This window comes from Bufo bufo, chromosome 5, assembly GCF_905171765.1.
Source record: "Bufo bufo chromosome 5, aBufBuf1.1, whole genome shotgun sequence".
Lineage (NCBI taxonomy): Eukaryota > Metazoa > Chordata > Amphibia > Anura > Bufonidae > Bufo > Bufo bufo.
In genome coordinates this window covers 229801415-230089772 of record NC_053393.1, presented here as the reverse complement: position 1 = coordinate 230089772, position 288358 = coordinate 229801415, and the positions used below count along the sequence as shown (strand labels likewise).

At 44.8% G+C, this 288358-nt stretch overlaps 1 protein-coding gene across 1 annotated transcript; it reads right to left on the bottom strand.

Annotated features, from left to right (window-relative positions):
* Positions 1-85675: 85675 nt before the first annotated feature.
* On the bottom strand, positions 85676-241060 carry EEPD1 (endonuclease/exonuclease/phosphatase family domain containing 1). The gene is made up of 7 exons (XM_040432202.1): positions 239803-241060; positions 157690-157741; positions 120569-120679; positions 111101-111235; positions 92825-92951; positions 88611-88805; positions 85676-86341 (listed from the first exon to the last, which is right to left on the bottom strand). Exons 1-7 carry the CDS (start codon positions 240666-240668, stop codon positions 86142-86144), a joined length of 1686 nt encoding a protein of 561 aa, XP_040288136.1. The 5' UTR covers positions 240669-241060; the 3' UTR covers positions 85676-86141.
* Between the last annotated feature and the right edge of the window lie 47298 nt (positions 241061-288358).

The following is a 288358-nucleotide window of genomic DNA, read 5'->3' as shown; positions in this document are numbered from 1 at the left end:
GGGGTGATCAATGACAAGGGGGTGATCAGGGAGTCTATATGGGGTGATCACCCCCCTGTCATTGATCACCCCCCTGTAAGGCTCCATTCAGACGTCTGTATGTGTTTTGCGGATCCGATCCATGGATCCGTAAAACAAATACGGACGTCTGAATGGAGCCTTACAGGGGGGTGATCAATGACAGGGGGGTGATCAGGGAGTCTATATGGGGTGATCACCCCCCTGTCATTGATCACCCCCCTGTAAGGCTCCATTCAGATGTCCGTATGTGTTTTGCGGATCCGATCCATGGATCCGTGGATCCGTAAAACACATACAAACGTCTGAATGGAGCCTTACAGGGGGTGATCAATGACAGGGGGGTGATCAGGGAGTCTATATGGGGTGATCACCCCCCTGTCATTGATCACTCCCATGTAAGGCTCCATTCAGACGTCCGTATGTGTTTTGCGGATCCAATCCGTGGATCCGTAAAACACATATACGGACGTCTGAATGGAGCCTTACAGGGGGTGATCAATGACAGGGGGGTGATCAATGACAGGGGGGTGATCAGGGAGTCTATATGGGGTGATCACCCCCCTGTCATTGATCACCCCCCTGTAAGGCTCTATTCAGACGTCCGTATGTGTTTTGCGGATCCGATCCGTGGATCCGTAAAACACATACGGACGTCTGAATGGAGCCTTACAGGGGGGTGATCAATGACAGGGGGGTGATCAATGACAAGGGGGTGATCAGGGAGTCTATATGGGGTGATCACCCCCCTGTAAGGCTCCATTCAGACGTCCGTATGTGTTTTGCGGATCCGATCCATGGATCCGTAAAACACAGACGGACATCTGAATGGAGCCTTAAAGGGGGGTGATCAATGACAGGTGGGTGATCAATGACAGGGGGGTGATCAGGGAGTCTATATGGGGTGATCACCCCCTGTCATTGATCACCCCCCTGTAAGGCTCCATTTAGAAGTCCGTATGTGTTTTGCCGATCCGATCCGTGGATCCGTAAAACACATACGGATGTCTGAATGGAGTCTTACAGGGGGGTGATCAATGACAGGGGCGTGATCAGGGAGTCTATATGGGGTGATCACCCCCCTGTCATTGATCACCCCCTTGTAAGGCTCCATTCAGACGTCCATATGTGTTTTGCGGATCCGATCCATGGACCCGTGGATACGTAAAACACATACGGACGTCTGAATGGAGCCTTACAGGGGGGTGATCAATGACAGGGGGGTGATCAATGACAGAGGGGTGATCAGGGAGTCTATATGGGGTGATCACCCCCCTGTCATTGATCACCCCCCTGTAAGGCTCCATTCAGACGTCCGTATGTGTTTTGCGGATCCGATCCATGGATCCGTAAAACACATACGGACGTCTGAATGGAGCCTTACAGGGGGGTGATCAATGACAGGGGGGTGATCAATGACAGGGGGGTGATCAGGGAGTCTATATGGGGTGATCACCCCCCTGTCATTGATCACCCCCCTGTAAGGCTCCATTCAGAAGTCCGTATGTGTTTATCCGATCCGTGGATCCGTAAAACACATACGGACATCTGAATGGAGCCTTACAGGGGGGTGATCAATGACAGGGGGGTGATCAGGGAGTCTATATGGGGTGATCACCCCCCCTGTCATTGATCACCCCCCTGTAAGGCTCCTTTCAGAAGTCCGTATGTGTTTTGCCGATCCGATCCGTGGATCCGTAAAACACATACGGACGTCTGAATGGAGCCTTACAGGGGGGTGATCAATGACAGGGGGGTGATCAGGGAGTCTATATGGGGTGATCACCCCCCTGTCATTGATCAGCCCCCTGTAAGGCTCCATTCAGACGTCCATATGTGTTTTGCGGATCCGATCCATGGACCCGTGGATACGTAAAACACATACGGACATCTGAATGGAGCCTTACAGGGGGGTGATCAATGACAGGGAGGTGATCATTGACAGGGGGGTGATCCGGGAGTCTATATGGGGTGATCACCCCCCTGTCATTGATCACCCCCCTGTAAGGCTCCATTCAGACGTCCGTATGTGTTTTACGGATCCATGGATGGGATCCGCAAAACACATACGGACGTCTGAATGGAGCCTTACAGGGGGGTGATCAATGACAGGGGGGTGATCAGGGAGTCTATATGGGGTGATCAGGGGTTAATAAGGGGTTAATAAGTGACAGGGGGGGGTGTAGTGTAGTGGTGTTTGGTGCTACTTATTACAGAGCTGCCTGTGTCCTCTGGTGGTCGATCCAAGCAAAAGGGACCACCAGAGGACCAGGTAGCAGGTATATTAGACGCTGTTATCAAAACAGCGTCTAATATACCTGTTAGGGGTTAAAAAAATCGCATCTACAGCCTGCCAGTGAACAATCGCCGCTGGCAGGCTGTAGATCCACTCGCTTACCTGCAGTTCCTGTGAACGCTCGCGCCTGTGTGCGCGCGTTCACAGGAAATCTCGCGTCTCGTGAGATGACGCGTATATGCGTGACTCTGCCTGAGACAGCCGCCTCTGGAACGCGATCCTGCGTTAGGCGGTCCGGAGGCGGTTAATAACTTGACCCATCCTCTCTGGGTGGCTCACAATTAGGAGAAAAAAGGGGCAAGGCAACAACAGCCAATCAGATTTCAGCCATTTACCTCCCTTGGATGTGGTAGCCCTTTCTCAGGCTTCCTCTCCGGCATCGAACCCTGATTCCCCGTTACCTGTGATCAACATGGTAGGAGCAGAAAAGAACATCGAAAGTTGATAGGGCAGACATCCAAATGGATCGTCACCGTCATGGGGACGTGCAATCGCCCAGAGGTTATCTAGAGTCACCAATGCGGCAGAAGGCCCTGCCTCTAAGGTTTTAAATGGTCAGATCAGCAAGCCCTTGCTCCAAATGTTTTTGAGGATCACCAGCAGGCCATCAATCATAATTTTTAAAGGGTGTGTATGATGCCTTCTTTTATGTCTAACAAAGGGTGTTTTGGAGTGCCGATTCCTTTTAATTTTTGGCAGCCCTTTCACTTAGTGCATAGGCTTTATGAGTGTAGGAGTCCCACTAGCTGAACTATTGTACCACAATGTGAATGAGGCCCTCCTTTATGTGATATACAAGCTGTTTCAGATTGCCTCTTGCTTGTAATTTTTTGCAGCACTTGCACTTTATATACAATTGAATATATAGGAAAGAATGTTTCCTAACAATTTTTTTTGGGGGGTTTTGTGCGTATTTTTGTCAGTCTGTAAAAGTGCCGTATAACTTGGACAACATGGTTCCCAGCAGCAACCTGGGAGTCCAAGATGCATCCAGACATCGTCCCCATGCTATTCCCGATCCATTTCGGTGGTGTTTCTGTCACTTTCTGACTTTTTGCAATGGACCAGACACCCTCCCCTCTTCAGAGCAGGGGGTGCCTCGTTGTCTCCCATTGACTTCTATTATACTCGGGTGCTTGGTCGAGCACACGAATATAGCAATGTGTTCGGGCCGAACACCCGAATACTTTGGTGCTTGATCATCACTAGTGGGCTGTATTGCAGCTGTTATCGCTGTTTCCCTTCTTTCAAAGTTGGGAGGTATGGATTATGGGGGATATTTATCAAACTGGTGTAAAGTAGAACTGGCTTAGTTGCCCAAAGCAACCAATCAGATTCCACCTATCATTTTTCACAGCTGCTTTGGAAAATGAAAGTTGGAATCTGATTGGTTGCTATGGACAACTAAACCAGTTCTACTTTACACAAGTTTGATAAATCTCCCACTATGTACCCAAACTGCTCTGTTAAATCCTGCATTCAGATGTACACTGAGAAATATCGAATACACATTCAGTTTTATCAAGTAGACCTTGCTGATAAAATGCCAACTTCCTGTACGTGTTAAAAGTACTGACACATCCCAAAGAGAATAATTGTCACTGAGGGTTAAGTGCTTTATTGATGCAAATTGTGTGTTGACTGGGAAATCCTATTGTATTATATAATCACTCATATAATAGTGTCACATACATGTTAATACAGCAAAGAACTAAACAATGGCTGGAAACAATGGTGCTGAGCAATTCAGTGCACATTACATAGGAACTGAGCAGAGAGGACAAACAAACAGAAGTTGCTAAGTGACTCTCTATTGCATGTCTGCAACATGAACTTCAGGGCTTGCAAACCTGGCCCCATATATACAGTAAATATAAAAAGTCTACACACCCCTGTTAAAATGTCAGGTTTCTGTGATGTAAAAAAATTAGACAAAGATAAATAATTTCAGAACTTTTTCCACCTTTAACTCCTTAAGGACAGGGCTCATTTTCACCTTAAGGACCACCAGTGTCACTTTACGTGGTGATAACTTTAAAACGCTTTGACTTATCCAAGCCATTCTGAGATAGTTTTTTCGTCACATATTGTACTTCATGACACTGGTAAAATGGAGTAAAAAAAATTCATTTTTATTTATAAAAAAATACCAAATTTACCAACAATTTGCAAACATTTGCAAATTTCCAAGTTTCAATTTCTCTACTTAGTAATACCTACAAAAATAGTTATTCATTTACATTCCCCATATGTCTACTGCATGTTAGGATCATTTTGGGAATGACATTTTAATTTATGGGGACGTTACAAGGCTTAGAAGTTTGGAAGCAAATCTTGAAATTCTTCAGAAATTTTCAAAAACCCACTTTTTTAAGACCAGTTCAGGTCTGAAGTCACTTTTACATAATAGAAAACACCCAAAAATGACCCCATTCTAGAAACTACACCCCTCAAGGTATTCCAAACTGATTTTACAAACTTTGTTAACTCTTTAGGTGTTCCACAAGAGTTATTGGCAAATGAAGATGAAATTTCAGAATTTCAATTTTTTGGAAAATTTTCCATTTTAATAATTTTTTCCAGTGACAAAGCAAGGGTTAACAGCCAAACAAAACTCAATATTTATTGCCCTAATTCTGTAGTTTGCAGAAACACCCCATATGTGGCCATAAACTCCTGTACGGGCACACGGTAGGGCGTAGAGGGAAAGGTGCGCCGTGTGGTTTTTGGAAGGCAGATTTTGCTGGACTGGTTTATTTACACCATGTCCCATTTGAAGCCCCCCTGATGCACCCCTAGAGTAGAAACTCCATAAAAGTGACCCCATCTAAGAAACGACACCCCTCAAGGTATTTAAAACTGGGTTTACAAACTTTGTGAACCCTTTAGGTGTTCCACAAGAGTTGTGGTTGCTCTATATTACATTTTTGTGAGGCAAGGTTACCAAAAATAGAAATTCTGAAATTTCATCTCCATTTGCAATAAACTGTTGAGGAACACCTAAAGGGTAAATAAAGTTTGTAAAATCAGTTTTGAATACCTTGAGGGGTGTAGTTTTTTTTAGAGTTTCTACTCTAGGGGTGCATCAGGGGTTCTTCAAATGGGACATGGTGCCCAAAAAAAGGCGATCAAAATCTGCCTTCCAGAAACCATACGGGGTTCCTTTCCTTCTGCGCCCTGCCGTTTGGTCATATAGCAGTTTACGACCACATATGGGGTGTTTCTGTAAACTGCAGAACCAGGGTAATAAATATTAAGTTTTGTTTGGCTGTTAACCCTTGTTTTGTTACTGGAAAAAACGGATTAAAATAGAAAATTTGCCAAAAAATAGCTATTTTGGCACCGTTTTTATTGTATTTTTTTTACCGTGTTCACCTGAGGGGTTAGGTCATGGGGTATTTTTATAGAGCAGATTCTTACGGACGCGGAGATACCTAATATGTCTACTTTATTTTTAGTTTTTAGCCGATTATCTTAGGTAGGGGCTCATTTTTTGCGGGATGAGAGGACGGTTTTATTGGCACTATTTTGGGGGGCATATGACTTTTTGATCGCTTACTATTACACTTTTTGTGATGTAAGGTGACAAAAAAATACCTTTTTTTGCACTTTTTTTTTTTTTTTTTTGACCGTGTTCATCTGAGGGGTTAGGTCATAGGGGATTTTTATAGAGCACATTCTTACGGACGCGGCGATACTTAATATGTCAATTTTTTTATTTATTTAGGTTTTACACTATATTATCCTTTTATAAACAAAAAAAAAACATTTTAGTATCTCCATAGTCTAAAAGTCATATATTTTTTTTTTTTAGCCGATTATCTTAGGTAGGGGCTCATTTTTTGCGAGATGAGAGGATGGTTTTATTGGCACTATTTTGGGGGGCATATGTCTTTTTGATCGCTTGCTATTACATTTTTTGTGATGTAAGGTGACATAAAAATACCTTTTTTTGCACCGTTTTTTATTTTATTTTTCTACCGTGTTCATCTGAGGGGTTAGGTCATGGGGTATATTTATAGAGCAGATTCTTACGGACGCGGCGATACCTAATATGTCAACTTTTTTTATTTATTTTAGTTTTACAAAATAATATTTTTGAAAACTTATTTTGTTTTGTTTTAGTGTCTCAAGTCTGAGAACCATAGTTTTTTTCCGATTGTCAGTGGCTAAATGGAATAAAAATTGGGGAAGGGGATTGTAAATTTAGTACTCCATGGAAGTGTGGTACTCCCTGAAGCAACCAATAATGCAGAGGCCCGGATGATCGGGGCATGTGTCACACTGAGTGGTGATGTCCTTTTGCATCCCCCTCCAGACACACTCTGCACCTTTTCTGGGTCTGTCCCTTCTTTCCAGTATGGGGGACCACACCTGGAAAGTGTCGGCCAGGGACGATCCGGGCGCCTCCAGTTCCTGAGGTACTCCGGCCTGCTCTTTCCCAGTCAGAAAAGATCAGGGCCTTGGGGACTGCCTCATAGAACTGGAGGAATTTCCCTGTGTTGCCAGCGTTCCGGGACAGCACAAAAGAGTTGTACAAGGCAACCTGTACCAAGTAGACCGCAACTTTTTTATATCATGCCCGGGTTTTGCGCATGGCGTTGTATGGATTTAGGACTTGATCTGAGAGATCAACTCCTCCCATATACCGATTGTAGTCGACGATACAATCGTGCTGAGGACCATTGCCGCGGTACCTCGCACAGGGACAGGGGTGATGCTGTTACCGTGAATTGTGGACAGTTCAAGGACATCCCTCTTGTCCTTATATCTGACCAGCAACAAGTTTCCACTGGTAAGGGCACGGGTCTCACCCCTGGATATAGGTACCTGGAGGGGGTGGGTAGGGAGGCCACGTTGATTTTTCCACACGGTCCCAAAAGCGGACGTGGATCTGGGGGCGAGGGACTGGAACAAGGGGATACTAGTATAAAAGTTATCCACGTACAGGTGGTAACCCTTATCTAGCAGTGGGTGCATAAGGTCCCACACAAGTTTCCGCTAACACCCAGAGTGGGGGGACACTGGGGGTTGAATACAGGAATCTCGCCCCTCGTACACACGAAACTTGTAAGTGTACCCTGAATTACTCTCACAAAGTTTGTACAGCTTCACGCCATACCTCGCCCGCTTAGAGGGAACATACTGGCGGAAAAGGAGTCTCCAATTGAAAGCAATGAGAGACTCATCAACCGCGACCACCCTTCCTGGTACATAGGCCTCCAAAAATTTGCATAATGCAGGCATTTCCCGATGGCCTCAAACTGGGTACGTGTCATGGCCGTACTGTAAAGTGGGGTCTGGTAGAAGACGTCCCCACTCCAGTAATACCTGACATTAGGTTTTTTAACTAGGCCCATGTGCAGCACGAGGCCCCAAAATGTCCTCATCTTGGCTGCACTGACCTGAGTCCAGCCACCGGCCCTAGCCAAAAAGGAGCCTGGGGGTTGAGCAATGAACTGTTGGGCTTACAGGTTCGTTTGCTCCACCATCAGATTCACAAAGTGGTTACTGAAAAAAGACTAAAATAGTCATATTCAGTGAAGCCCACTGTGGGAATCTGGATTCATGCTTGCCCAACAAAATCAGGAATCGCAGGCTCAAAATGCTCTGTGGTACACAAGACAAGTTCACCGGTAGGCGGCTCCGGTGGACTTAACTGGTGGGCCGGAAAACTAGTACGAGCCCCAGAGCTGCTCGTACTAGTGTGGGCCACAGGGTCCCTGGCATGGCGGTCCCCTTGCTCCGCCTGGCGGCGTCTCCGCCGCCTTTGGGGCTCATCATCATCACTAGATGATGAGGAGGACGCAGATGACAAAAGGAAAGTGGGGTCATCCTTGTCCTCACTGGGGCTATCGGAGTCGGAGGCAAGCAGGGCGTATGCCTCCTCGGCCGAGAACCTCTAGCGGGCCATAGGATGATGCAAAAAAAAACTTTTTTTTCCCCCTAAACTTTCTCTGACCCTACCTATCTAAGCTCTCCCTAACCTGTCCCTATGGTACCTTTTTAGTGCCAGATGGCACTATGGTGGCTCAGTAGGGGTGCTGGGCTTCGGAGCTGGACGACGCAGGCTGCTCTCTCTCCTGGATCCCGAAACAGAATGGAGGAGAAGGCAGAGCTGCAGGAAGTTTAAACCTCCCGCCCGCCCTGCAGCCAATCGGAAGCGATCCTGAGAGGTGATGTCACCATCACCTCTCAGAATCGCAGGATGGTGATTGGTGGTGTATTATCACACCACCGATCATCATCCTGTTCCGGGTTATTGGGTCCCCAGAGACCCGAATAACCCGGAAACGCAGCAAACCGCAGGTCTGAATTTAGCTGCAGTTTGCCGCGATCGCCGATACAGGGGTCACAGGACCCCCCGCGCAATGTCCTAGGGTGGCTGCTGATTGATTTCAGCAGGCACCCAGTTCCGATCACCGCCCGCCGCGCGGCGGTGATCGGAACTACACATGACGTACCGGTATGTCATGTGTCCTTAAGTACCAGGACATCATGACGTACCGGTACGTCATATGACCCTAAGAGGTTAATGTGACCTATAAACTGTACCACTCAATTGAAAAACAAACTGAAATATTTTAGGTGGAGGGAAGAACACAAAAAAAATATAATAATAATGTGGTTGCATAAGTTTGCACACCGTATAACTGGGGATGTAGCTGTGTTCAGAATTAAGCAATCACATTCAAAATCATGTTAAATAGGAGTCAGCATACACCTGCCATCATTTAACGTGCCTCTGATTAACCCCAAATAAAGTTCAGCTGCTCTAGTTGGTCTTTGCTGAAATTTTCTTAGTCGCATCCCACAGCAAAAGCCATGGTCCACAGAGAACTTCCAAAGCATCAGAGGGATCTCATTGTTGAAAGTTATCAGTCAGGAGAAGGGTACAAAAGAATTTCCAAGACATTAGATATACCATGGAACACAGTGAAGACAGTCATCATCAAGTGGAGAAAATATGGCACAACAGTGACATCACCAAGAACTGGACATCTCTCCAAAATTGATGAAAAGGACCAATTTCAGGAAAGACCAACTAGAGCAGCTGAACTTTATTTGGGGTTAATCAGAGGCACTTTAAATGATGGCAGGTGTATGCTGACTCCTCATTTTTTTACATCACAGAAACCTGACATTTTAACAGGGGTGTGTAGACTTTTTATATCCACTGTATTTGTACATAATGGCACTATTGGGATCATTTATCAAACTGGTGTAAAGTAGAACTGGCTTAGTTGCCCATAGCAACCAATCAGATTCCACCTTTAATTTTTCAAAGCAGCTGTGAAAAATGAAAGGTGGAATCTAATTGGTTGCTATGGGCAACTAAGCCAGTTCTACTTTACACCAGTTTGATAAATGACCCCATATATATATTTCTACATAAATTGCTCTGGACACATGTCCGACTTCTTATTTTGTCTGTACAAGTATCTATATATGAGGATTGGAAGCTCAGTGGGGAAGATTTAGGCTGTGGCTACACAATGATCTTGGCCGTAACACTTATCGCACGACTAAAGATCGCTGTGTAGCAATAGAGCCATAGAAATCAATGGGGTCACAGCGAGGCAGCCAAGATTACAGAGTAGCCCCAGTAACCCTGGGATTTTCCATTTTTGCGTTTTCGTTTTTCACTCCCCGCCTTCTCTAACTTTTTATTTTCCCATTCACATAGCCGTATGAGGGCTTATTTTTTGCGGGACAAGTTATACTTGCTAATAGCACCATTTACGGTTGCATACCATGTAGTAAGAAGCAGGAAAAAAATTCTAAATGGGGTAGAATTGGGAAAAAATGCAATTCTGATAAAGGTTTTTATTTTTTATTTTTTACACTGTACACTATGCGGTAAAATTGACCTGTTATCTTCAGTCTCCAGGTCAGTACTGTTCCAACGATAACACAATTCTATAATTTTTCTTGCGTTTTAATACTGAAAACAAAATTAAAACCTTTGAGGAAAAATTATTTTTATTTTTTATAACCATTTTCTGACCCCTATAACTCTTTTGTAGCTATGTGTATAGGGCTGTGTGAGGGCTAATTTTTTCGGGACGATCTGTTCTTTTCAGTGATACCAATTTTAAGTGTGTGTGACTTTTTGATCACTTTATATCAAAAAATTATTGTGTAGTTGAAGTGACAAAAAATGGCAAATTGGCTGTTTTTTTTTTTTTCCCGCTACGCCATTTGCTGCATGGCATTAATATTGTTATATTTTAATAGTATGGGCATTTTCGCACGCGCGATGCCCATGATGTTTATTTTTTTTTATTGGTTAAGTATTTTTATTTTAAGGAAAGGGGGGTGATTTGAACTTTTTTATTTTCTTTTATTTTTTATATATTTGTAAAAACCTATTTTTACTTTTCTTAAGTCACCTTGGGTGACAATAACTGGCAATCATTCGATTGCCCATAGTATTCAGTGATGGCTAAATAGCCATCATTGAAGACTTAATTTGCACTATATCAATACAAGGCTGCCACCTAGTGGTCTGTATTGATATATACATCTTATTGACTCTGAAGACTGCTTGAGGCTTCGGTCAATTAGCGCAAGGTAACAGGTCCCCTGATCTCAGCCAGGGAATGCTGTTACCGGACCGGAAGCGTGTGACTTCCGGTTCCAGTCTGCGCAGATGCCGTGGTCACATTTGACCATGGCATCTGAATGGTATGATGTATGCAATCAGCCTTATGGCTGATCGCATACATGAGCCGCGGGTCTCTGCTATTTAAAATAGCAGAGACGCCGTGGCTAAGGTGCCCGCTGCATGCGCGAGCGGGCGCCATGTTAGGGATCGGTCCTATGACGTACAGCTACGTCATATGTCCTTAAAGGGTTAAAGGGAAAGTGTTATCAGAAATTTACCTATTGTTTAAATCACATTTTTATGTTCATCATATTTTTAAAGAATTGTTGGTGAAATATATATTTTTTTCCATATCAATATCTATATTTAAACAAAAAGCATAAATTCCTGCAGTTTTCGCACTGGCCACTAAGCCTAATAATAGCCACCACTTCTTGGTTTGTACAGATAACTTTATTGCAGTTATATATTATTCTAAACCTTCCTGTAATGATAAAGAGATATAACCTCTGTGTATAGATAAGACAGGATCCACCATTCACAATAGGTGATTATAAAGCTTATCTATTCTTTCCCTGTGCAATGACCTCAGCGCATGCCTAGTGTTCTGTCTTCATACACATTCACACAGTGTGCAGTCTGACATTCAGACTACCATTCCTGTCTTCCAAATAAGAGGACTGTTCTTTCTAGTCTAACTTGTTTATTAGCCAACAGGTTGTACTCTCTGCGCGGTGCACGTGAGTGAGAATTGTACAAGTGTGATTGATTGGTAAAACAGGATTGTTGATTGGTAAAACAGGATTGTTTGGTAAAACTACAAGAATACAAATAACATGTATAAGTATTAAGCATAGCATGTACTATAACATTACATTAACACTGAAGCAATGGTAAAATTGCTGCTTATACATAAGATTACATGTCTATCTAACAGTAGTAACAACTCCATGAGTTACTATGAGTTAACAATTACTCACGGATCATCCCAATCAGACGTCTCTGTAGTGAAGTCTCTTAACATCATTTTACCTTGGATAGTAACAGGGGCTACGAATCCCAGAGGATCGTATAAGCTGTTTATAGTGGACAGGACTCCTCTAAGTGTGAAGGGTTTTTCTTCCTTGCTGATTTGGAAGGTGAATGTGTCTGCCTTTAAATCCCAGAGCAAATCGAGGCTCTGCTGCATGGGAATGAAGTCGGTACTAAGTTCCAAGTCCTTTAGATCATGAATGGTCTTGGCGTGAGAAGGCCTCCATTAACTCATGGCTGTTGGAGGCGATTTTGTGCAACCTCAAATTAGATAGAGCGAGCATTTCTTGGGCCCTTTTCAGGAGACTGATTGCGGTCTCGTTCGTGGGTGTGGATTTCAAACAGTCATCCACATAGAAATCCTTTTCCACAAATGATCTGACATCTGACCCATACCCTCTCGGGCTGAATGTCTGAGACTGTAGATAGAGACTGCAGGGGAAGGACTGTTTCCGAAGATTTGCACTCTCATTCGATATTCTACAATGTCTTCATTGGGGTCGTTGTTGCGGTACCAGAAGAACCTCAAGTAGTTTCTTTGTTCTACCTTGACGAGGAAGTTGTATGTCGGCCATAAATGCTGCGGAATCTCTGCGGAAGCGTAGAAGTACCTTCAGAAGTCTGTTGTTGAGGTCTGGACCAGACAGTAAGACATCATTTAGCGAGACGCCTTCGCACCTGGCGCTCGAGTCGAATACTACTCGTATCTGCCCTGTTTTTTTAGGATGATGCATGCCGAATATGGGTAAGTACCAACACTCCTCAGAGTCTTGGAGCGCGGGTGCCATTTCTGCATGGTTATTCTGGAATATTCTTTCCAGGAAGGTAAAGAAATGCCCTTTCGTCTCTGGTGTCCTCTGAAGTTTGTGTTTGAGGGAGATAAATCGGCTGTAGACAAGTTCTTTGTTGTTAGGTAAGCGTTGTCTCTGGGGTTTAAATGGTAAAGGTGCGACCCAGCTTTTTGACTTGTCTTTTACTATTTCTTGATCCATGATATCCAAGAACAGCCTGTCTTCTATGGACATTGCGAACCTGTTGTCTTCTCTTGTCCTGTGGAAGACTGTGCACCCTAAGTGATCTTACTCACCATCGCAGGCGTGGTCTTCACAGGAGGTATCTGCGAAAGTACAAGTCACAGGAGTACTGTGTGACAGTTCTTTTATCAGGAAACTACTGTGACATGGCTGGAATAAGGAAGGACCTCCATTTTCAAGTGTGTTGACTGAGGTCGGCTTGTGTGCTCCTCCTAGACAGACGTCTCCTGTGAGGACCCATCCTAGGTCAAGTCTCTGGGCGTATGGAGCATTTTGGGGACCGTTAATCTGTCCTCTAGCCTTATGAACTCGTAGTATGTCTCTTCCAAGGAGTAAGACTATCGGGGCTTTTGGGCTCAGTTCTGGTATCAGGTGAGCTATTTGCCTCAGGTGGGGGTGGTATGCCGCTACATCTGGCATAGGTATCTCAGACCAGTTGTCAGGTATGTGATTGAACTCCAGTATGGTTGGCAGTGACAAGCAGGTCTGACCATCTATGGACTCTACCTTGTACCCAGTTGCTTTCCTCCCCGTAGTCTCAACGATACCAGCACATGTCCTTAAGGAGTAGGGAGAACCAGGCCCTACTATGTTGAAGGTCTCGCAGAAGGTGGTTTTAGCTGAAGACCTGTTGCTTTGATCATCTAAGATTGCATATACCCTGATCGCCTTATCTCGGTGACCGACCGGACAAGGCAGATTTTTGAGCAGAACTTCCCTCCTGCGAGTCCTTTATAGATCTCTGTACAGTGAGAAGTGACTACTGGGGTGTCTATGTCAGTGACTTTTTGCTTCCCGTCATGCTCCTCTGCTTGGGATGATACCTGAGAAGGCGGTCCAGGGTGTAAAGCCGTGTTGGGTTCTGTGCTACCGCATTCTGTGCATGTCACACTGACCTAATAATCCCTGGCGAAGTGCGATGTTGTAGTGCAGCACCTGAAGCAGATGTTGTTTTCTTTGAGGAATTCTTTGTGGTCCTCTAAAGACTTCTTCCTAAAGGGAGAATGTTGTTTCTTGTTCAGGAGGCATTCTTTGGTAAGATCTTTATGTTTGTTCTCTTCTTGAGAGGACTTAAACGCCTGTAAGGGGAATCTGTGGAGGCAATGTTAGTTTTGGGGACTGCCACTGGTGTTTTATGAAATTTGACACCAGGGGTAGTGGGACATGACAATGTAAAGTCAAAACTGGGATCATTTCTAATCCTTGCCTGTACAGCGACAAAGTATACAAACACCACGAAGGAAGGGGGGGGGGAATGGTACATATGAAACCGTTTATAATGGTAACCATGCGTGATCCACTTCTCTTGTAGATTATAAGGGAGTTTTTGGACAATCGGATTGACACCTCTGGCGGTGTCAAGGAATGCTATCCCCGGCAGATCTTCTTCTGCCTGAGCAACCTGTACCTCTATTAACTAGTCGCTGAGTTCCCTGAGCTTCTGGTGAACCCTACCTACTATTCTGGGAAAATTATCAATTCTCTTATATAAAGCATTTTCTATAGCTTCTATTGACCCATAACACTCATCAAGTCTTCCCCACACCATCTTTAGGCCTTTGCCCGGATAGTTTATGTTAATGTCTCTGATTCTTTTGGCATGTTCAGCAGACTGGTTTTCAAGCCACTTTATGAAGAGATCTAACTCCTCACTACAGGAAAGATCTAAGTCCCTTATGGCTTTCTGGAAAGAGGCTCGCCATGCCCTGTAGTTCTCGGGGCGATCAGTGAACTTTATAAGTCCTTTAATAACCAGCTCCCGTTTAGCAAAGAACTTAGCAAAGTCCATGGTGGCCTGGTTAGCGCCAATACTACCCGGTGTGTTGTTGTTATGCTGCGTGTGTGGTGTATCACCATACCTTTTAGGGGTTATTGGGTTAGGAAAGGCTGTATAATACGGTTCTGGCGTGAAAGTTGTCCCTTAAAGTCAAAGCGAAGGTTGTAGCTTCTTTTCTGTAGGGCGGTAGTTGTGGTCAGCATCGCTTTGTCCCATACCGTTCTGCTCGAGGTACTGTGGTTCAAAGTAGGATCTTTGACACTCTTTATAAGCTGGCTGATATTCTGGATCATAGTCATCTTCTGTCTTGGGATGCTGATGGACGTATTCTGAGACACGCTGTGTTGGATCTTGTTCATCTAGGTCTGGCCCAAGTACTTGGCTGTGTTTCTCAGATTCGGGGAACTCCAAGGCTTCTAGTAATACTGCCTTGGCCACTGCGGCTGCCGCTTCTTTCTCTGAGGCAAGTTTTTCCAGTGACGCTTGCAGCCATGCTGTCTCTTCTTCCAGTGCCGCTTGCAGGCGTGCTCTCTCTTCTTCCAGTAACACTTTCTTTTTTTCCTTTGACACTTGCAGGCATGCTCTCTCTTCTTCCAGTGACACTTGCAGGCGTGCTCTCTCTTCTTCCTTAGACGCTTGCAAGCATGCTCTCTCTTTTTCCCTTAACGCTCTCTATTTCTTTAGTTGCATCTCTTGTGCACCAAAAGACCTTACTTTTGCAGCCTCAGCTTCTGCATGGGCGAGCAGCCTTTAATTTTATTGAGGACTTGCTAGAGCAGCTTGCTCGTGACCTGGCCCTGTATGATGATGCTTGACTAGTGGACATTGTGTGCCTTTTGCTGGCTGCTTAATGTCTCTGTGCGGACTCAGTCTATGTAGAAACTGACTTTAGCTGGTCTGGATCGTGCTGCACTTGCTGGGGGCTGCACTCTCACTTTTTGTGACTGTATGGCAACCACTGCAATCTTGTACGCAGGACCGCATGTGTGATGGCAGCTCCGTATAGTCAGATCCACTATCGCTGTTGACTAGCATCTGTTTTACTGTTCTGTCTTCATACACGTTCACACAGTGTGCAGTCTGACATTCAGCATAAACCATTCCTGTCTTCCAAATAAGAGGACTGTTCTTTGTAGTCTAACTTGTTTATTGGCCAACAGGTTGTACTCTCTGTGTGGTGCGTGTGAGTGAGAGATTGTTCGAGTGTTATTGATTGGTAAAACAGGATTGTTGATTGGTAAAACAGGATTGTTTGGTAAAACTACAAGAATACAAATAACATGTACAGTACAGACCAAAAGTTTGGACACACCTTCTCATTCAAAGAGTTTTCTTTATTTTCATGACTATGAAGGCATCAAAACTATGAATTAACACATGTTGAATTATATACATAACAAACAAGTGTGAAACAACTGAAAATATGTCATATTCTAGGTTCTTCAAAGTAGCCACTTTTTGCTTTGATTAATGCTTTGCACACTCTTGGCATTCTCTTGATGAGCTTCAAGAGGTAGTCCCCTGAAATGGTCTTCCAACAGTCTTGAAGGAGTTCCCAGAGATGCTTAGCACTTGTTGGCCCTTTTGCCTTCACTCTGCGGTCCAGCTCACCCCAAACCATCTCGATTGGGTTCAGGTCTGGTGACTGTGGAGGCCAGGTCATCTGGCGCAGCACCCCATCACTCTCCTTCATGGTCAAATAGCCCTTACTTTCAAAGTTTTCCCAATTTTTCAGCTGACTGACTGACCTTCATTTCTTAAAGTAATGATGGCCACTAGTTTTTCTTTACTTAGCTGCTTTTTTCTTGCCATAATACAAATTCTAACAGTCTATTCAGTAGGACTATCAGCTGTGTATCAACCTGACTTCTCAACGCAACTGATGGTCTCAACCCCATTTATAAGGCAAGAAATCCCACTTATTAAACCTGACAGGGCACACCTGTGAAGTGAAAACCATTTCAGGGAACTACCTCTTGAAGCTCATCAAGAGAATGCCAAGAGTGTGCAAAGCAGTAATCAAAGCAAAAGGTGTCTACTTTGAAGAACCTAGAATATGACATATTTTCAGTTGTTTCACACTTGTTTGTTATGTATATATATCAACATGTGTTAATTCATAGTTTTGATGCCTTCAGTGTGAATCTGTAATGACCGACGTCACGCACAGGGAGGGAAAAGGGAAAGCCCTGCCCAAGGGAGAGGGAAAGGTGGTGACCCCTGACTCACCTTGCGGCTGGCACCTGACTGCCCTGACGTCCCTAGACGGGTTCCTCACCCGTGCGGCGATCACATGCCTAAACCCTGGCTTTCCCTAAAATGAGCCCTAGATAGTGAACGGGCCGGTGGGATCGCTAGTCCGCACCACTGACACTAAGAGGGAAACACCAGGGAGAGGACAGACAATACAGACAAACACATACACCCAGGTGGGCGACCACAGCAGACCACAAAGGTCCAACAGGGATCCGGAGGGTAACGTTCTGGACCAACAACCAGAGAACGCAGCAACACAGCTCCAGAGGGTCAGAATAGAAGTCCAGGCAGGAAGCTCTATATCTGGCAACCAGAGAAGTGTGAGAGGGGAATATAAGGAGGTTGGGAGTGCTGGACAAGGAACAGCTGAGGAGAAGGAGCTACGGATCCCTGAGTGAGCCAAAAAGGGTTGCAAAGCAAACCCAGAAAGCTACCATAAGGAAACAGCCCTATCTTACATAGAGCGCGCAGCCAACCGCTGCGACTTCCTGACCCCGGGTATAACGGAGTCAGGCGTGGTTCTTGACACCCTCGTGACAGTACCCCCCTCTCTACGAGGGGCCTCCGGACACTCAGGACCAGGTCTCTCAGGATGAGAGGCATGAAAAGCCCGAACTAGCCTGTCGGCGTTTACCTCAGACGCAGAAACCCACATTCTTTCCTCGGGACCGTAACCTCTCCAATGCACCAGATATTGAAGAGAGCGGCGGACCCGACGAGAATTAACAATTTTGGATATCTGAAACTCTAGATTACCATCCACAACAACAGGAGGGGGTGGCAGCGGTGACGGTTCTAGAGGTGGAACATATTTTTTGAGTAACGACTTATGAAAAACGTTATGGATTTTAAAAGTCTGAGGTAGCTCCAGGCGAAAAGCCACGGGGTTGATGATGGCTACAATTTTGTAAGGGCCAATGAACCTAGGACACAGTTTCCAAGAGGGAACCTTTAATTTAATATTCCTAGTAGACAACCACACATAGTCATTCACTCCTAGGTCCGGACCTGGCGACCGTCTCTTATCAGCCATGCATTTGTATTTACCTCCCATATTTTTCAAGTTAGCTTGCACCTTCTGCCATACCGATGAAAGAGATGACGAAAACCGTTCCTCTTCGGGAACCCCAGAAGACCCCCCCTCTTTGAAAGTACAGAATTGGGGATGAAAACCATATGCACCAAGAAATGGTGACTTGCCAGTGGATTCCTGACGACTATTATTTATGGCAAACTCAGCTAACTGTAAATATGATGACCACAACTCTTGGTTTTCAGACACAAAACATCTTAGATATGTCTCCAGGTTTTGGTTGGTACGCTCAGTCTGTCCATTCGACTGAGGATGGAAAGCTGAGGAAAAGGACAAGTGTACCCCCAAACGGGAACAAAAAGCTTTCCAAAATTTAGAAATAAACTGGGTACCCCGATCCGAAACAACATCGGAAGGGACCCCGTGAAGCTTCACGATTTCACTGACGAATACCTGAGCAAGAGTCTTAGCATTAGGTAGTGCGGGTAACGCAATGAAGTGTACCATTTTGCTAAACCTGTCCACTACTACCAAAATAACTGTTTTACCCGCAGACAAAGGTAAGTCAGTGATAAAATCCATTGACAGATGTGTCCATGGTCTATTGGGAATGACGAGTGGTAATAGAGACCCTGCAGGACATGTATGCGAAACTTTTGCGCGCGCACAGGTAGAACAAGAAGACACAAAATCCAATACATCCTGACGCAACCTTGGCCACCAAAAACGACGAGACAATAGCTCCAAGGTTGCTTTACTACCCGGGTGCCCAGCAAGTGCCGAATTATGATGTTCTTTTAATAATTCGAAACGCAGGTTCAACGGTACAAACAATTTCTCTGAGGGGCAAGAGACCGGGGCGTCCCCCTGGGCCTCTAACACCTTCCCCTCCAGAACAGAGTGTACCGCAGAAACAACCACTCCTCTTTGAAGAATGGGTACCGGATCACTCACATTACCCCCTCCAGGGAAACAACGAGATTTGCCAAGAGACGGACCCTGAGACAGCACCGCCCCCACTCCCACCTCTGACGCATCGACTTCAACAATAAAAGGCTGAGAGACATCAGGTTGGACTAGTACAGGTGCCGAGGTAAACCTCTCTTTTAGAGAGGAAAAAGCAACTTTAGCGGCGTTAGACCATTTAGAAAAATCAGTTCCCTTCCTAGTCATGTCAGTAAGGGGTTTTACAATAACTGAATAATTTTTAATGAATTTCCTATAGAAATTCGCGAAGCCCAAGAACCGTTGCAGTGCTTTGAGGTTCTCAGGAAGATCCCAATCTAAAATTGCCTGGACCTTCCCAGGATCCATACGGAAACCTGAAGCAGATAAAAAATAACCTAGGAATTGTACCTCCTGAACGGCGAAGACACATTTTTCAATTTTAGCATATAATTTATTCGTACGTAGGACCTGCAGTACTTGTCTGACATGCACCTCATGTGTTCTCAGATCAGACGAGTAAATTAAAATATCATCTATGTATATTACCACAAACCTGCCGATTAGATGACTAAAAATGTCATTAACGAAATGTTGAAAGACGGCAGGAGCATTGGTCAGACTGAAAGGCATAACTAGATTTTCATAATGCCCCTCAGGGGTGTTAAAAGCTGTCTTCCACTCATCCCCCTCCTTGATACGAATCAGATTGTAGGCCCCCCTAAGATCAAGTTTGGAGAACCACCTAGCACCCGCAATCTGGTTAAACAGATCAGGAATGAGAGGAAGAGGGTATGGGTCTCGGATGGTTATCCGATTTAATTCGCGAAAAATCTAGGCAAGGACGCAGGCCCCCATCTTTCTTTTTAACGAAGAAAAACCCTGCAGCCACGGGTGAAGAAGAGGGTCTGATGTGTCCCTTAGCCAAGCTCTCGGAGATATAATCTTTCATGGCTTGTCTCTCTGGACCCGAAAGATTATATAACCTGGTCTTGGGTAATTTTGCGCCGGGAATAAGGTTAACCGGGCAATCATAAGGACGGTGAGGTGGTAACTTCTGACAACCCTTTTCAGAAAAAACGTCCTCAAAATCCGAAATAAATGTAGGTAGGGTAGTTATGGAGGCGACTAAGCAATTGCTATTTAAGCAATTTTCTCTGCAATGCTCACTCCACTCCGATATCTCCCTGGCCTGCCAATCCACCACTGGATTGTGCGCTACCAACCAGGGAAGGCCCAGCACTACCGGAGTGGGAAGCCCCTCCAGAACATAACATGAAAGCATCTCGTTATGGTGGTCCCCTACCCGAAGGTGTAAATTATGAACAATGTGGGTGAGGTTTCTCTGAGACAGAGGAGCAGAATCAATAGCGAATATGGGAATAGGTCTCTGTAGCGTACAGAGAGACAAACCCATAGTGCGGGCAAAATGGGCATCTATCAAATTTACCCCTGCTCCACTGTCTAGAAAGAAAGAAATAGTCTCCGTCTTAACACCAAAAACAATAACCGCTGGCAACACAAATTGCGATGTACGTATGGAGGAAACATATACCCCCCGGCTGACATCCTCCACACAGCCTGGGGTTAGTAGTTTTCCGACAGTCTTTTGTTTCTGAGGAAAGAAGGACAGACATTAATAAAAAAACCCTCTCCCCACAAAAAAAAACAAACCCCACGCCTACGGCGGGCCTCAGGAGAACGGACCTGACGAGTAGTTCCTCCTAGCTGCATAGGCTCGTCTAAGTCCGTACAGACTAACTGCTGCTTGGGAGGGATTACCAATTGCTCCTGTTTTTCCAACCTGTCCCTAAGGCGTCTATCTACTCGGATAGAAAGGGACATAACCGCATCAAGGGAAAAGGGGGTCTCATATAATGCAAGCGCATCCTTAACCCTTTCGGATAACCCAGAGCAGAACTGACTCCTTAGAGCCGGGTCGTTCCATTGGGTATCCATAGCCCACCTACGGAAGTCAGAGCAATACTCCTCTACCGGCCGCTCTCCTTGTAGGAGTCTCCGTAATCTTGATTCAGCCAGTGCGACTCGGTCAGGGTCGTCATATATGAGACCCAAGGCCCCCGAAAAACTCATCCACTGACCGAAGAGCCTGGGAATCAGTGGGTAAAGAGAACGCCCAGGACTGCGGGTCCCCCTGCAGCAGGGAAATAACAACCCCCACCCGCTGTTCTTCATTACCAGAGGAGTAAGGGCGCAGTTTAAAATATAATTTACAGGCCTCACGGAATGTCAAAAACTTGTCCCTTCCCCCAGAAAATCTGTCAGGGAGAGGGACCTTGGGTTCCGCAACAACCTGGTTACCAGTAGCAACCGCTGGGCTTGCGGTCAGTTGTAATTGCTGCTGTTGCTGGAGGACCGACGCCTTCAATCCTGCCACCTCCAAAGACAGGCCATGAAATTGTTTGGACAGAGCAGCAATTGGATCCACACTGGATTCTAAGTAGGTAAAAAAAAATCTTTTTTTTTTTTTTACCTACACAAAATAAGGGCCAGATATAATGTAATGACCGGCGTCACGCACAGGGAGGGAAAAGGGAAATCCCTGCCCAAGGGAGAGGGAAAGGTGGTGACCCCTGACTCACCTTGCGGCTGGCACCTGACTGCCCTGACGTCCCTAGACGGGTTCCTCACCCGTGCGGCGATCACATGCCTAAACCCTGGCTTTCCCTAGAATGAGCCCTAGATAGTGAACGGGCCGGTGGGATCGCTAGTCCGCACCACTGACACTAAGAGGGAAACATCAGGGAGAGGACAGACAATACAGACAAACACATACACCCAGGTGGGCGACCACAGCAGACCACAAAGGTCCAACAGGGATCCGGAGGGTAACGTTCTGGACCAACTATCAGAGAACGCAGCAACACAGCTCCAGAGGGTCAGTATAGAAGTCCAGGCAGGAAGCTCTATATCTGGCAACCAGAGAAGTGTGAGAGGGGAATATAAGGAGGTTGGGAGTGCTGGACAAGGAACAGCTGAGGAGAAGGAGCTACGGATCCCTGAGTGAGCCAAAAAGGGTTGCTGGCACCTGAATGCCCTGACGTCCCTAGACGGGTTCCTCACCCGTACGCCGATCACGTGCCTAAACCCGCGTTTTCCCTAAGATGAGCCCTACGTAGTGAACGGGGCGGTGGGAACACTAGTCCGCACCACTGACACTAAAAGGAAAACACAAAGGAGAGGACAGACAACACAGACACAAGATATATTCCCAGGTGGACGACAACAGCAGACAACAAAAGTCCAACAGGGATCCGGAGGGTAACGTTCTGGAACAACAACCAGGGAACACAGCTACACAGCTCCAGTGGGTCAGTATAGAAGTCCAGGCAGGAAGTTCTATATCTGGCAACCAGAGAAGTGGGAGAGGGGAATATAAGGAGGTTGGGATTGCTGGACAAGAAACAGCTGAGGAGAAGGAGCTACGGATCCCTGAGTGAGCCAAAAAGGGTTGCAAGGCAAACCCAGAAAGCTACCATTAAGAATCAGCACTATCTTTATACATAGAGCGCGTAGCCACCCGCTGCGACTTTCTGACCCCGGGTATAACGGAGTCAGGCGTGGCTCTTGACACCCTCGTGACACTGGGTAAATGTAGTGGCGGCTGGGCCCAGGCGGAGAGCTGTTTGGCGCACGTCCTTCCGCCGCCAAGGATCACAGGGCATCATTCTTTGCCTCCTGTTGCCTCCTCTTCCTACTCGGCTTCCTCCTCCTCTTCTACCACCTCCTCATCCAGTCAGCGACAGACCTTCACCACCAACATTAGCACAGCCAGAGGTAAATGTCAGCAGGCCGTTCTGAAACTGATGTGTTTGGGGGACAGGCCCCACACCACGCAGGAGTTGTGGCGGGGTATAGAACAACAGACCGACGAGTGGTTGCTGCCAGTGAGCCTCAAGCCCGGCCTGGTGGTGTGCGATAATGGGCGAAATCTCGTTGCAGCTCTGGGACTAGCCGGTTTGACGCACATCCCTTGCCTGGCACATGTGCTGAATTTGGTGGTGCAGAAATCCATTCACAACTACCCCGACATGTCAGAGCTGCTGCATAAAGTGCGGCTCGGCTGTCTGCTCTACAGCGTAACCTCGGCCTTCCCACTAACCGCCTCATATGCGACGTGCCCACCAGGTGGAACTCCACCTTGCACATGCTTGAGAGACTGTGCGAGCAGCTGCAGCACGCACGGGTGAGTCGCACTGCGGAACAGCACCACTTCACCACCAATGACTGGGCCTCCATGCGAGACCTGTGTGCCCTGTTGCGCTGTTTCGAGTACTCCACCAACATGGCCAGTGGCGATGACGCCGTTATCACCGTTACAATACCACTTCTATGTCTCCTTGAGAAACACTTAGGGCGATGATGGAAGAGGATGTGGCCCAGGACGAGGAGGAGGAAGAGGGGTCATCTCTAACACTTTCAGGCCAGTCTTTTAGAAGTGGCTCAGAAAGAGGATTTTTGCAACAGCAGAGGCCAGGTACAAATTTGGCCAGCCAGGGCCCACTACTGGAGGACGAGGAGGATGGGGATGAAGCATGTTCACAGCGGGGTGGCATCCAACGCAGCTCGGGCCCATCACTGGTGCATGGCTGGGGGGATACGGAGGACGCAGACGATACACCTCCCACAGAGGACAGCTTGTCCTTACCTCTGGGCAGCCTGGCACACATGAGCGACTACATGCTGCAGTGCCTGCGCAACGACAGCAGAGTTGCCCACATTTTAATGTGTGCTGACTACTGGGTGGCCACCCTGCTGGATCCCCGTTACAAAGACAATGTGCCGTCCTTAATTCCCTCACTGGAGCGTGATCGGAAGATGCGCGACTACAGGCGCACACACGCTGGTAGACGCGCTCCTGAGAGCATTCCCGACTGACGCCAGGGGACAAGTGGAAGCACAAGGCGAAGGCAGGGGAGGAGGAAGAGGTCGCCAATGCAGCTGTGTCAGCGCCAGCACCTCAGAAGGCAGGGTTAGCATGGCCTACATGTGGAAAAGCTTTGTCACCTCGCTGCAACAACCGGCCCCAACTGCTGATATGGAGCGTGTTAGCAGGAGGCAGCATTTAAACAACATGGTGGAACAGTACCTGTGCACACGACTACACGTACTGACTGATGGTTCTGCCCCATTCAACTTCTCGGTCTCCAAATTGTCCACATGGCCAGAGCTTGTCCTGTATGCCTTGGAGGTGCTGGTCTGCCCTGCAGCCAGTGTACTCTCTAAACGTGTATTTAGCATGGCAGGAGGCGTCATTACAGACAGATGCAGCCGCCTGTCCACAGCCAACGTGGACAAGCTCACGTTCATTAAAATGAACCAGGCCTGGATCCCACAAGACTTGTCTGTACCTTGTGCAGAATAGACAGTTCTAACAGCCTCAACCATCCATCCTTGTACTCAAGTGCACTTATTCCTTTTTTAATTTTTTTTATATGTCCCAATATTTTGGGGGATACCCCTATGTAAAAATGCAAAAAACCACATATCTGTGTTGGCTACCTATTCCTCCTTCGCCGCCGCTTCCAGCTAGACCGCCACGTGAGCCTACACGCCCACATCCACCCATTCACCGCCTCCTCAACCTCTTCCTCTTAAATAATTCCTAATTTTTATTTTTTTAAGGTCTTTTATGTTTTTTTAATTCATTTCCCTATCCACATTTTTTTGCAGAGCATTTGCACATTTTGCTGCCTTTTGCAGCCCTCTAGCTCTTTCCAGGGCTATTTTAGAGCCATTTTAGTGGCCAAAAGTTCGGGTCCCCATTGACTTCAATGGGGTTCGGGTTCAAGTTTGGATCCCGAACCCGATTTTTTTTTTCAAGTTCGGCCAAACCCGCCGAACCCGAACATCCAGGTGTCCGCTCAACTCTAGTGACCACTACCCACTATTCTGGGAAAATTATAAATTCTCTTAAATAAAGCATTTTCTATAGCTTCTATTGACCTATAACTCTCATCAAGTCTTTCCCACACCATCTTTAGGCCTTTGCCTGGATAGTTTATGTTAATGTCTCTGATTCTTTTGGCGTGTTCAGCAGACTTGCTTCCAAGCCACTTTACCAAGAAATCTAACTCCTCACTATAGGAAAGATCTAAGTCTCTTATGACGTTCTGGAAGGAGGCTCGTCATGCCCTGTAGTTCTCGGGGCGATCATCTACTTTATAAGTCCTTTGGTTACCAGCTCCCGTTTAGCTAACCAAGCCGAGTCCATGGCGGCTTGGTTAGCGCCAATACTACCGGGTGTGTTGTTATGCTGCGTGTGTGGTGTATCACCATACCTTTTAGGAGTTTCTGTGATAGGGCAGTCTGTATAATACCGTTCTGATGCAAAGGTTGTCCCTTTAAGTCGAAGCGAAGGTTGTAGCTTTTGTTCTGTAGGGCGGTAGTTGTACTCAGCATTGTGTTGTCGCATACCGTCCTGCTGGAGGTACTGTGGTTCAAAGTAGGATCTTTGACACTCTGTATAAGCTGGCTGATATACTGGATCACAGTTGTCATCTGTCTTGGGATGCTGATGGACATATTCTGAGATGTGCTGTGCTGGATCTTGTTGATCTAGCTATTGCGGCTGCTGCTTCTTTCTCTGCAACAAGTTTTTCTAGTGACACTTGCAGGCGTGCTCTTTCCTTTTCCAGTGACACTTGCTGTGACACTTGATCTGCTTGCTTTAACTTTAGTTGCATCTCTTGTGCAGCAAAGGAAGACTTTACTTTTGCAGCCTCAGCTTCTGCATGGGCGAGAGTAGCCATTTATTTTATTGAGGACTTGCTAGAGTGGCTTGCTTGTGACCTGGTCCTGAATGATGATGCCTGGCTAGTGGACATTGTGTGCCTGTTTGCTGGCTGCCTAATGTCTCTGTGCGTACTCAGTCTAGGTAGGAACAGACTTTAGCATGGTCTGGATCATGCTGCACTTTCTGGGGGTTGCACTCTCACTTTTTGTGACTGTATGGCAGCCGCTGCAATCGTGTACGCAGGACCACGTGGCTGATGGCGGCTCTGTATAGCCAGATCCACTATCGCTGGTGACTAGCATCTGTTTTACTGTTCTGTCTTCATACACGTTCACACAGTGTGCAGTCTGACATTCAATATAAACCATTCCTGTCTTCTAAATAAGAGGACTGTTCTCTGTAGTCTAACTTGTTTATTGGTAAAACAGGAGTATTTGATGTGTGATCAATTGATTGGAAAACAGGAGTATTTGATTGGTAAAACTACAAGAATACAAATAGCTTGTATAAGTATATAGCATAGCATTGCATGTACTGTAACATTACTTAAACAGAGAAAGCAAATGTCCAAAATGGCTGCCTATACATAGAATTGCATACCTATCTAACAGTCAGAACAGCTCCCTAAGTAACACTATTATAACTAGCTAAACAGCACTGCATAACACAATATCCCTGAGACAGAGGTAGATGTCTTACCAGATATGCTTGTACAAGGATGGTGGAATTTAAGAAGAGGATATGAAGAAGGACAGCTCTGCTGGTGTGTCCTTGATGACTGGAGACTGGGCTTCTGCATTACACTCCCACAATACAATAATCTTTATTAACAGAAAAAGAAACTTTAGTACATTTGTAACACCGCTAGATGGTGCTATAACCAAACTAATAACTACAGAATCCCAAAACTAAAGGCAAATGTGATCTGTAATGATTCTTAAACTCTGGCAAATGAACTAAGATCATTTTCTTGCGCTGCTGGGCAGAACAATGGGCACTGGAGAAGCATGGATACTACAGCATTTAAAGATTTTCAGTGAGTTACCAAGACTTTCAATAACCTCCAACCTTGTGCTGATATGTAGTGTGCAAACTATACAGCCTCAGTGCCTCCATTAACAGTTCTATGAGAGAACCCCCATAGACAATACTGCCAAGCTCATTCCCCACATATAATCAATGCCTGTAGAGTACTTCCAAAAAAACAAGAGTGGCAGGAAAATGTCATAAATCTTTTATAATCTTTTACCTGTACATTTCAAATTGCCCTAGTCTAATACTTCATATTACTAGCGTTACTGTTCTTACTTTTTGCACTTTAGCTGATGATCTTGTTCACTCTTCTTTAACCCTTTGGTGTCGAGGCTTATTTTCATTTTTTCATTTTGGATTTTTCCTCCCTACGTTCCAATAATCATAACTTTTTTATTTTTCCGTTCACATAACTATATGAGGGGTTATTTTTAGCGGGATAAGATGCATTTTTTTTTTTACCATATCTGGTATTGGAAAATGGGGAAAAAAATAATTTGGGTGGCAAAATTTAAAAAAGTCTACCATGGTTTTGGGGGTTTTGACATCAAAGCGTTCACTGTGCGCTAAAAATGACCTGATGTCCTTATTCTGCACCTCAATACGTATGTGGCAATACCAAACTTGTAAAGTTTTTTTTTGTTTTACTACTTATTAAAAAATAAAAATCTTTGAAAAAAAATCAAAATTTTTCTTTGCTTTGCCATATTCTAACAGCCATAACTTTTTAATATTTCGATCCACAGAGCTGTATGATGGCTTGTTTTTTGCATAATGAACTGTATTTTTATTGGTACTATTTTTGTGGTATGCACCTCTTTTTGATCACTGTATTAAATCTTTGGGGGGACAAGATGCCAAAAAAAGGCGAATCGCGCGTTTAAAATTTTTTTTTTTTCAGTTACGGTGTTCACCATACAGGAATGTTTTTACCCCTTCAGGACTCAGCCATTTTTCACCTTAATGATTAGACTCTCGCCAGCTGACAGCTTCACTCACTGCGCTTGCGCCGAATACTAAACGGTATAGCGCAGGCGCGAGATTTCCACTGCAGACAGGGCTGGCAGGAGGAGACAAACGCTGCCTGGCCCTGTCAATCAAGTGTAGCAGGGCATGGCCAGAGGTGGGAGAACGGAGCCTCTAGGAGCAGAAGCAACGCCCCCCCCCCCCTGCTCCTAGAGGCTCATTTGCATATTATCAAAGTAATTTTTTCTCAATAACGGCGGCACACAGTGAGATGGCACTAATATAGTTATGTTCAGCTGACATTAGTACATCACTAATGTCAGCCAGGTTAATAACCATTTTCCTGCTGACAGAAACTCTTTAAAAAATTTTACAAAATTTCTAAAACACAATTTTTTCAGGACCAGTTCAGTTATGAAGTCACTTTGTGGGGCTTACATTTTAGAAACCACCCATAAATCACCCCATTTTAGAAACTACACCCCTCAAGCTTTTCAAAACTGATTTTACAAACGTTGTTAATACTTTAGGTGCCCCATGAGAATTAAAGGAAAAAAGGGAATGAAATTTTTAAATTTCACTTTTTTTTTTTGCAGATTTTAAATTTTAATCAATTTTTTCTGCAACACATCAAGGGTTAACAGCCAAACAAAACTCAAAATCTATTACCCTGAATCTGTAGTTTACAGAAACACCCCATGTGTTCTCAAAAACTGATGTATGGGCGCATAGCAGGCTTCAGACTGGAAGGAGCACCATATGGCTTTTGGAGAACGGATTTAGCTGGAATGGTAATTGGGAGCAATGTCTCATATGAAGACACCGTGAGGTGGCCCTATAGTGGAAACCCCAAAAAGTGACCCTATTCTGGAAACTAAACCCCCTGTAGTGAGCGCTTTGACCCATCAAGCGTTTTACAGAATTAGGAAACACTTAGCTGTGAAAAGGAAAAATTTTTAAAAAATTCCTGAAAAAGTTGCTTTACACCCACATTTTTCACTTTCACAAGGGGTAACCGGTAAAAATGTACCCCACATTTTGTTCCCCATTTCCCCCCGAATATGGCAACACCCTATATGTGCTCAAAAATTATGTATGGGCACACAACAGGCTTCAGAGTGGAAGGAGCACAATATGGCTTTTGGAGAGCGGATTTAGCTGGAATGGTAATTGGGAGCTATGTCGTATATGAAGACACCCTGAGGTGGCCCTACAGTGGAAACCCCCAAAAGTGACCCATTCTGGAAACTACACCCCTCAAGGAATATTTTAAGGTGTGTAGTGAGCACTTTGCCCCATCAGGTGTTTCACAGAATTAGGAAACACTTGGCTGTGAAAAGGAAAAATGACATTTTTTCCTGAAAAAGTTGCTTTACACCAACATTTTTCACTTTCACAAGGGGTAACAGGACAAAATGCACCCCACACTTTGTTCCCCATTTCCCCCTGAATAAGGCAACACCCTATATGTGCTCAAGAAATGATGTATGGGCGCACAGCAGCCTTCAGAGTGGAAGGAGCACCATATGGCGTTAGGAGAGTGGATTTAGCTGGAATGGTAATTGGGAATTATGTCGCATATGAATACACACTGAGGTGGCCCTACAGTGGAAACCCCCCCAAAAATGACCCCATTCCCGAAACTACACCCCTCAAGGAATATTTCAAGGTGTGTAGTGAGCACTTTGACCCATCAGGCGTTTCACAGAATTAGGAAACACTTGGCCGTGAAAAGGAAAAATAAAAAAAAATTCCTGAAAAAGTTTCTTTACACCCACATTTTTGACTTTCACAAGGGGGAACAGGACAAAATTCACCCCACATTTTGTTCCCTATTTCCCGCCGAATACAGCAACACACCATATGTTCTCAAAAAATGATGTATGGGCGCATAGCAGACTTCAGAGTGGAAGACGCACCATATGGCTTTTGGAGAGCGGATTTAGCTGGAATGGTAATTGGGAGCTATGTCGCATATGAAGACACCCTAAGGTGGCCCTACAGTGGAAACCACCAAAAAGTGACCCCATTCTGTAAAATACACATATCAAGGAATATTACAAGGTTTGTAGTGAGCACTTTGACCCATCAGGCGTTTTACAGACATGATTACAGCCAGGGAGAAGGAACGCCCAGGGAGAAAAGTTAATGTCTCCTCCCTGGTGTTCCGATGCTGTTACTTAGCATACAGCGCAGGAGAATGTAACGGGGCCCACAGCGGCGCAACGGAGTGACACCCAGAAATAATAGTAAGTGCAGGGACATCCCCCATGTATGCCCTACATGTCCTGCTACTTAGTTAATAAAGTATGGACCCATGAAAGGTCCTCCAGTGGCCAGCGGGGCTCAAGAGGCAGCTGCCTTGGGCCCCCCAGGAGCAACTGGGCCCGGGGCAGCTGCCCCTTTTGCCCTGCGTTAAAGACGGCCCTGCCTGGCATGGCTGCCTGCCGGTAAGGGCATTCATGGTGCCCTGATTCCCCCTCGATTGTTCCCCAGCTCCCCGCGGACCTTGTGACATACATGTAGGTTATTGGTCTTTAATTCCCGTCCAGATATGACGTACATGTACGTCACGGGTCCTTATGGGGTTAAAAATATTTTAATAGTTCAGACATTTTCGGATGCAACGATACCTAATATGTTTATTTTATTATGTTTATTGTTTATATATTTTTATATGTCAAAGTGGAAAAGAGGGGTGATTTAAACTTTTTTTTTGGTATAATTATCTTTTTATTAGAATAAGTACAATAATAAAAGTATACATATACAGTTTCTCATGTGGTCAATAGACTTTCAAATAATCCAAATGAGAGAAACAGCAAAATTGACAACACAATTACAGCACCAATGTGCTGCTCTAGTCATTTTCAATCAAATAACAGCTTATCTTGAGAAATCCCGAAAACCGGGATAATGGATCACTTACTCCATTATAAAAATTTGAATAGTTTGAGAAAACAAATGAGAGACAAGACAAGACACAAGAGGGGAGACAAAAGAAAAATGGGGAAAAAGCTTTTAGTTGTTCATATCAAAGAAAGTATCCCAGGGTTGCCAAATATTCCATTCTTCTGACCTCCGCTATACTATTGAAAAGCTCCAATTTAGTAGGTATATCTCGTCTCTTCCAGAACTTAGCAATAAGGCGTCTCGCAGCCGACAAAATATAAAGAACCATGTAGAGCACTGGCTTCTTTAGTATCATTGGAGGCATGTTCAATAAAAACATATATGGATCCAATGAGAAGGTAATGTTAAAAATCTGTGATAAAAGGCGTTGGACCTCCTTCCACAGTGGAAAAATAACTGGGCAGTCCCAAAAAATATGGAACGACCACCCTTGGCTAGAATCACACCTCCAACAATTACCAGAAACAGTGGGGTTCAAATGTCTAAGCATCTGAGGTGTATGATACCAAAACATTAATATATTATATATATATTATATTAACACTTATATGAATTTTCCCTAAAGGTCACACAAGTAGATGACAATGCTGCTCTACGCCAAATAAGTTGCCATTCACTTGGCGAGATGTCTTTTTTTTAAGGTATCTCTCCCATTTAGACATATAAGTATGTCGTAAGACCTGCGGTGGTTCAGGAGTTGACAAAAGGACATAAATGTCCGATATAAGACCCTTAGTAGAAGTCGAAAGCTTACATAATCTTTCAAACTGTGTTGGGGTAGATACCTTTGTGTCTCGGAACATAGAACTAAGCAGATGTTTTATTTGCAAGTGCTGCCATCTAGATGACTCGGGTAGATCATATCTCTCCCTAAGCAAGTCAAAAGACATGATCTCCAGAGTCCTGTATTCCACAATATCAGCAAATCTAAAGAGCTTGTTAGAAAAACATGGTTTAAAGGACAGACCCTGCAGTCCCACTGGAAACACAGGATTAAACAAGAATGAGATCAAAGAGGGCTTATCAGAGGTTAATGGAAATTTCCGCTTACAACATTTCCAAATGTTAAATGTGTGTAGCATAGGGCCCAACAGTTGAGCTGAGTAATCACCTGGTAAGGACGACCACAAGAGGGCATTGGGATGAATAGGGGCTAGCCATAGCTTCTCAATCTCCATCCATCTAGAGAATGCTGGAAGTGAGGACCATGCCGGGATACGCCGCAAGTGCGTCGCCCAGTAGTATTTCGTAATGTCAGGAAGCCCCAGACCACCCTGTGTTTTAAGGGCAGTGAGAGTACTACAAGCAATCCTATGTCTCTTCCCATTCCAGACAAACCTAAGGATGGAAGACTGTAGCGCTCTCAGCTCTTTTTTAGGTATCGGAACGGGAATAGTCTCCATCACATATAATAACTTGGGTAATATGGTCATTTTGACCGCTGCAATACGCCCTAACAAGGAGATAGGCAAAGGCATCCACTTAGCCATGAGTGCATTAAGTTCCTGAAATAAAGGGACAAAATTGTGAGTATATAAAGTACCATATGTTTTCGTTAGATTTACTCCTAGATACTTAAGGGTGGTATCATTCCATCTAAAATGATAATTGCTTTTTAAATTATTCAATATTTCCGGAGGGAGATTAATAGGCAGTGCCTCCGTCTTGGACTTATTGATTTTGTACCCAGACAACCTACCATATTCCTCCATGACCTGGAATAAATTTGGCAATGAGATATGCAAATTTGTAAGTGTCATAAGAATGTCATCAGCAAAGAGTGACACTTTAAAAGCCACTCTGTTTACTTCTACCCCTTGGATATCCGGATGAGCCCGAATTAGCGCTGCCAGTGGCTCAATGCACAGTACAAATAGCAATGGGGACAACGGGCAGCCTTGCCGTGTACCATTGCGGATAGGTATCAGTTTTGACTGAACATGCGTCATTTTCACAAAAGCCGAGGGGCAGGTGTAAAGGGCTCGTATAGCGTTCAGAAAGGGTCCCCCAATACCAAAACATCTCAGCGCAGAGAACATAAAAGGCCAACTCAGGCGGTCAAAGGCCTTTTCAGCATTGAGGCCCAACACCAATGCCTGTTGTTTCCTCCTATTAAGAACATCTATCAGATCTATAGTTCTCCTTGTATTATCTCCCCCTTGGCGATGTAGCACAAAAGCAACCTGATCTTTGTGAATCAGACTCGGAAGCAAGCTAACAAGTCTGTTCGCCAAGGTCTTTGTAAATATCTTCAAATCTGAATTAAGGAGAGCTATAGGACGATAATATGCACATTCCATAGGATCTTTGCCTGGTTTGGGAATAAGGGTAATAAAAGACTGCAGCATCGTGTCAGGTACAGGGGAGCCCCCCATGAAGGAGTTAAAAACCCTAACCAAGTGTGAAAGCAGAGTGTCTATGTATGTCTTGTAATAAAGGTACGTCAGACCGTCTGGACCTGGTGACTTACGATTCGGCAGACTATTAATTACTTCAGCTATCTCCTCTGTAGTAATTTGGGTGTTAAGTGTAGCTGCTAAATCGTTGGACAATTTAGGTAACCCACACTTTTTAAGGAAAACAGAGAGCTGTTCATGTTGTTGTATGGGATCCCTCGCTATCTGTAGAGGAAGGGAATATAAATTCTCATAATATTTCTGAAAGATGGACATGACTTTATTCGGATCATAGGTGATGGTACCATCAGCCTGTCTCAAGGCCGTTGGTGTATTTACTAAAGTGGAGTCCCGTAATTGTTTCGCTAAAAGTGTGTGTGACTTATTCCCCCAAGCATAATAACGCTGTCTGGAATACAAGAGTAGCTTATCTGTCTTTACCAATGCCAAGTCCCTCAACTTAGCTCTCAGCAAAACTATACGCCTCAAAAGGTGCCGAGAACTACGGGAACCCAATTGACTCTCCAGGTTATCCAAATCTTTCTTAATAGAGCAATATTGCCTGTTCCTGTCCTTTTTCAATTTGGAGCCTATAGCTATGCAGTTGCCCCTAAAAACAGCTTTATGCGCCTCCCATAGAGTGGTCACCGAGGAAACTGACTGCTGGTTTATACTAAAATACTCCGATAGACTTTCCTGCAATTCCTGCCTAGATACTGGGTTTGATATCAGGTTTTCATTCAACCGCCAGTGACAAATCTTAGTTACCGGGTGTCCAGTACTTAGTTTAAAAAAAATTGGGGCATGGTCTGACCATGAGATGGTTCCTATATCTGCATCTACCATTAAACGCATAATAGGGACATTACCTAAGAAATAATCAATTCTAGAGTGCGTACTATGCGGGTGGGAGTAGAACGTATATGTTTTGGACGTGGGGTAGTTTACCCTCCATAGGTCAAATAACCCAAATCGTCTCACTAGGCGTCTGAAAAGACGCGAAAGCTTAACCTGTTCTCTGGGAGGGGGCTTCCCTGTCAGTGTCTGCCTGTCACACGTTTCAGAAAAAGAGACATTAAAGTCACCCCCCACAATGAGTGCTGCTGGTAACATATGAGATACTCTAGAGAGCACCTTGGCAATAAAAGGATAAAAATCTGCTTAACGTTTGGAGCATAAAGATTACATAAAACAAAAGGAGAGCCATGTAGAGTGGCCTGTATAATTATATAGCGCCCGTGAGGGTCAGAAATCTGGTTGGTCACCTGAAGTGGACAATTAGCAGATAAAAGGATCGCCACTCCTGCTTTTTTCTGCCCACTAGAAGCTGAATAAGCCCTTGGGAATAGACCTCTAGCAAACTTGAATGACCCTGTGCTATCGAAGTGTGTCTCCTGGAGGAAGACTACGTCCGCCCCTTGGGTACGACATTCCGTCAAGGCCAGTCTCCTTTTAACATTGGAGTTCAGGCCTTTTACGTTTAAGGACATATATTTGACCATGGCATAAAAAATAACTGCGCCATATACTTGCTATTTTGGCAATAGGCATCATTCCTCCAGGAGATCTCCTCCCAATTTTCCTATGAGAGCATCTGAAAAAAATCATCATTAGTATCATCAAATACAATAGACAGATAACAGGATACACGACACAAAAGGGTGCAAGGGAACACAAAGGACGAATACATAAAAAGAAAATGAACAGGAAATATCCAAACATTGGACTGTGACATCCAGATGGGGGCATTCAGAAAAGGCAAAAGATACATCAAATAGCCCAATCTCTTCTCCTCATCACCATATAGAATTGAGGAAAGGAAGAGGGCAACTAGGATCAATCCCCCCTGTGGTGACATGGTAGAACACACCCGACATAGATATCTAAACATTGTGTGAACAATATGCATAATAGCTGAGCCCTTTAAAACGCCTTATAATACGTTTCTTCTAAAACAATTAGGCACTAAAAACATATGAGGGACATCTGCCGCCCGACATAATAACATAAACTGCAAGAAGTGAGCCTCAATATACAGCTCCAGTCCCAGTAGTTCAGGACGTATCATCTCTCGTACTCATTCTCCTGGACTCTTCTCACGTTTGGGACCTACGGTTCTTGCTTTTCACCTGACTCCAAATTGAGGAGGGAGCCGGCATCGGGTCGAGGACCTCCCAATCATCAATGGGAGGCTCCGAGACCCCCAAGGTTGCACTAAAAGAGGATAAGTCCGCATGAGCACGCATGGATACGACCCTTCCATTTTTATTAGCTATAAGTGCAAATGGGTATCCCCAGCGGTAAGGAATTTTCTTCTGCCTCATGGATAGCAATAGTGGCTGGAGATAGAGCCTTTTTTGTAGGGTGAGCCACGAAAGGTCCTGAAATAGTTGCACTTGCACCCCCTTAAAGTCAATAGCCCGCAATACCCGGGCCTTGGCCATTATGTTCTCTTTCACCTGGTAATCTGTGATCCGGCAGATGACATCCCGGGGCTGTGCTGTCACATTTTTGGGTCGCAGGGCCCTATGAGCACCGTCCATTTTGATGACATGGGTGGATGGGGCCTCTAAAATAGAATTAAATAGCTCATTCAAAACTTCATGTAAGTTCTCCTCAGATTCTGGTTCAGGCAGACCCCGCACCCTGATATTATGTCTGCGGCCTCTATTATCCAGGTCTTCCAAGTGTCTGGAGTTATCTCGGACCACTTGAGTGCACTGTACAACAGTAGATTGAAGATGGGCAATGTATTTGCGGGTAGTATCATGCTCTATTTCCAGAGAATCCACCCTTGCTGTAACTTGTTGAAAATCCTGGTGTAAGGACGATATTTCAGCTTTAAACGTGTCCCTAACTTCTGCTATTCAATTTTTAAAGTCCTCCTTAGTAGGGAGATGTTGCAACGATTGCCTTAAGGAGGCTGAGGCCTGTGACAATTGCAGAGCGCCATCTTCCACCTAATCGTTGATATCAGACTGCGAATCCCAGGGCATATCATCCCCCCCACTTTTCTCCTTACCCTGGCTGTGATCAGGGTCTTCAGAGCTGTCCGCCCAATCTTTCCTGCGCTGTATTGGAGTGGCTAAGGGGTTAATGCGCTTCTGCGCTATTTTAGGCGGCATGGCAGGTCTGTAATTTGTCTCCTTTAGCTGCTTCACCTCCTCCACTGACCCCCTTTGCTCCCTTGGTTTATAGGAGAACTGCTCTGCTAGTGGTGACAGAGGAGAGCGGCTTACTGGTACGGAGGCTCTGTTAGTAGCGCGCTGCAGCCGGGGTGAGTCACTTCCCTCTTCTGCTGTGATGGCTCCCGATTCGCGCCTCAGGCGCCCCAGCGACGCGGGAACAGCAGCGCGACGGTCCAGGTAAATCGCTATGTCCTGGGACTTCACATGGGGTGCCGGGCTGCCTCTAGCTTTTCTGGAGTGCAGCGATTTCCCCATGGGAGCCAGGCACCGGGCTAATGTGGCTTGTTTTCAGCGTCTGGGCAGCGGAGCTCCTCACTTACACGTCCATCTTGCCGGACGGTCAAGCCACGCCCCGATTTAAACTTTTAATATATTGGTGGTTCTTTTTTTTGTTTTTTTTTTTACTATTAGCCCCCTTAGGGGCCAAGTACATGGGATCTTTTAAAACCCTCTCCTATCCATTTAAATAGATCTTTATTAGAGTGAATAGGATTTTTACAGTCTCCATTCTGACCTATGCCTCTTGCATAGCTCAGTATGGAGCAAATCATGGCAGGCCCGGATCACTTCAGAAGTGTCCAGGTTGCCATGGCAACTGATCGGAGCTCCACAATTTCACTGCGGAGGCTCCGAGCGTCTCTCTCTGCCTTCATTCATAGGTTACTATGATGCTGTGCGCATCGGGCCGCCCACGGGGCTGTTGTCCCTCACTCATAATATCATATGAGAGCGGGACAATAGTCCAGCGGGCGGCCAGATGCGCACAGCATCATAGTAACCTATGATGCTGCACGCTCCCGTGTGCACGATGTATGCCGCTCCGGGACATATGCCCTGCTCACGGACCATATGTCTCGGAGGGCATATGGTCGTGTGCATGAGCCCAGAGAAGAAGGTAAAGCTGCCCAGATACTGTTCTTTTATCCAGTTCTACTTCTAAATTCATAGAAATACATAACTGTATCTCTCTCTAGACACTGAAGAAAGGAAATTGGGGGCTTCACATACTATACCAGTGCTATTTATTAGAATAACTGTGGCAGTGTTTGAGGGACTATTTTCTATGCAGAGGAGGAAGGGGTTAACAAGAGCTGACTGCAGTGCTTTCCTGGGAGATGTAGGTGCTTGATTTTCACATCGGATGGCACTGCTGCCCACCCACAGAAAGTAAAGAACAAAGAGCTTCAAAGAGGTGAGTAAAGAAGCTAAGAGCAAAGTTTTTGAATAGATGTAGTTAACCCTTTCAAGACCGGATGATTTTCAATTTTTTTGCTTTAATTTTTTACTCACAGCCCTCCCAAAGTCATCACTTTTTTTTTTTTTCATTCACACAGCCGTATGAGGGCTTGTTCTTTGCGGAACAAGATCTACTCTCTAGTGTCACCATTTACTGGTAGCATACAATTTTGTGGGAAGCAGGAAAAAAATTCCAAATGGTTTATTTTTTTTACACCGTTTCCTATGTGATAAAACTGACCTGTTACTTTTATTCTCTGGGTCATTACAATTACAACGATACCCCACAAAAAATTAAAAACTTTGGTAAAAACAAATTTTTACTTTGCATTGCCTTAGGCTACTTTCACATTAGCGTCGGGGCTCCGCTTGTGAGCTCCGTTTGAAGGGGCTCACAAGCGGCCCCGAACGCATCCGTCCAGCTACTAATGCATTCTGAGTGGATGCGGATCTGCTCAGAATGCATCAGTCTGGCAGCGTTCAGCCTCCGCTCCGCTCAGCAAGCGGACACCTGAACGCTGCTTGCAGCGTTCGGGTGTCCGCCTGGCCGTGCGGAGGCAAACGGATCCGTCCAGACTTACAATGTAAGTCAATGGGGACGGATCCGTTTGAATTTGACACTATATGGCTCAATTTTCAAACGGATCCGTCCCCCATTGACTTTCAATGTAAAGTCTGGACGGATCCGTCTGAAGCTACTTTCACACTTAGAATTTTTTCTACAATATAATGCAGACGGATCCGTTCTGAACGGATCCAAAGTCTGAATTATATGAGCGGATCCGTCTGGGCAGACCCCAGACGGATCCGCTCTGAACGCAAGTGTGAAAGTAGCCTTATTCTGACACCCATAACTTTTTTACTTTTATGTGTACGGGGTTGTCTGAGGGCTTAATTTATTGGGACAATCTGTACTTTTCATTGATACCATTCTGGGGTGTATATAACTTTAAGATCACTTTTTATTTAAAAAAATTGTGGGAGGTGAGGTGACCAAAAAAGCGGCGAATTGGCCATTTTACTTTCAATTGTTTTTTTATTGTCAGAGTAATAGCTCATACCAAAAGTAATACAGTATACAAATTACAGGCAATAGGATGTGTCATTGAGCATAATACTCCCAAGTACAAATACAAAGTATACAAAAAGTACAGATTATCATAGAAAAATCATGTCATGCAACAAACAAACACAATATCAGACAACAGTCTGGGCCGTATCTTCACTCCAACATAAAGTACAAATGCATCCTGTGTTAGAGACATGCAAAGTTACACGTGTACAAAACCATCTAATTTCCATCTCTATTTCCCCACGCCTCCCCAATTCACCGATTGTCACTGCTCCACGCTTTCTGGAACCGCTGGACACAGACTTCCCCAGGAATTCCATATCAAGTCATGCTGGGCAACTTGGAAGGTTTGGTGAGCTACTATATATTCATATGATTTAGTGGTATCAACCGCTCTAATGATCTCTTGTATATCAGGGACAATGGTGCTTTTCCAATTCCTTGTGATTCCTTGTGATTGCCAATTTGGTGGCAAGTAATAAATGTAAAACGATGGTCCTAGACTTGAGTGGAATTTTATCTAGGTCTATCAGTAACAGGGAAAGAGCTGGGTCCAGAGGAATTTGGTATCCAGCAATTCCAGACATTTTAATAAACACTTGAGACCAAAGAGAGTAGATTCCCGGACAGTTCCAGAGTATGTGCAGTAATGTACCTTTGTGCCCGCAGCCCCTCCAACATTCTACATTAACATTTGGAAAGAATGCATGTAGCCTGACTGGGGTGTAGTACCATCTAAGTGTCGTTTTAAGATAAGACTCTAAATGTGAGGAGCATTTGAGGGTGGAAATAGCAAATTTGTTTGCTGCTGACCATTGAGCTGGGGTAAATGTTGATTTTAAATCAACCTCCCACGCTAGAAGTGGGGCTGTTTTGAGAAACAGGTCCTTATCCCCTAGGTACATGTATAAAGGCTTAAGCCCTTTTGGAGCTGAGCCCGTTATGGACCATTAACGGAGTATGATTTTTGAGAATGAAAGAGGAGTTGTTTGACAGTGTATGTCTAATCTTAAGGTAAGAAAACGCCTCCTGTTGGGGGACATTAAAGGATTGTTTAACAGCATTAAAGGATTTTAAGACCGAGCCCGAAACAGGTCGGCCACTGTGGAGATCCCACTGTTTCTCCACACCTTCACATTCAAATCCGGAATCAGATGTTGGAGAGATTCTACAGGGGTTAGATGTGCCACTGATATCGGGGCAGCTCGACCTCTTTCATGGTACATTTTCCACAAAGCTATTGACATAGAGACATAAAATGCGGGATGAAGGCCCGAATAGTCATCATGCAACGCAGCCATAAGAAGGGCGCGTAGGTTCCGACCCGGGATTTGTGATTGTTCAATATGCACCCAGTGCTTCCCTGTTTCTCCTCTCCACCACTCTCTGAGCTGATTGATTCTGGAAGCTAGGTAATAATCGTATAGGTTAGCCATACCCAATCCCCCGCATCTTTTATGTCTACACATAATGCTTCTGGCTATTCTCGGTCTGGCCTTGTTCCAAATGAAAGCGCTTAGCATTCTATTAGCTAGGTTAAAAAAGGACACCGGGACCGGAATAGGGATAGTGCGAAATAAATATAATAGTTTCGGAAGTATATGTTGTTGAAAAGCAGCAATACGTCCCAACCAAGATAGTTCCGATTTGGCCATGCTATTAAACTCTGGTTGGAGTAAGTGCAGGAGGGGGGGGGGGGGGGGGGGGGGGGGGGGGAATTGGCTCTATAAAGTTCCTGAGGGGTGGCTGTCACTTTAAAACCTAGATACTGGACCATCGAATCCTGCCAATCTAATGAGAATTCTTCTTTCATCTGGGACAAAGTTATTTCTGGGATCCCCAGTGAAAGAGCTTGGGATTTGCTTTAATTAATCTTGTAGTATGAGATGGCCCTGTAAGAACGAATGATGTCCATCACCACCTTTAAAGATATCCGAGGGTTCGTTAAGGACAGAATAATGTTGTCTGCATACAACGATATGCAATGTTGTCTATTTCCTATTTGTACTCCCGTCACATCAGTCGCCTGACGGATCGCCTGCGCCAGTGGTTCTAATGATAAGATAAATATTAAAGGTGATAAGGGACACCCCTGTCTCGTGCCATTTGATAATACAAACGGGTCAGACAATACTCCATTCGCTAAAACACGGGCTGAAGGGTTAGAATAAAGAACCCATATGGCTTGTAATGTAGACTCTGGGAAGCCCATTCTATGGAGTACAGAGAAGACAAACGACCAGTTAACTCGGTCAAAAGCCTTCTCGGCATCCAGGGTGACCAGAACCGTCGGTACTCGAGCTCGATTAACAAAGTCAACCAAGTTCAGCACCCTCCGTGAATTTTCTGTGATTTGACACCCCTGTACAAAACCTACTTGGTCTGGGTCCACTAGGGTTGGAATGATATCCGCTAAGTGGGATGCTAAAATCTTTGCATAGATTTTAAGATCTGTGTTAAGCAAAGAAATGGGGCGGAAATTTTGTGGAGTGGAAGGATCCTTTCCAGATTTGGGTAGAGTCATGATAACCGCCTCCAACATTTCTTTTGCCATTTTTCCTGTTTCCATGGCAAAAGACAGAGATGCGTGGAGATGTGGTAATAGGCAGTCAGAGAAGGTTTTGTAATAAGAGTTTGGAAGCCCGTCTGGACCGGGACTTTTATGATGTGGAAGACCGTTTATTACTTTAGATATTTCGGCCTGGGAGACGGGAGCACAAAGGGAGTCACTTTGACATTTATCTAAAGAGGGTATCGTTAGGGATTTCAGGAAATCATCTATGTCCCCGGGGGAGGCAGGAATAAAGCCAGATTCATCCTTTAAGTTATACAATTGAGAGTAATAGGACCTGAATCTATTAGCTATAGCTTTCGGATCATACAATTTGAAGGATTTGGAAGGGTCCCAAAGGAAAGCTATCTTTGATTTCAAAGCTCTTGCTTTTACCCGGCTTGCTAGCAACCTCCCTGCTTTATTGGCTTGCGAATAATACGTAGCTTTAGTCTTCTTGAGCGATAACTCGTATGTATGCAGAAAACTCTCTCTTAGCTGAGATCTAAGAACTCTTAATTTTTCAGAGAGCTCCAATGATGGGGAGATCTTATTTTGTGCTTCTACATTTTGTATTTGCAATATAAGATAATTTTTATATTTTCCCCTCAACTTTCTGTGTCTATAGCTCAGCTTCATTAGGATTCCCCTAATAAACGCCTTGTGAGCTGTCCATACTATAGTAGGGTCTGATACTGAGGCAGCGTTAAATTTAAAATATTCCTGCAATGCTGCGGACACCTCAGATTGGTATTTAGTGTTAGCTAATATAAATTCATTAGCCCTCCATAACGGGTTTGGTGGGGTGGTGAATTCTTCCATTAGTTCTAAGGTCACTGGGGCGTAATCCGACAGGTAATCGTCCCAATAGAGGACTTTACAGAAGCACTCAAGGAAGCTCTATCGACAAGAAACAAATCTATACGGGAGTACGATTGATGTGCAGGAGAATAATATGAGAAATCTCTCTCAGAAGCATGATGAATGCGCCATACATCAAATAGGGAGTTAGCTAGCAATGACGGCATAAGAGAGGTTGAGCAAGATCTGGAGATGGAGGAAGAGTCCTGAGATGGGTCAGGAGCTAGATTGAAATCACCGCAAATAATTACTCTGCCTTCCCTCAAGGATTGTATTTTTTTGAAAAGTTTGTTGAGAAAACGCAAGGGACGGATATTCGGGGCATACACACCTACTAGAGTATAGACGACATTATTTATAGAACACACATGTATAATATAACGCCCCCCTGAGTCGACTACCGTATTCTTTTCAGTGTGTGCCACTGAATTCCGTATTGCTAAAAGTACCCCTCTTTTTTTACCTATACCATGGGAGTGGATCAAGGTCGGGGAAGAAGGATGCTTTAACCTCCCTACATCAGCCTCCACTATATGTGTCTCTTGTGCACAAAAGATATCACATTTAATCGAGAGTGCCTCTCTCCACATCATACGCCTCTTAAATGGGCTATTCAAGCCTCTTATGTTTAAAGATCCAATTGTTAACACCATCTTGTTAGATATAAAACTGCAAATGGGATGCAGTCGGAGGCACTCACCAACATATCGCAATATAATCAAATGTATAGTGAAATATAGACACGGCTCAGAGAGAAAACATAGGCAAGTAGATAAGAACATTAACAGTGTAAACCAAAACTGACTGCCCAAGTATTGGGGCAGTAATGGAATAGTACAAGGGTTAGAACGCAAAACCCCTTGTGATTTTCGTTGGGGGGAAACAGTCATGCCTACCACCAGGAGGATCCAAGAAGGTAGAACAAATCCCTGCTCCTGCTAAATGCAGGATAAATAAAAGAACCTTTTAGCTGTGTTTCTTCTGGCGGCGTCTTTCCACCTGGTGCCACTCTCCATCTTCCACGTGGCGTTGATGAAGCTTCAAAGGAGGGGCCTCAGCCACTGCGATATTCCAGGTAGCTAGTACGGCCTTGCCCTCTTCTACTGTGCGGATTACCACAACGGCTCCATTCCTCTGTACTAGCAACTTTACAGGGTAACCCCAACGGTATGGAATAGAATGCGATCTCAGTGCTAGGGTGATGGGAGCTAGCGTGCGTCGTAGTTGCAGGGTAGCTATAGAAAGATCTGCAAAGAGGTTTACCGTTTGGTATGGATCCGGCAGGGTGTCCAGTTTCCTTGCTGCCGCCAGGGTATCCTCTTTGGCTTGGAAAAAATGCAGGCGGGCCAGTACATCTCGTGGTATGTCATCAGAAAGATGCTTTGGTTTAGCGATCCTGTGTGCCTATCGATAATAAGATCTTGTTCGGTACAGTCAGGCAAAAGAAGCTTAATCAGCTTTTTAATATAAGCTTGGAGGTCCGTAGCCAGGACCGACTCCGGCACTCCCCGCAATTTTAGATTATTTCTGCGGGACCGGTCTTCTAGATCCACCACTTTCGCTCGGAGATATGCGATTTCCTCCGACTGGGCATCATGGGAGTCTATAAGGCTGTTATGCGATTCAGCAAAATCACCAATTTTTTGCTCCACATGCTGAACTCTATTGTCCAGTTCTGTGACGGCTGTTTGAATAGGTGCAATTAATTGCGACAAGTGGTTGGTGACCGAATGGTTAAAGGCCAAAAGCATGTCCTTCAGTAATATGCTGGACGCAGGTTTATCGTCCGTGGGGAAATTGCAAAGCACTTCTGACAAAGTGCCGGTATCTTTCAGTACATGGCTTCCGCATGTTTCCTGGGCTTCTGCACCAGGATCTTGCAGCCTAGGCCTCTGTTTAGCCGGGCTTGCATTAGGAGATTGTCGCACCTCAGGGCTGCCCGGAGATGCCATATTGTGCCCCATCTTGTCCCCTTTACTGATATACTGCCTCTCACCCGACCGGGCGTGTTGCGGGGACCCACGAGGGCTCTGTTGCTGTGAGACGCTATCATCTGAAGCTCGGGGAGAGCACACGCTTGCAGAGGACGTTGGGCTGGAGTTAGGCTCTGCCTGCAGGTCTCGTGTGCCGGGGCCATCTTTGTCACGATCGTGACTGAAGGAAAAACTCCAGTTCCCCCTGTTTCTTCATGCTTCTTTTCCCCCTGGTCATCATCAGGGAGGGTTCCGATACCGGCTGGCACCGAAGGGAGAGATTAGGAAGCGAGAATAAGGTTCTGCTGGACTGTAACGCTTTGCTGGAGCAGGAGCTCTTGAATCAAGCGGCCATTCTCCTCGGCTTCGCGGCCACGTCCCCGCGAATTGGCCATTTTGACTTTTTTCCATTTTGCCGTATAGCATAAATATTTTTATATTTTAATAGTATGGACATTTTCGCACATGGTTAAGCCCATGATGTTAATTTTTTAAAATCATTTATGTATTTTTATTTTGGGGGAAGGGGGGGTGATTTGAATTTTTATATATTTTTTTTTTTTTTTTTTTTTACAATTGTTAGTAGTTCCCCAAGGGAACTATAGCAAGCAATCACTACATTGCTTCTCTACTAGACTCCAATGCATTAGCATTGGAGTCTATTAGAATTACACAGTGTTCCTATGGAGCTCTGCCACAGGCAGGCCCTCCAAAGGAACTAGTGTGCGGCAGCCCTGTAACATTCCTGAGTACAAGGGCTGCCGCACAATACTTACGGTTTCCCCGATCCTCGCCAGGGAGAGCCAGAGTGCGCTTTCAGTCTTTAACTTCTCAAAAGCCTTGGTCACATTTGAGGGGTTAGATGTCTGCAGTCAACATTATCATCGATAGCACACATTAGTCTCTGGTGCCTACTGTTTAAAGCTATGGCACCTGCTCCGCTCGCAAGCGGGCGACATTAAATTCATGACCACCGACATATTATTTTGGGCGGTTGGGAAGTAACATAGTAACATAGTACATAAGGCCGAAAAAAGACATTTGTCCATCCAGTTCGGCCTGTTATCCTGCAAGTTGATCCAGAGGAAGGCCAAAAACCCTGTGAGGTAGAAGCCAATTTTCTCCACTTTAGGGGAATAAAAAATTCCTTCCCGACTCCAATCAGGCAATCAGAATAACTCCCTGGATCAAAGACCCCTCTCTAGTAGCTATAGCCTGTAATATTATTAAGCTCCAGAAATACGTCCAGGCCCCTCTTGAATTCCTTTATTGTACTCACCATCACCACCTCCTCAGGCAGAGAGTTCCATAGTCTCACTGCTCTTACCGTAAAGAATCCTCTTCTATGTTTGTGTACAAACCTTCTTTCCTCCAGACGCAGAGGATGTCCCCTCGTCACAGTCACAGTCCTGGGGATAAATAGCTGATGGGATAGATCTCTATACTGACCCCTGATATATTTATACATATTAATTAGATCTCCCCTCAGTCGTCTTTTTTCTAAAGTGAATAACCCTAATTTTGATAATCTTTCAGGGTACTGTAGTTGCCCCATTCCAGTTATTACTTTAGTTGCCCTCCTCTGAACCCTCTCCAGCTCTGCTATGTCTGCCTTGTTTACAGGAGCCCAGAACTGTACACAGTACTCCATGTGTGGTCTGACTAGCGATTTGTAAAGTGGTAGGACTATGTTCCTATCAAGGGAATCTATGCCCCTTCTGATGCAACCCATTATCTTGTTGGCCTTGGCAGCAGCTGCCTGACACTGGTTTTTGCTGCTTAGTTTGCTGTTTATTAAAATTCCTAGATCCTTTTCCATGTCAGTGTTACCGAGTGTTTTACCAATTAGTATGTACGGGTGACTTGCATTTTTCCTTCCCATGTGCATAACTTTACATTTATCAGTGTTAAACCTCATCTGCCACTTATCTGCCCAAGCCTCCAATCTATCCAGATCCCTCTGTAGTAGTATACTGTCCTCATCAGTGTAAATTACTTTACACAGTTTAGTGTCATCTGCGAAAATTTATATTTTACTATGCAAGCCTTCTACAAGATCATTAATAAATATATTGAAGAGAATAGGGCCCAAGACTGACCCCTGAGGTACTCCACTAGTGACAGTGACCCAATCTGAGTGTGTACCGTTAATAACCACCCTCTGTTTTCTATCACTCAGCCAGTTACTTACCCACATACAGATGTTTTCTCCCAGTCCGAGCATTCTCATTTTATATACTAACCTTTTATGTGGTACAGTGTCAAATGCTTTGGAGAAGTCCAGATATACGACATCCATTGATTCGCCGCTGTCAAGTCTAGAACTTACCTCCTCATAGAAACTGATTAAATTAGTCTGACATGACCGATCCCTCACGAAGCCATGCTGATATGGCGTTATTTGCTTATTTCCGTTGAGATGCTCTAATATAGCATCTCTCAGAAAACCTTCAAACAGTTTACCCACAACAGATGTTAAACTTACCGGCCTATAGTTTCCAGGCTCTGTTTTTGGCCCCTTTTTGAATATTGGCACCACATATGCCACGAGCCAATCCTGTGGGACATTCCCTGTCAGTATAGAGTCTGCAAATATCCGAAATAAGGGTCTGGCTATGACATTACTTAATTCCTTTAGGATACGGGGGTGTATGTCATCCGGTCCTGGCGATTTGTCTATTTTAATCTTTTTAAGTCGCTGATGTACTTCTTCCTGGGTCAGACAGGACACTTTTAATGGGGAATTTATTTTTTTTCATTCTGCATGTCATCTGACAGTTTATTTTCCTCAGTGAATACATTGGAGAAAAAAATATTTAACAGCTTTGCTTTCTCCTCGTCGCTCTCTGCGACTCCCCCCTCATTACTCTTTAAAGGGCCAACACCTTCAGATTTATACTTTTTAACATTTATATAATTGAAGAACATTTTAGGGTTAGTTTTACTCTCTTTGGCAATTAATCTCTCGGTCTCTAGTTTGGCCGCTTTTATTTGTTTTTTACATGTTCTATTTTTTTCCTTATAGTTTTTCAGTGCTTCCGTGCTACCCTCCTGTTTTAGTGTTTTATATGCTTTCTTTTTGTCATTTATTGCTTTCTTTACAGTTCTATTTATCCACATTGGTTTCTTTTTGTTCCTTAACCTTTTATTACCATACGGTATGTACCTCTCACAATGAGTTTTTAGGATGTTTTTAAAGATATCCCATTTTGTGTCTGTATTTGTGAGGACTTTGTCCCAGTTAGTTTGGCCTATGGCCTCTCTTAGTTGGCTAAATTGAGCTTTTTTGAAGTTTGGCATTTTTGTTCCTCCCTGTAGAAACGCTCTTTTGAATGATAATTGGAAGGTTATTACTTTATGGTCACTATTTCCCAGGTGTCCCCCAACCTGCACGTCTGTTGTTCTGTCAGGTCTATTGGTTAATACTAAGTCCAGTATGGCCGTCCCTCTAGTCGGGTCCTGAACCAGTTGGGAGAGGTAATTGTCTTTGGTTATAGCCACGAACCTGTTTCCCTTATGAGATATACAAGTTTCAGTTTCCCAGTCTATATCTGGGTAGTTGAAGTCCCCCATAATAACCACCTCATTATGATTTGCCGCCTCGTCTATCTCGTTTAGTAGTAGATTTTCTGTGGACTCTGGTATATTCGGTGGTTTATAGTAAACTCCTATTAGTAATTTATTGTTGTTTTTAGCTCCATGTATCTCTACCCACAGTGACTCCACATGTTCATGTCCCTCACTTATATTTTCTCGGACTGTGGCCTTTAGACAGGACTTTATATAAAGGCAGACCCCTCCCCCTCTCCGGTTTTGACGATCCTTTCTAAACAGACTGTAACCTTGTACATTAACTGCCCAGTCATAGCTTTCATCCAAAAGGGTTTTGGAACCGCGCTGCTAGAGACTATGTCTCCCGGTCATCAGTGAATAAAAAAGGTTGTCAGCCCCTCTCCTCAATACCCGCCGGATCCAGTCCTCCCCAGAACTCTCTCACTGCAGGGTTGAAAGGAAATGGGCAGAATAGTGAAGCACCCTTTACATTCTTTTTATAAAAGGTTTTATTCTACTCACAAAGGTTCGTAGACAAAAGGCATAAAATCAATATCAGTCGTCACATTCCTGCCCGACCCGGGTTTCGCTACCTTGCTTCTTCAGGGGCGATAACTGCGCATGCTTGCAGTCAAGCCTCTTAAATAGCCCAGCTGATTAAATTACACAGGCCGGTCTAATTTCGGATCATCACATGATTCTAAAACATCATTAACATAACATGATCTAAAGGCATCATTCACAATTCATACATAATAAAAATACCATCAGTGATCCTTTGACACAATCACATTTCAAACATAAAAAGCATATACAATATAAAACTGCGAGAGGATTTTCTCTCTCTCTTACCAATTAGTACACAAATACATATATCTCTCTACCCTTTCGGGTTACCGCAATTCCATATATTCAATCTATGTCTCTAACCTCCTTATAGAAACTCTTATCCCATATTCTAATCATACCATCCAATATCTCAAACGTCATATATTAGGACCACAGTCTCGATATTATACCTTGATATCGGTCTATTCTGAGGACATAGTTCCTATGTTCTCCACCCACCTCTGGGGCGTTTCTTCAGGTGTAATCCACCTACTCCCGTGGCGTCACTCGGGTGTTCCCGACCTCTCCTCCACCCAGACATCCACATCACAAGGCTCCACCGTTCAATCAGACAGTCAAGCCAAAGTGACATCACTCGAAGGTCCTTAAGAGGTCAGGTAGGGAACAGCCAACTTCACCATCGGTGAGAACAATATTTCTCATGCATTTATCCCAATATAGGTGCCACTACTCCTTAGTTCCCCTCCCTCTCCTGGGGTACCATTTGGATGTCCTTCCCCATTATGTGTCACTCAGGTGTCCTCGACCCCGCCTCCACCCCGTCACCCACATCACAAGGTTCCACCGTCCAATAGGACAGGCAGGCCAATATGACGTGGCTCAAGGTCCTTGAGGGGCCAGGTACAGAACAACCGGTTACTCCACTGTTTGGGAACATTTTATACTAAACACTCTATACCAAACATGGTTTTAGGTCAAATTCGATGTTAAGACCACTGGGTTGTAGGGTCCCTAATTTATAGATCCACTCTACCTCTTTTTTGTTGATCTGTGCCAATGAATCCCCCCCGCGCCAGTGCGGTTTAGTTGTTTCCACACCAGCAAATTTTAAACCTTGCGGGCTTTTTCCGTGCACCAATTTAAAATGTGCTGATACGCTGTGGGTCATCAGGCCTTTCTTGATGTTCCGTAGGTGTTCTTGTACCCTAACCTTCAGCTTCCTGATAGTCCTACCCACGTACTGGAGCCCACAAGGGCACTCCAGTACATATATGATGCCCTCATTTTCACATGAGCAATTATTCCTTATGCGGAATTCGGCCCCTTTCTTTTTGGATACTATAGAGTTAATACTCCTCTGTCTTTCTTTTTGATTACGTTTTTTACAGCCTGCACAAAATCCGCACCAAGTGAATTTTCCTACTTCATTTTTCACTTTTATATTTACAGGGGGAATGGCACTATGCACAAGTTTTTCTTTAATGCTAGCCGCTTTTTTGAAGATAAAAGGGGGGTTCACTGGTATTATTTTTCCTATTATCGGGTCGTTTCTTAATACTCCCCAGTTCTTTTTTACCATTTTCTTGATGTTACCAGACATGGAACAGAACTTGGTCACAAAGGAAAACCTATAATCCCTATCCTTCTTTTCCATTTTTTCTTTTTTCTGTTCCCTTCTTCCCTCTCTTTCTCTTTCCACATTTTGTATGCACATATCTAGATTGGCCTCGTCATACCCTCTTTCCACAAACCTGTTTTTTAGTACCCCACATTGTGTTCTGTAGTCACTCACTTCTGTACAATTACGAGCCATTCTCTTGAACTGACCTTTCGGTATGTTCTTGAGCCATGGGCCGTAGTGACAGCTCTTCATATCAATGTAAGAGTTTACATCTGTTTCTTTGAAGTATGAAGTTGTTAAAAAGCTACCATTTTCTATCCGAATACATAGATCCAAAAAGTTGACACTACTGTTGCTGATCTCTCCCACAAATCGTAGATTCCAATCATTGACATTCAGCTGGGAAATAAAGGACTCAAGTCCCTCTCTCTCCCCTTCCCACACTAGGAGACAGTCATCAATATACCTCCTCCAGAAGGTCAATTTGCCCCCTGGGGTATCTGCTCCTAGTGTGGGAAGGATCGAGTTTTCCTCCCAAGCCCCCATGAAAATATTAGCAAAACTGGGGGCGAATTTCGCCCCCATCGCCGTGCCAATACACTGAACATAATGCGAGTCTTTAAACCAAAAATAATTGTAATCAAGGCAATAACTGAGGCACTCCAAGATAAAGGTTCCTTGCTGATCTCCTATTTTTTCATCCCTCATAATTCTGTTCTCCACCGCCTTCATTCCTAATTTTTTAGGGATAACTGTATATAAGGATGCCACATCAATTGTGGCCATCCATGTATTAACAGTAGGGGGATTCAGATCTTTAATAAGGCTTAGTACAGACCCGGTATCTTTTAAGTGTGAGGGATTCTGCAGAACATACCCCTGCAGGTAAAAATCGATATACTCCGTGATCCTACACGTCAGAGAGTTGAGCCCCGAAATAATTGGCCTCCCTGGGGGATCCAAAGGATTCTTATGGACCTTAGGTAGATGGTATATCACCGGTACCAGGGGAAATGGAATAGTGAGATATTCATACTCTTTTTTGTTCAGTATTCCTTTCCTAAAACCCTCAGTTAATATACCATCTAGAATCCGTTTGTACTCCTGGGTGGGGTTGCTCTTTAGTTTTCTGTACGTTGTTGTATCAGAAACTAATCTTGACATTTCGGTCTCATATTTTTCTTTACTCATTACAACAACCCCCCCCCCCCTTTATCTGCCGGCTTTATAATAATATCCGGATTCCTTTCTAGGTCTTTAAGGGCTTTTCTCTCTTTATAGGTGAGATTGTACACCACCTTATCTACATCCATCTCCTCCAGCTCTTTTAGTAACCCGGTTTTAAAAGCCTCTACGCATTCATTATTAGGGTTTTTCGGGAAGAATTTGGATTTATCCTTCATTTTTGTGTGTAGGATCTCCTCTTTTGTGTTTGACCCATTAGTTATCACTGCAGGGTTAGTATTCTGTACTACCGGGTTATTAATCCAATATTTCGCCATGTTTATTTTCCGGATAAATTTGTGTATGTCCAGAAATGCCTCAAATTTGTTAATTTTTTGACTTGGTGCATACTTTAGGCCCTTCTTTAGAACGTTCACTTCCCCTTCTGTTAAATTATGATCGCTCAGATTAAAGATTCCTTTTAGGTCTCCTTGCACCTTTTCATTTTTGGGCTTATTTTTCCTTTCTCCCCGTTTTCCTCTATCAGACTTCTTTTTTGTGGTGTCCTCGTTGCCTGTTCTTTTATTTCTCCCTCCCTCTGTACTCCTTTTATACTCTGATGGGGAAAATTCTGTTCACCTTGTTGTTTAAAATTTGGTCTATTTCCCTCACAGTTGTCTCTTTTTAGATCTTCTCCATAACTACTATTTTCATATTGGGCCCCTTTCTCAGGATAGTTTGGACCATAATTCTCATTATAATTCTCTTGTGGTCTCCAATTGGGTTTTCTAATATTGTTTTGCTAATATTTTCATGGGGGCTTGGGAGGAAAACTCGATCCTTCCCACACTAGGAGCAGATACCCCAGGGGGCAAATTGACCTTCTGGAGGAGGTATATTGATGACTGTCTCCTAGTGTGGGAAGGGGAGAGAGAGGGACTTGAGTCCTTTATTTCCCAGCTGAATGTCAATGATTGGAATCTACGATTTGTGGGAGAGATCAGCAACAGTAGTGTCAACTTTTTGGATCTATGTATTCGGATAGAAAATGGTAGCTTTTTAACAACTTCATACTTCAAAGAAACAGATGTAAACTCTTACATTGATATGAAGAGCTGTCACTACGGCCCATGGCTCAAGAACATACCGAAAGGTCAGTTCAAGAGAATGGCTCGTAATTGTACAGAAGTGAGTGACTACAGAACACAATGTGGGGTACTAAAAAACAGGTTTGTGGAAAGAGGGTATGACGAGGCCAATCTAGATATGTGCATACAAAATGTGGAAAGAGAAAGAGAGGGAAGAAGGGAACAGAAAAAAGAAAAAATGGAAAAGAAGGATAGGGATTATAGGTTTTCCTTTGTGACCAAGTTCTGTTCCATGTCTGGTAACATCAAGAAAATGGTAAAAAAGAACTGGGGAGTATTAAGAAACGACCCGATAATAGGAAAAATAATACCAGTGAACCCCCCTTTTATCTTCAAAAAAGCGGCTAGCATTAAAGAAAAACTTGTGCATAGTGCCATTCCCCCTGTAAATATAAAAGTGAAAAATGAAGTAGGAAAATTCACTTGGTGCGGATTTTGTGCAGGCTGTAAAAACCGTAATCAAAAAGAAAGACAGAGGAGTATTAACTCTATAGTATCCAAAAAGAAAGGGGCCGAATTCCGCATAAGGAATAATTGCTCATGTGAAAATGAGGGCATCATATATGTACTGGAGTGCCCTTGTGGGCTCCAGTACGTGGGTAGGACTATCAGGAAGCTGAAGGTTAGGGTACAAGAACACCTACGGAACATCAAGAAAGGCCTGATGACCCACAGCGTATCAGCACATTTTAAATTGGTGCACGGAAAAAGCCCGCAAGGTTTAAAATTTGCTGGTGTGGAAACAACTAAACCGCACTGGCGCGGGGGGGATTCATTGGCACAGATCAACAAAAAAGAGGTAGAGTGGATCTATAAATTAGGGACCCTACAACCCAGTGGTCTTAACATCGAATTTGACCTAAAACCATGTTTGGTATAGAGTGTTTAGTATAAAATGTTCCCAAACAGTGGAGTAACCGGTTGTTCTGTACCTGGCCCCTCAAGGACCTTGAGCCACGTCATATTGGCCTGCCTGTCCTATTGGACGGTGGAACCTTGTGATGTGGGTGACGGGGTGGAGGCGGGGTCGAGGACACCTGAGTGACACATAATGGGGAAGGACATCCAAATGGTACCCCAGGAGAGGGAGGGGAACTAAGGAGTAGTGGCACCTATATTGGGATAAATGCATGAGAAATATTGTTCTCACCGATGGTGAAGTTGGCTGTTCCCTACCTGACCTCTTAAGGACCTTCGAGTGACGTCACTTTGGCTTGACTGTCTGATTGAACGGTGGAGCCTTGTGATGTGGATGTCTGGGTGGAGGAGAGGTCGGGAACACCCGAATGACGCCACGGGAGTAGGTGGATTACACCTGAAGAAACGCCCCAGAGGTGGGTGGAGAACATAGGAACTATGTCCTCAGAATAGACCGATATCAAGGTATAATATCGAGACTGTGGTCCTAATATATGACGTTTGAGATATTGGATGGTATGATTAGAATATGGGATAAGAGTTTCTAGAAGGAGGTTAGAGACATAGATTGAATATATGGAATTGCGGTAACCCGAAAGGGTAGAGAGATATATGTATTTGTGTACTAATTGGTAAGAGAGAGAGAAAATCCTCTCGCAGTTTTATATTGTATATGCTTTTTATGTTTGAAATGTGATTGTGTCAAAGGATCACTGATGGTATTTTTATTATGTATGAATTGTGAATGATGCCTTTAGATCATGTTATGTTAATGATGTTTTAGAATCATGTGATGATCCGAAATTAGACCGGCCTGTGTAATTTAATCAGCTGGGCTATTTAAGAGGCTTGACTGCAAGCATGCGCAGTTATCGCCCCTGAAGAAGCAAGGTAGCGAAACCCGGGTCGGGCAGGAATGTGACGACTGATATTGATTTTATGCCTTTTGTCTACGAACCTTTGTGAGTAGAATAAAACCTTTTATAAAAAGAGTGTAAAGGGTGCTTCACTATTCTGCCCATTTCCTTTCAACCCTGCAGTGAGAGAGTTCTGGGGAGGACTGGATCCGGCGGGTATTGAGGAGAGGGGCTGACACCCTTTTTTATTCACTGATGACCGGGAGACATAGTCTCTAGCAGCGCGGTTCCAAAACCCTTTTGAATTGCTTATATCGGTGTGAACGACCTACCACACTACTTCGGGACCTGCAGCAGCGCAAGTAACTTGTCCGTGTTGGGACACAGGACTGACTTTCTGTTTTTTGTATATAGCTTTCATCCAGCCATGTCTCAGTTATTCCCACTATGTCATAGTCCTCCTCACACATCACTAATTCCAGTTCACCAGTTTTATTAGTCATGCTTCTGGCATTAGTATACATACATTTGAGAGGTTTATGTATATTTTTTACCCTACACCTTTCCTTCTGAATTGTTCTAGTCCCTCCTTCCATTCCTCCCCCATTCTTATTACCTTGTCCCCGGTCTCTATCTGCACTATCTTCCCCTCCTATAACGTAATTACCCTCCCCCCCAGTCCCTAGTTTAAACACTCCTCCAACCTTCTAGCCATCTTTCTCCCCAGCACAGCTGCCCCTTCCCCATTGAGGTGCAGCCCGTCCCTACGATAGAGCCTGTAGCCGATAGAAAAATTGGCCCAGTTCTCCAGGAACCCAAACCCCTCCTTCCTACACTAGTTTTTGAGCCACTTGTTAATCTCCCTAATCTCCCATTGCCTTTCTTGTGTGGCTCGTGGTACAGGCAGTATTTCGGAAAATACTACCTTTGAGGTCCTTGCCCTCAGCTTTTGACCTAAATCCCTGAAATCATTTTTAAGGACTCTCCACCTACCTCTAACTTTGTCATTGGTTCCGATATGGACCATGACCGCTGGATCATCTCCAGCCCCTCCCAGTAATCTGTCAACCCGATCCGCGATGTGTCAAACTCTAGCGCCAGGAAGACAGCACACTGTTCGGCGATCACGGTCTTTGTGACAGATTTCCCTATCTGTTCCCCTAATAATGGAGTCTCCCACTACCAGCACCTGTCTGGCCTGCCCTGCTCTCCTGGTTCCCTGCTTACTGGAGCTGACATTCCCCTGACTGGCAGAGGAAGTGTCTGGCTGCAGCAGTGCCGTCCCCGGACTGACATCCCCCTCATCTGCCAAACGTGCAAACTTGTTGGGGTGTGTCAGATCAGGGCTAGCCTCCCTGGCACTCTTCCCTCTACCCCGCTTTCTAACTTTTACCCAGCTAGCTACCTCACTTTCCTCAGCCTCCTCTCTGTCACCCTCCCCCTCATCTACCCCAAAGAGTGCTTGCTCGGTGAGAAGCAAACTCTTTTGCAAATTATCAATGCCTCTCAGTGTTGCAACTTGCCCATTTAGAGACTCGATCTGCGATTCCAAACGGGTAATTTGCTCACATCTAGAACAAAGATATACACCCTTGAACTCCTGTTCCAGGACTGCATACATCATGCAAGATGTGCACTGGACTGCGTTGTAAATTGTGCAACACATACTAAATGGGGATTACAACAGTAAAAAAGTAAAACAGTATAAATGATTTAGATCCTGTCTGCTGTCTTTTCTCAAAAATGCAACATTCTGTAGGTCTGTCATATTTGGGGGCATTTTTACATATGTTCCACTGTAGGGGAAGTCTGAAAAAACAGCCATTTAGAAAAAAAATGCTGCTAAAGGCGCCCTAAATAAAGCATGAGCATATTATTTTCTTACTAGTAAAAAAAAAAACTCCAGACATAATTCATGTGTGTAAGAACCCTAAATGTAATTTCTCACCTACCAAATAAATTATTATGGTTTGATGACATTATCACCTACCACCACTAGATGTCACCATTGCACCTTGTCTAAGGTCCACAAGTTCCCAGCTGGTCCCTCCTCTGACCTTCTGTGGCAACTGTGTTAATTCACAGATAAAAGAGACATAATAAAAAATATATATGCCCATGATTTTAGGAAGCTGTTGGTGGTTGTGCAGATTCTGATTCTAGTTATCATTTTAAAAGTAATGTGTTAAAGGGAACATGTTGTTAGAGAATGACTTATTGTTTAAATCAGGTTTTTATGTTAAACATTGTTTAAAGAATTTTTGCAGATTTGTATAATCTATATTAAAATATAATCCTAAAATCCTGCAGTTTTCCCACTGGCCACTAGGCCTGAAATGTGTCAAAAATTCCTGTTTTTTGAGAGCAGACACATGGGCCATAGACACAGTAGTCTGAAGCTGACTTCATTGAGTTTGGCTAGTTTCATGAGATCCAGCAAGTTGTTCCAGCAGGGAACAGCCTAATGGATTTCTCTGTATCCGGCATTGCTGGAAGCTACATGCATGCCGTTCAGCCCTATTAACCCCTTCGCTGTGCATGTACGACGCTGCTGGACGACATTGGACATCGCTAATGTCAGCTAGCTTAATAGGGTTAAATCTGGTGACAGAATCCCATTAAAATGCAAGAAAAACTATACATGTGTGGTATCGTTGTAATCGCACTGACCTGGAGAATGACAGTAACAGTCATTTTTACTGCATAGGAAATGATGTAAAAACAAAACCCATAAAACTGTGACGGAAACGTTTTTTTTTTTAAATAATTCCACCCCTTTGTATGCACATTGTACGCAACCATAAATGGTGCCATTAGAAAGTACAACTTATCCCACAAAAAACAATTCCTTATTCTGCTATGTGAATGAAAAATTAAAAAGGTTGTCAGGTGTCTCCTGGCAATGCCCTTGAGATGGTGGACCCGGTGGAACGCTATAAAGCTACCAGGAATCTAAAGGAGGGTTCTGTCTGGAGGAGGGTCGTCAAACCCTGGAAATCTCCACCCCAGGCCCGGAGATTTGAGCCGATAAAACTCGCCCGGGATGTACCCATGGCGGACCTGGCTCCGATAGTCTGCTGGTGGTGTCAGGAGCCTGGCCATGTAAGGGCTAACTGTCCCCATTGGGTTGAGCCCATGTACACTTACTATGGCTACCGTCAGTCGCTATATGCCAGGAGGCTGTGTGCAACTGGTACCCCAAAGTCTCTAGATCCCTTGTGCCAGGTGGAATTGGGAGACACTCCTGCGGAGGCTCCGCTGGACTCAGGGAGTCTGGTGACCCTAGTAAGGGCTATAATAAAAGAAGTGATAGTGGCTCAACAATTTGATAAATAACAGTGTGGTGCTCACCCCTCGACACACCCAATGTCGTACTAAAAATTAAAGAGAAATAATAGAAATTAGAGGGGCACTCTATCTGGAACCAGGCAGAGAGATGTATATACACTGCGTGCAGAATTATTAGGCAAATGAGTATTTTGACCACATCATCCTCTTTATGCATGTTGTCTTACTCCAAGCTGTATAGGCTCGAAAGCCTACTACCAATTAAGCATATTAGGTGATGTGCATCTCTGTAATGAGAAGGGGTGTGGTCTAATGACATCAACACCCTATATCAGGTGTGCATAATTATTAGGCAACTTCCTTTCCTTTGGCAAAATGGGTCAAAAGAAGGACTTGACAGGCTCAGAAAAGTCAAAAATAGTGAGATATCTTGCAGAGGGATGCAGCACTCTTAAAATTGCAAAGCTTCTGAAGCGTGATCATCGAACAATCAAGCGTTTCATTCAAAATAGTCAACAGGGTCGCAAGAAGCGTGTGGAAAAACCAAGGCGCAAAATAACTGCCCATGAACTGAGAAAAGTCAAGCGTGCAGCTGCCAAGATGCCACTTGCCACCAGTTTGGCCATATTTCAGAGCTGCAACATCACTGGAGTGCCCAAAAGCACAAGGTGTGCAATACTCAGAGACATGGCCAAGGTAAGAAAGGCTGAAAGACGACCACCACTGAACAAGACACACAAGCTGAAACGTCAAGACTGGGCCAAGAAATATCTCAAGACTGATTTTTCTAAGGTTTTATGGACTGATGAAATGAGAGTGAGTCTTGATGGGCCAGATGGATGGGCCCGTGGCTGGATTGGTAAAGGGCAGAGAGCTCCAGTCCGACTCAGACGCCAGCAAGGTGGAGGTGGAGTACTGGTTTGGGCTGGTATCATCAAAGATGAGCTTGTGGGGCCTTTTCGGGTTGAGGATGGAGTCAAGCTCAACTCCCAGTCCTACTGCTAGTTTCTGGAAGACACCTTCTTCAAGCAGTGGTACAGGAAGAAGTCTGCATCCTTCAAGAAAAACATGATTTTCATGCAGGACAATGCTCCATCACACGCGTCCAAGTACTCCACAGCGTGGCTGGCAAGAAAGGGTATAAAAGAAGAAAATCTAATGACATGGCCTCCTTGTTCACCTGATCTGAACCCCATTGAGAACCTGTGGTCCATCATCAAATGTGAGATTTACAAGGAGGGAAAACAGTACACCTCTCTGAACAGTGTCTGGGAGGCTGTGGTTGCTGCTGCACGCAATGTTGATGGTGAACAGATCAAAACACTGACAGAATCCATGGATGGCAGGCTTTTGAGTGTCCTTGCAAAGAAAGGTGGCTATATTGGTCACTGATTTGTTTTTATTTTGTTTTTGAATGTCAGAAATGTATATTTGTGAATGTTGAGATGTTATATTGGTTTCACTGGTAAAAATAAATAATTGAAATGGGTATATATTTGTTTTTTGTTACATTGCCTAATAATTATGCACAGTAATAGTCACCTGCACACACAGATATCCCCCTAAAATAGCTAAAACTAAAAACAAACTAAAAACTACTTCCAAAAATATTCAGCTTTGATATTAATGAGTTTTTTGGGTTCATTGAGAACATGGTTGTTGTTCAATAATAAAATTAATCCTCAAAAATACAACTTGCCTAATAATTCTGCACTCCCTGTATTTAAATGTAAAATGTATTAAAGGCAAGCTTCCATACATGTAAATACTCCAAATTGCAGGTATTATACACTGCTCAAAAAAATAAAGGGAACACAAAAATAACACATCCTAGATCTGAATTAATTAAATATTCTTCTGAAATACTTTGTTCTTTACATAGTTGAATGTGCTGACAACAAAATCACACAAAAATAAAAAAATGGAAATCAAATTTTTCAACCGATGGAGGTCTGGATTTGGAGTCACACTCAAAATTAAAGTGAAAAAAACACACTACAGGCTGATCCAACTTTGATGTAATGTCCTTAAAACAAGACAAAATGAGGCTTAGTAGTGTGTGTGGCCTCCACGTGCCTGTATGACCTCCCTACAACGCCTGTGCATGCTCCTGATGAGGTGGCGAACGGTCTCCTGAGGGATCTCCTCCCAGACCTGGACTAAAGCATCTGCCAACTCCTGGACAGTCTGTGGTGCAACGTGACGTTGGTGGATAGAGCGAGACATGATGTCCCAGATGTGCTCAATTGGATTCAGGTCTGGGGAACGGGCGGGCCAGTCCATAGCATCAATGCCTTTGTCTTGCAGGAACTGCTGACACACTCCAGCCACATGAGGTCTAGCATTGTGTTGCATTAGGAGGAACCCAGGGCCAACCGCACCAGCATATGGTCTCACAAGGGGTCTGAGGATCTCATCTCGGTACCTAATGGCAGTCAGGCTACCTCTGGCGAGCACATGGAAAGCTGTGCGGCCCTCCAAAGAAATGCCACCCCACACCATTACTGACCCAATGCCAAACCGGTCATGCTGGAGGATGTTGCAGGCAGCAGAATGTTCTCCACGGCGTCTCAAGACTCTGTCACGTCTGTCACATGTGCTCAGTGTGAACCTGCTTTCATCTGTGAAGAGCACAGGGCGCCAGTGGTGAATTTGCCAATCTTGGTGTTCTCTGGCAAATGCCAAACGTCCTGCACGGTGTTGGGCTGTAAGCACAACCCCCACCTGTGGACGTCGGGCCCTCATATCACCCTCATGGAGTCTGTTTCTGACCATTTGAGCCGACACATGCACATTTGTGGCCTGCTGGAGGTCATTTTGCAGGGCTCTGGCAGTGCTCCTCCTGTTCCTCCTTGCACAAAGGCGGAAGTAGCGGTCCTGCTGCTGGGTTGTTGCCCTCCTACGGCCTCCTCCACGTCTTCTAAAGTACCGGCCTGTCTCCTGGTGGCGCCTCCATGCTCTGGACACTACGCTGACAGACACAGCAAACCTTCTTGCCACAGCTCGCATTGATGTGCCATCCTGGATAAGCTGCACTACCTGTGCCACTTGTGTGGGTTGTAGACTCCGTCTCATGCTACCACTAGAGTGAAAGCACCGCCAGCATTCAAAAGTGACCAAAACATCAGCCAGGAAGCATAGGAACTGAGAAGTGGTCTGTTGTCACCACCTGCAGAACCACTCCTTTATTGGGGGTGTCTTGCTAATTGCCTATAATTTCCACCTGTTGTCTATCCCATTTGCACAACAGCATGTGAAATTGATTGTCACTCAGTGTTGCTTCCTAAGTGGACAGTTTGATTTCACAGAAGTGTGATTGACTTGGAGTTACATTGTGTTGTTTAAGTGTTCCCTTTATTTTTTTGAGCAGTGTATATGACCAGGTCGACCTAGTATTCTAAACATAAACATTAAAAATTTTGAATACATTTTTTTATAAAAGTGTTCAGAAATGTGCAATAAGGTAGATTCAGATTTCTGTAGTATCAATGGATAAAAAGTAGTAATTGTCACAGAATATCCACATATTGAATTATAGTAGTTGCAGCCCGTCTGGATGTTGCGCAGCTGCCGGCCGCAGCGCTCGGCTGATGGGTTCGTTTCACTGTTAACTCCTCGGTGTCCCACGTGTTCCAAGTCAAATGCCGCTACCAGATCTGGAATGTTGGGCTTGAGATGGACGGACAGTTTCTCATATATAGTGCCGAGATATTTAAGATAACCAGAATTAGCGGGGGAAAAGGCAGTATAGTTATGTTATAGTCTCTCAATGTTTTCACTGCTGTTCTCAGACGCGTTTCGGGGCTAATTCCCCTTCCTCAGTGGTCAGCAGTGATTTGTTGGATATCTTCTTTTATAGGTATCTGGTAGAGTGGTGCACATTGGAAATAGTTAATTCAAAAACGTGGACCGGATTCATCTGAAAATAGTTAATTCATGTATACAGGTGAAACTCAAAAAATTTGAATATCGTGCAAAAGTCCATTTATTTCAGTAATGCAAATTCTAAAGAATTGCATTAATGCAGCTTAAAATTAGAATTTTGTGGTTCAATATTCTAGGCTCAAAGTGTCACACTCTAGTCAGCTAATAATCCATACCCCCTGAGCAAAGGGTACCTCAAAATTGTGACTTTGGGGTTTCATAAGCTGTAAGCCCTAATCATCTAAATTATAACAAATAAAGGCTTGAAATAGCTCGCTTTGCACGTAATGAGTCTACCTCATATATTAGTTTACCCTTTTAAGTTGCATTACTGAAATAAATGAACTTTGCACGATATTCAAATTTTTCGAGTTTCACCTGTACACTGGAGTCATATAGACCATAAAAATAAATAACAAACAATAAATAACATATAAAGAAGTTAGAAAAAATAAATAAAGACAATAATAATAATAATGGTAAAACACATATATATTTTGTTGCTGTTTTCATTCCTTGTCTATCTGAATAAAATCAATGCACAATATGTATTTTTTAGGGTCCATTGGTGTTTTTTTAAAACTATAGTTGATATTAACTAGTGATTTCACGGTGCTAGAGCCAAGCAGCTGTTCAATCATCTGGATGGGCCCCAGAGATTTGAGCCGATAAAACCCACCCGAGATGTACCCACGGCGGACCTGGCTCCGATAGTCTGCTGGCGGTGTCAGAAGCCTGGCCATGTAAGGGCTGACTGTCCCCATCGAGTTAAGCCTATGGACACTAACTATGGCTACCGTCAGTCGCTATATGCCAGGAGGCTGTGTGCAACAAGTACCCCAAAGTCTCTAGATCACTTGTGCCAGGTGGAAGTGGGAGACACTCCGGCAAAGGCTCTGCTGGACTCAGGGAGTCTGGTGACCCTAGTAAGGGCTACCCTGGTGCAGTCCACTGAGTAACTGAGTATACTGGCCGGAAAGTCGAGGTGATGTGCATCCACGAAGACTTAAAAGACTATCCCAGCGCGCTAGTGTCTCTAACCATGGTGGCCGGTAGATGGACCCACGAGGTGGCTGTCGCCACAAATCTACATTATGAACTCATAATAGGGAGAGACTTCCCGGGCTTCCCGGTACTGCGGCCTGCTACAAGAATTACCAATACCCATGAGACAGGGGTAACCCCAGCAGAGTGGCCTTGCTCAGGGGGGAGACCACAACCCTGGGAACCCGAGGTCGAAGGGCCAGCGGTAGGGGTGACCGCCACTTCGGTGGAAGAGGGGGAGACAACCTCGCTGAGTGTGATGGTGGGAGATGTGGAGGACTTGCCGCCGGATCCTGAATTGGCAGACCTCAATGTCTCCGGGAATAATTTTAGTACTGCACAACACTGGGACCCAACCCTATTCCAAGCCTGGGAGAATGTGTTAATAGTAGATGGTAAACCACAACAACCTGGGGCCAAGTCGGTATTTCAACGGTTTGTGGTTCATCAGGGTATGCTGTATCAAGTAAACCAACTACTGGGTGAGCATATTGAACAGTTGGTGGTCCCCAAGGCTTATCGCAAACTCGTCTTAGATCTAGCCCACCAGAACGTTTTTGGGGGTCACCTGGGGTTGTAGAAAACCCAGGATCGTATACTACAGTGGTTTTACTGGCCCAGCATATTCAGAGAGGTAGAAGAGTTTTATAAGTCTTACCCGACCTGCCAGATAACTAACCCCCAGCCACATTTCCGTAGTCCCCTAGTACCTCTCCCAATTATCGAGGTACCGTTTGACAGAATAGCTATGGATCTCAGAGGCCCCGTACCGAAGTCCGCAAGAGGGCACCAACACATCTTAGTCATCCTAGACTACACCACTCGGTACCCGGAGGTGGTGCCACTGCGACATACATCGGCCAAACTCCTAGCTAAGGAGTTAATGGAGATGTTTTCCTGAGTAGGAGTACCTAAAGAGGTTTTGACCGATCAGGGGACCCCTTTTATGTCCAAGGTTATGAGGGAACTTTGTAAGTTGCTGCACATAAAACAGCTACAGACGACCATTTACTATCCGCAAACGGACGGTCTGGTAGAAAGGTTTAACCAAACATTAAAAAATATGTTAAAAAGGGTGGTGGCTAAAGATGGGAAGGACTGGGACCTTTTTCTGCACTATCTAATGTTCGCAGTGTAAGAGGTACCCCAGGCCTCTACTGAGTTCTCGGCCTTCGAACTGCTATATGGCAGACACCCTCATGGTGTCTTGGATGTAGCCAAAGAGGCGTGGGAACAACAACCCACTCCGTATAAAAGTGTTATTGAGTACGTTACCCAGATGCAAGAACGGACAGTGTTGCCTCTTGTTAGGGAGCATATGGAGGCAGCTCAGCAAGCCCAGAGTCCGGTCTATAATCGGCAGGCTTGGGTCCGGATCTTTAGCCTGGGTGATCGGGTTTTGGTTCTGGTGCCTACCGTGGACAGTAAGTTCCTGGGTAGGTGGCAGGGACCCTACGAGGTACTTGAGAAATTTGGAGATGTGAACTACAAGGTACACCAGCCAGGGTGGCGAAAGCCAGAACAGATCTACAATGTTAATTTGCTTAAGCCGTGGAAGGATAGGGAGACCTCTATGGAAGACAGCCCGTGTCCGGGTTTTCTAGGGGAAGAGGTTCCGACCCCTTTATCTGATGCAAGGGAAGCGGTTGCCGCCGTAAAAGTTGCTGACAGCCTCTCCTCTAAACAGGCTCAGGAGGCCAGGGAGTTCGTTAGTCGGAACACGGATGTGTTCTCTGACCTCCCGGACGCACTTCCACAATCCAGCATGACATTGTCACTGAGCCTCAGGCCAAAGTCCATTAAAAACCATACAGAGTACCTGAGGCTCGGCGACAAGCCATCTCTGAGGAAGTGCAGTTAATGCTGCAACTAGATGTCATTGAGGTTTGTCCCCCGCTTTGCTACGCTGGCCGCGCCATTGACAGGGCTCTTGAAGGGACACAAGTCAATAATGGTTCGGTGGGATGATCGGGCGGAAGAGGCTTTCTTCAAAATTGAGTTATTAGTACAGACCGATGCCTCCGAAGTAGGCCTCGGTGCTGTACTGTCTCAGGAAGTCAACGTGGAGGAGCATCCCGTTGTCTTCCTCAGCCGTAAGCTCACCCCAGCCGAGACCCGGTATAGTATAGTAGAGAGAGAGAGTGCCTGGCTATCAAGTGGGCACTTGAGTCTCTCCGCTATTATTTATTGGGGAGAAAATTCCGCCTGGTGACTGACCACTCCCATCTCAAGTGGCCAAGGACACAAATGCCTGGGTCAGGCTGGTTACAGGGAAAAGCGGATGCCCTGTCCCGGGTACACTGTCTCCCTCAGGGTTAAACAAAGGGGGGGGGGGATGTGACATAGTGAGAGGTTTGGTCTTGGAAAACAGGTATTTTCCTCCCAGCATGTGCTGCTGGGCTGATTTACAGCCAGATGAGGTCAAATACCGGGCCGGATTTTAAGTGCCGGTTCGGGTTTTGGCAGCACCTGGCTGTCCTTAAATATACAGCTGGGCTCAGAAGCCATGTCTGTGTGCTGAGATCTGAGGCCTGTGCTGGGCTGGAGAGCTGAGACCTGTGTGTCAGGGGAACAGGCCGCCTAAAGCCTGTATTTGGACTTTCTGAGGCAGAACTGCCACCAAGGTGACATTTTGTTATTTTAACTTGCCATTGGGTGTGAAGTAACACCAACACTGCAAAAGTGCCGTTTTGTTTTTGGCACCATGTGTGAATAAACACTGAAGTTTGAATTACGAACTTATATTCTGACTCTGTACTGCGCCTGCTTATCCTAACTACCAGAGCGAATCCCCACAATATATATATATATATATATATATATATATACTGCCTGTACAAAAAAAAGTCGCCACCTGGATTTAACTAAGCAAATAGGTATGAGCTTCCTATTGGATAATTACTGCATGGGCGATTATCTTTCAGCTAGCAACAAGTTATTTAACCCCAACTGGTGCAATGAGTTGCTTCTCATTTCTTAAACAACCATGTCGAAAGACACATCTCGTGGTCGTGGAAAAGATGTTAGTCTGTTTGAGAAGGGTCAAATCATTGGCATGCATCAAGCAGAGAAAACATCTGAGATTGCAGAAAAGACTAAAATTGGGTTAACTGTCCAATGCATTATTAAAAACTGAAAGGATAGTGGGGACCCATCGCATTCGAGGAAAAAATCCTGAATGATCGTGATTGGCGATCACTTAAACATTTGGTAAAATCAAATCTAAGAAAAACAACAGTATAACTCAGGGCTATGTTTAATAGTGAAAGTAAGAGCATTTCCACATGCACAATGCGAAGGGAACTCAAGGGATTGGGACTGAACAGCTGTGTAGCCGTAAGAAAACCACTAATCAGTAGGGCAAACCAGAAAAAAAGGCTTAAATTTGCTAAGAAGCATAAAGATTGGACTCTAGAGCAATGGAAGAAGGTCGTGTGGTCTGATGAGTTCAGATTTACCCTGTTCTAGAGTGATGGGCGCATCAGGGTAAGAAGAGAGGCAGATGAAGTGATGCACCCATCATGCCTAGTGGCTACTGTACAAGCCTGTGGGGGCAGTGCTATGATCTGGGGTTGCTGCAGTTGGACAGGTCTAGGTTCAGCAACAGTATGTGCTCCAAGAATGAGGTCAGCTGACTACCTGAACATACTGAATGACTAGGTTATTCCATCAATGGATTTGTTCTTCCCTGAGGCATGGGCATATTCCAAGATGACAATGCCAGGATTCATTGGGCTCAAATTGTGAAAGAGTGGTTCAGGGAGCATGAGACACCATTTTCACACATGGACTGGCCACCACAGAGTCCAGACCTTAACCCCATTGAGAATCTTTCTTTTTTTTTTTGGTGGCGACTTTTTTTTTTTGGACAGGCAGTGTATATATGTATATACATAATAACATTTAGCCCCCTGCCAGAACAGCCTGTCGGATCTCCGCCGCTAATGTAAAACTAGCCTAAAGGTGGCTGTACAAGCTATTGATTCATGAGGTGTAGTTAGTTTTTCACACATGGCTTTTCTATTTTGTCTTCATTTTTCTGAAATAAATAATGAAACTGTGAAATCTGTTGTGTGTTGTTGTTCATCAGAGGTTGTGCTTACTTAACTTTTATTATGTCCTCATACATACTTGTAAAACCATAAAATTCTAAGTGTCCTTTTTTCTTCTTCTCATGACTGTATATAGGTTTTGAGGTGCACTTACTTTTCAAGGAGTGTAATCCCTGTATTTTATAGGTTGTTACTTTTTAACATTTCCTTCTTAAAACCAGATTTTTATCTTATCCAGTTCTGGTGATTGTATGGTCTGGTGATGTGGCATCCATACCACTGTTTGGCGAATATTTGGATTCATGTATGCCCACTATTTCTTTTATGCTGAACTTTGACACCAGGTCAGTTACCTTCCTGGATCTACAATTGAGTGGTGATTCTGTTAGCTCCAGTGTAAACACCTCCACCTTTAGGAAAGAGCTAGCCAGTAAGGCTGCATTCACACGTCCGTGGTGTGTTGCGGACCCGCAAATTGCGGATCCGCAACACACCAGCCCGGCACCCCCATAGAAATGCCTATTCTTGTCCGCAAGCTGCGGACAAGAATAGGACATGCTCTATCTTTCTGCGGAGCTGCGGACCCAAAATTGGGGCCGCGCTCCGCAATTGCGGCTGCAGACAGCACACTGTGCTGTCCGCATTTATTCCGTCCCCATAGAGAATGAATGGGTCCGCACCCCATCCGCAAAATTGCGGAAAGGATGCGGACCAATTTTGCGGACGTGTGAATGGAGCCTAATACTATTTTACATGCATCATCTTGCCACCCGCCGCAAGGCGTAACTGCTCGGACATTTCGTCTTTTGAACAGGTGAGTATCAAGATTGTAAACACATTGGCTCTCAGAGCCTATTCACGGAATCATATGCTAAATAGCAAAAAAACGGTTCTGAGCTTGGATCGCAAATCTTTGATCTTTCCGGACAAAAATTCCACAGCTGTAGTGGGTTGCAGTAGAGTGGATGGGCATATTCCCATCACTTTTGTAACCCAGTACAGTGGTGAATATCGGGAAATATGCAAAATTATCAAAAAACATTTACCAGTCCTCAGCTTTGATGAGAAGTGGTCAGAAATAATAGCGGGAGGCATTAGATGTGCTGCAAAAAAAGCTCCTACGTTAGGCTACTTTCACACTAGCATTGTTTAAATCCGGCGTTCAATTCCGACACCGGAACTGCCCGCCGGATCTGGAAAAACGTGTGAAAACGGATTACATCTGAATCCTGATCAGGATTTTGATCACAATTAAAAAATGCATTGGAAAAAACGGATCCACCATTTATGGACTTTAACTTTTTTTTCACATTTTTCGGGTTTAACATGCAAAAGCCGGATCCGGTTTGACTGAACACACAGCGCCGGCGTTAATGCAAGTCAATGGGAAAAAGACCGGATCCGGCGTTCAGTCAAAGTGTTCAGGAATTTTGGCTGGAGGTAAAAATACAGCATGCTACGGTTTTCTGAAAAGCCTGATCAGTCAAAAAGACTGAACTGAAGACATCCTGATGCATCCTGAACGGATTGCTCTCCATTCAGAATGCATTAGGATAAAACTGATCAGTTCTTTTCCAGATTTGAGCCCCTAGGACGGAACTCAGCGCCGGAAAAGAAAAACGCTAGTGTGAAAGTACCCTTAGGCAGTCTTATCAGTCCCAGTTTATATTAATAAAAAAACTATGTAACACTGACTTGGCTTTCAACGAAGGGGAGCTACAAGTGCGGGCATGGTAGGTGCATTTGTTGCGATCATTTTCAAGTGAGCCAATCTTTTCATTCTACGGCTAATGGCAAAAAGTTCAGTATCAATAGTTACTTAAATTGCAACACAATAAATGCGATCTACTTAGTGACCTGCCAAATTTGCAAGCTACAATATGTAGGTTGTACCTCTAATCAAATAAAATCATGAATTCGTAAGCATATATCAGACATTCCCCACTACAAAAATCGCAAAGTGTCCGCAGTAGGTGAACACTTCGCAGTAGTACATAGGGGTGAAGTGACCCATTTGAGAGCGCAAGGTATAGAAAGGGTTTATATTCCAGCTAGAGGTGGCGATCTGAGGAGAAAGCTGCCTAATAGAGAATCTTATTGGATGTTTTTACTCGCCACGCGTTATCCAGAAGGTCTGAACAAGAGACAAGATCTCATATTGCAGTATTAACTATATATTTGCCTGCCATTTCTTTCTTTTATGCATTGTTCATGTGTTTTCTATATATTTCATGTATATCCCCCTTTTTAATGGTTGACACATGATCTGACTCAGAGCAATCAGGTCATGTGATTCAATGATTGGGGTGTGGGCTAGCCTTTTTAAACTGAGTTTTGAACACAAGGTTTTTGTCATGATGAAGGACCCTGATTTACTTGTGGTCTGAAACGCGTTACTGTAACCTGTGATGTCTTGTATTGGATTTTAATCGCACAATAAAGATTCCACATTTTGCATCTTTGGAAGCTGGATTTTTCTTGGCTTTGGACAGTTCTGGTGATTGTATGAAGATATACGTATGCAGGTAACTTTAGGCCTAAATTGTATGAACTATTTTGACCGTGGCTAGTTTCTAGTTTAACTCCTCCACTGCTGTTTAGGTTTTATCCATCTCTCCTAGTTCTGACTCTGCTTGCCACTTACTCTTTCCACCTGGGTCATTCGGGGAGGACTGCTTCTAGCAAGCTTGCACCAGTTTTCTGCTTCCTTAGGCTACTTTCACACTTGCGTTCAGAGCGGGTCCGTCTGATGTCTGCACAGACGGATCCGCTCCTATAATGCAGACGTTTGGATCCGTTCAGAACGGATCCGTCTGCATTATAGTTAAAAAAAAAATTCTAAGTGTGAAAGTAGTTCAGACGGATCCGTCCAGACTTTACATTGAAAGTCAATGGGGGACGGATCCATTTGAAAATTGAGCCATACTGTGTGAACTTTAAACTGATCCGTCCCCATTGACTTACATTGTAAGTCTGGACGGATCCGTTTGCCTCCACACGGCCAGGCGGACACCCGAACGCTGCAAGCAGCGTTCAGGTGTCCGCTTGCTGAGCGGAGGCTGAACGCTGCCAGACTGATGCATTCTGAGCGGATCCGCATCCACTCAGAATGCATTAGGGCTGTACGGATGCGTTCGGGGCCGCTTGTGAGACCCTTCAAACGGAGCTCACAAGCGGAGCCCCGAACGCTAGTGTGAAAGTAGCCTAACTCTGCAGATGTATCCTGGGTCCCTAGCAGCCAAGTCCATTCGGCCTTGTGGCAGGCTCTGTTGAAGAATCTAGGGTTGGCCTTAGCTTTCTACCAAATAGACTGGTTAAGGATGTCTGGTAGCAGTTTCTCAGTTTGCTGGCTGTGGTTCCAGATGGTGACCATAGTATTTATTTACATATGAAAATCGTCCTGGCCACCAGAGTTGCAAAATGTCCACACACCCCTGACAGTGAAAGTTACAGAGTTACTTTTTTAATTAAAAAACCTTAGTTTTTATGCTACTCAAGATTTCTAGACCACCAGGTGCCAGTTCAATGGAATTTTAATGTCATATGTATAGGGATCGGTTAATATGTGCATACCTTACAGGCAGTAGCAGAGGATATGCCTTAGTCAAGCCCTAGCTGCCTATGTACATGGGAACCCAGTGATTTTGATGCCAAAGTTTACAGATACATGTTTTGCTGCATTTTGTTAGCAATCTCAGCATTGTATGTTTATTAGGGCTGTGAATTAAGGAAATGTGGGGCGTTTGCGTTTGTCCTTTTTTTTTTTTACCCATACCCAGTAATGAATCTTAAAAGTAAGGGTAGAATAAAGCTTTTAACTGAATTTATTTGTATCCTCCCTCAGATTTGGCTAAGAAATCTACATAAAAAACTGGTGAAAAAAAGGATGCATCTAAGAAGTGGTTATGTAGTCATATTATATATTGTAATATATTTCTGTCCACAAGGTGGCGCAGTGGATCTAGAGCTACAATTTTTTTTTTACATAGATTACACAGTGATACCCTGCTGTTCATATAAACAATTTTATTTCTACAGTGATAATGAGAATAAGGGATTTCCTAACATTTTTCATATACATTTTATACTAGGAAGTCAGTTTAACAGCTTGAATGCCATTTGTATTAACCGTGTCCCTTGTTGGACATGTTATCATGAGCGCCATTTTTAAAGTCAGGTTTTGTGGAGTCTACATTTACATAATTTGCACTAAATTTTTGAAATGTTGGATGATGTTTGAATGATTTGGTACTTCTTTAAGTCTAACACTTCTGTCTTGAGATGTTACTCCACCCCTTTATTGGAGTAAGATTGTGACAATTCTTAAGACTTTATAAAAATCTATCTGGCTTAAATCAGACAGGCTAACCACATCCACTTTTCAAAACTGGAGTGTGAGATGTGAAGGCAGATTTACCCCGCACATTGTCAAGAAGGAATCCTTCCCAACAGTCGGCTGTTTGATATGTGAAGGAGACCACTGCATGCAGCGATCTCCTACGTAGTATGAGGATGAGGGATCGCTATGGCGATGATTGATGTGTCTGCACGAACGACAGGATCACCAGATGAACGAGTGTTTCGCTCATCAGGTGATCAGTGGCACATTTAGTTGTTGGGAACGAGCGTTCGCAGGAACGGTTGTTCCAGATAATCTGCCCGAAAATCAGGCATTATAAATCCACCATAAGAGTACGGCCAAACTATGAGGATTCCTGATGCAGTTTTGGAAGCCAAAATCAGGACTGAATTCAGCAAGAGAAGTCATATCTGTCCTTTATACTTTCTCTCTGATCCACTCCTGATTTTGGTTTCCAAACTGCAAAACGCTTGTTCATCGGGTTCCTCGGTTCATCGGGTAATTTGAGTCTGACTGCCTCAATGAATACTTCTGTTCAGTTTTTACAAAGGAAAAGGAAGGAGAAGGACCTCAGTTAGGAAGGAAGACTAATGAATCTTTGGATGCATGTGTCTTTACAGAGGAAGAGGTTCTAAGTCAGCTGTCTAAAATCAATACAAATAAGTCACAGGGGCCTGATGGGATACACCCAAAGCTATTAAAATAGCTTAGCGGTGAACTAGCAAAACCATTAACAGATTTATTTAACCAAATCACTGGTAACAGGAGTCGTCCCAGAAGATTGGAATTTAGCAAATGTTGTGCCCATTCACAAGAGAGGTAGTAGGGAGGAATCAGGCAACTATAGGCCAGTAAGCCTGACATCAATAGTGGGGAAATTAATGGAAACCATACTTAAGGAGAGAATTGTGGAACATCTAAAATCCCATGGATTGAAAGATGAAAAACAGCATGGGTTTACTTCAGGGATATCATGTCAAACTAATCTTATTGATTTTTTTTTTATTGGGTGACTAAAATAATAGATGGCGGAGGTGCAGTAGACATCGCTTATCTAGACTTTAGTAAGGCTTTTTATACTGTCCCACATAGAAGGCTAATCAATAAATTAGAGTCTTTGTGCTTGGACTCCAATATTGTTGAATGGATTAGGCAGTGGCTGAGGGACAGACAACAGAGGGTTGTAGTCAATGGAGTATATTCAGACCATGGTCTTGTTACCAGTGGGGTACCTCAGGGATCTGTTCTGGGACCCATATTGTTTAATATCTTTATCAGCGAAATTGCAGAAGGCCTCGATGGTAAGGTGTGTCTTTTTGCTGATGACACAAAGATTTGTAACAGGGTTAATGTTCCTGGAGGGATACACCAAATGGAGAAGGATTTAGGTAAACTAGAGGAATGATCAGAAATCTGGCAACTAAAATTTAATGTTGATAAGTGCAAGATAATGCACCTGGGGCGTAAAAACCCAAGAGCAGAATATAAAATCAGTGATACAGTCCTAACCTCAGTATCTGAGGAAAGGGATTTAGGAGTAATTATTTCAGAAGACTTAAAGGTAGGCAGACAATGTCACAGAGCAGCAGGAAATGCTAGCAGAATGCTTGGGTGTATAGGGAGAGGCATTACCAGTAGAAAGAGGGAGGTGCTCATGCCGCTCTACAGAGCACTCGTGAGACCTCATTTGGAGTATTGTGCGCAGTACTGGAGACCATATCTCCAGAAGGATATTGATACTTTGGAGAGCGTTCAGAGAAGAGCTACTAAAATAGTGCATGGATTGCAGGATAAAACTTACCAGGAAAGGTTAAAGGACCTTAACATGTATAGCTTGGAAGAAAGACGAGACAGAGGGCATATGATTGAAACTTTTAAATACATAAAGGGAATCAAGAGGAATCAACAAGGTAAAAGAGGAGAGAATATTTAAAAGAAGAAAAACTGCTACAAGAGGACATAGTTTTAAATTAGAGGGGCAAAGGTTTAAAAGTAATATCAGGAAGTATTACTTTACTGAGAGAGTAGTGGATGCATGGAATAGCCTTCCTTCAGAAGTGGTAGCTGCAAATAGAGTGAAGGAGTTTAAGCATGCATGGGATAGGCATAAGGCCATCCTTCATATAAGATAGGGCCAAGGGCTATTCATAGTATTCAGTATATTGGGCAGACTAGATGGGCCAAATGGTTCTTATCTGCCGACACATTCTATTTTTCTATGTTTCTAATTGGATCTTTCATGCGGTCACCTAAAACATTGTTTGTGGCAGTATATCTTGCTTTCTAAAGTGCACTCTCCTGCTGGTAAACAATGGTCCTGTATGAGGAGTAAACTGGTGTTAATGATGTTAAATGTGCTGGGCCTGATGGCCCCCTGATGCCCCCTCTTTCAAAATGGTGGGCGCGATGTAAGAAACACCACTTGAGCCTAGATTTTTAAAAAGCAGTAAAGCCGTGACTTTTTTATGGTGTAGCGGGGATGATAAATTCCCCTCTTTAACTTCTCCACTATACTCAATGGAGAAATTGAGAAATTCTACAACAAATCAGCGACCAATACGTGTCAGGAGAATAAAGAAGGTGGTCCCTCCAGGGAAGGTGGTGTGATGGTCAGACGCCAGCAGACGGTCGGCACGTGTATCTGTCCTGCCGTACCCCATGGTGAAGGCCACACGCTCTCCATGACAAAACCGAATCTGGGCTGTTTTGGACTACAAAGTCCTGCTAAGTCTGCGCCACCTCAATCTATACCTATACCCCCTCCCAGCATCTGTTACAACTATACAGTTGGTTTGAGAGTGGGGGTCTGCACTCCACCTAAGACCCTTGTCCCCTGACGAGTTAAGGGGTCTTCTATAGGTAGAGGCCATTATTTTCCTTTTAGTAGGTTATATTCTCCAACGGAACGCGTAGGAAATATAGAGTATATTTCCACAAGGGATATAGAGTATATTTCCACAACAGTCGTTCACCCTTAGGGCTCTTTCACACTTGCGTTGTCCGGATCCGTCGTGCACTCCATTTGCCGGAGGTGCCCGCCGGATCCGTAACACCGCAAGTGAACTGAAAGCATTTGAAGACGGATCCGTCTTCAAAATGCGTTCAGTGTTACTATGGCACCCAGGACGCTATTAAAGTCCTGGTTGCCATAGTAGTAGTGGGGAGCGGGGGAGCAGTATACTTACAGTCCGTGCGGCTCCCGGGGCGCTCCAGAATGACGTCAGAGCGCCCCATGGGCATGGATGATGTGATCCATGTGATCACGTCATCCATGCGCGTGGGGCGCCCTGACGTCACTCTGAAGCGCCCTGGGAGCCGCACGGACGGTAAGTATACTGCTCCCCCGCTCCCCACTACACTTTACCATGGCAAACATGGCAAATAGTGTCCTGGGAGCCATGGTAACCATTCAGAAAAAGCTAAACGTCGGATCCGGTAATGGGCCGAAACGACGTTTAGCTTAAGGCCGGATCCGGCTTAATGCCTTTCAATGGGCATTAATTCCGGATCCGGCCTTGCGGCAAGTGTTCAGGATTTTTGACCGAAGCAAAAAGCGCAGCATGCTGCGGTATTTTCTCCGGCCAAAAAACGTTCCGTTCCGGAACTGAAGACATCCTGATGCATCCTGAACAGATTTCTCTCCATTCAGAATGCATGGGGATAATCCTGATCAGGATTCTTCCGGCATAGAGCCCCGACGACGGAACTCTATGCCGGAACACAACAACGCAAGTGTGAAAGAGCCCTTATATAAGTAGGTAACCCAGGTCTGTAAGCCCCAATAGGGCCTCTTTCCACAGGGTCACCTAGGGTTATTTATCTTAGGGTTAGGTTCCGGACAGGGCCACCCCTTGCGGGGATAGGACCCTGTGTTAGGAGGCACTTTAGGGCATAATAGGCCAAGTAGGGCATTATCAGGGACAGACTTTCCCTGTAGCCCTCTCGCACAAAACTGACCACCAAGTGGAGGACGCATCCAGATGTGAGAATACCTCCCCCTGAGTATTGGACTTGAAGGTCCTATTCGTCCACCACCGGTAAGACCCACCCTTTTTTTCGCCTTATGGCATGTTTTTAGACCTTCGGCACACCGCCACGGTCTTCATCGTGTTTATGTTTATAGGTCACTCAGTTCACCTCCCGCCCCACCAGAGGCGTGTACGTGGAACTGACCATCAGGCGACCTGCCACCACAGGTATGGGTTTTCTGTCCCATCACTGGGATCTTTAATTACCCTAATAAAAGTTAGGTTTTAGCACGTTACTACCCCTTTTTCATCATCGACCAATACGTGTCACTCAGGTCAATTTCCAATCACAAATTTTCCACTGCGTGTAGATGAGAATTGTTAAAATTTTGATCCATTTTGCTGCTATCGTATTCTGCTGCAGATTTTCTACAGGTGTCACAATTTTAAATACTAATTTATTGCCCCAACTTCTATTCTGTACAAACAATTGGGATTGATGAGTATCCCACTGAAATCTATGGAATCTGTTAAAAAAAATAATTGTGTATGACGTGTCTAAATGTACCCATATCCTAAACAGCTTTAGGTCAGCAAGTATTCCTCACGACTCCCATACGCATGCATGCTCAACAAAACATACCTGTATGCTCTCAAAAAGACAGACAGATTAGCGAAAGACAGATTATCTCCAGGAACAAAGGATTAGGCATGTTAAAATCCGACATTCCTGCTCATCCTTCCATCCTCAGATACATTAGATAGTGGGCCAGTCCCAAGTATGGCTGTCTTACATCTCATGTGTATAGTGACATCACAACGCACAATTTTGTTTTCACTGGGCAAATTCTTATGCAATATAGGCTAATTGCCCTGGCAAGGGTGGTCCTATTGCTTAGACTGTCTCATGGGTACTGCCCTTTAATTGAATAGCTGGTCATATGTATACAAATGTGGCACCAGTCCCAGTCACCAGCGAGGCCCAAGACTCGGTGCTTGATTGTTGATTAGCTATTTTTGATGGAGTAAGAAAGTTATACCTTCTACAGAAAATAGAAACAAAGCACTGAGCGATGCATAGAGTGGTATAGTCAGGTGGCACCACACAGACTGTAGCTTACAAGGTTATACGCTCACCTTATTGGGTTGTGATGAGCAACAACCACTGGTGTCTAGTGGCTGTCATGGTGGAATCTGGACATAGGAGACGATGTGAAGTTTTTTCTGGGGAACTCAGAGCCTCAGCGGAAAATATGAATGCCAGTGTTCATCCAGTTGTGATAAAAAAAACTTGCTTTATTTGTTCAACTCAAAGCGTTTCGGGGCCCCTTGTTCGGATGCAAATGGACATACATTCCACCGTACTGTGTCACACTTATTTATATACACTTTTAATATACATAAAAAAAATCTGTGTATTCTTAAAAAGGTGAGAGGAAGGGGAGGAACAGGAATGTTCATAGGGATAATATTGGCAGGATCTAGAAGAATTAAGATAAAAACTGTCTCCATAGTATTGTTTTTATTTCAAAATCCCCATTTGGGAAAGGAATTGTTCGTATTTGCTACTTACAATGAACCAGTGGGGAGACAAGTGGCTTAGCTGGCGGGAGTAAAAAGCGTGAGGAAGGTTTACAGAAGATGCGCTGTTTACAGGCAACCTCAGATGCTACCTGGGTGCCGCTGTAATGAGCGCTCCGGTTTCTGACACATCGCACTCGCCTACTTCTGTGTTGTGTATGGGACACGCTCCCCTGGTTGCTAAGCAGTCAGGGACACTGACTAAGCACTGCTATGATGAGTGCGATGCTAGGTTAACACATAAAGCTGCTCATGCTCCCACCAACTCAGCCACTTGACTTCCTTCCGACTCATTAGAAGTATCACAAATGGTGATTTTGAAACAAAAACAATATTATCGAGACTGTTTTTTTTATCTGAAAGAGGACCTTTAATCAGTTTGTACTTTCTAAAATCAATACCTCACGTTGTAGGCCAAGATTAGGAGATGTCATATCGCTATTTTTTTTACTGATACGCTGCTCCCTTGTGGCTGTGCCCCCCATTCGCTTTTGCCGCCCTGTATGCTTATCAATAGCATCAGTATAGGGAGGAGTAGACGACAGCTTTTCTCAGGGGGCGTCTGTTAAATAATTAATTAATATAATAATAAATTAATTGGTATTTAATATAAAGGCTTTATTACACTACACACTGATACCATCTATAGTAATACAAAAGGGCTATGGGATGTCTGTATAGGAACGTCAGGACCTATATTTGAAGTCTCCATATAGGACAATGTAGAAGCACATACATTAGTAAGACATGCCTGTATCTATGGTATAAATGACTGACAGAGACAGACAAGGGGGTCATCTTCTTACTCTCACTATGTTGGGGATTGCTGCTGAAGAAGATGGAAGACACACATGGAGCCTGAGAAGGAGGTTCCTACCCTTCAGAAAGGATACATTAAAGACATTCATATTCACGCATGGACAATAGACTAAGGCCCCTTGCACACGGGTGAGAATTCCGCGCGGGTGCAATGCGTGAGGTGAACGCATTGAACCCGCACTGTCCGGACCCATTCACTTCAATGGGGCTGTGTACATGAGCAGTGATTTTCACGCATCAAAGGTGCGCTGTGTGAAAATCACAGCAAGCTCTATATTGTGCGTTTTTCAAGCAACACAGGCCCCATAGAAGTGAATGGGGCTGTGTGAAAATCGCAAGCATCCGCAAGCAAGTGCGGATGCGGTGCGATTTTCATGCATGGTTACTAAGAGATGATCGGGATGGGGACCCGATCTTTATTATTTTCCCTTATAACACGGTTATAAGGAAAAATAATAGCATTCTTAATACAGAATGCTTAGTAAAATGTCCATTGAGGGGTTAAAATAAATAAACAAATTTAACTCACCCTATCCACTTGATCGCGTAGCGGAACTCTTCTTCTTTATACGCTCTTCAGGACCTTTGATGACGTCACTGCGCTCATCACATGGTCCATCACATGGTCCGGTGATGGCTGTGAGCTGTCCAATCACAGTGGACCGCGTCACAGCCAGGGAGAAGGTGAGCTTTTTTTCTCCTTGGCTGTGACATGCTCCACTATGATTGGGCAGCTCACAGGCAGAGAGGAGGAGACGCCCCCTGAGAAATGCACTTCAAAAAGATATGAACAAGACAGCACTACTCACTGAATCCTTTCAGCTTTTCAGTTTTGAGGCGGTGCCCACAGTGTTGAGTCCTGGCCTCCGGAACTCCTCAATGGCTTGCAATATTATAGAAAACTGCGGCACTCCAATGTCATAGAAAACGTCACCTTTTATTCCACCGAATTCCGCAACGTTTTGACCTTTTGGGTCTTTATCAAGCTCATGCATACATACCAATAGTGTACATATATAACTACTAAATCTCAACAATTGGTCAAAATTTACTCCACCTTAATTGGATATACAGGGTGGGCCATTTATATGGATACACCTTAATAAAATGGGAATGGTTGGTGATATTAACTTCCTGTTTGTGGCACATTAGTATATGTGAGGGGGGAAACTTTTTTCAAGATGGGTGGTGACCATGGCGGCCATTTTGAAGTCAGCCATTTTGAATCCAACTTTTGTTTTTTCAATAGGAAGGTCATGTGACACATCAAACTTATTGGGAATTTCACAAGAAAAACAATGGTGTGCTTGGTTTTAACGTAACTTTATTCTTTCATGAGTTATTTAAAAGTTTCTGACCACTTATAAAATGTGTTCAATGTGCTGCCCATTGTGTTGGATTGTCAATGCAACCCTCTTCTCCCACTCTTCACACACTGATAGCAACACCGCAGGAGAAATGCTAGCACAGGCTTCCAGTATCTGTAGTTTCAGGTGCTGCACATCTCGTATCTTCACAGCATAGACAATTGCCTTCAGATGACCCCAAAGAGAAGTCTAAGGGGGTCAGATAGGGAGACCTTGGGGGCCATTCAACTGGCCCACGACGACCAATCCACTTTCCAGGAAACTGTTCATCTAGGAATGCTCGGACCTGACACCCATAATGTGGTGGTGCACCATCTTGCTGGAAAAACTCAGGGAACGTGCCAGCTTCAGTGCATAAAGAGGGAAACACATCATCATGTAGCAATTTCGCATATCCATTGGCCTTGAGGTTTCCATTGATGAAGAATGGCCCCACTATCTTTGTACCCCATATACCACACCATACCATCAATTTTTTTGTTCCAACAGTCTTGGAGGGATCTATCCAATGTGGGTTAGTGTCAGACCAATAGCGGTCGTTTTGTTTGTTAACTTAACCATTCACATAAAAGTTTGCCTCATCACTGAACAAAATCTTCTGCGTAAACTGAGGGTCCTGTTCCAATTTTTGTTTTGCCCATTCTGCAAATTCAGTGCGCCAATCTGGGTCATCCTCATTGAGATGCTGCAGTAGCTGGAGTTTGTAAGGGTGCCATTTGTGAGTAGCTAATATCCGCCGAAGGGATGTTCGACTAATGCCACTCTCCAGTGACATGCGGCGAGTGCTACGCTGTGGGCTCTTGCTGAATGAAGCTAGGACAGCCACTGATGTTTCTTCATTAGAGACAGATTTCATGCATCCACATTTTGGCAAATCCAACACTGAACCAGTTTCACGAAACTTAGCAAGCAGTTTGCTAACTGTAGCATGGGAGATGGGTGGTCTCGTAGGGTGTCTTGCATTGAAATCTGCTGCAATGACCCGGTTACTGCGTTCACCAGACATCAACACAATTTCTATCCGCTCCTCACATGTTAACCTCGGCGACATGTCAATGGCTGTAAACAAAGAGAAACTTGTAAATAACTCATGAAAGAATAAAGTTACGTTAAAACCAAGCACACCATTGTTTTTCTTGTGAAATTCCCAATAAGTTTGATGTGTCACATGACCCTCTTCCTATTGAAAAAACAAAAGTTGGATTCAAAATGGCCGACTTCAAAATGGCCACCATGGTCACCACCCATCTTGAAAAGTTTCCCCCCTCACATATACTAATGTGCCACAAACAGGAAGTTAATATCACCAACCATTCCCATTTTATTAAGGTGTATCCATATAAATGGCCCACCCTGTAGATACCTCCCCCTTCAAGCTAAAAAACATATCCTATGTCAGCCACATCACTTACTAGACACTACTCCATTTCTTACCCCTGTCTGACAAAGGATATGTTTTTTTAGCTTGAAGGGGGCGGTATCTATATCCAATTAAGGTGGAGTAAATTTTGACCAATTGTTGAGTGGTTATATATGTTCACTATTGGTATGTATGTATGTATGAGCTTAATAAAGACCCTGAGAAATGCAACCATCCCTCCTCCCTGTATTGATACTATTGATTAGCATACAGGGCGCCAAAACCAAACAGGGGTCACAGCAGCACAACGGAGGAGCGGATCAGTAAAAAGAAATAGTGATATGACATCTCCTAATCTTGGCTTATAACATGAGGTATTGATTTTAGAATTTACAACCTGATGAAAGGTCCTCTAATTCTTGTAGATCCTGTCAACATTATCCCTTTGAACATTTCTATTCCTCCCCTTTCTAGTAATACACTGATTCTTAATGTATATAAATAGTGGTATTTTATGTACATTTGCATCTGAAGAAGGGATAATCAGCTGTATGAAGGGAAGGCGGATGCAGTGCATGCCTGTAGTCTCCCATCTTTCTTCCTGCTCGCCTTAGACATAGGAGCAGAGAGCAGGAAGAGAGAAGGGAGACGGCACGTGCCTTGCCTTCATACAGCTGATCGGTGGGTGGGTGGGGTTGGGGCGGTTGTCGGACCCCTGCCGATCTGATATTGATGACCTATCCTGATGACCTAAGCCCAGAGAACCCCTTTAACTTTTAGTCTCCTTCCTCAATTTCTACTCCCCAAACTGTCAATTCCTCACTTATAACCTTGTAGTCAGGGGCCAATTTTTAAAAATTGCTTTCTGCATTACAGAACTAACATAAGGATAAGTCTACATATAAATGATCATATCTTTAACTGGAGCTTGTATTGACATGTCAGAAGATGCAGCAGGAACAGTGAAAGTCACAGCATCCTCAGAGGACACTTTGCACATTTATCATTATTTATGCCAGTTTTCTAATCTAGCTATGAGCTGCCATAGATTTCTATCAGGTGCACCAACTGTATGAGGATGCTCTTACTTTATTGAAGCGCAACAGATATGAAGACACACCAATATTAATAAATCTACCCCTATATGTAAACTCTGGCATGGTAATAGTCAGATGCTAGCTTGCACTGCTCACCTGTCCAAGTGGTGCAGATCTTCTGCCCATTCCTCTCTTCCTCCTGGCAGACCCAGTTATCGGGGTAGCTCTGTCTCTCCACATAAGCTGCACCTGCTTGCCAGCTCAGATTGTGGGAAGGTGCCTGAGAAATAGGCTCTAGTCCGTTAGTAAAATTAATATTTGGTACCAGCGCTGGAAAAATGGATGGATAGTTTGTATAAGGTTCCGTTATACTAATTAACAGTTACCTTATTCCGGCAAGACGATGACTCGATATCAGGTAAAGTGTACGGCGGGTATCCGATCCAACGATGTGGTGGGGTAACTCGCAGTGCTTCTTGCTCAACCTCAGAGCGCGTATGCCGCCCCGTTAGTACCTGCTAAGGGGTGCTGTTTACATTTGTCTGCCCATATACCGACTTCTGCCTGTTTCCTGGATTTGACCCTTCGCTGCCTGACCTGACGTGATCTCTGCCTGATTTTCATACTAACCCTGAGCTGACCTCAGACTGTTTACCGTATTGCACATACTCTGCCTGCCCTGACTTTGGCCTGTCCCCCAGTACAGCTTTGCCTGACCCCTCAGTGCCCTGCACCTGTGTCTCTTTATCCCCGTTGGTCAGCTGTCAACCAGAGACTACTCCAGGAGGTAGTGACTTGGTGGTTTCCCTAAGTGAAGTTTGGTTCTCTGTACAGAGGTTAAAGGGTGAATACCAGGGGACTGCCAGGATAACACCCTTAAAGAGGACCTTTCACCGATTCTTACCCTATGAACTAACTATACAGATATGTAGAGCGGCGCCCGGGGATCTCACTGCACTTACTATTATCCCCGGGCGCCGCTCCGTTCTCCTGCTATGCCCTCCGGTATCTCCGCTCACTAAGTTATAGTAGGCAGAGATACCAGTCCCTAAGTTATGGTAGGCGGAGTCTGCCCTAGCGCTGGCCAATCGCAGCGCAGAGCTCACAGCCCGGGAGGTTATTTTCTCCCAGGCTGTGAGCTCTGCAATGCGATTGGCCAGCGCTAGGGCAGACTCCGCCTACCATAACTTAGGGAACGGAGATACCGGAGGGCATAGCAGGAGAACGGAGCGGCGCCCGGGTATAATAGTAAGTGCAGAGAGATCCCCGGGCGCCGCTCCACATGTCTGTATACTTAGTTCATAGGGTAAGAATCGGTGAAAGGTCCTCTTTAAGAAAAGCCCCAAGTCAAATCTGTTCAGTTGACACAGTGGTTCCACACTCACTGTGTAACAATACCCTCATGAGTATTGTCATTCCAAGCTCTTGCACTTTGGACCCGTAGTTCAGCCTATGTTTAACTGAACAATAAAATAAAGTTGTAGAGAACATCATAAGACATCATGGTTATATTGAAGAGGACATAATCAGATAATATGAAAAGTCCATTACATGACAAAGAGCATCAGTGAAAAAAAGAGAGAGAAAAATGCTGAAAGTCTGCACAAGAGAGCATGGGTAGTTGCATAGAAATAGATACAAAATCGGAATACAGTGAATCTTATAACAGGAAGACCATTACATCTTTGGGAGGAAAAGCGGGGGATTTGAGGTAATAAGTTATAAGAGATATCATATTTCATAAGTGGGACAAGTTAAGAAGTGACGACCTGATAGAATCAAAGGTCTGTGGAGAGTATCAAGTGCAGGGTGAAGAGCACTGGGCACCCCAAACTTTCTGGAATTTAGAAGGACAATTTCTGTAGGTGAATATAGTACATCCAAAAGGAATAATAGAGTTGACCATAACCTTCCATTTAGAGATACTAGGAGGGCAGGGATCCATCCACTTCAACATAATCAGTCCCAAACATTCTTGGTGGGGTAGAGATCTGGCTATTGAGTTGGCCAGGGGAGCTGCTGGATACCCTGAGGAGCATGTTGTGTAGCGCAGGCAGTGTGTGGGCGGGTATTATCTTGTTGGAACACCATGTATCCCTAATGTCCTTAAAGAGGACCTTTCACCGATTATTACACTATGAACTAAGTATACAGACATGGAGAGCGGCGCCCGGGGATCTCACTGCACTTACTATTATCCCTGGGCGCCGCTCCGTTCTCCCGCTATGCCCTCCGGTATTTCCGCTCACTAAGTTATAGTAGGCGGAGATTCCAGTCACTAAGTTATGGTAGGCGGAGTCTGCCCTTGTTCTGCTCTAGCGCTGGCCAATCGCAGCGCAGAGCTCACAGCTTGGGAGGTTATTTTCTCCCAGGCTGTGAGCTCTGCAATGCGATTGGCCAGCGCTACAGCAGAACAAGGGCAGACTCCGCCTACCATAACTTAGGGAACGGAGATACCGGAGGGCATAGCGGGAGAACGGAGCGGCGCCCGGGGATAATAGTAAGTGCAGTGAGATCCCCGGGCGCCGCTCTGCATGTCTGTATAGTTAGTTCATAGTGTAATAATCGGTGAAAGGTCCTCTTTAACATACCAAAGGCTGGTCAATGTTCCCTCCACAAATACCAGTCAGGAACGGGCATGGTAACTATTGGCATTCCAAAACATGACACCTGGTCTTTGTCCTGTGTGTCTCCACACTATTAATGATTTCAGTAGGTGCTCTTCAGCTGTCCTACGAACTCAGGTGCGGCCTTCATTAGTAACAAAGCCGAACCTGCTTTCATCACTCAACGCTATTGTTTGCCATTCATGTCTCCAATAGGCTCTCAAGTGGACGGTTTCTTAAGGTCTGGAAAGTCACTGCACTGGCTACTGCTGAACCAATTTGTGGCTGTCCTTTGAGATACCGCAGCTCTTCTCAGCGACCTTGGCGTGCATTTGTATGTCTTGACTACCCAGAACCCTCTCTATATGTGTCTATCTCTTTCTGAGATCTGTTAATTGCACAAATGGTGCAAAGCCTTAGTCTAATAGGCACAATAATTGCTTCAGCAACACCCAATCAACAGTTCGATAACAGAGAGGATGGAAAATAGTGCTGTCAGCCAAAGAAAACAACAGTGATGACAGACAAAAAAGCATGTGAAACATCTGTTTGCAAAGTAAGGGTCTTGAAACTTTGATCAGTACATGTAACTGTCACGGCCACGGTTATGGCCGTGACTCCTTGGGAGCCGCATACTGTTGCCCGCGGTTTTGGGTTGTAGTGTCAACTGGCAGTTGGTAAGTAACCAGGAGGATGTCTACAGCCAGCATGGCTGAAACACCCTCTCTGGCTACTGCCTACAACTGAGGCTATATAGGGCCAAGAGGCCACACCCAACAATCAGACACACCCCGTGACTCACACACACTGAAAGGGAGTTAACCCTTCCAAAACCACAGAAGGGAAAACATAACTTAAAGGGGAAGTGTCCAAACAATAAACACACTGTGGCTGTTGCCGCAGGCAACGACATGGGTGGCAAGCGTGTCCTGGGAGTCAGCCCGAAGGCCGGGACACTGCCACCACATGTACATCATACCACCAAACGTTGCCACGGACAGCCACAGTGCAGGGAAAATGTCAGTGCACACCAAACATAAACAAAGTGCACACAGACATACAAAAGTGCTACAAACGTGCACATAACTCCAAGGGAACCGCACACATAGCTGTTGTCCGCGGCAACCGCACCTGAGGCTAACTACATTATGCCTCAAGCTGCGGTTGACACTACAACCCAAAACCGCGGGCAACAGTATGCGGCTCCCAAGGAGTCACGACCATAACCGTGGCCGTGACAGTAACACCCTTCAGCATTGCCATATTGTAAAATATGCTTTTTATCTTATGTAACTCATTCTAGGTGTTCTTTTTTCATTTTCTGGTAGTGTATGTTAGTCATGATGGATGGCTTTCACATTGTGTCTGTACGAGTTACCATAAATAAGACTTTGTGTCTGCACGCCCACACACAACTGCTAAAAATAATGGCAAAGTTTGTTGTTGGGGGGAGAGATCAGCATCTTGGTTACATCACCTGCGAACTGCTGACAGTAGGCTCTACTCCTAGGGCAGGGTAGGCTGTGACGGCATGGGGAGGGGGGGTTGGGGCACAGAGTGGGCAGTGTTCTACATCAAATTTCATACTGAAATGAAGATGCTTTTAATAAATGACAATTCCATAGGGCAATAATGACACTTATGAACTTCCGTAAATTATTACCAATTATTAAATAGCCCATATCTACAGTATCTGGAGCTGTTTACATGGAGTCTGTCACCTACCTCAAGCATTATTAAGTGCAGTACTAAACGAATAGCACTGCTGGCACTAACTCTGGATCACTAGTTAAAGGGGTTTTCCAGGATTTTACTACTGATGATCTATTCTCGAGATAGGTCATCAGTATCTGATCGGTGGGGGTCCGACACCCAGGACCCCGCCAATCAGCTGTTTGAGAAGGCACCAGCACTCCCGTTAGCGCCACAGCCTTTTCTCTGATTACCAAGCACAGCGCAATACATTGTGTAGCAGCTGTGCTTGGTATCACGTTCAGCCCCAAAGAAGTGAATGGGGCTGAGCGTGATACCAAGCACAGTCGCTATACATTGTACAGCGCTGAGCTTGGTAAGCACAGAGAAGGCCACGGTGCTCACAGGAGCCCCGGTACCTTCTCAAACAGCTGATCGGCAGGCGTCCCCGGTGTCAGACACCCAGCGATCAGATACTGATGACCTATCCTGAGGATAGGTTATCAATAGTAAAATCCCGGAAAACCCCTTTAATATATGTCGATATTCTCCCCATTCCCTCACTGTACCACTGCAAACTGCTGCCGAAATACATTGAGAGGACTCCTGAGCTCGCCATTATGAGCGCATGCCCAGGAGTCCTGTCAATTTATTTCAGCATGTTGACATATTATATAGTGATCTGAAGCCAATGCCAGCAGTACTATTTATGTACTACTGCATTTAGGGCTAGGGGAGGCAAAAGACTCCTTTTAATTAGACTACATGGAAAAATAGACTATAAGAAGTACAATAACACCATGTTAAATAAACATATTCCGAATGTATTTTATTTGAAGCGCTCTTTCATCACATTATTTAGCCACCTGGCTCTCAGTAGCTGTAAAGGGGTTAAAAGTGCATAGTTAAAAAGTTGAAAACGGTCTTAATACATGTAAAAAAAATTGCATGCAATCACCAGGTAATCTTATTAATATAACTGAGAAGAATCACTGACAGTGTTAAAGGTCTTCTGATACAGTCTTGGTTATTGCGCCACTTCTCGAGATACAAGTTTCTCTGAAGTTTTCCATTCATTGTCTGTGCATGGCACGCAGGTAAGCAGAAGCAGGTAGTTAGAGGAAGCAGCATTCTACAATATCCGCTTGTTGACATCACTGGTGATGAAATATGTGGAGCCAAACGTCATTACTTGAGCTATGCGAGTGCAGTTCTGGTTCACAGTACAGTCAGTACACCGGTGAATATTCCTTGCTCCTCATTCACTTTCTATCTTTCATGCTTAGAATTGGCTTCATTACGTTCCACAGTGACACCATTGGCTTTAGATGATAACTCCTTCTTATTGCAGTCTTTCTCCAAGTAAAACTCTGTCAGTACAGGGCAGTGCTCTGATGCTACTCCTCCCCATGACCAGTTATCCGGAATCCACGGATTTGTCAGTCCTTCCCTCACCACTAGACAATAACCTGCAGACAATAAAGGATCGGTCATCAGTAGGCTGCATATTAAAGTGGCTTTTCTTGGTTGGCATATTTGTCATTTTATTGCTACAGGAAAAGACCATTGGCAGCACAGGATTTTACCACACAGCTACTATCACAGAATAACAATTAAAGTATAGATTCCCATTTCAGAGATGGAAGAGAACATATTTTGGTGAATTAATACCAATTCAGTAATATTAGAGCAAAGGTCCCTTTAGGCTACTTTCACACTCGAGTTTTGTGCGGATCCGTCATGGACGGATCCGTTCAGATAATACGACCGTCTGCATCCATTCAGAACGGATCCGTCCCCGTTGACTTACATTGTGTGCCAGGACGGATCCGTTTGGCTCCGTTTCGTCAGACGGACACCAAAACGCTGCAAGCAGCGTTTTGGTGTCCGTCTCCAAAGCGGAATAGAGACTGAACTGATGCAAACTGATGCATTCTGAGCGGATCCTTTTCCATTCAGAATGCATTAGGGCAAAACTGATCCGTTTTCGGCCGCTTTTGAGAGCCCTGAACGGATCTCACAAACGGAAAGCCAAAACACCAGTGTGATTGTTGGGAACAGCAGGTGATTGTTGGGAACAAAGTAGAAAGCAGTTGGCAGTCGACATAAACCTCAGTCCGCACGAGGAGGAAAATGCTTCCAGACCGTATGTAATAAATCTCAGCAGACGTTCTCTTCCTATATGTTTATTTTTATTCCATCAACTCAAAGGATATAGTATAAGGACACGTTGCGGCTCACAAGGCCTTCATCAGCTCAATGTATAATCCATTCTTACACACTTTTATAACAGAACTGATTAGACACATGGAAGGACGTCAGACGCCATGGGCGGCGCTTAAACACATCATTCAAATTGCAACATGTATACAAACAATAATTAACACAATAATTAACAGTTTCTACACCGCTCCCCCTTTAATGGAGTGGGATTGCGACAATTTTTAACACTTTTTAAAAGGTCGTAGTTGATAAATGTGGCTTAAATAAGCTTGACTTGTCAAAACTGGAGTTACTGTGATCAAAAGGTCACAAAGCTACTTTAGGACACCAGAATTCTGGAGGGCTTAATAAATTCCCCTCTAAGTGGCCTGTGCACTGGTGATGTGAAACTACAGGCCTCAATACTGCTGCCATTGCTTAGAATATGGTGATGTCCATGGACAACCAGTTAAAAGGGTGTTACCATAACAACATGTATCACCTATCCACAGGATAGGTCATAAATCTATGATTGCGGGAGGCTCGACGACTGGGATGCTGGCGATCTCAAGAATGGAGCGGTAGTGCAGAAGCATGACCACCACTTCATTCGCGTCTATGGGACTGCTGAGTACAGCACTTGGCTATCTCTGTCAGTCCTATATAAGTGAATGGATCAGTGTTGTGCATGCATGGCAACCGCTTCATTCACTTCTATGGGACTGAGAGGGGATTCAGGGACCCTCATTCTTATATGGTGGGTTTCCAATAGACCCCCAGCTATCATACATTTTTTTTACCTATACTGTGGATAATACATGTTGATAATTGGAAAGACCTTTTATTGATTACCATCTAGAGTCCTGTACATCTCTAGAGTTCAGGGGTCAGTAACCTCTGGCACTCCAGAAACCACAATGGCCAGCATGCTCTATTCACTTCTATGGGAGGTCCGAGAAGAGCCAAGCAAGTCTACATGCTGGGAGTTGTAGTTCCATAACAGCTGGAGTTCCAGAGGTTGCTGATCCTTGGTCTAGACAAACTACTTTATACACTTTTTCATCATGTCCGCAGCCAAGAACATACATGATCTTTTCCATATGTGAATCAATACATGCTAACAGCCACCATGGATGTTAGATCAAATAAAAAATGTTAAAGGGGTTGTCCAGGATTAGAAAAACATGGCTGCTTCCTTCCTGTCGACAGGTTGTGTGCGGTATTGCAGCTTTGCCCCACTGATCCCAATGCTACGATTTCAGACAAACCCCATGGACAGGCGTTCTGCTGATTTTGGAAGAAAGCAGACATGCTTTTCTAATCACAACCCCTTTAATTAAGCAGAAGAATGGAACTAACTAATAATGACTATAAAATTAATAGGGGAAATATGAATGAATGAATGAATGAATGAAAAGGAGGGCGCTATATATGGCACTGCTGGGATTGGTTGGGATATGGTGGCCAACTCTCAGGCTGGTGACATTTGGAAGTTTACTGGCAGAGGAAGGAACTTCCCAGACTGCTGGAACTGACCTGTGAACACCTTCTTCAGGCTCTTGCTGATCCAGATGTTGTCTAAGGACTTGTTGCCTTGAGGACTTTTTGTGCTTATATTTGTATATGTGTTAGCTGGGAGCAAGTTCTGGAACTTTTCTTTTCTCAGAGTATCAAAGTTATTGCTATCCGGCGGTTGGCTGAATCCCCCTAAAATGATCACATCTTTTTCCCCTGAAACAAATAAAAGAAATATTAGGGAATACTACACTGGATATGATGTAAATGGTATAAAGTACACCTAAAGTCATATAATACAATGCACACATTGCTCACTGAACTGCTTATCAATATCTGCTTGTATCGGTGTTATTACTATCAGGGTGGTTTTACACTACAGTTCAAAATGTTTTCTGCCACCTTTTTTTGGGCCCAAAAAACTCAGCGGCCATATGTTACATGTTGACCAAAAGGAAATTATAAAACACCCTACAAACACTCTCTGCATAGAGAAGTAAAACACTGAGTGACAAAAAAACTATCACTTCAAAAAACGCATGAATTTGATGGTGTTCTTACAAACCAAAATAACTTAAAAAACATAGGCCCAATTCTACTAATCCTATAAACAGCGTAAATTTAGGCTGTCTGGACCTGCACCAGATTTATCACAGCGGCTTAGGCTGGATAATAAATGTGGCGCAGGAATAGACCGTTTTCTCTGACTCTTTACCAACTATAGGTTGGCGTACCTTGAGATAGAATTTGAAGCCAGAACTGTGAAGCAACTTTGGCGCCTCTTAGGGTATATCTCCTTCCCACAAAGTCCCGTTTTCAATAAGCCCAGTCCCCTTTTTGAGAAAGTCAGGAAAAAAGTGTAGAAACCCTAGTTGTGCCAAACTGCGACAATTTACACCACTTTTTAGACAGATCTAAAGTTAAGGGACCCAAAGTTTGCAAATACAAAAAATACAATAAATAAAAATTAAAGACTAAATAAAAAAATTCAATGAAAAAATAATAAATAAAAAAATGCCACCACACCTTCTAGCTCCACCCTCAGAAACCCCTATAGCAAAATGTCCATAATGGAAGCGGAAATAATTGTGCTATTAACAAAAATAAATTAAAATGTGAAAAACAGACTTTTTCCTCATTACGTTTCCTTTTTATTAAAATGAAAGAAAAACTACTAAAATAAAATGTTACTAAAAATGCACAAAAAATGTACTAAAAATTTGGAAAATGTGCCTGGTCAGGAAGGGGATGGGGGGGGGGGGGGGGGATGTCTCAGTCTTGAAGTGGTTAAAAATACAATAAGTGGAATGACACAAAACCAGTTGCATAATATAAGAAGAGAAGAAGGTCACTTTAGTGCTGGTCAACTGAGAGGTTAATAAACTCACTAGTTCCTGCCAATTTGTGACTGCATTATGCAGAGCTATGTGATTAGCGCTGCCAGCATGTCACCTTACATGGAACAGTCAGGTCAAGAAACCTAGGAAAAAGTCAATAAGTGACCTTCTGTTCTATTAACTGCATTATACATTAACCGATCTGGTCATCAATGGACGGCTTCCAATATGACAGACTTTTTTCCTCTTCCTAATAGCGTATGATGTTTGTTATATAATTGAACCAGGACACCCATCGCTCAGCGCAGAACTATTCTGATAAAAAAAAATGTGGTAAAATATGGTAAACTAAGGTGCAATTTGCAGTTAGGTCAGTATTCTTAGGGCTCATGCACACAAATGTATTTGTGGTTCGCATTTTTTGCGGGTCAGATGCGGACCCATTCACTTCAATGGGGCCACAAAAGATGAAGAATGCACACCCGTGTGTTCTCTGCATCTGTATGTCCATTCCGCTGCCCCGCAACAAAAATGAGAAAATGTGCTATTCTTGTCCATTTTACGGACAAGCATAGGACAGTTCAATACAGGGCAGGGCGTTCCGTTCCACAAAAAGCGAAACGCGTGAGCGGTATCCACAATTTGCGGACCGCAAAAACAACAACGGCCGTTTTACATGAGCCCCTATTCTGAGTTCACATCACCATTTGGCTTTCCGTTCTTCTGATCTGTCAGAAGAACAGAAAAATTCAAACAAAAACGGATCCTTTATTTTGAGCATCAGTTGAGCTCAGTTAGCATCAGTTTACACTAAACATAACTGATCAGTCTTTTTTTGAGCATCAGTTATGATCAGTTTGTGTCATTTCCATCAGAGATCAGTTATTTTCTATCATCCAAAATAGCTGACCTCTGCCGGAAGTGACATAGACTGACGCTAAATAATCATAACTGAAGCTCAAAATAATGGATGTGTTTAATATTTATTTTTTTTCGCCGTTTTTGCGGCTCGGATGCGGACCCATTCACTTTAATGGGGCCGCAAAAGATGCGGACAGCACTCCGTGTGCTGTCCGCATCCGTTGCTCCGTTCCGTAGACCCGCAAAAAAACTATATAGCATGTCCTATTCTTGTCCGTTTTGCGGACAAGAATAGGCATGTCTACAATGGGCCGTTTTTTGCGGATCCGCGGTTTGCGGCATGTAGCCTAATGGGAAGATTTGTGCCTCTTGTGCCTATGTTTTGGACCCAGACCTGGTTTGTAAATGTACAGCTGACAGACAGCAGTGTGGCAGGTATGATCCACGGTTTGTACTCCCTACATACACCCTCTTATATCTTTCCCCTACTTTTCAGCTGAATTGAGGCAGATTTGTGCAGGGAGCTCTTTGTTATGTCCAAGTAGTCTGTTATAAATCTACCCTTAGGCCTCTTTCACACGAGCGATATGGTTGTGTCAGGATGCGATCAGTGAAACTCGCAAGTTCAGTCAGTTTTCTATGCAATTGTGTTCAGTGTTTTTGCATGGAAAACGCAGAATATAGAACATGCTGCGATTCTCATGCAACGCAGAAATGCGTGAAAAAAATGAATGGGTCAGGATTCAGTGCGGGTGCTATGTGCTATGTGTTCACCTTCCGCATTGCACCCGTTCTGAAAACTCCTCTTTCACACAAGCGAGTTTACCATCAGGGTGTGATGCGTGAAGCAAACGCATAACATCCGGACTGAATCCTGACCCATTAGTTTTAATGGGTCTGTGTAAATAAGCTTGTTTCTGTGTTCAGGAAAAATCACAGCATGTTCTACATTCTTCGTTTTTCACGCAGCTCTGGTTCCACAGAAGTGAATGGGGCTTCAGTGAAAAACGAATTGTATGGACAAAACTGAACCATCAGTTTTTTCCTGAACAGACCCTGAGAGAATCCGTAACACTTATGTGAAAGAGGCCTTAAAAATCTTTACTATATAGTCTATATAATCAACAGAACCTCATGCTATCCTGTGTCTGACTAAGTAACTGATGGAAGGTGTTTTTTTTTTTTTTTTAATCTACAAAAATTCCTCCACTTTATGCTTTCTTTAATACAAATACATTTTTGCCCGATTACACCACACATATACTGGGGTCTTTTGTCACCATAAGGGGTCTATCTTCATACTTACCAGAATTAGGGCTCATGCACACGACCGTATGTATTTTGCAGTCCGTAAAAAACGGAGCCCCTAATAGAACAGTACTATCCTTGTCCGTAATGCGGACAATAATAGGACATGTCCTATTTTTTTGCGTAAATGAAATACGGACATACGGAAATGGAATGCACACGGAGTACCTTCCGTTTTTTTTACGGACCCATTGAAATGAATGGTTCCGCATACGGTCCACCAAAAAACCCGGAATGGACACTGAAAGAAAATACATTTGTGTGCATGAGCAATTAGGGTCCATTCACACGTTTGAAGTGTTTAGCGCATCCACAAAACACCGGGCCAGCACCCCAATAGAGGATTCCTATTATTGTCCGCAGCTGCGGAGAAGAATAGGACATGCTCTATTTTTTTCCGGAGCTGTGGAACGGAAGTTTGGGGCCGCGGACCGGAAATGTGGATGCGGCAGCACAATGTGTGCTGTCCGCATCTTTTCCAGCCCCATTGAAAATGAATGGGTCCACACCCGTTCCGCATAATTGCGGAACGGATCCGGACCCATTCTATGGACGTGTGAATGGACCCTTACAGTCACATACAGATCAGCCACTAGTGACAATGGGCATGCACATTAATGTCTAGAAATTGCATATTAATTTTCAGGCTGCCCAGAAGCATTCCAGGAATGACTCTCAGGAACAGGCCAGATCATGTCCAGGTAGCCAGGTCTCTGCTATATTGCATACCTTTCAGGGTCTCCTGCAGTGTGTGTCCAAAGGTAGATGATTTGTGGCTGTCACTGTGCTGCTTTCCACCTTCATGTGGGGGAGGGTGCTGATGAATGTTCACCAGGGTGACATCACTCGTTCCAACCTAAGAGACAAAGAACAAAACAACTGACGACTGATATCAGCAGTAAAAGTGTTAGATCAATGACAAACAGTGAATATTGGAGGGCAGGGTTGCCAACCGTCCGGAAAATTTCTGGAGAGTCCATAAAAATAGACTTTTTTCCTGTGTCCATGGAAACAAAAATGCATGTGTCAGTGATTTTTTTGAGGCTGGTGGTACTTCACTAGATTATTTTGGTAGTGATTATTAGAGATGAGCGAATCGAAGTTGACGAAGTGGAATTCGATCCAAATTTCAAGAAAAATTTGATTTGCACTGAATCCGAATTTCCTCACGCTTTGTGGTAACTAATTTTTTTCTAACATGGCTGCTGCACATGTTAGGACATGGAGCAAAGAATTATGGGAACGAGGGATCACCCACAATGCCATACATGCAGCCAATCAGCAGCCAGCCAGACCTGTGATGTCACAGCCCTATAAATAGCCTCAGCCATCTTAGATTCAGCCATTTTCCAGTGTACCTAGTGCAGGGAGAGACGTCAGGGAAAGTGCTAGGAAAGACTTGAAAACTTTTATTTTGCTGAATAGAAGGGAAAGAGCATTAGAAGTGTAAGGAAAGGATAGGGAGGAATTATTCCACAGTATTGAAGCAGAACAGGGTTCAGTAGGGGAGTTTACAGCCTGGGTAAGGGTACTTTCACACTAGCGTTAAAGTTTTCCGGTATTGAGTTCCATCCTAGGGGTTCAATACTGGATAAAAACGCTTCCTAATGCATTCTGAATGGATAGCATTCCGTTCAGTACGCATCAAGATGTCTTCACTTCAGTCACTTATACAGTATTTGGCCGGAGAAAATACTGCAGCATGCTGCGATATTTTCTCCGCCCAAAATTCCGGAACACTTGCCAGAATGCTGAAACCGGTTTCCGGATCCGGTTTAATGATCTGCGCATGCGAAAAAAAGAAATACTGGATCCGTTTTTCCGGATGACACCGGAGAGACAGATCCGGTATTTCAATGCATTTGTCAAACGGATCCACATCCGGAAACAAATGGTATCCCTTTGCACATGGATTTCCGGATCCAGCAGGCAGTTCCAGCAACAGAACTGCCTGCCAGATTTCTCTAACACTAGTGTGAAAGTACCCTGATAGGAACAATCCTATTACACCTTGCTGCACTGACTGGGATTTAAATTTCAATTATACTGCTGCTTTCAGGTTTGCAATAGATGATACCTCTGTAATTCCAGAAAACCATTCTTTTTATTGGGGTGCAAGTGCTGTGTGATACAGCCATTAACAGGGTTTATTACAAGGAAATATTTCTATATGTTATTAGACCTTGTGTGGTGCAGTTATATGTTCTAAAGCCTTTTTTGGCGTGTATTATTGGCAAAAAAGAGCTTATTAGCCATTGTGTGGTGAAGTGAGAAAATTACAGCCCTTTTTGGCGTGCATTAGTGGCAAAAAAAAGTATTATTTGCCGTGGTGTGTTGAAGTGACAAAATTACAGCCTTTTTTGGTGTGTGTTAATTTCCTTTTTATTTACTTATTTGATATAACAGTATGTCAGACAGAGAAGTGCCAGGCCCTGCACAGGGGGAAGGCAGGGGTCTAAATGTTTCTGGTGCAGTCACAGGTAGCAGCAGAGTAAGGGGGCGTGGCAGCAGGGGTCAATTCGAGAGGCCTGAGCTCCCGGTGTCATCTAGCAGTCATGTATTGACCAGCAACCAAGCGGTTCTTGAATGGTTGACTTGATCATCCACTTCGTCCCAAGTGACATCAGACACCCCAACCAAGAGTCGGTGGGTTCGTCAGACACAACCCTTAGTTGGCATGGCCCGGGAGCAGGCCCTGTGCCATCACCTGTCCTCAGCCTGCCTCTGTCCTTTTCTGTTCTCTCAGCCAGAGAAGTATGTGGGCTCAGTTCCACTATACAGCGAGGACGAGCTACTAGAGGACAGTCAGCAGATACTGCCCAGCCAAGATCTAGAGGCGACATCCGCTGCTTCCTCTGGTAGGTGGGCAAGTAGAGATGAGGAGAGTGGCGTGGGAGCTGGTGTTGCAAGCGGTAAGGCTCCTGGCTCAGAGACTGTTGAGGAGGACATCAGTGACGTGCAGACAGTACTCAATGATGATGTAGCTGATCACAATTGGGAGCCGGGTGATGAAGGGGCTTCATCATCATCAGAAAAAGAGGGTGGCAGCTTGCGCGTGAGGTAGTGCCTGAGCCAGCAAGTTGGTAGCGTGGCCGGGAGTCAGCAGGGTGGCAGCAATAGAAGGTCGGAGCCAAACATGCCCGGGGTAGACCTCCTGCAAAGTAGTGGTGCTACTGCAAGACATCCTAAAATTGGCCAGGAAACTTATGTACTAAATGACTCTGATCATCATTTATTGAAAACATTTTACAACACAATGTGTTGCATCACCCAGTTGGGAACTATTGCTCAATCTACATCAGGAGAAAGTGGCTGTGTGTTTGACAGACATCACAATACAAGGATCTCTTCTTATTTATGATACACATTATATTTTATTTTATTGCTTTTAATTGTAATTTATTATTTTTTTTTATATACTATTTGGTATTCTGAGATATATGTACTGGGCTGTGCTACACTGCTCAAAAAAATAAAGGGAACACAAAAATAACACATCCTAGATCTGAGTTAATTAAATATTCTTCTGAAATACTTTGTTCTTTACATGGTTGTATGTGCTGACAACAAAATCACACAAAAAAAATAAATATGGAAATCAAATTTTTCAACCCATGAAGGTCTGGATTTGGAGTCACACTCAAAATTAAAGTGGAAAAACGCACTACAGGCTGATCCAACTTTGATGTAATGTCCTTAAAACAAGTCAAAATGAGGCTCAGTAGTGTGTGTGGCCTCCACGTGCCTGTATGACCTCCCTACAACGCCTGTGCATGCTCCTGATTAGGTGGCGGACAGTCTCCTGAGGGATCTCCTCCCAGACCTGGACTAAAGCATCTGCCAACTCCTGGACAGTCTGTGGTGCAACGTGACATTGGTGGATAGAGCGAGACATGATGTCCCAGATGTGCTCAATTGGATTCAGGTCTGGGGAACGGGCGGGCCAGTCCATAGCATCAATGCCTTCGTCTTGCAGGAACTGCTGACACACTCCAGCCACATGAGGTCTAGCATTGTCTTGCATTAGGAGGAACCCAGGGCCAACCGCACCAGCATATGGTCTCACAAGGGGTCTGAGGATCTCATCTCGGTACCTAATGGCAGTCAGGCTACCTCTGGCGAGCACATGGAGGGCTGTGCGGCCCTCCAAAGAAATGCCACCCCACACCATTACTGACCCAAGGCCAAACCGGTCATGCTGGAGGATGTTGCAGGCAGCAGAACGTTCTCCACGGCGTCTCCAGACTCTGTCACGTCTGTCACATGTGCTAAGTGTGAACCTGCTTTCATCTGTGAAAAGCACAGGGCGCCAGTGGCGAATTTGCCAATCTTGGTGTTCTCTGGCAAATGCCAAACGTCCTGCACGGTGTTGGGCTGTAAGCACAGCCCCCACCTGTGGACGTCGGGCCCTCATATCACCCTCATGGAGTCTGTTTCTGACCGTTTGAGCAGACACATGCACATTTGTGGCCTGCTGGAGGTCATTTTGCAGGGCTCTGGCAGTGCTCCTCCTGTTCCTCCTTGCACAAAGGTGGAGGTAGAGGTCCTGCTGCTGGGTTGTTGCCCTCCTACAGCCTCCTCCACGTCTCCTGATGTACTGGCCTGTCTCCTGGTAGCGCCTCCATGCTCTGGACACTACACTGACAGACACAGCAAACCTTCTTGCCACAGCTCGCATTGATGTGCAATCCTGGATAAGCTGCACTACCTGAGCCACTTGTGTGGGTTGTAGACTCCGTCTCATGCTACCACTAGAGTAAAAGCACCCCCAGCATTCAAAAGTGACCAAAACATCAGCCAGGAAGCATTGGAACTGAGAAGTGGTCTGTGGTCACCACCTGCAGAACCCCTCCTTTATTGGGGGTGTCTTGCTAATTGCCTATAATTTCCACCTGTTGTCTATCCCATTTGCACAACAGCATGTGAAATTGATTGTTACTCAGTGTTGCTTCCTAAGTGGACAGTTTGATTTCACAGAAGTGTGATTGACTAGGAGTTACATTGTGTTGTTTAAGTGTTCCCTTTATTTTTTTGAGCAGTGTATATAGGGTGTTTTAATAAACGATCTGCAGAATTCAAAAGTCTCTGAGCAATCCTAGATAAAGTGTGCCTATCTAATAATACAAATTATATACAACAGTGTCGGACTGGGGTAACTAGGGCCCACCAGTAAAATTTATTTTGGGGGCCCACCGTATGGATACATTTAAATATAATAAATAATTTAACACGTTTTTATATAAACATAGGCTGGTGGAGGTGCTGTACATTGAATATATGTATGTAGTGCAGTAGGTCTACTGCATTATGTGCCACTTGTGCAGGGGGTGGGAGACTAGGGGCCCACCTTGCTCAGGGGCCCACCGGGGGGATTCCCCTGTACCCCTGTGGGCCAGTCCGAGCCTGAACCACATGGTGATAGGGTGAAATCACATAGATAGAGCACCTGGTTTGATACAACCAGAGGGTGAGCCGCCATTTGAATATACTATATTTAGCATTAGCCTGTGTTCACACTTTTTTGGCCCTGCGGTTTGTGCCCTTGGAAAACCATGGCAAAAAAATTGTACTGCATGAACACAGCTTTATGTTTACATGTGCAATTTATTAAAGGAGTCACTAGGATATGCCACCAATGTCAGATAGGTGCAGGTCTCACCTCTGGGCCTGCATCTAGGTCCAGAAAGGGACCCTCATAGTGAGCTGAGAGCAGCCGCCCTCTATTCATTTCTATGGGACACACTCATGGTAAACTTTTCTGGCAGGCTATTCCAGCAGGGGAACAGCCTGCCGGGTCCGTACTACCATTTGCACACATGTGCTGCCGGAAGTCCGCCCAGCTCCATTCACTATAATGGGGACAGGCCGGAGTTCCGACTGCAGCACGGCAAACATGCAGAGAGGCAGCCGGGCAAAAAAACGCAGCCTGCCGGAAAAGTTTACCTTGAGTGTGAAAGTAGCCTAAGTCAATGGAGAGCACTGCAGTGCTTCACTTATGGAGGCCTGTTTTGGAGATAGATAGGATATGCCAAAATTACCAGATAGGTGCGAGTCTGATGAGACAATGAAATGGAAAACTATTACTATACGCGTGCGGTCAGAACCCTCTAATTCTGGTCAAGGACCTTCCATGATGTTGCAGTGTTCCACCCATTATAGATGTGGGATAGTAACCTTCCCCCTATTTTACCTCTCCATCGCCCGTCTTATTAGCTGGTATGAAGTGACACTCGTTTATGGTAAAATATTACTTTTGAATAGTCAAACAATCTTTTTATATTAATAGGGTACAGTGGCTTTGCCATCTGTACCATAATTTTTATGCCCAATGGTTTCTTTGTCCTTTCTCCTGTATTACCAGTAAATCGGCAATTCACTTCCTGTATTTGTGTTCCACTGTCGATTTCCGTTCACGTGACTTCCGGTTTTTCGGCACGCGGTTATTTAGAGCTACGCTGACTGCATGTAGGTATGGATAGAGACCGGACTTTCCCTCTAGATGGCCATCACTGCACCACCAATTGCCTACATTTTTTTATTGTTTGCTTTGTGAAGTTTTTTTTGTGTTATATGTGGCCCTCTGATGAACTAACCCCAGAGAATGGTTCAGAGAAACGCGCCAGGGCAAAGTTTGAATTCCTGGGAAATATTGTATGTGCTCCCTTTTTCCACTGGTGATCAAACTTAGACGCCACTGGGTTATTTGGGAGCATATATCTATTTATTTATGTTGTAACTTTATTATTTTCTGATACATACATTGACCAATGACCTAACTGTTCGACTGTAGTCATATTAGGTCTCTTCTCGGGTGGCGTTATCGATCCCTTGTCAGGGACATATAGAGAGGTTCCTGACACGGGATCGCCCCTATCGGGGAGGCCATTTCGTTTTTTAAGGCAGGGCCTGTATTTTGAAGCAAGTGTGAAGGAGAGATATTTTCCTTTCCTTGTCCCTCCGAGCCTGATTGTCAATTGCTTTTTATGGGCACAATCTGGGTGAGTTTTAATGATCATAAGTAAAGGTTACGTTTTACACTGGTGAAGGTACTCTGTGTTTATAGTGTAGCAGTGCAGACCATATGCTCTGCTGTGCGCACAGTCCTGGGTGTGGCGGACAGGTTTCCATAGCACACGTGGAACAGCCTGCCGTATAGTATTCCGCGCGGATGCGATGCGGGAGGTGAACGCATTGCACCCGCACTGAATACCGACCCATTCATTTCTATGGGGCTGTTCACATGAGCGGTGATTTTCACGCATCAGTTGTGCGTTGCGTGAAAATCGCAGCATGCTCCTCTTTGTGCGTTTTTCACGTAACGCAGGCCACATAGAAATGAATGGGGTTGCGTGAAAATCGCAAGCATCCGCAAGCAAGTGCGGATGCGGTGCGATTTTCACGCACGGTTGCTAGGAGACGATCGGGATGGAGACCCGATCATTATTAATTTTCCCTTATAACATGGTTATAAGGGAAAATAATAGCATTCTGAATACAGAATGCATAGTAAAACATCGCTGGAGGGGTAAAAAAAAAAAAAAAAAAATTTAACTCACCTTAGTCCACTTGATCGCGGCCCGGCATCTCCTTCTGTCTCCTTTGCTGAACAGGACCTGTGGTGAGCATTTTACAGGTAAAGGACCTTTGGTGACATCACTCCGATCATCACATGATCTTTTACCATGGTGATGGATCATGTGATGACCGGAATGACGTCACCAAAGGTCCTGTTGCTGCACAGAGATCAGATGAAGACAGAAGGAGATGCCGGGCATCGCGATCAAGTGGACTAAGGTGAGTTAAATAATTTTTTAATTTTTTTTAACCCCTCCAGCGATGATTTACCCTGCATTCTGTATCCAGAATGCTATTATTTTCCCTTATAACCATGTTATAAGGGGCAATAATACAAATCTACAGAACACCGATCCCAAGCACGAACTTCTGTGAAGAAGTTCAGGTTTGGGTACCAAACATGCACGATTTTTCTCACGTTGAGTGCAAAACGCATTACAATGTTTTGCACTCGTGCGGAAAAATCGCGGGTGTTCCCGCAACGCACCCGCACATTTTCCCGCAACGCCCGTGTGAAAGAGGCCTTAAACTAGCCTTAAAGGGACACTTCCATCAAAATGTGAATGAATATTCTATGTATTTTTTTTAAGAAAAAAAAAATGCAGGGGCACATTTATTAAGACCAGCGTTTTAGACGTCGGAGCAGTCCTCTCCATAACTTCGATGCATCCAGTGCCAGTTCTAAATGTAAGACCGCTTCCGAGCTGTCTTACATTAAGGCCCCTTTCACACGGGCGAGTATTCCGCGCGGGTGCAATGCGTGATGTGAACGCATTGCACCTGCACTGAATCCGGACCAATTAATTTCTATGGGGCTGTGCACACGAGCGGTGTTTTTCACGCATCACTTGTGCGTTGCGTGAAAATCGCAGCATGCTCCTCTTTGTGCGTTTTTCACGTAACGCAGGCCCCATAGAAATGAATAGCGTTGCGTGAAAATCGCAAGCATCCGCAAGCAAGTGCGGACGCACGGTTGCTAGGTGACGATCGCGATGGGGACCCGATCATTATTTTTTCCCCTTATAACATGGTTATAAGGGAAAATAATAGCATTCTGAATACAGAATGCATAGTACAATAGGGCTGGAGGGGTTAAAAAATAAATAAAATTTAACTCCCCTTAATCCACTTGTTCGCGCAGCCGGCATCTCTTCTGTCTTCATCTGTGAGCAATAGGACCTTTGATGACGTCACTACGCTCATCACATGATCCATCACCATGGTGATGGATCATGTGATGGACCATGTGATGAATGCAGTGACGTCATCAAAGGTCCTATTGCTCACAGATGAAGACAGAAGAGATGCCGGCTGTGTGAACAAGTGGATTAAGGTGAGTTAAAAAACTTTAACCCCTCCAGCCCTATTTTACTATGCATTCTGTATTCAGAATGCTATTATTTTCCCTTATAACCATGTTATAAGGTGAAATAATACAATCTACACTACAACTAACACAAACCTGAACTTCTGTGAAGAAGTTCGCGTCTGGGTACCACAGTCGGTTTTTTTATCACGCGCGTGCAAAACACATTGCACCCACGCGATAAAAACTGAACATCGGAACGCAATCGCAGTCAAAACTGACTGCAATTGGGTACCTACTCGTGCGGGTTTGCCGCAATGCACCGGGACGCATCCGGACCTAATCCGGACACGCTCGTCTGCAAGTGGCCTTAGACTATTTTCTACGCCTAAAACAGGTGTAGAAAATGATGAATGAAATGGGCCTGCCAGCCCTTCCCCATCCAGAATTTTAGAACTGGCGTGAGCGGGGAGAAGTCGCAAATAACCGTTGCGCCGTTATCTGCGTCTGATATACGCCTAATTATAGGCGTATTTCATCATGATAAATGACCTCCATAGTTTTCTGGGTATAATTTTTTTTTAAGCCACTCCACTTCTACTTCCTCTTTAAAGGGAATGTCTCATCAGAAAATTACATATTGTTTGAATAGCGTTCTTACGTTATACACTTTTTTATTTTTGTGAGTTTTTTTTACACTTGTCAATGTCACTATATTTTAAAAAAATGTATACAAATCTGCAGTATTCATACTGGCCACTAGGCCTAAAATATGTTAAGACTTCCTGTGCCTCATTTATTAAAACTTAAAAGGAAAACTGTCTTAGTTGCCCATAGCAACCTATCAGAGCTCACCTTTCATTTTTCACTTGAAGAAATAAAAGGTGAACTGTAGTTGTTAAGGGGCAACTAAGACAGTTTTCCTGTTCGACAGTTTTGATAAATGAGGCCCCCTGTCTTTTGAAAGCTGTAGCATGGGCACTAGAGACAAAGGACCGGAGCTGCCTCATTGGGTCTAAGATCACTACGCCAGCTTTTGGCATAAAGTCGCCTTTTCAAATGCCTGTGTGACCGGAGTAAATTTTCAACAAGGTGGTCAAACTGCCGGAGAATGCACCTAATTTAGGCGCACGCCTCCTCATTAATTGGGCGCGTCCTCCGGCAGCTCTGGGGCTATCAAAGACCAGCATAAAACTCTAGTCTTTGATAAATGACCCCCATTGACTTTTATAGTTTTCTAGGCATGCTCTGTGACTTGTGCAGACTGCAGAGGTCAGGAAGAAGTAGATAAGCTATAATATCACCTATCTTATCTAAATAGAGATGTTACTTGTTATTCTAGTTCTGCCTGTGTTGATAATGATAATAGCTGCTGAGAAGTTACCTGTACAGAACAGGAAATCATGACCTATTAGGCCACTGTGAAAACTGCAGTATTATATAATTTAAAAAATATATATATACATAAAAAAAATAAAAAACAATAGGTCATTTTTCTGATGACACATATCATAGGGCTTCATTAACCCAATAGAGGCTAAAAGAGTGGTATACTTTTCACTGGTGTATAGAAAAGTGCAGTCAACTACGCTTTTTTGAGTAGAGGCATATTGCAAAAAAAAAAAAAAGTAAGCCTTGCTTGACTTTTCCCTTAGATCAGTGGTGCCCAACCATTTTTCGTCTGAGGGCCGCACTAGACTTGGTATAAATTTCGCGGGCCGGAACCAGGTAGCTTTGCCAGAAAGAAATGCAAACGCTATGAGGGGGCACGTGTGAGCATGACTACTGTGAAGAGGGCACATATCAGGGTATAACTACTGTGAGCTGTGAGGAGGGTACATATCAGGTCACAACTACTGTGAGGGGGCACGAGTGAGAATTACTACTGTGAAGAGGGCACATATCTGGCATGACTACTGTGAGGGGGCACATATCTGGGCATAACTACTGTGAGGGGGCACATATCAGGGCATAACTACTGTGAGGAGGGCACATATCAGGGCATAACTACTGTGAGGAGGGTACATATCAGGGCATAACTACTGTGAAGAGGGCACATATCTGGGCATAACTACTGTGAGGGGGCATGTGTGAGCATTACATCTGTGAAGAGGGCACATCTTGGCATTATTACTGTGAGGGGGCATGTGATGTATACATGTGTGTAATGTATGTAGTGCAATATGTGATGATCACACACTGCACTACATACATTACACACATGTATACATCACATACTGCGCTGTCACCTTGTTCTGCAGGTCTACCTTGATGTCTGGTCTTTAGGCTTCAGTCAGATCCTCCACTGCCATGCTTGCGCCGTGTGCCCGACACTACCAGGAGCTGGCCCCTCCTCCTTTCATCTCCCGCCGGCTTCTCCTACAGCAGGGCGCTCTATCGCTCCAGTGCCCGCCCAATCTTAACAATCAGGGGCGTAGCTAGAAATGACTGGGACCCATAGCAAAAAAAATTATGGCCCCCCCCTCCTGGATCTCCCACCCCCACATACCTATTGGACCTCCCACCCCTTCCAGAGCTCCCACCCAAACACCCCTCCAGGACCTCCCACCCCAACATCTCCCTAAGTGTCGTCCACAGATCCCCCCCCCTTCAGTGTCGTCCACAGATCCCCCCCCTTCAGTGTCGTCCACAGATCCCCCCCCCCTTCAGTGTCGTCCACAGATCCCCCCCCCCCTTCAGTGTCGTCCACAGATCCCCCCCCCCTTCAGTGTCCTCCACAGATCCCCCCCCTTCAGTGTCCTCCACAGATATCCCCCCCACCCAGAGCCGTTTCCTAGCCAATTTATTCACTGCACTTGCCTCTGTGAAATTGAAGAGAAGCGCCGTAATCTCGCACAGACGAGACTGGCAGAGGCCAGAAAGACTGTGCATGCGCACTTCGATGCCTCTGCGAGATTACGGCGCTTCTCTTCAATTTCACAGAGGCAAGTGCAGTGAATAAATTAGCTAGGAGGCGGCACTGGGCGGGGAGATTGCAGGCACAGGCAGCATCGCTTTGCTGCCTGTGCCGTTCGCAGCGCGCCCTGCGCTGATAAAGTCCAGTCACTGCGCGGGCCGCATGACACGGCTTCGCGGGCCGCATTTGGCCCGCGGTCCGTAGGTTGGGCATCACTGCCTTAGATCATTCATTGTGACCAGATACAGATCCCCTGTAGTGACTCAATTAGAGCATCACATATTACACTAATCGGTGCAATGCTCTTCTATGGACATCTTTATCTAGGCCTATCAAGAGAACAAGAGCTGTCATATAGTTATCCTAATTCTACAACTACTATTATAATGAGGATTAGCTTGCAGATACTATCTCCCGCCCTGAGAGTAGTAGTAAACTGACAATGAATTACCTATCTAAATAAAATGTATTATAATTTGTGTTGATGGCTACAGAAGGACGATATTCTGTATTTAACCACTTCCTAACCAGTGCCGTACATGTACAGCGCTGTTCGGGTCTTTAAAGTTGGTGGCCTCGATAGCCACTGGGTTTCTTCTGTTTCACACAGCACAGAACTGAGGCTAATGTCTGTGATTGGTGAATTTTGACCACCACATCTGAGGCAGTTTTACCCCGGAGCACGGAGCTCCCAGGGCCCGAATGATTCTCCCATGCAGCAATCGGGATCGATGTTCGTTCCTTGTAGTAGACTTGGTTCCTCTCAAGGATCCAAGGATGCTACAGCAGTAGTTCCTATGTAGGCCTGCAGAAGGCCACCAAAACACAAAAAAAGGTTTTTTATTCATGTAAAACGTCCAAACTAATAAAATATAAATGTATTTAACCCGTACAGTAAATGCCATAACAGGAAAAAAATAAAATGAAATGGTATCACTGAAAACTACAGATCACCCCACAAAAACTGAATCTTCATCCAGCACCATAGACGTAACTACTGTATAAAAAAAGTTATGGGGGTAAAAATATGGTGATGCAAAGAAAACACAAGAAAAACTATATAGATATGGTATTGCTGTAATTGTACTGATCTGGAAAATTAAGGCAGTGCTCCAGACTAAAAAAAATACCTTGTAGCCATTGGCTACTAGGGGGGGGGGGGGGGGGGCGCACTGCGCCACCAATGTTTATTATACTGGGGTGTTGGGGGGGCACACTGCGCCACCAATGTTTGTTATACTGGGGTGTATATAATGTTTATTATATTGACCTTCTACTAAGTATTCTGTATTAAACAATTTTTCAGCTGCGATCAGTGGCAGTTAACTCTTCAGGTGCGGTACCTGAAGAGTTAACTGCCGCTGATCGCAGCTCCCTGTCATAGAGGTCGGGTGCCGGCTATGTGATTCCGGCTCCCGCCTCCTGTATTTGTATTAACAGCTCAGTTATCTTCATTGGTGGCGCAGTGGCCACAGCCCCTCCCCTCCTCCTGTCTCTCTTCCTATTGGCTGCGGCGGCAGCACAGGGGGGAGGGAGAGACTCCTCCACTGCGCTGCTAAGAAGAACATCGGCGGCGGGGAAGAGAACTATGAGCTCTTGTGCCCGCCGCTGTATTCAGCGGCAGAGCTGCCGCGGCGGGTCTAGTCGCAAATGGCGACAAGACTAAAAAGTCTTGTCGCCATTTGTAAATTTTAAGTCGCATTAGCGACCATTTTGGTCGCCATCTGGAGCCCTGTAAGGGTACAGGTCAGTTTTACCACATAGGGAATGCTGTAAAACAAAATCCATAAAACTGTGACAGAATAAATTTTTTCCCCCCAATTCCACCATTTGTAATTTTTTTCCAGCTTCTCACTACATTGTATGCAATATTAAATGGTGCTATCAGAAAGTACAACTTTTACGACAAAAAACAAGCCCTCATACGGCTATGTGAACAGAAAAATAACATAGTTATTTCTCCGGGAAGGCAGGGAGTAAAAATGAAAGCGCAATAATAGAAAATTGCCTGGGGCTGAAAGGGTTAATGTTCAGTGGGCTAGTACTGCCAAAATGAAAAAGAAAAACTGAATATTGGAATATTGAGTTAAAAATACCCCTTTCTGATGAAAGTGTCTCTTTAGATTTAGATTTGTATGGTCAATATCTGCTGCAGATCTTGACGCCTCTGTTCTCACACGAGCAAATTTTCTGTCCGGATGCGATGGGCGTTGCGAACGCATAGCAACCGGATTGAATCCTGGCCCATTTATTTCATTGGGTCTGTGCACAGAAACATTACTTTTCAGTGACCATCTTTGTGTTCAGAGAAAATTACGGCATGTTCTATATTGTGTGTGTTTCACGTAGCCCTGGCTCCATAGAAGTGAATGGGGCTTGTGTGAAAAAACTGAAGGCATCTGGATGCAATGGATTTTTCACGGATAGTTGCTAGCAGATTTTGAGTGTTATTTTTCAGTTTTTCTTCACACGCGTGAAAAACATATGAGACTGATTGCATCCACCCGGGAAAAGCTGAAGCGCTGAACACAATCACAGACAAAACTGATTGAACTTGCGTGCAAAACCAGCAGTTTTCCCTGAACGGACCCAGACTCATTTCATATCGCACATGTGAATTAAGTCTTAGTCATTGTAAAAAGACTGCATGCAGAGAGCTCAAATGCTATTTTAGCCTATTAAGTTCACTGAGAGGAAAGTTAATAGGTTGGTGTAGCAGTTCTCACTGACTAATTTTTTAATTAAAAATATTCTTTCATCTGTTACCACTTTGTATGCAGAACAGAATTTCCCATTTAGTCCTCATCCTCTGAACAGGTATGCATCCGGCTGATACACAACATTTTTTGAAGAAGGACTGACATAATGCTTCCTCTAGTTTTCCTAAAACCTAAAGGGGGTTTTCTGTGATTGCTATGGTTTTTAACAGATATGCTCATGTAGTTGCTCACCTCATGCTTTTTTATTTCAGTTTGAACTCTCGTGACCCATTTTCACCATGTAACTAATCACTCTGGTTTGTCTACATCCTGTACATAGCACTTCCTGTTGCTGTATCCAACCAAACCCATGATGCACTTCTCCTTTCTGTGCCACAGGTTCAGCACCGCACCAAACATTGCCCAGCTGGTTTATAGCTCCTCCCACCAGCTAGTTACATAGACACTCCCCTATCACTGTCCCTAACAACACCCAGCTAGTTTACATCTCCTCTCACCCAGCTAGATACATAGACACTCCCCTATCACTGCACCTAACAACACCCATCTAGTTTATAGCTCCTCCCCCAGCTAGTTACATAGACACTCCCCTATCACTGTCCCTAACAACACCCAGCTAGTTTACATCTCCTCTCACCCAGCTAGATACATAGACACTCCCCTATCACTGTCCCTAACAACACCCAGCTAGTTTATATCTCCTCTCACCCAGCTAGTTACATAGACACTCCCCTATCACTGTCCCTAACAACACCCAGCTAGTTTATATCTCCTCTCACCCAGCTAGTTACATAGACACTCCTCTACCACCAGTCTGCAGGTCTGGAAATTGGTGCACAAACCCTTTAAGTTGGCCATATACATGTAATAGCTGTCGGCCAAATAATTGTTTGGCCGACGGCTATGTCTCCCGACTCCCCCATATGGCTGAAAGTGTATGTGAATTCAATGGGGAGAGAGGAGAAAACCTCTGCCAGACACCTATGGTGGTGGCTTATCTCCTGGGAAAACAAAAGGATTTGGCAAAAATGTTAACTTTACTTGATCCTCCTCTCCCTCGACATCATGAGTTGGGGTAGAGTTGGAGGCTCCCTATACACACTAGGCTGTTGGCCAAATACGTCATTTGGGGCCTTCTGTGCTACATAAACAGGACACTCTGTGCTGTAATTGGGCTCTGCATGTATGCATGCCTAAGATAGGAAGATTAGACTGTGATCACCAGTAGGGACAGGGACTGGTTAGGGAAGACACATTCTGTGTACAAGCCAGCAGAATATGTTGGAGAATTAAAATAATAAGAAACATTATAAAATCACTGCCAGTTCTGCCAGAGATCGTTCAACACAGTTTAAGAAAATAGGTGCTGGATACCCCAGGAAAAGAAAAAAAACTGTATCTGATTGTAATTATTAATTGGCGGATCTTTTAAGGTCCCTAATAAATATATTTTCCACGTAATATGCTGTTTCCTATGAAGAAGTCCACATAAATATGAAATCATATAAAACAGAAGACATGGGCCATTAGTGACAATGATATATCTGTAAGCACTCACATAGAGAACGAGGACAGGGGCTGTGTATTTATACACTTATGGCCCAAAATATCAAGGTGACAAAGACAAATCACAGCATTGTAAATTGGCAGAGTGTTTTTTTTGGAGGGGTCTGTAGGTGGACCAGCAGACAACTTTGGGATAAAGTGAGGGCTTACAAATGAAGAAACTGGCAAAGCCCTGAATTTTATTATACTGAATGTTCGTCCACAAAGACATGCTACAAAATGTTAAAGGGAACCTGTCGCCTGGAATTTGGCAATAGAGCTGAGGACATGGGTTGGTAGATGGCCGCTAGCACATCCGCAATACCCAGTCCCCATAGCTCTGTGTGCTTTTATTGTGTAAAAAGACCGATTTGATACATATGCAAATTAACCTGACATGTGTCCTGTACGTGAGAGGAGTCTAGCGTGAAGGAGCCCAGCACGGCCTGGCATCCTTAGAATCTCCTCCTTGCTCCCCGACGTCAGAAAGCAAGAGCGCTATAATCTCGCGATGCGCGAGCTAGCGCATGCGCAGTGGCGTCATAGTGTTCCTTCCCTGTGCTGGCATCAGCCCCAGGGAACGAACTGCGCATGCACTAGCTCGCGCATCGCGAGATTACGGCGCTCTAGCTTTGCGACGTCGGGGAGCAAAGAGAAGATTCGGAGGATGCGGGGCGGTGCTGGGCTCCTTCACGCTGGACTCATCTCAGGGACAGGACTCATCTCAGGTTAATTTACATATGTATCAAATCGGTTTTTATACACAATACAAGCACACAGAGCTATGGGGACTGGACATTGCAGACGTGCTAGCGGCCATCTAGCAACCCATGTCGTCAGCTGTATTGCCAAATTCCAGGTGACAGGTTCCCTTTAAAATGTATGAAACCTAAATACATTCCAAATTTACTCTAAAAACAGAAGCATACTTCTAATAGTTTTCTTATCAGCCCTTCATCGACAGGATGCAATTGTTTCACAACAGGAAGCTCTTTCTAGATAAAGAAATGCTTCATTTTAATCATTGTATGAAAATTTAATCACCAGAGCATCCTAAATTTGGTGCATGCTTTGCTAATTTCAAATCTTTAAAGACTATGGTGGTCACTTACCAAGTGATATACGCCAATAACCTTTGCGCCGCAATCTGCTACTTTCCCCAGCTCACGCCAGGTCTAAAAAAAAAAGGTCGTGGTGTGGGTGGGTCTGCCGGCCGTCTCATTTATCATTTTCTACGCCTGTTTTAGGCGTAAAAAAATTGTCTAAATTTGAGCTAGCAAGGAAGCTGAATTACATTTAGATTAGCGGTGGATATGCCGAAGTAATGTAGAGGCCAGCGCCTCTACATAACTTCGGCAGATGCACCGCCAGGGCAAGGAGTTATTAAGACACCGGCATCTCTATATATATATATATATATATATATATATATATAGTGGGCCAGTGTTTCACTGCTAATGGGTTAATGCTATAATATACTGAGTTTAACTGCTATAGGGTAAAAGTACAATGTGTATTCGCTTGCCTTGATAACAATAGTTAATGTGACTTTGCTATGTATCCCAAAAGGTTGTGTATGGGCAGGAACTGGTTAAATGGCAGTAAGCCATGTGCATGTAGTTGCTGATGTGTAAGCCAGCTAAACTTAAGCTGAGGCAGGAGAAAATAATTCTTCTACAGGGAGACACCATCCCCGTGAGTGTAACGCTGCCAGAAAAACAACTGTGCTAAGAACCAACCTCTGTGGGGTAGAAGAACAGACTTTTTACAGGTTGAGGACCAATAATAAGGGACAATGATTGGACAAGAAAGCCAGTAAAAGGAAACGCACACATACGGCTGTAGACTGCACTGCGCGTGAATTGAGATAATTGCTTCTGGCGACCTTCCACACTGTGGAGATGGACCGGCCATCCGTTCATTGCAGAGCAATAGCGAGAGGAATAGCACCCCTTTGATCATTTGTGAATATTGAATAGTAAGTATAGCTAGAGAGAAAGACTTGGAGGGGACTATTACCATTTCCATCCCCTATATCCAGCCTTTGAAAAAGCCTACTTTGTGAGAGATCAGAAAACTTTGCCTATCACCTGCATTAATACTGTGCCATCCATTATCCATTCAGTAAAAGAGAGACTATATTTTCTTTACCCAAGTTAGCCTGGTCAGTTTTCTTCATATCTGATCTGAATACCTGTTCTCCTGCTTTGAACTCACTGCTCATCTAACACCAATGGCACCTCAGCCACCACCAGACAGGAAACCCCAAACTCCAAGGTGTGCCATGAGCGGGGTTGCCAACCAGAATTTTTCTTTTTTCTGGACAACTTATCCCAATATCACGGACATCCCAAAATATTTTTACCGACAAATTGGAAAACAACAATAAATGATAAAAAGATTGTAAGTGATACATGTCAATAGCTTAATATACTGATAAGACCTCATTACCAACATTTATTCTGAGCTGTAAAATAATGATAGTTACAGCAAAATAATCTAGTCAAGTACCACCAGCCTCAAAAAAATAAAAATAAATCATAGACGCATCTATTTGTTTTCACAGACACATGAAAAAAGTCACCTATTTTTACGGACTTTCCAGAAATTTCTGGACGGTAGGCAACCCTGGCCCTGAGGGCAAGAACAGTTGTGCCTCTCCCATCACTGCAGGCCTAGCCTGGGGGAGCCCTGAAGCAGGGTTAGCAATGGTGAGGACTACGACCACCCTCATTGCCACAGCCACCATCCCATCCTTTCCAAACCAACACCTCCCCTACAGGCCAATGCACTGCATATACAGACCCTGATGGAGCAGAGAGGATGAGGCAATAAGCTGTGCTCCCCATACTGGCCGGCCTTTGGCTAAAGGCATCTTAGAACTGTGTACACCCCCAGTTTCCTATACAATGTAAAACACATCAGTGATAATGGTCTGTTACCTTAAAATGTGCAATGTAGGGTTGTGAATAAGTGTGCTTGCCATTGCCATTGGTCTGAAGGGCTTCATGTAAGCAGACATTCTTTAATTCAATGCCAGCTGTTATATCCCACAGAAATCCAGAATACATTCCTTTCTGTGAAAGAGAACAAAAATACAGATAATTACCCGAGCTGTTGTTTTTGACATTTACTATATGAGCTCACGGGCAAATGTGAATAATAAAAAAACAAACAAAAAAAAACACATTGCATAGGATGACACATGAACATAGAAATAATCCAAAATATACTGAAAGGTTAGTTGACTGCCTACGAAAATAACTCAAGAACAGGTATCCTTCACTCCAGACACTCAATGAGCCTTGAGCACCCCTGACTATAATCTGTAATCACTTTTGTTGGGTACTAACCATTACATTACAAACCTCAAATACCCCTCAAGACCTGCTGTTATGCGTTGACCAATCCATCCAGGATCACAATTTAGCCCTTGTCAAAGTTTATTGGATCATTATGCTTGCCCATTTTTTCCTGTCTCCAAAACATCAACTTCTAAGGACTAACTGGTCACTTACTGCTTAATGCATCCCACCCTGTAGGAATTGTCATTGTAGCGAGATAATCAATGTTATGACCTGTGTGGTTTTAATATTATACGGTATATACACATCTTTTTAGTAAATACTTGCATTTCCCATGAATTAACATTTCTGGGCGGATTCAAGGGAATTGGGCTGAGCTGCAATACCAAGCACTGCCACTATTCAACGGACAGCGCTGTGCTTGGTACGCTGCAAAGTGGCTGCAATGCTCAAATACTGGTCATCAGTAGGTTATCAATATCAAAATCTTTGAAAACACAGAGTCATGGAAGCGACGTAGCTTGCTTTGCTACGCGGTTTTCGCACCTTTCATTCACTGCAAAGGGAACTACTGAAACAGCGGAGTGCCAGCCCGGTTGACTGTTCCCATAAGCCCAGCCACCTAGAGCGGGAACTTAATCCCATTTCACTGTAGGACAAACCCTTTAAATTTCCATAATCTTCTGGACTACTGATCTGGGCATCTTTACAATGTAAATTCAGATGCCAATCAAGTATTTTTAAATCAGTTCTGGTACGTACTTGTAAGTTTAACCAAGCTGTACACAGACGGTCATGTGCCGTCTCCTCTTATATTTCATGAAATCTTTGGCAAGGACAAATTTATTATGTGCCAGATTAAATCAATATCACCTGATCACATCCAAGAACTGCATGTCCTTTGGAATAAGTCATTGGCATGAACTCATCCGCTTCAGTCAATGGAAATTAATATTCAAACTTTCAAAAAGTAAATAGTACTTTTCATACAGTCTATGCTGAGGTGTAATATGCATTAGTTTGTGACATATTCCCACTGCTTAATTCTTCGACTCTCTGTGCCATTATCCCTAAGGACCCATGCACATGACCATGCCATGTTTTGCTGTCTGCAAATTGTCGATCCGCAAAACATGGATGCCGGAACAGGCAGCCACTGATAGAAATGCCTATTCTTGTCCGCAAAACTCTAGTCCAACAAGAATAGGACATGTTCTTTTTTTTTTTTTTTTTTGTGGAGACACAGAACAAAGCAACGGATGCAGACAGCACGAGAAGTGCTGTCCACGTCTTTTGCGGCCCGTTGAAGTGAATGGGTCCGCGTGCCTCATGGCATGTCAGCCGCGCTGCGGCTGCATTTCACGCCCGTCCCCATTATTGTGAATGGGACGGGGCCAGGCCGGACTTTCGGCAGCACACGTGTGCAAGCGTTAGTACAGATACGGCAGGCTGTTTCCCTGCCGGAACAGCCTACCCAACGAACCTAACGCTAGAGTGAAAGTAGCCTAAACCTGACCCAGAGTGCTTTGGACCTCAGAATGGGCCGAAGGTTAACCTTCTAACAAGACAATGACCCTAAGCACACAGCCCAGACAACACAGGAGTGGCTTAGGTCCAACTCTGTGAATGTCTTTGAGTGGCCCAGCCAGAGCCCTGAGCTGAACCCGTTAGAACATCTCTGGAGAGGCTTGAAAATGGCTGTCCACAGATGATCTCCATTCAACCTGGCAGAGCTTGAGGAATGTGCAGAGAAGAATGGCAGAAAATCCCCAAATTCAGGTGTGCAAACTTTGTGGCATCATACCCAAGAAGACTGGAGGCTGTGATCACTGCTAAAGATGCTTCAGCTAAGTAATGAGTGAAGAGTCTGAATACTTATGTGAATATTTTAGTTATTCCTTTTCAATAAATTAGCAAAGATGTCTAACATTATGCTTTTACTTTGACAATATGGGGTACTGAGTGCAGAATGATGGGGGAAAACTAGATTTTTTTAATTTAAGCACAAGGCCATAACATAGAATGTGTAAAAAGTGAAAGGGTCAGAAGACTTTACGATGGCATGTGATTAAATCTGAAGTGCTAGAGCAAGCAACCAATCCAGCTCCACATGTAGTAACTCTGCATTCTCAGTTCAATCCAAGCTGAAAGGTGAACATTTTGGTTATGACAGTTATCAGAAGATGTAATTCCTGAGTTGGCCTAGAACAGGAGTGCACAACCTATGGCCGGGGGCCACATGCGGCCCTTGATACCATTCTGTGCAGCCCCCAACCATCTGGTAACAGACATGTATGTCTATGTCTGACGGCTGCTCACATGTATTTCTCATGTACTCTCCCATTAGACGGGAGTCCTGGAAGTGTAACCAGACATTTATGGTATATACTGTATATTTGATATGCCATAAATACAGCATTTCACTTGGTAATACTCCTTTAAGTTTTATTTTCATCCCTTGGGATTAGTTCAGTCTGACATTTTGGCCCCCAACCAGAAAAGGTTGTGCACCCCTGGCCTAGAATATATTGCAATCTCTCCATTGAAACCCATTGAAGTGAAGAGTTTAAAACTTTATAAAAGTGATAATTTCTAAAGTTTACCTTGTATTTTGTTACTATATTTTGGAAGTGTAGAGATGGGGCTTTTGGTGCTTTAGTAATTCTTTGCCTGATGTTGCAGCAAGTATGATATGACATTGCAAGGGGGCAAGGCGTGCGTGCGAAACTTCACATACGCAAGAAGGCGAATATTCTTAAAATAACATTGAGTCAAGAAGACAGGAACTATGTATACATTTGTTCCGATGCAGTTGATCTCAAGCACTTTGTAAACTATTAAAAGAAATTATGCCTCTGCCAAATGCTGAAACAATATAGTTCCTTAATCAATAATATTCCATTAAAGTGGTATTAATGACAAGCAAACTTCCTGCCAAGTTAGTGCGTTCATCAACAATGCATAGATTGCATATCTTCTCATAAATGATGACTGCTTAAAATGGCATTGCTAGCCATTGTCTTTCCATGCCGGCTATACGTGCATATAATACAGTGCAAGTAAAAGCTTTTTATTTCATTATTCTTCCACTGGCCCAAGGTGCTGATGGAAGGAAAAAATAGGGCCTACTTATTGTGCCGAGTAGACAACGGAATGAGAAATAATGCAGCCAAAGATGTCTATGATATATGAAGCTATCAGACGTAAATGTAAAGAATGGACTGTCTATTTGGAGAAGTCTTGGCATGTGATACAATTGACCATTAAAACTGAATACAATGGAATGCCAACCAGTGTGCATATCTGTGTGGCATAGGTTTCTTTCCTTGTGTTACTGCTGTTACCACCTGCAACTTTACTTATCTTAAGTGAGAGGTCTGAGCTGGTCGGTGCTCAGAACTGCCACACCTCATCTGAGTAACAAGGTCTTGTGGCTCCTGTTCATTTGTAAGTTTTTTTTTTGTTTTTTTTTGGATTTGACCTCAACTGTCTGGGGGATGCTGCTTTCTCTAACTTGTGTCTATCAGTATGTTTGCATTTAACCTCCGTTTTGTATGTCCACTCTTTGGAAACACCTTCATTTGGGATGCAATTTAGGGTTTCCCTGTATAAAGTCCATACCTCCATAAGGGGTGTTTAAGAAGAAGACTAAAAAATCCCTTCAAATCCTCCCCACCCCCTGGTTTAGTCTTAGCCAAACCCAATCATGACATAGTGATGATTGGGTTTGGCCCACACTCCTGTCCTAAAACCTGACCATGACACCAACCATGTCTCATGTTCAAATTAACAACCAGTACTCTAGTAGATGCTTAAACTGGTCAAAACCAGTTGCCATGGACCACCACCATTTCCAAACGTGTGGCTTAAGAATCCATAAGATATCAATGATATATTCCGAAAAACTCCTTCTAATCAATATGTAGACTGTACAATGATTTAAAAAAAAATGGTCCAGTACTCTAGGTCTAGGATTGAGGGATATCACAATGAGAATATAGAGGTATAGGATGCTCCTGAGCACCCTACATATGTGCCGGACTTCCTGATCTATGTTTATTTGAACGTGAGACTGGCTGTTTGTCTAGGGTACTTACATACTTGCGTTTTTCTTTTCCGGCATTGAGTTCCATCCTAGGGGCTCTATACTGGAAAAGAACTGATCAGTTTTATCCCCATGCATTCTGACTGGAGAACATTCCATTCAGGATGCATCAGGATGTCCTAAGTTCAGTTTTTTTGACTGATCAGGCAAAAGATAAAACCGCAGCATGCTACGGTTTTATCTCCGGCCCAAAAAACTGAAGACTTGTCTGAATGCCGGATCCAGCATTTTTTCCATAGGAATGTACACTGCTCAAAAAAATAAAGGGAACACTTAAACAACACAATGTAACTCCAAGTCAATCACACTTCTGTGAAATCAAACTGTCCACTTAGGAAGCAACACTGAGTGACAATCAATTTCACATGCTGTTGTGCAAATGGGATAGACAACAGGTGGAAATTATAGGCAATTAGAAAGACACCCCCAATAAAGGAGTGGTTCTGCAGGTGGTAACCACAGACCACTTCTCAGTTCCTATGCTTCCTGGCTGATGTTTTGGTCACTTTTGAATGCTGGCGGTGCTTTCACTCTAGTGGTAGCATAAGACGGAGTCTACAACCCACACAAGTGGCTCAGGTAGTGCAGCTTATCCAGGATGGCACATCAATGCGAGCTGTGGCAAGAAGGTTTGCTGTGTCTGTCAGTGTAGTGTCCAGAGCATGGAGGCGCTACCAGGAGACAGGCCAGTACATCAGGAGACGTGGAGGAGGCCGTAGGAGGGCAACAACCCAGCAGCAGGACCGCTACCTCCGCCTTTGTGCAAGGAGGAACAGGAGGAGCACTGCCAGCGCCCTGCAAAATGACCTCCAGCAGGCCACAAATGTGCATGTGTCTGATGAAAGCAGGTTCACACTGAGCACATGTGACAGACGTGACAGAGTCTGGAGAACGTTCTGCTGCCTGCAACATCCTCTAGCATGACCGGTTTGGCATTGGGTCAGTAATGGTGTGGGGTGGCATTTCTTTGGAGGGCCGCACAGCCCTCCATGTGCTCGCCAGAGGTAGCCTGACTGCCATTAGGTACCGAGATGAGATCCTCAGACCCCTTGTGAGACCATATGCTGGTGCGGTTGGCCCTGGGTTCCTCCTAATGCAAGACAATGCTAGACCTCATGTGGCTGGAGTGTGTCAGCAGTTCCTGCAAGACGAAGGCATTGATGCTATGGACTGGTCCGCCTGTTCCCCAGACCTGAATCCAATTGAGCACATCTGGGACATCATGTCTCGCTCTATCCACCAACGTCACGTTGCACCACAGACTGTCCAGGAGTTGGCAGATGCTTTAGTCCAGGTCTGGGAGGAGATCCCTCAGGAGACCGTCCGCTACCTCATCAGGAGCATGCACAGGCGTTGTAGGGAGGTCATACAGGCACGTGGAGGCCACACACACTACTGAGCCTCATTTTGACTTGTTTTAAGGACATTACATCAAAGTTGGATCAGCCTGTAGTGTGTTTTTCCACTTTAATTTTGAGTGTGACTCCAAATCCAGACCTCAATGGGTTGAAAAATTTGATTTCCATTTTTTTATTTTTGTGTGATTTTGTTGTCAGCACATTCAACTATGTAAAGAACAAAGTATTTCAGAAGAATATTTAATTAAGTCAGATCTAGGATGTGTTATTTTTGTGTTCCCTTTATTTTTTTGAGCAGTGTATTATTAAATACCGGAATGCCGGATCAGTCCTTCCGGTCTGCGCAGACCGAAAAAAAGGTGTAAAAAATAAATTCCAGATCCGTTTTACCGGATGACACCGGAAAGACGGATCCGGCATTTGAATACATTTTTCGGACTGATCAGGCATTTTTAAGACTGATCAGGATCCTGATCAGTCTTCCAAATGCCATCAGTTGGCATATGTTTTGCGACGGAACTGCTTGCCGGATCGCTCTGCCGCAAGTGTGAAAGTAGCCTTAGGCAGATCATTTATGGAGGACTACCATACTGTAGCTTACTCTGATCAATTTGACACATTGTAGATATTGGTACAATGCTGCATTTCTGTTGCTACATTGTGTTATGCGTGAAATAAAATGGATGAGTTGCTGTACTGAAGGCTGAAATGGCTGGCTATAAGGGCAAAATAACAAAGTAGCCAAATGTAATGCAATGTCTTGAATGCAGAGTTACAAAATGTCAATGTCTGCTTCACTTCTGGTCCGGTGACAGAACAGGAATGTGATAATTTGCCAGGAACTGTAGATTTCTAAATCGGAAACAATAATTGATGTTTGCATTCTCCTGGGCAGTGGAGCCTCCACGATGTCCACCTTCTCATGGACACAACTTCAGCTCATCGTCAGTCTCTACAGCCAAGTACTGAAATCTTCTTGATGCATCCATATAATTTCTCTTACAACGCGCTGTTTACTAGTTTTTTGTCAATACTAGTTATTCGATGAAATTGGTCATTTTTATAGGCTATCACTAAAAACTGAGCTTAAGAAGACAGAAATAAATCAACAAGAATAATCCTGGAAGACTGGATGATATAGGATGGCTTTTGGTACAAAGCTTTGTCCATCCGGATGCATTCCATTTTACGAAAGGACAGCATCCAGACTGGATCCTCACCCATTCATGTCAATGGGTATATGCACATGAGCGTATGAAAGTCGCAATTACGCCATAAGATGCAACTTTCTAATTATTTTGCAACTTTCCTATGGCACATTTGCTACTTTTTCAATGTAGATGTACCAAATTAGAGAGAACCCACTAGACACACCTTAAAACATCTTCCCTCATTCTGCATGTTAGTGGAGCATGAGGGCATTTCTTGCTCCGAAGCTCCCCCTTGCCCTGAGCTGAATGATGTAGGGCAAGGACTTTTTGTTTAGATCCAATGATGCACCAGGTCTCACTATGGGTATGCCGAAGCCTGTAAAAAACAGTGATGTCACCGGGATTGCTGCTATCACGCAGGGCAAGGGGGAGCATCGAAGCATTCATGCTGAATGAGTGAAGAAGGGGTTATGTCCGGGTTCAGCTTTGATGCACATCTGCAACGGATTTCACCCATTTCAATACAATGGAGGTCATTTACTAACATCCCTATTCCACTTTTTGGTGTAAAAAAAAAGTCGCAAGACCCCTTTTTGTGACAATATTTTGTCGCACTGGCATTTTTACGTCATCTGCCCTCCTTGGAAGTGGTGAGGGTGTGGCAGGGGTCGGAATATCAGCCCCTGCAAGTTTACTAACATTAGGCAGTGCAAGCAGGAATCCAAGACCCTCCAATGAGTAAACTGAACACCAATTTCAGTAACATTTTTTATCTGCTGTATATAGATTTTTGCTGTGAACCAATTCTGTAGAGAGTCTGTGGGTTGTGAACCAGGCCCTACAGTATCCACATAGTGCGACCCCAGCTGTTTACAGAGCCCGAATGCCATGTAAATCTGAACTATTATGACATTACATTCAAGACCCAATTGTGATTTTTGAAAAAGAAACATTAAAAAACTGAACCAAATATATACTATGTGAAGAAGGCAGTCTGCAGAGTTTAAGAAATTCAGTGCAATTTAGTCCCTACTGAATGAGAAACGGTGGCCAAATCTGCACCTACATACTGTAAAAAAAACATCAGTTATGAAAACATATCTATTTAAGATGCTATCATCTGTTGTCCTCATCCATAAAGACACCATTCAGGCCTCATGCACACGACCGTTCCGTTTTTTGCGGTCTGCAAACCGCGGATCCGCAAAAGAAGGAAGCCGCCCATTTTGCCTTCTGAAATTTGCGGAACGGGCGGCCCATTGTAGAAATTCCTATTCTTGTCCGCAAAACGGACATGTTTTTTGCGGGGCCACGGAACGGAGCAACGGATGCGGACAGCACACGGAGTGCTGTCCGCATCTTTTGCGGCCCCATTGAAGTGAATGGGTCCGCATCCGAGCCGCAAAAACTGCGGCTCGGATGCGGACCCAAACAACGGCCGTGTGCATGAGGCCTCATACTAACAGCTACATACAGGGCTTAATCATTTCATGAATGGTCATTATTACCTTGAGCAGGCATAGAGATCATCTGAAAGGGGTATAACACATAGACACACATTTACTAATGGACTTGCAACTGTTTTAGTCGCAAGTCCCCTTTTTTGACTGGCCGTCCGACAATAGTCGTATGGCCGGTTTTACATGGTGTCCGCCGGATGGGCGGGACAGGACAGTTTCGAAGGTGGGAATCTAGCCCCGACAAATTTACTATCATTTACACCTGAAAATGGGGGAAGGGGGGGGGGAACCAAACACTGGTGTAAAAAGACGGTTTTAGTAAATGTGCCCCATAGAATTTTAAAAGGGTTTTCCAGGAGTACAATATTGATGACCTATCGTCAGGATAGGGCCTCAGTATCTGATTGGTGGGACTCCGACTCCTAGGAACTCCGCTGATCAGCTGTCTGAAGAGGCTATAGCACTCCGGTGAGCACCGCGGCCAACTCCTAGGCCAGTGACATCACAATAAATGGTCACATGGCCTAGGAACAGCTCAGGCCCGTTCAATTAAATCGGCCTTGGCTGCAAAACCAAGCACAGCTGCTATAGACATTGCTGTGCCCAGTAAGCTGAGAGCACTTCAGCCTTTTCAAACAGCTGATCGATGGGGGTGTCTAGATCCCTACCAATCAGATATTGAGCATAGGTCATCAATATGTAAGTGCCTAAAAAAAACTTTAATGGCTTTTGATCAGTCCTACACCCATGGCTTAAAAACATAGGTAGAGGACTCCTTTAATCCCAGTTACAAAACATAATTCCAAACATGGGCGTGCACAAATAGCTGCACTACTGGAGACTTAAGCTGGCTCAGCTTTACAGGACTCTGAAGAGAACAGCCGGATAACTATCCGATGCCAAAAAATTATGAGAACAACAACACTGGAGTAATGGCTGCCAACACAAATTAAAGCCTACTCCCATGTAGCAGAGGAAACTTTCTTGAATCAAGAAACAGCAGTGGAACCAGAAATTAGACTGTTGCATACCTCACTGGGGCTGGATGATGGCTTTTCAGAAACCACACACTTCCACGATCCTCTGACCCCTTTCCACTTGCGAATATTAGGTAGGGAAGGTTGGTTTAATTCTGAGCAGAACTGCAAAACATAGAAACAAGGAAGCTGCTATGAATCGTAATACATCAGCCTAAGGTAAGTTACAGAAACATTTCCATTGAACATCCCACCCCACATTTACCATGAGGGTAATAAATTGACATGCTGCTTAATACTTACCTCTCTTTGGGCTCAAGCGTCAACATTAAAGAGGACCTTTCACCTGGATATCGAATTATTATCCTACCTTATTGTGCGGCCCCCATTGATGTCTTGGGACATTTTTTTTTTTTTCTAAAGAACCCGCCCCCCCCCCCCCCCATTCAAACCTAGTGACAAAGAAGTGCCCAAGGTCGGCCATACACATTCGTCTTTTGTTGGCCAAACCCGCCAAGATTGTGTGTGGGGAGCTCCCGAAACTCCTTTTGTTCTGCCAGTAGATGTGTCTGGTAGCGGCTTTCTCTGCTCTCCCCATAGAATGTGTAGGTGTATGGGGAAGCCAAGAAGGCATCAGGAGAGATAGCTTTCAGTCAAATGATAGTTCAGCCGACAGCTATTGAATTTGTATGGGCGCCTTTATAACAAACTGTGACAAATCAGTTTATGTGGCTTATAAGGTAAGGTTCACATATGTGATGATTAGTGTTGATCAAGCATGCTCGGCCGAACACCAGTTCGGCTCGAGAATCTCGATGCTCGGTACATGGCGGTACTCGGCCGAGTACCGCATGTGCTCGAGCGCAATGCTCGAGTCTCCTCCCTGCACGTTTATTGGCTGCGTAGCACGCACAGTACTGAACTGGCACGCACTGTAATGCCATAGCCATGTTGGCTACTGGCATTACAGTGATTGGCTGGCCGGAACGAGTAATCGGGTGCTATAAAGCACCCGATGACACGTGTTCGGCTCAGTCTTAGTCAGGGAGAGCTGAGCATAGGAAGGGACAGACAGTGTAGGGAGTGTTATTGGAAGATTTTTATTTGAAAAACTTTTCAGAGACCCAAAAGTCCTTTTAAGGACTATTGTGACAGCAGCAATATTTATTTTTAGCGCATCCTGCGCTAAATAGCGTCTAATAGGCCGCTGAGGACAGTTAAATTATCTGCGCCACATCTCCTGTGTAAAGTGTGCACATCCCTAAAATATCAGTGACATCCAGTGTACTTTTTCCGTAGACGGTGTCCGCTGCGGACAGTGACATTAGCTGCGCCACATCTCCAGTATAAAGTGTGCGCATCCAAAAAATATCTGACATACAGTGTACTTTTTCCGCTGCGGACAAGGACATTAGCTGCGCTACATCTCCAGTGTAAAATGTGCGCATCCAACAAATATCTGACAACCAGTGTACTTTTTCCGTAGACGGTGTCCGCTGCGGACAGTGACATTAGCTGCGCCACATCTCCAGTATAAAGTGTGCGCATCCAAAAAATATCTGACATACAGTGTACTTTTTCCGCTGCGGACAAGGACATTAGCTGCGCTACATCTCCAGTGTAAAATGTGCGCATCCAACAAATATCTGACAACCAGTGTACTTTTTCCGTAGACGGTGCCCGCTGCGGACAGTGACATTAGCTGCGCCACATCTTTAGTGTAAAGTGTGCGCATCAAAAAAATATCTGTGACATACAGTGTACTTTTTCAATAGACGGTGTCCACTTCTGACAGTGACATAACCGTGCCACATCTGCAGTGTAATGTGTGCGCTTCAAAAAAATGTCTGTGACATACAGTGTACTTTTTCCGTAGATGATGTCCGCTTCTGACAGTGACCTTACCAGATCCACATCTGCAGTGTAACGTGTGCGCTTCAAAAATTTATCTGTGACATACAGTGTACTTTTTCCGTAGACTGTGTCTGCTGCGGACAGTGACATTACCAGCGCCACATCTGCAGTGTTACGTGTGGGCTTCTAAAATGTATCTGTGACATACAGTATACTTTTTTGCGTAGATGCTGCGGACATTACCGGTGGTACCTCTCCTGTATAACGTTTCCTCATCCCAAACAACTGTGACATTCCCTTTAATTTTTCATTAGTCGCTGGTGGCAGCATTGACATTATCTGCGGGATATCTCCTGTGTGAAGTTTCCGCATCCAAAATACCTTTTTTAAATTTGTTTGCGCATACACTTCCAAATCCTACGCTATTGTACGTGTGACTTTCAATTCAATATAACATTTAATATGAAGGCGAGCAGTAAGGGACGGGGCAGTGGCCATGATGCTGATGGTTCACGCAGAGGCCATGGCCCTGGGCGAGGTGAAATTGTGCCTGCTGCCAGAGCACAAGAAAAACAAATCATCCACGATATCTAGCTTCATGTTCCAGTTTGCAGGGTGGCGCAGGATACCACTCTTGAAGTCAGACCAATGAGACCAGGTGGTTGGTTGGATTGCAGTAGATAATGCTTCCAGTCACTTAAGCACCACCCTGTCTTCCACCAAGTCCAGTCTCAGTAGCCAGGAGTCTGCCCAACCCAATCCCAGACATCCCAACCTGCAAAAACTCATTTCAGGGAGGTTTTCTTTTTTTTTTTCTTTCACAAACTTTTTATTACATTTTCCAGACATATGCAGCATCTGCTCACTTTGCTCTATGGTGTGGAGGACTGGGCTCATTACCCTGCCCCAAATTATCATATTTATGTGATTAAAGGGATTCTGTCACCACCTATAAGCCCTGTGAGCTAAACATATGCTCATGTCCAGGGTAGCATTCTGGTTTCTAAGGTGGCCTTATAAAAGCTATTTGTGGCTTTATTCTGTGGAAAAACAGGTTTTACTAACCTGTCAATCATTGAATTAAGGTGCCCAAGCAGGGGAGGTCTGTGGATGCATGGTGCCCGGCCGCACGCATCACCGTTCGTGCCCAGCGCTGCCTTCTACTCCTCAGTGCCGCCTCTCCCTCCCCCTCCTCCCGCTTTGAGATCCCGCGCGTGCGCACAGGCTCAGCCTGATGCGCCGTTGCGGACTGCTGGCATCGGCTTCTTCTTGCACTGTGCGCACGTGCCGGGAAGGGGACACTGCTACAGGTTGCCGGAAAGGTTAACTGCGAGTAAACTAGAGATGCGAAGTTCGGATCTTTCACATGAATCGGTTCATGAATCGAATCTTCGGTTCATTCGCTGAGCTGACAAGAAGCAAGTGAACCGAAGCTTAGGTTGCGCATGCGCAGATGCTTCGATTTACTCGCTGAGTCAGCTCTTGGTCTGAGTCAGGAAGTTTATTCTTTAAAACCCTGTGTGTAATTATCTACTCCACTGTAGGAAAAAAACAAGCATCCAGGGGGGGTGAATTTAACACGTGGGTAAATAATATAATTAAAATGGAGGGTTAAATGTGTAAATGTATTTAAAAAAAATTCATCTCTCTCAATAGTTATATAGCTACTGATTGAGACAGAAGAAGGGATGCCTTTAACAAATATATCTCCTTGAGAAGTCAATTTGACCCTAAAGGGTTAATTCAACCTGTAATCTAAACTGTGTCCTGTCACTTCTCTTATCTCTCTGCTCTGCTATCAGTAAACCTTTCCGGGATATATTGTTTGGGATATATTGTTTCACATGCGGGTGTCAGGGAGCCGCTATCTAATAGCGGGAGACTCCCCGAACGGCCGGGAGACTTGAGATCCCTGCAATACTCACCCTGATCCTCCTTTCTCCCACCATGGAGAGTCTGGCCAAACAAGTGACCCCACACCCAGATATTTTTCAGCGCCATTCCTTGATTTGGCCCTCTCGCCAAGCACGTTTGAAGAGGGACAGATCTTGTGCCCTGATTCCCAAAATCTTAAGCATCCACAATCACAAGAAGATGACGGTTGGGAACGGCAATTACTCTTTAATTAGGTGGATGATAATGATGATGAGACACAGTTGCCAATAACTCAATGAAAATTAGGCCTCTTTCACACGAGTCCGGATAAGGTCCGGATGCGTTGCGGCAAACCCGCGCGAGTAGGTACGCAATTGCAGTCAGTTTTGACTGCGATTGCGTTCCGTTGTTCAGTTTTTATCATACGGGTGCAATGCGTTTTGCACGCGCGTGATAAAAAACTGAATGTGGTACCCAGACCCGAACTTCTTCACAGAAGTTCAGGTTTGGGTTCAAGGTTGTGTAGATTGTATTATTTCCCCTTATAACATGGTTATATGGGAAAATAATAGCATTCTGAATACAGAATGCATAGTACAATAGGGCTGGAGGGGTTAAAAAATAATAATATTTAACTCACCTTAATCCACTTGTTTGCGCAGCCGGCATCTCTTCTGTCTTTATCTGTGAGGGATAGGACCTTTGATGACGTCACTGCGTTCATCACATGGTCCATCACATGATCCATCACCATGGTGATGGATCATGTGATGAGCGTAGTGACGTCATCAAAGGTCCTATTCCTTACAGATGAAGACAGAAAAGATGCCGGCTGCGCGAACAAGTGGATTAAGGCGAGTTAAATTATTATTATTATTTTTTTTTTTAACCCCTCCAGCCCAATTGTACTATGTATTCTGTATTCAGAATGCTATTATTTTCCCTTATAACCATGTTATAAAAGGAAATGATAATGATCGGGTCCCCATCCCGATAGTCTCCTAGCAACCGTGCGTGAAAATCGCACCGCATCCGCACTTGCTTGCGATTTTCAAGCAGCCCCATTCACTTCTATGGGGCCTGCATTGCGTGAAAAACACAGAATATAGAACATGCTGCGATTTTCACGCAGCGCACAAGTGATGCGTGAAAATCACCGCTCATGTGCACAGCCCCATAGAAATGAATGGGCCCGGATTCAGTGCGGGTGCAATGCGTTCACGTCACGCATTGCACGCGCGCGGAAATCTAGCCCGTTTGAAAAAGGCCTTACTGTCTCAAGAGGTTGATGAAGAGGATGAGACACAGTTGTCAATCACTGAGATAGTGGTTAGGTCAACAAGTCAGGAGGATGAGCAGAGTGAGGAAGTGGAAGAGGAGGTGGTGGACGATGAAGTCACTGAACCAATCTGGGAAGGTGAAAAGTCGAGCGAGGACAGCAGTACAGAGGGGGAGGGATCTGCTGCACCGCAACAGGCTGGAGGAGGCAGTGGGGTGGCAAAAGGGAGAAGGCGGGCCACACCAAACAGGCCCGCAACTAATCCCTGGAGCACACCCTTGTGGAAATCTATCTTGCCAAGGGGTAGGTGTTCTGCAGTCTGGCGCTTTATTAAGGAAAGTGCGGATGACAAAAGAATTGTAATTTGCAACCTGTGCCATACAAAAATGAGCAGGGGCATGAACACTAGCAACCTCACCACCACCAGCATGATCCGCCACATGGCATCAAAGCACCGTAATAGGTGGGCCGAAAGCCTGGGTCCACAATCTGCGTCTGCGGGTCACAGCACTGCCTCCTCTTCCCCTGTGTTACGTGCTGGCCAATCCCCTGTCCAAGTCGCAGGCCCGGATGCCTCCACCTGGACCTTCGCAAGCACCATTAGCGACCACATCCACTTCCGTGTCCCAGCGCAGCGTACAAATGTCCTCACCCCAGGCATTTGAATGCAAGCGCAAATACCCAGCCACCCACCCACCCACAGGCCATAGCACTAAATGCGCAGCTTTCCAAATTACTGGCCCTGGAAATGTTGCCATTTAGGCTTGTGGACACTGAGGCCTTCCGCAGCCTGATGTCGGCGGCCGTCCCGTGGTACTCTGTCCCCAGCCGCCACTATTTTTCAAGGAGTGCCGTGCCGGAAACGTCACACGTGCCCTGACCAACGCAGTTACTGGGAAGGTCCACTTAACCACAGACACATGGACAAGTGCATTTGGCCAGGGACGCTACATTTTCCCGATGGCACACTGGGTGAACATTGTGGAGGCCTGGAGCGAGTCGTACCCTGGGATGGCACAGGTGCTACAGACGCCATAGATTGCGGGCCCTAATTCCATCAGGGTTTCCGCCAGCACCTACGTTAGTGGCTCAAACCCCCACTTCTCCTCCTCCTCCTCCTCCACTTCCAACTCCGAATTATCCGCGTGCAGCACCAGTCAGTCATCAGTCAGTAGCTGGTAGCAGTGTAGCACTGCAGTGGGGAAGCGGCAACAGGCTGTTCTGAAGCTGATATGCTTAGGGGACAAACAGCACACCGTGGCAGGGGATAAGAGACCAGATGCCTAGCCCACGTCTTAAACTTAGTGGTTCAGCGGTCTCTCAAAACCGACCCCAATTTGCCTGAGCTACTGGTGAAGGTGTGCCGCGTGTGTGCACATTTCCGCAAGTCATCGACAGCGACGTGAGAACGTGCTGTAACTCGACTTTCCACATGTTGGCCAGGCTTTGTGAGCAGCAGAGGGCAGTAGTGGAATACAAGCTGCAACATGGTCATCGCCTTTTCAGTCAGCTTCCACTATTCACAAGCGAGGAGTGGTCATGCATGTCTGACCTCTGTGAGGTTTTAAGAAACTTTGAGGAATCAACACAGATGGGGAGCGGCGATAACGCTTTTATCAGCGTAACCATCCCACTTCTGTGTCTACTCAAACGCTCGCTGCTCACAATTAAGACTGACGCTTTGCATGTGGAAGAGGGGGAAATGGGGGAAGACCGTACACAGGGTGATAGCCAGACCACCCTTAGTTCATCTTCTCAGCACGAATTGGACTATTAAGAGAAGGAGGAGCAGGAGACAGTTGCCTCTCACTTAGTTCACATACAGCAATTAAAAGCCGTTAAGTGTCAAATAAAAACTTCAGTTTATCATATAAAATAGCTTATTAACTTTAAAATAAATAAAATCATCAGACCTTCTTACACCATCAAATATCCATATATATTAATTTCAGTATTACATGTCCGGGTGTAGCCAATCAGAGGAGCTTAAATTGTGTATAAAAAACATGCCCATATTGGGTGGGAATGCACCACCGACAAAGCTAAGGTGAAACCTGGGTCGGGTGATAGACGGGAAGCCGTCTGAATTGTTTTAAATGCCTATATTCCTTGCATGTTTGTGAGTATAATAAAAACTGGTGTGTGATTAAATCTCATTGCGGTGCTTTACTATCTTTGCCTATCTGGCCTTGGCTGTTAAAGTACAGGTGAATGGATGTGTAGCAAGGAACCAGTGATTGGCGTATTGATTAATGTCGACGCAAGCTGAAGTGGTCTGAGTGGATTCTCTGGTGAGCAGCGCGGTTTTAATATTATGATGATTGGAATTCGGTGTGAATCCACCACGCCTGAAACCTGCAGCGCTCAAAGTAGGATTGACTATTCGGAACTTTATTATTTTACTCTGGCACACATGGCTGACTTCATGTTAGGCTGCCTTTCCCACGACACGCGCGTTATACGCATTTTAGACAACACAGATTACTGGTTGTTCACCCTTCTCATCTCTCATTCCTCTGGTGAAGAGGACGAGCAAAACGGTGCAAACCAGAAGATCCTTGTTGAAAAATTGCTCCAAAAAACTTTCATCTGACAACGCTGGTGGCGTCCATAGTTCCTTGGCCAACCGCAGAGGGGAGACAAGGGGAACACACTAGGGTAGTTGCGGGTATCGAAATTTCGATATCCAATCGATACTTTTGTCCCGGTATTCCATTTTTTCGATACTGGGCTGCGCTTCTGCGCAGTCTAGTATTTCTGAACATGAGCGCGCTGCTGTCGGCGCGCTCATGTTCTCTTAGCAGCACAGGGGAGAAGGAAGCTGTCCTCCCTCCCCCTGTGCTGCTGCCACCAATGAGAAGAGAGGGACGGAGGAGGGGCGGGCGCACTGCGCCACAAATGAGAAGAGAAGGGCGGAGGAGGGGCGGGCGCACTGCGCCACCAATGATACGACTTTTTCTACACAGAGTGGCGCCCAGCGATGTCCCAGCACTTACCATTATTCCAGGGCGCCGCTCCGTTCACCCGCTGTGCCCCATTACTGTCTCCTCTCCTGCTCCACATGCTAATTACTATCGGAGCGATGAGGAGGAGACATCAGCTTCACTAGTGGGCGTTCCTTCTCCCTGCGCTGCGATTGGACAGCGCTACAGCCAGAGAGAAGGAACGCCCACTAGAGAAGCTGATGTCTCCTCCCCATTGCTCCGATAGTAATAAGCATATGGAGCAGAAGAGGAGACAGTAATGGGGCACAGCGGGTGAACGGAGCGGCGCCCAGGAATAATAGTAAGTGCTGGGACATCACTGGGCGCCGCTCTGTGTAGCCTAATACTTAAAGTCTACTTTTCCTGGGTCCAGACTTTAACACATAATACAGGAGGCGGGTGCCGGTAGCAGAATCGCATTGCCGACACCCTACCCCTGACAGGGACCTGAGGGGTTAACTGCCGCTGATCTGCCAGTACCCGCCTCCTGTATTAAGGGATAATTTTCACTGGTGGCGCAGTGCGCCCCCCCCCCTCAACCCCCCACCCCATTAAAATCACTGGTGGCACAGTGTGCCGGCCCCTCTCAACCCCCCCCCCCCCAGTATTAAAATCATTGGTGGCAGTGGCAGCTTCTGATCGGAGCCCCAGCAGTGTAATCCTGGGGCTCCGACCGGTTACCATGGCAGCCAGGACGCTACTGAAGCCCTGGCTGCCATGGTAACATCCCTGATGATGTGTGCACAGAGCACAGGGCAGCAGGGACAGTGTGAAGTCTTATTCACCCTGATAGAGCTCTATCAGGGTGAATAGGACAAGGGATGAAAAAAATCCCAGGTTCTAGCCCCTAAGGGGGGAAATAGTTATTAAATAAAAAGTGTAAAAAAAAAACAAAAAAAAAAAAACACCAAAATATTAAGTATGAATCACCCCCTTTTCCCAATTTCACATATAAAATGTATAAATAATAAACATATTACATATCGCCACGTCAGAAAAGTCCAAACTATTAAAATATAAAAAAAAATCTATACGGTGAACGCCGGAACAGAAAGAAAAAAAAAAACTGTGCGATTTGCCATTTTTTAAAATGCGGAATGCACGTGGCTTTTTTGGTTTATTTTTTTTGCGTGGTATCGACTGGTATTGAGTATCGCAATACTTTTTCATGGTATCGAAACCGAATAAAAAATTTGGTATCGCAACAACTCTAGAACACACGGCAGTTCCAACAGAGGCAGGACAACACTCTCCAAAGCCTGGGACAGTTTCATGACACCCTGCCAGCACCTTCACCCTGATCTGCGGCCTAGTGTCACAAGGAGGGAATTTTTTTTGAAGATGGTAAACAAGTACATAGCAGACCGTGTCAGCGTCCTCAATGATCCCTCTGTGCCTTACAACTACTGGGTGTGCAAGCTGCACACATGGCACAAACTGGCGCTCTACTTCTTGGAGGTGCTGGCCTGCCCTGCCGCCAGCGTTTTGTCTGAGCAGGTATTTAGTGCTGCTGGTGGCATTATAACAGATAAACGTATCCGCTTGTCAACTGAAGATGCTGACAGGTTGACTCTTATAAAAATAACCACGGCCTGGATTGACCATGACATCTCAACTCCACCAGAGGAAAGCTGATGAACATAAAGGCACTTTAAATGTGTTGTTTATAATGTAGTTAATAGACTGTATTCCCATGCACCTCTTCCACCACAAACAAGGGTATATGGTTGAATCTTCCTTTTCTCCTCCTCCTTCTCTTCCATCATATCAACATGCTTATTTGTCGCATGTAATGCCCTCGCATATATGCCCTTCACATGTAATGTTTTAAAGGGTCAGCTCACCAGCCGGCCCTCGCATATAATTTTTTACAGGGTCATCTCACCAACAGGCCTTCACATACAATCTTTTACAGGGTCAGCTCACCAGCAGGCCCTTGCATATAATTTTTTACAGGGTCAGCTCACCAGCAGGCCCTCGCATATAATTTTTTACAGGGTCCGCTCACCAGCAGGCCCTCGCATATAATTTTTTACAGGGTCAGCTCACCAGCAGGCCCTCACCAAATTATACCTAATAGGTAATTTGTGCGCATGATGCCTTGCTTGGCTGTGGTAGCTGTAGCAGTTTCTCAGGCTCCCTCTCTGGAATCGGACCCCGATTCCCCGTTACCCATAGTCACAATGGTTTGCGCTGACAATAACATCGAAAGTTGATAGGCCAGACATCCGAATGGATCGTCGCCGTCACGGGGACGTGCGATTGGCCCTAGTTATCTAGAGTCACCAAAGTGGCAGCAGGCCCTCACCCATAATGTTTTAGATGGTCCGATCAGCAGGTCCTTTCTCCAAATGTTTTTAAAGGTCAGCAGCAGGCCATCAATCATAATTTTTCAAGGCTGTGTATGATGCCCACCTTTATGTGTAACAAAGGGTGTATTAGAGTGACGGTTCCTTGTAATTTTTTAGCAGCCCTTTCACTTAGTGCATATTCTTTATGAGTGTTGGAGTCCAACTACATGAACAATTGTACCACAATGTGAATGAGGCCCTCCTTTATGTGATATACAGGTTGTATCGGAGTGCCTCTTCCTTGTAATTTTTGGCAGCACTTTTTTTTCTTTGGTTTTGTGCGTATTATTGTCAGTCTGTAAAAGTGGCGTACTACTCAAACAACATCGTTCCCAGCAGCGACCTGGGAGTCCAATATGCATCCAGACATCCTCCCCATGCTGTTACCGAACCATTTCAGTGGTGTTTCCATCAATTTCTGACCTTTTACTATGAACCAGGCACTCTCCCCTCTTCAGAGCAGGGGGTGCCTGGTTTAATGCTCGGGTTCTCCCATTGACTTCCATTATACTCGGGTGCTCAGTAGATGTGTTCGGCCAGAGCACCTGAACAACCGAGCACTTTGGTGCTCGATCAACACTAGTGATGGTATGTGGTGTATTTTACATTTTTGTGTTTCAGTTGTAAGGTTTCGCTCTGGTAGATAGGGTAAGCGGGTGCAGTACAGAGGCAAAATACAAGTTCTTAACTCAAAACATCAGTGTTTATTCACACTTGAGGCAATTGCACAAAACAGCACGTAACTTTGCAATCTTGGTGTTAATTCACACACAATAGAAAGTTCATATAACACAAGTCACCTTGCTGTCAGTTCTGCCTCCAGTAGTCCATAGTAGGCTTTAGGAGGCCTGTTTCCCCAGCATGCGGCTCTCAGCCCTCCAGCACGGCACAAAGCCTCAGATCCCAACAATAGAGACATCTCTGTCTAGCCCAGCTGCCTATTTAAGGACAGCCAGGTGCTGCTATAACCCGGACCGGAACGGCCGCACATGCTGGGAGGAAAATACCTGCCTTGCCAGACACAACCCCTCTCTATGTCACATACCTTTGTTCAACTCTGTGGGGGTGGACACATGGCAGACAATCCACCCAGGACAGGGCATCTGCATTTCCCTGCAACCGGCCTGCTCTGTGTTCTACCGAGAACTTAAAGTTCTGCAGACAAAAACCATCTGGTGACCCGGGCATTCCTGTCTTTGGCCTGGCTCATCCACTTCAGAGGGGAGTGGTCGGTCACCAGGCAGAACTTTCTCCCCAACAAATAGTAGTGGAGAGACTCGAGTGCCCACTTGATAGCCCGGCGCACTCTCTCTCTCTCTCCACTAGACTGTACCTGGTTTCGGCTGGGGTGAGCTTGCGGCTTAGGAATACAACAGGATGCTTCTCCCCTTTGACTTCCTGATAAAGTACAGCACCGAGGCCTACTTCGGAGGCATCCGTTTGTACCACAAACTCCTTCTTGAATTCGGGCGTCACCAAAACCGGGGACCCACACAGGGCCGACTTCAAAGCAGCAAAAGCCTCTTCCGCCCGATCATCCCAGTGAACCATCACTGATTTTCGCCCCTTCAAAAGACCTGTCAAGGGCTCGGCTAGAGTCGAATAGAGGGGAACAAACCTCATGTAATAGCCCACCATTCCCAGGAATGACTTTATTTGCCTAGTGATGACAGGTCGGGGACCAATTCCGTATCGCCTCTATTTTGTTAACTTGGGGTTCGATGACTCCGCGCCCAATGATATACCCCAGGTACTTAGTCTGTTCTAACCCTATCGCACATTTTTTGGGGTTAGCGGTTAGGCCAGCTTTCCGAAGGGAGTCCACTAAAGCCTGCACTTTAGGTAGGTGACTTTCCTAGTCGGTACTGTGGATGACAATATCGTCCAGGTAAACCGAAGCGTACAGACGATGTGGATGAAGCACAATGTCTATTAGTCGCTAAAAAGTTGCGGGGGCGCCATGCAGACCAAACGGGAAAGACCTTATATTGCTACAGCCCCTCAGGCGTGATGAAGGCAGTTTTCTCTTTGGCAGCCTCCGTTAAAGGCACTTGCTAGTACCCTTTCATCAGGTCCAAAACAGAAAAATACCGGGGTTGTCCTAACCTCTCGATGAGCTCATCCACCCGGGGCATGAAATAGGCATCGAACTTGGAAACCTCGTTAAGTTTTCCAAAGTAGTTACAAAACCGCAACGTCTTATCCGGCTTGGGTATCAATACTATAGGACTGGCCCACACACTTTTGGACTCCTCAATGACGTCTAGCTGCAACATTAGCTGTACCTCCTCCGATATGGCTTCTCGCCGAGATGGTTTTAATCGGACTTTTGTCTCAGGCTCAGTGACAATGTCATGCTGGTTTATGGAAGTGCATCCAGGGAGGTCCGAGAACACATCCGTGTTCCGACTAACGAACTCCCTGGCCTCCTGAGTCTGTTTAGAGGAGAGGCTGTCAGCAATTTTTACTGTGACAGTCGCCTCTCTTGCATCAGACAGAGGGGCCGGTACCTCTTCTCCTAGAAAACCCGGCTGCGGGCTGTCTTCTGTACATATTTCCCTATCTTTCCACGGTTTGAGTAAATTCACATGGTAAACCTGCTCTGGTTTTCGCCGCCCTGGCTGGTGTACCTTGTAGTTTACATCTCCAATTTTCTCAAGTACCTCGTAGGGCCCCTGCCACCTAGCCAGGAACTTACTGTCCACGGTCGGCACCAGAACCAAAACCCGATCACCCGGGTTAAAGATCCGGATCCAAGTCTGCCGATTATAGACCAGACTCTGGGCTCGCCGAGCTGCCTCCATATGCTCCCTAACAAAAGGCAACACTGTCTCTATCCGAACTTGCATCTGGGTAATGTACTCAATGACACTTTTATGTGGAGTGGGTTGTTGTTCCCATGCCTCTTTGGCCACGTCCAAGAGACCGCGAGGGTGTCTGCCATATAGCAGTTTGAAAGGCGAGAACCCAGTAGAGGCCTGGGGTACCTCTCGCACTGCGATCATGAGTTAGGGCAGAAGGAGGTCCTTCCCATCTTTAGACACTACCTTTTTCAACATTTTTTAATGTCCGTTCGTTTGTGGATGGTAAACGGACGTCCGTAGTTGTTTTATGTGCAGCAACTTAGAGTTCACTCATCACGTTGGACATAAAAGGTCGGTCAGAACCTCTTTAGGTAGTCCTACTCGGGAAAACATCTCCATTAACTCCTTAGCTATGAGTTTTGCTGAGGTATGTCGCAGTAGCACTGCCTCCGGGTACCGAGTGGTGTAGTCTAGAATGACTAAGATGTGTTGATGCCCGCTGGCGGACTTCGGTACTGGGTCTATGAGGTCCATAGCTATTCGGTCAAACGGTACTTCGATAATCGGGAGAGGTACAAGGGGACTATGGAATTGTGGCTGGGGCCTAGTTATCTGGCAGGTCAGGCAAGACTTACAAAACTCTTCCACTTCTTTGAATATGCTGGGCCAGTAAAACCGCTGTAGAATACGATCCTGAGTTTTCTGCAGCCCCAGGTGACCCCCGAGAACGTGTTGGTGGGCTAGATCTAACACAAGCTTGCGATAAGCCTTGGGGACCACCAACTGTTCAATAGGCTCACCCCGTAGTTGGTTTACCCGATACAACATATCCTGATGAACCACAAAACGGGGAAACACCGACTCTGCCCCAGGTTGTTGTGGTTTACCATCTACTATTAACACATTTTCCCAGGTACGGAATAGGGTTGGGTCCCGACATTGGGCGGTACCAAAATTATCCCCGGAGACATTGAGGTCTGCCAATTCAGGACCCGGCGGCAAGTCCTCCACATCTCCCACCATCACACTTAGCGGGGTTGTCTCCCCCTCTTCCCCTGAAGTGGCGGTCACCCCTACCGCTGGCCCTTCGGTCTCAGGTTCCCAGGGTTCTGGTCACCCCCCTGAGCCGGGCCACTCTGCTAGAGTTACCCCTGTCTCATGGGTATCAGTCACTCTCATAGCAGGCCACAGTGCTGGGAAGTCACTCCCTATTATAAGTTCGTAGTGTATTTGGGGCAACTGCCACTTCGGGAGTCTATCTGCCAGTCCCTGTGGTTAGAGACACCAGTGTGGGGGGATAGTCTTTCAAGTCTTCATGGATGCACATGACCCTGACTTTCCGGCCAGTATACTCCGCTGACCGTACCAGGGAAGCCCTTACTAGGGACAACAGACTCCCCGAGTCCAGCAGAGCCTCCTCTGGAGTGTCTCCTACCTCCACCTGGCACAGGTAGTTTAGAGTTTTTTGGGTACCTGCTGCACACAGCTTCCTTGCATATAGCGACTCACGGTAGCCATAGTTAGTATTCATGGGTTCTACCTGATGGGGACAGTCAGCCCTTACATGGCCCGGCTCCTGACACCGCCAACAGACTATCAGAGCCAGGTCCGTAGAGGGTACACCCCAGGTGGGTTTGGTTGGTACAAGTCGCCGGGTCTGGGATGGAGATTTACAGGGTTTGACTGCCCACCTCCCAAAAACAAAAAACTGTAATAGTCTTAGTAGCCTCGTAGCGCTCCACCAGGTCCAACATTTATAGGGCATTGCCAGGAGACACTTGGCCAATCCAGTGCTGGAGAGGGGGTGGCAGAGCTCTCCAGAACATATCAGCTAATAGTCTATTCCGCATAGCCGTGGGACTCAGCATATCAGGCTGTAGCCACTTTTGCAAGAGGTGGAGTAAGTCATAATACTGGGTCCTCGCAGGCTCAGCCGGCTTAAACCCCCACTGATGTACCCGCTGGGCCCGGACCAACACATTCACTCCCAGTCTTGCCAAAATCTCACCCCTTACTTTTTGGCCGCTTGATCATCCAGCAAGTTGAAACACACGCGCTGGAAATCGGATGCCAGGAATGGAGCGACGACCTCAGCCCACTGGTCACGGGGTAGCTTTTCCCTGATGGCCATTTTTCGTATATCGCCAGGTAGGTTTTGATGTCGTCTGGGGGGGTCATCTTAGGAATCGCGGCACGGACTGCTTTCCGAGCATCGTGGATGTTCGGGGTTGCTCCTGCTGTCTGCAAAGCCATCACGTGTCGTAGCAGCAACTGGTTAGTCTCCTGCTGCTGCTTATTAGCCTCGCGTTGCTGCAGGTTTATCTCTCGCTGCTGCAGATAAGCCTCCATGAGGGCATTCACAACAGCCTCCATTTGTTGTGGGGCACTGATTGGAATACAGCTGGTTTAATGTACGACATACAACCATGCATGAAAAATGCAGAAATCAAAAATATCGGCGTGCACGCCACCCTCACTGCTCTTACCCGCATCCTCCACCAATTGTGGGGTTTCGCTCTGGTAGATAGTGTAAGCATGCACAGTACAGAGGCAAAATATAATTTCTTAACTCAAAACGTCAATGTTTATTCACACTTGAGGCAATTGCACATAACAGCACGTAACTTTGCAGTCTTGGTGCTAATTCACACACAATGGAAAGTCCATATAACACAAGTCACCTTGCTTGCAGTTCTGCCTCCAGTAGTCCACAGTAGGCTTTAGGGGGCCTGCTTCCCCAGTATGCAGCTCTCAGCCCTCCAGCACAGCACAATGCCTCAGATCCCAAAAACAGAAACATCTCTGCTGAGCCCAGCTGCCTATTTAAGGACAGCCAGATGCTGCCAAAACCCGGACTGGCACTTAAAGCGAACCTTTCACCTGGATTTCACTTAATAAACTATCACCAGTACCTTATAGATCATCCTCATTGTGTTTCCATACAGTCTTGTGCTGCTTTCCTGCGATGTATATTCATGAAAAAAACGACTTATAAAAGTACTCTTCTCCAGCTCCTGAAGTCACGGTAGAAGTCAAGGGGGTAGCCCTTCCCTCACTCCAGGCTGTAACTCCCCTGCCCTAACCCCACCTCTAAGCAGTGTAATTGACACCCGGCTCAGTCGCCGGGACCGCGCTTGTACAGGAGGCGCATGCGCCGTCGGACTCAAGCGCGATCCTGTAACTGAATCGCGCGTGAGGAAGAGAAGACAGGCAGGCATCGGGGACGGCGCATGCGCGATTCAGTTACAGGATCGCGCTTGAGTCCGCTTGATAGACGGGATCACGCTGCTAGTGAGGCCGACGGCACATGCGCCGCATGTACAAGCGTGGTCCCGGCGACTGAGCCGGGTGTCAATTACACTGCTTAGAGGCGTGGTTAGGGCAGGGGAATTACAGCCTGGAGTGAAGGAAGGGCTACCCCCTTGACTTCAGGAGCTGGAGAAGAGTACTTTATAAGTCGTTTTTTTCATGAATATACATCGCAGGAAAGCGGCACAAGACTGTATGGAAACACAATGAGGATAATCTATAAGGTACTGGTGATAGTTTATTAAGTGAAATCCAGGTGAAAGGTTCGCTTTAAACTCCAGTCCGGTATTTGACCTCACCTGGCTGGAAACCCGCCCAGCCGCACATGGGTCCACATCCATGATACGGTGCGCACATGGCCGGTGGTGGCATTATGCAATATGGGCACGGACCTGCAACGGTCGAGTCCATGAGGCCAAACACTGAAGGAATTTGGACACTTTAAAGAGGCTCTCCAGGAAACAAAAAAATGAAAATACTGAATACAGAGTAATAAATAAATGCCTCTAATTATTAATAATGGCTTGTTTTATCTAGGGGCAATCAGTAAAATGGGCACTGTCAGATTTATTCAGGGTATGTTCACTTGGCTAAAATCCACAAAAGAAAATTCAGTTGCAGATCAGTAGCTGAAAACAGGTCATTTTTTTGTTGTATATTTGTAATTTGGTGGAGGTTTTAGAGTTTTTACAAGAGTTTTAAAAGAGTTTTGGTTAAGGTTTCTCTGCTTTAAAGAGATAACATGTCACTTCTCAAGCGTTTTTCAAATCAGAAAACTGATTTAAAAAATATATATATAGGTTTACACTGTGTTTACATGGTGTAGTTTTATTACATTAAAGTCAATGGGGAAACTGTTGATGGAGTTTTGTATGTGGATTTAGCAGCAGAAAACACCAGTTTTCCGCTGCTGAATCAGTGGCAGACTTTAGCTGTGTAAACATACCCTGACATGGAATCCATCCTAATCACATAGCAGGACAAACTGTGCCAGAACGCAGAGCAGTAGTCCTATGTAAGCTCCGATCTCTGCCTGTATGAGCCCTGTAAAGCATGTACAGGTCACAGCTGAGATAAGGTCTTATCTGTGTCTGACTCAGAATGGAGCTCACCTTGTACTCAGAAGCTGGAATGAGGACCAGACATGCTGCTGTGGTGGAGCTGTCATTAGAAAACACTTCAGATTGAGATTGAGCTCTGTTCCAGGGCAGAAAGACACAGATGAACACTCATCATCACATAATAACTTCAAAGTGCTGATGCAGGCAGAGAACGGAGCTTACTAAGGGCTCCTGCTCTCTGTGCTCTGCATTCTGACGCAGGCTTCCTGCTGCGTCATTAGGATGAATTCCACGTGAAGGAATCTGACAGTGGCCATTTTACTTTCTCCAACTGATAAAATGAGCCATTATTAATAACTAAAGACATTTAGAAGTATATTTATAATAAGTTTTTTCAGTATTTTTTTGTTTTGTTGTTTCCCAGAGGACCCTTTTAAAAAGCCCAGAAGCGAAACACTTTAGGAAATGTATCCTCCAATAATATTTTTATGAGCAATAACCTGCCTTGAAATAGTATATTATTATTCCTGGCACTGTTCATCTTAAACATAATTAAGAGGACATCCTATAGCCGTGCAAATAGTGGACAGCATCTGCATAGAGTTTGTAGGTTCTCCCTGTGTTTGTGTGGGTTTTCTCTGGGTACTCTGGTTTTCTCCCACATTCCAAAGACTGCTAATGCTAATGTCTGTAAAGTGCTGCAGAACATGTCAGCGCTATATAAATGAGTAAAATTTATAAATTGCATGACACCAACTCTGACAAGTGTTTTCCTCCCTCCATTTTCCCCTGTCCATGTGCTGTCCGTATTTTTTGCAGACCCACAGAAATCAATGGGTCCATGTGCGATCCACAAAAAATGCCGATCAGAAGCAGACACAAAAGGCCTAACACAAATATTTTAGCTTCCGCTCTACTTATACTGAGCACTGGAAGACAATGCAGATTAAACATTAATGGACTAATAAGAGCTACTTGTTCTTCCTCGTTTGTGTATATAGCTATTGATTGTACAGAAATGTAGCACCATGGAATTAGATGACACCAACAAACTGCAAATTAGAATGTTACGTGAAACCTAGATAAAAAGGTCTGGTTATATGGATGGCTTTGTAGATGTCTAGTTTGTATGTTCTTCTTGAAAAAAAAATTCTAACTGCAATCAGAATCTATATTTAATATCTCAATACTGTACAGTACAGGACAAATGAAACATGATTACTATAGACAGCATGGACAGTTATCTAAGAAAGTTTTTGTACGGCCCAGTGCAGTAAATTTATCAATAGTGTTATATTTTACAACTCAATGTCATGCTTATCTAAATAGGACTATTGAGGCAGATTCGAAAAAGTGCCAAAGCCCAATGAAGTTGAGTCGTCATGAAATTCATGGCTTCATAAATCTCTCTATCTAGCTATTACTGACATGAAAACAATGAAGGAATACATATGAAATAACGTAGTAAACAAAAAAATGTTCAACAAACAAATATATTTTGTATTTTATATTCTTCAAATCGTATCCATAGTATCCTATTGCTTTGAGGACAGCTTTGCATACTCTTGGCATTCTCTCAATCAGCTTCATGAGGTAGTCACCTGAAATGTATATATATATATTTTTTTTTAACAGGTATACCTTGTCAAGAGTTAATTTGTGGAATTTATTGACTTCCTATTGTGTTTGAGACCATCAGTTGTATTGTTCAGAGGTAGGATTGGTACACATTTCTATACAGTATTTAGCCCTATTCTACTACTGTTGTAATTCATCGTATGGCAGGAAACACTAAACTAATTAGAGAAATGATCCATTATTACTTTAAGACATGAAAGTCAGTCAATCCAGAAAATTTCCAGAACTTTGAAGGTATCCTCAAGTACAGTCATGAAAACCATCAAACATTATGATGAAATAGGCTCTCATGAGGACCGACTCAGAAAGACCGAGTTTCCTCTGCTGCATAGGATAAATTCATTAGAGTTACCAGCCTGAGAAACCACAAATTAACAGCACCTCAAAATTAGAGCATACATAAATGCTTTACAGAGATCAAGCGGCAGGAACATTTCAACATCAACTGTTCAGCAGATACTTCAAGAAACAGGCCTTTATGGTTAAAATGCTGCAAAGAAACCACTACTGAGAAACAACAAGAAGATAATTGGATTGGGCCAAGAAACACAAGGAATGGACATCAGACCAGTATAAATCTGTACTTTGGTCTCATGAGTTAAAATTTGAAATATTTGGTTCCAACCGCCATGTCTTTGTGAGATGCAGAGAAGATAGTTTCTACATTTGTGGTTCCAACCATGAAATGTAGAGGAGATGGTGTGGGAGTGCTTTTGCAGGTGACACTGTTGGTGATTTCTTCAAGGCATATTTGCAGCATGGCTACCACAGCATTCTGCAACGATATGCCATTCCACCTGGTTTGCGATTAGTGGCACTATTATTTCAACAGGCAATAACCCCAAACCAAACTCCAGGCTATGTAAGGGCTGTCTGACCAAGGAGAGTGATGCACTGCTATGTCATATGACATGGCCTCCACAATCACCTAACCTTAACCCAATTGAGATGGTTTAGGATTATTTGGGCTGCAGAGAGTTAAGGTGGATTTAGATGGGCTGATGGAGCGGCCGATTGTCAGGAAGAAAGCGTTTCTTCCCAACAGCCGGCTGCTCGTTCAGTAAAGGAGGAGACTGCACATTTACAAGCAGCGATCTTCTTTACTGTATGAGAATGAGGGATCGCTGTAGAGATCCCTCTTCCTCATACAGAATTATGGCTTCTGAGCAGCAGATCGCTGTTTAGACCACATGATCTGTTGCTCAGAAACCATGATTGGTGGTGCCTGCACGAGTGCCAGGATCACACGATGAACAAGTGTACCGCTTGTTCATCAGGTGATCGGCAGCACATTTAGACGGCCAGATGATCGGGAACAACCTTTCGCAGGCAGGTCATTGATGCGTCTAAATGCAGCCAAGTACTCGGTACTTCTGGGAACTCCTTCAAGGCTGTTGGAAAACCATTCCTGTGAAATACCTCATGAAGCTGATTGAGAGAATGGCAAGAATGTGCAAAGCTGTTAGCAAAACAAACGGGAGCTACTTTGGAGAATCTAAAGTATTTTCTTAAATGAAATATATTCTGGTTTAATACTTTTTGTTTTTGTTTACTATGTCCTTTTATATATGCTCCTTCATTGTTTTTCATGTCTTCAATATGAATCTACTGTACAATGTAGAAAATAAGAAAAAACATGGATGATAAAGGGGTGTCCAAATTTTTGACTGGTACTGTATAGCCAACAGGTTGACCATGGAATAAAGTAGTCACCCTCTGCTTAGGTTTTGACAAATCCAAAATTAAGTGAGACAGTCTAAAATTGCAGATAATATTGCTTTCCCATAAAAATGAAAAAAAAAAAAAATACCTACGTATACTAACTCGACAGAGACCAAATGGATAGTCTATTGGCCTCCACCAGGTAAATGGAGCACTACAGATATCGTCAACGTCTTGGTAAAGAAGGTTCGTCAGCGTATTTATCATCTCAGACGCCTGAGGGATTTCAGACTACCCCTCAGGATACTAAAGTACTTCTACACCTGTGTCATCAAGAGTATCTTTAAAGGAAACATTACAGCCTGGTTCGGTAGTAGCAAGAAACAGGACAGGAGGGCACTTCAAAGGGTGGTGTGCTCGGCCGAGTGAATAATCCGCACTGACCTTCCTGATTTGCAGCTCATTTGTCTTCATGGTCATGCTTGACCATGACCATGGAGGTGGTGAAAGACCACTGACATCCAGATAATGGTCTGTTTTGTCTCCTGCGGTCTGGGAAATGTTACTGCATTTTGAAAGCTAACACCCAAAGAATGAGGAAGAGTTTCTTCATGCAGGCCATTGCTGAATCAGAACATCATAGAGAAACAGATAAATAAATGAATGTGCATCCTGTAGCTAAACAATCGGGATAAATTTTGATTGTACCATCAATGTTTTTTATGCAATGTTATGCTACTCTTTCTTTTTTACTGTAATGGAATGTCGTTTAAGCATTTCACCGCATATTATACTATCTGTTGCGCTGTATGTGACAAATAAACTTGACAATGGGAGCATATACGCCAATTGTAAGGCTCAAATGGATTGTGCATATTTGTTAGGTGATCACCACCCCCATACTAGATACAAGTTGGTAAAAGTTTCACAGAAAAATGACAAATTTCCCATATACAATATAGTTAATACAATCCTTGAAATGAGATCAAGAGTTTGAATTTACTGCCAAATGGCCATAGGTTTTACGATTTATAACTGTAATAACACTTTTTTTTAGTAAAGAAAACCTTGTAGGCTATAAACTTGCCGTGCAGGAATTCTTGTAGAGGTGACTTACACAAAGAAAAAATGTCTATATATGAAGTTCAAACTGATTTTGTTGAGTTAGGGGGAACGTGAAATCAGAAAATGGCCTATTTTTTAAATCAAGTTCTTAAAGATTTAACGTTATATGCAAGATCCTCTTTCAGGGTACACATTCATTAAAGAAAGAAGGAGGAGGTCGAGCTGAGCAGATTGATATATAATTTTCTGGGAAACAATTAAGAAAAACTTGTAATTTATACATTAAAATTTCTCTTCTTTTTGAGGAGTTCAGTTGAAAATGGGGGCCATCTTATCAGTGGCTGATCAATTTCTCTGTGTAAGTGTGTATACAGAGACAGCTGTCAATGACAGCCCCAGTTTACAAATGAGCTCAGAAAGAGTAGCGATATAAATGTATAAAATACAATTTTTTTCTGATTTCCCCAAAAAGTATGTATTAATCTGCTCAGCAACTCCTGCACTATAACATGCTGCCTGCAGATTCGAGTGTATTTCATGGTGACAGAATCTCTTTAAAGGGCTTCTGTCACCCCTAAAACACATTATTTTTTTTGGGCTTGTTAAAATCCTTATTTAACTACTATTCCCTATATAGGGATCTTACCTTTGTGGCTTCTTTTCCTTAAAAAACGATCTTTTAAAATATGCAAATCATTTCACTACCAGCAAGTAGGGCGTCTACTTGCTGGTAGCCGCCGCAAAAAAACCGCCCCCTCCTCCAGTTGATTGACAGAGCCAGCGAGCGCTCTCCTCCTCCGGCTGGCCCTGTCATCATTTCAAATCCCGCGCCTGTCTTCATTCGGTGCAGGTGCTCTGAGAGAAGGAGGCTCGCCTCCTCAGCACTCCCTCAGTGCGCCTGCGCCGACGACGTCTTCTCTTTCGGTGATGTCATCGGCGCAGGCGCACTGAGGGAGTGCTGAGGAGCCTCCTTCTCTCAGAGCGCCTGCGCCGAATGAAGACAGGCGCGGGATTTGAAATGATGACAGGGCCAGCCGGAGGAGGAGAGCGCTCGCTGGCCCCGTCAATCAACAGGAGGAGGGGCGGTTTTTTGCGGCGGCTACCAGCAAGTAGACGGGCAGCAAAGAAGCCACTTCTCTCCAAAAAAAACATCAGGGACAGATTGATCTTCTGCAGAAAGTATGGTGAATGGACTGCTGAGGACTGGGGCAAAGTCATATTCTCCGATGAAGCCTCTTTCCGATTGTTTGGGGCATCTGGAAAAAGGCTTGTCCAGAGAAGAAAAGGTGAGCGCTACCATCAGTCCTGTGTCATGCCAACAGTAAAGCATCCTGAGACCATTCATGTGTGGGGTTGCTTCTCATCCAAAGGAGTGGGCTCACTCACAATTTTGCCCCAAAACACAGCCATGAATAAAGAATGGTATCAAAACACCCTCCAACAGCAACTTCTTCCAACAATCCAACAACAGTTTGGTGAAGAACAATGCATTTTCCAGCATGATGGAGCACCATGCCATAAGGCAAAAGTGATAACTAAGTGGCTCGGGGACCAAAATGTTGACATTTTGGGTCCATGGCCTGGAAACTCCCCAGATCTTAATCCCATTGAGAACTTGTGGTCAATCCTCAAGAGGCGGGTGGACAAACAAAATCCCACTAATTCTGACAAACTCCAAGAAGTGATTATGAAAGAATGGGTTACTATCAGTCAGGAATTGGCCCAGAAGTTGATTGAGAGCATGCCCAGTCGAATTGCAGAGGTCCTGAAAAAGAAGGGCCAACACTGCAAATACTGACTCTTTGCATAAATGTCATGGAATTGTCGATAAAAGCCTTTAAAACGTATGAAGTGTAATTATATTTCACTACATCACAGAAACAACTGAAACAAAGATCTAAAAGCAGTTTAGCAGCAAACTTTGTGAAAACTAATATTTTTGTCATTCTCAAAACTTTTGGCCACGACTGTAGTATAATCTTATGATCTAACCTGCATTGTTAAGGGCTCTTTCACACCTGCGTTATTGTCTTCCGGCATAGAGTTCCGTCGTCGGGGCTCTATGCCGGAAGAATCCTGATCAGGATTATCCTAATGCATTCTGAATGGAGAGTAATCCGTTCAGGATGCATCAGGATGTCTTCAGTTCCGGTACGGAACGTTTGTTGGCCGGAGAAAATACCGCAGCATGCTGCGCTTTTTGCTCCGGCCAAAAATCCGGAACACTTGCCGCAAGGCCGGATCCGGAATTAATGCCCATTGAAAGGCATTGATCCGGATCCGGCCTTAAGCTAAACGTCGTTACGGCGCATTGCCGGAGCCGACATTTAGCTTTTTCAGAGTGGTTACCATGGCTGCCGGGACGCTAAAGTCCTGACAGCCATGGTAAAGTGTAGCGGGGAGCGGGGGAGCAGTGTACTTACCGTCCGTGCGGCTCCCGGGGCGCTCCAGAGTGACGTCAGGGCGCCCCAAGCGCATGGATCACGTGATCGCATGGATCACGTCATCCATGCGCATGGGGCGCTCTGACGTCATTCTGGAGCGCCCCGGGAGCCGCACGGACTGTAAGTATACCGCTCCCCCGCTCCCCGCTCCTACTATGGCAACCAGGACTTTAATAGCGTCCTGGGTGCCATAGTAACACTGAAAGCATTTGGAAGACGGTTCCGTCTTCAAATGCTTTCAGTACACTTGCGTTTTTCCGGATCCGGCAGGCACCTCCGGCAACGGAAGTGCATGCCGGATCCCAACAACGCAAGTGTGAAAGAGGCCTAAGATATAATAATCCATCTGTATTACTTACATTACAGCATTAAGTTCAGTAGCAGAGAGGAGGGAGGAGGCAGGACGGGAGGATGGGCGGGCAGCATGTCACTCACAACTATTAATGTTGTAATGTAAGTAATACAGATGGATTATTATATCTTAACAATGCAGGTTAGATCATAAGATTATACTACAGTGAGCGGGGCCGGTGCATAAGAATACTGGGACTGCACCGGTCACCGCTGTCATGAATTCGTCGGATTCGAATTTAATAAATGAGGTTGGGATTCGAGTCCACGAATCCTTCGAATCCAACAAGATTCGTCGTCCCACCTCTAATAAAAAACAATGCACAGTTGATTATAATTTTAAAACACAGAAAATACATAGTTCCCTGCACCACATATCACATGATTATGCCACAGAACTTCTGGTTACATTGGCAATGTACTATTTATGATGTGACATCACCTCCACAACAAGCATGTGGCTACCATGGTCACGTGACACTTGGCAACATGTCCTTGTGCTGTGATAAAAAGTGAATAGGCTACAAAATCAAAATCTTTTCCAATCCAACTATACTGTTATGCTACAGACCAACCAGAAAACTCACTAAGCATCTTTGTTAAATTACTGAACAAAACTGAATTTTTTTCTGTGCCGTGCATAAAAAGTTGTAGATCTATTGGTGAGGTGTTTGGCTTAACACTTGCTGGAGGGTACAAGTCCAAAGATATGAAATTTCGCAAGGATCTGCTGACAATCTCATGGCTATGGGAACTGATAGATAGACTGTCCTTTGACAGTCCCAAAAGTCAGAAACCTTATTATTGCCTGAAGATACAGTATCTATTGATGTTGAGGTTTATATGGCACCCAAGTCTTAACAATGTGAAAACTTATATTTGTGTCATTCTCAAAACTTTTGGCCACGACTGTACAATTTATACAGCTTCCACTGCAGTCAATGGTAACTGTATAAATTCCAATGCACTTAGAAATTAATGGAGGGTGGCTGCACATGAGCAGTGTGCCCTCCTCAACTTTCTCCGCTCCATTCTCCTTGTAGGTGCGGGTCCCAGAGGTGGGACCCACACCTATCAGAGAATGGGGGCATATCCTAGCGATATGCCCTGTGGCGAAACCAACCTCGCCATTGGGTTTTGGAGAGGCCTGGCTGCTGGCCTCTTGCCCCAGGATTATGGCCCATACTAACTTTTAAACCCCTAAACCTATTCAAGTGAATTTTGGATAGGTTTGTCCCCAAGCTATACTGTTTAAATTGATGTAAGTTATATGTATGGACAATGTAAACTCACAAAGTTGTAACAATTTATAATAAGTGTAACTTGTCAGCTTGGGAGGAATATGCTGGGTGTGTTTCTTTTGTGCCATTGTCCCATTGTGTGTTTAAATGGTGATGTCTGTTCTGTTGTCCTCACATGTGTATTGGTGATCTCCCTTTGTCCTGAGAGATAATTGGATTGCTCCTCGGTTGTCTCCGGGACAGAGAGGAGGGAACCATGATGCATTGTGGGGATATGTTGTATCTGTCCTGTGACGCAGTCTTCATTCTGGTCCCCTAGGGGCGTGTACACCAGATGGGCTTGGTTGTTTCATACCTCCCTGTGGGCGGACCTGTAATTGCAACAACTGTAATCAAAAACAGGATGGGTGTGCCAGGACCTCAGACCACTGCTTGACCCTCAACACGGAGCCTTGTCTCGTTATTGGGGGGATCCGCTGTATGCTGTTATAGACTGATTGCCAGGAGTGTAAGCTGATTCCTGTTCGTCTGCTAGCAGCTATTCGTGAGGTTCCAGTTTGGAGTGCTACTTTGTATCCAGTTCGGGACATTGGTGTTCTGCAGTAGCTGGGCCTGTCTCTCAGAAAGGGGCATATCGCCTGAACGGATTTTAACCCCTTGTCTGCTGAAACGGTCTGTTACATGCCCCCATTGTCTAAGATGGGATAACCCCTTTAAGGATCCCTCTACCACAGACCATAAGTTATGGTCCGTGGTAGTGGAATCCATAACTGAATTATTAGATAACCCGAACCCTGTACGTTGAACTTGAAAACAAGATGCCCGTGATGAGAACATTGTCCTGCCACTTTACAAATCACTAGTCAGATCACACATGGAGTACTGTGTACAGTTCTGGGCTCCTGTGAACAAGGAAGACATAGCAGAGCTGGAGAGGGTTCAGAGGAGAGCAACTAAAGTAATAACTGGAATTAGTGGACTACAGTACGCAGAAAGATTATCAAAAATAGGATTATTCACTTTAGAAAAAAAGACGACTGAGGGGAGATCTATTAACTATGTATAAATATATCCGGGGTCAGAACGGAGATCTCTCCCATCATCTATTGTGACTGTGACAAGGGGACATCCTCTGCGTCTGGAGAAAAGAAGGTTTGTGCACAAACATAGGAGAGGATTCTTTACGGTAAGAGCAGCGAGACTATGGAACTCTCTGCCTGAAGAGGTGGTGATGGTGAGTACAATAAAAGAGTTCAAGAGGGGTCTGGATGTATTTCTGGAGTGTAATAATATTACAGGCTATAGCTACTAGAGAGGGGTCGTTGATCCAGGGAGTTATTCTGATTGCCTGATTGGAGTCGGGAAGGAATTTTTTCCCCTTAAGTGGGGAAAATTGGCTTCTACCTCAGTTTTTTTTTTTGCCTTCCTCTGGATCAACTTGCAGGAAAACATGCTGAACTGGATGGACAGATGTCTTTTTTCGGCCTTAAAAACTATATTACTATGTTACAAGTTCGCTCATCCCTACCTAAATATTGTAAACCAACTACTCTTTGACATGATACCATAAGACCACTTGAACATTTTCTCATACTCAATAATAAAAACGCCCTAGCTGCTAAATAAAGAAATGTAAGTCAACGCCAGTGAGCAGCACGCCTGCTTTTCAAGGACAACACTTCCAGTACAATTCTTAAGCTCTGGGGGCTACAGTGCATCTTATGATTTTTCCTTAAGACCAGGAAGCCCTTTGTACAGCCCAAACTATCTCTCAGCTAAAATTAGACTAAACATCGCTTTACAACATGGGAACACATTTTAAGCCAGTTTCCATCAGCAGGGGGTCTATTGTAATATGACCTGTCATGGCAGGTAAAGAAGCGCATGCTCCCCAGTGGTATATAATATCTAGGCATAGTTCCAGGGTTTGTCACAAAATTTGTCCCTCAAATGTCAGTTTGCCTTGTATTGATTGAGTTTATATTAATAAAGTAAATACGTTTTATGACATCCCAGAATTGACTGTTACCGTCGATACAGGATTCCGATAAACTATAATTAAGTGTTTATTGAAGGTGCTTTTTGACTGTAAACATTAGAGGAGTGGTCTCATGATGACAGCCCCTCCATCCAAACAGTATACCAGTGACCATTGACACTATTTCTCGTGGGACCCATTTGCTGAAAAGTAACCTTCGCCTAAGTGCTCACTTCCTATAAAGGTTGCCACTCCACTTGCCTTGTATACTGGTTGGCACTAATCAGTCTGATTTTCATTTTGCCATCTTTCCTTTTTTTTCTTTAATTTAATTACATTTCATACTACAATAGTACACGGTGAATCCTCCTTCACTTTGCCGGCTCAGTTTTACGAGATATGTGCGGGTCCCAGAGGTGGGACCTGCACCTATAATACAATGGGGGCATATCCTAGAGATATGCGATATGACCCCATTGTCTGAGATGGGAATATCCCTTGAAGGCTAGCTTTAAATATGCATTAAAGATATTACCATATCTGGCATAGATAGATACTGACGTTCACTGCCGGAGGCCATTGACTATAATGAAACCCGGGATCGGGCTGGTTTCTAGTCGGGATTTGGCCGGACAAAAACTAGTGCAAGCACTATTTTTGTCTGTGGCCATATCCCAACACTCCGGAAACTGGATGGATCCCCAGTCGGATGCAATTATAGTCAATGGGGGAAAGGAGGGGGGGGGGCTGATGGTGCTATGGCCCTAGCCGGCTATACCGGAATCAATGAACTCCAGCAGGTTACCACATCGGTGAAAGCAGCCTAAGAAGCAGCAGATAGGAGACATGTCTGGCTCAGAGTACATAGCACAGCACTGATATCCCACCAGGAAGCATAGAGAAAGAGCATAGGACATTTTTGTAATGCTCAAAACATAATGCTTGGATAAAAATTGTGAAGAAGGCAAATGGAAGGCACAGATATTCAGCTTTATTTTATGGTTAAGATAACATAGCGCTAAGTTTACCTATGTACGTCAATTATGCATAAAGGGTCATCAGTAGGACATGAGAAATACATGCTTCACATACACCAGTGGCCAAATATTAATGCCAAATATTTCAAAAATCGAGAAAAAAGAATGTTCTGGCGCTTTTGTGAAAACAAAGTACAGGTATAAGAGGCTTCAATGCTCGTATCATAGACATTACATAACTTCTAAGTAAAATGGCAGAATGATTATACATCTGAAGACAAAAGCTCATGTAATATGCATGCAACCCATCTGATCTGCTACTTAATCTTTAAACCACAAGATTAGGAGGGTAAATCGTATTACATATTCAAGTGACTCAAGATCCTATATTCCCCTCCCGAAAAAAGAGCCTTGAGAACAGCTCCTTGTGAACATGAAAAACAATGGTTGGCTGGAGATCTGTGCTACACCGAGGTCACCCTTTCTTGGCAAGCATTGTTTCACCAGGGCTTCCTGCCAAAAGGTATGTTTAGTTTTCACCCAGAGCAGCTGTGAAATTCAACCCTCCACCAAACCTGACAATGGGCCTCAGGGGTGCTGACAGATTTAACCTTAACAACAAGCCCTGAATTGTTCATTTATTATGATGATGATGGTGTCAGTCCCATTGAATTCAGAAGAAAACAAGATTATGTAAAGTGAAGTATCATATATTGTACATGCATAACTACATATTGGCCCGGTAAGTGAGCAAAATAACAATAAATAACCAATTATAATTTTATAGGAACGAACATAATAAACAGGATACATTTGCATAATTTCTATGAAGTGTAAACCACATCAACCATTTCAGACAATAATAAAGGATATGTATATTTTGGAACCACTTTTATGACTCCAGTAGCGCATTTAAAGGAACACTTCCGTAAAAATTCTCTACACATATTAACATTTTATAGGTAAATATTCTATGTAATATCTTTTTTTTTTTTAAATAAAAAATGGGTGGATGGCTTTCTGAATATCATTTTTGAGGTCACTCCATATAAACTACTTCCTGTCCTGGCTCTTTAAATTTCCTTATTTGTGTGGACTTCAAGCATGGCAAACAGCCTTGCTTAACTTTCTCGTCAGATTCATTCACTGTAGCCAGAGGGGGTAAGGGTGACTTACACTGATCAATGCAATGCTCTTCTGTGGGCATCTTTATTTAGGCCTATTAAGAGAACAACGATGCTGTCATACTGTTATCCTAATCCTATACCTACTATTATCATAAGGATTACCTTGCAACATTTACCCCTCACAGCTGAAGTAAACGGAGAATGAATTACCCATCTATGCGGGAGACCTTATTTTCTGACTGCCTCAAAATGATACTATTTTGTATGTAATTAAAAAAATGTTTTTTATAAATATTTGGGGAGATTTATCAAACTTTTGTAAAATAGAACTGACTTAGTTGCCCATAGCAACCAGATTCCACTTTCATGTTCCAAAGGAGCTGTGATGAATGAAAGGTGGAATCTGAGTGGTTGCTATGGGCAACTAAGCCGGTTCTACTTTACAACAGTTTGATAAATCTCCCCCACTTGAGTTTAGAAAATACCTTTTCTGATGGACGTGTCCCTTTAAAATTAAAAGCTACTCTACTTTTCAAATAGCCTTAAAAATCCAGTTTTGTGTCTACAACTCATCTGCAGACCTATGTGTCCCCAAGATTACTGACTACAAGTATACCCTAGGCAGAGTCTGATCTCCCGAAAAGGCAACATGCAGTACGCTAACCTCACAGGACGTCTTTTCTTTTTAGACCCAATGACTTTATAGCTACAAAGTCTGGAATCAGACTTCAACAAACTGTTCATTAAAGGGGTATTCCCATTTCAGATAATGGGAGCATATTGCTAGTATATGTTCCCATTGTCTCTGAGGTGCGGGTCCCACCTCTGGTACCCGTACCTATCTTGTAAAGGAAGCAAATTCCCAGAGGGCGTACTGCACTTTCGCAGCTGCCCTCCATTTATTTCTATGGGCCCACCGAAATAGCCGAAGACTACCTCGGCTATTTTCATCAGCCCCATATAAATTAATGGGAGCAGTGGCCGATCAAGTGCGATGGTTTCCCATTCACTTCTATGGGGAGAGCGCTTAGTGGCCAGACCCCAGCCGCCACTTTCCCTGCTCCGTTCTCGATATAGGTGAGGGTCCCAGCGGTGACAATACCCCTTTAAAACATCATGGGAAAATCACCCAAACGTGTGTAGCAAACAATCCACTAGTGCAATACAAAAGTGGCTGGAATTCATATGGAGAGGAAGAGAACAAGCGTGGGAATAAGTTTCTGGTGTTTTGTGGGACCTCCTTGAGTAAAGGGGAGGTCCCCTAAAACACCAAATGTGTGTCTCCACACTTGTTCTCCTCCAGCAGCATCTCCATGTGAATTCCAGATACTTTTGGATTACGCTGATGGACTCTTTGCTAACCACGTTTGAGTAACTATCTCATGATGGTTTCATGAACTGTTGCCTAACTTTGTATCTGTGCACTATGGATATATAAAAGCATAAACATTTGAAGGGGAAGTTCTGACCCTCCTGCCAAGTATTAATTCCACCAGTTCCCTCTTCTATTGTCTGTAGATAAGCAAGATGGTATAGAGGGAATGGAGTAAGAACCTTATTAGACCGCATGATTTTCGGGTCAATCATCGGGAACAAGCTTTTACAGGAACTGGCCCATCTAATCGAGCAGCCGATAAATGAGCAAATATTTGTTTGTCACTGATCACAATCTTTCATCAGGATTATCGGCAGTACATCTCTCTGTGTAATCAGGGACGTGCTGCTGATAATCAACAGAACTGATTGAGGGAGGATCAACTGAGGTAGCAATCATTTCTCCCACATTCAGTTTACATCAGCCTGTGTAATCATTTGTTATTATCCATCAGCGCTCGCACTGCCTGAACACTGGGCAGTGTAATCAGGCAGGTGCAAACAAGCGCGGATGGATTTGTTATCACCCATCAGCGCTTGCACTGCCTGAACAATGGGCAGTCTAGTCAGTAACAGAACGAGAATCCAAAAGAAAAATAGCCACAAGAAGAGGCGCCAATAGCCACTGGATAGAGTCTTCCGAGTTGGAGGTGTGGGATTTCATAGGGATATGGTGGGTGACAGTTTCTCTAAAAAAGGACTGTCCGATAGATTGGGAGGTAAGGCTAAAAAAAATCTCCAAGTGAGTAGTTGAAGAGGAATAGGTGGATAAATTAAGGGGGGAATTTTGCAATATGCACCCTGGCAGAATTAACATATTAAAGTGGATGGACTTTTGGGGGGATTGGTTTCCTGTTGGATATTGGAAACACTTTCTGCTGGAGATATAAGAGAGATAGATGCCCTAGGCAGTGTGGGTGTAGAATACAGGTACAAATTATCCAGGTCAATTGTATTAGATTTGTCAATGTTGGAACCTCCCGAAGCACAAGGGCTGCTTGATTGAGACTTACCGGGAGGAGTAGGGTTATAATCCTTGTTGCGAGGGGATGATTCCCGTCATGTGTAAGTGATAATTTGTCCAAATTAATTATGTTGCATTTGTCAGTGATAGTCAGCCCCAAAAAGCAAGGGTTATTTAACTGAGACTTGTTGTGAGGGGAAGGATGGTTTTGACTTGGAAGCGGAACTGTCAAGTATATTAACCAAGTGTTTGGAAGAGAAATTGATGCCGGTATTGGAGGAACAAGATGGATGTTGTTCAATAGAGGAATGTGTATTCTTGTACTTGTTATTGTAAAAGGTTCTGCAAAATTTGGTTTTTTTGTGCATAGGGTGTTGAATTAATCTTTTGTATCTTGGGGGGTGGATATGTTGGTTGATTGGTGTAATCAGGCCAGTGCAAACGAGTGCTGATGGATTTGTTATCATCCATTAGCGCTCGCAATGCAGAACATTGGACAGTGTAATCAGGCCTTAAAGGGGTTCTGCACTTTCATTTAACTGATGATCTAGCCTCTGGATAGATCATCAGCTTCTGATCGGCGGGGGTCCGACACCCGGGACCCCCGCCGATCAGCTGTTTGAGAAGGCAGCGGCGCTCCAGTAGCGCTGCAGCCTTATCACTGTTTACCGCCGGCCCACTGACGTCATGACTAGTATTAACTAGCGTGGGCGGGGCTAAGCTCCGTTCACTTGAATGAAGCTTAGCCGCGCCCACGCTAGTTGATACTAGTCGTGACGTCAGTGGGCCGGCGGTAAACAGTGAGAAGGCCGCGGCGCTGCTGGAGCGTCGCTGCCTTCTCAAACAGCTGATCGGCGGGGGTCCCGGGTGTCGGACCCCCGCCGATCAGAAGCTGATGATCTATCCAGAGGATAGATCATTAGTTAAATGAAAGTGCAGAACCCCTTTAAGACATGATGGCAGGTTGAGACTACACACATGGATTGTTTGTAATGTGTAACAAAAGGAAAAAAATGTATATGTCTGCTTTAGACCTGTATACACAAAACAATTTGATATGTATTAAAACTATTTGCAGACTCGCTTTAAATTTTATGTTAGACGCACTGGAATATTAAAATGGTTGCAAAAGTCTTTAAAGGGAGTTTTCTGTTTGACCATTACCTTTGGCTTCCATCACATTCCCTACCTCAATGATTTCTCTTCTCTACAGATACACTGAAGTTCTTCATTAAAATCAATGATTTCAGGCCCTGTGAAGAGTGGGCAGGATTTGTGGTCATGACTGTGATTTTATGCATGAAGTTCACGGAGTTCATAATAAATTGTAACAAGGATGTGCCTAGAAGGCAAACTGAACCAGCTGCTGGCAGACATATGATATACTGTATGTGAACACGGAAAATGTAGTATAGATTTGAATTACTAGCGCTGTGCTATTTCTGTCATCCATACATTCTGAAAGGCACAAGTAATATTTTAACTTCCACATCTTTCTATAATTTCGAATGTAAAATGTAAGTGGGGGAAATGGAATGGGAAATAGGGAATATAAAAAATAAAAAAAATGGGGAAATGTATTAAGCTTGGTGTTTCATACATGCGTCTATATAAAAAGTGCAAGGGGTACACCACTTAATAAATTTGGTGCATCTTTTGGCCCTGCATATGCCCCCCAAAAAAATCTAATCTTTGCCAGCTGTGATCTGGTGTACAGTTTGTGGTTTTAATTATGGTAAATTTGCCAAGGCGGGAGGCCACGCCCCCAACTGGTAAGTCATACCCACTTTTGGGGAACCAGCCAAAAGTTGCATATTTTTGCACAGATGTAGCTTGCTCTAAAATGTGTAACTTTTGAAGGACCGTTTTCTGGAGTAAAGTCAATAATAAATTCCCCCTGTGTTATGTTTCGAGACTAGTATGTCAAACTATTTTTATACATCTTTTGTTTGCGTCTACCACAGCGGGATAAGATTAGATTGGCTGGCAGGAAGCATTATGATTTGGCTCCTATTGCAGATTCAATTTCTGAAACATTTCTTTTTGTTTGAGATTTGATCTATTCTGACAAATTTCTAAAAATCATCATTGTTGTGTCACAAAATCCATCATTTTCCCCTTTAAGGGGTTGTCCAATCTGAGACTTTGGTGGCATATCACTAGGATATGCCATGAATGTCAGATAGGTGCAGGTTCCACCTCTGGGTCCCGCACCTAATTCTAGTGAAATGAGCAGAGAGCAGCCGTGCATGCGCTGCCAGCTTCCATTTATTTCTAATAGAATGCCGAAAATAGCCAAGAACTGGCTTGGCTATCTTCAGCAGTGCCATAGAAATGAATAGAGCGGTGGTCACAACTGCGCTATGTGCTCTCTATTCACTTCTATGGGACTTCCAAAAATAGCTGAGCGTGTTTGCTCCCATGGAAATGAATGGAGAGCATGCCCCGCCTGCGTAGTGCACTCTCCTTCACTTCCAGTGGCCCGTTCTGCAGATCGGTGCACCTATCTGACACTGGTGGCATATCCTAGCGATATGACGTTAATGTGTCACATGAGACAACCCCTTTAAGTTAAAGGGATTGTGCAGCCTGTTTGTATTGTGAGCTATCCCCATGATAGGTCATCAATAACTGATCTGCGAGGGTCGACACCCGGCACCTTTGCCGATCAGCTGTTTGAAGAGGAGACATTGCTCTATGCAAGCGCTGCTTGCTCTTCATTACACTGCCAGTTAGTGGATCATCGACGTCACAGGGTCGTGCGATCAGGCAGAAGTTATCTAGAGTCAACAAAGCAGCAAGCCCTCGCCCATAATGTTTGCGATTGTCAGCTCACCTGCAGGCCCTCAACCATAATTTTTTTGATGGTCAGCTAAGCAGCAGGCACTCTCCCATAAGAGTCTGGTCAACACAATCCTCACCGCCGGTGGTCACGTAAATAATTAGCACGGAGGAGTCTCGATGGTTATTGGAATTAACTAGACAAAATCGCTCCACCAACTCAGAACGGCCATGCACCACCACCCACAGAATCGAGAAAGAGCTATCAATCTTTCAATCCTTTCCGTGTCCAGACAGGGTGAGGTTTGCCGTGTTGAGTCAATTTAAGCCGCAGGCTCCACTCCTGGTGGTGCCCTTCTGTCAATTAGTTTAAGTTTCAGCTTTGCAACCATACTTCCCCCGGAACCCAAAGACTTTGGTTTCCCGGAAGCTGCTTGGCGGGTCATGGGAATAACGCCACCGAATCGCCTGTTGGATCGTCTTCGAACCTCCGGCTTTCATTGTTGATTACTGAAAACATTCTTGCCAATCCTTTCACTGTGGTTCGTCTTGCGCCGGTCCATGAATTTCACCTCTAGTGGCGCAATACGGATGCCACCGGCTGTCTCTCTTAATCATGGCCCCAGTTCCAAAAATCCTCCAAATTTCTGGGTAAACTTGCACTTTATATACAAGTAAATATACAGGAAAAAATGTTTCCTAACAATTTTTCCTCTAAAATCGATTTTATCTTCGGTTTTGTGTATATTATTGTGAGTCTGTGGACAACATCATTCCCAACAGCGACCTGGCAGTCCAAGATGCATCCAGACATCCTCCCCATGCTGTTCCTGAACCATTTCGGTGGGGTTTCCATCAATTTCTGACATTTTCCTATGAACCAGGCACTCTGCCTTCTTCAGAGCAGGGGGTATGTACCTGGTTTAATGCTCGGGTTCTCCCATTGACTTCCATTATACTCGGGTGCTCGACCGATGTGTTCGGCCTGAGCCCCCGAGCACTACGGTGCTCGATCAACACTAGTAAAAATGTTTCCTCTGGAACACTGCCACTGATTTTCACAAGACAGGTATCATTTTAACCAGTAGGATCAACTCTAACAGACAGATTAAATAGGGTGGTTCCTGCTGGCAGATTCTTTTTAAGGAACAACTGAAGAGCTGGTGGCAGGAATATAAAAGTGACAATCAGCAGCATATAGCTATGCCAATGCTGCTTTGGGAAACAGCTAAATCTGTGCTAAGTGGTAAAATAATAAGAGTGAATAAACTTAGAAAGAAAGGAAGAAATACTTCATCTGGGTTTTATCCAAAATAGAAACCTATATTAGACTATGTTCACATCAGTGTTTAGGGCTCTTTTACACTTGCGTTGTTGGGTTCCGGCATAGAGTTCCGTCGTCGGGGCTCTATGCCGGAAGAATCCTGATCAGAATTATCCCAATGCATTCTGAATGGAGAGAAATCCGTTCAGGATGCATCAGGATGCCTTCAGTTCCGGAACGGAACGTTTTTTGGCCGGAGAAAATACCACAGCATGCTGCGCTTTTTGCTCCGGCCAAAAATCCTGAACACTTGCCGCAAGGCCGGATCTGGAATTAATGCCCATTAAAAGGCATTAATCCGGATCCGGCCTTAAGCTAAACGTCGTTTCGGCGCATTACCGGATCCGACGTTTAGCTTTTTCTGAAGTGCAGGGGGACCCCTGGGCGCCGCTCTCCCCACTGATATAGTTAGTTTTTAGTTTTTAAACTAGTGAAAGGTCCTCTTTAAATAAGCCTGGACGTCCTGACAGATAATTTTTGATAAAATGAAAGTGATTGAGCTTTATATCCTACATCATCTTAGAATGACTTTCACTGCGTTAAACTTTCCTTTTCCTTTTCAGTCATGAGATCCTAATGACATAAATTAATTATGAAGATATGAGAAGGACATAATTACTGTCAAGTGATATTACTGGAATTTATGGAATATATTCCTATATTTTCCCAGACTTTATTTATCACATGCATGTACATTATGTATGATCACATCAGCAAATAAAAAGAAGTTACCTTTTCCAGAGCATCTTTATCTGTCAGTTCCTGGACTGCTACCAGTTTGATGCTGAGGATGAAAAAAAGCTGAATAAGTAAGACACAGAGACTTTTGTATCATATAATATTAAGGATTTTGGGGGGTACTAGCTCTCCTTGGGGAGAGAGCGCCTTGATTGACATGAGGAAACTTATAGGCCATACATGCTCCTCAGGAATTCTGGGAACAAATGGATGCAAATGAGCTCTTAACAAGCTCTGCAGTTAGCAGGGCCGCCAAGCTAATACCACCAGTTGTAAGGCAGCTATCCTATAAGTCAATGTTCAAACCTTTAAAGGGGTTATCCAATTCATGTGTCGGGCCCCTTACAGGTATCGCGGGTGATGCTTGGGGTAAGTATTACCTGTGAGGGGCCTGGCACATTGGGGGGGCTGTTTCAGAAATTGGATAATCCCTTTAAAGGTTTGAACATTGGCTGCACTTGTATGGAGAGCGTCATTCTCTTCAACCAGCTGATCGGCGGGGGTGCATGACCTGAGGCTAGGTCATCAATATTAAAATCCTAGAAAACCACTTTAAGATGACATTAAATTGACCCTCCCGTTCAAGAAAAAGAACTCACAATAAGTAGGGAACAAACACAGTACTTAGGTAAGCCTTAAGGTGACCTCCTTTTCATCTTTTTAGTTGCAGATACATTAATTCTCAGCCTTCTTTTCTGCCATCCAAGATTGCCACACCGCTTTTCAGACTGCCTGATGCATACTGTGCATTTGGTAGCCCAAGACACATGAGATGAACAATGATGGCCAATCCAAGAGCAGGGCTGGACAAGTAGGAAGCGTCTTGGGCCACCAAACAGTCTGAGAAGCAGAGCCGCCATCTTGGATGGTGGAAGAAGAGGCCAGAATTAGCAGATCTGCAACTACAAAGATGAAAAGTAGGTCACCAGGTAAGTGTTCTGTTTCTTCCCCAGTGAAGCCCTATGCATACAACAGTATGTATTTTGCGGTCAGCAAATTTCGGATATCGTGTGTGTTGCATCTGCATTTTTTGCAGACCCTTTGACTTCAATGGGCACGTGGTCCGCATTCTGCTGCCAAGTATAGGACATGTTCTTTGCAGAACGGACATACGGATGTAGAAAGTACATGAATCATCCCTGTGTTTCTGCAGTTCTTTACCTCTTTCGCAAAAAGATAGAATATGTCTGCAAAATGTGGACCACGGACCCATTGAAGTCAATGGGTCTGCAAAAAAATAAGTGGATACGGTCGTGTGCATGAGGCCTTATTCTAAAATTATTTTTTTTAACCGGAGGGTCGATTAACCTTTCACTTAACGGGTTGTCATTAAATGGAAAAGATGATCTCTTCCAGGAAACCATGCCATTCCCCAATATAAGTGGTGTTCAGGTGTCATTCCAGATACAGCAGCATGGATAAAAGTGGCACTGTTTCAGGAAGAAGCACCTTTCTTCTAATACAGTAAAGAATGCTGCATGTATGGCACATCATATGGCAGCAACAGTCACATGTATCTATGGCACATCATACAGAGTTACATTGATGGACTCTACTGCACCACGTACATGTACTACAGAACATCCATGATCCTGAGCAGCAGGTAACAGTAAATGTGACATTCACCCCTGCAACGTGACAGCAGACTGGCAGATTATTTGCTTGAAAACAAACAGGTACAGCATAAAGAATATGGTAATATCAGGTACAGACAGGTTGTCTGAAGATGAGGGAAACAAGGGCGTAGTGTAGGTAAAAACATAACCATCTACATAAAACAACATAACAACCACAACCGACACAAGCCAAATAAATCCAGTTTTACAGTTTTCCATATTCTCAGAACCCATGTAAAGCTGTTTGTCATCTACATGTACTGTAAAACAATGTTCTAATACATGTAACTTCTATGAATTGCTCCCAGTAAAACTGGTTTTGTTGTAACTCGGTGCAACCTTCCTTTCTTTTTTATTTTCCAAATGTGTGACCCGTAAGCTGGGAATGCACATCTCCCTGTGGAATTCTGTTACAAGAATTACTGCCATACCAATAATGGAAGATATTAGAGGCCTCTATACTAAGGCTTTGGATTATTTCCATGTTAGCTACATTGCACAATCCTTTTTTCCTGTAAAGTTATAAATTGTTAAATCCCTTAAGGGTATTTTCACACTAGCGTTTTTATTTTCTGGTATTGAGTTCCATCACAGGAGCTCAATACCGGAAAAAAAATGATCAGTTTTATTCTAATGCATTCTGAATGGAGAGCATTCCGTTCAGAATGCATCAGTTCAGCCTCTTACGTTTTTTTCAACTGAGAAAATACCGCAGCATGCTGCAGTTCTCTCCGGCCAAAAATACTGAGCACTTGCCGGAATGCCCGATCCGCGATTAATTTACACTGAAGTGTATTAGTGGCGGATCCGGCATTAAGTGTTCCGGCAAAACGGATCAAGCATGCGCAGACCTCTAAAAATGCAAAAAAATTTATTAATACCGGATCCGTTTTTCCGGATGACACCGGAGAGACGGATCCGGTATTTCAATGCAGATCCGTCTGACAAATGCCATCAGTTTGCGTCCGGAGTGCCGGAATCCTCTGCTGCAAGTGTGAAAGGGTTGCTCCAAGAATAGGGGATAAGCGTCTGATCGGAGGTAGCTATGTACAGTGCTTGTCTATCTCCATAGAGATTAATAGAATAGCCTTGTGCATGTTGGAACGCAGGTCCATTCATACAGAAGTACACAGGACTCCTGTTCGTGTGAACGGTGGGTCCCAGCAGTCGGACATCCACTGGACACTCACACCTTATTCTGTGGATTAAAGGGGTTGTGCACTGTCATGATATGGATGACCCCAGTTTAGCCAACACCTACATGCAATATTTATGGAGGGTGACCAAAATGGCTTTAATTAGTTCATTCCCTACATTAACACCAATGAATGGAATTTAGTTTTTACGGTTGAAGCTAGTTGTGAATGTGTACAATTTTTAGATTTGGAATATTTTTGGGGATAATGGTCAAATAAAAATGAGGAATTTTGTTATTTCTGGATGACCTATCCACTGCAGGCACACCCTGTTCATCTATATGAAGAAGCCACGGTGCTCGGGCACACTGTCTAAATTGTACTGGTGGTGAAGTAATTAAGTGAATAGGAGAAGAAGCTGTAATTACTCTGCACTGATGCTAGAAAGATGGCTTGCAAGTATACATTGAAGAGGACCTCTTCTTACAGCTCAACAGGGTTGTGCCTAAAGTTGGACACCCACAAATCTGATATTGATGACCATTGTTGAGCGAACTTGTGGTTTGCAAGTTAAGCATTTCAGGTTATCTAAGAATTCCGTAATAGATTCTGTTATCACGGACCATAGCGGAATTCAATGATGGCATGCACCACGGAAGTCTATAAGAGGTGTTCCGTATTGCCTTGCATCATAATATAAGTCTATGCTGGCCATCATTATCATGATGCTGTCCAATCCCTGTAAGTGTAAACTGAAGAATGTCTGCTTATACTTCTGTAATGACAGTTGCAAGAAATCCAGTCCTTGGTGGCATTGTGACCCTGTTCACTTCAATTACATATAATGCAGGCTGTGTGATAAATGTGATCTTTAGTCATGGTCAGAGTCCCCATGCACCGTCACACGTGAGTTAGGAACCCTGGAACTTTTCATACATCTGTGATATTTGTAACTACCTTATTGCCATCATTGTAGTGTGCACAGCACTTAATTAACCTTTTAGATGCATAAAATTATCTCCACTTCACCTTCATACTTCCTGAAGAAATCCAGCACAGAATATAGTATTCTGTCATCTGCATAAATCAATATTCAGCTGCTCAAGGTGCCTTTTGGAATAGAGGTCTTCCGTCACGGCACAGGCACAGGACTACATTTCCTAGATCTCTGTACTCAGTTTGTCTCTATATGCAAAAAATATTAATTGACTAACTCCCAATTGAAGGCGATTAAGGAGGTATTTATACTTGTAGTAAGAACACATGTAGTGTCCCACTAGGTAAAGGTGGGCACTACACAAGGGCTAATAGGACCATTGTAATGTATATGATGTGTTATGTGTATTTTCCTGTGTTATCTGGGTATAAGGCCTGTTAGGGTGTAGCTCCTCCTCCTAGATATTAGAGGGAGCTAGGGAACCCCTAGTATATATAGTTAGGCCCAGACAGGAAAGGGCAGTGTAGTCCAGGAGGCTAGTAAGTGCAAACTAGCCAGCCTGTGGATATTGAGCCAGAGTTAGCTCAGAAGATTATCACCAGGGGAAGAGTTGCCTCCTGAGAAACCAAGTTCCCATAAGCAGAGCAGAGCCAGTATTCCAGCTAGACAAGTAAGCTGAAGGGCAGAAGGATTCACCCAAAGCAAGGATATATACCTGAGGAAGTTTGCCACCAAGGATAAAGCCAGCATTAGGGCATACGGGCCTTGGGATAAAAACAGCCAGGAGTTATGAGGAATAGTGCACAGAATTTCTAAGGAAGAGTGCAGCCTGGTTTGTAAGTGTTGTTTTTACCCTCTGAGTATCTTGCAAGAACATTGTACCTGCCATTAATGTAAAAGCCTGCTTTATACTGCTGCATTACCTGGAACTTACAATAGACTGTATAAAGTTATCAGTTTTCCAGTAAAGGAAGTTTTGGTTCACCATAACAGCGTGTTCCTCACTTATTACCTCTATCCATCGGTGTGCCACCGTTACAGGCACTGGCGTCACAAACCTTAAAGGGACCTTGCCTTAGGCACATTAAACATCTGCAACATCCAGGGCACCTCACCCATCATCAGGCCTGGTCCCTATATACAGAGAGTGCCCCAGAGGACTTCTGTGCCAGCCTCTCCATCACTGCTGTACGCCTGCCCAGGGTCATCCTATAAACTGTGAGTAACCAAGAGCAACCCTCGTTTGCCTAGTAACCGTGACCTCACTATCGCCATACCCTGTAGGGCTGCGTACTGCACACATTCACATTGGCAGATCTCCCTATCAAATTAGAAGACTTGCTCTAGGAACAGATCATTTTATTCTTGCCCTGGAGGACCTTTTTCTTTCATTACCTTAGGAATATTCCTGCTCGGGAAGACCCTTTTCTTTCATTATTTTAGGACAATTTCTGCCCAGGAGGATCTTTTTCTTTCATTATTTTAGGACAATTCCTGCCTGGAAGGACCTTTTTTTTTTTTATAACTTGGACAACCCCTTTAAAACAATGATTTACTCTTTAAATACAGATGTAAAAAATGATCACATTAAAACAAAGTAAGATCACAATAACCGAATCTTGGAGCACTTCTGTCATATGCCATTACCCACGCTTTTACATCCCATTTCTCTAAATTAAAAATTAACACAAAGGAAAGCACGTATGTCCTTTGCATTTCTGATGTACACAGGAGGACACTATGGAGGGATGAATCTATAGATGGAAGAACCTACTTTTTCCATGCACAGATATACTCTCGCACACAATTCAGACAACTTGGTAACTTTTGCTGACAATTTAATGTACGTGGGCACAGGGAGATAAGTGTCATCCTTTCCCTGTTGAAACAAATGTACCTAGTGAAAGGAGTAGGCAAATGTGATTTGACTCACAGCAAGAGTGTAAATGCAGCAGTCTCCTTCACTGATGAGCAGGCGGGAAGGAACGCTTGCTCAGAATCGAAATCAAGCATAGTAAAGGGGCCTTAAGTATAATTCTGTAGAAGCATGGTCATGCAGAGACACTTGTTTTTTTTTCCTTTTTAACCACCAAAAAATATGTAGTTCTATTTACCCCAAAATAACCAATGAAAACTAAATTTCATACGGCCAAAACACAAGTCACATGTGGCTACATCGATGATATTATAAAGTTTTGGCTCTTGTAATGCGAATATATATGAAAAAAAATATACTTTTGCATGAGATGTGCTATTATTGTGCAAAAGTAGTAAAAAAAAAAAAAACACATAAAAACTACACATATTTAGTACTGACCCATTGAATAAAAGTAACATGCTTTTTATGTCACATGGTGAAAACCATAAATTTGAAGTGCAAAAAATAATGACTGGGTATCTATGGCCAGTATTTCTATATGTGGTATATACCCTTTGAGGAACAGCATATCCAATATCATATAAGCGTGCTGATGACACAGAAGCGGGCACTTTCATCCATGAAGTTCACCAAATCAAAGGCATTTTGAGTGAACAGAGATAGATGTAGAAGTATGCCCACCATACTAAAATGGCAGGCTCTAAGTATTACATCATTACTCAAGTAATTTGAGTGACCACCTGTACGGTTTATTGGCTGTACAATACACTGCATGGCTATTATACACAGGCTTGTTTTAGGTCCATCCTACTTAAGGAACAAGAATTTAGTGGTTCAAGTTCACCGAAACACGGTCAGAAAGAAAAAGGAGATGAGCAAGAAGAGAAAATGCAGAAGCCGTAAAGATTAGGCGATTCTGTGTTCTGTACGTAGGTGGAGGCCATATATCGCAGTCTCTATCCTAGTAATCTAGAATAATACGTTTTCAGTTTTGTGGCAAAAAAGAGAATTTATCCGTTTAAAGGCTCATTGCATTTTTACTTTGAGGTTTCAAATTTGTCGTTCTGCAAATCCCTTCCATACAGCAGACCTGATGTCAGTACTTTGTAGCACATTGCCTCATTCTTCCATCAGTGTCAGATCATCTGAGCAAGCACGCGGTAGTGGCAAATGAGACACCCATTTATATATATCAAACGTGAAGCAAATGGATGAAGGCGACTAAGAGGATGTTTATACAACATTTTCATGGGTCAACACTCAGACAGATATAATCCTCTCCTGTTCAGTGGGGCATTAAGAAATGGCTTAATCCATTTTATCTAGGCAGTCATACATTCCATTACAGCACAGTACATGTGCTGAGCGAAGACATCGCTCCTGTTATCTATTCCTGCTGAACAGACAATGGCTTAAAGGGGTTTTCCTAATCACATTCATCACCTATGTGGATAAATGTATGATCGCTGAGACCACCAAAACCATGAGAAAAGGGGACCCTGTGTAGTGAAGTGCATGCAGAATGCTGGAGATCAACTATTTGGCTATACCATAGAAGGGACTGGAGTGGAAGCTATGCATGCACACCATTATTCATACAGGTGTATAAACAAACACGTTTTTCCAGCTCACCATATCTTTTCCCATGCACGGAACAGACCAGACCAGTCCTCACTTGAAACACGAAGAAAGAGAAGTTCCAGCATTCAGGATAAAACCTAGATGTTTTCTTTATTCATGATGGTCACAATTCACATACATGGACAGCTTCTCCCTCCACCGTTAGGTTGACATGTTTCAGACTTGTTAGTTCTTACTCAGAACCTACGAGTAAGGACTAACAAGTCCGAAACATGTCAACCTAACGGTGGAGGGAGAAGCTGTCCATGTATGTGAATTGTGACCATCATGAATAAAGAAAACATCTAGGTTTTATCCTGAATGCTGGAACTTCTTTCTTCGTATTCATACAGGTGACCATTTTGTCATGATAGGTAGGAGTAGAAAAGTGCCGGTCTCTCTGGTGGCTGGGACCATGGGAGCTCATATAGGCTGGTGCCTTTTCCTATAGTGTACAAGGGGGGGGGGAGGGGGGGGCACGGCTGCTGGATTGCAGGGTGGTCTGTTACCATGGAAATGAGCAGTATATAATATGATTGAAAGATAAATCCAGCCAGCAAAGGAAGCAATATGGATAATAACAATACATTAGTTTCTTGTATTCACTTTCTCTACATGATAAATGCTATTTGCTGAAGTGACAACCCCTTTAACTTTGTCTACATGATAAATGCCATTTGCTGAAGTGAGACAACCTCTTTAAGGAGTTTTTGGTCATTTATTGATCAGAATATAATTAATAAAATGTCTTATTCTTCATATTCTTAGTCACATGGAAGCGCTTAAGAGAAAACAATGGAAATCTTGGAAAATCCATGATCAAAGTAAATCCAAAGCACCACTGAAATGGTCCAAGCTTTTAATACTATTGATTGGAACTCATAGTCAAACACTGACAGAATTCCAAAGGCGAGCATAACAGCAAATATACAGGAAGGACTCTAATAATAATGTTAGGATCAGCTGCCTGCCTATTACTATTGTTATTTCCATTACACTAATACTTCACATTGCTATAGTTTTTAGGATCTATGGTCAGAAAATATAAATACCTAGCACTTTGGAAACCACTTCATGTCCCTTTTTTAAGGGTTTTACATTTCCCACTTCTTTCTGGAAACAATCAATGCGGTGCTGTTGTCTGTTGACAGCCATGCCAGCCCTATTATGTGTGCCTCCTTATTAGGCCATGTCCACACATACAGGGATGGACTGGCCATAGACCCTACAGGGAAATTTCCCAATGGACCAATGCCCAGGAGGCCCCCCGAGTCCGCCTCATGGGCGCTGTCCAGGTACATAAAGATCTGATGCTCTCAGTATTAATTAGTGGTAGGAGCATCAGGTACTTATGCACCTGGCCAGCAGCTACAGGAGACCTCCTGAATACATCAGTGTCAGTGATAGGGCAGTATTTTATGCTGCACTGTGGTATTTGGTTTTGCTGGGGAGGTATATTGTGCTGCACTATGGTATTGTTGGACCCGCCTACTTCTGTTAACTCTGTCTTTTGTCAATTTGGGCCGGCTTTCAACATGGGGCCACTTTTAGATTTTTTCCAGGTCCACTTTAAGTTCCCAGGCCACCCCTGCACACACAGCATTAATTGCAATGCTGAACCTATCCACAAATCCACACCAAAATAATCTACAACTCTGTGAGCAATCTACAAATCCGTTCCAGAAATGTGCACATATTGGTGTGGACAGGGGCGTAACTAGAACTGACTGGGCCCCACAGCAAATTTTTTACAGGGCCCCCCTCCCTTAGGGTCCATTCAGATGTCCGCAAGTGTTTTGCGGTCCACAAAATGTCCGCAAAACATGGATACCAGCTGCGTGCGTTTCGCATTTTGATAGTTCCCTATGATAGAAATGCCTATTCTTGTCCACAATTGCAGACAAGAATAGGCCATGTTCCATCTTATTTTGCGGGGGCCGCGGAATGGAACTACGGATGCTGACAGCACACGGTGTGCTGTCCGCATCTTTTGCGGCCCTATTGAAATGAATGGGTTTGCACCTGTTCCGCAAAATTGTGGGACGGATGCGGACCCAGAACAACAGACGTGTGAATGGACCCTTACTTAAAATAAAACCTTTCAAAAAACCTCTCTTTCTCTTTGTATCACTTTTTTGACAGCTAAAACTTTTTTTTTAGATTTCTGCCTAAAGAGCTGAAGCTTTTCTTCAGGTGGATGAATTGTAGTTTTTATTGGTACCCTTTTTGAATAAAAATTATTTATATTTTTTAATAGTGAAGGCATTTTTGGACATAGCAATGTTTTTTTTTTATGTTTATTTACCTATATTTAAAACACTGTGAAAGGGGGTGATTGGAACTTTCATCCCAACCTCTGCCCACTCCTTCCTCTGCCAGCCTCCTGTACTATAGCATGCGGTACGTGGCAGCCTCCCTTCTCTGCCTCCGCTGCTCTGCCATGTACTAGTGCTTATTATGGCACACATATGCATGCACCCGATGCCAGCCCAGAACCATCCTGGCATCACATTTGTGTATATGTAACTTAAGAGAAAGCCATAATAAGCACTAGTACATGGCAGAGCAGTGGAGGCAGAGAGGGGAGGCTGCCATGTCCCGCATGCTATAGTACAGGAGGCTGGCAGAGGAAGCGTGGGCAGAGGTTGTGATCTGGCTACCTGGCAGCTACATGCTGAAGGCTTCAGCGTGCAGCTGCCAGGGGGCGATCCCAGCATCTGCCAGCCTCCTGTACTATAACAGAAGCAGATGAATGCATTTTATTATATAGGAGGCTGGTGGGACTGGGATGGCAGCTACATGCTGCAGCCTGCCATGGCTGCACACTCAGAACTTTGCCTGCTGCTGTACCTGGTCTTACCTCCCCTCCTCTCCCAGTCTGTGAACTTGACAGACTGGGAGAGGAGGAAAGGGTTAACTACTTTGACTCTGCCCTGCCCTCCTCTTTCCTCATGCCCAGAGAGGCCCCAGAACCACTGTGCACTAGTGCAGGTGCAGCTGCAGCAGGCAAGGGGGGGAGGGGGGGGAACATGGGGGCCCAGGCACATACCTGAAAAAACGAGTGCTGTGCATGCCTGCTGTGCCTCCCTCCGCCCTCTGCTGTGCTTCTTCTCCCAGCCTCCCCGCCCCGTGGGGAGGACTTCATTTGGGGGCGGGCTGCCACTGTGCTGCCTGAAGAGATTCATTTGCATAGTGTGCTGCCGACTTGTTCTCTGGCAGGTGTCACACTATGCAGGCAGAAGAGGCAGCGAGTCAGCAGATAATCATGGACGGAGTCGCCCGCCGAAGCAGGCCCTGTGTTAATGAATGGGGAAGTAGGATGGATGGGAGGGGGGCGGGCCCCTATGTGACCGCACCAAATGTAAAGGGGAGGGGATTTGGAGGTGTTGTTTTCGGGGGTGGGGCCGGCCTGAAAACGTAAAATGATGTACACACAGTAAGTGTGTGTGTATGAGACACTGCTCCCGGGCCCCTTGTCAGCCCGGGCCCCGAAGCAGCCGCTTCCCCTGCTTCCCTGGTAGTTACGCCACTGGGATATACCATAGCTTCAGATGATTCATATTACATTGCAGTGGATGAAATTTCTAGGGCATGCTGCAAATTTGAAAATCCTAGTATATCTAGACTGTATGGAAGTGAACAGTTTGTTAAAATCCCATTTATTTATATTGCAGTGTACTTTGCTGCAGTATTTTTGTGCAGACTCCCCAAATACAGATGTATAACATTGCTCCTCTAGGAATGGTCTGCAGATCCGCTTGGCTCATTATCAACTGGAACAAGGCTTATTAAAAGAGACAGCTTTATTGTGCAGTGTCCCTGGACAGCTAGCAGATCATCTGTTATTGGCAGTGTAACCAAATCCTCAATACCTTTCTCCCTGCAAAGCAGCATTACATGACGTTCTACGTTCTACTGATATCAATGGGTTGTTCATCGCATATTGTATACTGCACATCATAGCCCGGAATAGTTTTGGATTCAGTTATATCAAAACTGTCAGCAGTTTTGATCATTCAATACTGTAGAGAGAAATTGTTAGGGTCTGGGGAGAGCAGGACAAACATATCTTCTGTTGAGATTTTATTATCAGGAGTAGTGTGAATATGAACTTTTATTCTGCCGGGCATTGCCGCTTCACTGTGACATGCTCTCTGCACTGAGATGCTTCATAGCCCCTTTTCTCTGAGTGATGAACATTCTTCTGGGCGGATGCTACAGCTGTCACTGAAAGCAGCGGGAAGGGGCAGTGAAGCAGCACTGCCTCTTGAGTACTTGCAGGAGCAGAACTCGGCAGAATAAAACTTCATGTTAACACTAATCAGGATTATAAAAGCTCCACACAAAAGGTATGTTACTACTGCTCTCCCCAGTACCTACTTACTGCTGTCAGCAGTTTAACATGGTCAAACTGCTGACAGACTCCCTTTAACTACTGCTATATAATGCCTCTTTTTCTCCATGTGTAAAGAAACACAACTACTGTAATCTTCATAAAGCTTTTGTTCTAGCTACATGTCCTCAAATCTGCAGTTTTGCAACGTATAAAATAAGTCAGAAGAGCAAAGAGCCACTTAAAAGCTGAGTGGTCTATGAAGACTAGTGTTCAAACATGCCAGCAGAAGACGCTTAAAATAAAATTCTATATATATCCATGATTTCAATGAACAGATGGTCTCCATAGACAAGAGAAACAAATTTAGTATCAAAATAATTATAGGCAATTATATCTTACTCACCACTAAATAGTGAGGCTTAAACAAGGATCTGTCACAGTTATTTAGTCATTAATTATATGAGAAAGTTCAGAGTTGACGATCACATTTATAGGAAATAATCATTGTTCTGGGGCAGTTAATTTATACTACTGCCCAACAGCATGTACAATATGAGCCACTGAATCAATATCATATGCAGTACAGCACATACAGGACATATTCAACAAGTTGTTAAAAGGGGTTGTCCAGGTTCAGGGCTGAACCTGGACATATCCCCATCTTGATCCCTCTGGGCCCCCTGATAGGACAACCCCTTTAAGGTGAATCTATACACACAAAATGTTTGACCAATAGCTATTTCTCCAGGCTTCACCATAAAGTGTACACCTGGTCAGGATCTGCCATTCTGAAAGCCAACATAAATGATCCCTCTTTGACAACTGCTGTCAGCAGGCTGCCATTTACATGATATCATCACTTGCTACCGTTGCTCTTAGTTTTAGCCTTTGATGGACCAACTGAAATAATGAAATCTTTGCTGGTGGGGTGGATATTCTAGTCTTGTGTTTCTAATAAAACTGAACTTACAGCAGCATAGATCCATATCGTGCTGTAAGTTCAGTTCAGTAGAATCAAGGTGGATCTGGGTGCTTCATCTGGAATACGAACAGTTTCATGCAGGTACAAGCCTGAACGTGGACCTTATGCAAAGACAAAGGAGAGGGGATGATGGTCATAACGGTTTTCATAACTGGGTAGATTTACAACTTAAAGGGGTTGTGTAAGAATGGGGGGGGGTTTGGCAAACTCCCTCCACTTGGGCATATCTGTAAAGAAAAGATTACTTACTTGCTTTCCAACGCTGACTTACCGTTCCTTCTCTTCCAGGCCTGCGATGCTCCGCTTGGTTCCTGTCACGGAACCATGAACCAGACGTACAACAACAGATAAGTGAAAATAAGAAGGCTTTATTGAAAATAAAGCTGTAAAGCAAAAGTCCAAACGGATGGTGAAACCGAAGCAGAGTCTTAGAGAGGCCAGGGGTCAGGAACCAGAAGGGTAGTCAGACGAAGCCAGGATCAGGAACCAGCAGGGTAGTCAGACGAAGCCAGGATCAGGAACCAGCAGGGTAGTCAGACGAAGCCAGGATCAGGAACCAGCAGGGTAGTCAGACGAAGCCAGGATCAGGAACCAGAAGCAGCAGCAGTCTTAGAAGCATGTGAACACAGGAGGACCAAGCAAGGAACTGAAGCCACAGACCTCCTATATATATATGAGCTAGGCATCCAGCTCCTCCCAGTGGGAAGGAGGAGCCGCAGGGTGGAAGGCTACAAGAAACCCAGAAACCAAGATGGCCGCCAGCACATGTCAAACGAAGGAGAACAGCAAGAAGGTAAGACCATGACAGTACCTCCCCCTCAAGGGCCCCTCCTCCGCGGAGCAAAAAACGGTTTCTGAGGGAAGCGTGCGTGGAAGGCTCGGAGCAAGGCAGGAGCATGGACATCTGCGGAGGGAACCCAGGAACGCTCCTCAGGACCATAACCACGCCAATGGACCAAAAACTGCACCCGACCGCGGACCAGGCGTGAGTCCAGGATATTGCTCACCTCATACTCCTCACGATTGCCCACTCGGCCTGGACGAGGCCGAGGAACCGAGGAAGTGAAACGATTACACACCAGTGGCTTCAACAGGGAGACATGAAACACGTTAGAGATCCGCATGCCAGGAGGAAGCGCAAGGGCATAGGCTACCGGGTTTACCCTGCGAAGCACTCGGAAGGGACCAACAAAGCGAGGCGCCAGCTTGGGAGTGGGCACTCGAAGGTTGAGGTTGCGGGTGGACAACCATACACGGTCTCCGAACTGGTAGGAAGGAGCAGGCGCTCGTCTGCGATCAGCCTGGAGTCTCTGGCGCTGCGCAGAGGCCGCAAGGGACTTCTGGATCTGTACCCAAGAAGCACGTAGGACGGCAAGGTGATCCTCCACAGCCGGAATATCCTGGGGAGAGAATACCTCCGGTAACACGGCAGGTTGGAACCCATAATTGGCCATGAAGGGAGACGTCCCAGAGGAAGAGTTCACCGCCGTGTTCCTGGCAAACTCAGCCCAAGGCAGGAGGTCAACCCAATTGTCTTGGTGATCGGAGACATAGCAACGAAGGAATTGCTCCAAGGCCTGATTGGATCGTTCTGCGGCCCCATTGGACTGAGGGTGGTAGGCCGAGGAGAAGGAGAGATGAATCCCCAACTGGGAGCAAAAGGCGCGCCAGAACCTGGACACAAACTGACTCCCCCGATCCGACACAATCTCCTTGGGCAAACCGTGCAACCGGAAGACCTCCCTGGCAAAAATCGTGGCCAACTCTTGTGCAGAGGGTAACTTCTTGAGAGGAACACAGTGGCACATTTTGGAAAACCGATCCACAATCATGAGAATGACCGTATGGCCTCGGGATGCAGGGAGGTCCACAATGAAATCCATCCCCAGGTGTGACCATGGGCGCTCCCCGGTGGCTATGGGTTGCAGAAGGCCCAACGGAAGGTGCCGAGGGGACTTACTCTGGGCACAAACGGAGCATGCCGCTACATATGCGGCGATGTCGGAACGTAGGGAAGGCCACCAGAACAGACGTGAAACAGCCCAGGACAGCTGATTCTTTCCAGGATGCCCCGCGGTCTTGGAGTTATGGTAGGTTCGCAACAACCGAGTGCGCAACTCCTCAGGCACAAAACATCTGCCGTTGGGTCTCCCAGAGGGAGCACCAGATTGAGCCGCCAAAATCTGCTCACCCAGGGGAGAGGTCAGGCTGGTGCGAATGGCGGCCAGGATCTGATTCGGAGGTATGACCGAAGTCGGAATCGACTCCTCCCTGGACAGCTCGGAGTACTGCCGTGATAGGGCATCCGCCCTGATGTTCTTGGAACCGGGTAGGTAGGAGACCACGTAATTAAAACGTGACAAGAACAGAGCCCATCTGGCCTGACGTGGTGTCAATCTCTTGGCCTCAGAAAGGTAGGTCAGATTCTTATGGTCCGTCAGGATGAGAACCGGAACCACCGAACCCTCGAGCAAGTGCCTCCATTCTTTAAGGGCCTGCACGATGGCCAATAACTCCCTGTCACCAATCTGATAGTTGCACTCCGCGGAAGACAGTTTCCGGGAGTAAAACCCACAAGGAAGCAGAGGACCCTCTGGTGTTCTACGCTGAGACAGAAGAGCGCCTACTCCCGTCTCAGACGCGTCCACCTCGAGGACAAAGGGCAACCCAGGGTTGGGATGCGACAGAATCGGAGCCGACACAAAAGCGGACTTTAGGGCCTCAAAAGCTCGGATGGCCTCGAGCGGCCAGACCTGGGAATTACTGCCCTTCCTGGTCAGATCCGTGAGAGGCTTGGCCAGCATGGAAAAGTCCCTGATGAACTTCCGATAATAATTGGCGAAGCCCAAAAAGCGCTGCAGGGAACGAAGACCACTGGGCTGGGGCCACTGTAAGACAGCCGAAACCTTCTCAGGATCCATGGAGAACCCCTCAGCGGAAATGATGTAACCTAAGAAGGTTACCTGGGATCGGTGAAATTCGCATTTCTCAAGCTTACCGAACAGCTTGTTCTCTCGTAACCGTTGCAACACTCGTCTGACATCCAGAATGTGGGCCTCCATGGATTCAGAATATACCAAGATGTCATCCAAATAGACCACCACACACTGCTGCAACAGGTCACGGAAAACATCGTTGATGAATTCCTGAAAGACTGCGGGCGCATTGCACAACCCAAAGGGCATAACCAAGGATTCATAATGACCGGTCCTGGTGTTAAACGCGGTCTTCCACTCATCGCCCGCCTTGATCCTTACCAGGTTATATGCCGCCCTCAGGTCGAGTTTGGTAAAGACCGTGGCCCCTTTAAGGCGATCGAACAGCTCGGAAATCAAGGGTATCGGGTAAGCGTTCTTGATCGTGATGCGATTTAGACCCCTGTAATCGATGCAAGGCCTCAACTCACCGCCCTTCTTTTTCACAAAGAAAAATCCAGCCCCTGCCGGGGACGAGGATTTGCGAATGTGTCCGCGTGAAAGCGCCTCCCTCACGTACTCCTCCATGGCCTCATTCTCCGCTACCGACAGTGGATAGACTTTGCCACGAGGAGGAACGGCACCAGGTTGTAACTCTATGGCACAATCGTATGGACGGTGCGGAGGTAGGGCAACCGCGCGCACCTTATCGAATACATCCCGGTACTCCTCGTATTCAGGAGGCAACAGAGAGTCCGAGGAAGTACACAGCAACTTGACAGACCCATGGATGCAACTAGCCCCACACTGCGGTGACCACGAGAGGATCTCGGCCGATCTCCAATCGAAAGTCGGATTATGCTTCTGGAGCCAGGGGTACCCCAAGACCACCGAGTAGTGTGGAGACGAAATAACCTGGAGGCAGACCGACTCTCTGTGAACGGCACCAATGGCTATCCCCACTGGAAGGGTCTCATGAGTCACGTGTGGCGGCAGAAGGGGTCTGCCGTCTATCGCCTCAAGAGCCAGTGGGGAACCTCGAGCCTGCAGAGGAATGGAATTGGCGGCAGCGAACACACTATCAATGAACAAACCACCAGCACCAGAGTCCACCAACGCCTGGGTCGTCACCGAGCCCCCAACCCAGGAGAGGACAACAGTGATCAGTGGTTTGTCAACACGGGAAACCGGGGACGAGGAGACTCCACCCAAGATCTGCCCCCGACAGGATCTCAGGTGCGAGCGTTTTCCCGGACGGTTCGGACATGCCAACCGAAAATGCCCACCGAGACCACAGTACATGCATCGGCCCTCGCGTCTCCGGAGTACCCTCTCCCCCTCGGACAGGCGAGCAAACCCCAGCTGCATGGGTTCACCCCCAGACAAGTCATCCCCAGGAGGCGTGGGAGGAGAGGGAGGCACGGGTGGGACAGCAAACGTAGGCGCCAATCTGTTAGAAGACCTCCGCAGGCTCTCCTTAAAGGAAGGTCTCTCCCTGAGTCTGGTGTCAATCAAAATCAGGAAAGAAATAAGAGACTCGAGCTCCACTGGTAGGTCCTTAGCTGCAACCTCATCCTTCAAGGCATCCGAGAGACCATGAGAGAAAGCAGCGACCAGAGCCTCATTATTCCAGCCCACCTCTGCTGCCAGGGTACGAAACTCAATGGCGTATTCAGCTACGGATCGTGAACCCTGTCTGATGGACATAAGGAGCTTCGCAGCAGAGGCAGCACGAGCCGGCACATCGAATACCTTCCGAAGAGAAGCAACAAAACCGGAAAACTCGGCAACCACCGGATTGTTGTTCTCCCATAAAGGGCTGGCCCAGGCCAAGGCCTTGTCCGAGAGCAGCGAGATCAAGAAGCCCACCTTTGATCTCTCAGTAGGAAAGGCATGTGGCAGCAACTCGAAATAAATGCCCACCTGGTTAAGGAAACCTCGGCACTGAGTTGGCTCTCCCCCAAAGCGCTGTGGAAGAGGGGCAGAACCGGTCATACCCCGAAACACCGCAGGCGCAACAACAGGTGTCGGGGTAGACTCTGGCGCAACAACCGGAGCGGCAGTAGGAGCGACAACCGACCCATCGGCAACGGGAGCGAAATGAGCCGTGCGTTCAAGCAGGGTTAGCAACGCCACAGCGAACCGACCCAACAGGTGATCCTGCTGATCAAGTCTGGCAACCAGCATGGGTAGCGAGTATGGCCCTGTACCGTCAGAATTCATGGCTTGGTCCTAATGTCACGGAACCATGAACCAGACGTACAACAAGAGATAAGTGAAAATAAGAAGGCTTTATTGAAAATAAAGCTGTAAAGCAAAAGTCCAAACGGATGGTGAAACCGAAGCAGAGTCTTAGAGAGGCCAGGGGTCAGGAACCAGAAGGGTAGTCAGACGAAGCCAGGATCAGGAACCAGCAGGGTAGTCAGACGAAGCCAGGATCAGGAACCAGCAGGGTAGTCAGACGAAGCCAGGATCAGGAACCAGAAGCAGCAGCAGTCTTAGAAGCATGTGAACACAGGAGGACCAAGCAAGGAACTGAAGCCACAGACCTCCTATATATATGAGCTAGGCATCCAGCTCCTCCCAGTGGGAAGGAGGAGCCGCAGGGTGGAAGGCTACAAGAAACCCAGAAACCAAGATGGCCGCCAGCACATGTCAAACGAAGGAGAACAGCAAGAAGGTAAGACCATGACAGTTCCCTCTCTGTAAACATCTGATTTGAAATTTGTGCAGACAGTATTTTTATTACTATATTACTGGCCACAGAGACTGGAATCCCCTGCGTCATGTGACCATTTGTCATGATGTATGAGGAGCCAGTCGCCACAACGGCCACTTATAGACTGCAGCAATGTCAAACCGAATGTTTACAGCGAGGGAGCCTAATGGAACATTGAAGCCTGGAGGAGAAGGAGCGGGAACCCACCGCCAGGAAGCAGGTAAGTAATCTTCTGACTGAAAGGGTCGTGGTGCTCCAGTCTTTAGTTTATCAGGCACAGCACCGAACTTTTGGCAGTAGCTGTGCCTGGTATTACCACTTAAGTAAATGGCATAAGAGGCATAGTCTTACCAAAGGTACAGAGCTGTGTGTAGTAAACAATGAAAGGGACAGAGTCAGCCATGTCTGCATGTCTATTTCAATGGGTAGAGGGTAATATGGTGCTGTCAAACACCTGATAAAAAAAATATAGGGGATGAAGCATTGTATTGCCACAACACCTTCAATCAGCTGATTGTCGGGGTCTGACTCTCGGCACTCTGCCAATCTGATATTAGTGGCCTATTTTAAGGATAAACCATTAATTTTGCAGTCTTGGAAACCACCTTTAATAACAACCATATTGGTTGCCAACCAGATTTCTTAGAAACGTATGTACCTAAAAAACATCTGAATAGAAAAATTCTAGGATCTTTATAGAACTGCGTGAGGAATCTGGATTAATATTTACTGTCAGCCATGTTCCCACACCAACCATCTGCTGAAAGGTAGCAGAGGTAGTGCGCTCCACAGGAGTGGGAGGGGGGCTGCTTCAAAGAAATCCCAGCCAACTGGCAGAGAACTTCTTGCAGGCCACCTTTGTTTACATTTCTCACTTCCATTCAGCCAGCCAGTACCCAGCTAATTGAACAGGAACAACTTCCCTGCAGGGGGTCTAGGCCATTCCCTAGTTCAATGCACATCATCAGACATCACAGAACCGGCGATTTATAAGGAATTATGAATCGCCCATCCATCACAGACATAAACCAGATGCCTATTTGTGTCCCAGTGGCCACGATGAACAGGCCGGTGGTCATAGCTTGGTGGTGGGATGCCAAGGTGGGGAGATATACATATCTCCCCACAGAAATGAAATAACGGTACCATGCTTGGACTCTACTGGTAGCCGGAACCCAGACGGATCCATTAGTCCCAGAACCACCTCCCTGCGACATTCTGGTCTGGAGCCATGAGCCCTAATCGGTTTTGTGGCTCATGTGCTGCCAGCCCAGCAGGGGGGGTGGACCCCTCCCAGAGGCCAGGAGGGGAGGGGCCGGCTACAGGTTAAAAGGCTTGTGCCAAACAGGCGTGTCTTTTCTCTGGAGGGTCACATCGTGCCATGTGTTTAGAGGGACCTGCAACCTGCTGACATCACTGCCCTCCATGTGACTACAGCAAAGGACTCATCACAGCCCAAAAGGACTCATCCATCTGGTAAACTGACTTTTGCTCTGTGTAATCCTGTTTGTACCATACCACCTGTATTTGTAACCTCAGACCACTGTATATATCCTTGTGTGTATAGTGTATTGTCTAGTGAGCCGTTAAAGCGATTAAAATTATATAATTTAATCTTGTGCTGTCTGGTATCTCGATCACTAATCCCCACCTCCATGTTTCGGCCTAGTAATACACTACCGCGGGTTGGTTTCTTACCCTATATAAGCCTGTTAGCATCGGCCATCTCCTTCGCTTTGTTTGTTGTGATACTGGCTGTCATTGCAACTGATGATCCCTGACACAGACTGAAACCTGATGCGCACACACACACACACCTTATGGTATTTGCACTCAGACTGTCTAGTGTTGAGCTGATCTTAATACTCCAGCGGCAAAAGCTACTGCTGGTAGTCCTTAGTGTCTGGGAGTATGGGTCCCACACTCGCGCACACACACACACACACACACACACACTAGTATCTCGATCCCACTTTGCTGCCACCAATATGTGAGGGATACCACCCCTCGTGCCCGCTTGACGTCAACTACTTCGAGCTCACGAGATACGGTATGGTCACTGATTACCAAGGCGTGACTTTAAACCCTCCTGGAGGAGCGGGTAAGGTCAGTCTTGGTACAGTTTTCACAGATTCCTCCTGTCCACACGGGCACAGAGAGGCAACAAGCTGAGAGAGCCTTTTTTACTGACCCAGTGAAACATCGCGTTCTCAGCCCGGAAAGACTGCCACCAGTTCCTTGTTTGATATAAGCCTGGTCTGTTAACGGGATTATATAGGGTAAGAAACCAACACGTGGTAGCGTATTACTAGGCCGAAACACGGACGTGGGGATTCATGATCGAGATACCAGACAGCACAAGATTAAATTATAGATTTAATCGCCTTAAGAGCTCACTAGACAATACACTATACACACACACACACGGATATATACAGTGGTCTGAGGTTACAAATACAGCTGGTATGGTATAAATAGGATTACACAGAGCAAAAGTCAGTTTACCAGATGGATGAGTCCTTTGCTGTAGTCACATGGGGGGCAGTGATGTCAGCAGGTTGCAGGTCCCTCTAAACGCATGGCACGATGTGACCCTCCTTCAGAGAAAAGACACGTCAGTTTGCTGGCACAAGCCTTTTAACCTGTAGCCGGCCCCTCCCCTCCTGGCCTCTGGGAGGGGTCAACCCCCCCTCTGCTGGGCTGGCAGCACATGAGCCACAAAACTGAATAGTGCTCATGGCTCTAGACCAGAATGTCGCAGGGAGGTGGTTCTGGGACCAATGGATCAACCTAGGTTCCGGCTACCAGTAGAGTACAAGCATGGTACCGTTTCTGTGGGGAGATATGTATATCTCCCCTCCCTGGAATCCCACCACCAAGCTATCACCACGGGCCTGTTCATCGTGGCCACTGGGACACAAATATCCATCTGGTTTAAGTCTGTGATGGACGGGAGATTCATAATTACTTATAAATCGCCTGTTCCGTGATGTCTGATAATGTGCATTAAATTGGGGACTGGCCTAGACCCCCTGCAGGGAAGTTTTTCCTGTTCCATTAGCTGGGTTTCTGGCTGGCTGAATGGAAGTGAAAAATGTAAAACAAAGGTGTCCTGCAAGAAGTTCTTTGCCAGTTGGCTGGGCTTTGAAGCAGCCCCCCCCCCCTGTGGAGCTCACTACCTCTGCTACCTTTCAGCACAGTTGGTGTGGGAACATGGCTGACAGTAAATATTATTCCATATTCCTCACAAACTGTTATTACAGTTTTTGTCAAATAGCATAAATCTAACAGTCCAGAAAGGTTTAACAGAGAGGCGGAGGATGAGTAGAAGTCTCTAAGGACTATGCTGACCTGCAAGTTCAAGACAAGAATTTCTATAAACTGCCAGTCAAAGCGCGAACCTCATCCTTCTACCACTTCAGCGTTAAAGAATTGGAATGAACGTGAAGCACACAGTTCTGTTTTGTCACAGCTTCCTACTTGGCTCAGCTGGAGCTCAAGATAAAATGAAATGCCCTGTAGTAACCTTTGTACACACTTAAAAAATAAACTGGCAGGACCGAGAATCTAAGAAAACATTAGGAGATTTCTGTGGTTACATGGAGACAGAAAATGCAGAAATAACATCCAGCAATTAATGTGAAGTCGGCATAAAGGGAATTCATGAGCACAGAGAGTTACTAAAGTTCCTTGAACTTGGCGGGTCACTTGACTAGTATCTTGCGTATTTTACTGTGGTAGTGATAAAATGGCCTTCCTCTTTACACTGCACAGCGGACATTTAAAGTACCTAAAAATAATGCAGTTGTGTGACTGACTATGACATTTTCTCTGAGTCATGGCCATTTTCTAATGCATTGGAAAAGTGGACCATATACAATTGCTACAAAATGACATCCGCATTAAAAATATTATAGACATATCCTATCCTCAGACCAATACCAGTGTGGGTTGTATAATATTAGTGTGTCAAAGCTACTTACAAAATATACAGGGGAGGATTTATTAAGACCATTGACATTGAAAGAACCACAGTTATTAAGAGGTGGTCGACTCTGGCCACCCGTACAGCAGAACTGAAATTCATGCCACACTTGCACACAATTTGTGCGCAAGAAAGGTTTGTGGCAGAAAACCGGCATAGGAGCTTTAATAAATTCCCTCCAAATGTGTATTCCTTTTATAATAAAAATAATAATAAAAATCAGTGGCTCAGTACACCTGGGAACTACGGGTCAGTGCACACCCCGTGACTCACCCCAGGGTCGATGAAGAGGGAAATAAATATACAATTGGTTTGGGGGGCACTCTGCTATCTAATGCTGTATGGACTGAGGATAGTCAACTGGATATCAAATTTTAAATTTATTGGATATTACATACAATATAAAACATGCGTAGAATCAAAACATGCGTGGATATGTGGCGTCCACCATGTGCATAGAGTAAAAAACACATACGGTATATAAAAAAGGTTTATCAACCTGTTATAAAAAAAAAGAAAAAATGTAGAAAAAATAATAATATAGAAAAAAAATAAAGAATATACCATAAAATTTGCCATTTATGTGTCATCAGGACTGACACAATTAGGATTACATATCCCAATTTACTTCTGCTATATACACCAGAGAAGTAAACTGGTTCTATACAAGTGACTTTCCTTTCCTACATCTTTTTATAAATCAAATTTTATGGTATATTCTTTATTTATTTTTTCTATATTATTTTTTCTACATTTTTTCTTTTTATTATAACAGGTTTATTAACCATTTTTATATACGTGTTTTTTACTCTATGCATATGGTGGATGCCACATATCCATGCAGGTTTTGATTCTACGCATGTTTTATATTGTATGTATTATCCAATAAATTTACTATTTTATATCCACTTGTATTCCATTTATGCCAAATTGGACCTTAAAGAGGTTGGCCCAGTAAGACATTTATCATCTAGACACAAGATAGATGATAAATGTTTAATTGTTGGAGTCCAACTGTTGGGACTCCCTGAGATCATGAGAATTGGGCCTCCCGGGTCTTGGTTTGGGTAGAGTTTGTGTGACCAGTGCTCCATAAACACAGGGAGCATGCTCGTGAGCGGTGAGGGTCCCACCTGCCAAACCTTCAGAGATCATACCGTTATGATCTGTCCTGTAGATAGGTGGTAAATGTTCCAACTCCTCTAGTACATTGCTTAGATAACCAATGTGATTGATGACAATCTCTGTACAGCACTGCATGTATGTATATGCTATAAAATGTATTAAATAAATAAGACAATTTACTAATACAATGTTTTTTTAATTGTTTATTTTAGCTGCTCAAGTATTTAGGTACAGGGCCTCATAGGTTTTCTGGCTATTGCCTACAAACCCATCTGTAAGACAGGTATTCATAACCCCCACAGTCTGTGAATGGAGCGCAGCCTATGAAACAGCCTGTAGTATAATGACCGGGAAGCTGGTATATTATCAGAGGGCTTCAGCACAATGTCATACATACCATAGAGATAGCTTGTGCATCTTCTATGGAACTCATGAACAAATCGAGCCCAGCTCACCTGCTTCCTCTTGGGCAGGGTGAACCTGAGCAAAGCTTCCCCTTCCCTGCAGGCAATATTAGTAACAAAAGAAAGGAGAACTATTGTCTCTTACATCATTCTCTCTTACATTGGGGTAGAAGGGTGGGGTGTTAGTTCCTTGACCATCCTGTTACGAGATAGAAGGGTGTGGTGGGGAGAAAACGAACTAGAAAAGTAACATTCTGACTTTTTGTATAGGACCTCTCTGCTCTAAAGGTGGCCATACACATTAGACAGAAGTGGGTTGATGATTAAACCTCAGTTGAACACACAAACATCTAGTGAACGTTCCTTTCACAGACATGACCTACACACATTCTAGTCCATATTGGCTGTTACAGTTGTTCAATCTATCCATACACGTTCAATGAAACTGGGTGATGGATGAATGATCTTTCTGGGAACGGTCTTTCAAAGAAAGATCTTTCACCCAAGAGCGATCTTTCTTTGAATGAAAGATTTTTCATCCGACTGTCGAACAAAAATATTAAAAACATCCGACTTCCTTTCAGATGACAATGGTCTATCATCAGTTGGCTAAAATGATCGTTAAATTTCTAACCAAGGAATGTTCGCTGTGGTTGAAATTGTCAGTTTTGATCAACTTTAATCTACTATGTATTGTCAACTTAAAGGGGCTGGCAACACATTCTGGATACTGTTGATCAATGTGTTTGTAGGCTGATAAGACACAGACAAATATAGCCTTTGTTGAAACTCTGTGTCATTTTCTATATTTCATAAGACATGTCCTCTTGTTTGCTAAGTTGTCTTTGCTGTCCACATAGAGGTCTTGTCCATATAATGGCTACTGATGGAGGGTCATGTGACCAAGCAAATCCCCTCCACGTGATGTCTCTTCCATTGAAATACACAGCACTTGCACTGTTAGGAGTTTCATTCAGGTGCAGTGTGTTTGAATAGAGGAGGATGAGTGATTTGTCGCTTCACATGACCGTCCATCAGCATCCATCTTATGGACAGGACCTCTATGAGGACAGCACAGCTTATGAAACATAGCAAATGGCACAGAATATCAGCAAAGACTATATTAGTAAGTGCCATATCGTCATCTTACAAACACACTGGTCACAAGTAGAAGTTTTCTGGGATGTTAATATTGATGATCTATCCTTTTACATTCACTTCTACGGGATTGCTTGTTCCTATACACTTGGATAGGAACGAGCCATTCCATAGAAGTGAAAGGGACAGCTTCTTGTAATTACACTGCTCACAACTGTGCTGTAGACGGCGAGCAGGTAAACAAAGACGTTAGAGCGCAGCCTTCTCTTCAACCAGCTGGTCGGCGGGGGTGCCGGGTGTCGGACCCCCCCCGCGCATCTGATATTGGTGATCTATCCTGAGAATAGATCATCAATATTAAAATCCCGGAAAACCCCTTTAAAAGGTACTTTCACACTAGCGGCAAGGAACTCCTGCAGGCTGTTCCGGCGGGTGAACAGCTTGTCGGATCCTATTGCACGCGTGCCCCCGGACTACCGCTCCGCCCCATTGACTATAATGGGGGCGGGCCGGAGTTCCGGCGGCAGCATGGCAGCACGGCCGGAATAAAACTACAACAGTTCCTTGCCGCTAGTGTGAAACTAGCCTAAGTAAGGGCTTGCTACTATTTTGCAAGTGAGAAATTCCAACAGGTTTATATTGGTCCATTAAAAGTATAGTTACACATATGTTTCGCTACATAACACAAGTGCTCATTAACATATGTGGCTGCTCCATCTACTGTGTGACTGGTAACAGCCCAATATATTATATTTAAGCCATCCACGAACAAGGACTAAGGCAACGGTGGGAAACTTACTAACCCGGCCACCCTTGCTGACTTGAACCCAGATTCAGCAATGAGGTGACAGTTCATGCCCAGACCCTCTTCATCATGAACAATGTATACTGCTGGCTGCTTCCTTATCTCTCATACGTTATAATGGAGAGACGCTGTGCATGTGCAGCCCGCGCTCTGATGCAAACAGGAAGACGTAGAACACTGGAAACTTCCTTAATATTTAATAAGATGCAAACTGACTTACTGAAGAGCTTAAATGGAAAAACAGCAAGTACTGTATTTGCATCTGATATATACACAAGAGAACAGTTTACTGCAATACCATATCACAGGGGAACATCATGCAATGCTTTCATCACACTAAGTAACCTTATGACTTGGCAACATATTGATGTGGATAACACTGACACTAGTCCTCAGAACAATGCACTGAATACAGAGAGTGGTCCATTCAGACAGGGAGACTAAAGATGGCCACACACACTACATTATGTCGGCCAAAACCACTGGTTTATCTACATAAGAAACAGGATGGTAGCAATATTACAATATCTGGATGACATAAATTCCTTTAGATCTAGAGATTCGCATGAATTTCAGTCTGTTCATTAGCTAGTCACGTTGGAGGAAGCGTCATTTCCCACTTGCATTACTTCATAATATGCAAACTAGACACTAAAGTATAGTTTATTTTTTGCCCATATCATTGGGGAGAGCAACATGTCAAGAGTTATCCATAAAGAAAATTCAGTGCTGCTCATCAAAACTGAGCCTGTGTCTGACTTTAAGCTCTATAAAACTGGACCCTGGACTTCTATTGGCTGCTACGGGCAATACCAACAATTTTATGTATGAGATCTCTTACATGTTTATATAGATACTTTTAACGAGAACTATTCTGACAAAGTGACTGTTCAATCACTGACACTGAACAAGGGGACTCAGCCCTATGAAGTCTGTATGTCTTAACAGGGCGCATGGACAGGAGTTCTTGTTATCGAGAGACAATTTATAAGCAAAATTCTTTAGTAGTGTAAGAAATATGATTATGGACAATATTAATATTAAATAAGATAATAATATTGAGCAATAAAAATATTCCTGCATAAGTTATATTCTATACAGAGTCAATTGCGCAACATTAATATTGATAAAAACACCAATAAACCAATTACCATAACATAAAAAGGAAAACCACGTTAAGCAATAAAACAGATATCTAACAAACCATAACTCAGCCGATATACACTCACCTAAAGAATTATTAGGAACACCTGTTCTATTTTTCATTAATGCAATTATCTAGTCAACCAATCACATGGCAGTTGCTTCAATGCATTTAGGGGGGTGGTCCTGGTCAAGACAATCTCCTGAACTCCAAACTGAATGTCAGAATGGGAAAGAAAGGTTAAGCAATTTTGAACGTGGCATGGTTGTTGGTGCCAGACGGGCCGGTCTGAGTATTTCACAATCTGCTCAGTTACTGGGATTTTTACGCACAACTATTTCTAGGGTTTACAAAGAATGGTGTGATTAGGGAAAAACATCCAGTATGCGGCAGTCCTGTGGGCGAAAATGCCTTGTGGATGCTAGAGGTCAGAAGAGAATGGGCCGACTGATTCAAGCTGATAGAAGAGCAACGTTGACTGAAATAACCACTCGTTACAACCGAGGTATGCAGCAAAGCATTTGTGAAGCCACAACACGCACAACCTTGAGGCGGATGGGCTACAACAGCAGAAGACCCCACCGGGTACCACTTATCTCCACTACAAATAGGAAAAAGAGGCTACAATTTGCACGAGCTCACAAAAATTGGACTGTTGAAGACTGGAAAAATGTTGCCTGGTCTGATGAGTCTCGATTTCTGTTGAGACCTTCAAATGGTAGAGTCCGAATTTGGCGTAAACAGAATGAGAACATGTATCCATCCTCTGATGGCTACTTCCAGCAGGATAATGCACCATGTCACAAAGCTCGAATCATTTCAAATTGTTTTCTTGAACATGACAATGAGTTCACTGTACTAAAATGGCCCCCACAGTCACCAGATCTCAACCCATAAGAGCATCTTTGGGATGTGGTGGAACGGGAGCTTCGTGCCCTGGATGTGCATCCCTCAAATCTCCATCAACTGCAAGATGCTATCCTATCAATATGGGCCAACATTTCTAAAGAATGCTATCAGCACCTTGTTGAATCAATGCCACGTAGAATTAAGGCAGTTCTGAAGGCAAAATGGTGTTCCTAATAATTCTTTAGGTGAGTGTATGTGGGACAGAAACACAATTAAAATCACAAAACTATTTCACATATTTCTGGCCAAAAGAATCCTAGACATAAAATCACAAAAACAAAACCTGTTAACTACAACAATATTACACAGCCTAATAACAATACATAAACCATTCAGTAATGTAGAATCATTGAGTTATAGCTACCAGAATAAGGTTTTTGAGCTCACAGGCCACCTTCTCCCAGGAAGGCTCTCTCTGACCTGTTCCTATGCCAGATTTTTAACAGCCCCAGAAGACTGTGGAGGGTAAGCGATATGAAGCTCTTGCTTAACATCCAACAGTTTCTGTAACTGCTGAAATACTTTGCCGGTAAATGCTGGACCTCTATCGCTGGCTACAACGTGAGGCAGTCCCCCATCTAGAGAACAGTTCTAAAAGTAATATAATAATATAATATAAGCTGATTCCTAGTAGCAAATGCTTCAATCCATTTACTGAATAAATCAATAACAACTAAGCAATATGTGTAACCTCCAGGTGTTTTGGGAAGTGGACCAATAAAATCAATTTGAATATGTTACCACGGACCTTCAGGCAGGGGAACTATTCTTAAGAAGGCCTTGTTTGTGGAACTTGGGGGGGGGGGGTTACTTGCAGGCAAGGTATACATTTCCAACATTTCTTATCTATATCTTCTCTCACTGTGGGCCACCATACAGAATTCGTTATTTTTCACAATGTCTTGTCTGCTCCATAATGCCCACCCACGGGATGTGAATAAAAGATTTGGAAAAATTCATCCGCACAATTTGGAGGTACACAAACCACAGGAAAACCTACATCCTTCTGATACATTAATATTGTTTCACCTGATGTACAAGGGATCAATTCAGTAGACTCTGCCCATGCTGTGGGTCTGGGTAATGGCTTCTCAGCAAGATGCCATTCTCTAACTATATTATAAGGACCATATGACTTCTGTAGAGACACTAGATCAGGAGGTACACCTTTTGTCACCACAGAAATCTCAGGAAACTCGCCTCTTTAGCTGCTTTCTTGGCACACTGGTCTGCTAAGCTGTTCCTTTCTGCATGTATTGAACCTTTCGAATGACCTTTGACCTTAATATTAGCTCACAGGGCCTTCCTTTTTTGCAGCAAGTTCCAAATATAACTCAACAAACTTGCATATACTAAAGGTTTGCCATCCATAGATCTGAATCATTGGCAACATAGAGAGGTAAGTATGGTCAATGTGTTCACCACATAAGCACTGTCACTGTGAATGTTTATACCCATCTCCGGACACTCTGGCAAAATACTTGCAATCACCGGTAACTCTGCATATTGAGCAGAATGAATCTCACATGAGTGCATTGATACCCAATCTGGAAACATAGCTGCAAACCCAGTATACGCCTTACCTCGATCATGGTAAGAAAAACCATCACAATATACAGTTGCAAGAAAAAGTATGTGAACTCTTTGGAATGATATGGATTTCTGCACAAATTGATCATAAAATGTGATCTGATCTTCATTTAAGTCACAACAATAGACAACCACAGTCTGCTTAAACTAATAACACACAAAGAATTAAATGTTAACATGTTTTTATTGAACACACCATGTAAACATTCACAGTGCAGGTGGAAAAAGTATGTGAACCCCTAGACTAATGACATCTCCAAGAGCTAATTGGAGTGAAGTTTCAGCCAACTGGAGTCCAATCAATGAGATGAGATTGGAGGTGTTGGTTACAGCTGCCCTGCCCTATAAAAAACACACACCAGTTCTGGGTTTGCTTTTCACAAGAAGCATTGCCTGATGTGAATGATGCCTCGCACAAAAGAGCTCTTAGAAGACCTACGATTAAGAATTGTTGACTTGCATAAAGCTGGAAAGGGTTATAAAAGTATCTCCAAAAGCCTTGCTGTTCATCAGTCCACGGTAAGACAAATTGTCTATAAATGGAGGAAGTTCAGCACTGCTGCTACTCTCCCTAGGAGTGGCCGTTCTGTAAAGATGACTGCAAGAGCACAGTGCAGACTGCTCAATGAGGTGAAGAATAATCCTAGAGTGTCAGCTAAAGACTTACAAAAGTCTGTGGCATATGCTAACATCCCTGTTAGCGAATCTACGATACGTAAAACACTAAACAAGAATGAATTTCATGGGAGGATACCACAGAGGAAGCCACTGCTGTCCAAAAAAAACATTGCTGCACGTTTACAGTTTGCACAAGAGCACCTGGATGTTCCACAGCAGTACTGGCAAAATATTCTGTGGACAGATGAAACCAAATTTGAGTTGTTTGGAAGAAACACACAACACTATGTGTGGAGAAAAAGAGGCACAGCACACAAACATCAAAACCTCATCCCAACTGTGAAGTATGGTGGTGGCTGCATCATGGTTTGGGGCTGCTTTGCTGTGTCAGGGCCTGGACGGATTGCTATCATCGAAGGAAAAATTAATTCCCAAGTTTATCAAGACATTTTGCAGGAGAACTTAAAGGGACTCTGTCACCACTTTCTAACCCCCCCCTTTTAAAAGTATTGTTATCTCCATGGCGCCCCTGTGATTACAAAGGTGTTGTTAGAAGATAAATTCGCCGTCTCCTTTTGATAAAAAGAGCTTTTATCTAACCTGTCAATCTTCTTGATAAGGTGCCCAGGGCGTTTCTGTTGGTCTCAAGCTGCCGCCCGCCGCCGCCGCCGTTGGTGCCCAGCTCCTCCCCTGATGCTTTCAGCGCCGCCTGAATGTAATGAAATACGCCTCCGGCTCTCGCTCAGTGCCCCCTCCTCCTTTTCAAAGATCCCGCGCGTGCGCACAGGCCTGTGCCTGATGCGCCCGTGCGGACATTTACAATCAGCCTCATTGAGCGAAGTGCGCATGCGCACTTCGCTCAATGAGGCTGATTGTAAATGTCCGCACGGGCGCATCAGGCACAGGCCTGTGCGCACGCGCGGGATCTTTGAAAAGGAGGAGGGGGCACTGAGCGAGAGCCGGAGGCGTATTTCATTACATTCAGGCGGCGCTGAAAGCATCAGGGGAGGAGCTGGGCACCAACAGCGGCGGCGGCGGGCGGCAGCTTGAGACCAACAGAAACGCCCTGGGCACCTTATCAAGAAGATTGACAGGTTAGATAAAAGCTCTTTTTATCAAAAGGAGACGGCGAATTTATCTTCTAACAACACCTTTGTAATCACAGGGGCGCCATGGAGATAACAATACTTTTAAAAGGGGGGGTTAGAAAGTGGTGACAGAGTCCCTTTAAGGCCATCTGTCCACCAGCTGAAGCTCAACAGAAGATGGGTGTTGCAACAAGACAACGACCTAAAGCATAGAAGTAAATCAACATCAGAATGGCTTAAACAGAAGAAAATTTGTCTTCTGGAGTGGCCCAGTCAGAGTCCTGATCTCAACCCGATTGAGATGCTGTGGCATGACCTCAAGATGTCTGATTAATAACAAACATATGTCTGGTGTGGATGTCTGATTAATAACAAACATGCATATCTAAATGGCGCGGGGGGGGGGGGGCGCACTTGGGCAGCTCAGCCTCTGTTGGTGGTGGACCTTGCCCCAGCCCTGTCGAGTCCATGTATACTGTCAGTCTTTCCAGGTAAAAGCAAGCTTGTACTGTGATCGTTCAGTGACCGGAATGCTTCAGAAACCATTACAGATGTCTAATGTGCTGAATACCTTCGCTTTTGGAGAGATTTGGGAAAGAAGGGTAGGGGTCTCTCTAACAACTCGGGCACAAGCGGGGATGCCCAGGTTCAATTTTCGATAATCCAGACAGTCGCAATTATCCATCTGGTTTCCCAATTGGGTATAAAGGCGAATTTGTTATTGATTCACATTCTCTTAATATTCCCTGCTCTAACAATGAATCAATAGTTTTCTGAATATATTCCTCACTATCTTTTGGAAGAGGGTATTGCTTTTGAGGCTCATGAGCTCTCCTTGAAATAACCTCCTCACCATCCATTTTACCACAGTCATGCTTATGTGTAGCGAACACATATTCAGGCTTTTGTATTTTCTTTGACACCCTTGCATCATTATGGCAAGGAAGTTCAACAACCTCTGGTTTCTTAATTGCGTACACAGCAAGGGAATCAGAGAACACAATGCTCTCTATTGCTATGAAACCAGATCCTCTCATTTGCCTAGTCAACAACAGCTCCATGTTGTCCAAGGAAATCAGAAACTAAAATAGAGACAGAGTCAGGAAAATTCAAATATGCCTTTAAATCAAATTCCTGTTTGTCTATCTTTAACACAGTATCTTTTGCTTCTATGGCCACAGCATGGGATCCCTGAAAAGCTTGTAAACTTACAGTGTCCGCCCTGTAGACAAGGGATGCATTTGGGGTTGTGGTGCATGTAAAATTGAGATAGAGGCTCCGGTATCAATCAACATTTTCTGCTGTAGGCCTCTTTCCACAGCAGCAAATATAATAGATCTATTGCATCCATCTCTCTTGAACTCCACAACAGGAGGGATGGAGGCAACAATTTCCTATGCTGAGTTTGAGGAGAGCTATTAATGAGACCTTGAGAGCAATTGGTTACATTAGATTTAACAGTTTGCCCAGCCGTTTGAATTGCTTTTAACTTCTCAATTTCTCTTAAGACATTTGACAATTGAAGCGGCAACAATTTGACTGAGTTATCAGCTGGTGGTACAGGGGCTTTTGCTTGCCTATACATACAATTCCTTAATATATTACCCATCTGATCACATACAAAACATGTGAAAGCTTGTCCCTTTTCATAGGGTCCTTTAAAATATTGTGAGGACTTCCTAACATTATTATGCCAAGGGGCAGGCCCTTCAACCACAGCTACTTTACCTCTATGAGTCTTTTCTATCATTGCTTCAGCCCTCTTCAAGCAATTAATAACTTTTGTAAATTAGTTCTGAACTGCCACTGATAAACCAAACAATCTCCGTATGTCTGGTGATGTGCTGTTAATAAACACCAGCTTATAAATATCATCATTTAGTGAGCCATGGGTACCAGCTGGAAGTGTTACCTTATATAACAGAAATAATCGATCAGCAAGACCTTGGACAGACTCCCCCCTTCTCTGTGCATAGTTCCCAAAATTTGTGTGATGATCTGTCTCCGTCTCCTCAATGCCCAAAGCTTTAAGGACTTCATCAATAAAATTTTGCTTAATCCGTGGTTCAGTAAACACAGAAGGGAGCAGACTGGCCCTTAACAAATTATCCAAGCTGGCAAGAATAACATCAAAGACATCATTATTTGGGCTCAAATTTCGGTGTACTATACACAATACACCCTCTTACTGGGTCTGATTCAAGGTTGGATGCAATAAATGGGACACAAGAGTGAACGTATAAAAGGAGATATATTGTATAGTGTGGAAAATTGATATTACAGTATTATTATTGATGAGTATGGAGTTACAGTGGAACAAAAATAAATATTACATAGAGATTCATACACACAGCAATAATTATAATTACTAGCAATTTCCAGGATACAATATAATGCTACTTTAACTCAACTTTAAAATTCGGTACAGTTTATAGTTACCACACATGGGCCTCCAATCCTTGCCTCTCCTCTGCCCTCTCCAGTCCTCTCTTCCTCCCAGACTCCTCCAGCTTCCACCTCTCCCCAAAGCATGGATCTTTTATTCCTTGAAAGCTCTCAACCCCCATCCTTGCCAATGCCCCATATCGGTTATCTAAATCTTGATCAACCTGTTATTTTAGCATTTTATGACACCTTGTCTCTTATTCACACATTTTAGGTCGCTTTTGTTCTCTACCAATCAGCATATGTAAGAGATACAGGATATTCCAGGACCTTTATCTGTATACCCACGTACAGTCACCTACCCATCTCTGATTCACACAAATAAATCCCTCATAATCTATAAAATATAATGCAATATAAAGAATATATTTCCAAAACCTATATTTCTTACAGTAGGACAAAAAAAGTAAATAACGTCTATTACATTAAAAAAACAAGTCAAACAAGTAAAAAAAAGAAAATTTTTCATGAATATAAAATTATATATATATATATATATATATATATATATATATATATATATATATATAATAGAAAAAACTACTGGCAGCACCACCCAAAAAAAGGCGGGTGCAATGTCCAAGTATGGCACTTGTATAGAGTAAAAATCGGACTGCACTCCAGATGAATCTTCAATGAAACAGTGTGTTTTTATTCACCCATACAGTGGCAAAGAGCGACGTTTCGGCTCATACATGAGCCTTTCTCATGTATGAGCCGAAACGTCGCTCTTTGCCACTGTATGGGTGAATAAAAACACACTGTTTCATTGAAGATTCATCTGGAGTGCAGTCCGATTTTTAATATATTATATATACACACACATAAATACACACACACATAAATTTAGCCACATTCACATTACCATTATTTCCATTGTTCTGCTCCATTAGAGGAATGAAAATAATTGAAGTGCTGATTTCGGCACATACACGAAACCAACAGACTATAATGGGGTCCATTTGCTTTCCTTTTGAGTGTCTGCTTTTTAGCAGAAATTTTTGTTTGCTATTTTTGGCGGAATCTGCAATGGAAGCCCTGATTGGAGCCTCCAACACACGTGGCCTTACATTGAAAAAATGTTAAAACATGGATTTATACCTCACAGTGATCAGCATAAAAAGAACAAACCTACAATTGCTGAATTCAACATAACATACTGCCACAAAAAACCCCAGCATGCTCACATCCGAGTTGGAGGCTCCATTCGGGGCCTCCGTCGCAGATTCCAACAAAAAGAGCGGATAAAAAAGTCCTTCATGTATTTTTTGTTTTCGCTGAAAAAAGCAGACATCCGAATGGAAGCCACACAGATCCTGTTATAGTCAATGACATCTGTTTGGCTCTGTTTTCGGTTATGTGCCTTATCCGACACTTTGTTATTTCTAATGTTCTGCTTCTCAGAGCAACAGGAATAACTAAGGGTGATGTGAATGTGGCCCTTTTTAAAGAGTACAGTTTGCATTCAATAAGTTAGATACTACAGTGATCACACTGATACCAGATAGAATTTGGCAAAAAATTTTATATATCAAAATAATTTTTTGGTAAGGGTACTTTCACACTTGCGGCAGAGGATTCCGGCAGGCAGTTCTGTCCCCGGAACTGCCCGCCGGATCCGGCAATACGGACGCAAACTGATGGCATTTGTCAGATGGATCTGGATGCGGATCCATCTGACATGCATTGCAATACCGGATCCGTCTCTCCGGTGTCATCTGGAAAAACGGATTAGGTATAAAAAATGTTTTGCATTTGTAAAGGTCTGCGCATGCGCATCCGTTTTGCCGGAACACTTAATGATCCGGCACTAATACACTTCAATGTAAAATAACGCCGGATCCGGCATTCCGGCAAGTGTTCAGTATTTTTGGCCGCAGATAAAACTACAGCATGCTGCGGTATTTACTCCGTTCAAAAAACGTAAATGGGACAGAACTGATGCATCCTGAACGGAATGCTCTCCATTCAGAATGCATTAGGATAAAACTGATCAGTTTTTTTTCCGGTATTGAGTTCTGTCACAGGACAAAAAACAAAAACGCTAGTGTGAAAGTACCCTTACTTTACTGCAGTTACCTGCTTATCTGTCATTTTAATCCTGCCTGTAATAATATCACCTCTGTGTATAGATAACACAGGATCCACCATCCACAATAGGTGATTGTCAGAGCTTATCTATTCTTCCCTTGTACAATGCCCTCTGCACAGGTCACAGAGCATGCCCAGAAAACTCAACCATAGAAGTCAATGAGGTCCCCTCCTGACCATTGTGTCTATGGCGCATGTAGCTGCTCTCAAACGTCTTAACATATTTTAGGCCTAGTGGCCAGTGTAAAAACTGCACAAATTTATGAGCATTTTTAAAATATAGTGACATAGAAAATTAAAAATAAAATCATCAAAAATCTGCTTAACATAAAAAAAATTCCCTTCAAGGCTTTCAGAAAACAATATAAGTGCAATTGCATAAATCAGCTTATCTTATAACAAAAGCCAGAGTGCATCTCTTTTCTCTACAGCTACTGAGCCATTCACGGGCTGGCGTGCACGGTGGGGTTCGGGATATCAGTATTCTAAACATATCAGGGGGTCTGTCAATACACCATGCTCCCCTAAGTGATAGCAGCATAGTGCAGCTGACAGGTTCCCTTTAAAAATACATCTCCACCTTTGAACACCACTTAGTTTTTAGCTCAAACATTCTGCGCAGATGAATTTCATATCATATTTATAGGTGAGAAACTCTATTTTTCTGATACAGAGCTCAAAACTGAAAGCCATACAGGTAAACTATATGGGTTTACTGCATATAGATGCATTATTGAGTTTAAAGTGGATCCTTCATTAGATTATGTATGCAACTGGACTCGTAGCGTTAGTATGCGGCAGCTCCCGTCATCACCTCCCAGCACTGACAGGTCGCATAGCATTATATTGATTTATGATGCTATGTAACCCTTAGAGGTCTGGAATGTATTGGATAACAATGACATAATGCTTTCAGTGTTACCCAATACATTCCAGAACTGTAAAGGTTACATAGCATCATAAATCAATTTAATGCTATGCGACTCCATCAGTGCTGGGAGGTCAGGATAGGAACTGCTGCATACTCACGCTGCGAGTCCGATGCGTGGAACTCAATCATCTGAAAGGGGCCATAGGGGCTAGTTAGATCTCCAATTAGTTAAAATGGCATAAAAATATTAAATCAACCGGACGCACAGGGGGAGTTTTATCATCTCCCTCCCTATCATGCTGGAGAAAGCACTAGAAGTGCAATGTGTATGGTTGCTACTCCCTGGATGCCATACAAATCGCGCTTCAACAGGATACCGGATGGAGCTTTCCTATACTCCTTCTTTAATCATAGCCCAGCCTGAGGAAGGACCATTAGTCCGACATGTTTCCATCTTAGGGAAATGGGTAACAGACACAACCTTTTAACAGAATTCTAGGTAATTTCATTTCTGCAACATTCAATGGTAAGAGGAAGAAAATATGTTGTCTGTATCTCAGGTCAAAGGTGTGTGGACAAAAAACATGGGGAAGGAGCATGTTGGTATAATTAGCAAACATCACAATGATCTTGTGGTTCTAGTCAAACAGATGTATGAGTCATACAATGTAGTTGTGAATAACAATGTCCCGTTGCCTGGACGTGCACAGGTACAGTACATATGAACTGGTTACTCTGGTTTTATTTGATATTGGAAAAGTTAAAAGTTTCATTCTCTCCATTACCATCAGACCTGACAGAAAGGTGGCCATATCCACCCTTAAAGGTGGCCATATCCATTGGGCAAGTTTGGTTGGACCGGCCAACCATATAATGTGGTGGTGTTTCGGTTCTCCACCATCATCAGAGGATGGGGTAAAGAAGGATCAGGCATGTTGGATTTCACCACCAGAGGAGTATGCATGGTTGTAGCTTTTTGTCCTATCCTCACAATTGCAAGGAATAGCTGTTGGCTGACAGCTATTGAAGGTGTATGGTCAAGGAATAAAAATGGTTCCGAAGCTGATGTTTACACAAGCATGTCCATATATCAGTCTATATGAGCTACATTCTCTATATATACGGCAGCCATAAGAGACTGCTAAGAACACTGCATGTTATACAGTCATGGTCCCTAGGATTTCCACTTGGGAGAGTGAATTTGTGCCATACATCTAATTTTAGACTAAACTACAACTAGCAGTGGAGTAGTCAGTTAGTATGCTCATTTTGTCGAGATTTAGTTAAGACTTATGTTCTACAAGTCCTCTATATCATAGAAGTCTGGCAAACAGGTGTGGACTGGCCATAGACCGTACAGTGAAATATCCCAGTGGGCCGATGCCCAAACCCTCCTCAGGGCCACTGTCCAGGTACATAACGATCTGATGTTCTCAGCCTTAATTAATTGTAGGAGCATCAGGTACTTATGCACTTGGCCAGTAGCCACAAGAGACCTCCTGAATTTAACTGTATCACTGTCCTCAGTATGGTGATAGGGCAGTATTTTATGCTGCACTGTGGTATATGGTTTTGCTAGGGCGGTATTTTGTGCTGCCCTATGGTATTGCTGGCCCCGCCTACTTCTGTTGTCCGCATCCACTTTTGTTGCCCTGCCTTCTGGACTCACCTACAACATGGGTCCACTTTTAGGTTTCTTTCCAGGGCCACTTTAAGTTTCTATGCTATAATGCAACAATGCTATACCGTAATTTTATTTGACTTGTTGGAGTGGTCCGAAAATGGCAGATGACAACAGCTTAATGTGTATGAGGGGCTTTTAATATCAAGAACATGTTTTTTCCCCATGGTTGTGCCTTGTACAGCAGTTCATCACCAAAAAGATGAATTTGTATTTTCAGAAAACTTCTTAAAAATATTGTGGCGAGAGGCCCGTGTGCAGACTGCCTTTAGTAAGTGGAAGGTCAGATGATAACAACAGATGGATGAAATACAAATTATAACTGTAAGGAACGTATTAAAAGATTTTCCACTTTAATAGGTCATTAAGATCTGATGACTATCACTTCAGTAACCTGGCACAGTATTAGAACCAGAGCTGGCTTTCCGCGACCTGGAGTTCATTGACCGGCAATTACAGTAATCAGTCAAAGGAGAAGAGAGAAGCTCCTGCAGCTTCTGTGACGGCCACAGACATGTGGCCAGCTGCACGCTGAATACAGAAAAGCCTAAAGAGCTTAGCTGACAGTAAAACCACGGGCTAAACACAAACGTCACAGACACACTTCTCTAAATAATGCATTTACCTCTGGATCCCAGAAGCAAATCTCGCCTGTCCTTCCTCTGATGCACACATTCTTCTATTCTGCTTGACTGCTAGGCATTGCATTAACCTGGCCAGAACAGAGCGACAAGCAGTTTTAATAACATGATATCAGATGAAGATCTTCTGGGAAAGAAGGCAGGGGAATTCACAGGGTTTCAGTCACTTCCAGGCCTGTGACAAATCTCAAGGCAAAAGTTTCATGGAATATTATAATTCTTTTATTTCAAAATGGTTGGGTCAATCTCACCATTCAGATGTCTTACTTGTCTGAAGTCCCACAAAGCGGATAACTCAGAGATTCTCCTGGCCTGCTCCCTAAGGCCTCGTTCACATTTCCATTTCGCACTGACGTGTACTGTCTGCATTTCCCATGGACAGCACGCTTACCCATTGCTTTTAATGGGTCTGTTCACACAATTATTTTTACTGACTGTGGGTCAGTGAAAAAAATCACGGAAACATGCACTACTTTGGTCAAGGATGTGGACCAAACATGCCCATTTATAGTCTATGGGTCCGTGAAAAAACATGGACACAGCACAGATAGGCCGCTTTCACATGGGCGTCATATTTTTGGCCCGGATAAGAGGCGGGTGCCTTGCCATTGTAATGCGTTTTGCACTCGCGTGAGAAAAATCGGCATGTTTGGTACCGAAACCCGAACTTCTTCACAGAAGTTCGGGTTTACGATCGGGGTTGTGTAGATTGTATTATTTTCCCTTATAACATGGTTATAAGGGAAAATAACAGCATTCTGAATATAGAATGCATAGTACAATAGCGCTGGAGGGGTTAAAAATAAATAAATAATTTAACTCACCTTAATCCACTTGCTCGCGCAGCCCGGCTTCTCTTCTGTCTTCTTCTTTGCCGATTGCAGGAAAAGGACCTGTGGTGACGTCACTCCGGTCATCACATGATCCATCACCATGGTAAAAGATCATGTGATGGATCATGTGATGACCAGAGTGACGTCACCACAGGTCCTTTTCCTGCAATCAGCAAAGACGGAGACAGAAGTGAAGCCGGGCTGCGCGAGCAAGTGGATTAAGGTGAGTTAATTTATTTATTTATTTATTTTTTAACCCCTCCAGCACTATGCATTCTGTATTCAGAATGCTATTATTTTCCCTTATAACCATGTTATAAGGGAAAATAATAAAATTATCGGGTCCCCATCCCGATCGCCTCCTAGCAACCGTGCGTGAAAATCGCACTGCATCCGCACTTGCTTGCGATTTTCACGCAGCCCCATTCACTTCTATGGGGCCTGCGTCGCGTGGAAATCGCACAATACAGAGCATGCTGCGATTTACACGCGGAATACTCGCCCGTGTGAAAGGGGCCATATTGTTTCCCGGATCGTTGCTAGGAAAAGCTTTTGAAATAAATTTTCAGCTGAGCCTTGTCCATGGAATACTGATGACACACTGAGGGGGAAAACAGACACATGGACCAAACACGGATCCTTCACGGACACAGAAGTGTGAAGAAGGCCTGTGGAACATATCCTCCTGTACCACCTACACAGGATACTATAATGCTCTGCCCTATCCAAGACCCCTCTCCCGAATTTTGTAATATAGATATAGAGCATGTTTAATTTCTAGGATGGATAGGATCATGATATAGCTGGATATGTGATCTTCAGAAGTAGGCCAGGAAAACCTTTAAATAGTCTCAGCAGAAATTTGTGGATTAGGAGATCAACCCCATCCTTACGTACCCATGATTTATCTTTTTAAAGAAAAGGACAGTCCCACGAGGAGCATATGGATTGGATATAAGCCTCCAAAGAACCTTCCCTGCCAGATAGTCACATCATTCATAAACTAACAGTAGGCCGTGCTCCAATTTTAACATATTCCTATGACTGATGTGCATGAAAGCTTCCGTTCTACATCAGAATATGCCGAACTCTCATCAAACAGAACTTTAGTGTTATATAATCATATACAAGTCACTGTGGTTCATAAAAGACATTTTACTTGTATATTTGTATTTAAAGACATGCAGATTAATATTTACTAGAAATAGAGGGGCTGTATAAAAAAAAGCAAAAAAAAAAAAAAAAAAGCAGATTAGAGCTTCTATTATCAAAGATTTAATTACGGATCAAAGGAGCAGAACGGGTTTAGCAAGCACCAGGCTGAAATCCTTGTGTACACAGATATATACAGTGGAGAAAATCTCCTGGCCTTAAAGGGAATCTGTCACCAGTTTTATGCGGCCCTATCTGAGAGCAACATAAACTGGTGACAGATCCCCTGAGCAAAACCCTAACCCTGTAATCTGTATAGGGCAACTCCAGTGTGTACACTAGGGAGTCCTCATATTCACGAGTTCCCGATTCTCCCTGCCACCGACTAACATCAATCTATTACAAGCGGCGGAGGGAAGAGGGGCTAGCAGGGACAGCGGTGAATGAATATGAGGACTCTGCATCCGTGTGGCCATGCCACAAAAGACAGGACATGTACTATACTTTGCTACAGCATGCAAAGGATCCGCAGCGTGATGCGGTGTGCACGCGGCCAGTATCCGTGTTTTGCGGATGCGCGGTTTACTCTTATGAAACATACGAAAAACACATGTAAGGGCTAACGCACATGGCAGAGCTGCACAAAAGCACACACTACAAAGCCACGCTCTTTGATTTTCTCTTTAGACATCTCCAAAACAGGAAAGTGCAAATTGATTAAAACGGATGCTAATGGATGGCAGTTCACTGGAGATGTCTCTTCTCATTGCCTTCCATAGTGTAAAAAACAAGACTGTAAGAAGGCACTCTCACAGGACATAAGCTATATCATCACAGAGCATCTGAATACTATTTTATAATATAGATATAATCTACAGAAAGTGTGGAGTAAATTTACCATGGGTTACAGCCTGTACTTTATTCCAGAGCTTTATTCAGAGTTTTAGGCTAGGTCTACACGACGACATTTGTCGCACGACAATTTTTATAATGGCAGTCTATGGTGTCGCACTGCAACATGCTGCGACTGCGACGCAACAGTCGCAGAAAATCCATTCGAGATGGATTTTTCTGTGACTGTTGCGTCGCAGTCGTTGCATGTTGCAGTGCGACACCATAGACTGCCATTATAAAAATTGTCGCGTGACATTGGTGCAACAAAATGTTGCGCCCTCTCTGTCGCGCAACAAATGTCGTTGTGTAGACCGAGCCTAAAGGTCTCAGAGTTCAGCCTTCTCAACACTCCCTGCTGGCTATGTCTGCACAGAGTTAGGCCTCCTGCACACGAACGTTTTTTTTTGCGGTCCGCAAAAACGGGTCCCGTTTTCCCGTGATCCGTGACCGTTTTTTCATCCATGGGTCTTCCTTGATTTTTGGAGGATCCACGGACATGAAAAAAAAGTCGTTTTGGTGTCCGCCTGGCCGTGCGGAGCCAAACGGATCCGTCCTGAATTACAATGCAAGTCAATGGGGACGGATCCGTTTGACGTTGACACAATATGGTGCCATTTCAAACGGATCCGTTCCCATTGACTTTCAATGTAAAGTCTGGAGTCCCTTTTATACCATCGGATCGGAGTTTTCTCCAATCCGATGGTATATTTTAACTTGAAGCGTCCCCATCACCATGGGAACGCCTCTATATTAGAATATACTGTCGGATATGAGTTAGATCGTGAAACCTCATTTCCGACAGTATATTCTAACACAGAGGCGTTCCCATGGTGATGGGGACGCTTCTAGTTAGAATATACTACAAACTGTGTACATGACTGCCCCCTGCTGCCTAGCAGCATCCGATCTCTTACAGGGGGCTGTGATCAGCACAATTAACCCTTCAGGTGCCGCACCTGAAGCGGTTAATTGTGCTATATCCCCCTGTAAGAGATCAGGGCTGCCAGGCAGCAGGGGGCAGACCCCCCCCCTCCCCAGTTTTAATATCATTGGTGGCCAGTGCAGCCCCCCCCCCCCCTTCCTCCCTCTATTGTAATAATTCCTTGGTGGCACAGTGTGCGCCCCCCCCCCCCCCCCCCCCCCCTTCCTCCCTCTATTGTAATAAATCGTTGGTGGCACAGTGTGCGCCCCCCCCCCCTTCCTCCCTCTATTGTAATAATTCGTTGGTGGCACAGTGTGCGCCCCCCCCCCCTTCCTCACTCTATTGTAATCGTTGGTGGCACAGTGTGCGCCCCCCATTGGCCCCCCTCCCTCTATAGCATTAACAACAGGAGGAAGCAATTACGCGAAACGCGCGTTGAGGAGCGCTTTGACCCTGCCAGCAGCCCCCGCTTTATCGGTATGTTCCATCTTACTACTTGCACCCTCGGTTTTTTGTTTGACCTGTGTGGTCTGTGCCTTGGTGATGCGGCAATCAGTTGTAAGGGAGGCATGCCTTTATCTTAGATAGGTTTTCATACTGCATATCCCCATCCCAGATCATTTACCAGGAAATTCTTCCATGATTACTGACCATATGGGGGTATACTACTTAGCAGTCTCTATACGGGTGTGTTGACAGGGTGATGTATGACTGTGTTGTCCCCACGTATTTATACTCATGATGTGTATGACATTATTTTAATTGCTATATGAATAAAATTTGATCTTTTATTGGCAAATATTGTGGCAGCACTCCATTTGTTGTGTAGTTTCATATTTTGTGGGAGTGTACCTCCGTTGTTAGAGACCGCATGTGATTTAATTATTCCTCTATATACCGTATATTCTTATAGACATTGCTTATAACGTATAAAATCCCAGGCTACAGGTGCTACAGAAGCACTAATTTGCTTTTAATTGAGTGATGTGTAATTGTGTGTACGCTGCATTTACATGCCTGTGCTTGTTAGCGTTATAACACTGTTTACTGCTGCAGTTGCAAAAAAAAGAAACGACAATTACAGTTGGTGTAAATTATTATTATTATACACTTTGTGAAGGTGCAATGCTCAGGAAAATCTCAATTTTTCACTTTAAAATTATTCAAGTTGTGAAAACGCTCAGGTTCAAAAAGTTAGACTATTAGGGCCGGTTCACACACATTTTTTGGCAACTCAAAATCAGCTCCAGAAAATGCCCTAAAACAGCTTTATTTCAATGGGAAGCAGCACTGTAAAAAAGAAGCAGCATGGCCGACTACACTGAATCTGTCATTGCAATGAAAGGAAAGCGTCAAAAAAATCATTCCGTATATGTCTGCACTTTTTTTGTGTGTTTTTTTTGAACAGATCTTTGCAAAAACCACAGGATGAAAATGCAGTTTTGTACTGCAGGAAAAACTCATTGTTTAAAAAAGCATTGGAAATACTGCATAAAAAACCAGCATGATTTTGTAGGTGGATTTTCAAAATCCGTCACGTGAACATACCCTAAATCATAGACATGTATTCAAAAAGCGCTCATGCTGAAAAATATCTTTACAATCTGTCAGTACAAATGTGACTGACCTCTAGGAATTAACTCATCTGTAATAAGGCTGGACTGCGTTCGAACTTCCTTTGTGAACCTTCATCACAGGTTCCATCATGCTTTCAAGCACATGGAGTGCTGTCCGCATCTTTTGCGGACCCATTGTAGTGAATGGGTCCCCATCCAAGCCGCAAAAACTGAGACTCGGCTGCGGACCAAAACAACGGTCGTGTGCATGAGGCCTAACGATGCTGGTTGTTGACAAGGCTGCAGAACGTGTCTTCAACAGTAGCAGGCGCCTTTCCCAAGCACTAACAGTATCTCTTGGTGCTTAGATACCCTCAGGATTTACAGGGGCTGAATGGTACAACAACCAGATGGTCACAAGAAACATAAATGAAGCCTGAATGTATTGAAATCAACTCATCGATAGATGACTAGGAGTGATTCATGATGGTCATAAATACAGGAGTCCAGCAATGGAGTGGATGGGAGATGGTAATGAAATACTGGTGGAGAGCAGAGGAATGATGAAGAATAGAAATAAAGCTATAGTGAACTGACCCTGCTCTGAAATATGACCAAGAAAGGCAGCAAAAACAAATCAAAAACCAAACTCAGCAAACACACAAAAACACTATCACAGCATCACATCTTCCATCAAACATGAAAGCCTAGTGTGAACAGATTATTTTACTAATTAAAGGCTTGTTCACATGGGTGTTGGAGGCCCGGGTTTCCAATCGCAAAGTCAAAAACTGTGGGGGAGGAAAATTCTTTGGTTTTAGCATATGCGCTCACGCAAGCAGAGGATGTGCTGTCTAACACTTGTAATGGATATAAATGGCCGTACGAATGTTCACAAGTCATGAAGGATCATTTCTATGGCCATTCATTTCCCAGAGTAAAAACCCGTAAACGAATGTGAAACTGCTATAATGTCCACTGGCGCTCGATTTAAGCCAGTCACCTGCCCATGAAAAAGAACCTTATACAATTGTCTAGAAATTATTAGCAAATGGACAAAACACAGGAAAACTGCTCACTTCTATTGAGTATCTGTGTCTAGCAGGCAGATAAGTAGTATTTGCTTAATGTGGTGTATTACCCAACACAGCACAGACACATGTCCACCCTATATCTCTAATGTACATATCAGGCAGGCAGGTCCCATCTGTTCACGTGAAAAGGTAATCATTCAATACCGCACGGCCATTAAGGCACTCGGATGAACACACAGTAAGCAATCGGAAACGGTGCAGCACCCATTCTCAGCTATGGAAACAGTGGAGCACAGGCCACCTCCCCGGGCTGGTACTTACTGGGGGTTATTTCCATAGGAGATGAGACAACCTCTTTAATCTAAATAATGCATTTCTTTATTTTACTCACATACCTTAAAATATATGTGCATTTTTGTTGGATATTTAGGTAAAAAAATAAAATTTAGGCCTTATGCACATGACCGTGTATTGCGACCCTAGCCGTGTGCATGCTGCACCACACAGTGCGGATCCACTGATTTCCATGGTCCGCATGTTCCAGCGAAGTATAAGACTTATCCTATCTTTTGCGGAGCTTCCACATCAAATTTCCGTTCTAGGATGAATTTACATAGGCACACAATATGGGAAAATTTGGACACGCCTGTGGGGAAATACTTTTTGGGACGAGACCACTGTATCATGGACTTTAAGGTCTAAACAGCCCAAAAAACGCAAAAGTGCAGAAAAATAAACATTAAAAACTGTGTGTGAAAGCACCCTTAGGCCCCTTTCATACGAGCGTGTATGCAATGCGTGAAGTGCACCCGCACTGAATCCAGACCAATTGCATCTGGATGCAGCCAGGGTAGGATGCGTTTTTCACTGATGGTTGCTATGAGATGTTGTTTCCAAACTTTCAGTTTTTTTAACACGCGTAAAAACACATCACAACGGATTGCACCCGCGCGGAAAAAAGTGAAATACTCAACGCAAATGCGGACAAAGCTGACTGAACTTGCTTGCGAAATGGTGCGAGTTTCATTGAACGCACCCTGAGAGAAACCGTATAGTTCATGTGAAAGAGGCCTTAATGAAACGTAACCTTTATTGTTTCATGGTAAATATAAAGGGGGGGTCTTTATATTTTTGGAGTCTGTGACTTTTCCCCCCCTCACACCAGCATTAAAAGGAGGGAATGGCACGAGCGGGGACAGGGCAGCCTGGCAAGCACGTCTCATTTATCATTTTTCACACCTGTTTTAGGGAGCTGGCGTAGATTTAGACAGGCGATGAATGTGCCTAATGCTTCTACATAAATTTGGCACATCCACCGGCAGCTAAAGGGGTATTAAGAGCAGCGTCTAAAACACCGGTCTTAATAAATGACCCCCAATGTGTATAAAGTGCTTAATATTTCCAGTTTATATAGAATATTGTTGCGAGTGCTGTATTAAAACGCTACAGTCCCTATACAATCTGCTTTATCATACAAGCATGACAATATGTGGTTACTGTGACCAGTGATGGTCAGTTCGCAGTGTTCGCCAGCAAACACATGCGGGCTGCCATCTTTAGTAAGGTAGACTCACCCGTCCGGAGATGCACAGGTAAGCCCTTACCTGTACCTGCGCCGCGAGCCGGTCTGAAATCAATGCAGTCACCGGGAGCAGGCAGTTCCGAGAACAGCCCGATGAAGGCCCCCGGCGGCTGACCATCACCGACTGTGACTGCATTTATAAAGGAGGCTCTGCTAGACATAGGATCTGCTCTATTAACACAGCACTTCTAACAATCTCTGAATATTACGCACTTTAAATTCATTACTTTTAACATTTAATAATGGGAATATATCACAATGGGGCTTTTTGAAGTCAGTTTTGCTTTCACTTTGCAAAAGGTATGCCAAATTTATCAAAACTCATGCAGTTTGTTACATTTGGTGCATCTTTAAACTTTACATTTTTATCTGGAAATGCTCCTCCACTTTTCCTGTACTATCCTGCCTACTGGCATGATTTTGTAACTTAAAACTAATTAGTATACCTGAACACACCCACTTTTAAACCACTTTTCAAAAGAGGCGAGCATGGTGTAAAACAGCAAAAAAGTCAAAAATTTTACTGCAAAGCGACACTTTTCTATTATTTTCTAATCTCCTTATTTCGGGTTTGGGTTTTATTTGTACTTTCTTGATCTTGCTTTACACCAGACAAAGCATAAGAAAACCAAGTCATAAAACCGCCCATTGACTTCTTTACGAGTGCTGTGAAAAAAGGTGCCCATACATCTTCTATAATCTTCTCCCGTACACCTTCAAACTCTCTCCCAATTAACCTACATGTTCGGTCAGCCAAGCGTGTATGTGATTTCAATGACCCTAAGTTCACACTTGCGCGTTTTACAGCGCGTTCAAAGGCAAATGGAAAAGCCTGAAAGACGCCTTTATCCGCCATAGGCGCAAAGAAAGGGAGCAGAGGAGCGGATCGTCCCCAAGCGCACGCTCCAGTTACGTGCATGCCCAACAGATGTCATTTTTGATACCGTGCACGGAAATGCGGAGGTGAGTCAAGGGCATACACATTGGGGAGAGGATGTGGTATGACATGACATACATTCAATTTCATATGGGGAACATACTTACCTATATTTTCCACTTAACAGCACCGATAGTAGCTGGGAACCCAGCCAGGCGCTAGATGACGATGAAGAGGACGAGGGCACAACCATGGACAGTGAGCCCGGACCATTTATGGGGCCAATGAGTCCTCCAGGCCCCCCACCCACTCCGAGTTTCGTGAGCCCCATGCAGACTGTCCCAGCCGTCCCAGAGGCAAGTCGGCAGCCCCGACATAAAAGGAGGAGAACAGAGAGGCATGAGGACAGGCTAATAGGCTGCCTGGATGCCCTGGCACATCCTGTGCCAAAACTTACAAGTGATGCCTATTTTCTCCTCAGTCTAGAGGAGAAAATGCTACATGTGCCCAGAAATCTGGTCACACAAGTAAGGGATGAGGTGTCTAAGACCATTGATAAATATTGCATCCCTTATGAGATCCCAATGTCTATCAGGGCCCCACAGCAGGCCCCACTGCAGCCAGCACAGCAGGCCCCACAGCAGCCAGCACAATATGGGCAACAATATGGGCTACAATATGGCCCACAATATGGGCCACTACATCCCCAACATGCACAACAACACCCTCACACATACCCAGCACACACATACACACAAAGTAACATACAACACCCTCTTGACACATGGCAGACACAACACACATCATACCCATATCCCTCTACAAGCACGGGCCCAAGCACCTGCACCTCCACCACCACCACCACTGAAATGCCACCCGCCAATCAGTCTCGGGGAGCCAGAGAGACACGGCGGGATCCCGAGGCGGAGTTTTCAGGGCCGCAATATGAAACCCTTTGAAAATTAAAAGAGGGAAATTCTCAGGCTCAAGGGTTTTGGAGCCAAAAAGGTCACATATATAGGAAAAGTTTTCTAATATTTTTATGTTGTTTAAAAAAAATTGCTCCTTTGTTTGTTAAAACAGAGTTAACACATTTTAGTTGGAAATGTACGATGTTAATACATTCACCAAAGATAAAAAATTTGAAGCAAATGTTTGGACTATTTTTTGAAAGTGAGGGGTAAAACATGGCCAAATGTGGATACATGATGCATGTAAAACATGCGCGTCAAAGAAACGCTCAGGTGTGAACCCAGGGTGAGAGAGAGGACGAAGTCACTGCCAGAGTGGCTTACATTCTGGGAGGACAAAAAAAATTGGGCTTTAATCTTCAAAATGTCAGATCCTTCTCACATTATGTTGGTGAAGAGTCGGGAGCTACCCATACACATTAGATGGTTGGCTGGTCCTGCTGAAAATGGCAAGTTCGGCAAACAGTGGTCTAATTTGTATGGTGGTCTTATGTTACGGTGCAGGTTGGAGGGGGAAGAGGTGACCTGTCCTCATCACCTACCATCAATGGTGTCATCTTGTGCTATCTGACTTCAAATGTAATCAAATGGACAAGAGCAAACTTTTATTTTTATTTTTTATAAATCGAATACAACCCAATTAAATGTCAGTGCTTCTGTACGTTAAGGCCTTATGCACACAAACGTTATTTGGGTCCGCATCAATGGGGCCGCAAAAGATGTGGACAGCACTCAGTGTGCTGTTCGCATCCATTGATCCATTCCGTGGACCCACAAAAAAATAAATAAAATAAATATAGAACATGTCCTATTCTTGTCCCTTTTGCGGACAAGAATAAGCATTTGTATTATGGGCGGCCGTGTTTTGTGGATCCTATTGCTTAACCTATTACGGACCTCGGCAGTATTTCAAGTATTTAATCACGGCACCCGCTCTGAGCGGGCGTAATAGCCACCAGCTGTCTGCTGTGCAACTAATTAAAACACTGACCCACTGAATGAAGTTAACAGGTCAATTTTACCACATAGGGAATGCCATAGAAACTAAACCCAAAAAACTGACAGAATTTTAAAAAAAATTATTTCACCCAATTTGTATTTTATTTTTCCAGCTTCTCACTACAATGTATGAAAAATTAAATGGCGTCATTAGAAAGTACAACGTGTCCCACAAAAAACAAGCCCCCATACAGTTATGACTTCTGGAGGCAGAGAGTAAAAAATGCTCAACAGGTTTTTCATTTTATTTTTACATGTCATTATAATTAATAAAAATGACTAAAATTGTGCAGTTTTCGCACTGGCCACTAGGGCTAACAATGTGTTGAGAATTACAGTTCTGACAGGTAACTTTTCAGTAGGCATTGCATTGTTATCATCGGCAGAATTTCTATAGAATGAAATGCATCCACCATTCACAACAGATGATATCAAGGCTTATCTACCCCCCCTGACTTCTGCACAGGTCACAGAGCATGTCTAGTAAAATCTCCAAAAGAAGTCAATGAGTTCCACTCCATTCTATTGTGTGTATGGTCAGTGTAGCTGTTCTCAAAGAACAGAAAGAATTGCCTAGTGGACAGTGTTAAAAATGCATGATTTTAGGATTTATTTATTTTTTTAAATATAGATAATATGGAAAATGAAAAAAATAAATAAAAAGTTTAAAACATAAAAACTTTATTTAAACAATAAGTTATTTTCTGATGACACATTCCCTTTAATCCCAGACATCGGCATAACATAAAAAAGAACTATTACTCCAGGATTTAAAAAGGAACCTGACCTCACTGAGGGCAGCATAAAATAGTGACAGAAATGCTGATTTCAGCGGTGTGCCACTCATGAGCTAAAAGTAAGTGGTTGCTGAGAATCAGCATCATAATCATTGCAGCACAGGCCTTGAAAAAGAGTCAAATCTACCTGAGAAGAGTCCTGGTTATTCATAATCTCCTGCTCTCCCCGCTCATCTGCTGATGATTGGCAGTTCTCTCCTAGAGAGAAAGAGAGAAAACTAGGTAGAAGACTGTCAGTCACCAGCAGCGGGGCCGGAGAGCAGGAATTCATGAATAACCAGGACTCTTCTCAGGTGGCCGTGACTCTTTTCCAGGCCCAGTCTGGAATGATTGTGATGTTGGTTCTCAGCAACCACTTACTTTTAACTTTTAAGTGACAGACCACCTAAATCAACTCACCTGTCTCTACTTTATGCTGCCATTAGTATGGACAGCATGAAGTTGATGACAGGTTCGCTTTAAAAAGACCTCAGAGCATGGCCGACCTGTGGTGTGGTTAATACTTACCAGGTTACCACCGCTGGGTTTTGGCTCCATTTCTCCCCGGCTGTCTAAGCAGCTCCGCAATGTTCTGGCATCAACATCCTGTGAACGCTGCAGCCAATCACTGGGTCACATGCCGCACGGGTGACAGGTCATGGTGCGGCATGTGACCCAATGATTGGCAGCAATAGTCACCTGGCGCCCATCAACAGGATGTTGATGCTAGAGCATTGAGGAGCTTCAGAGATGGCCAGGGAGAAATGGAGTTGGAACCCAGTGGCGGGAACCAGGTAAGTATGAACTCCACTGCAGGTCGGCCACACTCTGAGGTCTTTTTAAGTCCTGAATAACCCCTTTAAATCCCCTGCCCCTTCAGGACCACTGCTTTGGTGGTCCCCACTGGTCACTGGCCAGTCACTGCAGCAATGAAGTCACTGGCCTCAGTGGTGAGTCCTGGATCTATGGCACATTACCAGCCAATCTTCTGGCCAATCCCATATGCTGCACATCAGTAGTGTCTGTGTTATGTTGAATGTGGTTTCAAGTTCCTATTGACCACTGTACCATACCGTATGTTGAAAACTGTTGTAACCTGAGGCCACTGTAACTTGAGGGAGCACTGTAACTAAGAACAGCGTGTTTTCTTGTCACATCATCTATTTACAACCCAATTACAGTAATTAGCATAAGGTTACGTCTTCTACATGCATTTGCATTGTATAATATGATGATACAGTTTAGATATTTTAAAGTAAACATTTTAATTACAGGTTAGGATGATGCACGTAAAAGATATGAATGAAGGGGTGAATTCTTGTGAATGTGATCCAACGCGAGTATAATTAGATCCACATCTGCTGGGTGTCATGTGGAAACAGTCCCCATGTGCCAAAATCAAGAAGAAAAAAATAACCCCGAGCAGTCACTACAAACTGCGGACTCTATATGTAATACTGTCATACTGAAGGTCCAGGATGTCATTCACAATATCGTTTGTAAAGCAATGTTAATATTTCACCAATTGTGTCTGTTTTGTTTTCTAATTTAATAGGTATATTATGTACAACATTATTATTGATCCTGGTTAACTTGGAAATCTAGACATAAAAAGGAGGCAAAACATGATCACCTGTGTAAAGCATTTTTCCAGTCTCCAATGTTGTAGTCTACAATAGAACTGAGTGAAGCAAGCTTTGGATGCTTCATCTGGAGCTTTGTTCAAAACTTCGGAATAATACTGTATGGTGATAAGTCTCCATACAGTCTTAAAATATATGGGCTCCGATAAGCCGAAGTAAGTTATTCGCAAAGTCGCGGGGGACTGCATTGAATAACTTTGGAAGTTAATTTTTAAAGTGGAAAACCACTTTAAAACTTGAAACCGAACTCTGCATCTTATCGATCCCCAACACTCCTGTTCTGAGGCATTCCGGTTCCCTCCAGTCCCTATCGACCCACAGGAAATGACCACCCATCCAATCACTGGCAGCGGTGTAGCACACATCAACTGGTGACTAGCTGGGTGGACATTTCCTGTGTTTCAAGGCAGGCCACAGAGTAGCAACTGGTGGCGGACCAAGAAGTGTTGGAACAGGGTAGGTAAGACAAGTATGCCTTCTTTTATTATTTTAAACTCTAAGCCAGTGAATGGAAATCTTAAAGGGTTTGCCCACTGTCTGGTTACTGTTGTCCAGTGTGTATGTAAGATGACTATATGGAGCTTACTGATACAGCCTTGGCAGATATTCTGCACCATTTTCTATATCTGATAAGGTATGCCGACTTGTTGGCCAAGTCTTTTGTGCTGTCCACAGGAAGGTCCTGTCCATTTAATGGCCGCTGATGGAGGGTCATGTGACCAGACACATCTACTGTGACCTCTTCCATTCTGATACAGATCACGGAGTCTCCACCATACACTACATCTGCCGGGAGTTTAGTGCCGATGCAGTGTGGAAGAGGCTGAGCAAAGTGTTTGGTCCATCAGTGGCCATTTTATAGACAGGACCTCTATGCCGACAGCACAGAAGATTTTACCAACAAGGGGACATGGCTTATGAAATCTTGCAGACTGCACAGAATATCAACAAAGGCCAAATTAGTAAGGCTACTTTCACATCTGCGTTTACAATTCTGGTTTTGAGATCCGGCAGAGGATCAGTCAATGGGGACAAAACTGATCAGGATGCAGGATTGTTGCCACAAAGCTGCTGCAAGCTGCAGTTTGCGAAATAGAAAAAAACGGATCCGGGATGAAAATTCATGCAAGTCAATGGTTTTTTTGTTAGCGAAAAAAGCAGATCCGGCACCTATTGACTTACAATGATTTTCATACCAGATCCAGTTTGTTCAGCTTCAATTTGATACATCCATATCCGGTCGAAACGGATGCATCTGGATGTATTAAATTGCACAGATCAGTTTAATTCCGGTTTTGAGATCCTCTGCCGGATCTCAAAACCAAAATTAATAACGCAATAGCCTAAGTGCCATATAGTCACCCTACATACACACTAGTCAACAGTAGCCAGAAAGTGGCCAACCCTTTTAATGCTATCAATAGATATTTTAGAGAATTGTGAGATTCTATGATTTGGGGAAGGTCCTATCCTGCATAAAAACGCTCCATGCACAAAGTAATGTCCATAACTGAAAGTGGTTTGTGTGGAAAAATGTGACTGGCGTGCAGGGAACGACGTGAAACACCTGCAATACCAATACCAAGACATTGCTCTTATTCTCGGCGCCAAGCCAGACGGTTATAAGGCTTGGTTAGTCTAAAAGGTCTTAGTGCTCATAGGTTATTTTTCTAAGGTGCAGCACAATAATAGCCATTTGTGTTACTAGTGGGAACACCCCAGCTGTAGTCCAGCTTTATACAAATGCTTATAGGGAGTGACCACAGACCCTTTTCATATTTCTTGTCATCATGCTAAAAGGCCACATTACATTACCAGGGTTAGCTAACCTACTCTGTTACATTTCTATGCAATGGTGCAGCTAATGGTTACCAGTTTAGCAAATACAAATCCCCATTCTAGAATATACGATCACAGTCGCTTCCTTTATGAACTGAGGTGATCCTATTAAGGGGGTTTCCCAGGATTTTTATATTGATGACCTATCCTCAGGATAGTACAAACACAAATTGCAGAACAGCACTCACGCACTCATCGACCACACCGGAATGCATCAGCCAAGCCAAGACCGCAGATCCTCAGCAGTCATCAGACCAATAATCAACAAAAGGAGACGGCAGCATCTCCAGTTCTTTCTTTATTGATCGTACTTCAAAGAGTGTGTATACAAAAAGCCAGACAACGTTTCGGCTACATAGTAGCCGAAACGTTGCTGTCGGGCTTTTTGTAAAATCACACTCTTTTGAAGTACGATCAATAAAGAAAGAACTGGAGATGCTGCCGTCGCCTTTTGTTGATTACTATCCTCAGGATAGGTCATCAGTATCAGATTGGCGGGGGTCTGACACCCGGCACCCCACCGATCAGCTGGTTGAAGAAAGTTGAAGAAAAGGCCTCACTCTGTGCAAGCCTGGCTATCCTGGATTGTTTATGTGCTCGCGGTCGACATTGCAGCGGCAAGCAGGTGTAATTACAAGAAGCCATCCCATTCACTTCTATGGGTTGGCTCCTTCATGTTCAAGTTCATCAGAACGAGCAGTCTCATAGAAGTAAAAGGGACAGATTGTAATTACACCTGCTCACTGATGCAATGTCGACGGCGAGGCGGTAAACAATAAGCGGAAGGCACAGGGTCTTCAATCCTCTGATCCTGAGGATAGGTCATCAATATTAAAATCCCAGAAAACCCCTTTAATACAGCAGGTGAGAAGCTGGTTCTCGCCATTACCCCGTGACACTGTCGATAGAATACCATTTCAATATACAGTCAGGTCCATAAATATTGGGACATCGACACAATTCTAACATTTTTGGCTCTATACACAACAATGGATTTGAAATGAAACGAACAAGATGTGCTTTAACTGCAGACTGTCAGCTTTCATTTGAGGGTATTTACATCCAAATCAGGTGAACGGCGTAGGAATTACAACAGTTTGCATATGTGCCTCCCACTTGTTAAGGGACCAAAAGTAATGGGACAGAATAATAATCATAAACCAAACTTTCACTTTTTAATACTTGGTTGCAAATCCTTTGCAGTCAATTACAGCCTGAAGTCTGGAACGCATAGACATCACCAGACGCTGGGTTTCATCCCTGGTGATGCTCTGCCAGGCCTCTACGGCAACTGTCTTCAGTTCCTGCTTGTTCTTGGGGCATTTTCCCTTCAATTTTGTCTTCAGCAAGTGAAATGCATGCTCAATCGGATTCAGGTTCGGTGATTCACTTGGCCATTGCATAACATTCCACTTCTTTCCCTTAAAAAACTCTTTGGTTGCTTTTGCAGTATGCTTTGGGTCATTGTCCATCTGCACTGTGAAGCGCCGTCCAATGAGTTCTGAAGCATTTGGCCGAATATGAGCAAATAATATTGCCCGCAACACTTCATAATTTATCCTGCTGCTTTTGTCAGCAGTCACATCATCAATAAATACAAGAGAACCAGTTCTATTGGCGGCCATACATGCCCACGCCATGACACTACCACCACGCTTCACTGATGAGGTGGTATGCTTAGGATCATTAGAAGTTCCTTTCCTTCTCCATACTCTTCTCTTCCCATCACTCTGGTACAAGTTGATCTTGGTCTCATCTGTCCATAGGATGTTGTTCCAGAACTGTGAAGGCTTTTTTAGATGTCGTTTGGCAAACTCTAATCTGGCCTTCCTGTATTTGAGGCTCACCAATGGTTTACATCTTGTGGTGAACCCTCTGTATTCACTCTGGTCTTCTCTTGATTGTTGACTTTGACACACATACACCTACCGTATTTTTCGCCCCATAAGACGCATTCCCCCCCCCCCCAAAATGGGGGGAAAATACCCCTGCGTCTTATTGGGCGAATGCTGACATTTTTACATCGCTGGCTGCGATGTATGAGAGAGCGGGGAGGGACTGGGAGGAGGAGCTGGGGGCCGGCAATTGCGGTGGGGCGGTGCAGTCACTGTAGTCCGGCCCCGCCACTCCAGTGCTGCACTATACAAATATAAAATGTCTCATTCAATTAAGTGATTACACATGCCCTCCCACTCCTAATATTACCGTACACCCTAACAGCTTCTGTAGAATGCAGGCAGGCCGGGCAGGGGGGCAGCGTAACTCCCTGATGTCACGTGCCTGCGCCGCCTACTTTATGAATGAAGCAGGCGGTGCAGGCAAGTGACGTCAGTGAGTGACGCGCCGGCCTGCCTGCCTGGGTTGTACAGAAGCTGTTAGGATGTACGGTAATATTAGGAGTGAGGGGGCATGTGTAATCACTTTTAATTGAATGAGACATTTTATATTTGTATACTGCAGCACTGGAGCGGCGGGCGGGGGGGGGGGGGGGGATCTGTGGATGACAGTTTTATGGGGAACATCTGTGGATGGCACTGTTAAGGGGTGGGGGGGTCTGTGGATAGCACATTTATAACAGTGCCAGCCACAGATCCCCCCCCATGACAGTGCCAGCCACAGATCCCCCCCCGTGACAGTGCCAGCCACAGATCCCCCCCGTGACAGTGCCAGCCACAGATCCCCCCCCGTGACAGTGCCAGCCACAGATCCCCCCCCGTGACAGTGCCAGCCACAGATCCCCCCCGTGACAGTGCCAGCCACAGATCCCCCCCGTGACAGTGCCAGCCACAGATCCCCCCCCGTGACAGTGCCAGCCACAGATCCCCCCCGTGACAGTGCCAGCCACAGATCCCCCCCGTGACAGTGCCAGCCACAGATCCCCCCCGTGACAGTGCCAGCCACAGATCCCCCCCGTGACAGTGCCAGCCACAGATCCCCCCCGTGACAGTGCCAGCCACAGATCCCCCCCGTGACAGTGCCAGCCACAGATCCCCCCCGTGACAGTGCCAGCCACAGATCCCCCCCGTGACAGTGCCAGCCACAGATCCCCCCCGTGACAGTGCCAGCCACAGATCCCCCCCGTGACAGTGCGTCATCCACAGACCCCCCCCGTGACAGTGCGTCATCCACAGATCCCCCCCGTAACAGTGCGTCATCCACAGATCCCCCCCGTAACAGTGCGTCATCCACAGATCCCCCCCGTAACAGTGCGTCATCCACAGATCCCCCCATAACAGTGCGTCATCCACAGATCCCCCCATAACAGTGCGTCATCCACAGATTCCCAGTAATAGTGCCATCCACAGACCACCATTAGTTCCAAACCCACCAAAACCACACCTTTTGGTTAAAACATTTTTTTTTCTTATTTTCCTCCTCAAAAACCTAGGTGCGTCTTATGGGCCGGTGCGTCTTATAGGGCGAAAAATACGGTACCTCCTGGAGAGTGTTCTTGGTCTTTTCTTCACCAGGGAAATAATTCTTCGGTCATCCACCACAGTTGTTTTCCGTGGTCTTCCGGGTCTTTTGGTGTTGATGAGCTCACCGATGCGTTCCTTCTTTTTAAGGATGTTCCAAACAGTTGTTTTGGCCACGCCTAATGTTTTTGCTATCTCTCTGATGGGTTTGTTTTGTTTTTTTCAGCCTAATGATGGCTTGCTTCACTGATAGTGACAGCTCTTTGGATCTCATCTTGAGAGTTGAGAGCAACAGATTCCAAATGCAAATAGCACTTGTGAAATGAACTCTGGACCTTTTATCTGCTCATTGTAATTGGGATAATGAGGGAAAAACACACACCTGGCCATGGAACAGCGGAGAAGCCAATTGTCCCATTACTTTTGGTCCCCCAACAAGTGGGAGGCACATATGTTCTAATTCCTACAACGTTCACCTGATTTGGATGTAAATACCCTCAAATTAAAGCTGACAGTCTGCAGTTAAAGCACATCTTGTTAGTTTCATTTCAAATCCATTGTGGTGGTGTATAGAGCCAAAAATGTCGATGTCCCAATATTTATGGACCTGGCTGTATGCAAGTCTGTAATATCAAAAAAAGAACAAAATCTAAAACTGAATCTGAAAAAGTTAAAGAAGATGCAATGTGCTCAAGCAGACTACAATCCAGAAAGCTGGCTATACACATCCAATAGCTGTTAGCCAACAGCTATGTCTCCCAACTCCATATGGACTCTCCCATATACATAACCATTCGGTTCAGCCGAGTATGTGTTTTTTTAAACGGGCGAGTGGGAAAAGCCACTGCCAGACACCTCTGCTGGCTTATCTCCTGGAAGAATAAAAAGGAGTGGGAGTTCATGTTCAGTTCGCCCGATCCTTTTTCTCCCCCAACACCATCTGTAGGGGTAGAGTCAGAAGTTCCTCATACATATTAGATTGTTGGCTGAACCTGTTGAATACGGGGAGCCTTAAAGCTTACATATTATATGTTTACCGTTGATAGTGACACTGAAATGGCCACCCACCTTCTTAATCTCGGATCTCATAATTTTTCCTTACCTGCCTCCATACAGCATTTTTTGTCTGGTTGAAACCCGGTACTCATGCCAGAAACTTTCCGGATCCCACTGTAGTCAATGGGGTCTCTCAGTGAACAGCAATATCTGGCTATGCTGTTCTCTGCCGGATCAGGTAAAAGGAGGTGTGAACCTACCCTTAACTTGAGCTGACCCAGTCATTGTGCTACAATCAGTATTGAGCAGCCCCAGGGCAATAATTGCTATAGAAAGAAACTGTCGGTGGGTTGCCGAGAGTAGGGAATTCATGATTATGAGGACTCCGTACCATATGTTTTGTTAGTGGACTCCAGCAGTTGGCTTGCACTGGAGCTGCTGAATACAGGTTTTAGCAAAAAAATTACTGGACCAATTCAACTAAGTGACTCAGTTTTTTTCTCCGGGTGTCACCACTCACATAGGGCAAAATAAAACTGGTGATAGATTCCCTTTAATTATCAAGGCTTACTAGAGCTGTGGTTGCGGGATATCTCACATTAGCCCTGCAACGGTTTTGATGGACAACCTTATTACTTTACAAGAGCAAAGCAGGCACACATCATTGCCTTCTGCTGATGATCATCGATGCCAACAGTCAACATCTAACGGGCTATCCTGAGAGATCTTTCTAGAATATATTGAAAATCATTTGCTTTTATTTGCTACCAATCGAACTTTTGAAATCCCCATAGATTGATATTTTCAAGTTCACGATCCAGAAATATCCCTCTTGGGAAGGAAATTATTCTGCATTATCACTCATTTTGTTCTGCTTAGCTGCAAAAATGCCAACGAGTGTTAATAGTACACAAGTCAGCAGCGATAAGGAGCAAACACATTCTTGTATTTGACTCAGCAGCAAGAGTCACAATTTCTCACTGTTGGCATTATGTGGATCATTTATCATGACGAACGTTTATACGCCGGTAAATGATGATAATTGTGCCGGGCCGATGTCCCCACCCACACCCCTCCATGTCCACTCTTCAGAAATGGGGCATGGACAGTATAGAAAGGCAACTTGCACAAGAAAAGTGTGTAGGAGGATGATAAAGCTCCCCTTTATGTGTTGTATTTGATACATAAAGGGATAAAAACAATACATATTGCAGATATAAAAGAGATGGTGAAATGAAACAGCATAGTGTATGACAGGAAAGCATAATGGACCCTATTAGTCATTGGGGTCTGTCGGTGGAGCTAGTTCCTGTTAGACAACAGATGCGGCCAAAAAAGGGGTTCTCCGGGCTTTTAATATTGTTTGCCTATCCTCAGAATAGGTCATATAACTAACATAGATAACCTCTTTAATTTGAAGGGTCATATAAAACATGAAAACACCAGTAAGTGTAAGTTCCGGAGTCATCATCTCTTTAGTCGTCAAGCAGTGATACATCTACTGCTGCCATACTGGTGAACAACTAGGCAGAGTCTAAAAAGGCTGGGTGACAACGCCTGGCAGCTGTAAGAGTGACCATATTGGTTAACACACAGCTTTTACAGCAGGGTTTTGCAACTTTTTCAATGCCATTGGGACTCTAAGTCGCAACCGGCATTTTACGTCACCCTAGCCAGTTTAGGAAAATGGGGCATGGTGAGGGTGGGGCCATTGGCCCCGGGAACATTTATCATAATGCCAGAAACCGCCGTAAATAAAATGACTAAAAGCTATGGCAGGTTTCTGGCGAGGCCTGTGCCGCACCATAAATTACATGCCTCCTTCGGCAGGGCCACACTGGAGCTCTTGATATATCAGGACCTAGATATTTTGATTTGGATGTTTTCAGCAGTCCTATTCACATTTATGAAGAGTGACATTCTCTTTTACATTTAGGTAGTTTAGATGGGAGATGTCTAAGGCAACGCACTAAAAACATGTTTTTCCGTTTTCCCTGAATTACCCAGTGTGATATACCGTATTTTTTTCAGCCAACTGCTCACTGTGCCTGCCAATGCTGCAGTGCATGTAGAGATGCCGCTAGCAGATTCACAGTATGATTTATGGGTGTGGGTTGTTCAACAACCTAAATAAAGGAGATCGATTTTTGTTTACTTTACATTCTTTTCATCTTCTTACTTTACACAAAAAAGGCAAGGTACACAATGTAGACAGCAGGATATCGACACAACTTGTGCAACGGCAAATACGGCAAATCTGTATTGTTATGAAGACTTCATTCCTCCCTAATCTCTGTTGACTACTCCTCCTGATGTGTGCCAGTAGTCACTGTACTTATTGCTTGAGGATGCATAAAAATGACATTTAAAGAGCCATTTGCTTTAAACAAGACTTTTTGCAATTTAGGGCATTTTAAAAAGGAGTCTGTCACCAGGATATTACTGTTAAACCAGACACAGTGCTTTTCTCGAAAGGTCCTTTTATATGGATGCCAGGCAATTATCAGGAATGAACCGCACCTTCCTGATAGTTGCTTGATCGTTAGAAAAGATGAGGGTTGCACTCAAAGGCAGCAATCACCTCCACTGTATGGGGACAAGCGATCACTACAGAGACAACTTGTCCCCATAGAAAATCACTGTTCTTCGGCAGCAGATCATCATTTAGTCAGAATGATCTGCTGAATAGGAAAGATGTTTTTTTGGTGTTGGCCGAATGATAGGATCACCCAGTGAATGAGGATTGGCTTGCTCATCGGGTGATCAATAGAGCCTTTTAGGCCAGACAAACACAAGCGAGTTGAATGCGAGGAACTCACAGCACGTGTCAATGAGAGGTCCCGTTCTGGCCTCTGCTCCTTTGACAGGATTGCACAGCATTATACTAAATTTATATTATATATAGTATAAATTAGTATAATACTGTATAACCTTTAGAGTCCTGAAATCTACTACACTTTATACTGACATACAATATTGTTTGCCATATAAGACGCACTTTTTTCAGTGCATCTTATGGGGCGAATACTAATGAGCGCATTATTGAAGCGCTTATTAGTACCAGAGGATCAGGAAGCAGTGAAAGCAGCGCTCCCTAGGTTCTGTACTCATCGCTTCCTGGTCCTCTGCCGTCGGCTGTGCTGTGACTACGCATAGCGTGAGGAAGCTCTGTGACCTCACGCTGTCGGGTCCCAGCACTGCACGCAGAAGCAGAAGAAGAGAGTGCTGGATCCTGGGAGCAGGAGAGGTAAATTGATTTATTTAATTTTTTCTGAGGCTGGGGGCTGATCTGAAGCATGGGGGACGATTTCACTGCAGGGGCTCCGATCGGAAGTCAGAGGGAGCCAACTCACTCTGCCTAACTCCACAGATCTCGCTATCGCTTTTGAACGCGGCATCTGAGAGATTAAATGACTCGTTTCGGTGTCATCGCTGATCCTGGTCATTGCGGCCGGGTGTCGGCTGTATAACAGCCATGTATGGACCAGGATCAGTGCAGCAGCCAGCTCCCTACAATCCCTTGCGCATACGGCTGTACATGTACGGCATTATGCGTTAAGGGGTTAAACCAAATGTAGATGAGCAATTAAGTGCACCAAGGGCAGGCCCAGGTCACTAAGTGAAAGGTATCAATACATTCAGCTGAACTAGCCCTACAAGGCAATGTGCCTGGTTCAACAGTGAATTTCCTGATGACAGACTCCCTTTAAATGTCTTTTTGAGTTATACCGCTGTATGGTTTTAAACTTCGACACTCCTCCCAGACTGTCCTCTCTGTACAAGTGAATGTGTTGGCATAAAGTTCATAGTAACTTTTTTTTAAATAAATGGGTGGAATGCTGCTGTTCTGATTCTGCTCTTGTCCCTGCTCCTCTCCACTTCCTGCTCCAGGCATGACACAACAGGAAATAGCCTGGACTGTCCGCTCAGCCAATCACTGGCTGAGGCAGGCCACAGCTGTGTTGCAGTAATTGCCTGAGTGGCCAGTCTAAGGCTACTTTCACACTGGCGTTTTTGTTTCCGTTTGGGAGATCCGTTCAGGGCTCTCACAAGCGGTCCAAAACGGATCAGTTTTGCCCTAATGCATTCTGAATGGATAAGGATCCGCTCAGAATGCATCAGTTTGCCTCCGTTCTGCCTCCATTCCGCTTTGAAGGCGGACATCAAAACGCTGCTTGAATCGTTTGTGTCCGTCTGACGAAACTGAGCCAAACGGATCCGTTCTGACATACAATGTAAGTCAATGGGGACGGATCCGTTTTCACTGACACAATATGGCACAATAGAAAACGGATCCGTCCCCCATTGACTTTCAATGGTGTTCATGATGGATCCGTTTTGGCTATGTTACAGATAATACAAACGGATCCGTTCTGAACAGATGCAGACGGTTGTATTATCTGAACGGATCCGTCTGTGCAGACCCATGAGGGATCCACACCAAACGCGAGTGTGAAAGTAGCCTAAGCCATGTTCTGTGTGTGAAGCCTGCTGCTGATAATAGTGATAGAGGATCGATGAGGGGAGTCATGATTATCTTACATTTTTAACCCATTCTACTCAATCAAAAAATTATTTCCCTGGAAAACCCTTTTAATGTCAGTAGCAGGCAGTGATCATCTGATGTTGTCATTAACTTTATGTCATTATGATCACTTGTAAACAGACATATCCGCAGGATAGGATTTACAGAAACAGCAGAGCCCCCCCACCTTTCAGACCTTTGTAGCATATCCACAAAATATACCATAAAAGATGGGGAAAGCCCTCTAATGTTTAATTTACATAGCTGTTTCTTATGATCAGCTGTTGCTGGGAAGACTAGCAATCGGACAGTCCTTTAAAACGGCAAGTTATAATTTTTTTAGATGAATATCGGCAAGTTATGCCGACTACAATCTTTTAGGCCTCCTTGAATAGCTCATTAAGTACAGTCAATGTTTCGACTTGTCCAGAACTTTCTTATACTTTTCAATCACATCTTTTAGCAGCATTGAACTGTCCTCATAAAAGGTTAAGCAACTTTGCGGATTTCAGAATGCTTTTCTCCTCCTCTGCATACAAACAAGGCTCGCCATTGTTCAGAACTCCGATTCCACAGATTCCAAACAGAGGGTCTGTCAGTCACTGACCATCCTACTGGGGTCTGTCACTATTCTAAGGTTGCCATTCATACACCGGCTGTAGGAACATCCAAATCATTATTACGTCATTATGGATGTTCATTTTGTACCAGGGAACAAAAGTTGCACCACATTTTGTCATTATCATTACTTCTGCAGCGTCCCACTACGTGTGTGTGGGCACTGCTTAAAAGCACTTTTTACTCTATTACAAGCACTAGGTCAGTGGTGGCGAACCTATGGCACGGGTGCCAGAGGCGGCACTCAGGGCCCTCTCTGTGGGCATGCGCAGCCTGGAAAAAGTCTAAGGTTCCTTCACACGTCCGCATCCATTCCGCAATTTTGCGGAAGGGGTGCGGACCCGTTCATTTTCAATGGGGCTGCAAAAGATGCGGACAGCACACAGTGTGCTGTCTGCATTCGCACTTCCGTTAAGAGGCCCCACAAAAAAATAGAACGTGTCCTATTCTTGTCCAGAGACCCGGACAAGAAAATACATTTCTATTATAGTGCCGGCCATGTGCGGTCTGCAAAATGCAGAACGCACATGACCGGTGTCCGTGTTTTGCGGATCCGCAATTTGATGACTGCAAAACAGTTGCGGTTTTGTGAATGGTCCCTAAGGAGTACCAATATGCCTTAGACTTTTCCTGCCATTCATCAGCGTAGGACATGCTATGAACATGGGCATCGCATTGAATGCAGTAGGCTATTATAGCTAAATGATAAAGTACATGGAAGATATACTATACTAGAGTGTAGTATTCAGGGTAAATTTCCGTGTTGGCACTTTGCGATAAATAAGTGGGTTTTGGGTCACAGTTTGGGCACTCAGCCTCTAAAAGGTTCGCCATCACTGCACTAGGTTGTCATGTATAACTTTGCATTTGTGTATCTGCAAAATCCCTGTTAACAGGCCTATTAGGTGTAATTTATACATCCCACCACTAGATGGAGATAAAGTTCAGGTACTATAAATACCTAGGTCAGGCCTAGTTAGTCAGTTGGGACGAAGAGTGGTTGAGATGAGGAGTTGAAACCAGGATGTAGTTCAGAAGAGAGCAGATCTGAGGTAGTCAGATTAAGTTAGTGGGAGGAAAGATAGAGTGAAGATTTCACAACACAAATTAGTGAGTGGAGCCAACTTCGCTAGGAGGTGTTTACTCAGATGTTAGGCGCAGAAGAGCGTTTTCCTTCTGTAGCCGGACTATAGACTTGCATCCCTGACCAGTAGGAGAAGAGTTTGCCTCCCTGGAAAAGAAACAAGCATTCCTAGGAATTCATGGGTGATAAGAGCCATTATTGAGGGCCACAGACACCTTTGCATGGTGGAGGTTTTATAGCTTCAGGCAGCCACACCAACCTTCTAAGGGACAGTTGAGTTTTCCTGTCTACAAATATTCAGCTTGTAGGGAAAGACAAGGAATAGGATCCAAAGCATCTAAAGGAACCAGGTGCACCTAACCCACTGCTCCAAAACCACAAAACCTGACAAGCCTACAACAGTGGATTTGCAGAATTACCTCTGTACCATCTAAAGACTGCATAATTGTACTGCTGCAACTGAAAGACCTCTAAAGTAAAAGTTCTGAGTTGCATCTTACAACTATCTACCTCATTATTACTACCTATGGTTGTACCACCATTAACGGTACTGGCGTCACGACAAAAACCATCAAGGGACTTAGCTGCAACAAGCACCCTAAGCACCCCTAACATCAAGGGTACCTCAACCACCATCTTGGCTGATGCTTCCTACCACAGAGCGTGCCCCGGAGGATTTCGTGCTGTCCGCCTCAACACTGTGCTGCCAGCCCAGGGAGGCTATCTGCTAACCGTGGGTAAACTGATGAACTGTGTATTATACCATTTGACCCCTCATCGGTCCACCGTGAACCTCACGTGTTCCCCCTGCGACTGACTGGCTGGCTGCATAACCTTTTTATTGGCGTCACGACCAGGATAATAAACCCTTGCGCCATATTTGAGAGACTGTCGCATGTGAATAAGCCCCTTTATTTGCTTGAGAGACTTTTGCTTATTGTGCGCTATTTCGGGGTCCAGTACTGTTCAAACAGATTGCAAAGTATATGGAGGTGCTATAATAGTCCCCAGCATCAAAACCGCAGTGTCAAAAGTGAGAAAATTCAACATTTGTGTGTCACTATAACTGCTCGCGGTCAGTGAATAGACAGTTACTGTTCAACTAATATGGCCACCGGAGCTCAGATTTAAAAAATAATACTGCGCCATCACTGTGCTAATTGGCGACACCCCCTGCAGAGCAGGAAACCAGTGTGCCGCCCCTTTATGCAAAGTTGTCCGGTTAAAACCCACCCTACCTGTACTGTGTGGGTTCTGAGAGGCAGACCCTGTATGCAATATCGCACCGCCCTCCTTGCCCTAGGAAGAGCCCTACCATCGCACCAAAATGGGTGGAACTATGTGTGGCTTGACAATGCGCCTACCTATAAACATTTGGGACGAAAGCGCAGACACAGATATAGTCCCCTATGAACCTCTTTATGCGCAAAAGACTGCCCCAGTATTGTGTGTCACCAAACAACCAAATCCAATAGGGGTACTGACCGATACTGTGCCGAAGGTCCGACTTGCTGAGACCGCCCCTCATGTGGTGGATAGTGGTTGCGCCGTTCCCGTCACTCAAACAGACCTGGGAGGCGGGCCTGAAACTTTGGAAGAGCATGACGTGCGTGCGCACGTAAGAGGCAGAAGTACCGAGAGAAAGAGAAAGAGAGAAAGTGCAGGAGCAGCATGGCTGAAAAATCGGAGCGCTCTGCACCTGAAAGTGATTCCGGACGGAAACCGTCCTTGGACCCCCACAGAGATGACTATGGAGCTGCAAGTTCGAGTGCAGGAGTTGTAGGATCGTCACTGGAGGGAGCGCAGTGAAGACCGTGGCCCTGAGTCTGCAAAAGACAGTGCAGGTCAGCATGCAGCCGTGACCCCAGTCGCATAAATCAGCCGAAAAGTCCGGTCACTCTGAAAAGATAACCACCATAGCGTGGCCCACCATGGAGCACACCGCACTCTGGGCAAAGTTGTCAGCAGAGATAAAAGCTGCCCGGCTGCTGCGTAATCATGCTTGTAAGCATTATAATGAAGGACTTACCCGTAAACTGTTGGAAGCACCGGTAAAAGATTTCCCGGTACCGGTACGTAAACTGGGCCGAGTGTTGGACTTCTGTAAGCAGAGAGGATTCGGGTTCATCCGTGACTTATCAACAGATCGTGAGTACTACATGAACCGCCGGTCTGTAAAGAGAAAGGAACTTCCCCCTTGGCTCCATAGCCTGTATATTGGTGAGGTGGTTGAGTTCACCCCTGCAGAGGGTACACGTGGGCCCTATACCACTGCAGTCCGTAGGCCAGGACAACCTACAGAGCCCCAGGAGCCTACTCAAGACTCTGAATCTGAGGAAGAGTCAGACAACAAACTTCCTACCGCCCTTGTGCGGCCGCCTGATGCAAAGTACATACCACCCAGTACAATCCAGAACCAATACGCTACTGGTTTTGCGGGAACCAACATTCTTTGGCAACCCGCCATTGTTACACTTCTCTGAAAACATCAGTAAATGACATTATTTTATGTAGGGCTGCAGCTAACGATTATTTGAATAATCGATTAGTTATCGATTAAATCAGGAAAAAATAAAAAAACAACATCAAAATGACCAAAAAAAGGGGTTTATATGATTTTACTTGAAAAATTATGTTCAAAGGCCATATTAAAACAAATTTAGGAGTTACATAATTATAAAAATTTTGCATCACAATGTTATGGGGATCTGTGGATGACACTATTATGGGGGATCTGTGGATGGCACTGTTATGGAGGGGATCTGTGGTTGGCACTGTTATGGAGGGGCTCTGTGGTTGGCACTGTTATGGAGGGGCTCTGTGGTTGGCACTGTTATGGGGAGCGGGATCTGCCGCTCACAGCAGTATAATATCTAATTAGTATTCCTTAACTTGCAGTAACTTTTACTTGAACTTTAAATCAGCGCTATAATCTTTATTACCTTACAAATACAATGAAGCTCCGGGCGTCGTCGTAACGTCACTCACTCAAGTGACGCGCCTGCTCCTCCCACTTTATGAATGAAGCAGGCGCGTCACGTGAGTAAGTGACGTTACGCTGTTGCCCACTCTGCCTGTTACCAGAGCTTCATTGTAAGGTAATAAAGATGCACCGATTTAAAGTTCAAGTAAAAGTTACTGCCGATTAAGGACCCGCAAGCATAGCAACGAAATCGGCCTATTATTTCGATAACGGGATTCATCGACAACGAATCCAGTTATCGAATATTATCGATAACTTCGATTAATCGTTGCAGCCCTATTTTTATGTTTAACTTATGTTTTATTTATAAAGAATTTTGATAATGTTCTTTTTAATTTTCCATGTCAACATCTATATGTAAACAAAAACCATAAAATCCTGCAGTTTTTGCACCATGCATGAGGCTTGTTTAGATGTCCTTTTCAAACTTCCGAAACTGAATTTTGTGGTGAGGACACAGGAGAGGTTTTATTTTGATGACTTCTTCATGAAGGCCCTATTTGTGCAGGTGTCACATGAAGGTGCAAAGTCTACTAAATCTTCCTGTATGTCTTTTGCAGTCAAGTGGGGTTCTGATTTGCCTTTCTAGCAATCCTATGAGCAGCTGTCTCTGGGAATGTTCTTGGTCTTCTAAACCTTCTCTTGACCCCGACTGTTCCTGTTAACAGGACATTTCGAACTGAGGAAATGGCAACCTGAAAATGCTTTGTTATCTTCTTATAGCTCCTCTTTTGTGAACCTCAACTATTTTCATTTTCAGAGTGTAAGGCAGACCTTTCCTAACAATGACTGAACAAGCCTTAAAGGGGCTATCCAATTTCAAGAAACACCCCACTCCACATGTGCCGGGCCCTTCACCTGTAATATACTTACCCTGCTCCTGGTCCCCACTAGTGTTGTTGTGGGTATCGAAATTTTGATATCCAATCAATACTTTTGTCCCGGTATCGATACGATACCAGGATTTCCATTTTTTCGATACTGGGCTGCGCAGTCTAGTATCACAGAACATGAGCGCGCTGCTCTTCCCTCAGCAGCACGGGGAGAAGGAAGCAGTGTCTCCCTCCCCCTGTGCTGCTGCTGCCACCAATGGACGGAGAGAGGGGCGGAGGAGGGGCGGGCGCACTGCGCCACCAATGATACGACTTTTCCTACACAGAGCGGCTCCCGGAGATGTCCCTGCACTCACCATTATTCCTGGGCACCGCGCCGTTCACCCCCTGTGCCCCATTATTGTCTCCTCTCCTGCTCCATATGCCAATTACTATCGGAGCAATGGGGAGGAGACATCAGCTTCTCTAGTGGGCGTTCCTTCTCCCTGCGCTGCGATTGGCCAGGGAGAAGGAACGCCCACTAGAGAAGCTGATGTCTCCCCCCCATTGCTCCGATAGTAATTGGCATATGGAGCAGGAGAGGAGACAGTAATGGGGCACGGCCGCTCTGTGTAGCCTAATACTTAGTCTGGACTCATATAAAGAAGTATTTAACACATAATACAGGAGGCGGGTTCCGGCAGCAGAATCGCATTGCCAGCACCCTGCCCCTGACAGGGAGCTGCGATCAGCGGCAGTTAACCCCTCAGGTGCGGCACCTAAGGGTTTAACTGCCGCTGATCTGCCAGTACCCGCCTCCTGTATTAAGGGGTAATTATCATTGGTGGCGCAGTGCGCCCTCCCCCCACCCTATTAAAATCATTGGCACAGTGCCCCCTCCCCCCAGTATTAAAATCATTGGTGGCAGTGGCCACAGGGTCCTCTCCCCTCCCCCTCATTGGTGGCAGTGGCAGCCTCTGATCGGAGCCCCAGCAGTGTAAGCCTGGGGCTCCGATCGGTTACCATGGCAGCCAGGACGCTACTGAAGCCCTGGCTGCCATGGTAACATCCCTGATGCTGTGTGCACAGAGCACAGAGCAGCAGGGACAGTGTGAGGTCCTATTCACCCTGATCGAGCTTCATCAGGGTGAATAGGACAGGGGATGAAAAAAATCCTAGGTTCTGGCCCCTAAGGGGTGAAATAGTTATTAAATAAAAAGTGTAAAAAACAAACAAAAAAAAACAACCTAAATATTAAAGTATGAATCACCCCCTTTCCCAATTTCACATATAAAATGTATAAAGAATAAATAAACATATTACATATCGCCACGTCAGAAAAGTCCAAACTATTAAAATATTTAAAAAATCTATGCGGTGCACGCCAGAACAGAAAAAATAAATAAAAACTGTGCGATTTGCCATTTTTTAAAATGCGGCATGCACGTGGCTTTTTTGGTTTATTTTTTCGCGTGGTATCGAATATCGCAATACTTTTTTATGGTTTTGAAACCGAATCAAAAATGTGGTATTGCAACAACTCTAGTCCCCACACCACCGCTGCTGCTTCTCCCCGTGCACGGATGAAAACATCCAGAGGCGGGGTGGGGGGGGGGGGGGGGAAGGGGGCACCCAGGTATCGCGGATGACACTAGGGAGGCTTGTCCCCATCTGCCATTGACTGCTCCCCCAGACACCGAATGTTTTCGTCCGTGTGCATGGAGATGCAGCAGCGATGCAGGGACCAGGAGCGGCGCCGGGAGTGGGGGAAGTATATTACCGGTGAGTGGCCCGGCACATATGAAGGGGGGGGGGGGGTTCTTAAAATTGGATAACCCCTTTAACCCTAAAAGGCTATTAAAGGTCTGAGACCTCAGTCAAAGTTATTCGAGTTCAAATCTCCTTGGGTTCCCATGCTTTTGCAAGGCATTCCTTTCCCTTTTTCACTCTAAAATTGTACAAAACCAAAATAAAACACTGATATTGCTTGAGATGTAAAAAGTTTGTTTCATCTTTAACTTTATACCTTTTGGAGATCATTTCATGTTTAACTGTTCACCGTAACAGTAATTTTGACTAGGGGTGCCAACATTGCATGCCACTGTATCTTTTCTTGCCTTGCACAATGCCCTCTGCACAGGTCACAGAGCATACCTAGAAAACTCTTCCACAGAAGTCAATGAGGTCCCCTCCTGACCATTGTGTCTATGTCCCATGTGGCTGCCTTAAAGCAATTTCCTTAATGCTTTCTAAATGCTGTTAAAAACAACTCAGGCAAGATGGTCACCCCCATAATCTTGTTCAGGAAACAGAATATGTAAATGTGCAGTCAGAAAGAAATACAAATTAGAAAAAAAAATGTGTTGCTAGCTGGTTTTAACTGCCAGATAAAAATTTTGTGACACTTCCCTTTAAATTCATGGTCAACCTAGACCATTTCTCTCCCATTAAAGTGAATGGGAGTTGCACTGCAGTAACCCGGTAAAGCCACTACACAGGAGCTGTGCTTTCTGTTCCATTTAAGACTCATGCACACGTCCGTGGAACACGGACAGTGTGATACCGGCCTGAATTTCTTCTGAGTACAGGAGCGCACGTTGTCATTGGTTGCTATGACGCCGCGCGCTTCCTGCTGCCGCCGTACAGTAATACACTGGTATAGATCTCCGAAGAAATCCAGGCCGGTATCACACGGTCCGTGTTCCACGGACGTGTGCATGAGGCTTTAAACTGCTAGTTCCAGTGCCAGAGGCTGCAAGGAAAAGATGATCAGTGGGGTGCGGGGTATCGGGTCCTCACAGATCGCATATTAAATGACCAATTCTGAGACATCACTCAAGTCATCAATATCAGGAACCTGGAAAACCCTTTTATTTCTCAACTTCTGAGTCGCATTTTTCATGCTGTAGGGAAACTTGGTTAATGATGGTAACAGTAGAGATCATATGACAAAAGTCTCAAAGAATCCAAAGTCTTACATAATCCTATGAAGGATCTCTAAAAATGTTATCACAGTGAAGCATAAGAGAAATCTACTTAGCGTCCCTTTATCGTAAGCAGACAAAATGTGCTCCCCATGCAGGTGGACACATCTCCTTCACAGGTCTCTATAGGCGCATAGCATAAATGAAGGACGCACAGGGCTATGGAATATGCTGCCTCTGTATAATTAAAATGTCATCTATAAATCTATATGGTTTGACATTATTCAATGTCTTTAGGTGTTCACAGTCACCAGATCTTCAGAAACCCAAACCAGCAGAGGGAACGTTTAGCAGCCCAGTGGCAAGCCGCCTTATTTACTGAATTAGATCAGAGTGTTAAATTTCAGGTCATTCACAGGTTGTAAGTCTACTATTGCACTCTCAAATCTAATACAAGTGATTTAGGAAAATGCACAGCCAACAAATATCCTATTCATATTCATAAGTTCAGATGGGCTTTCTCCTCCAAATATAGTTTTAAGGACACCAACCCCTTCACAACAATGAGGGATGTATTACATTGCCCAATGTTCAGGCAACAACTGATGACAGCACATCCACTGGCGCTCATTTGCACCAGCCTGATTACAGAGGACGATGCTAACGGAGTGTAGAAAAATCACTTATCACAAGAAGGGCTATCCCATGCCAGACCTAAACATGATCACAAAAGGCACAGAGCCAAAACAGAACCTTTATTAAAGAGATAAATTAAAATTAGGTAGAAGAGCCAAAAACAACCATAAATATAAAATAAAAAAAAGGTGCAGACATAGGTACCATGGTGGGAATGGAGCAAAATAACATCTGAGATGAATAGTAACTAGGCAAAGGGTGGAGAGGATGAAGGACCCCCTGACCCTACACTAGGGCCGAAACAATTACTCAATTGAATCGAGTAATTCGACACAAAAAAAATCCTTGATGCAAATTTTTTGCGACGAGGATTTGTTCGTGTCATGTAACCATGGAGCGGGAGTGAAGCGCTTGCTATTACTTACCGCTCCGTGGTCACCCGCCGGCCCGTACCGCGCTGCAGTGGATCCTGACAAATCGTCAGGTCATAGTGCACATAAGCGCGCACTATGACCAGACGCTGTGTGACGTCAGGATCCAGTGCAGCACGCGGATAAGAAGAGGAGCTGTGGAGCGGCGCCCCTACAGGAAAGGTAAGTATTTTATTTCACTGGCGCTGGGGACATCGCACTGAAGGGGGACAGCTGGCAATGGATGGCATGGAGGGGCAGATGGGAGTAGGGTACATCGAGGGGCTGATCTGATGGCCCTGGGGGAGTGGGGGACATGGCAATGGATGGCATGGAGGGGCTGATGGCACTGGGGGAGTGGAGCTGAAGGCACTGGGGTAGGGGGGAGAGCTGAAGGTACTGGGGGAACGGAGCTGATGGCACTGGGGGAACTGATGCACTTGGGCTGATCGCACAGGGGGGAAATAAAGGGTGTTGGGGCCTGATGGCAGGGGGTCTGATGAGTTTTTATAAAGAAAAACAGTCTATTAACTCATTTTTTCTTATTAGGTTACTTGATTAATCGTAAAAAAAACTATCGATAGAATACTCGATTACTGAAATAATCGTTTACTGCAGCTCTACCCTACATTGTCCTCCCACGTTCTACCCTGCAACGTTAGGGTATCGATTGCTACCGTCATTCCTCCCTCATTCAGTTATGCCTCTTGCACAAGACCGTATGCCCTCCAAGACATACGGTCCGTGAGTGGGCCATATGTCCCGGAGCGGCATTGATCGTGCGCACGGGAGCACACAGAATCATAGATTATAATGATGTTGTGCACGTCGGGCTGCCCGCGGGACTATTGTCCCGCACTCATAAGATGATATGAGTGCAGGACAATAGTGCCGTGGGCGGCCCGACATGCACAGCATCATTGTAATCTATGATTCTGTGTGCTCCCGATCAATGCCGCTCCGGGACATATGACCAGCTCACGGATCGTATGTCTTAGAGGACATACGGTTGTGTGTAAGCAGCTTTATGCTGATTAAACAGAGAGATGTGCCGTCGATAATCAGGCATCTTTCATCCCGATGAACATTGCCCATCAGCCGAAAAACGAGCTTTTGTTTATTCATCAGTTGATCGACTGCTCTATAATATTTTAGAATTTATTAAAAATGAAAAACTAAAATTTTGGACGAAACTATTCAGACCCTTTGGTGTGTCACTTGAAATTTAGCTCTGGAGGCCTACAATTTCTCTTGATCACCTTACCGATGTTTCTACACCTTGACTGGAGTCCACCTGTGGTAAAGTTAAACCAAGCTATGAGAGCATCGGTACAGGGAGGAGGAGGTGCCAGGGTATCTCAATGGGCGTGTCCTGCTCCTTGGCTGTGCCGCGGTCCAATCACAGCGGAAAGCGTCACAGCCAGGGAGGAAAAAAAGCTCACCTTCTCCCTGGCTGTGACGCCCTTCGCTGTGATTGGATCGGGGCACAACAAGGGAGAAGGAGATTGAGATACCCTGGTGTCTCCTCCTCCCTGTACCGATGCTCAGTATTAGCATACTGAGCGGGAAAACTACAGGGTGCACAGCGGGGCGTAAGAGCGATATTTAAAAAAACAGGCAGGGTGGCAGCATCAGCTGCAAGTAAAGGTATTTATAAAAAATAAAAAAAAACACACATGAAAGGTCCTCTTTAACCACCTCAGCCCCCAGTGCTTAAACACCCTGAAAGACCAGGCCACTTTTTACACTTTTGACCTACACTACTTTCACCGTTTATTGCTCGGTCATGCAACTTACCACCCAAATGAATTTTACCTCCTTTTCTTCTCACTAATAGAGCTTTCATTTGGTGGTATTTCATTGCTGCTGACATTTTTACTTTTTTTGTTATTAATCGAAATTTAACGATTTTTTTGCAAAAAAAATGACATTTTTCACTTTCAGTTGTAAAATTTTGCAAAAAAAAAACGACATCCATATATAAATTTTGCTCTAAATTTATTGTTCTACATGTCTTTGATAAAAAAAAAAATGTTTGGGTAAAAAAAAAAATGGTTTGGGTAAAAGTTATAGCGTTTACAAACTATGGTACAAAAATGTGAATTTCCGCTTTTTGAAGCAGCTCTGACTTTCTGAGCACCTGTCATGTTTCCTGAGGTTCTACAATGCCCAGACAGTACAAACACCCCACAAATGACCCCATTTTGGAAAGTAGACACCCTAAGGTATTCGCTGATGGGCATAGTGAGTTCATAGAACTTTTTATTTTTTGTCACAAGTTAGCGGAAAATGATGATTTTTTTTATTTTTTTTTTACAAAGTCTCATATTCCACTAACTTGTGACAAAAAATAAAAAATTCTAGGAACTCGCCATGCCCCTCACGGAATACCTTGGGGTGTCTTCTTTCCAAAATGGGGTCACTTGTGGGGTAGTTATACTGCCCTGGCATTCTAGGGGCCCAAATGTGTGGTAAGGAGTTTGAAATCAAATTCTGTAAAAAATGGCCAGTGAAATCCGAAAGGTGCTCTTTGGAATATGGGCCCCTTTGCCCACCTAGGCTGCAAAAAAGTGTCACACATCTGGTATCTCCGTATTCAGGAGAAGTTGGGGAATGTGTTTTGGGGTGTCATTTTACATATACCCATGCTGGGTGAGATAAATATCTTGGCAAAAGACAACTTTTACCATTTTTTTATACAAAGTTGGCATTTGACCAAATTTTACGCATTTGGATTCCGTGAGGGGTATGGTGAGTTCATGTGAGATTTTATTTTTTGACACAAGTTAGTGGAATATGAGACTTTGTAAGAAAAAAAAAAAAAAAATTCCGCTAACTTGGGCAAAAAAAATGTCTGAATGGAGCCTTACAGAGGGGTGATCAATGACAGGGGGGGGGATCAATGACAGGGGGGGGGGTGATCAATGACAGGGGGGGTGATCAATGACAGGGGGGGTGATCAGGGAGTCTATATGGGGTGATCACTCCCCTGTCATTGATTACCCCCCTGTAAGGCTCCATTCAGATGTCCGTATGTGTTTTGCGGATCCGATCCATGTATCCGTGGATCCGTAAAAATCATACGGATATCTGAATGCAGCCTGACAGGGGGGTGATCAATGACAGGGGGGTAATCAATGACAGGGGGGGTAATCAATGACAGGGGGGTGATCAGGGAGTCTATATGGGGTGATCACCCCCCCTGGAAGGCTCCAGGGAGACGCCTGTATGTGTTTTGCGGATCCGATCCATCTATCAGTGCATCCGTAAAAATCATGCGGACATCTGAATGGAGCTTTACAGGGGGTTGATCAATGACAGGGGGGTAATCAATGACAGGGGGGTGATCAGGGAGTCTATATGGGGTGATCACCACAGTCATTGATCACGCCCCTGTAAGGCTCCATTCAGACGTCCGTATGCGTTTTGCGGATCCGATCCATCTATCAGTGGATCTGTAAAAATCATGCGGACATCTGAATGGAGCTTTACAGGGGGTTGATCAATGACAGGGGGGTAATCAATGACAGGGGGGTGATCAGGGAGTCTATATGGGGTGATCACCACAGTCATTGATCACGCCCCTGCAAGGCTCCATTCAGACGTCCGTATGCGTTTTGCGGATTCGATCCATCTATCAGTGGATCCGTAAAAATCATGCGGACATCTGAATGGAGCTTTACAGGGGGTTGATCAATGACAGGGGTGTAATCAATGACAGGGGGGTGATCAGGGAGTCTATATGGGGTGATCACCTCAGTCATTGATCACTCCCCTGTAAGGCTCCATTCAGACGTCCGTATGTGTTTTGCGGATCCGATCCATCTATCAGTGGATCCGTAAAATTCATACGGACCTCTGAATGGAGCCTTACAGGGGGTTATCAATGACAGGGGGGTGGTCAGGGAGTCTATATGGGGTGATCAGGGGTGATCAAGGGTGAATAAGGGGTTAATAAGTGACAGGGGGGGGGGGGTGTAGTGTAGTGGTGCTTGGTGCAACATATTACTGAGCTACCTGTGTCCTCTGGTGGTCGATCCAAACAAAGGGGACCACCAGAGGACCAGGTAGCAGGTATATTAGACGCTGTTATCAAAACAGTGTCTAATATACCTGTTAGGGGTTAAAAAAAACACATCTCCGAACGAACGATCGCCGCTGGCAGGCTGGAGATCAACTCTCTTACCTTCCGTTTCTGTGAGCGCGCGCGCCTGTGTGCGCGCGTTCACAGGAAATCTCGCGTCTCGCGAGATGACGCGTATATGCGTGATTGTGCGCAGCGCTGCCACCTCCAGAACGCGAATCTGCGTTAGGCGGTCCGGAGGTGGTTAATTACCTTGTCTCTCCCCTAGAAAAGGGTTAAATAATCTGAAACCAGCTCATATCCACTGGGGTGGGGGGAGAGATGGCAATACCAAATGCTGCCCATTCCTTTTATAATACCGCAGCATGCTACGATTTTATCTCCGGAACGCCGGATCATGCGCAGACCAAAAAAAATGTGAAAAACGATAAATGCCGGATCTGTTTTTGCCGGATGACACTGGAAAGACGGATCCGGGATTTCAATGCATTTGTAAAAGTGATCAGGATCCTGATCAGTCTTACAAATGTCATCGGTTGGCATATGTTTTGACGGATCCGGCAGGCAGTTCCGGCAACGGAACTGCCTGCCGGATTCCTCTGCCGCAAGTGTGAAAGTAGCCCAAGGTGGATTTATCATGTGAAGTAACTAACAGCAAATTAGAGGATATACTGCCACCACAGGAGGCCTGTTTAAAAGGGATTCTATCAGCAGAAACCTCCCTATACAATTAAGGCCACTGACATATAGGTTTAGTTCATCTCAGTATAAGGCCTCATGCACACGACCGTTTTTTTTTGCGGTCAAGCAAAAGCGGGTTCCGTTTTTCCATGATCCGTGACCGTTTTTTGGTCCGTGGGTCTTCCTTGATTTTTAGAGGATCCACGGACATGAAAAAAAAGTCGTTTTGGTGTCCGCCTGGCCGTGCGGAGCCAAACGGATCCGTCCTGAATTACAATGCAAGTCAATGGGGACGGATCCGGTTGACGTTGACACAATATGGTGCAATTTCAAACGGATCCGTCCCCCATTGACTTTCAATGTAAAGTCAGGAGTTAATATACCATAGGATCAGAGTTTTCTCCAATCCAATGGTATATTTTAACTTGAAGCGTCCCCATCACCATGGGAACGCCTCTATGTTAGAATATACCATCGGATTTGAGTTACATCGTGAAACTCAGATCCGACAGTATATTCTAACACAGAGGCGTTCCCATAGTGATGGGGACGCTTATAGTTACAATATACTACAAACTGTGTACATGACTGCCCCCTGCTGCCTGGCAGCACCCGATCTTTTACAGGGGGCTGTGATCAGCACAAATAACCCTTCAGGTGCCGCACCTGAAGGGGTTAATTGTGCATATCATAGCCCCCTGTAAGAGATCAGGGGCTGCCAGGCAGCAGGGGGCAGACCCCCCCTCCCTCCTTAGTTTGAATATCATTGGTGGCCAGTGTGCGCCCCCCCCCGGCCCCCCTTCTATTGTAATATCATTGGTGGCCAGTGTGCGCCCCCCCCCCCTCCCTCTATTGTAATATCATTGGTGGCCAATGTGCGGCCTCCCCCCCGCCCGATCATTGGTGGCAGCGGAGATTCCGATCGGAGTCCCAGTTTAATCACTCTGGGGCTCCGATCGGTAACCATGGCAACCAGGACGCTACTGCAGGCCTGGTTGCCATGGTTACTTAGCAATATTACAATATTAGAAGCATCATACTTACCTGCTGGCTGCTGCGCTGTCTGTGTCCGGCAGGGAGCTCCTCCTACTGGTAAGTGACAGATCATTAAGCAATGCGCCGCACAGACCTGTCACTTACCAGTAGGAGGAGCTCCCGGCCAGACACAGACAGCGCAGCAGCCAGCAGGTAAGTATGATGCTTCTAATATTGTAATATTGCTAAGTAACCATGGCAACCAGGCCTGCAGTAGCGTCCTGGTTGCCATGGTTACCGATTGGAGCCCCAGAGCGATTAAACTGGGACTCCGATCGGAATCTCCGCTGCCAACAATGATCGGGGGGGGACGGTGGAGGCCGCACACTGGCCACCAATGATATTACAATAGAGGGAGGGGGGGTGGCCGGGGGAGGCCGCACACTGGCCACCAATGATATTACAATAGGGGGGGCGGGGGGGCCGCACACTGGCCACCAATGATATTCAAACTGGGGAGGGAGGGGGGGTCTGCCCCCTGCTGCCTGGCAGCCCCTGATCTCTTATAGGGGGCTATGATATGCACAATTAACCCCTCAGGTGCAGCACCTAAGGGGTTAATTGTGCGGATCACAGCCCCCTGTAAGAGATCGGGTGCTGCCAGGCAGCAGGGGGCAGTCATGTACACAGTTCGTAGTATATTCTAACTAGAAGCGTCCCCATCACTATGGGAAAGCCTCTGTGTTAGAATATACTGTCGGATATGAGTTTTCACGAAGTGAAAACTCATCTCTGAAAAAGCTTTTATGCAGACGGATCTTCGGATCCGTCTGTATGAAAGTAACCTACGGCCACGGATCACGGACACGGATGCCAATCTTGTGTGCATCAGTGTTCTTTCACGGACCCATTGACTTGAATGGGTCCGTGAACCGTTGTCCGTCCAAAAAATAGGACAGGTCATATTTTTTTGACGGACAGGAAACACGGATCACGGATGCGGCTGCAAAACGGTGCATTTTCCGATTTTTCCACGGACCCATTGAAAGTCAATGGGTCCGCGAAAAAAAACGGAAAACGGCACAACGGCCACGGATGCACACAACGGTCGTGTGCATGAGGCCTAAGGCTAGGTCTACACAAAGACAATAAGTCGCGTGACAGATAGGGCACAACTACACTGCAACATTTGTCGCACCAATGTCGGTCGACAATTTTTAAAATGATAGTCTATGGTGTCGCAGCATGTCGCAGTGTGACACCATAGACTATCATTATAAAAATTGTCGCGTGACGGGTCTTTATTCCACATTTTTTGGGATTGTTCAATCATCTTCCCATTGTGGAAAGAAGTCCAGCGCCTTTTATTGCAGCTTCCTAATATCAAGTTTTCATTGGACCCCTACATGTTTCTATTGAACATGCCTCCAATAGTGCTAAAGAAGCCGGTGCTTTGCTTAGTACTTCATGTCCTGTCAGCGACAAAACGCCTCATTGCCCAGTTTTGGAAGAGGCAGGACATACCTACTAAATTAGATTTGTTTACTAGTATCACGGAAATTAGAAGAATGGAGTACTTGACAGCAGTTATTAATAACACGGTAGATAAGTTTAATAAGGTTTGGCAACCTTGGGATACTTTCTTTGATAAGAGCGACTAATACTCTCTTCCCCTTTTTGTATGTTTGCCCTTTTGTGTCTTGTCTTGTTTCCTATTTTCGTCTTTATAAGTATATATTATTATTTTAGAATGTGAGATTCATCTACCCGGTTTTCGGGACTTAATATGGCTTGCTGGGATTAGCATTATGATGCTGTATTTGTATTGTCATTCCTGCTATTTTATCCATTTAAAATTCCTGATAGTTAATTGTTTACATGAAAAAATTGTAAAAATGCACTTTTATTATTGTACTTTTTTCTTCAATAAAAAGACAATTATACAAAAAAAAAAAAATTGTCGCGCGACATTGGGGCGACAAATGTTGTTGTGTAGACCTAGCCTAATACCGCTTTTATCTTCTGCCCCAATATACGAACGAAAGGCCTAAACGAGAATACGCTGTTAATGCCTGGCCCTGTCAATCAAAAAAGCAAGGGAGGGACTCGCCAACACAAAAAGAACGCAGAGCATGGATGCAACACGAGCAGTGACGCCCTTGTTGCATCAAATGCCTAATTTGCATAATAAGGAAAAAGGAGATAACTGGCAATAAATCCTTGGATCAAGACTAAAAAAGCAGGTGAACTAAACTCATGTGTCAATGGCCTTGGATGCACAGGGGGGTTGCTGCTGACACACTCCCTCTAACACTATAAAGATGCCACCGCGATCGGACAGGCCCACCATAATACTAGCGCATTCTCCAGTGGGCCAGGCTATGACATATGGACCAACAGGAAATAAACTTCACCCTAGTCTGTTTTACATGGATTGACTCACAAATAACATATTAGACCTTATTGATGACGTGTCCTGTGATTTTACTATGCAGAGATGGAGGATGGCCCTCAGAATCATTTCCTCTAGGAGTCTAGGGAGACCCATAGAGACCCAGTCTAAGGGCTCGTTCACACGACCGTGTGCAGCCCGTGCCCGTACTGCGGACCGCATTTGCGGATCCGCAATACACGGGTCCCGTTCCGTGGCCCTTCCGCATCACGGATGCGGATTCATTCATTTCAACGGGTCCACAAATCTGGAGATGCGGAATGGTGAGGAACGGAACACTACCGAAGCACTACGGAGTGCTTTCTGAGGTTCCGTTCCGTGCTTCCACACCGCAAAAAGATAGAGCTTGCTCTATCTTTTTGCGGAACGGAGGGATCGCGGACCCATTCAAGTAAATGGGGCCGCGATCCCTATGCGGCTGCCACACAGCGGGTGCCCGTGCTTAGCGGACTGAACGAGCCCTTACACTGGATGTGGTGAGTTATACTCAGGAGAAGGAGTTAACGCATTTCAGTAAATCATGACTTTCTTAGATCTGCAGTTTACAGTAGATATACTTATCAGTGACTAAGCAGAAAGCATATCTAGGCACACAGACAAACCAAAACTCCACCATCTGTCCAGATAGAGCAAGACATAACAATCCAAACACAGGATATTTCGTTTACAGTTTCCCGTGACCATAAATCAACCAACAACAAGTACTGGCAGGTCTAGCCATGAGGTTCACCAAATCCTAGAAAGCCATCTGCAGATTTCTCATAAGATCCATTCACTATGAGAAGTACAAGGGGAATGGATGTTATTATAATATGTAGCATATACGATACAGTGTTACAAAACGTATACTTCAATACCATATCAAGGGACACAGCCAGCTAAGGGTCTTCTAATTAGTCCTACCTGGAGCCTACTAAAATAGAATAAGAAAAAGTATGCTCAAAGTGTTGCAAATTTAGGCAAATCAACCATTCATATGCCGTTTACAACTGGAACGTGCCATCTGTAATGCCCATAATGCTCTGCTAAAGACTGGCGATCTGTACGCAGATCATTTCATACCAAGCCTACATAGGTATAAAAATACAACAAAAGAAAAAGCTAAAATCGGTTGTATCATCCCTGGTTACAAAAAGATAAGTACAGTAAGGGTACTATCACACTAGCGTTATTCTTTTTTCCGGTATTGAGTTCCATCACAGGGGCTTAATACCAGAAAAGATCGTTTTTTGGCCGGAGAAAATACCGCAGCATGCTGCAGTTTTCTCTCCGGCCAAAAATCCTGAACACTTACCGGAATGCCGGATCCGGCATTCATTTCCATTGAAATGTATTAGTGCCGGAAGCAGCAATAAAATTGACACATTCACGGATCCGGACCGCGCATGCGCAGATCTTTTAATTTGTGAAAATAAACACCGGATCCGTTTTTCCAGATGACACCGGAGAGACGGATCCGGTATTTCAATGCATTTGGCAGGATCCGTCTGGATTCTCTGACGCAAGTGTGAAAGTAGCGCAAGTCATGTACCTTGTCCAGGTTCTATATAAGCGCCAACAGCCAGTGACTCACCACACATACTCCATTCAGATATTAGGAAATTCCAGGAGAATTTCTATGTTTCAAGGAAATTATATGATTCCCGTTATACATAAATTTACATGCAACAGATGACAACGACGAGTGACATGCCTTTTATAATCCCGTCTGAAAACAGGGTCAGGTAAGGATATTTACATAACTCATGTACAGACACAGAGACGGTGACCTTTAAAACTTGTACCCTGAACAACTCACCAGTTCTCCAAAATGGTCATGCATACCACCTCCCGCACGCCAGGATTGCTGGCCTTGTCCAGACTACAGTTTTGTAGATTCCATGTTGCCAACCTGAGCACAGGCTTCCCTTCCCTAACCCCACCAAAAACTTCCACAGCAGGTCTTGTGGAGATAAGTTGAGTTGGTCCTCCAGGTGGGAAGTCAAGGTCTTCGCTCTGTAAGCTTAGAGAAGTCGGACTAGGATGTGGTTTGGCCATAAAGTGTAAACCCCCATTGGTGTGTGTGGATGGTGGCCTAGACCTTTGTACATAGACTTGGTGCCTCACTTTATCCAGAAAAGCTATGGTAATGGAGTCCACCTTGACTAAGTCCTCAATGCTCTTCAAAGGGCCATGCTGAGTACGATAGAGAATAATATTCTGAGCCATCTCCTCAGTTAACCCTCTGAGGTTCATCAGCTGGGCAGCTGTCGCAGTGTTTATGTTGACCCTGGTTGCAGACAGGTGCCCACTGTGGTGCCCATACTCCACATCCTTCCTTAGAGAGTTGGGTGAGTGTTGGGCAGAGCCACCTTTACTACTGACACAAATCTCAAACTTGACCTGCTCCAGTTTAGCAGCCCCCACCCCACTGACAAGAGCCAAGTCCTCCACTTTCTTGAAGCCCCCAATGTATTCTCTGTACTCCACAATGTTCTGGGCCACCTGCCTGGACACCCCGGGCAAAGTCATGAGCTCCTCCTCGGTAGCCGTGTTGATGTTGAGCCTCTCCTGACTCACCAAGATGTTGCTGAAGTTACAAGCCGCACTGAACTTGCGGTTCTTCTGACACAAGTCTGAAGGGTCCTTAGGGATGGAGCGATGACAGCCAAGGTTGCCCCCCATCCTGCGATCCTTCTCGAGACCAGTCAAGACTCAGCAACGGTGGAGATCCTGGGATGAAGGGAACTACATGCAGCAGCGCTGTGCATGGGAGAAGAACGGAGGGACTAGCAGAGCTATGACACCGGTAGCCATGTGCAGTGATGTCCGACGGACCCAGCTGTAGTTACCGGCACCTGGTGATGGTCTGCTGCGGATATTAGAAGCCCTGTCACCGGCTGGTCAGGAGGCATCCCCGGGCAGACCGACCACAGGTCCCGTGCACTCTGCTCCGCTCTGTTTCTTCACAGCTCCAGACGTACTAGTACAGGACACGCCTCCCCGAGCTCTGGCTCCTCCCCCGTCCGGAGAAGCTCCCGCCCTGCCCTTACCTCAGCACCTTCCTTCAGTCTGCTCCGTCCTAGGATTTTCATCTGTAAAGGCTAAATACTATACTCTGTAAGGAGCTCCTGACGTCACATTATCATGTGACATCTCTAGATCACGTGGGTCGGCAGCCGGCGCGCTCTGCTGTCAGAGTAGGAAGGATGGGGATGGCTGGTCAGCAGCGTCTGTAGCACTGAGAGGGGAGAGAGTCTGACAGAGCTGGAGAGGTGGATGTGAATCCTGCGGAGGGGCTGCTGTGTGAGATTATATACTGGGGGGGCTGCTGTGTGAGATTATATACTGGGGGGGCTGCTGTGTGAGATTATAGACTGGGGGGGGGGGGGGGGGCTGCTGTGTGAGATTATAGACTGGGGAGGCTGCTGTGTGAGATTATAGACTGGGGGGGGGCTGCTGTGTGAGATTATAGACTGGGGGGGGGGCTGCTGTGTGAGATTATAGACTGGGGGGGCTGCTGTGTGAGATTATAGACTGGGGGGGCTGCTGTGTGAGATTATATACTGGGGGGGCTACTGTGTGAGATTATATACTGGGGGCTGCTGTGTGAGATTATATACTGTGGGGGCGGCTGTGTGAGATTATATACTGGGGGGGCTGCTGTGTGAGAGGGGGTCTGCTGTGTGAGATTATATACTGGGGGGGCTGCTGTGTGAGAGGGGGGCTGCTGTGTGAGATTATATACTGGGGGGGGGGGGCTGCTGTGTGAGATTATATACTGGGTGGGGTTGTGTGAGCATAATTCAATAACACCCCCCCCTCCATACAATCCCACACGGCAGCCCCCCTCCATACAATCCCACACGGCAGCCCCCCTCCATACAATCCCACACGGCAGCCCCCCTCCATACAATCCCACACGGCAGCCCCCCTCCATACAATCCCACACGGCAGCCCCTCCATACAATCCCACACAGCAGCCCCTCCATACAATCCCACACAGCAGCCCCTCCATACAATCCAACATGGCAGCCCCTCCATACAATCCCACATGGCAGCCCCCCTCCATACAATCCCACATGGCAGCCCCCCCTCCATACAATACCACACAGCAGCCCCCCTCCATACAATCCCACACAGCAGCCCCCCCCTCCATACAATCCCACACAGCAGCCCCCCCTCCATACAATCCCACACAGCAGCCCCCCCTCCGTACAATCCCACACAGCAGCCCCCCCTCCGTACAATCCCACACAGCAGCCCTCTTCCATACAGTCTCACACAGCAGCCCCCCCTCCGTACAATCCCACACAGCAGCCCCCCCTCCGTACAATCCCACACAGCAGCCCCCCCTCCGTACAATCCCACACAGCAGCCCCCCTCCGTACAATCCCACACAGCAGCCCCCCTCCGTACAATCCCACACAGCAGCCCCCCTCCGTACAATCCCACACAGCAGCCCCCCTCCGTACAATCCCACACAGCAGCCCCCCTCCGTACAATCCCACACAGCAGCCCCCCCTCCGTACAATCCCACACAGCAGCCCCCCTCCGTACAATCCCACACAGCAGCCCCCCCTCCGTACAATCCCACACAGCAGCCCCCCCTCCGTACAATCCCACACAGGAGCCCCCCCTCCGTACAATCCCACACAGCAGCCCCCCTCCGTACAATCCCACACAGCAGCCCCCCCTCCGTACAATCCCACACAGCAGCCCCCCCTCCGTACAATCCCACACAGCAGCCCCCCCTCCGTAAAATCCCACACAGCAGCCCCCCCTCCGTACAATCCCACACAGCAGCCCCCCCTCCGTACAATCCCACACAGCAGCCCCCCCTCCGTACAATCCCACACAGCAGCTCCCCTCCGTACAATCCCACACAGCAGCCCCCCCTCCGTACAATTCCACACAGCAGTTCCCCTCCGTACAATTCCACACAGCAGCCCCCCTCCGTACAATCCCACACAGCAGCCCCGCCTCCGTACAATCCCACACAGCAGCCCCCCCTCCGTACAATCCCACACAGCAGCCCCCCCTCCGTACAATCCCACACAGCAGCCCCCCTCCGTACAATCCCACACAGCAGCTCCCCTCCGTACAATCCCACACAGCAGCCCCCCCTCCGTACAATCCCACACAGCAGCCCCCCCTCCGTACAATCCCACACAGCAGCTCCCCTCCGTACAATCCCACACAGCAGCCCCCCCTCCGTACAATTCCACACAGCAGCCCCCCTCCGTACAATTCCACACAGTAGCCCCCCTCCGTACAATCCCACACAGCAGCCCCCCCTCCGTACAATCCCACACAGCAGCTCCCCTCCGTACAATCCCACACAGCAGCCCCCCCTCCGTACAATTCCACACAGCAGCCCCCCTCCGTACAATTCCACACAGCAGCCCCCCTCCGTACAATCCCACACAGCAGCCCCGCCTCCGTACAATCCCACACAGCAGCCCCGCCTCCGTACAATCCCACACAGCAGCCCCGCCTCCGTACAATCCCACACAGCAGCCCCCTCCGTACAATCCCACACAACAGCCCCGCCTCCGTACAATCCCACACAGCAGCCCCCCCTCCGTACAATCCCACACAGCAGCCCCGCCTCCGTACAATCCCACACAGCAGCCCCCCTCCGTACAATCCCACACAGCAGCCCTCTTCCTTAGTCTCACACAGCAGCCCCCTCATACAATCTCACACAGCATCCCCCCCTTCCAAAGACCTCCCAAGTGCCCCTCTTTTTGACCCATGTTCCTCTTTGCTCCTTAAATGTCCCTTTTTTTGATCTGAGGTATAGATTTTCATTATTACATTTGCAATATTGACCCAGAAAGTGTTTCTCTGGTTCCTCTCTGTATATTTGACTCCACCTTGCATATTATTTGATGCAGTTGGGATTTTAGAAATTTCTATATTCACATTATTTTTGCGCTATTTCGTAAGAGAAAACTATTGAAGTGTATAGATCTATGTATAGGAAAATTGATCTTTCATGCAATGAACCATAAGTGTCCCTCTTTGACCGTCCAAAATGTTGGGAGGTATGCCTCTATAGTATAGAGCCAAAGGCTGTCCGGGCATGCTGGGAGTTGTAGTTTTGCAACAGCTGGAGGCACACTGGTTGGGAAACACTGCTCTATACCATCCCACACAGTAGCTCCCCCCGGCATACAATCTCACACAACAGCCCCCCCCCCCCCTCCCCGACACGGCATACAATCCCAAACAGCGCCCACCCTCAGCATACAATCCCACACAGCAGCACCCCCCCCCCCCCCCCCGGCATACAATCCCACACAGCAGCACCCCCCCCCCCCGGCATACAATCTCATACAGCAGCCCCCCCCCCCCCCCAGCACGGCATACAATCCCAAACGGCGCCCCCCCCCCTCAGCATACAATCTCACACAACAGCCCCCCCCCCCCATATAATCCTAGTTATCATGTCTCCCCTGTCTGATATCTTCTACTGTACATGTAGAGGCAAAATCTGCCGGTTTTCTAGTCTTTAATAAAAACTAATAGTTTTATAAAAAAAAAAAATTTAATTACCTTGGTTTTTTTTTTTACTATCGACTGGCGTTCTTCTGTCTGCTCGGAGCTTGTAACTACAGGTGAAACTCGAAAAATTTGAATATCATGCAAAGTTCATTTATTTCAGTAATGCAACTTAAAAGGTGAAACTAACATATGTGATAGACTCATTACATGCAAAGCGAGATATTTCAAGCCTTTATTTGTTATAATTTGGATGTTTATGGCTTATAGCTTATGAAACCCCAAAGTCACAATTTTGAGGTACCCTTTGCTCAGGGGGTATGGATTAATTAGCTGACTACAGTGTGACACTTTGAGCCTAGAATATTCAACCTTTTCATAAAATTCAAATTTTAAGCTGCATTAATGCAATTCCTTTTAATTTGCATTACTGAAATAAATGGACTTTTGCACGATATTCAAATTTTTTGAGTTTTACCTGTATGGATAGAGATCGGCACAGACTTCTACAATGACCCCACAGACCTCCACACTAAACCACCTGCTGACCAGCATTGTACAATGCTTTAACCCCTTCTCGGCCGCCCAACGTAAATATACAGTATGTCGGCAGTTTGGTATTTAGAGATGGCGCCTGCTCGTGAGCACCATAAATGTATGCAATTGACAATAACATCAATTGCATTACCCCCCCCCCCCCGATGCTGTGGTCAAATGTGACCGCGGCATCTGGGAGCTGAAAACCATGAGCACGTACACCCCCGTCATGAGCACTGGCTCCCCCTAACGAGGATCGGGGGAGCCGGATTGTGTGTGCAGCAACCTCAGTCCTCCTGAATGATCCAAGGCTGCCACAGCTATGTTCCTATGAAGACCCTGCCTGTGCATTGGAGTCTATGAGAGACACAGTCTAGGGGGAACTATTAAAAAGTGTAACAAAAAATAAATAAATAAACAGCATAGGTATCGATGCATGTGAAACCGCCTGTACTATTCAAATATAAAACCATACAAAGTGAATGGCGTAATGGAAAAAAACGTCAAAATCGCTGATTTGTCACTATTTTGTTGTTTCTCCTCCCCAACAATTTTTTATAAAAAGCAATCAAAAAAATAATATAGTATCAGTAAAAACAGCTCTGTAAATATAAAAATAAAAATGTTAATTTTTTTTTCATATTAAAAATCAAGAAAAACTATATAAATCACTGTAATTGTACTGACCCGAAGAATCAAGAGAACAGGTCAGTTTTATCTCATAGGGAACTCTGTAAAAATGAAACCCATAAAACTAAATAAATGTGGTATCACTGTAATTGTACTGACTCAGAGAATGTCAAGAAAAACGATATAAATCACTGTAATTGTACTGACCCGGAGAATGAAGAGAACAGGTCAGTTTTATCTCATAGGGGACGTTGTAAAAACAAAACCCATAAAACTGGGGTGGAATTGACTATTGGAATTTATTTTTCAGTGTCCCATTACATCATATGCAATATAAAATTACTAGAAAGTACAACTTGTTCCGCAAAAAGCAAATCTTCACATGGCTATGTGAAAGGAAAACTCAAAAAAAAAGTTCAGGCTGGCAGTAAAAAACTAAAATGGCCCTGTCCTGAATGGGATTAAGGGGTTATCCAAGACAAAAACAGACCACCTAGATCTGGCATACCCGCACTGGCGATTATACTCACCTGGTCCCCGCTGCTGAATTCGGCCTGTGTGGCTCGGAATGGCACTTCTGCATCGGCATCAACATGTGTCATCGCCAATCACAGGCTTTGGTGGTGGCCTCTTCCACCTACAGTCAGGTCCATAAATATTGGGACATAGACACAATTCTAACATTTTTGGCTCTATACACCACCACAATGGATTTGAAATGAAACGAACAAGATGTGCTTTAACTGCAGACTGTCAGCTTTAATTTGAGGGCATTTACATCCAAATCAGGTGAACGGTGTAGGAATTACAGCAGTTTACATATGTGCCTCCCACTTGTTAAGGGACCAAAAGTAATGGGACTGAATAATAATTGTAAATCAAACTTTCACTTTTTAATAATTGGTTGCAAATCCTTTGCAGTCAATTACAGCCTTAAGTCTGGAACGCATAGACATCACCAGATGCTGGGTTTCATCCCTGGTGATGCTCTGCAGATAATATTGCCTGAAACACTTCAGAATTCATCCTGCTGCTTTTGTCAGCAGTCACATCATCAATAAATACAAGAGAACCAGTTCCATTGGCAGCCATACATGCCAACGCCATGACACTACCACCACCATGCTTCACTGATGAGGTGGTATGCTTAGGATCATGAGCAGTTCCTTTCCTTCTCCATACTCTTCTCTTCCCATCACTCTGGTACAAGTTGATCTTGGTCTCATCTGTCCATAGGATGTTGTTCCAGAACTGTGAAGGCTTTTTTAGATGTCTTTTGGCAAACTCTAATCTGCCCTTCCTGTTCTTGTGGTGAACCCTCTGTATTCGCTCTGGTGAAGTCTTCTCTTCATTGTTGACTTTGACACACATACACCTACCTCCTGGAGAGTGTTCTTGATCTGGCCAACTGTTGTGAAGGTTGTTTTCTTCACCAGGGAAAGAATTCTTCGGTCATCCACCACAGTTGTTTTCCGTGGTCTTCCGCGTCATTTGGTGTTGCTGAGCTCACCGGTGCGTTCCTTCTTTTTAAGAATGTTCCAAACAGTTGTTTTGGCCCCGCCTAATGTTTTTACTATCTCTCTGATGGTTTTTTTCAGCCTAATGATGGCTTGCTTCACTGATAGTGACAGCTCTTTGGATCTCATCTTGAGATTTGACAGCAACAGATTCCAAATGCAAATAGCACTTGTGAAATGAACTCTGGACCTTTTATCTGCTCATTGTATTTGGGATAATGAGGGAATAACACACAACTGGCCATGGAACAGCTGAGAAGCCAATTGTCCCATTACTTTTGGTTCCTTAACAAGTGGGAGGCACATATGCAAACTGTTCTAATTCCTACACCGTTCACCTGATTTGGATGTAAATGCCCTCAAATTAAAGCTGACAGTCTGCAGTTAAAGCACATCTTGTTCATTTCATTTCAAATTGATTGGGGTGGTGTATAGAGCCAAAAATGTTAGAATTGTGTCAATGTCCCAATATTTATGGACCTAACTGTATGTCATGTGTGACGTCACACAGACCGAATCCAGAGGCGGGGACTAGGTGAGTATCATCACCAGTGCGGGACTGTTTTGTTCTCGGATAACCCCTTTAAACATGTTTGCTGGTGGGATCAGCGATACCCAGAACGGTGCCATTTTGTGGGGAAGAAAAAGAGACCAGACAGCATCATATATGTGCTAATCTGCCAGCAAAGTATTAAAAGAAATAAAAACATACACTACTCACAAAAAGTTAGGGATATTTGGCTTTCGGGTGAAATTTATGGAAAATGTAAATGTTCCAGCTCCAGTGATATTATATCATGAAAGTAGGGCATTTAATCACTTAAGGACCCGCGGGGGAATCGGGGCGCGATGGCTGCTCTAACCGGCAGGCATCCATGCCGGGTAAGAGCAGCATCGCGTATTTCCGTTCCCCTGCACTCCAAGCAATGCGATTGGCTGGTTAATAAAGACTGTCACATCGCAGTGCCGGAAGCAGTATTGGGAGGGGAGGGGGGGGGGGGGTCATGTGGAGGTGACTGGTGCTGAACTAGTCTCCTCCAAGGTTAGGCAGGGGACTCCAGTGTTTGGTGTCCCCTGCGAGTGCTGCGATTGGGTGGAACAACGCTACAGCAGCAGAGGGAACCAGAAGAATCCCTCTGCATGCAGCCGTTATAGCTGGAGACTGCATGCAGGGTGGACCTGTGCCCCCCTGTGCTGTATCTGCCATCCTGGGACTTGTGGTTCACCACCACTGCTTACTGGTACCTGTGAAAATAAGAAGAACATCTGCTGCAGTGATTTAACTGTTCAGCACCTGGGCTCAATTATTTGGTGCAGATATTTTTTTTTCATCTGTGCCTTTTTTTATTTTTTTTTAAAGAACTAATAGTTAGAAGCTTAGGCTACTTTCACACTGGCGTTTTGTGCGGATCCGTTATGGATGTATACGTTCAGATAATACAACCGCCTGCATCCGTTCTGAACGGATCCGTTTGTATTATCTTTAACATAGCCAAGACGGATCCGTCTTGAACACCATTGAAAGGTGTCCGTTTTCTATTGTGCCAGATTGTGTCATAGAAAACGGATCCGTCCCCATTGACTTACATTGTGTGTCAGAACGGATCAGTTTGGCTCAGTTTCGTAGGACGGACACATAAACGCTGCAGGCAGCGTTTTGGTGTCCGTTTCCAAAGCGGAATAGAGACGGAACGGAGGCAAATTGCATTCTGAGTGGATAATTTTCCATTCAGAATGCATTAGGGCCAAACTGATCCGTTTTGGACCGCTTGTGAGAGCCCTGAACGGATCTCACAAATGGAAAGCCAAAACGCCAGTGTGAAAGTAGACTTATATACAGCTGCAAGAAAAAGTATGTGAACCCTTTGTAATGATATGGATTTCTGCACAAATTGGTCATAGATTGTGATCTGATCTTCATCTAATCATTCCTCTTTACAGATCGGTTTTAGTTCCGCAATATTCTTGGGATGTCTGGTGTGAATGGCTTTCTTGAGGTCATGCCACAGCATCTCAATCAGGTTGAGGTCAGGACTCTGACTGGGCCACTCCAGAAGGCGTATTTTCTTCTGTTTAAGCCATTCTGTTGTTGATTTACTTCTATGCTTTGGGTCGTTGTCCTGTAGCAACACCCATCTTCTGTTGAGCTTCAGCTGCTGGACAGATGGCCTTAAAGGGGTTCTGCCCTTTCATTTAACTGATGATCTATCCTCTGGATCGATCATCAGCTTCTGATCGGCGGGGGTCCGACACCCGGGACCCCCGCCGATCAGCTGTTTGAGAAGGCAGCGGCGCTCCAGCTCGCCGCGGCCTTCTCACTGTTTACCGCCGGGCCACTGACGTCACGACTAGTATCAACTAGCGTGGGCGCGGCTAAGCTCTGTTCACTTGAATGGAGCTTAGCCGCGCCCACGCTAGTTGATACTAGTTGTGACGTCAGTGGGCCGGCGGTAAACAGTGAGAAGGCCGCGGCGCTACTGGAGTGCCACTGCCTTCTTAAACAGCTGATCGGCGGGGGTCCCGGGTGTCAGACCCCCGCCGATCAGAAGCTGATGATCTATCCTCTGGATAGATCATCAGTTAAATGAAAGTGCAGAACCCCTTTAAGTTCTCCTGCAAAATGTCTTGATAGCTAGTCTTTTTTTTTGTATATGCAGTACATTTTTATACTGCAGTGTCTGCACAGACGCACCAAACGTCAGCTTGCGTGCGTTCTGCAGCCCTGAGCACCAATAACTACCATTTTTTTTACTGGTCGCTTTTGTGCTCAGTTTTCTTATTTTTTTGTGTTAGAAATCAATTTTAGGTAGTGTTAGTGTAGATTATTCAACTTAAATTCCAAATCTTGGAACATGTTCCCGACTCCACGTAGGGGCGCGAATCCTATTGGATACATGAGCTTAAGACTCTGTACCCTATGGGACTCAACCGTGATTTTGACTTGATCATTTAATTTTTCAATTTGACCATTAACTCCTATTATAACTTACTATCATTTCTTTTTTCCACAGACTAGATGATATCATTCCGAAGGTATAGCAACCTTTTATGTTACCTATGTGTGTACATGTTTGCATCCAAACGAATGCCTATACTCACAAATTCAGTGCCAGTCCAGTGTCATTGTATACTTACCCTCTCTTCCCACATTAATGTGATTATACTATAGTATATACTTTAACTGCATTTCCCTGTTTATATTGTTTAAACTTATCCCTTTGTTGTACAGTTCTATCAGTCTATTCATATTCCATGATTAATATATATATGCAACGTTCCCATTGTCTATTTAGGATCCCATACACCTTACTATATCTGTTTTATTTTATCCTGAACACTTTTTTTGTGCTTCATTTGGCCACCGCTTCTCTTATACTGGGCCATTAGTCCAGGCTTTCAGTTGCCTATGCGGATTTGCGCCAGTCTATTTTGCCCATAACTGCTGTCTGCGCATGCACGCGGACTTTAATGACGTCACGTATCGATCATGTGACTCACCAGTCTATTCTGCCCATAACTGCTGTCTGCGCGTGCGCGCGTACGTAATGACGTCACATGTCGATACTGTGACTTATCTGTAACGCCGCATTACTATTATAAAATGGGGGCATGCGCAGTGCACACAGCGCAACGCCATCCATCTCCAAACACGCTCCTGCCTTACCGGTATGTATCCTTTGGGACAGTTGATATATACAGTATGATATATGTTTTATGTCTATCATGTATATAGATAATCTGCTGTACATTTGTCACCATGATTAACTTTATTCCACATTTAATCCCACTTTGTGTCTTTAACACATGTTTTGTCAACTCTGCTGCTTTTACCAGATCATGTGGTCATGTTCATTTAGGACAGCCCCTCTATGTTTACTATATAATTCTATGCAATTTTGATGCCAAAATTTTTACTGCACCGTATAAAGTATATTCCTTTGTTTCTATATATTCAATTGCTAACTGGCCTTTTGACGATATCCACTATTGATGTTACTATATCTTTAATTGTGACAATTGGTTTTTACTTTACCAATTTTCTCCCTCCTTCTTTTATTCCCTCACCCTTCCCTCTTTTTTTCTTTACTTTCTTTTGTCATTCATTACTTTATAGCGTATTTACTCTATAGTGTATTAAATTCTGTAACTTACTTATATTGTATGTAATTTTATAGGCCATGATCAAGGTCCAGGACGGACTGAAACGTAGGCCATGTTTGTTGAAAATTCCAAGTGGATGGAATAAATCTACTTTAAGTTGCATTATATATCCAAGTGCCGTGATAATTTTTCCCATCACTGAGCACCGGAACCTCGGTAACGGTGGAGTGCCAGCCAGTCATATATATTTTGAAAACACAACATACACAACCCTCACACTAAATAAAGGTTTACACAATTCACACGTCACACCCCAATAAAATTAAAATGGCCCGTCCGTCCCAACGAGTATACTCAGCTGACGAGGCATACGCCATGCTTGCCTCCGATACTGAGTCTGCCAGTGAGGGACAAGAGGATGCCACTTTCCTCTACTCCTCTATCCCATCATCATCATCTAGAAGGCAGCCCAGGGTATCAGCGGAGGCAGCCCCCCAGAGTGAGCCCACATGGATCCCACCCCCTGACGATTATCAGCCCCAAATTCCGGATTTTGTGGGCAGCTCCGGACTACAGATAGACTGTGTGGGCTTCACTGAACTAGATTTTTTCAAAATCTTCTCTGAAGATTTTGTAAATTTAATGGTGGCCCAAACAAATTTATACGCCCAACAATTTATTGCTCAGTACCCTACTTCGCCATACGCTAGACCCCTAGGTTGGACCCCAGTAATTGCAGCAGAGATGATGGAGTTTTGGGGACTCGTGCTGCATATGGGTGTTGTAAATAAGCCAAACTTTAGACAATATTGGAGTTCGGACATCTTCTACCAGGCTCCAATTTACAGTAACACCATGACCCGGAAGCAGTTTGAGTCAATTCGGAAATTCCTACACAGTACACAGTGCCCACCCCAAAACAACCTGACATTTGACCGTCTGTTCAAGGTTAGGCCTGTCCTTGACCACTTTAACACCAGGTTTGCTGAGGTGTGCAACTCAGATAAAATCTCTGTGTAGATGAGTCCCTATTACTTTTCAAAGGGAGAATTAGATTCCGCCAGTACCTGCCTAGCAAACAGGCAAGGTATGGCATTAAGAGTAGCTCCGGGTACACCCACAAGTTCTGCATTAACAAAGGGAAAGATTCCCGGATAGAACCCCCAGATTGCCCCCCCATCCTAGAAGTTAGTGGGAAGATAGTGTGGGATTTACTGCACTCACGGCTGGTTAAGGGTTATCACCTCCATGTGGATAACTATTATACCAGCATACCCCTATTCATGTTCCTAACTGCCAAAGGTACTGTGGCTTGTGGCACAGTGTGCAAAAATCAGAGAGGCCTCCCTAGATCTGCAATGGGCGCCTCCCCCCAGGGCCCTTAATAGATGTAATGATGCGCATCCCAGGTGTAGAAATGCCGAGTGATATCTTGCAGCCTAAAATGTCCCTTTATATGTGTCACGGTGCTCCTACCTGGATACAGCTGAACCCCAGGCCTTGGCTCTGAAGCAATAATTAGGGGGAATAATTGACGGATTGAAGAAAAAATCAAGTCCAGACCTTATATAAAGTTAAACAGCAGCTTTACTTGAATAAATGTTCATCCAAGACAATCTTCAAGCTTTATCTTGGTCTCAGCAGGCTTTAGCATTAAAACTTGGCAGGCAAACTAGTCTCTGCTACATCTGTTTCTCTCTGGCTCTGCTGTACTGACAGGCTGGCTGTATAACTCAGACTCTGTCTGCTGCACTTCTCTTTTTGTAGTCTGACTCTTAAGTTATGCCAGGGAACTATACTCCTGGCATCTGAGGCTTTATGCTTTGGCCTCCATGGCCAGCAGAGCTGAAGGTGCTCTGGCTGGCTTGGGCACGTCCAGCAGAGATGTGCCCAGCACACCCTCCCTTGGCAGGGGGTAAGCTGGAACTCACTAACTTTGGTCCCCACCCTTCCTGCAGGAAGTGGGACTCGCCAACTCCTCTACATAGGGGGGTTAGAATGGAATGAAAGGTTCCATTCTACCTAATTGTAGCTCTGCCATGTTTGCTGCCACCTGCTGGTGAACCAGGCATATTACATTTGAACATAACAGTTACATTAGAAATAGGAATGCACCGTGTAGTGGACCTGAAATAAATACACAAGATGACATTATATTAACCCATTAGATATAGTAGCGGGGTGAAGAAGTGGTAATGCCACTCTGGGGCGTTACAGATCCCTGATAGGGCAACCATTGAGAATGGGTGAAAGCAGGGCTCTCCTTCATGAGAACATGCTGGTGGTTAAGTACAAGGACAAGAGGGACGTCCTTGTACTGACCACCATTCACAATAACACTAGCTCCCCTGCTCCTGTACGAGGTACCACAACCACTACCCCCAAACTAGTTTGTATCCTGGACTACAACAGGCACATAGGAGGGGTGGATCTTTCAGATCAACTTCTGAAGCACTACAATGCCACACGAAAAACGAAGGTGTGGTACAAAAAGCTGGCCGTACACATTGTACAGATGGCAGTGTGCAATGCGTACGTGCTATTTCAATCTGCAGGCCGCACAGGAACTTTCCTTCAGTTCCAAGAGGTGGTTATCAGGGCCCTAATTTTTCAAAACCAGGCCGGGGAGGGTCCCAGTACTTCAGGAAGTCATGGTGCCCGTGTTGTACCAGGTCAACATTTTCTAGGTCAAGTCCCCCAGACAGCAAGGAAGGGAAGGACCCAAAAAATATGCATGGTGTCTTCCAAAAATGGGTATAAGGAAAAGCACCATTATACCACTGTGAAACCTGCCCTGTGCATGCAGGAGTGTTTTAGACTCTACCACTCATCCATGGAGTATTAATTTAATTTCATCCACGATATACCCTGTAGTTTTACCATCTTATATAGCTGATTTAGTCTGCATAACTTACTGATCCACTTTTCACAAACCACTACATATTCATTTCTGTGAAACACCTGTTTGCTGAAAAGTACCCTTTCCACCCCTTAAAATGTTTGTACGGGGGTGCACTTTCCAAGATGGGGTCACTTCTTGGGGTTTTTAATTTCTGGAGACCTCAGGATTTTTTTTTATGCGACATGGCACCTAAAATCCATGTCTGCCATTTCAGGCCTGTCAGCAAAATCTATATTTTGCTGTTTTCCTGCTATGCTCCCATACAGCAGGCTACAAGCACATATGGGGTGTTTCCTGAATGGGAAGAAAATGGGGAACAAAATGTGGGGTGCATTTTCTCCTTTAACCCCTTTTGAAAGTGAAAAATTGGGGTCTGCTAGTCATTTTTCATTTTCACAGCCGTATGCTATTAAATCCTTTTCTCAAGTGTTTCTGCCTTCTGTGAGATACCTTTTTGCAGAAAAGTACCCTTTCCACCCCTTAAAATGTTCGTATGGGGGCGCACTTTCCAAAATGGGCTCACTTCTTGGGGTTTTTAATTTCTGGAGACCTCAGGAATTTTTTTTATGCGACATGGCACCTAAAATCCATGTCTGCCATTTCAGGCCTGTCAGCAAAATCTATATTTTGCTGTTTGCCTGCTGTGCGCCCATACAGCAGGCTACAAGCACATATGGGGTGTTTCCTGAATCGGGAGAAAATGGGGAACAAAATGTGGGGTGCATTTTCTCCTTTAATCCCTTTTGAAAGTGAAAAATTGGGGTCTGCTAGTCATTTTTCATTTTCACAGCCGTATGCTATTAAATCCTTTTCTCAAGTGTTTCTGCCTTCTGTGAGATACTTTTTTGCAGAAAAGTACCCTTTCCACCCCTTAAAATGTTCGTATGGGGGCGCACTTTCCAAAATGGGGTCACTTCTTGGGGTTTTTAATTTCTGGGGACCTCAGGAATTTTTTAAATGAGACATGGCAGCTAAAATCCATGTCTGCCTATTCAGGCCTGCCAGAAAAATCTATATTTTATGTTTGCCTGCTGTGCACCCATACAGCAGGCTACAAGTACATATGGAGTGTTTCCTAAATGGGGAACAAAATTTGGGGTGCATTTTCTCCTTTAACCCCGAGGCAGCATACTTCTCTCTGCTCCTTCAAAAAAACATGTAGATTCAGCTGAGTTGAGCATTTCTGGATATGGGGGCTCAGGAGAAATAGCTGTTAGCTGAATGAGCAGCTAAAAGTGCAAGCAGATGATGTAAATCCTGGGTACCAGTGCTATAAGGCAATGTTAAACCAGGAGCCTGCATGCTGACTCAAAATGAATATATTGATTAGATGCAGCGAACCCAGAGGCAATATGTTTTGTTTTATTGTTGCATGTCATGGATGTCTCTGGAGTTCTTCCATATGAATGTACACAATCAGTACTGTCATCATAGACTGGTTCATGACTTGCTTTTCTAGTTGTATCCCTTCCTGTGTGTAGCATCAGACTCCCCCCTGCAGCAGCCTTTAATGACTTACAATGCACCAGTAAAAGTCCTCCACTGGACCGTGTTACAACTGCATCAGTCCCCAGTGTTCTCTATAAAACCACAGGTAGACTGAACACAAGCGTGTAACAATTTTGCTTTGCAGTGAATGCGCTGTGACATGTTTGCAAAGCAGAGATGGAAATGTGAATGTGGTACCTGATCAGTTTCTTGGTTTTACACTGTTATAAGATTCAATGTCATTTTAAGCAGCTCATATTACTAATATCTAGTCTTTTTTTTAAATGGGAAGAACTACTTTGTTAATATAAGATTTTTTTAATTAGCTGGAGCTTCCTACCAGTATATATTTTACATTGGGGTGTGATTGTAGTAAATATACATTTGGCATAGACATGAGGATCGTTTGTCCAGTCTGCCAGTATTTAAGTAAGTGGAGTGGTTATCTTCACATATTTGTCTTAAACCAGTAGAAATTGAGTTAAAGGGCTTGTTTGGACTACAGATATTGATGACCCTCAGGATAGGTCAGTGACAGATTGGTAGGGATCTGACACCTGGCACACCCACTGATCAGCTGTGCAGCTGCAACACCAAAACCCATAGAGTTCACGGAATAGAAGCAAAAGGCTCTGTACACTTTGTAGTCTCTGGTGCCGGCATACTGCAGCTCAGATTCCATTTATTTAAATAGGAGCTGAACTGCAGTACCACGGCACTGTCTGCTTTCAGCACTGTACACTATATAGTTACCGGCCCCGGCATCTGCCTGAAACAGCTAATCAGTAGGGGTGCTGACTATTTGACCTGAATCTGATACTGATGACCTATCCCTGAGGTTAGGTCTTCAATATCTGTAGCCCAGACAACCCCTTTAAAGTGAAAGTCTACTCTTAACCATCATTGTGTGTCCGTTGAATCTAAATTCAATTCAATACTGAATAATTTAATTGGTATTTTTATAGCAGTTGGGGCATAATTTTTTTTCTAAACTCCAAATTCTTTGTATAGCTATATAGTCAAATAATATATATATTGAACTCCATAAAAAAAGCTCCTAAAGGGTTTATACAAAGTTCAAAACTTATCCATAGGATAGGTGATAAGTATCTTTTTAGTGGGAGGCTGACCTCTAGCACCCCCTACCAGTCCCAATAATGGAGGTCTCGATTCACCTGAATGAATGAAGTGGCGGTCAAGCCTGCACATAGTTGCTCTATTCATTCACTGTCGGACTACTGGAGATAGGCAAGTGCTATGCTATGCTATTTCCGTCAGCCCCACAGCTAATGAATGTAGCAGTGGTGGGATCCTTTTTCTGAGAATGGATGGGGTTTCCAGCAATCATAACCCCATTGATGAGATGCTTTTCCCTTATCCTGTGGATGGGAGATATGTTTTGATCTTCATCCAAACCCTTAAAAGAAGGAGCCACCACTTCATTCATCTCTATGGGAGCGCCGGAGATAGACAAGCAAAAAGCTTTGCCATCTACTGTGCTGGCATAGAAATGAATAGAGAGGCAGCATACTTTTCCAACCTGCAACTCTATTTCTGAGGGCTCCACAGGGTATGGAGCCCCCATTCTTGTGAACAGTGGGGGTCTCAGCGGTAGGATCCCCACCCATCTAATGGTTAATAAATTGTTGTAACAGGAATACCCCTTTAAGCTCCACCTAGTGTCTCTTCTAAAGCATCCAGAATTTAATAATGCCTATTAAACAGTGCCTATTTAAACCTATGCAGAAGATTTGGAGCACATACCTGAAAAATGGAGCTCTGACTGTAAGGCTGGTTGTACACAGGGAGGCCGCAACATCACCAACTCATCAATAGGTGTACAAATTTAATGGTAATACCTCTATTTACATGCAAATTCATGCAGGTGTGGCGAGGTTACTATCACTACTTTGCAGTTTCCCCATAGAAACCCAGTCTAACAACAATAGGAAAGTAATCATTGCACAATGTTAGTCCTAAACACAACATTTATTTTTAAAGTTATATTCAGGCAATAATTGTTATTGCCATGATGGTAGTGCTTAATTATAATCACTTGAAAATTTTACTTACAAACATAGCCACCGTTATTTTGACTGGCTTAATGCTATAATGCAACAAAAACATATTACAGTGAAACAACAAATAACGTTAAAATCACACAGCTGGTGTCAAAATAATGCTAGCTACATCTGTACACAGGGCCTTGCATTGTGGAGATATAGGAGATTTGTTACCGTAGGAGTATGGTAAAATTCTGGTAATCCTGCAGTTGATAATACAAAAATATCTGATAATCTTGCTTCTGTCCTTCTAATGTGCAATTTCGCAGGGCCAGAAATAGAGGACAAAGCCAATAGAAAAAACTGACATGAGGCCTACCTGGATAGTGGTTCCTTTGAGTATCCACAGATTGAGGTCTCTGCTTTGGAGTCTGTGGCAGTGACTCACTTTAGTAGAGTATATAAGTGTATAGGGTGATATATCTACAGTGTTGAGCAAAGTCAATCACTTGCAATATAGACCCCAAGGATGAAATAAGGGAAAAAGAGCGCCAAACCCTGTTCTAGAACGCAATTGTAAGGGAAATAGGAAGCACCACTCGCAGTGATGGCGACTATATGACACTAAATGTATCATAAAACAATAGCGTGAAGTACATGTAATGCTCCTGAAGAAGGGGAATTGGTATCCCCGAAACGCGTTGAGCCACATATTTGTATTAAAGGTGATTGATCAGAAGCACTGGATTCTTGCTGCCTTCCATCACTACGAATCTACATGTGATCCTGGCTGGGGGGTTCAAGTAACAGGTGTCATGTGCTTATACTGATGACTACCCCCCAGTGAAGTGAGTGCACTTTACGTTATTTTTATCATTACTAACTATACAATTTATATTATTTTTATATGGTTCACGGTTCTTTATCTTGAGTACTTACTATCTGTACTTCACGCTATTGTCTTATGATACATTTAGTGTCATATAGTCGCCATCACTGCGAGTGGTGCTTCCTATTTCCCTTACAATTGTGTTCTAGAACAGGGTTTGGCGCTCTTTTTCCCTTATTTCATCCTTGGGGTCTATATTGCAAGTGATTGACTTTGCTTAACACTGTAGATATATCACCCTATACACTTATATACTATTCTGTTAAGTGTCTGTAGCCACAAACACTTTGTTGAGATGCCTCCCCCTCCCTTTTCTTTCCCTTTTTGCACGATCCTAACCACCCCTGTCGGCGCCCAGATTTTTTCATTCCTTTGGGATACATTGTGATCCCTAAGGGTCTGAATTAACTTCCGCTTTCTGTTCTATATTCACTTTAGTAGAACCAGCCTGTAGTAACAAAATCAGAAGACAGAATTCATATTACAGGGAGTGCAGAATTATTAGGCAAGTTGTATTTTTGAGGATTAATTTTATTATTGAACAACAACCATGTTCTTAATGAACCCAAAAAACTCATTAATATCAAAGCTGAATATTTTTGGAAGTAGTTTTTAGTTTGTTTTTAGTTTTAGCTATTTTAGGGGGATATCTGTGTGTGCAGGTGACTATTACTGTGCATAATTATTAGGCAACCTAACAAAAAACAAATATATACCCATTTCAATTATTTATTTTTACCAGTGAAACCAATATAACATCTCAACATTCACAAATATACATTTCTGACATTCAAAAACAAAACAAAAACAAATCAGTGACCAATATAGCCACCTTTCTTTGCAAGGACACTCAAAAGCCTGCCATCCATGGATTCTGTCAGTGTTTTGATCTGTTCACCATCAACATTGCGTGCAGCAGCAACCACAGCCTCCCAGACACTGTTCAGAGAGGTATACTGTTTTCCCTCCTTGTAAATCTCACATTTGATGATGGACCACAGGTTCTCAATGGGGTTCAAATCAGGTGAACAAGGAGGCCATGTCATTAGATTTTCTTCTTTTATACCCTTTCTTGCCAGCCACGCTGTGGAGTACTTGGACGCGTGTGATGGAGCATTGTCCTGCATGAAAATCATGTTTTTCTTGAAGGATGCAGACTTCTTCCTGTACCACTGCTTGAAGAAGGTGTCTTCCAGAAACTTGCAGTAGGACTGGGAGTTGAGCTTGACTCCATCCTCAACCCGAAAAGGCCCCACAAGCTCATCTTTGATGATACCAGCCCAAACCAGTACTCCACCTCCACCTTGCTGGCGTCTGAGTCGGATTGGAGCTCTCTGCCCTTTACCAATCCAGCCACGGGCCCATCCATCTGGCCCATCAAGACTCACTCTCATTTCATCAGTCCATAAAACCTTAGAAAAATCAGTCTTGAGATATTTCTTGGCCCAGTCTTGACGTTTCAGCTTGTGTGTCTTGTTCAGTGGTGGTCGTCTTTCAGCCTTTCTTACCTTGGCCATGTCTCTGAGTATTGCACACCTTGTGCTTTTCGGCACTCCAGTGATGTTGCAGCTCTGAAGTATGGCCAAACTGGTGGCAAGTGGCATCTTGGCAGCTGCACGCTTGACTTTTCTCAGTTCATGGGCAGTTATTTTGCGCCTTGGTTTTTCCACACGCTTCTTGCGACCCTGTTGACTATTTTGAATGAAACGCTTGATTGTTCGATGATCACGCTTCAGAAGCTTTGCAATTTTAAGAGTGCTGCATCCCTCTGCAAGATATCTCACTATTTTTGACTTTTCTGAGCCTGTCAAGTCCTTCTTTTGACCCATTTTGCCGAAGGAAAGGAAGTTGCCTAATAATTATGCACACCTGATATAGGGTGTTGATGTCATTAGACCACACCCCTTCTCATTACAGAGATGCACATCACCTAATATGCTTAATTGGTAGTAGGCTTTCGAGCCTATACAGCTTGGAGTAAGACAACATGCATAAAGAGGATGATGTGGTCAAAATACTAATTTGCCTAATAATTCTGCACGTAGTGTAGATAAAACAGGAGGTCAAGCCTGGCAGAGTTCATGCAATATGATAATCCAAGCAGATATTCTGGCAATCAAAAGCGAAGGGGCAGGAAAAGGTAACATGGTTATCTTGACTTGAAGCGAGGAAGCCGCTGCCCCCTTGACTTCAAACTCTGCTGTTACATAGCACGTGCAGGGGATTTAAAGTTCTTTTTTCAAGATTTTGGTGCATCTGGCCAGAAGAAGAAAAGGATCTTTAGGAACATACTGCTGGCTACTTTAAGCTAATGCTGGTGGTTTGGGGGCCGTTTTTTTTTTAGGTGACAGGTTCCCTTTAATTATACTCTGAGTGCCGTGGTGTTTTTTTTATACATTCTGGGAAAATTACCCTAACACAGGGCACCAGTACATCATCATCATTTTGGAGTACCAACCATCATCTTCCTTTTGATTTACCTTGTGTTTGAGCACCCAACCAGATGTCGGCGTCCACTTTCTAATATGACACAGCAACAGTGGACTGAATCGTCTATCAGGTAAAAACCTCTAGTGACTTCCATCATATACCACACAAATTGCTTCCAAACTGCACTACACTTGCAGAATATTATAATAATGCAAGGATCCCTAGAGGCCTTCAGGTCAATCTCATACCCACTCTGTTTCCAACAGATAAGGAATACTGTGAAAAATTTGAAACAACATTCAACAAGTGTTCACTGGACATCATTGTTCTTTATATTGAATTTCTCCAGAGAGCTATTAAAGAATCAAAGGACCAGCTCCAAAGCAGGCATCCTCAAACCCCGGCCCTCCAGCTGTTGTAAAACCATAACTCCCACAATGCCCTGCTGTAAGCTGATACCTGTAGGCTGTTCGGGCACGCTGGGAGTTGTAGTTTTGCAACAGCTGGAGGGCCGCAGTTTGAGGATGCCTGCTCCAAAGTATTGAAACACAACTAACCTCTACAATTTCCTCAACTGAATGGAGTGAACTTAAGAAGAAAACTGAAAACTCCCTGGAAGAACACACGAAATACATTGAAAACACCAAAAGGATTAAATTTATACAAGATTCTGAAGATTATCTACTTAACAGAGTGTATTGCTGGCAATGGCAGGATACTATACAAAATAAAAACAGGCACTCACCATCCCAGATGGTGAGTGCCTGTTTTTATTTTGTATACTTGTAACGAATTTGTGGATGATAGGGTGAATCATCTAAAAACAGAGCACCTCAACCACAGACCGGATACGGGAGAGCCACGATATACTTGTTATACCTTAATGGCAGGATACTGTTTCCTCACATGGCTATACACCATATTTGGACTATGCATCTTCATCTTCAGGCAGCAACAGACCAACCTCCTATCATTGATCCCAACATTTTTTCCCAAGAGAGGGTACAGAACAAGACGAAGACCAAACATACCCAACATGAAAGGGGCACCCACAGATTAGGGCCACACCGGAATCCAAATAAGATCCCAGGTACGGACTTAGTAATTAACATTTTATCTAGCACCCTGTCACCCGGCGAACATAATGTATTGCAAAAAGGACTTTCATTTTGCCCACAGGGCAATTTGGACTATTTTTCAATAGTGTGTTTTTTTTTTTTTTGCTATGTCCTCCATCAGGGGCTTGGCTGTGCTTGCTATTTTATTGAGGGGTGAAATACAATTGCCAAAATAGCAGTACCCTAAATCTGTGTTTACTGCTGTGGCTGGTAAAGTTATTTAGTGTCCGCCAAAGCACAGTTTTTTGTTCTGGGTTGAAATACAATTCCCAACTTAGCAATTCCCTAAATCAGTGGTTTCTGCTGTATCAGGCCAAGTTTAAATCTATCCATAAAAGGGTATATTAGATTGAAGGTGCGGATAGGGTCATTCTCAATAACTTCAAACTCTACCGTGCATCTCCAAGTCTAATTGTGTCCGTAAACGTAGACCTGTCATCCAGCGCCTAAATAATAGGCCTACAATTTATATTCAGCTAAATCTGTGTTTACTTCTGTGACTGGTAAAGTTATTTAGTGTCCGCCAAAGCACAGTTTTTGTTCTGGGTTGAAATACAATTCCCAACTTAGCAATTCCCTAAATCAGTGGTTTCTGCTGTATCAGGCCAAGTTTAATTCTATCCATAAAAGGGTATATTAGATTGAAGGTGCGGATAGGGTCATTCTCAATAACTTCAAACTCTACCGTGCATCTCCAAGTCTAATTCTGTCCGTAAACGTATACCTGTCATCCAGCGCCTAAATAATAGGCCTACAATTTATATTCAGCTAAATCTGTGGTTACTGCTGTGCCTGGTAAAGTTATTTAGTGTCCGCCAAAGCACAGTTTTTGTTCTGGGTTGAAATACAATTCCCAACTTAGCAATTCCCTAAATCAGTGGTTTCTGCTGTACCAGGCCAAGTTTAAATCTATCCATAAAAGGGTATATTAGATTGAAGGTGCGGATAGGGTCATTCTCAATAACTTCAAACTCTACCGTGCATCTCCAAGTCTAATTCTGTCCGTAAACGTATACCTGTCACCCAGCGCCTAAATAATAGGCCTACAATTTATATTCAGCTAAATCTGTGTTTACTGCTGTGACTTGTAAAGTTATTTAGTGTCCGCCAAAGCACAGTTTTTGTTCTGGGTTGAAATACAATTCAGCACGTTCACATTATCTCCCACCCAGTCTTCTGCAGAAAGCGCACAGATGGCGCCTGAAAACCAAGCCCATCAGTCTGTCACATCACCCCCATGCATATCAGGGAAACTGTCTGAGCCTCAACTTATGCAGCAGTCTCTTATGCTGTTTGAAGACTGCTGGCAGGGTTTACCAAGGGCATCCACCTAGCCCTTCCCCAGCGGTGGAAGACATAGAATGCACTGACGCGCAACCACTTATGTTTCCTGATGATGAGGACATGGGAATACCACCTCAGCACGTCTCTGATGATGAAACACAGGTGCCAACTGCTGTGTCTTTCTGCAGTGTGCAGACTGAACAGGAGGTCAGGGAGGAAGACTGGGTGAAAGACTATGCAGGGGACAATGAGGTCCTAGACCCCACATGGAATGAAGGTCGTGCCACTGACTTTCAGAGTTCGGAGGAAGAGGCAGTGGTGAGACCGAGCCAACAGCGTAGCAAAAGAGGGAGCAGTGGGCAAAAGCAGAACACCCGCCGCCAAGAGAGTCCGCCTGCTACTGGCCACCGCCATCTGAGACCGAGCACCCCAAAGGCAGCTTCAAGGAGTTCCCTGGTGTGGCAGTTCTTAAAACAATGAGCTGACGACAAGACCCGAGTGGTTTGCATGCTGTTCCATCAGATTTCTGAACCTTAGCACAACCTGCATGACCAGGCACCTGCATGCAAAGCATGAACTGCAGTGGAGTAAACACCTTAAAAACAAGGAACTCACTCAGGCTCCCCCTGCTACCTCTTCTGCTGCTGCCTCGGCCTCTTCCTCCGCCTCTGGAGGAACGTTGGCACCTGCCGCCCAGCAAACAGAGGATGTACCACCAACACCACCACCTCCATCACCAAGCATCTCAAACATGACACACGGCAGCGTTCAGCTCTCCATCTCACAAACATTTGAGAGAAAGCGTAAATTCACACCTAGCCACCCTCGATCCCTGGCCCTGAATGCCAGCATTTCTAAACTACTGGCCTATGAAATGGTGTCATTCAGGCTGGTGGACACAGACAGCTTCAAACAGCTCATGTCGCTTGCTGTCCCACAGTATGTTGTTCCCAGCCGCCACTACTTCTCCAAGAGAGCCGTGCCTTCCCTGCACAACCAAGTATCCGATAAAATCAAGTGTGCACTGTGGAACGCCATCTGTGGCAAGGTCCACCTAACCACAGATACGTGGACCAGTAAGCACGGCCAGGGACGCTATATCTCCCTAACTGCACACTGGGTAAATGTAGTGATGGCTAGGCCCCAGGCGGAGAGCTGTTTGGCGCACGTCCTTCCGCCGCCAAGGATCGCAGGGCAACATTCTTTGCCTCCTGTAGCCTCCTCCTCCTACTCGGCTTCCTCCTCCTCTTCTTCCACCTGCTCATCCAGTCAGCCACACACCTTCACCACCAACTTCAGCACAGCCCGGGGTAACCGTCAGCAGGCCATTCTGAAACTCATATGTTTGGGGGACAGGCCCCACACCGCGCAGGAGTTGTGGCGGGGTATTGAACAACAGACCGACGAGTGGTTTCTGCCGGTGAGCCTCAAGCCCGGCCTGGTGGTGTGTGATAATGGGCGAAATCTCGTCGCAGCTCTTGGACTAGCCGGTTTGACGCACATCCCTTGCCTGGCGCATGTGCTGAATTTGGTGGTGCAGAAGTTCATTCACAACTACCCCGACATGTCAGAGCTGCTGCATAAAGTGCGGTCCGTCTGTGCGCACTTCCGGCGTTCACATCCTGCCGCTGCTCGCCTATCTGCGCTACAGCGTAACTTTGGCCTTCCCGTTCACCGCCTCATATGCGACGTGCCCACCAGGTGGAACTCCACCTTGCACATGCTGGACAGACGAGCAGCAGCAGGCCATAGTGGAGCAGCAGCAGGCCATAGTGGAGTTTCAGCTGCAGCACGCACGGGTCAGTCGCACTGCGGAACAGCACCACTTCACCACCAATGACTGGGCCTCCATGTGAGACCTGTGTGCCCTGTTGCGCTGTTTCGAGTACTCCACCAACATGGCCAGTGGCGATGACGCCGTTATCAGCGTTACAATACTTCTTCTATGTCTCCTTGAGAAAACACTTAGGGCGATGATGGAAGAGGAGGTGGCCCAGGAGGAGGAGAAAGAGGGGTTATTTTTAGCACTTTCAGGCCAGTCTCTTAGAAGTGACTCAGAGGCTTTTTGCAACAGCAGAGGCCAGGTACAAATGTGGCCAGACAGGGCCCACTACTGGAGGACGAGGATGAGGTGGAGGAGGATGAGGATGAAGCATGTTCACAGCGGGGTGGCACCCAACGCAGCTCGGGCCCATCACTGGTGCGTGGCTGTGGGGAAACGCAGGACGATGACGATACGCCTCCCACAGAGGACAGCTTGTCCTTACCTCTGGGCAGCCTGGCACACATGAGAAACTACATGCTGCAGTGCCTGCGCAACAACAGCAGAGTTGCCCACATTTTAACGTGTGCGGACTACTGGGTTGCCACCCTGCTGGATCCCCGGTACAAAGACAATGTGCCCACCTTACTTCCTGCACTGGAGCATGATAGGAAGATGCGCGAGTACAAGCGCACGTTGGTAGACGCGCTACTGAGAGCATTCCCAAATGTCACAGGGGAACAAGTGGAAGGCGAAGGCAGAGGAGGAGCAAGAGGTCGCCAACGCAGCTGTGTCACAGCCAGCTCCTCTGAGGGCAGGGTTAGCATGGCAGAGATGTGGAAAAGTTTTGTCAACACGCCACAGCTAACTGCACCACCACCTGATACGGAACGTGTTAGCAGGAGGCAGCATTTCACTAACATGGTGGAACAGTACGTGTGCACACCCCTCCATGTACTGACTGATGGTTCGGCCCCATTCAACTTCTGGGTCTCCAAATTGTCCACGTGGCCAGAGCTAGCCTTTTATGCCTTGGAGGTGCTGGCCTGCCCGGCGGCCAGCGTTTTGTCTGAACGTGTATTCAGCACGGCAGGGGGCGTCATTACAGACAAACGCAGCCGCCTGCCTACAGCCAATGTGGACAAGCTGACGTTCATAAAAATGAACCAGGCATGGATCCCACAGGACCTGTCCATCCCTTGTGCAGATTAGACATTTATAACTACCTCCCCTTAACCATATATTATTGTACTCCAGGGCACTTCCTCATTCAATCCTCTTTTTATTTTCAATTTAACATTATATTGCGGGGCAACCCAAAGTTGAATGAACCTCTCCTCTGTCTGGGTGCCGGGGCCTAAAAATATCTGACAGTGGCCTGTTCCAGTGTTGGGTGACATGAAGCCTGATTCTCTGCTATGGAAACCCTATTAAAGGATAGGATTGTGGAACATCTAAAATCCCATGGATTGCAAGATGAAAAACAACATGGGTTTACTTCAGGGAGATCATGTCAAACAAATCTTATAGATTTTTTTGACTGGGTGAATAAAATAATAGACGGTGGAGGTGCAGTAGACATCGCATATCTAGATTTTAGTAAGGCTTTTGACACTGTCCCACATAGAAGACTTATCAATAAACTGCAGTCATTGAGCATGGACTCCCATATTGTTGAGTGGATTAGGCAGTGGCTGAGTGACAGACAACAGAGGGTTGTAGTCAATGGAGAACATTCAAAACAAGGTTATGTTACCAGTGGGGTTCCACAGGGATCTGTACTGGGACCGATTTTGTTTAATATCTTCATAAGTGATATTGCAAAAGGCCTCGCTGGTAAGGTTTGTCTTTTTGCTGATGACACAAAGATATGTAACAGGGTTGATGTTCCTGGAGGGAAACGCCAAATGGAAAAGGATTTAGGAAAACTAGAAGAATGGTCAGAACTCTGGAAACTGAAATTTAATGTGGATAAGTGCAAGATAATGCACCTGGGGCGTAAAAACCCAAGGGCAGAATATAGAATATTTGACACAGTCCTGACCTCAGTATTGTCATGGTCTTACCTGCTTGCTGCTCTCCTTCGTTTGACATGTGCTGGCGGCCATCTTGGTTTCTGGGTTCTTGTAGCCTTCCACCCTGCGGCTCCTCCTTCCCCTGGGAGGTGCTGGATGCCTAGCTCATATATATAGGAGGTCTGTGGCTTCAGTTCCTTGCTTGGTCCTCTTGTGTTCACATGCTTCTAAGACTGCTGCTGCTTCTGGTTCCTGATCCTGGCTTCGTCTGACTACCCTTCTGGTTCCTGATCCTGGCTTCGTCTGACTACCCTGCTGGTTCCTGATCCTGGTTTCGTCTGACTACCCTGCTGGTTCCTGATCCTGGCTTCGTCTGACTACCCTGCTGGTTCCTGATCCTGGCTTCGTCTGACTACCCTTCTGGTTCCTGACCTCTGGCTTCGCTAAGACTCTGCTCGGTTTCACCATCCGTTTGGACTTTTGCTTTACAGCTTTATTTTCAATAAAGCCTTCTTATTTTCACTTATCTCTTGTTGTACGTCTGGTTCATGGTTCCGTGACATTAGGACCAAGCCATGAATTCTGGCGGTACAGGGCCATCCTCGCTACCCACGCTGGTTGCCAGACTTGATCAGCAGGATCACCTGTTGGGTCGGTTCGCTGTGGCGTTGCAAACCCTGCTTGAACGCACGGCTCATTTCGCTCCCGTTGCCGATGGGTCGGTTGTCGCTCCTGGGCTCGCTCCTACTGCCGCCCCGGTTGTTGCGCCAGAGTCTACCCCGACACCTGTTGTTGCGCCTGCGGTGTTTCGGGGTATTACCGGTTCTGCCCCTCTTCCACAGCGCTTTGGGGGAGAGCCAACTCAGTGCCGAGGTTTCCTTAACCAGGTGGGCATTTATTTCGAGTTGCTGCCACATGCCTTTCCTACTGAGAGATCAAAGGTGGGCTTCTTGATCTCGCTGCTCTCGGACAAGGCCTTGGCCTGGGCCAGCCCTTTATGGGAGAACAACAATCCGGTGGTTGCCGAGTTTTCCGGTTTTGTTGCTTCTCTTCGGAAGGTATTCGATGTGCCGGCTCGTGCTGCCTCTGCTGCGAAGCTCCTTATGTCCATCAGACAGGGTTCACGATCCGTAGCTGAATACGCCATTGAGTTTCGTACCCTGGCAGCAGAGGTGGGCTGGAATAATGAGGCTCTGGTCGCTGCTTTCTCTCATGGTCTCTCGGATGCCTTGAAGGATGAGGTTGCAGCTAAGGACCTACCAGTTGAGCTCGAGTCTCTTATTTCTTTCCTGATTTTGATTGACACCAGACTCAGGGAGAGACCTTCCTTTAAGGAGAACCTGCGGAGGTCTTCTAACAGATTGGTGCCTACGTTTGCTGTCCCACCCGTGCCTCCCTCTCCTCCCACGCCTCCTGGGGATGACTTGTCTGGGGGTGAACCCATGCAGCTGGGGTTTGCTCGCCTGTCCGAGGGGGAGAGGGCACTCCGGAGACGTGAGGGCCGATGCATGTACTGTGGTCTCGGTGGGCATTTTCGGTTGGCATGTCCGAACCGTCCGGGAAACGCTCGTACCCTGAGATCCTGTCGGGGGCAGATCTTGGGTGGAGTCTCCTCGTCCCCGGTTTCCCGTGTTGACAAACCACTGATCACTGTTGTCCTCTCCTGGGTCGGGGGCTCGGTGACGACCCAGGCGTTGGTGGACTCTGGTGCTGGTGGTTTGTTCATTGATAGTGTGTTCGCTGCCGCCAATTCCATTCCTCTGCAGGCTCGAGGTTCCCCACTGGCTCTTGAGGCGATAGACGGCAGACCCCTTCTGCCGCCACACGTGACTCATGAGACCCTTCCAGTGGGGATAGCCATTGGTGCCGTTCACAGAGAGTCGGTCTGCCTCCAGGTTATTTCGTCTCCACACTACTCGGTGGTCTTGGGGTACCCCTGGCTCCAGAAGCATAATCCGACTTTCGATTGGAGATCGGTCGAGATCCTGTCGTGGTCACCGCAGTGTGGGGCTAGTGGCATCCATGGGTCTGTCAAGTTGCTGTGTACTTCCTCGGACTCTCTGTTGCCTCCTGAATATGAGGAGTACCGGGATGTATTCGATAAGGTGCGCGCGGTTGCCCTACCTCCGCACCGCCCATATGATTGTGCCATAGAGTTACAATCTGGTGCCGTTCCTCCTCGTGGCAAAGTCTATCCACTGTCGGTAGCGGAGAATGAGGCCATGGAGGAGTACGTGAGGGAGGCGCTTTCACGCGGACACATTCGCAAATCTTCGTCCCCGGCAGGGGCTGGATTTTTCTTTGTGAAAAAGAAGGGCGGTGAGTTGAGGCCTTGCATCGATTACAGGGGTCTCAATCGCATCACGATCAAGAACGCTTACCCGATACCCTTGATTTCCGAGCTGTTCGATCGCCTTAAAGGGGCCACGGTCTTTACCAAACTCGACCTGAGGGCGGCATATAACCTGGTAAGGATCAAGGCGGGCGATGAGTGGAAGACCGCGTTTAACACCAGGACCGGTCATTACGAATCCTTGGTTATGCCCTTTGGGTTGTGCAATGCGCCCGCAGTCTTTCAGGAATTCATCAACGATGTTTTCCGTGACCTGTTGCAGCAGTGTGTGGTAGTCTATTTGGATGACATCTTGGTATATTCTGAATCCATGGAGGCCCACATTCTGGATGTCAGACGAGTGTTGCAACGGTTACGAGAGAACAAGCTGTTCGGTAAGCTTGAGAAATGCGAATTTCACCGATCCCAGGTAACCTTCTTAGGTTACATCATTTCCGCTGAGGGGTTCTCCATGGATCCTGAGAGGTTTCGGCTGTCTTACAGTGGCCCCAGCCCAGTGGTCTTCGTTCCCTGCAGCGCTTTTTGGGCTTCGCCAATTATTATCGGAAGTTCATCAGGGACTTTTCCATGCTGGCCAAGCCTCTCACGGATCTGACCAGGAAGGGCAGTAATTCCCAGGTCTGGCCGCTCGAGGCCATCCGAGCTTTTGAGGCCCTAAAGTCCGCCTTTGTGTCGGCTCCGATTCTGTCGCATCCCAACCCTGGGTTGCCCTTTGTCCTCGAGGTGGACGCGTCTGAGACGGGAGTAGGCGCCCTTCTGTCTCAGCGTAGAACACCAGAGGGTCCTCTGCTTCCTTGTGGGTTTTACTCCCGGAAACTGTCTTCCGCGGAGTGCAACTATCAGATTGGTGACAGGGAGTTATTGGCCATCGTGCAGGCCCTTAAAGAATGGAGGCACTTGCTCGAGGGTTCGGTGGTTCCGGTTCTCATCCTGACGGACCACAAGAATCTGACCTACCTTTCTGAGGCCAAGAGATTGACACCACGTCAGGCCAGATGGGCTCTGTTCTTGTCACGTTTTAATTACGTGGTCTCCTACCTACCCGGTTCCAAGAACATCAGGGCGGATGCCTTATCACGGCAGTACTCCGAGCTGTCCAGGGAGGAGTCGATTCCGACTTCGGTCATACCTCCGAATCAGATCCTGGCCGCCATTCGCACCAGCCTGACCTCTCCCCTGGGTGAGCAGATTTTGGCGGCTCAATCTGGTGCTCCCTCTGGGAGACCCAACGGCAGATTTTTTGTGCCTGAGGAGTTGCGCACTCGGTTGTTGCGAACCTACCATAACTCCAAGACCGCGGGGCATCCTGGAAAGAATCAGCTGTCCTGGGCTGTTTCATGTCTGTTCTGGTGGCCTTCCCTACGTTCCGACATCGCCGCATATGTAGCGGCATGCTCCGTTTGTGCCCAGAGTAAGTCCCCTCGGCACCTTCCGTTGGGCCTTCTGCAACCCATAGCCACCGGGGAGCGTCCATGGTCACACCTGGGGATGGATTTCATTGTGGACCTCCCTGCATCCCGAGGCCATACGGTCATTCTCATGATTGTGGATCGGTTTTCCAAAATGTGCCACTGTGTTCCTCTCAAGAAGTTACCCTCTGCACAAGAGTTGGCCACGATTTTTGCCAGGGAGGTCTTCCGGTTGCACGGTTTGCCTAAGGAGATTGTGTCGGATCGGGGGAGTCAGTTTGTGTCCAGGTTCTGGCGCGCCTTTTGCTCCCAGTTGGGGATTTATCTCTCCTTCTCCTCGGCCTACCACCCTCAGTCCAATGGGGCCGCAGAACGATCCAATCAGGCCTTGGAGCAATTCCTTCGTTGCTATGTCTCCGATCACCAAGACAATTGGGTTGACCTCCTGCCTTGGGCTGAGTTTGCCAGGAACACGGCGGTGAACTCTTCCTCTGGGACGTCTCCCTTCATGGCCAATTATGGGTTCCAACCTGCCGTGTTACCGGAGGTATTCTCTCCCCAGGATATTCCGGCTGTGGAGGATCACCTTTCCGTCCTACGTGCTTCTTGGGTACAGATCCAGAAGTCCCTTGAGGTCTCTGCGCAGCGCCAGAGACTCCAGGCTGATCGCAGACGAGCGCCTGCTCCTTCCTACCAGGTCGGAGACCGTGTATGGTTGTCCACCCGCAACCTCAACCTTCGAGTGCCCACTCCCAAGCTGGCGCCTCGCTTTGTTGGTCCCTTCCGAGTGCTTCGCAGGGTAAACCCGGTAGCCTATGCCCTTGCGCTTCCTCCTGGCATGCGGATCTCCAACGTGTTTCATGTCTCCCTGTTGAAGCCACTGGTGTGTAATCGTTTCACTTCCTCGGTTCCTCGGCCTCGTCCGGTCCAAGTGGGCAATCGTGAGGAATATGAGGTGAGCAATATCCTGGACTCACGCCTGGTCCGCGGTCGGTTGCAGTTTTTGGTCCATTGGCGTGGTTATGGTCCAGAGGAGCGTTCCTGGGTTCCCTCCGCAGATGTCCATGCTCCTGCCTTGCTCCGAGCCTTCCACGCACGCTTCCCTCAGAAACCGTTTTGTGCTCCGCGGAGGAGGGGCCCTTGAGGGGGAGGTACTGTCATGGTCTTACCTGCTTGCTGCTCTCCTTCGTTTGACATGTGCTGGCGGCCATCTTGGTTTCTGGGTTCTTGTAGCCTTCCACCGTGCGGCTCCTCCTTCCCCTGGGAGGTGCTGGATGCCTAGCTCATATATATAGGAGGTCTGTGGCTTCAGTTCCTTGCTTGGTCCTCTTGTGTTCACATGCTTCTAAGACTGCTGCTGCTTCTGGTTCCTGATCCTGGCTTCGTCTGACTACCCTTCTGGTTCCTGATCCTGGCTTCGTCTGACTACCCTGCTGGTTCCTGATCCTGGTTTCGTCTGACTACCCTGCTGGTTCCTGATCCTGGCTTCGTCTGACTACCCTGCTGGTTCCTGATCCTGGCTTCGTCTGACTACCCTTCTGGTTCCTGACCTCTGGCTTCGCTAAGACTCTGCTCGGTTTCACCATCCGTTTGGACTTTTGCTTTACAGCTTTATTTTCAATAAAGCCTTCTTATTTTCACTTATCTCTTGTTGTACGTCTGGTTCATGGTTCCGTGACAAGTATCTGAGGAAAGGGATTTAGGAGTAATTATTTCAGAAGACTTAAAGGTGGGAAGACAATGTAATAGAGCAGCACGAAATGCCAGCAGAATGCTTGGATGTATAGGGAGAGGTATAAGCAGTAGAAAGAGTGAAGTGCTTATGCCGCTGTACAGAACACTGGTGAGACCTCACTTGGAGTATTGTGCGCAGTACTGGAGGCCATATCTCCAGAAGGATATAGATACTCTAGAGAGAGTTCAGAGAAGAGCTACTAAACTAGTACATGGATTGCAGGATAAAACTTACCAGGAAAGGTTAAAGGACCTTAATATGTATAGCTTGGAAGAAAGAAGAGACAGAGGGGATATGATAGAAACTTTTAAATACATAAAGGGAATCAACTCGGTAAAGGAAGAGAGCATATTTAAAAGAAGAAAAACTACCACAAGAGGACACAGTTTTAAATTAGAGGGGCAAAGGTTTAAAAGTAATATAAGGAATTATTACTTTACTGAGAGAGTAGTGGATGCATGGAATAGCCTTCCTGCAGAAGTGGTAGCTGCAAATACAGTGAAGGGGTTTAAGCATGCATGGGATAGGCATAAGGCCATCCTTCATATAAGATAGGGCCGGGGGCTATCCATAGTATTCAGTATATTGGGCAGACTAGATGGGCCAAATGGTTCTTATCTGCCGACACATTCTATGTTTCTCTCCTCTGTCTGGGTGCCGGGGCCTAAAAATATCTGACAGTGGCCTGTTCCAGTGGTGGGTGACATGAAGCATGATTCTCTGCTATGACATGAAGCCTGATTCTCTGCTATGGGACCTCTCTCCTCTGTCTGGGTGCCGGGGCCTAAACATATCTGACAGTGGCCTGTTCCAGTGTTGGGTGACATGAAGCCTGATTCTCTGCTATGACATGAAGCCTGATTCTCTGCTATGGGACCTCTCTCCTCTGTCTGGGTCCCGGGGCCTAAACATATCTGACAGTGGCCTGTTCCAGTGTTGGGTGACATGAAGCATGATTCTCTGCTATGACATGAAGCCTGATTCTCTGCTATGGGACCTCTCTCCTCTGTCTGGGTGCCGGGGCCTAAACATATCTGACAGTGGCCTGTTCCAGTGTTGGGTGACATGAAGCATGATTCTCTGCTATGGGACCTCTCTCCTCTGTCTGGGTGCCGGGGCCTAAACATATCTGACAGTGGCCTGTTCCAGTGTTGGGTGACGTGAAGCCTGATTCTCTGCTATGACATGAAGCCTGAATCTCTGTTATGGGACCTCTCTCCTCTGTCTGGGTGCCGGGGCCTAAAAATATCTGACAATGGTCTGTTCCAGTGGTGGGTGACATGAAGCATGATTCTCTGCTATGACATGAAGCCTGATTCTCTGCTATGGGACCTCTCTCCTCTGTCTGGGTGCCGGGGCCTAAAAATATCTGACAGTGGCCTGTTCCAGTGTTGGGTGACATGAAGCTTGATTCTCTGCTATGACATGAAGACTGATTCTCTGCTATGGGACCTCTCTCCTCTGTCTGGGTGTCGGGGTCTAAAAATATCTGACAGTGGCCTGTTCCAGTGGTGGGTGACATGAAGCATGATTCTCTGCTATGACATGAAGCCTGATTCTCTGCTATGGGACCTCTCTCCTCTGTCAGGGTGACTGGGCCTAAAAATATCTGACAGTGGCCTGTTCCAGTGTTGGGTGACATGAAGCCTGATTCTCTGCTATGGGATCTCTCTCCTCTGGGTGCCGGGGCCTAAAAATATCTGACAGTGGCCTGTTACAGTGGTGGGTGACATGAAGCATGATTCTCTGCTATGGGACCTCTCTCCTCTGTCTGGGTGCCGGGGCCTAAACATATCTGACAGTGGCCTGTTCCATTGTTGGGTGACATGAAGCATGATTCTCTGCTATGACATGAAGCCTGATTCTCTGCTATGGGACCTCACTCCTCTGTCTGGGTGCCGGGGCCTAAAGATATCTGACAGTGGCCTGTTCCAGTGGTGGGTGACATGAAGCATGATTCTCTGCTATGACATGAAGCCTGATTCTCTGCTATGGGACCTCTCTCCTCTGTCTGGGTGCCGGGGCCTAAACATATCTGACAGTGGCCTGTTCCAGTGTTGGGTGATGTGAAGCCTGATTCTCTGCTATGACATGAAGCCTGATTCTCTGCTATGGGACCTCTCTCCTCTGTCTGGGTGCCGGGGCCTAAAAATATCTGACAGTGGCCAGTTCCAGTGTTGGGTGACATGAAGCCTGATTCTCTGCTATGACATGAAGCCTGAATCTCTGCTATGGGACCTCTCTCCTCTGTCTGGGTGCCGGGGCCTAAAAATATCTGACAATGGCCTGTTCCAGTGGTGGGTGACATGAAGCCTGATTCTCTGCTATGACATGAAGCCTGATTCTCTGCTATGGGACCTCTCTCCTCTGTCTGGGTGCCAGGGCCTAAACATATCTGACAATGGCCTGTTCCAGTGGTGGGTGACATGAAGCATGATTCTCTGCTATGACATGAAGCCTGAATCTCTGCTTTGGGACCTCTCTCCTCTGTCTGGGTGCCGGGGCCTAAAAATATCTGACAATGGTCTGTTCCAGTGGTGGGTGACATGAAGCCTGATTCTCTGCTATGACATGAAGCCTGATTCTCTGCTATGGAACCTCTCTCCAATTGATATTGGTTAATTTTTATTTATTTTATTTTTATTTTTATTAATTTCCCTATCCACATTTGTTTGCAGGGGATTTACCTACATTTTGCTGCCTTTTGCAGCCCTCTAGCCCTTTCCTGGGCTGTTTTACAGCCTTTTTAGTGCCAAAAAGTCCGGGTCCCCATTGACTTCAATGGGGTTCGGGGCGAAGTTCGGATCCCGAACCCGAACATTTCCGGGAAGTTCGGCCGAACTTCTCGAACCCGAACATCCAGGTGTTCGCTCAACTCTACTTATGAACCTATCAACTTTAACCCTACATTTAAATACAACACAAAATCAATGCCTTCCTTGATCACCATTTAGCAGAGGGCACCATTGACAAAGCCACCTATACTTTTCTACAAAATGATAATCCAATTACTCTTGTCTTCTATATCATACCCAAGATGCATAAAAACTTGCAGTAACCACCAGGAAGGCGAATTGTAGCCTTCACTGAATCTATACTCTCGCCACTTTCAATTTTTTCTTAGGAAAGGTCCTTTTATACCCATAAGCGACAAGCAAGGTCATACCTCCTAGACACATATCAGAACTACATAACATCCCTCCTGAAAGCTTTATATGTTCATGGGACATGAGAAGGGAATACAAGCAATTGCATCTATACTATCCACTTCCTCTTTATCTGAATAGACATTCTGTATTAAATTATTGAAATTCTTGTTACAAAAGGTTTTTTATGTTTGGTGACAACTTCTATATACAAAGAAAAGGGACCACTATGGGGTCCAATGTGGTACCCCATATGCCAACACCTTCATGGCACGGTTTGAGGAGGATTGGGTATATTCTAATACCCTATTTGAAACACGTCATTATATGGCACAGATATATTGACAATGTATTTTGCATCTGGAATGGTAACATAAAATCATTAGAAGAATTTCATCAGTATCTCAATAATGTAGACAAGGACCTACAGTTCACCATATATGTAGACCACAACAGAATAAGCTTTATTGATACCATTGTCACCACAAATGAGACAAGTACGCTATTGACAGACATATTTTCCAAACCTACTGAAAGGAACACTTTACTTCAATACTCCAGCAGCCATCCTAGAAGCACTAAAGATTTGTTGCCTTGATCACAATTTAAATCAGTGGCTCTCATTGAACTACAAAAGACACGTATGGATGAAATGGCCAAAAAAAGGACAGAGGTTATCCTAGGAAATTAATACTTAAAGAACAAATGTACACCACACAAAACAGTACCAACCATTGTAATCACCTACCATCCTTTTGTACCGAAAATACGACAGATTATAGAAAAGCACTGGTCACTTCTGAAAAAATCATACCCAGAGGTAACAGAATTCCAGAGTGCAGTCAGAATGTGCTACAATCAAGGAATCTAAGGCTACTTTCACACTGGTGGCAGCAGGGTCCGGCAGGGGAACAGCATGCCGTATCCGTGCTAACGCTAGCCCACCTTGCCGCCGGAAGTCCGCTCCGTCCGCATTCACTATAATAGGAGGTCCGGCCGTAGCCAGCAAACATGCCGAGAGGCGGACAAGAACTACAGCAAGCTGCGTTTTTTTTCCGGCCGCCTCTCAGCTTGTTTGCCGTGCTGCGGCCGGAGCTCCCATTATAGTGAATTGGGCCGGAGCGGACTGCCGGAACAGCCTGCCGGACCCTGCTGCCGCCAGTGTGAAGGTAGCCTAAGAGATAACCTGTGAGCGCAGACATAGGCTCCCTGAAGAACACTCCTAGACAAATCATATTAGCTCTGAAAAAAACGGGAACATATACCTGTTTAAACTGTGCACAATGCACAAACGGAATAAAGGACAACAGGATTATCCACCCTCATATAGGGAAAGTTTATCAACCCAAGGGTTTCTTTACATGTGCTACGACCTTCATCATCTATTTAATTAAATATCCTTGCGGTCTCGCATACGTTGGGGAAGGTATACTAGTATGTGAACCATTTATTTTTATAGTGGTCCTCAAAGAAAGCATTGTAGAGGGCGACATACAACAGATATGGCAGTTTAGACCTATTAACATGATAAATAATCAAGTGAAGTTTATTATGAAGGTTATCAAAATTGTGTGTTGATATTCTAAATTCCCTACTGGGATTATCTCTACAGCAAGTAGTGGAGGAGCCAACCCGGAAGGAGGCCATTTTAGATTTAGTATTCACAAATGGGAATTTGGTATCTGATATTACTGTAGGGGAAAGCTTGGGATCTAGTGATCACCAGTCAGTGTGGTTTACTATAAGTACAGTGACTGAGTCACACCACACAAAAACAAAAGTTTTAGATTTTAGAAAAACTGACTTTTCTAAAATAAGATTAGTGGTATACGAGTCCCTATCAGACTGGAACAGTTTCATTGGAGTCCAGGAGAAATGGGACTACTTAAAAGTGGCACTATTGAAGGCAACAGAAGATTGCATTAGGCTTGTCAGTAAAAGCAAAAAAAGGAAGAGACCACTGTGGTACTCAGCAGAAGTGGCCAAAATCATTAAAAACAAAAAGATAGCATTTAGGAATTATAAAAAAAAAAAAACAAGGATGACAGACAAATTTATAAGATTAGGCAGAGAGAGGCCAAACAAGTTATAAGAGCTTCTAAAGCACAGGCAGAAGAGAAATTAGCTCAGTCAGGGAAAAAAGGCGATAAGGCATTCTTCAGATACATTGTCACGGCCATGGCTATGACCGTGACTCCTTAACCGCATGCGGTTGCCTGCGGTTTGTTTTTGGTAGTTCAACCACAGGTGAGGGCTACTTGTGTGTTGCCTCACTTGTGGTTGCCGCGGGCAACATGTGGTTGGAGATTGTCGCAGATAGCAGCCTGAGCTGGTGCTAGGCAGCTTGCGGCATCTTCATGCGGTTACACCTAGCAACCTTTATGTTAGGTGTGTGTGTGTATGTTATGCACGTTGTATGTATTGTGTGCACTTCCCGTTTAAGTGGTGTTTTTCCCTTCTGTGGTGTTGGAAGGGTTAACTCCCTTCCCAGTGTGCGTGTGTGTCACTGGGTGTGTCTGACTGTGGGTGTGGCTACTTGGCCTATAAAGCCTCTCACTTTTACATGGTTTAGGAGGTTGCTTCAGTCATGCTGGCTGGAGCAGCCTCCTGTGTTTCTTCCTGCCTGTGAGAGCCACCCCTGTGGTCATAAAAATATTGTCGTTATGTTTATGTCTTCTTGTATGTCATGTTGTATGTGATGTTCTGTTGGGATCTTCCTTGTTACTTTGTGCAGTTTACGGTTCTGGATTCCTGTTGCACAGGGATCCAGTCAGCAAGGCTGTGGCAGATTGGTGGAACTTCTAGTTCGCCTGCCATACCCGTAAAGCTGTTTGTGTTCCCCTTTTTCCCAACAGCTTGGCCAGTGAGACTCCTGCTCCTCCGCGTCTAGGAGGAGTAGGTCGTCTTACCCTGACTCCTAGCGCAGGGACCGGACGGAGGGTGAGTTAGGGATCCGAGGTTCCTGCGCATGGGTCCTCCTACCTTTAAGGTCGGCCCATGCAGTTAGGAGTTAGGGTCAGGGTAGGGACGCTGTTAGGAGGTGACCTGCTCCCTATCCTGTTCTCCTGGCCGAGTAGTCCAACAGCATCTGGCATCGCACGGCTGAGGATTTCCCCCATCCTCAGCCGTGACATACATAAATGAAAAAAGGAAACTAAAACAAGGAATTACCAAATTAAAAACTAAAGAAGGAAGGTATATGGAAGAAGATAAAGAACTAGCTGACTGCCTCAATGAATACTTCTGTTCAGTTTTTACAAAGGAAAATGAACGAGAAGGACCTCAGTTGGGAAAGAAGACTAATGAATCTTTTGACGCATGAGTCTTTACAGAGGAAGAGGTTCTAAGTCAACTGTCTAAAATTAATACAAATAAGTCACAGGGGCCTGATGGGATACACCCAAAGCTATTAAAAGAGCTCAGCGGTGAACTAGCAAAACCATTAACAGATTTATTTAACCAATCACTGGCAACAGGAGTCATCCCAGAAGATTGAAAATTAGCAAATGTTGTGCCCATTCACAAGAAAGGTAGTAGGGAGGAATCGGGCAACTATAGGCCAGTAAGCCTGACATCAATAGTGGGGAAATTAATGGAAACCATACTTAAGGAGAGGATTGTGGAACATCTAAAATCCCATGGATTGAAAGATGAAAAACAGCATGGGTTTACTTCAGGGAGATCATGTCAAACTAATCTTATTGATTTTTTTGATTGGGTGACTAAAATAATAGATGGAGGAGGTGCAGTAGACATCGCTTATCTAGACTTTAGTAAGGCTTTTGATACTGTCCCACATAGAAGGCTTATCAATAAAGTGCAGTCATTGGGCTTGGACTCCCATATTGTTGAATGGATTAGGCAGTGGCTGAGGGACAGGCAACAGAGGGTTGTAGTCAATGGAGTATATTCAGACCAAGGTCTTGTTACCAGTGGGGTACCTCAGGGATCTGTTCTGGGACCCATATTGTTTAATATCTTTATCAGCGAAATTGCAGAAGGCCTCGATGGTAAGGTGTGTCTTTTTGCTGATGACACAAAGATTTGTAACAGGGTTGATGTTCCTGGAGGGATACACCAAATGGAAAAGGACTTAGGAAAGCTAGAGGAATGGTCAAAAATCTGGCAACTAAAATTTAATGTTGATAAGTGCAAGATAATGCACCTGGGACGTAAAAACCCAAGAGCAGAATATAAAATCAGTGATACAGTCCTAACCTCAGTATCTGAGGAAAGGGATTTAGGGATCATTATTTCAGAAGACTTAAAGGTAGGCAGACAATGTCACAGAGCAGCAGGAAATGCTAGCAGAATGCTTGGGTGTATAGGGAGAGGAATCAGTAGAAAGAGGGAGGTGCTCATGCCGCTCTACAGAGCACTAGTGAGACCTCATTTGGAGTATTGTGCTCAGTACTGGAGACCATATCTCCAGAAGGATATTGATACTTTGGAGAGAGTTCAGAGAAGAGCTACTAAACTGGTACATGGATTGCAGGATAAAACGTACCAGGAAAGATTAAAGGACCTTAACATGTATAGCTTGGAAGAAAGACGAGACAGAGGGGATATGATAGAAACTTTTAAATACATAAAGGGAATCAACAAGGTAAAAGAGGAAAGAATATTTAAAAGAAGAAAAACTGCTACAAGAGGACATAGTTTTAAATTAGAGGGGCAAAGGTTTAAAAGTAATATCAGGAAGTATTACTTTACTGAGAGAGTAGTGGATGCATGGAATAGCTTTCCTGCAGAAGTGGCAGCTGCAAATACAGTGAAGGAGTTTAAGCATGCATGGGATAGGCATAAGGCTATCCTTCATATAAGATAGGGCCAGGGGCTATCCATAGTATTTAGTATATTGGGCAGACTAGATGGGCCAAATGGTTCTTATCTGCCGACACATTCTATGTTTCTATGATATCCCTGGTATGATATTTTGCTACAGTACAAAGCTTCTAGCACTAGAAGCACCATTGATCCAGTAGGCTGTTTTTTCTGATTTCATCAGAAAAGTTATTTGAGGTTTATTTCCCAATAGTGACCTTTTTGATGATTATCTTGCAGAGCATAACTGCCAGTTGCTCCAGAAATCCAGACATTGCACAAGATCAGCAGTTCATTCAGTTATGTGCTCCACATACAGTATATGAGAACAGGGGTATAATAAAGAGGTGTCTTAAAGAGGACCTGTCACCACAAAATGCAATGCAATCTGAAAACACCATGTTATAGAGCAGGAGAAGCTGAGCAGATTGATATATAGTTTTGTGGGAAAATATTCAGTAAAACCTGCAATTTACAGATTTATATCTTTTTTTTAACAGCTATCAGTACAGGGGGGTTTATTCTCAGTGACTGCATGCACATTTATACACACAATGCTATCAGTCACTGATAACATCTCCTCTTTGTAACAATAGATATTCACAGGAGGTGTAAAAAAGCAAAGATATAAACATATAAAATACAGGTTTTACTGAATCTTTTCCAACAAATATATATATATATATCAAGCCGCTCATCTTCTCCTATTCTATAACATGGTGCTTTCAGATTGCATTGCCTTTTGTGGTGACAGGTCCTCTTTAAGGAGACACATAGGGTGAGATTTCTCAAAACTGGGGCTTTCTGCACCTGTCTTGATATCCCCTGAGCTGCCGGAGGATGCTCCTAATTTATGACGAGGTGCATGCCTCGTCATAAATAAGGCGCATCCTCCTGCAGTCCATGCACCTAACCAAAAATCTACAACAACTTAGAGCTGCCATAGATTTCCGTCTTCGTTTACAACAGAAAACTGGCATACATTAAGATAAATTTGTCGCTGTGTCTGGCCACACCCACTTTTAGAAATAGGGTGAGGACAGCGAAAAAGGGGATATGCGAAAAAAAAAAAAAAAAGTCGCTATTAAATAGTCGCACCTATGACCTTTTAATGCCACTTTTCAAACGTAAAGGGAATGACAAATCTCCCCCATAGAGTATTCTCATGCAGACACACCAAGGCACAGTAGGGCCCCACATAAGTCTGTGTGTGTTGTATTATAGCTCAGAGGTGCCTTAAAGTGGGTGTCCAGCTTTAAAACACTTTTGGGCAGCCTCCCTCTCCCTGCTGAGTCTCCTGTGTGGGGAAGCATACTTACTTGCGCCCCTTTCCCCACTGCTCAGTTCCAACTGCTTCACTCTGCTGCTCTCTGGTTTCTTGGCTGCCAACTTTTGGACTAGATGAGGGTCATGTGTGATGCTGCAGCCAGGGACTGGCCGCAGTGGTGACATATCCTCAAGCGGCACGTGACTGGGTCTGGCAGGAAGCTACCCGAAAGTGTTTCAAAGGTGGATAACCCCTTTAAAGGTAGGCTGTCAGTAATTTGGACCATGCATAACAGCACTAGGCAAGGGCCAGGGAGAGCAGGACAAACATACTTTTTGCACAGTCTTTATTATTAGGAATAGTGTGAATATTTTATTTCTCAGGCACTGCTCTTGCAAGTGCCTAAGAGGTGGGGATTCACCATGAAGTGTTGTCTGCCTTGAGCTGCTTCACAGCCCCTCCACTTTGCTCTGAGTGACAGCCGTAATCAGGGGCGTAGCTGAAAGCTCATGGGCCCTGGTGCAAGAGTTCGGCTTGGGCCCCCCTTTCCTCAGTGCTTGTTGGCAAGGGGCAGGGGAGCACATAGCCTTCCTGATGCCTGAGGCAAACATTGAAAGGGCACCCCCTCATGCCAAATTCTTAACCTAACCCCTTCCCTCCAGACAGAGGTGTAAATTGACCAGTATGCACTTTCTATAATGCCAGTGTCTTATGTGGCACAAGGGTCTTTGGGCCCCCTCAGGCTCCTGGGCCCGGTAGCAACTGCTACCTCTGCACCCCCTATAGCTACGCCCCTGGCCGTAATATTGGTTGCATGCTATATCTCTCACTCAAAGCTGAGTTCATATTCACACTGCTCCCGATAATAAAGATATGTTTTTCCTGCTCTATTTAAAATTTGAAAAAGGCTGACTCACCGGGTTGAGGCCAGCATTTCAAGGCATAGACTGGGATCAGGTACTGTCACATAATAATAAGGAGGATAAATGGGAGAGCTTTAAATCCAAATTGAGTAATTGCACACATTTTTTCCCCCTTTAGGTAACAAGCATAAACGGCTGAAATTAAACCCCCCATGGCTTACAGCTACTGTCAAAAGGGCAATAAATGACAAAAAAAAGGCATTTAAAAAATATAAATCTGAGGGGTCAGCTGTAGCCTTTGAAGTTTACAAAGGGTTTAATATAATCTGTAAAAAGGAGATAAAATCTTCAATAATACAAGATGAACAGCAGGTGGCAAAAGAGAGCAAAACAAATCCCCAAAAATATTTAAATATATAAATGCTAAAAAAGGTCTGAGCAGGTAGGTCTACTAAATAATGATAAAGGAAAGGCAGAGTTACTAAATGATTTTTTTTTTTTTAGCTCTGTATATACAAAAGAAGAGAAAGGAGCCGATACCTGTGGTGCTCGGGCATTTAGTACATCCAGCAATACACTCAATTGGCCAAGTATAGATATGGTCCAAGCTAAGTTAAATAAGGTAAATGTGAACAAAACTCCACGTCCAGATGGATTACACAGGGTGCTTAAAGAGCTCAGTTCAGTCGTTGCTGTGCCCCTGTTTATAATTTATAAAGATTCTCTAGGAACTGCTACAGTGCCAAGTGATTGGCACAAGGCAAACGTGGTGCCCATATTCAAAAAAGGATCAAGGTCCTCCACAGGTAATTATAGACCAGTTAGTTTAACTTCTGTTGTGGTAAAAATGTTTGAAGGAATCTTAAGGGACTATGTACAGGAGTATGTGACTATAAATAATATTATAAGTGATGACCAGCATGGGTTTACCAAGGACAGAGGTTGTCAGACTAACCTGATTTGATTTTATGAGGAGGTGAGTAGTAGCCTGGACAGAGGAGCGGCTGTGGATGTAGTGTTTCTGGATTTTGCAAAGGCTTTTGATAGTGTCCCTCATAGATGTTTAATAAGTAAAGTAAGGTCTATAGGCTTAGAAAGTATAGTTTGTAACTGGATTGAAAACTGGCTGAAGGACCGTGTCCAGAGAGTTGTGGTCAATGATTCCTATTCAGAATGGTCCCGGGTTATAAGTGGTATACCCCAAGGTTCAGTGCTGGGTCCTCTATTATTTCATTTATTAATGATATCGAGGACGGGATTAATAGCACCATTTCTATTTTTGCAGATGACACCAAGCTATGTAGTACTGTACAGTCTATGGAAGATGTCCATAAACTACAAGCTGACTTGCACACTCTGAGTGATTGGGCATCAACTTGGCAAATGAGGTTCAATGTGGATAAATATAAAGTTATGCATCTTGGTAGTAATGATCTCTATGCATCATATGTCCTAGGGAATGTAACGGCATTGGTGTGGCCTCATCTGGAATAAGCTTTGGAACTGGAAAACAAAGTACAAAAAAGAGCGACTAAACTGATAAGGGGCATGAAGGGTCTTAGTTATGAAGAATGTTTAAAAGAATTGCATTTATTTAATCTTAAGAAGGATATAGGATCAAACACATTAGAATGGGGGAATATATATAAAAATATAAAAAGGGCAACGATTTCTAGTAACTTTAGGATAATTCGGACCTATCGATGAGGCAAGAGACTGGGAGGGCGGGCAAAGGCAGAGGCTGGGGAGGAGTAAAGTGAAAAGAAGGCAGAGCAGCCTGGGCACCTACACACTGAAAGCCGCCCCTGGGCACTTGCGAGTGCTCATTTGCATATGAATTAAACTTCGTTTTTCCTGCTGGTGCAAGTCTAAAGAAAAGAACAAAGGTATCGTTACAATCCTGTATAGGTGTGCTACAGAGCCATGTAAGCACTGTATATGGCCAAATGGAGGTGACAGACTCCCTTTAATTGCTTCCTTCAGCACCTGGTCTGTATCTTCAAGTTGGGTTCCTGCTTTAGGTTTTTTCTGCAGGGTTTTCTTCAACAACTGGCCCAGGAGTACACTGTCAGCATTGGTAAAGGTCATGTCCCCTTGTTTCTCTGCGCTTCAGCATTACATTCAGTTCTTATTGGTTATTTGCAAACTGATGTAGCATCTCACCTTCCCTGCAACAATCAGTTTCTTGATGTCCTTCAAAAGGGGTGTCTTTATACACATCCTTCAGGACTTGTGCAATCTACTCATATAGTATATCAACAACTCATACAGCAATGCCAATAACCCCCCAAAAATAATGGACAATATAATATAAAGTCTAGTTTAGTATTAAATCTCGCATATAACAGCACATATCTAGAAATGAGGGGCCGAGACAGAGCAAAGCCCCAAAAAGTATGCTACAGAAACAGAGCCAATACAGGATAGTTGGACTGGGCCAATATATTGACAAGTTCAATGCATATAATTGTGCTAATAAATTCATGATTACAGTACATATAATGTACTCTGTAAACCTCTTGCTACCCCATGAATGTTAAAGTGCCCTATAATTTTCACTTCACAAATCCGTTAGTCTCTACCCTCTTACTAGTATTGGCTCATTACTGGCTGTTGTTTTCAGGGAACTATAACAACCGAAATCTGATGTGGCTGTAGTGTTATATTATCTGTTTGTATAATTCATTGTGAGCTATTGGTATCTTCTACCTATCTTTTATATGATTTATATACCGTAATATGCACACTTGTAGAAGTGTGTCCAGGCTTTGTATACAGTAACCTACATTTTTGACATGTCAGCAGATTATATAACAGATAAAGGCTCTAATGCTGCATGATGCTCAAATCTGATGCAAGGAAATAAACATTTTGATAATCTCAGCTTCTGAAAGCTTTCTAACATACAAATAGCACTGCATTTCCATAAATGTCTCATTTCCACTATGTTGTGGTGTTGTTAACATAGAGATTCACTAAAGCTAAAATACCTTTACATGTCAATTAAAAAAGAACTAGTATATAGGAGACTGTGGCACATACACTCACCTAAAGAATTATTAGGAACACCATACTAATACGGTGTTGGACCCCCTTTTGCCTTCAGAACTGCCTTAATTCTACGTGGCATTGATTCAACAAGGTGCTGATAGCATTCTTTAGAAATGTTGGCCCATATTGATAGGATAGCATCTTGCAGTTGATGGAGATTTGAGGGATGCACATCCAGGGCACGAAGCTCCCGTTCCACCACATCCCAAAGATGCTCTATTGGGTTGAGATCTGGTGACTGTGGGGGCCATTTTAGTACAGTGAACTCATTGTCATGTTCAAGAAACCAATTTGAAATGATTCGAGCTTTGTGACATGGTGCATTATCCTGCTGGAAGTAGCCATCAGAGGATGGATACATGTTCTCATTCTGTTTACGCCAAATTCGGACTCTACCATTTGAATGTCTCAACAAAAATCGAGACTCATCAGACCAGGCAACATTTTTCCAGTCTTCAACAGTCCAATTTTGGTGAGCTCGTGCAAATTGTAGCCTCTTTTTCCTATTTGTAGTGGAGATGAGTGGTACCCGGTGGGGTCTTCTGCTGCTGTAGCCCATCTGCCTCAAGGTTGTGCGTGTTGTGGCTTCACAAATGCTTTGCTACATACCTTGGTTGTAACAAGTGGTTATTTCAGTCAACGTTGCTCTTCTATCAGCTTGAATCAGTCGGCCCATTCTCCTCTGACCTCTAGCATACACAAGGCATTTTTGCCCACAGGACTGCCGCATACTGGATGTTTTTCCCTTTTCACACCATTCTTTGTAAACCCTAGAAATGGTTGTGCGTGAAAATCCCAGTAACTGAGCAGATTGTGAAATACTCAGACCGGCCCGTCTAGCACCAACAACCATGCCACGCTTAAAATTGCTTAAATCACCTTTCTTTCCCATTCTGACATTCAGTTTGGAGTTCAGAAGATTGTCTTGACCAGGACCACCCCCCTAAATGCATTGAAGCAACTGCCATGTGATTGGTTGACCAGATAATTGCATTAATGAGAAATAGAACAGGTGTTCCTAATAATTCTTTAGGTGAGTGTATACCATGTCCACCAGTTTTCTAACAACTCTTATGATGCTTTTAATCTTGTAATCACAATCCATTGAAAACCTATGACTCCAGCATTGCATACAATGCAAACGGAAGCAGTGGAGTTCAGTTAAATCATGCACATGTGTAACGCCCCCAAGTGGCATTACCACTTCTACACTCTGCTTATGTCTGTATATGCAATAACCATTTCATCTTATGTCTTTATTCCAGGTCCTCCATGTAGTGTGCATTTCTTCTTATGGGTTTGTATTGTTCATGTAATAACCTGGTTCCCCAGCGGGTGGCAGCAGACTTGGCAGTGCTACTTTACAGAGGGTGGAACCTGGCTTTCCAGCTCTCTGAGACACTCTCCTCCGAGGAGACAGTACGGTCTAGGGAGAACCAGTTGGTTCCTGTATGCCATGCTGTAGGGAGAAACAGCAGACGCTCGTCCCCGAGGGACTGAGCTCTCCATAAAATCCAGCCAGGACAAGAAGTTCCTGGAATCACAGTGAGAGACAGACTTAGAACAGCAACAAGCAGAAAGGAAAGCACTTCTATTTAATATTGCTGACATAGCAGGGCTGAGTGAGTACACCACAGATTCAGCAGAGAGAACTTTGTTTTGCAGAAGTATTTGCCTGCCAAAATCCTGCTAAAACTTGCTGGGAACCAAGACCAGTGCTGTGGATTGTTTGGATTATCCTTTAGGCAAAGTAAAGCAACTGTTGAACTTCCATACAACCAAGTCTGGACTCAACTTTATTTCTACACTATCCAAGTTAACTACCCTTTTGCACTGCTTCGGACCACATCACATCTGGGATCCATGGATATCCAAGTAGGAAAACCGTGACACGTGTATATAAGATCTACAGAGATTGTAGGCCATCGTGCACCACTCTGGTAATCCTACATTACCTAACATTACCATCTACAAAAAGAGTCTTGTGCTTCCGCTGCTTAACCGCAGCTAGCATCATGTTTACTTGCTCTATAAGAGGGACATATTTCGTAGAAACCTCCTAAGGGGCAAGGGATACCCTAGACGCTGAACCCGTGGGCCCGTTGCACATGCATAAAATATAGCCTGAGACTTATGGCGTATTTATGCAAGCAGATAATTGTTACAATTTGAATGCCAGTCATGGTGGATAATAATCATGTGGTGTACATATATGTAGCGACTCAATGACTGTACTGAAAATGCTCGTTCAGCTATTGTAAAATCATTTATGCAATCAAATACATTATCGTTTGTCGTTATTGAATTGTGATGATGTAAAGGCACATCGTGTGATCTTTCAGTGATGTGAACGATGTAAAGATAGGCGCATTTTATGCAAATTGTTGCTGTCTAAATACAGTGAACATTCCTCAATTAAACAAGTAAAGGATGAGGATTGCATGCAAATGAATTATACAGCTAAACCCATCCCATCGTCACCTGAGCAGAAGAGCCCGCAGCCAGTGTGAGTGCAGTGGAGACAGCGGCATTGGCAGAGCGGAG

Bases quoted from the DNA above. Each gene is read 5' to 3' on its own strand.
- EEPD1 (XM_040432202.1), bottom strand. From the start codon at position 240,668: ATGGGGGGCAACCTTGGCTGTCATCGCTCCATCCCTAAGGACCCTTCA. The intron at 92,952-111,100 runs GTAACAGACCAT...TTTGTCTCTTAG, and splicing joins CCTACATTGCACATTTTAAG to GTTGGAACGAGTGATGTCAC. The intron at 88,806-92,824 runs GTATGCAATATA...TATTTGTTTCAG, and splicing joins ACTGCAGGAGACCCTGAAAG to GGGAAAAAGATGTGATCATT.